This window comes from Mustelus asterias, chromosome 9 (genome assembly GCF_964213995.1).
Source record: "Mustelus asterias chromosome 9, sMusAst1.hap1.1, whole genome shotgun sequence".
NCBI classification, from domain to species: domain Eukaryota; kingdom Metazoa; phylum Chordata; class Chondrichthyes; order Carcharhiniformes; family Triakidae; genus Mustelus; species Mustelus asterias.
This window is the reverse complement of record NC_135809.1, coordinates 90,096,120-90,384,477: the sequence shown is the minus strand read 5'-3', so window position 1 is coordinate 90,384,477 and position 288,358 is coordinate 90,096,120. Positions and strand designations below refer to the sequence as shown.

The following is a 288,358-nucleotide window of genomic DNA, read 5'->3' as shown; positions in this document are numbered from 1 at the left end:
TAAACTTCCGCCCGCACAGTCGGCTGGTCCATGTGCACGGCCGCCATCGTTATATTGCTGCAAGCTATTTCAAAAGCTGCTTTCTCGGAGTGAGCAGGATTAAAGATGAAGATGGCGATGGAATGGGGAGGTTCTCAACACCATTCTCCTGCACTTTCTGATCAAGCCTTTTAGCATGGATTGGCCATGCTAAATTGTCCCTTAGTGTCAGGGGGATTAGCTAGGGTAAATGCATGGGGTTATGGGGATAGGGCCTGGGTGGGATTGTGGCCGGTGGAGACTCGGTGGGCCGAATGGCCTCCTTTTGCACTGTAGGATTCTATGATTCTATGAGGTGATGTTCCATCGAGGGAGGCAAAGGAGCAATAGGCCATTTAACATGTGAGGGAGCTTTCTGCAACAATAACTTGTATTTATAGAGCACCCTTAACATATTCAAAACATCCCACAAGGGCATTAAAAAACATTAAAGAGTTGTACTAAATACTTGTTAGCCTGAATATTGCCTGACCACCCAAAAAGGGTTGGTTGCCAATGAGAAAGAAGATGGTTGACTTCCAGAAACGCGCCCTGGTAAAACTACTCAATAATTTCCTGCACCAACCTGGGGTCAGATTTCTCCAGAGGAGGCAGCAATTGGGAGGTAGGTTCATTTCCGGGTCATGAACCCACTCCTGACCAGGAACTGATTGGGAGTTTCTCTGAGCAGGAAGCCTATGAAGAGGAGGAGTTTGCCAGCCAATTAGTAACTGGAGATGGGGGAGGAAGGTTCGGCGGGGGGGAGGGGGGGGAGGGGGGGGGGGCTGGTTTGCAGGAGTGGAGGTGGGAAACTAGGGAAGCGGGCCAAGTTCTCGCCTGACTCAGCAGCCATTGCTGTGACTGCTGTCTGTGAATGGTTTAAACAAAGGAAGGAAATGTATCTTCAACTGGCCAGGGCAGTTGGAGGCCTGGAACCCAGGGCAGAGTGAGGAAATCTTAATGTCATTAAAACGTATTTGCTGTGCAATAAATTTTCATCAATGCTTCCACTTTTGTAAAACACATAAAGCTTTTTCAACACAAACAGAAAATGCTGGAAAATCTCAGCAGATCTGACAGCATCTGTGGGGAGAGCATAGAGCTAACGTTTCGAGTCTAGATGATGAAGCTCTGAAGTAGGGTCATGCAGACTGGAAACGTTGGCTCTATTCTCTACCCACAGATGCTGTCAGACCTGCTGAGATTTTCCAGCATTTTCTGTTTTTATTTCAGATTCCAGCATCCGCAGTACTTTGCTTTTATGCAAAGATTTTCAACCCCCCAGACAGTCTGAAGTTGTCCACTTCTCACAGCACCAGAGGGTGAGCTCTTAACTTAGTCTATATCACATGATGCTGATATAATCATGATGTAACACCATATGATTGAGTAACAGAGATCTGGAAGGAACAAAAGTTCCAACCTCCTCCTGAGGTCCCAATATGTACATAGTAGCTGTCAATAAAGAGTAACGGTTTTAACAAACAACAGTCTCAAGCTTACTTTGGGAGAATAGATAAGTCTCAAAGAATCCTGTCTACACCCCAAACATGCAACAAAACATGGTGGCAGCGGTGAAGGCAATGGACAGAGAGTAAAACATCCTGAGGAAAAACCTCAAGTAGCAGCCACAGACCCGGTAAGTCAGGAGGTCCATGAAAGAAAGATGAAAGAAACAGATTCAAACCTCACCATGAAGTTGAAGCATTGCAGTTGCAGCAGATGCAAGCTGAGACACGGAGCCAGAGTCCGGACAGCAGTGAGCACAGTCCAGAATCAATAAACAATACCTGTAAAGCAGCAACTAATCCAGGGCTTGGTACATGCCTGAAATCCTCACTACCACAATAGGCTCAGCATTGGGACAACTGGAGAAAGAGGTTTTCCAGATTTAGAACCACTTCTGGTTTGCACAAAAAGGAGCAAATAGATCCAGTCTGTACATTACTCTATGCAGTTAGACCTAGTGCTGATGATGAACTCGAGGCAGGGAGTTGATGAGTCTTCAACTTCTGATGATGAAGTCCTGCAAACATTTGATTCATATTTCAGCATTCACAAAAATTTTATTATAGAAAGGGCACAGTTTAACAAGTGAAAACAAAATCTAGACGAGAGCATGGATTTGTTTCTCAACAATCTTTACAGGTTGGCAATAAATTGTAACCTTGGAATATTGAGGGAAGAATTGATTCATAATCACATGTTCAATGGGGTTCTAGATGAAGATCTATCAGATCTCTCACAAATGAGAGAAGATTTCACTCTAATCAAAGCAGTCCAAATTCAGAGACAAACTGAGCTCAGAAAGCAAAATAGGGTTTTTGTTCCCATGAAAATGAATACATGAGGCCTACCCGTAGATAGGCTAGGAGAGGGAGAAATCACCAAAGCAGGAACCCATGAAAATGGGAAAAAATGTGCTGGAAGCCATCTCCAAATGTTCTCAATGTGGCGGGAAAAGCTTACACAAGCGGCACGAATGCGCAGCAGGGGGAGCAGAAAGCCACAACTGTGGAAAATAGGATATTTTAAAATTGTCTGCTAATCGAAAACACAAATGATCTGCAAAAAGGAAGAAAACCTATTAAAGCCAAACCACAAACAAGAAGTGGAAAAACCACAGAAAAAAGAAATAACTTTCCAAGGGGAAGTGAAAGAAACTGAAAATAAATATTGAGGCATTAAACTTGAAGTTGATGGACACCCCACAGAGTTTACAATTAGATGCAGGGGCGGGAGTTTCTGTCTTATCTAACAAAGTAAAATGGCTTAAGTACATTACATTATAGCCTTCATCTGTCAAATTACTGGGTCCAGATGGGACCACATCACTTCCTCGTTAGTATAGTGGTTAGTATCCCCGCCTGTCACGCGGGAGACCGGGGTTCAATTCCCCGACGGGGAGCATGTTGCAATTTGGGCGGCACGGTAGCACAGTGGTTAGCACTGCGGCTTCACAGCTCCAGGGACCTGGGTTCGATTCCCGGCTCGGGTCACTGTCTGTGTGGAGTTTGCACATTCTCCTCGTGTCTGCGTGGGTTTCCTCCGGGTGCTCCAGTTTCCTCCCACAGTCCAAAGGTGTGCGGGTTAGGTTGATTGGCCATGCTAAAATTGTCCCTTAGTGTCCTGAGATGTGTAGGTTAGAGGGATTAGCGGGTAAAATATGTAGAGATATGGGGGTAGGGCCTGGGTGGGATTGTGGTCGGTGCAGACTCGATGGGCCGAATGGCCTCTTCCTGCACTGTAGGGTTTCTATTCTATTCTATTCACATTGAAAGTCATAGGTCAACATATGGCAAAACTGAAATAGAATGATAGCAAAATCATTGAACCTCTATATATCAACCAGAGTGAATAATCTTTACTTAAGCAAGGCATGTTTAAAATTGAAGCTAATTTATCAAGTCGATGAAGTTGCTAATGAACATTCAGGAAAGACTTTCAAAGATTATTTATGTGTTTGGGAAAACTGAAGACCACGTACCATATTAGCCTAAGAGCTAATGCTAAACCAATTTGCCGCTTCACACTGAGGAACATCTCTCACCCAATCTTGGACAAAGACAAGGGTGCTTTGTCTCTCTTCTGAAAACAAGGGGCAGCATGGTGGCACACTGGTTAGCACTGCTGCCTCACAGCTCCAGGGACCCGGGTTCAATTCCGGCCTCGGATGACTGTCAGTGTGGAGTTTGCACGTTCTCCCCGTGTCTGTGTAGGTTTCCTCCGTGTGGTCCAGTTTCCTCCCATACTCCAAAGATGTGCAGATTAGGTGGATTGGTCATGCTAAATTGCCACTTAGTGTCAGGGGATTAGCAGGGTAAATGTGTGGAGTTACAGGGAAAAGGTCTGGCTGGGATTGTGGTCGGTGCAGACTCAACGGGCCAAATGGCCTCCTTCTGCACTGTAGGGATTCTACCATTCTATTCTATGAAATTGAGAACATGCTACAGAAGAGGTTATCACTCCTGTAACCATGCCAACAAACTGGTGTTCAGGGATGCTCACTGTCCCAAAGCCAAACAACTCAATTAGAATCTGTGTGGATTTAACTCAACTAAACAAATCAGTGGAACATAAGACCTGAAGATCTCAGTAGTTGGGAATAGCCCAGTAGCCAATAGTACTCAGTTCACCAAATTACATGCAAACAGCAGACTTTGGCAGTTCCCTCTGGACAAAGACTACAGATTGCTGATCACTTTTATAACATCATTCCTTTGTTGTTGCTTCAATAGATGACCATGTGGAGTTGTGTCTGCTCCTGAAATTTTCCAGCGAACAAGGTCTCAAACTCGAGAAGGTATAGAAGGAGTAAAGTTCTGCACGGATAACATACTTGTACATGGCTCCACGAGAGAATAGCATGACCTAGAGTTAGAGCAGTCCTGACGGTCTTACAGGATGCAGGCCTAACTTTGAATGAAAAATGTGAGTTCAGCAAACCTATGATTAAAGTTTTAGGCCACATTGTACAAAGCTCTGGAATAAGAGTTGACACACCAAAACCGAAGGTGATCAGAGAGATCAGAAACACTACTGATCTTCAGAGGTTCCTCGGGATAATCAACCAAGTCGGCAAGTTCCTACCAAATTTAACAGAGGTCTTTGAGACAGCTATTGGGACAGGGTCAACACTGGTGCCGGAATGTGGACCAGAAAAACACATTTGAGAAAATCAAAAATCTTTTAATTTTGTCTGAAATTTTAGCAGATTGCTATCCAGTATTGCCAACCATAATCGCAGCAGATTCAGTGTCTAAAGGTCTGGGTGCAGTATTATTTCAAATACAGAGAGACAGTAAACATATAAAGGTAAAGTCTCCATAGTCCCAGATGGCCATAGGCTGCGCTCCCTTTTGAGGAGCAGAGCTGACTGGTGGTGATTTAACCTGAGGATCACCACACCTCAGACAAGGGACGAGGCTGGGAAGGCGGGGCCTTCATGAATAACCTCAGCCGGTATGGGAACTGAACCTGTGCTGTTGGTGTGGCTCCGTATCATGAACCAACTGTCCAGCCAACGCCCAACCCAGTAAACCGACCCCCAGTTTACTACACCACAAGGTCAATCACAGACAGAGAGAAAAGATATGGTACAATTGACAAGAGAACATTGGCAGCAATTTGGGCGTGCAAGAAAGTCTGAGACCACATGGTGGGTTTGCAGTTCAAAATTTAAATTGACCATAAACCCTGTGTGGAATTTTCCCACCCGCCAATGGAATTGTAGGGGGCGTGAGCGGACCATGCAAAGCTCCATTGATCTTGGATGGGATTTTTGGGTCTTGGGGCGAGTGTGGCTGGAAAATCCCACCCTCTGACTCTCCTGATCATGAAAGAGATTACAAAGATATTGCCTAGTAACCTATGGTTCAGATTTATATTCATCCACAACAGAATACATTCAAGGGAATTACCAGATGTCAGCAGATACACTATCGAGGATTTTAAAATTCTCATCAATGTTTTGAAATCCCTCCATGTTCTTGCCCCTCCCTAAAATCCTCCAACCCCTTATCATGCCATTTAACATATCATTGTCAAAGGGCCTTCTGTTAATGTATTTCTCTTTCTTTAGATAAGAGGATTCAGTGCATCTCCCAACCATCCATTACTTAGATCTAGAAGTTGCAGCAGACATCTTGGATAAACACCAAGATTTGGTCATGTATTCCCACAGTTCCTAGAGATGTTCATAAGGAATGACATAATCTCAATTTAATTAACTCAATATAAGGGGATTTAAGCCCCATGATTCCTCTGATCTGGTATAAAACTAAAACCTGTTCTACAGGTTCCTCATGAGAAGAATCCAACCAGTTCTTCAGGTTCTCACAGCATCTGACCGACATGTCATGAAAACTGAAGGAAGTGTTGATAACAGAGAAATTCTTTGGTCATTTTGTGCTCACTGAGGCCTCACTGACAGGAACTTGTAGCCTGGAATACTGTGTGGATTCATCAAACAACATCCTATTCAGCAGCCTCAGGAGAGAGAGCTCAAAGTCAAACCAGTCACACTGCTTCAGACCTGTGCTTTTGCCATGTTCCCCCTTTGCCAGTGCAGCAGTCATACACTAGCAGCTTGGCATGTACGTGTCGCCTCACTGAATATTATGTCACCCTCTAGTACATTTTACACCAATCTCTGTGGCATTTCCTATCGATACAATTTACTTAAATGTCACCAGTTGCCATTTCCACAGAATAGAACCATAAAATCCCTACGATGCTGAAAGAGGCTGTGTGGCCCAACAAGTCTCTCCGAAAGATCATCCCAACCAGGCCCTCCCCTCCACCCTATCCCTGTAACCCCATGCATTTACCGTGGCTAATCCATCTAACGTATATATCTTATGGTACTACAGTGCAGAAGAAGGCCATTCAGCCCATCAAGCCCGCACCGAGTCTCTGGCAACAATCCCACCCAGGCCCTATCCCTGTAACATCATGTATTTACCCCGCTAATTTCCCTAACCTACACACCTTGGGGCAATTTACTGTGGCCGAGCCACATAACCTGCACATCTTTGGACCGTGGGAAGAAACTGGAGCACCCGGAGGAAACCCAAGCAGACACGGGGAGAATGTGCAAACTCCACACAGACAGTGACCCGAGGCCGGAATTGAACCTGGGTCCCTGGCGCTGTGAGGCAGTGCAATGAACCAGCAGAGGGACCATGTGACATGCCATGTGCAGCAAAAGAAAATGGTAAACGTGGTGACCTCGGAAACATGACCAGGACGACATGTTTTTGCAGCCAGACACAACACTGCAGACAAGGACAGCTGAACATGACTTACCAGGTGCTGTGCTTCCTTACACTGACTGTTTAAACTTTGTCTTTTACCATTCCACTTTTAAAAACTATTACAATTCCTTCTATCCACCGTTCCCCAACTGTGAGGACTGTCAGGTGATCTGCCTCCGGCCCCAATGCCACAATGTAGGCAGATGGAGAGGGGACAGGCGCAGGCTGTACAGGCCGCCTCAGCTTTATCCTTCCCACTGTTGCTTTCCTCCGGCTCATCATCTCACCCACATAGGACAGCTGCAACTTGCCCTGCGAGAAATCACAGGCCTGTGCAGCTGCCTCTTGCTTCTGAGTGGCGTGTTGCTGCATTTTGACCAGCAGTTAAAAAATGTTTCATCCGAGTGCTGACCATGTGATCCAGTACCTTGAAAATTTAACTGCCTCTTTTGTTGGCACCTTAGATTGGTTGTAATGCTTTGTTTCTTACAGTGCAGCTTATCAATTTTTTTAAGGTAGGGGGGCATGTTTCAGGCATGAAATATTTGCTTAATTCCTGTTGGAGATATAATTTGCACTGCTAGGTATACACACTGGGGTCTATGTGCACAGCTGTGGTTTATGTACAAATACTGGGGTTTATGTACACGCACTGGGGTTTATGGACATGCACTGGGGTTTATGTACACGTACTGGCGTTTATGGACATGCACTGGGGTTTATGTACACGTACTGGCGTTTATGTACAACACTGGGGTTTATGGACATGCACTGGGGTTTATGGACATGCACTGGGGTTTATGTACACATACAGGCGTTTATGTACAACACTGGGGTTTATGTACACGCACTGGGGTTTATGGACATGCACTGGGGTTTATGTACACGCACTGGGGTTTATGGACATGCACTGGGGTTTATGTACACGCACTGGGGTTTATGTACACGCACTGGGGTTTATGGACATGCACTGGGGTTTATGTACACATACTGGCGTTTATGTACAACACTGGGGTTTATGGACATGCACTGGGGTTTATGGACATGCACTGGGGTTTATGTACACATACTGGCGTTTATGTACAACACTGGGGTTTATGTACACGCACTGGGGTTTATGGACATGCACTGGGGTTTATGTACACGCACTGGGGTTTATGTACACGCACTGGGGTTTATGGACACACACTGGGGTTTATGTACACGCACTGGGGTTTATATACACACACTGGGGTTTATGTACACGCACTGGGGTTTATGGACACACACTGGGGTTTATGTACACGCACTGGGGTTTATATACACACACTGGGGTTTATGTACACGCACTGGGGTTTATATACACACACTGGGGTTTATGAACACGCACTGGGGTTTATATACACACACTGGGGTTTATGTACACACACTGGGGTTTATATACACACACTGGGGTTTATGTACATGCACTGGGGTTTATATACACACACTGGGGTTTATGTACACACACTGGGGTTTATGTACACACACTGGGGTTTATGTACACGCACTGGGGTTTATATACACACACTGGGGTTTATGTACACGCACTGGGGTTTATGGACACACACTGGGGTTTATGTACACGCACTGGGGTTTATATACACACACTGGGGTTTATGGACATGCACTGGGGTTTATGTACACATACTGGCGTTTATGTACAACACTGGGGTTTATGGACATGCACTGGGGTTTATATACACACACTGGGGTTTATGGACATGCACTGGGGTTTATGTACACGCACTGGGGTTTATGTACACGCACTGGGGTTTATGGACATGCACTGGGGTTTATGTACACATACTGGCGTTTATGTACAACACTGGGGTTTATGGACATGCACTGGGGTTTATATACACACACTGGGGTTTATGGACATGCACTGGGGTTTATATACACACACTGTGGTTTTTGTAATGCACTGGGGTTTATGTACATGTACTGGGGTTTATGTACACACACTGGGGTGCATGTACATAAACCCCAGTGCTTGTACATAATTAATTAGCAAAGACCTGTCTGATCTTCCTTACCTGTTGTCAGGTGCCTGTCTATTCTCACGCACACAAAGAACACAAATGACTGCATGTACATGCACAGAAATTAATCTCCTGATGCTATCTTCAAAAAAACCGAGCAGCATGGGCCCGCATGTGTTTGTGCGTGCACATAAACCCCAGTGTGTGTACATCAACCCAGTATTTGTACATCAACCTCAATATGTGTACAGAATCCCCAGTATGTGTAGATAAACCCCAGTATGTGTACATCAACCCCAGTGCGTGCACATAAACCCCAGTGTGTGTACATAAACCCCAGTGCGTGTACATAAACCCCAGTGCGTGTACATAAACCCCAGTGCATGTACATAAACCCCAGTGCGTGTATATAAACCCCAGTGCGTGTATATAAACCCCAGTGCGTGTACATAAACCCCAGTGCGTGTATATAAACCCCAGTGTGTGCACATAAACCCCAGTGCGTGTACATAAACCCCAGTGCGTGTACATAAACCCCAGTGTGTGCACATAAACCCCAGTGCGTGTACATAAACCCCAGTGTGTGTACATAAACCCCAGTGCGTGTATATAAACCCCAGTGTGTGTACATCAACCCCAGTATTTGTACATCAACCTCAAGATGTGTACATAAACCCCAGTATGTGTACATCAACCCCAGCGTGTGTACATAAACCCCAGTGTGTGTACATAAACCCCAGTGCATGTACATAAACCCCAGTATGTGTACATCAACCCCAGCGTGTGTACATAAACCCCAGTGTGTGTACATAAACCCCAGTGCATGTACATAAACCCCAGTATGTGTACATAAACCCCAGTATGTGTACATCAACCCCAGCGTGTGTACATAAACCCCAGTGTGTGTACATAAACCCCAGTGCATGTACATAAACCCCAGTATGTGTACATCAACCCCAGCGTGTGTACATAAACCCCAGTGTGTGTACATAAACCCCAGTGCGTGCACATAAACCCCAGTGTGTGTACATAAACCCCAGTGTGTGTACATAAACCCCAGTGTGTGTACATAAACCCCAGTGCGTGCACATAAACCCCAGTGTGTGTACATAAACCCCAGTGTGTGTACATAAACCCCAGTGTGTGTACATAAACCCCAGTGTGTGTACATAAACCCCAGTGCGTGCACATAAACCCCAGTGTGTGTACATAAACCCCAGTGTGTGTACATAAACCCCAGTGTGTGTACATAAACCCCAGTGTGTGTACATAAACCCCAGTATGTGTACATAAACCCCAGTGCGTGCACATAAACCCCAGTGTGTGTACATAAACCCCAGTGTGTGTACATAAACCCCAGTGCGTGTACATAAACCCCAGTGTGTGTACATAAACCCCAGTGTGTGTACATAAACCCCAGTGTGTGTACATAAACCCCAGTGTGTGTACATAAACCCCAGTATGTGTACATAAACCCCAGTGTGTGTACATAAACCCCAGTGCGTGCACATAAACCCCAGTGTGTGTACATAAACCCCAGTGTGTGCACATAAACCCCAGTGTGTGTACATTAACCCCAGAGTGTGCACATTAACCCTGGGCAAGATGCTCTTTCGGAAAGTTGGTGCAGGCTCAATGGGCGGAATGGCCTCCCGATGCACTGTAGGGATTCTATGGAAAGAAAGGTAAAAGCATCTAGCCAAGCTATAGACTTTTTGTCCAGACTTTGAACAGAGAGAGAAGACAATAGTTGCCATGATCTGCAGCAAGAAAAGTCTGTTTGCTCTGCTAGATACCAGAAAGGATGCTCAGGAAAGCTGGTCCACTGGTTATACAAAAGCAACCTACAGAAATTTAAGGGCTTTGGAAGATTTTCCCTGACAAGACAAGAAGAAATCACCAGAGGGGATCTTGCTGCTGAATGTTGGGTCAGGAATTTTCAGAGGACTGTGGAGATAAGCTTCAAGAAGAGAACAGGTTGCTGAATATTATAACACGGCAAAACGGGAAAACATAAACTCATTGGGAGCTGAGATTACTTTAAGTTGTTTCCTTAAAATACTGCAATCCTGTGGAGAGCAAACTGTAAATGCTATATTTTCTGTAGTATTGCTTACTAGATTATGTTTAGTTGGTATTTGTTTTAGTTTGTTTGTTACAGTAAAAGTCCTAAAACTTGCAATCCTGTCGTGCATTTCCTTTAAATCAGTAAGTGGAAATTCAAATATCTTTTTCAAAGTTATTGGTTTTGACAGGATTCGTAACATCTCATGATTCCTGACATAATTTGCTTTTCCCCAATCTTGGAAACTTACTTGCATTCACATTTCAATTCCAGTGCCTGGAAAACATGGTGGCCTTGGTACACAGCTATCTTGTCTAGGATTCAGTGAGGTGGCCATTGATGGAGGTCAGGAATATCAGGCGCCAGACCAGCAGCATTGTGCCGCAGGGAAAAAAAGACTCATCACCAGCGCACCACACACGGTGATGATCATGGGTCTCCTATCCATAAGTCTGTGTGTAGCCATTAACTAAATAATGATGCCCTTGCAAATAACAACAAGGCAAGGAATGAGCACAGGCCCCTACCAGTAATTCATTGTAGCAGAGTGGTCCAAGTGAGCTACAGAGACAATCTTGCTCAGGACAGTGACCCTTTGCATTGTTAAGGATCGCACAATAAAAATACCAAAAAGTCCAAAGATGTGCGGGTTAGGTTGATTGGCCATGCTAAAATTGCCCCTTAGTGTCCTGAGATGCGTAGGTTAGAGGGATTAGTGGGTAAAATATGTAGGGATATGGGGGTAGGGCCTGGGTGGGATTGTGGTCAGTACAGACTCGATGGGCCGAATGGCCTCTTTCCGTACTGTAGTGATTCTATGATTCTACTGGAACATAAGAAGATTGAGGGGAGATTTGAAAGAGGTGTATAAGATTTTGATGGGTATAGATAGAGTGAATGCAAGCAGGCTTTTTCCGCTGAGGCTAGGGGAGAAAAAAACCAGAGGGCATGAGTTAAGGGTGAAAGGAGAAAAGTTTAAAGGGAATATTAGGGGGGGCTTCTTCACGCAGAGAGTGGTGGGAGTGTGGAATGAGCTGCCGGATAAAGTGGTAAATGCGGGGTCACTTTTCACATTTAAGAAAAACTTGGACGGGTTCATGGATGAGAGGGGTGTGGAAGGATATGGTCCAAGTGCAGGTCAGTGGGACTAGGCAAAAAATGGTTCGGAACAGACAAGAAGGGCCAAAAGGCCTGTTTCTGAGCTGTAATTTTCTATGGTTCTGTGGTGAACCATTGTTGGTTCCCACCAGGTAGTGCTGAGCCAGGGTCTGGCCAGTACTATGAGTCTGTATATATGTTACTGTTGGGGTTAGGGTTGGGCTGCTCTACATGTTACTGTTGGGGTTAGGGTTGGGCTGTTCTACCTGTAATATAGTTCTTATGGTACACCCCAGTCGGGCTCCGCCTCCTGGGAGAGGTATAAAGGTCACTGCTCTGTCTGGGACCCTTTAGTCTGGGATCATGTATTATATATGGTAGCTCTATTGTTGTAGTCAATAAAAGCCTTTATTTCCCCGAGTACCTCTAGCCTCGTGAGTTATATCGTGCATCAATTTTATTGACTACAATTGAACTCACTTCGTTGAAAAAAAAACGACACAGAGAACATGGAGCAAATGCTTAAACCCGAACGGCTTACGTTGGACCCACGTGCGGCGGGCGCCTCGAACACCTTTGACCACTGGTTGAAATGCTTTCAGGATTACCTCAAAGCCTCCGCAGCGGTCACCACCGACGCCGACAGACTCCGGGTCCTCCACGCGAGGGTAAGCGACGCTGTATATTTAGCGATCCATGGGGCCACCGACTACAAAGGGGCCCTCGAGCTTCTTAAGAAGCGCTACATTAAACCGCCGAACAAGATGCATGCTCGATATTTCTTAGCCACTCGATGGCAGCAGCCCGGCGAAACGACGGAACAGTAAGCGAGCGAGCTCCTACAGCGAGCCAGGGGCTGTAACTGCAAAGCAGTGTCGGCAGACCAGAACATGAACGACCTCGCTCGAGATGCATTTGTGGCGGGAATCGGCTCGTCTTACATCCGCCTTCGGCTGTTGGAGCAAGGTAATCTCGATCTCACTAAGTCCATAGAGCTAGCGGATGCGCTAGAAACGGCCTCCAAAAGTCTGGAGATGTACCCCGACGACCACGTGGAGACAGCGTGGCAGGGGCGGTCACAGACCCCACTTCATTCAGCGGGACCGAAAAACGGCATGATTGCGTTCCCACCCTCGGGCCTGACGACGGCAGCAGCTCCAGGCGGCCCGCGGTGTTACCTCTGTGGGGGAGTGAAGCACCCTCGGCAGCGATGTCCCGCTAAAGCGGTGTTGTGCTCCACCTGCGGCAAGAAGGGGCATTATTCGAAGGTATGTCGATCCAAACTTCCATCCAGGAACAGCAGTGCGGCGTGTGACTCCCCGGAGCCGGTTTCCTCGTCGTCGGCTTCCTCGTCGTCGGCATCGTCAAGGGCTTCTTCCACATGCGAGGCCAGGACGTCGCCATTCCAGACGACGGAGTCGCAAGAGACGCGCGACCACCAGGGGCCGCTGGTTTTGGCGCCATCGCCCACGTGCGACCTATGGGGGCAGCCATTTTGGTCGGCACCGACCGCGAATGACCAGCAGGGGTCGTCATCATCCATCTCAGCTGCCTGCAGTGGCACCCACGAACCAACGGTGGCGTCGATCATCCTGGAGCAGGCAAAGCCTCACAGACTCGACAAGTCCATGATGGACATACAGGTAAACAAACGCACGATTTATTGTCTGTTTGACAGCGGGAGCACGGAGAGCTTCATTCACCCAGACGCCGTGAAGCGGTGTGGCCTCCGGATTCAGCCTGTCAAGCAGACAATTTCGATGGCGTCAAGGTCCCGGGTCTGTCACCGTGCTAGGGAGTTGCGTGGTCAATCTGACGGTGCAAGGCACGGTTTACGAGAGCTTCAAGCTCCTGGTGTTACCGCACCTTTGCGCGCCGATACTCCTAGGACTAAATTTAATGGTCCACTTGAAGAGTGTAACCCTACAGTACGGTGGGCCACTCCCTCCGCTTTCAGTGGGAGACTTGCAGCCTCTAAATTGCCCAACGCGCTCCATCTGTAGCCTCTCGCGCTTAAGATTACCATACCCTCTTTATTCCAGAATCTCGTGCCAGGCTGCAAGCCCATCGCGACTAAGAGGAGGCGTTACAGCGCTGAGGATCGGATCTTCATTCGATCTGAGGTTCAGCGGCTCCTCAAGGAAGGGATCATACAACCTAGCGCTAGTCCTTGGAGAGCGCAGGTCGTGGTGGTCAAGAGTGGGAACAAACCCGGATGGTCATAGACTATAGTCAGACCATTAACAGATACACGCAGCTGGATGCGTATCCCCTCCCGCGCATATCTGACATGGTCAACCAGATTGCGCAGTACCGGGTGTTCTCCACCATCGACCTAAAGTCTGCTTACCACCAGCTCCCCATTCGCCCAGAGGACCGACAATACACGGCTTTTGAGGCGGATGGTCACTTGTACCATTTTCTAAGGGTTCCTTTTGGTGTCACGAATGGGGTCTTGGTCTTCCAGCGTGCTATGGACCAAATGGTGGACCATAACGGACTGCGGGCTACCTTCCCGTACCTGGATAACGTCACCATCTGCGGCCATGACCAGCAAGACCACGATGCCAACCTTCTTAGATTGCTACACACTGCATCTCGCCTGAATCTGACCTACAACAGGGAGAAGTGTGTATTTCGCACGCGCCGCCTAGCTATCCTCCGATACGTGGTGGAAAACGGGGTCATTGGCCCTGATCCAGACCGTATGCGTCCCCTCCTCGAACTTCCCCTGCCCACTAGCGTAAAAGCACTGAGAAGATGCTTAGGCTTCTTCTCTTACTACGCACAGTGGGTTCCCAATTACGCGGACAAAGCCCGTCCGCTCATCAAGTCTACCTCTTTTCCCCTAGCACCAGAGGCTCGTTTGGCCTTTGAAAGACTAAAAGCCGACATCGCGAAAGCCACGATGCACGCTATCGATGAGTCCATCCCCTTCCAGATGGAGAGCGATGCATCTGATTTCGCCCTGGCCGCCACACTTAACCAGGCGGGCAGGCCCGTCGCCTTTTTCTCTCGCACCCTCCAAGGCCCCGAAATTCGACATTCGGCGGTGGAAAAGGAGGCCCAGGCCATTGTGGAGGCCGTCCGGCATTGGCGCCATTACTTGGCGGGAAAACGGTTCACCCTGCTCACGGACCAGCGGTCCGTGGCGTTCATGTTCAATAACACGTTACGGGGCAAGATCAAGAACGATAAGATCTTGAGGTGGAGAATCGAACTCTCCACCTATAATTACGACATCATGTATCGTCCAGGGAGACTCAACGAGCCCTCGGATGCCCTGTCGCGTGGAACATGCGCTACTATGCAGGAGAATCGATTGCAGGCTCTCCACAATGACCTCTGCCATCCGGGGGTCACTCGGCTCTACCACTTCATAAAAGCCCGGAATCTACCCTACTCGGTGGAGGATGTCAGGTCCATAACCAGAAGCTGCCGGGTATGCGCGGAATGCAAACCGCACTTTTACCAACCTGACAGGCACAACTCGTTAAGGCCACTCGTCCCTTCGAAAGACTGAGTGTGGATTTTAAGGGCCCCCTTCCCTCGACAGATCGGAACGTGTACTTCCTCAATGTGGTTGATGAGTACTCACGATTCCCTTTTGTCATTCCCTGTTCTGATATGACCGCTGCCACGGTTATCAAGGCATTTCGTGATCTTTTCACCCTGTTCGGTTACCCCTGTTACATCCACAGCGATAGGGGCTCGTCGTTCATGAGCGATGACTTGAGGCAATACCTGCTCTCATATGGGATTGCCTCTAGTAGAACCACGAGCTACAACCCAAGGGGTAACGGACAGGTCGAACGAGAGAATGCTACAGTCTGGAAGGCTGTCTTACTGGCGTTGAGGTCTAAAGGTCTTCCAGTCTCCCGTTGGCAAGAGGTACTCCCTGATGCGCTCCACTCCATACGCTCACTCCTGTGTACGGCAACCAACGCTACTCCCCATGAGAGACTGTTTTCATTCCCTCGGAAGTCTTCCTCTGGGACCTCATTACCGTCTTGGTTGACGTACTCAGGACCTGTCCTCCTGCGGCGACATGTTAGGACCCGCAAGTCCGACCCTTTGGTTGAACAGGTCCATCTCCTCCACGCCAACCCTCAGTATGCCTATGTGGCATACCCTGACGGGCGAGAGGACACGGTCTCGATTCGAGACCTGGCGCCAGCAGGGGGCTTAGAAACTCCTGTCGCTCCCATACCTCCTGTTAGAGACCCCCCAACTATTGTTTCCCCTCCTGACACGGCGCGGGCAGCATCGGGACCATCACTTAACTCTTTTACTCCCGTGTACAGCTTGCCTGAGTCCAGGAGATGGTCGCCACTTCAAGGCGTGCCCGAGTTCAGCGGATTGTCACCACCTCGGGGTCTACCGGCCCGTGAGACATTGGAGGAGCCGTTGGACACCGCCTTGGGGAGAACACCACCGCGGGTGCCTACACCGGTGTCATCGCCGGTGTTGAGGAGGTCACAACGACGGTGCGGTCCCCCAGACCGTCTGAACTTATAGACTGATGAACAATTGTTCTGTGTTTTGTACCCCGCCGGCCTTTGTTTTCAAAGGAGGGGTGAATGTGGTGAACCATTGTTGGTTCCCACCAGGTAGTGCTGAGCCAGGGTCTGGCCAGTACTATGAGTCTGTATATATGTTGCTGTTGGGGTTAGGGTTGGGCTGTTCTACATGTTACTGTTGGGGTTAGGGCTGGGCTGTTCTACCTGTAATATAGTTCTTATGGTACATCCCAGTCGGGCTCCGCCTCCTGGGAGAGGTATAAAGGTCACTGCTCTGTCTGGGACCCTTTAGTCTGGGATCGTGTATTATATATGGTAGCTCTATTGTTGTAGTCAATAAAAGCCTTTATTTCCCTGAGTACCTCTAGCTTCGTGAGTTATATCGCGCATCAGGTTCTATGGTTCTATTTTCTATAAAGGTATCCAGTACCAGACAGTGGACAGACCCGGCTGAAAACCAGACCGTCTGGAATAAAACCAAACAAATGGCCGCTCTAGATTCAAGGCACTGTTGCTTCCTGTACTATCTGAATTCTGGAATAGTACTAAGGTGTTTTAGCTTTTAGTTCTCATTATCCTCAGATCAGGACAAGCAGGAATTAAAATATTATTCAATAAAAGCAGTATTATTTCACAACTAGTAACAGTTCCAATCAGTCAGTCATAGGCTGGAGTTTTACCGTCCCGCCCGCCAGGGGAATCGGAGCGGGCGAGGGGAGAACCATGGAAAGGTCCATTGACCTCGGGCAGGATTTTACGGTTTCGGGACGAGCAAGGCCATAAAATCCCGCCTTAACTAATTAATTAGTTATTGATTAGGTGCAGAGATTTCTCAGGATCCTGGTGTTGATACTAGGATGCACATTGATGGTGTAAAACCCCTTTCTTTTCATGTCGGTCTTGTTCCTCATGGGCCTGGTTGGACGAAGGGAAATTCCAGAAATGGAAATTGGGTATCTCTGGCATTCTGCTGTTGTGTAGGAAAGAAAAAAGAAAAGTTTTGGAATTCCCAACTCTGTTTGGATCCTATTTCCTATTCATAACATGATCTCTGATATGTAAAATCAATCAATAACAAACAACAATGACTATACTTCAAAAGTACCTCATTGGCTGTAAAGTGCTTTGAGACATCCGGTGAACATGAACAGTGCTGTATAAATGCTAGTCTTTTTGTTTTCCTTTTTAAATGTGCTAATAATTTATATGGCTGAGCTAAAAGACAGATCCTTCCGGAGGCCTCAGTGCAAATGTATCTATGGCAATTTGTCCTTCCCAGCTTCAGAGGAAAGAGGTCAAGACTGCAGCTTTCTCAATGGTGCAAGCTCGGACTGATGCAGCAAGCACTGTCTGTCCTCTCCTGCTCAAAGTCAGGATGAAGGTTATGAAAGCTTTGATAGCAACTGCTTTTCCAAGAAAGTACCAGGTAACCTATTTTGAAATCTAGTGTTTCTAACATTGTCTGTTTTTACTTCAGAGTTTCAGCATTCGTAGTATTTTCCTTTGAGAAATTGCAGTGACTGCCTGTGATTTAATCCACATTGTGTAAAGGCAGGTAGAACCCTTCTTGTATCCAAGGCTGCTGTGTTTTTCTCTCCACAAGGCTTACCCTCCAGAAAGGGCACATTCAAATTAGAACACAATGAGGCATCTCATGAATTGCCAGTTTGTTCTGCTCCATTCCTGCACATCTCCTGTGCTTCAATTCACTGATTGGTACGTACATTGCCAACCCTTATCCATCGTCAGGTCAAATTCCTGGAATAGCCCAAGTAACAGTGTCACGGGAACAACGTCACCACAACAATGCAGTGGAGCTGGAGAGCAGCCCACTACCATCTCCTCAAAACACTCAGGGATATGCAACACCTTCAGCCATGTCAGCATTGCTCACATCCCAGTGTAAGCTTCCACAAATTACTTTCTGCTTTTTCTCTGTTAGGATATTTGCCGAGGATGTCCCTTGAAACATAATAGTTAAGATGAGCAGAGAGGAATTGAATATCCGAAGGGACGGGCAATGGCCTCTGATGCCCTCAGAATGGGAAATCATGCTTGACAAATCTACTGGAATCCTTTGAGTCTGTAACCAGTAGAGTTGACCAGGGAGAACCGGTGGATGTGGTTTATTTAGACTTTCAGAAGGCTTTTGACAAGGTCTCACATAGCAGATTATTATGTAAAGTTAAAGAGCATGGGATTGCGGGTAGTGTCTTGAGGTGGATAGAAAGCAGGTTAGCAGACAAGAAATGGGTCTTTTTCCAATTGGCAGGCAGTGACTAATGGGGTACTGTAGGGATCTGTGCTAGAACCTCAACTGTTCATAATATATATTGATGATTTGGATGAGGGAACTAAATGTATTATCTCCAAATTTGCAGATGATACAAAGTTGGGTGGCAGGTGAGCTGTGAGGAGGACGCAGAGATGCTTCAACGTGATTTGGACAGGCTGAATGTGTAGGCATATGCATGGCAAATGCAGTATAATGTGGATAAATGTGAGGCTAGCCACTTCAGTAGCAAAAATAGGAAGACAGATTATTAATTGAATGCATGTAAATTGAGAGAGGTGGATACTCAGCGAGTCCTTGGTGTCCTCATGTATCAGTCGCTGAAAGTAAGCACACAGACACAGCAGTCAGTAAAGAAGGCAATTAGTATGTTGGCTTTCATAGCAAGAGGATTTGAGTATAAGAATAGCGATGTATTACTGCAATTGTATAGGACGTTAGTAAGGCCGCACCTGGAGAATTTTGTACAGTTTTGGTGTCATTATCTGAGGAAGGATGTTCTTGCTATTGAGGGACTACAGTGAAGGTTTACCAGGCTGATTCCTGGGATGGCGGGTCTGTCATATGAGGAGAGATGACGTCGGTTAGGATTATATTCACTGGAGTTTAGAAGACTGAGAGGGAATCTCATAGAAACTTATAAAATTCTAACAGGGTTAGACAGGGTAGATTCAGAAAGAATGTTCCTAATGGTGAGGGAGTCCAGAACTAGCGGTCATAGTATAAGAACAAAGAACAAACTACAAAGAAAATTACAGCACAGGAACAGGTCCTTCAGCCCTCCAAGCCTGCACCAACCATGCTGCCAGTCTGAACTAAAACAAGGGAAGGGGTAAACCTTTTAGGACTGAGGTGAGGAGAAATTTTTTTACGCAGAGAGTGGTGAATGTATGGAATTCAATACCACAGAAAGTTGAGGTCAAAACATTGTGTGATTTCAAGAAGGAATTGGATATAGCTCTCGGGGCTAAAGGGATCAAGGGATATGGGGGGAAGGCGGAATCAGGGTATTGAATTTGATGATCAGCTATGATCATAATGAATGGTAGAGCAGATTCGAAGGGTCGAATGGCCGACTCCTGCTTCCATTTTCTATGTATGTTTCTATGTATATCCTGACATAATGACTCCAAATGAAAAGATATTAGGATATGATCACAACTTTGGTTAAAGAAGTGGGTTCTAATGAGCATCTTAAAGCAGGGGAGAGAGAATTAGAAAAGTGGAGGTTTAATGAGTGAACTCTAGTGTCTAGGACTGAGACAGTTGAACGCATGGCCACCAATGGTGAGGTGAGTAAACTTGAGATGTGCAAGAGCCCAGAATTGGAACAGTGCTGAGATTTTAGGGGATTGTAGGATGAGAGAAGGTTACAGAGATAGAGAGGAATGAACTTATTGAGGGATTTGCAAAACTCTGCTGCTGGTGTCCTAATTCACAGCAAACTTTGTTCATCCATCACTCCCTGGGCTTACGGACCTATACCGGTTGTTGGTTGAATAACAACACCTCAATTTTAAAATTCATACCCTTGTTTTCAAATCTCTCCATGACCTGGGCCTTCCCTTTTTCTGCAATCTCCTTCAGCCCTACAACCCTCCAAGATATCTGCACTCTTCTAACTCTGGCCTTCTGAGTGACCCTGACTTTCAGAGTGCGTGTGACCAGATGCAAAGGGTCCTTCACGTGGAGTGAGATTTGTGGCAAGTTGATATGATGCATTTATCTTCAGGTTTTCTACATTTCCAGAGTTCTTTAAGGAAGATAGCCAACTGAATGATTGCTGCCATGGGTAATGACCCAATTAAGAACTGGGAGGTCAGCAGATGAATGTGCCACAAGGTACGTTCCTCAATGAATTCTGATTGAGAAAACCATGGTCATCCTAAATAGAGGCTATTTGCTTTGACAGGTCAGAGGAAGGTCTGCAATATGGTCTTAGAAGTGAGGAGTGTGTTTTAGTGAGGAGGATGGTGTGATAAATAGATATGGATTATTGGCTCTCCCACGCAACTATAAAAGGAAAAGATTTTCACTTGTATGGTGCTTCAATACAACTCTTAGAAACATCTAACAAATACTTAAAAAGTAATTAATTCCAGGTTAATGAGAGTTATTATTATGTTGGGAATGTGGTGGTGAATCCTTACTCAAGAGTTCACAAACAGCAAGCAAAGTGACTGTCCAATTAATCTGTTTTGGCAGTGTCAGTTAAGGAAAAGGTAATGTGATGGGATCTTATCTCCAGCAAGTTCAGATATATTACACTTAGTCTCCTCATCCAAGTTACTGAGAAAGAGTGTAAATAGCTGAAACCAAGCACAGATCCTTGTGACATCCTAAACATGACCTGTTATTGCCACTTTCTATTTTCCATCCATTAACCAATTCTCAATAAATGTTAATATATTATCCCCAATTCTATCAGCCCTAATAATGTGGAACAATCTCTTATGTGGCATCTTATTGAATGCCTTCTGAAAATCAAAACGCAATCACTGGATCGTATTATTTACCTTGCTGTTACACCCTCACAACACTCTAATAGATTTCTCAGTTTCCCTTTCATGAAACCATGTTGACTCTGCTTAATCATATTGTGACTTTCAAGTGGCCTGTTACCATGTCCTTAATAATAGATTGCAGCATTTTCCTTACTACTGATGTCAGGTTAACTGGTCTATAATTTTCCTGTTTTCTCTCTCCCTCCTTTCTTGATCAGCAGGGTTACATTTACGATCCGCTTCCAGTTCATATGGACCATGGTAGAACCGAGGATAGAGGAGTAACAGTTCTGATAAGCATGAATGTGTATGTCTGGTGAGGAAGTCAAGACCAGGACAAATAGCAATTCGGCTAAAATTAAACAGTTTGTTCCCAAAAGGATCAGAGAAGGAGAAATCCATTAGTGAAATAGCACTATGCAGACTACATCAATTCCCCAGCGCGTGTGGTATTCCTCCCTGACATCACCACTGCCCGCCCTGGGAATCAACACAAATCTAGTATCAGAACATAGAACAGAATTCTCCCACAGAGGATTTAACAGCTGCAATAGAGTTAGAGCAACTAAGGCCACATCAGGGAAAAACAGCAAAATATTTAAAGGCATTATAGCTGAATCCACAAAGCATTCATAACAAGGTCGATGAATTAAAGGCACAAATAGAAAGAAATGCATTACTGAGACATGGAGGGGCGATTCTCCCAACAGCGCTGAATTGGCGGGAAAACAACTGTTTTTTCAGTGCAACTTCAGACCCGAATCTCCGCACTCTGTGCAACGCATAGGTCACAATCGTGAATATCATTAAAAACCCAGGGGGGTGGGGCCTACTCACGCCAAAGAGCCTGAAATCGGCGGGATGAGCGGGAACCCGCGCATGCGCACATCTCTGGGAGATCGCTGAAAAAACCTCCCAGCATCCAGATCACTGCCATTCAACACCCCACACACATCGCTGGCCTCATCACTGCCCCCACAACCCCCCCACAGACATCGCTGGACTCATCACTGCCCCCACAACTCCCCCACAGACATCGCTGGCCTCATCGCTGGGCCCCACAACTCCCCCACAGACATTGCTGGCCTCATCGCTGGGCCCCACAACCCCCACACAGACATTGCTGCCCCCCCCTCCCCAATACAGACATCGTTGGCCCCACAACCCCCACACAGACATTGCTGGACCCCACAACCCCCCCCCACAGACATCACTGGTCCCCACAACCCCCCACAGACACCACTGGCCTCATCATTGGCCTGCACAACCCCCCCACAGACATCACTGGCCCCTCCTCCATACAGACATCGCTGCCCCCCCACTCCGCCAAACAGATGTCACTGGCCCCCCTCCCCCATGCAGACAATGCTGGCCCCTCCCCCATGCAGACAACGCTGGCCCCTCCCCCATGCAGACAACGCTGGCCCCTCCCCCCCACAGACATCGCTGCCCCCCCACTCCTCCATACAGACATCGCTGCCCCCCCACTCCTCCATACAGACATCGCTGCCCCCCCACTCCCCCATGCAGACATCGCTGGCCCCTCCCCCCCACAGACATCGCTGCCCCCCCACTCCTCCATACAGACATCGCTGGCCCCCCTCCCCCATACAGACATCGCTGGCCCCCCTCCCCCATACAGACATCGCTGCCCCCCTCCCCCATACAGACATCGCTGCCCCCCTCCCCCATGCAGACATCGCTGGCCCCCCTCCCCCATACAGACATCGCTGCCCCCCTCCCCCATACAGACATCGCTGGCCCCCCTCCCCCATACAGACATCGCTGCCCCCCTCCCCCATACAGACATCGCTGGCCCCCCTCCCCCATACAGACATCGCTGCCCCCCTCCCCCATACAGACATCGCTGCCCCCCTCCCCCATACAGACATCGCTGCCCCCCTCCCCCATGCAGACAACGCTGGCCCCTCCCCCATGCAGACAACGCTGGCCCCTCCCCCCCACAGACATCGCTGCCCCCCTCCCCCATACAGACATCGCTGCCCCCCTCCCCCATACAGACATCGCTGGCCCCCCTCCCCCATACAGACATCGCTGCCCCCCTCCCCCATACAGACATCGCTGCCCCCCTCCCCCATACAGACATCGCTGCCCCCCTCCCCCATGCAGACAACGCTGGCCCCTCCCCCATGCAGACAACGCTGGCCCCTCCCCCCCACAGACATCGCTGCCCCCCCACTCCTCCATGCAGACAACGCTGGCCCCTCCCCCCCACAGACATCGCTGCCCCCCCACTCCTCCATACAGACAACGCTGGCCCCCCCACTCCTCCATACAGACATCGCTGGCCCCCCTCCCCCATGCAGACAACGCTGCGCCCCTCCCCCATACAGACAACGCTGCGCCCCTCCCCCATACAGACATCGCTGCCCCCCTCCCCCATACAGACAACGCTGCGCCCCTCCCCCATACAGACATCGCTGCGCCCCTCCCCCATACAGACATCGCTGCCCCCCTCCCCCATACAGACAACGCTGGCCCCCTCCCCCATACAGACATCGCTGCCCCCCTCCCCCATACAGACATCGCTGCCCCCCTCCCCCATACAGACATCGCTGCCCCCCTCCCCCATACAGACAACGCTGCCCCCCTCCCCCATACAGACAACGCTGCGCCCCCACTCCCCCATACAGACATCGCTGGCCCCCCCTCTCCCCCCACAGACATGGCTGCTGCTCACCTCATGCCCCCATGGATCCGGATAATGCGGGTATCCAATCCCTCCATCCCTTGAACATACTGTCCTCACTGCTGCCCTGCAGAGAACTGGCACAACCCCAGCTTCCGATCATTCCCTCTCTTGAATGGGAGCCCTGAGCATTGCACCCCCTCGGACACAGCAGCCTATTGAATGGCAGCCAATCAGCACCCCGAGGGATGAATGACACTCAACTGAAAGCAGCCTTCAAAATCTCTCACAAGTATTTGTTGCCAATGGCCCCTTGACTGGCCACACTCACTGCACCTGCACTCCCCTAATAAGCCAGAGCAGTATATAAGCTGCAGGAATGGACACACAGCCAGCCACGCCACAAAGATGTCTGCACGGAAACCGGCTCCCAGATTTACAGAGGCCGACCAGGAGCACCTGCTGGATGCCGTGGAGGAGAGGCGTGAGGGGATCTTCCCCGGCCAGAGGCCTCACTCAAGGGGTGCAGCCGCCACGGCATTGTGGGAGGAGCGGTGAATGCCAGGAGCCTGACACCGCGCTCTGGCTGGCAGTGTCGCAAAAAAAGTACAACCTTCTGCGAGCAGCAAGGGTGAGTGAGCATCCCACTTGGAACCCCACACATGCTTGGCACGGATCTCCAACCCTGCTTAGACACCTGAAGGGCATGCAACAAGTGACCCTTCCCCCAGGAATAGAATCTAACCCCTTCCCCTCACCCCTCAATGAGCACCCTTCAGTGGTGACCGCTTTCCCCAAAGTTGTCAGCACAATGCCCGAGACACAGGCATGCATTGTGCATCATGTACTGCAATATGTTAATGCTTGATATCCACCTTATGTTCCCACAGGAAAAGAACATTCACGTGAGATGACACAGACTGGTGGTGGTGTGCCTGACCCGTGGCAGCTGACCAGCATGGAGGAGCATGTCATGGCGCTGGCAGGGAGTAATAGGCCATCCCGATTAGTCACCGACAGCCAGGGTGGCGTGCAACATGCAAGTGAGCAGAAGCGCACCCTCAACCTAGGTCCTCCTCTAAGTGAGTGCGATGCTGCATGGAATGTTTTGCCTCCCTCCTCCTAATGTGTGCTCTTTATAGCAGCTCTGGACCCAGAGGAACCCGGCCCTTCGGTTGTTGCCGCTGCTCCTGCTGCTCTGGAGCAAACTACCCACGACTCCCTGGATGTCACCTCGGAGGGAGGCACTGAGGAATGCTCCAAGGGAGCACCACTAAAGCGTCACCGGCATGTACCACACAACCCACCAACACAGAGACAAGCACCACAGTGGGTACCTTTAGTGTTGAGGCTTCTGGGTCATGATCTGGTGAGCACATCACAGCTGCTGATGCACATCGGGTGGAGACGGGCACATCCGAGGGCTCGGGCACATGGAGGTCTGCTGGAGGCCAGGGTTCACCTGTCCCCAAACCAGCTGCTGGGCCTCTGGGTGTGTTCCTCCCAAGGCTGGTGGAGATGCATCAGGAAACCCGGGGAGTTGTGGAAGGGCTGTCAGCAACCATGCTACGACTGCAAGGCTGTTTAGGGGAGTCAAACAGAGTGCTGTTGCAGGAGGTGGTGCCAAGACAGCGTGAGACCCAGGCCAACACTGCAAGAGTGGCGACCGCAGTGGAAAGTCTGGCTCAGGGGTCTGTCCTCATGGGTGACAGGGTCCAGGCCATCCTGGAGACACAACAGGCCATGGGCGAGTGTGTTTCCGGTATCCAGGAGACACAGCGTTGATGGCCATGAGTGTCGGGGGCATGGCTGGGACTCTCGCTGGCATTCTGGAGACACAGCAGGCCATGGCTGTGAGCCTCGGCAACTTAGCCCAATCTCAGAGGGCTACTGCTGAGGGGCTCCAGAGCCTGGCTTGCTCACGGAATGCTGTAGTGGAGGGCCTCCAGAGCTTGGCCCAGTCTCAGAGGGCCAGGGCTGAGGGATCACACATCATGAGGCAGATTCATCAAGGCCTCCAGGACTGGCAGAGCCAGGTGACGCCGGAGCTTCTGGAGCTCAGTCCAGCTACCCTAGCGTCCCATGGAGTGCCCCCGGGGCCTCTGGGCACCCCAAGGGAGGAGGAAGGACTTGAGCCCATGCCGAGGTCTTCCACCCAAGAGATCCTGGACATCCCGAGACTTTCCGATTCCCCCTTCCTCACACCGGGGCATCTCAGGGCCAGCGAGATGAACAGAGTGGCACCGAAAGGGTGCCATCCGCAAGTCAGCCGGGGCCATTCAGATCCCGGCCACCCAGGGGATGTCCGCCAAGGGCATCACAGGCAAGGCAGCTGGACAGCTCCACCTCCGATGTGCATTCTGGGGGAGCACCTAGCAGAAGCAGCAGACAGCACAAAGTTAGAAAGTTGTGGTTCACTAAGAGGGCACGGGTGAAGGTCACCAGTTATTAATCAATAATGTTAAGATTACAATAAACTGTTAATTGCACCTCACAGCTGTGATTAATGTATCTCTGATTCTCCGCCCCCCCCACACCCCCACAGGGTTGAGTGGTCCCCATTCCCATGCATAGAGGTGCTGCCTTGTGAGACTCAGCCACATGTTTCAGAGCGCCTGCCCAACCTTCCCCAACATCCACCAGACCCTTGGTGCAAATGCCCCCTCCCCTCCCCCTGGTCATAAACCATGTGTCCCCAACCCATACAGCAACGTGGGCCAGGGTAGCAGCGTGCATTCAGAGTACAGGTAGGAGTCAGACTTGAGTGGCACCAGGGGCAGGATCCCAGTGTGCACAACAGCGAGTCGTCATCATCTTCCAGCCTTCAGCCAAGACTCGCAACCATTGCCAGCCCAGGCACATTAATAGGGTCGGATGTTTCTGGGGGATAGGGTGGTGGGATGACAGGAGCAGGGGAAGGGTGATGTGGTGGTTTGAGGGCCCAGGTCGATTTCATACAATCATAGAAACCCTACAGTGCAGAAGGAGGCCATTCGGCCCATCGAGTCTGCACCGACCACAATCCCACCCAGGCCCTACCCCCACTTGGAGGGGGATTTGGAGGGGGAATAGCGGCTGCACTTGCTCATGGGGTGCGGTGGATGTGTGTTGGTTGCACCCCCTCACTGCACAGCACCAGCTAGGTGAAGGGGGCTGCAATCAAGGTATCCCTCGCTGGCCTTCCCTGCCGGACACCTGCCTTCGCCGTCCACCATCTTTCCTCCGGGTCTTCATATGGTGGGACGTCCACCTCGCCCCCTCCCCACTCCTCCTCCTCCTCCAGCTGGTCTCCCCGTTGCTGGGCGATGTTGTGAAGACCACAGCAAACGACAATGATGCGAAGCACGCACAGGGTCATACTGGAGGTGCTCCCCCAGAGCGGTCCAAGCAGCGGAACTGCATCTTCAGCAGGCTGATGCATCGCTCTACGATGGATGGGGTGCCTGTATGGGCCTCATTATAGCCGGTCTCCGCCTTGGTCTGGGGCCTCTGCACAGGCGTCATCAGACATGATCTTAGCAGGTAACTCTTGTCGCCCAGTAGCCACCCCGGGAGCCTGGGCTGGTCTTCAAAGAGCCCAGGGATGTCCAACTGCCTGTACACAAAGCTGTCATGGACACTCCTTGGATTGTGTGCATCGACCAGCATGATCCTCATTTGATGGTCACAGACAACTTGGACGTTCAGGGAGTGGAATCCCTTCCGGTTCACAAATTGCTGCGGTCCTGCATATCCACTGCTCCCTGGACATTGGGAATCCCAGCAATGGAAGCGAAGCCGAGAGCCTGGGCCTCCTGCTGTGCACGGCCCACATCGAAATTAATGAACTGCCCTGCCTGGGCATCAGGCCATCTGTGACCTGCCGCACACATCTGTGCACGGAGGCCTGGGAGATCCCAGCTCGGTCACCACTGGGAGCCTGGAATGAGTTGGAGGCATAAAACTTCAGGGCAGCTGTAACCTTCACGTCAACAGGGAGCGAGTGGCTGCCCTTCCCTTGAGGTGCCAGGTGTGTGAGCACCTCACAAAGGTGAAACACCGTGGTCTTAGACAGGCGCAGCCGTGACGGCACATCTCCTCTGAGAGGGCCTCGAAGGAATTGCAGGGCCTGTACCTCCTCGGCCTCGGCACCCTCCACCTTCTGTGCACCCTCTCGGGAGCCTGCTCATCCACCTCCTGGCCCTCAACAGCAGCCCCCTGCCCTCCTTCCTGAGGGTCTGGTAGTGGCTGCTCCTGTGGTGGTCTCTCCACGCCCGTCACCTCCTGAGCCGCCTCCTCCTCCTCCACCCCTGCTGCCACCACATAATGGCCAGCTCCAGATCGAGCAAACCGAGATCCATCTGCACAGTGGAGTTTGAGAAGAGCACAGAATGATGGATTATTATCATTGGTTGCATAGACCCAGCACCACCCCAATCCCACACTTGGGCCAGTATCCCCACTTGTCGGAGCTGGCAACCCCACACAGTCCATGCGTGGCCCGATTAGGGTTGTGTGAGATTCCCATCATGACGAATGCTGGCACAGATAATGCCGGTCGGTGTGCAGCCATGGGCAATGCTCACCCTTGAGCCATTGCCATGTGTGCAGCTGCAGCATCCGTTACAGGCATGTGTTGCTGGTCCATGTCACAGGGTGGGGACAGACTGCAAATCAGCACCAGATGTGTGCCCAGTGACAGCAGATTCCATGCAGTCTATATCTGAACCTCTGCACCCCGGCCTGGAGCAGCAGCTGCTTCATCTGGTTAGGCCTCAGTCAGCACATGGTGCACTCCCCCCCCGGAACCCCAGCACTCAGTGCAGTCCCTGACCACACCCCGCAGCAAGACAATGCCACTGCAAAGTGCGCTGGAGGGGAAGGGTGAGCAGAGCTCCTCGAGGGTGTCTCCCACACTGAGCTACAGCGCTGCCCTAGAGGGGAGGGGCTGAGCAGGACTCCTTCACGGAACCTCACCCAGAGAGCTCTGAGAAAATAGGAACCCCCACCCCAGATATCACTGGTCCACAGGCCAGCACCTGAAGGCAGCAGGAGGAAGCCCACCAGGCATCTCCAGGGCCTGCCTGCAACATCCCTGTGCTCCGCTAGCAGCACTTACCTCCTGACGCCAGCTCAAGGCTGCCACGCCAGGTTGAGACTTTTATATACCTACTCTGATTGGCGCCAAAGTGATACCACACCTAAGAGGTGAGAGACGCAAACGTGGGTGGCGATTGCCGTGTCGATCCTGATAATGATATGCTAAGGTATGGAAAGTAATGTAAATCAGCGGCACGCCGGTTTTCTGCGCGGTCCCAGTGGCGCCATTTTATTCCGGTTGGGAGATGCTCTTGGGGAACCCGGAAAATGGCCGACACACGCATCTCCTGACCCGACCAGCCAGAAAATTTGCGGGTCACGATGGAAGAATCGCCCCCATGGTTACAACATGACTAAAGTTGGGAACTAAATATTCCAGGGTACATGACTTGTAGAAATGATAGTCTGCTTGGGTGCCGAGGAGATGGGGTGACCTTGATAAAAAGAGTGAGATAAAGGCAATAGAGAGAAGGGATCTTAATGTGGAACAATCAGAAGCATCAGTATGAGAAGGGCTACAAAATAACAAAGGGCAGAAAACACTGGTGTGAGTAGTTAATAAGCCGCCAAAGTAACCATAGTGCTGGTCAGAGTATAAATCGGGAAATTAGATGAGTTTGTACCACGGGTAATGTAATAATCACGGGAGAATTTATTCTTCATTTAGACTGGGCAAATAAAATTGTCATCAAAAGATTGGAGGATGAGTTCATGGCGTGCATTCAAGCCAGTTTTCCAGAACAATGGCCGAGATTCTTCCAAAAAACCTCAAAGTCCTCAATTCGAGTGTAAATGGGAGTAAATCCTGTTAATTTTTTTTAGCAGGATTTTCAGAATGAATCTCTGACACTCTGTGCACTGCGGTGTGCCCTAGTGGGATTCCCTCTGAAAATCAGTGGACAGAGCCTATTCCTGCCCAGGAGGCTGGCAGCATAGCGCTGGACAGGACACTGTGCGTGCACCAATCTATCAGTGCCGAGATCAGCGCATGCACAGTGACCCCGCACTGCCGGCCTCCCGATCGTTGGCCAGCCTTGCAAGCCCCCCCCACTCCCTCATCGCTGGCCCCCCCCTGACCTCCGCAGGAAAGCCCCGATGTCCCCCCCCCCCCACCCCCCGACCCCCCCGGCCAACCCCAATCTCTCGATCTTCCCCCCCCAATCCGGATGGCCAGCCCCAATCACCACCCTCCCTCCCCCTGCCACCGATCCTCTGGCAGAGTGGCAGCAGGATCCCTTCACCCCCACCGATTGTCCCCATAGGTCATGCCCCTCTGGCCCCACCTCCTTGGCGTTGCCCAATGCCTGGTACTGCCAGCTTGCCCCTAGGGCAGTGCTGGGGGGTAAGCTGGCACTGCCAAGCTTGCATTGCCCAGGGGCATCCCCTTTACCCCCGATCTCTTGGGGGTGCCTCCATGGCCTTTGTTCCCTCCAGTGGGGTCGGCTGCCTGTTCCCCATTTGTGGGGAGCTGTAGTAAACCCCACTGGAATGAACTGTTCCTGGCGGGGGCGGGGGGGGGGGGGGGGGGGCGGGCGTGGAGGCGGCAGAGGGCAGGGGGGCGCGGCGGGGGCGCAGCGGGGGAATATGGGAAGGGGAGACACTAGCAGGCCTGGAGACTTTGGTCCCGGGCCCGTTAATCAGATGGAAATACTGATTTAAATATTGAAATCAGCTCCAGCGAGGGGCTGATGTCGCTGCAGATTTTGGCCCCGGAAGTGTGTGGAGGCCGTGGCGCCCTGCGGGAAGCCCCTGAAACAGCCTCCGCTGATGTCTCCCGGCCTGTTGGGCTGCTAGAGCAGTGCAGTAGGCTGGGAGAATCGCCCTCTATATGTTGAAGAACCATTGAGGGAACAGGCTATTTTAGATCTAACCTTGTGTAACGACAGAAGGGTAATAAGTCAGCTTGTAGTAAAGGATACTCTGAGGAAGAGTAATCTTAGCACAGGACTCAACTCAATAGCTTTTTTCTCAAAGGTGAGAATGTTTTATGGAAGAAGATGGAGTAAATCTCCACAATCCCACTTTTAATGGGAGCCTTTTCAATGAATAAAAACTCCTGATAGGATTGGTTGTTTTTTTCCCAATGATACATGCTATGAATAAATTATCTGGGTACAATATCACACTTTGAATATTGTGCCGTGAGAATGAACGCATCTGCCCAGTGTGACTCGATCCTGGGAAGCGGGATGGTGTTTGGAAGGTCATGGCGGAAATCAAAGCCAATGAAAGTGAGCCAGATCATTGTGTTATTTAGCAGGCCAGATGACAAGAATACAGCTCAGTGGAATTTGACAGATGAGAGCTGGGAGTGAAGCCAATCTCTCTGAGCTCATCACAAAGTACAGATCCCAATCAAACTTTTCTGGTCCAGTGACCCGCATGATAAATGAGCCTGATTAATTCAGCCAAACAGCAATTAAACAACAAGCTGATTGGTGGGATGCTACGTCACCACTTAAAAACATTATAATATAGAGAGGTGCAAAGAATTTTGCACATCTGATGTACAGGTGAGCCGAGGCTCCGTCTCACAATACCAAGCTTCCAACTTGAACAATCCTATCAGTCCAAAAGCCTGACCAGAGGACTAACTTTACTTGGATTGGCTGGAGATTCAAGGGCAACTTTTGTATCTAGAAAGCATATGGCAGTCGCTGAACTTTTTAGTCTTTTAAAGACAAAATACACCATTAAACTAAATAATGAGAAGTGAATCATAGAATCCTACAGTGCAGAAGGAGGCCATTCGGCCCATCAAGTCCGCGCTGACCACAATCCCACCCAAACCCTATCCCCCATAACTCCATGCATTTACCCTAGCTAGTCCACCTGACACTAAGGGTTAATTTAGTATGGCCAATCCACCTAACCCGCACATCTTTGGACTGTGGGAGGAAACCGGAGCACCCGGAGGAAACCCACGCAGACACGGGGAGAATGTGCAAACTCCACACAGACAGTGGCCCAAGCCGGGAATTGAACAGGAGGTTGGCAGTGCGGGGTCACTGTGCATGCGCCGATCTCGACGCTGGCAGATTGGCGCATGCGCAATGGCTCGCTCAGCACTATGTTGCTGGTCACAGATTTTCAAAGTGAATCCCGCTGGGGCACTCTCAGTGCTCAGAGATTCATTCTGAAAATCTCGCTAAAAAAAATCAACGGAAGTTTCTCCCCCTGCCCCACCCCCCTCTAACATGACCCCCATCCATTTTTGGAACCTCTCTGCCTCACCAAAGGCCTTTGCTCTTGTCCTCACCAGTAGTTTTCCATAAAGATGAGGGGTTTGTCGTATGAAGAGAGATTGAACAGTTTAGACCTATGCTCTCAGGAATATTTAAGAATGAGGGGAGATTAAATTGAGATATACAAGATGATAAAAGGTATGGATAAAATAGACGTGGAGTGGATGCTTCCTCGTGTGGCGCATTCTAGGACGAGAGGTCTTAGGATAAGGGGTAGAAAATTTAAAACAGAGTTAGAGGAGAAATTACTTCTCCCAAAGGGTTATGAATCTGTGGAATTCCTCAGCCCAAACTGCGGTGGATGCTGGGGCAGTGAGTAAATTTAAGGAGGAGTTAGACAGGTTTTTAATTGGTAATGAGTTGAAGGGTTGGGGGAGAAGGCAGGAAAATGGGGATGAGGAGCATATCAGCCATGATCGAATGGTGGAGCAGACTCGATGGGCCGAATGGTCTAATTCTGCTCCTATGTCTTATGGTCTTATGCTCTTGTTATCCTTGTTCTGAATTCCTAGTGTTTAGACTCATGAGATTAGGTGCAGTTCCAACAGTGGCCACTGCTCCCGGTGGTGCTGCTGGGACGAGAGAGCGGCTGGCTGATCTGATGGGCTGGCGGCTCTCTGACACAGGACTTCTCCCGAATGGGGGTGTCATCTTGGACCAACTGGAGGTTGGCTGGGTGGTACCCCTTAAAATTTCAATGTATTTCCCCATTGAGATTCAACACTGCAATGCTGTCTGTACTAATCACAAGCTGGTGTCCTGACAAAGCCAGGTGCCCAATCCTCGTGCTTCTTTGTGCTCAGAGAGGCAAACAGGCCTCTGTGACCTCCCAGATTCAGAAAACCAGGGAGCTGCAGCATGTCACCAATGTCACATATTTGAGCCTGGAAAGATCTGCTGGTGTAAACATTAACTTTGATCACCACTGGCAGTGCCATCCTTGCCCTGCTTGAGGCTGCAGGTCTTCCACGACAGTCCTTGACAAAGCACAGCCACTGAGCACCCTCCTGCTGGTTTAGGTAAAGGGAGGTGAAGTGCACCTTGAAGATGTATAAGATCTCCCGAGTGCCCTCTTTTACCTGCCTCCACTGGGAACTCTCTGCTCCCTCTGCTCCATCTTCCTCTGATGCTGTAGGCCAAGGGGAACTGCATCCAAAGCCCCCCGTGACTGGGAGCAGGTGGTACACTTGATGCTGCAAAAGCAGCTCTGCCTGTTGGCTTCATCTCAAATCTCCTCCAACAACCCAGTCCTTCCACTCGCTCTACAACAGCAAGCTGATAGTTAAAAGCACTTCACCCGCAAGCTGGCTGCTGAGATGTTTAAATAGTGCTGGTGGAGGGAGCCTCATGCTGCTGAATGCGTGATCAACCCAGCTTGTTTAAAGAGAGGGTGCAAATCGAAGCAGTGAGGTCCAAAACACAAGGTCAGGCAGCAAATCAGGGTTAATTGGGTGACACAATGGCACAGTGGATAGCACCGCTGCCTCACAGCACCAGGGACCCGGGTTCGATTCCTGGCTTGGGTCACTGTCTGTGTGGAGTTTGCACATTCTCCCTGTATCTGTGTGGGTTTCCCCAGGTGCTCTGGTTTCCTCCCACAGTCCGAAAGATGGGCTGGTTAGGTTCATTGGACATGCTAAATTCACCTTCAGTGTACCCGAACGGGCACCGGAGTGTGGCGACTAGGGGAGTTTCACAGTAACTTCATTGCACAAGCCTACTTGTGACTAATAAATAAACTTTAACATTAATGCTGACTGATATGATGATCTTCCCAGTCTGCAGCCTCCTGACCCATGCCTGAGACACCATCATCTCCCTTCACACATTATTACTCGGTACATCTTGCACCAGGATGCAATAGCACCCGTGCCACAGAATCAAACCTTACGCCCCACGTTGTCTCCTGTTCAAGATTGCCATAAGAGCAGACCTCAGATCTCCTACAAGCCAGAGCACAGCTCGAACTGCTCGATATCTAGTCAGTCATGTTTGTAATAGTGAACCCTTGCTCCATAAACCAGCTGCTCCAATGTTGCACGTAGCACCTTGCACATTCTTAAACTTTCACAGGAGGCAGACTGAGAAGCACCCTGGCAAGAAAAGGCGCAGTTGCTTATTTTAATTAAAATGTATGAATGAACTGAAGATTGTTTTCAAGGTGATATCTATCAATTTCTTACTGACCCCACCAGCTGATAAACTGGGCAGGGAAAGGAAACTGAGAGACTTGGGGTTGCTGTGCTGGGCGTGTTGGAGAATGCCAAAAGAGGACAGATCATTGGCTCATTAGCATAGCCCTTTAATACCTGCACAATGTACAGCATCCTGATGGTCTAATTGTAAATAGTATGAAGGAGCTTAACATGCTGATTAACCTTTGTCATTCTTGTGTATTCTTTTGTCAGTATTAATAGCCGATTGTTTCTCTGTGGGTGTTATTCGCATCTTATCGAGGAAGTGAGTATTGCAGGTCCTGTTCTCTCTGTGTTTTGCTGTAGTATCTTTCTCGTGTTATCAACGGGCACTGCTAACTGTGGTGTTACTATGGTTACAGCACGGATTGGATGCTTCTTGCCTAGCTCCTGATAGGATCAAAAGAGAGACTGTTAATGAGATTGAGCCTGAATCGAGCAGGATCTGCTTTCCCTGCAGGTGTTGAACTGGGTGTCCTCTTCCATCATTAAATACACAAGCACACTTTTCAACGCCTCCTTCCCTGAATCTTCAACATGTTTATGGTGCCGATTTCTTGCTCACGAGTCACAAACCCAATGACTTGTTGCCTCTGTGTGAATGTGCTTCACTCATGCAGACGAGTGAATTCTCTTGTTGAGCAATGTCCCATTGCAGCACTTTCTAGCTCAATGTCTCCCCCCTCAGGGATTCTGTCTGTTCCAAATCACTCCCCAGGGTACAGTGCACAGCACAGCAATGCTCTCATGAATAAGGGGTTAGTTCAAAACTGATTCTTAACAAAATAACATGCTCGTCGAAATTCACCGGCTTTGCTATTTGTCATTAAAAACACCAGTGAAATCCGAATTTAGTTACAGGGTTGGGAGTCTGTGGGCTGCTGCTGCAGAGATACAGTACAGTGTACCGTGTGTATAGAGAGTACACAACACATATTGAGCCCTGGCTGCCAACAGTCCAGAGTTCATGTTTGATGCAAGTTAGTGGCTGCCCCATTTGAGCTTCTCTCTGCAGAGTATGTTCAGGGGAGCTGAAAATATAAAGGCAATGCAATTAGGAGAATAACATTACTCAATCTTCATCTGGGACTGGGAAAACCCAACCTGCACACTTTTGCACCTTGCAAACGGCACACACAACCCACATGTGACTTTACACACCATTCACACAGGATTCGGGTTCACAGTGCATTTTGTGAGCCGTGATTGAGGTGCATGGGCCGTGTAGGTGCAGAGGAAGGCCAGTACGTTGTTTAAACACCCTCTAAACCTCACCCCTCACTTCCTTCACACCCCCCTCAGATCACCCATGCCATTCCATGAAACCTCTATGTCCCCCATGTATCTCCCTTGCCCCCTTAGGTCATGCATACCACCTTTATGCCCCACCATGTATCCACCATAACCACTCACCCAGTATATATTCCTCAGAAGCCGTGCAATAGTAATGGGAATTATTTGAAAATCATTGAAAAAACATTAACCCTTTAACAACCTGAGAAAACCCTGAATGCAAACACACTAACATGGACAAAACAACAAAGGAAAAAAATTGTCATCCTTTAAGTGTCTATTAGCTTCAAAAACAAACAAGAGACCACATCAAATAAACATATACATTTGTAAAAGTTATAATACTTCTAAGATCACCAGCTGAGCTGAAGCTTTTGAAACCCAGCCAAGCATTCATTATAGAGACACTGTCACAACAAAAACTACAGCACCTTTGACAGAGAAGATGTTTGTTTCCATTTCAATGCAGGGTGCCTGTCAATAAATGGAGGGGAGCAAGTGTTCTTCCACCTTCAGAAGCAGTTTATTTTATGCTGCTCAATATTATGCTATAATACATGTTAACACATATACGATGCTGGTCAATGTAAGAGTCAATTAACTGTTAAAGGACAGATCCCTGTGATGAATCACTGCATTAGAAACACTTTGATATTCCAGTACAGCACCTAATAGTGACATTTGGAGGTGTGAAAACATTTGACATTTACCTTTCAGAATGTTCCCAACACCTCAGCAGGCAGTAATGACAAAATCTGCAAAGAGATGCATTGGGGGCTTTATAAATTCTGCATCAGCACAGGGAAATAGTACGCAGAAGGAAATACAATTTTCCTATGGTCCTCACAATGGGGACCCTGGCCTCAGATGAGGTGCGTGTGCATGTTGTACTCGAGGTCTACCCGACTGCGAACAGGCCACACAAAAATGGCAGCAGGTTGGAAATGCTGCGGAAAATGGTTTTTCCAGCAAAAGAAATGAAGCTCAGCGTTTCATAACCCAATTCTCACCTCCACAGGGAGGCAAAAATCCAGCCCAGTGTCTCCAATGCCTGCCCGTCTGCATTAATGTTTGCACTGACTGACATGCAGCCAAATGCACCTCAATGTAACCTGGAAGTTAGTGTGTGGAATTTTCCAAAAAAAATGACTAAGTGTCATAACAGTGAGAAAACCGGAGCAATCCGGCCCACTCCAGCCTGCAATCGCCCCACACTTAGTGCACTGAACGAACCCCCATGGGAAACATGCTGGTTTGGAATCCCCAGACGTGTGATTCACCTGAACTAGCTCACACTGCAGGGGGGAGCTGCATTTAAACGCACCCTCTCCACTCACAGCCAGTCAGGCCGGGAGGATGGCAGTGCGGAGACAGCTCCATGCTTCATGGAGGCAGATCTCGGAAGGCTTCTGGGTGCAGTGGAGGAGAGGCGGGCCATCCTCCAAATCCACCAACCATCAGGCTTTCAATCATCCCCCTTTGTCTCTGCAGGAGAAGATGGCCCATAATAAAAAGGAGCAGGCAGTGGAATCCCAGAGTTGCATCTCCTGACCCCCCCTACGAGGAGAGAGCAATGGAGCTCTCAGGGGAGTGTGCCTCCAAGGGATTGAGCAGGCAGGGCTCTGCTGGATCCCAGGAAACAGCTGGCCCCCAGTCACGTGTCGAGTCGCTGGGAACGGTTCTCACACAGCTGCTGGAGATGCAGAGGTGGTGCTGGGGACTGCAGGAGGGGGTGTCGGAGGCATTCCAGCAGCTTCGAGGCTGCTTGGAGGAGTCCCAGAGCCTTCAAGCGCAGGAGATGATGCCAGCATTGCATGGCACCCGGACCAACACTGCAAGAGTGGAGACCGTAGTGGGAAGCCTGGGGCAGGAAATGGTTGCCATGGGTGGCAGGGTCCAAGGTACGGCTGAGTCTCAGAGGACCAGATCTGAGGGCCTCAGGGGCGTGCCCGAAACACAGAGGGCAATTGCAGAGGGGCTCCAGAGCTTGGCCTAGTCTATAGCTGAGGCCGCACACACCATGGCGCAGACAATGTTAGGCCGCCAGGACTGGCAGCACCAGGTGATGCAGAGGCTTCTGGAGCTCATTCCAGCTGCCGCTCCATCCCATTGAGTGTCCCAGTGGCCCACAGGTGCCCTGAGGGATGAGAAAGCACGAGAGGCCATCCCGGGGCCTTCCACCCAGGAGACTTTGCCAGTTTTTTTTTTTTTTAACTGGTCGGTGCAACATCGTGGGCCGAAGGGCCTGTTCTGCGCTGTAATGTTCTATGTTCTATGTTCTAGTATCCAGCCCTCCCTGACACTGGTGCATCTCTCGGGCAGCAGGCTGAACAGTTTGGCACGGTTGCATCTGTGACACCTGAGTGTTGGCCGGCCCTCCAGAAGATGTCCGCCAAGGACATCATGGGCCACGGGGCGCGGAACACAGCAGATTGCCTCTATCTCTGATGTGTATCCTGGAGGTTCACCAAATGTAGCGCCACACAAGATGAAGAAGATGTAGAGGCACCAAGAGGGCACAGGTGAAGGCAGGCACCGTAGTTGGGGATAGGGTAAGTGGCACTGTAAGTAATCAGCATTAAAGGATATTGCATCTCAAAGCCGCAACTCTTCTGTCTTTGACCCATTTCGCACAGAGAGTTTATTTCTCCAACTGTACTCAGCATCTCCTACTGGCATCCCCCCCCAAGCAATCCCAACAGTGAGAGCCATGGAAACCCACATGGATCGACAGCCTGGGATGGCAGCCTCATCGTCCACTGATCCCAATCCCCCACTCCGACCCCCCAGTCAGACATGGGCCCGGACATCTGTGTGCAGTCAGAGGATAGGCAGGACTCAGGCTTTGGCAGCACCAGGGTAGTATCACAGTGATGCGCTACTCAAACACGGGGCCTGAAGCTCGGTAAATGAAAGGCTTTTATTTACTGTAATGAAGCAGCCAATAATTATATACACTATCCCAGACTGAAGGTGTCCCGGCCAGAGCAGGGACTCTTATACCTCTCCCAGGAGGCGGAGCCCGACTGGGATGTGCCACAACACTACAGTACAAAGGTGTAACAACCCCACCCTAACCCCAACAGCAACAATAGCATAACCCAACAGTAACATATGTACATCTTTGTAGTACTGGCCAGACCCTGGCTCAGTACTATCCAGTGGGAACCAACGATGGTTCACCACACACAGCGAGTCGCCATCATCCTTCTGCCTGGACATCACTCACTGACACAGCCACCCCAGGCCCTGGTGTGATGTCAATGAGACTCTCGGAGGGGGGTAAGGGGGTGTGCTATGTCATGGAGTGTGGACAAATGTTCTGGAAGGACAGACGAAGGTTTTGGAAAGGGGTGGTTGAAGGCTTTCTGCGGCCAGGGTGGGTGCGGATTGGATCTGCCGGACACCATGTCTCCTAATTGGAGAACTTTATTGCAATGAGGGTCTCCCTGGTCCTCCTGGCATGCGGGACCATAGCTGTTGCCTGTCCCCCCTCCTCTGGGTCCTTTTCTGGCTCATCCTCCACTCCCTCTGGTCCGCCTCCCCCTTGGAGGAGAAATCCGCCTGGTCCTCCTCCTCCCGAATGTCACCCTGCTGCAGGTTGTGGAGTGCACAGCAGACCACCATGATGCAGGAGACCCTCTGGGGCTGTACTGCAGAGCACTGCCAGAGCGGTCCAGGCAGTGGAACCGCATCTTCATCAGGCCGATATACCGCTTGGTGACAGATCGGGTGGCAAGGTGGGTCTCATTGTAGCAGTCTCTACCTCGGTCTCAGGCTTCCATACTGGCGTCATCAGCTATGGCCTTAGCGATAGCCCTTGTCCCCCACATGTCATCCTGGCAGCTTGGGGTGGTCCTCAAAGACCCAGGGGAGTGCTCCAGGATAATGCTGTCATGCACACTTCCTGGATCGAGTGCACACACGTGCATGATGTTGAGTAGATGGTTGCAGACAATTTGGTTATTCAGGGAGTGGAACCCCTTCTGGTTGATGAAGGGCACTCCCTGATTCCACAGGGCCCGCAGGGCACATGCGTGGCGTCTATAGCCCCGTGAACCTGAGGCGATGGTGGCGAAGCCTGCAGCCCGGGCATCTTGTTGGGCCTGGCCCAGGACACAGGACATAGTGGATGTCGTGGTTTGCCCGGGCATACAGGGCATCCATGACCTTCCAGATGTACTTGTGGGGTTGACAACTGTGAGATGCCACACCATGTCCCGCTCAAGTCCTGGAATGATTGGGTGGCGAAAAGGTTCAGGGCTGCCATGACATTCACAGCCACCAGGAGCGGATGTCCTACTGCCCCATGAGGTGTCAGGCCCACAAGGACATGACACGGGTGTCGTACTGTCTCCTTGCTCAGGCGGAGTCTCCAGAGGCAACAGTGTCTGGCAGCTTGTTACAGGACAGACAAGTGCTGTATAGCTGAGGTCTGCTTCTCCACCGTCTTCTGGCTCCCTCCTTGGGCCAATGGGCGGCCGGGCCCTGACCCTGACCAGCGGCCCTCTGTTGCTCTGGTGCGGCCTCCAGCCTGGGTTGGCCTTGCTGCAGTTGGCGACATTTGTCAGCCACCACAGCAGCAGTGAGAACTACTGCCAGATGCAAGCTCAAACCCAACATGCATAGTTCCTCTGTGGGAGTAGGGGGAGGGGGGTGCAAAAGGAGAGAGGGAGAGACAGTCCATAAGGTTATCCATCCATGGCCCCTCAACCCAGCACCTCATGTCCTCATGAGTCTGGATCCTTCCTGGCTGCCCCCCTATGTGGCCAGTCCTCCCAGATACAAACCCCTGATATCACAGGCTATTGGCGGCAGCATGAGGCAGACTGGGCTTCACACTCACGTGCTCATGTAGTGCATAAGGGTGGCTGCGAGAAGGCCCTCATTGAGGAACCCTTGCAGCATAGACCTGTGTGCACTCACCTGGATGTATGCTGCAAACTAGCTTCCAGACATCGCCTGCAGTTTAGACAGATGATAGAAAAGTATCCTGCTGATTTCCATGCGACGGGTGGCCATTGCAGGGAGCACTGCAGAGTTCATGCAACTGTGTTAACACCTACAGAGCTCCCTTAACTTGGACAACAGCTGTCAGACTTGTTGGTTGTTGCTGTTAGTGGGGCCTGGGATGGCATGTCCGCAGAAAAGCACAAAGCATGTCAAGCAGACAGATAGCAGGGTAACCAGTGTAACATAAGTGGGATTTGAACTCGAGTTCGTGGGTCTTTCAGCAGGCAGGAAGAATACTCACCACACGAGCCCAACCCAGTGGCAACCACCAACCTAAGGACCTCTGGCCCAGCTTGAGCCCTGCTGGCCCCTACACCTTTGAAGGCCCCACCCACCCCGCATCATGGCAGTGACTTACCCACCCTCTTGCACCCTGGAGGTTGGTGCTAAGCAATACTCGCCTCCTCCCTCGTCCTCATAATTGTGGCGCCTTAAGCCTACTTCAAGGGACCCTCATTGGCACCTGCACTAAATGCATTGCATTCCATCCTATGAAAACCTCTCCTTCACTCACTCATTCGCAGGCTTGTTTTTCGCTCCTTTTAGAAGAGAGAATAAAATGCAAGGCAGAGGCCTGGAGGTGGCTCACCCTAATAGTCCAGCTCATAGACACAGAGGAGGGCATCGTGGAGATGAGTGTCCGATCTAGATTCCTGTCAGCTGGGGATGGAGAGACAGGGATCTTATACATAGCTGGCAACAGAACAGCAAATATCTCTGACACGCAGCACATTCTGATTTTATTTCTTCAGTGACTGACCCTACCAAACAGGCCAGATAATGAACATGGTCAAAGGCTCAAAGGACGAACACCTTGTTGCAAGCAGGAATGGGAGATATATCTTAGTCAGCCATCTATTGCCTGTTTTAGAACTGGCCTGGGAAGGTCAATCTTTTAAAAATCTACAGAAACACAAGAAGTGGGGTTCAGCCTTACAGTTCACACAAAAATGCCGAAGAAAAGTGATTGGCTGGCTCACACATACCCTAGTCAGCTTTCAAATGACAGCCAAATACCAAACAGTTAACGAGGGGCTTAACAGGGAAGAATGGGTGGATTGAAAATTTCAGTAAATTAAATAACCTTAGTTACAACCCGGCTCCAACATACTGGGGCGAGTTTCCGGCCCTGCCATGCCTGGCGCAGCTCGAACTGATCCCGGAAAATTGCGCGTGGGCCTAAAAACTGGTTTTGCCTCCGGCACCAAATAATTTGCAATTGGCCTGGTCCCTGTCTACTGGCGCAAACCGGATCTCGCCCAGAAAGAACGTGAGTAAGATTAGTGTGAGATTGACTGGATTTCAATCTCATTAGTGAGTTTAGCACACGGTCGTTCCCCCCTCCGCTTCCAGAATGTTCCCACCTCTCCGACATTTCCATCACCTTTCATAAAGATTGGGGTGAGTGGCAATGAGGAATGGAGGAAGAATGAAGTGTTTAGAAAGTGAGGGCTGAGTGCCGTTGAATGTTGAGTGGGTGTGAGAATGACGTCAAGGAGTGAACTGGGTGAGTGGGTTCGAGCCACAGGAGGCAGAGACATCAGAAAATTAGATCACTTTTCCTGAACTGGTGAGGTCATTAAATTGCTTCCCTCACTTCATTCCAGACATAGGAACAATTCTCCTGCTGCTCACCCCCTCAGCTGCTTCCAGCCACGCCAACCCAATGTCAACTGTGTGTTTCTTGCTCACGTTGCCAGGAAAAGTATGTTGCTCCTGTTCCGAACCGCACCCAGAACTAATTCCAGGATCATTAAACGAGGGTACTATCATTGCTGTCTATATCTCGCCTGGCTGCTCTAAATCCCAATTCTACATTGTCCCTTTAAATATAGTTGTGATCATGTCATGCGGCTATGCAGCATGCCTGCTCTGCAGCTGGGAGATGCAAAATCTGGAAATCAAAATTTATTGACTCAATCAAGCTGATGAAGGAAGAATCGGTCTGCTTGAATTGACTTCTGGGTTTCGCCCACACAGATGCACACAGTGCTTAGACCCCCTTCGCGTTAAGATCAGGCTTCACTGACCTGTTTTCCTTCTTCACATTCCCAAACAGCTCATCCTGAAACCACATTCTCTGGATGGTCACCCTGGCGACACTGAGTGCGTTAAACCGAGTATGTGCGACCATCTGTGATTTACTGCAGGAAATAAAGTTATTCAAATTGCTTCAGAGGGGACCTTAATGCATTCTGTATTTCATTTCTGTATGTAGTTTTGTAATTTCAGCAAGGTTAACCTCTGTGATAGAAATTAGATAGTGACTCTGCTCTGAATAATTCATGTACCTACACATTGCTCCTTCATGTCTGCACATACCTTTGACTTCACCTTCACTCTCTGGGTTTGTCTGGAGTGTTCAGGGCTGCACTTTGCCGGTTTACAGCAGCCGGCCTCTATTTAAAGGGGCACAGCAGTTCTGTATTTGGGAAAAAGCTTTTGCTTTTGCTCTGAGTGTAGAGATCGTGCCATTATTGTCGCAATGTTGTTTGAAGTAAGATAATCCTGATGCACGGCAGGGTCTGCCAAACACTCATTCTGAACACTCCAAAATGCAGAGCCACATGCATTCAGGCACACCTTTATAAACACATTCATACTCACTCACCCATCCCATCACTCATTCATTCACCCACTTACACTCAGAAATTCCTGCACACACACTCATACATACAATAGTGTAGAATCGTCCTCATTGACTCTTGTCATATCCTGCTTGTGTTTTCACATGCTGATGTCACTAACTTTGTCGTGCCCCGGGACAGTCACATTGCACACCCTGCTGTATGCGAATGTCAGACAAGTTGAAGCAAGTTCCATGATTCCATTGCCCTGCTTGGGGGCGGCACGGCGGCACAGGGGTTAGCACTGCTGCCTCACAGCACCAGGGACCCGGGTTCAATTCTGGCCTTGGGTGACTGTGTGCGTGGAATTTGCACGTTTTCCCCGAGTCTGCGTGGATTTCCTCCGGGTGCTCCAGTTACCTCCCACAGTCTGAAAGACATGCTGGTTAGGTGCATTAGCCATGTTAAATTGACCCTCAGTCAGGGGGATTAGCAGGGTAAGTATGGGGATAGGGCCTGGGTGGATTGTTGTCCGTGCTGGCTCGATGGAGCGAATGGCCTCCTTCTGAACTGTAGGGGTTCTATGATTCTATAAATTGCAGCAGAGGGAGAAGCAAGCTATAGAGCTGGATTAATACTGACCCCCAACATTGGTGCAATAACATTGAATTACACGCTGGGAGAGCAGATGATGTGTCCTCTGGGAAGTAAGAGGTTTTCCAAATCCCCCCTTCACAACAAGCACAATTAGCTTGAGAAAACAATAATAATGTTGATAACACCTGGCTTTCTTTGTGATGCCGAGCTCTGTCATTTCTTTTCTCGGAAGTTCCTGCCCTCTGTTCATCACAATCGCCTGAGGAACATTCAGCAATAATTTCTGAAGCTGAGAAACCATTCCTTATTCAGAAGGTCAAATGTAAAGGCCTTTCTAGACAAGAGCAACCTGTCCCTGAGGCAAGTAGCACTGAAACGGCAGCTCTAGAAGCTACAGCATACAGTGTTTATGCAGCAGCTTTTTCCCTGTGCTAGAGCAGAAAATGGGAGTGCAGAACTGTCCGACATTCATTTTCATACTATATACATTGCTGTGCCCTTTTCCCTGATGCTACTTGGGCTCTGCGCCCTGGAAAACTGCCTCCAATATTCGATCTGCGGCCTAATAAATTTAGCATTACCCGGTTGTTTTGTAATCTACACCCTGGTCCATAAGAAACCAGGACCCTGTACACCTTTGTAACAGCTCCGTCAACTTGTCCACCAGCAAGATTCATGTGTCTAAACATTTAATTTTTCTCAGCTCCTTCAGACCTTTTCTTAAGTTTGAACATTTACTGTGTATTTTGTCTACGTGTTCATCCACATTAAATTCCATCTGACATCTTTCTGCCCAATTAAATGATGTCCACCTGCAGTCACTTACGTTCATCTTCACAATTAATCACACACTCTATTTCTGTCCCGACCACAAATTTTAATATCGAGTCCTCATACGCTGCATCGATCGGCTGTCCTTTAAAATGGCTGCTCAAATTACTTCCAAATCCCAGCCATGTACATTTTTATTTAAAGCCCGGGACGTCACGATGAAGCAGCAGCAACTCGGAGATTTTACAAGGCTGACTTGTCCCAAGATCAAAACAGTAAGCAAACTGCATGTCAAGTTGTGTGTGTGTGTTTGGGGGTGGCGGGGGGGTGGGGGGGGGGGGGGGGGGGTGCTGGGGGCAGTTGATGATTTAGGAAAAGGGTATTTTCCTGTTAATTTCTTTTCACATTGTGTGTGGATTGGTCAGTACTGATAACTGCCAGCTCCCGAAAACTGGATGCTCATTGTGCAGGTCACTGAAATGATAAGTGTCTCTTAATTGAAGCTGTTTAGGCAGAGCAGAGGGTGTGATGATAGCCCAAGGCCAGATGGTATGAAGGAAACAGCAAGAGTAAAGTTGGCAGCTGTCAACCTCTGCATGTGTTTCCACTACAACGTTCTATTCTGGGTGACAGACTGACAATACATTTTTAGCCCTCTCCGTGCTAATTCCCTTGGAAAGATTCGAGCAACGGTAAACCCTATCCGATGCTTAAAAGCAAACCAGGACATTTTGTTTTTAGAGAAAGCTTGAGAACTTAATGGTGAAGGACCAAGCCCCATGCCACAAGACGCAACCAAATTTGGAAATAACAGGGCAGAACATGAGATAAATCAAAAAGCGAGGCCAAACTCTTGAGTTCTAAAACTTTAGATTGTCGGAAACAAAAACTAAGGAAGATAAGGAGTTCCTCAGCTGGCTCAAATCAACCGTTTTCTCTTAGAAATTCAAACAAACAAAAATCTCTCCGTTCAGTCAAGAGTGCTTGGAGAAATGATACTGTGGGTGTTGATACAGCACCGATCTCCATCTCATTCTACAGCGAGAGAAAGACAGTGAATGAATGAGAAGCACAATGCACACATGTCAGCATAATCCAAACCTGGAGTGGGGAAGAAACATGACCTCATGCACAAATCTGCATTGTACAGGGACAAATGGTCAGCCTATTCTGCCTTTATTCTAGGGGCTGAGGTTGTAATAATTGACAGAAAGTTCCTCTTTTATTAATCCTTCCTGTACTGGATAAAATGCATTTTAAAGTGTTCCCACTCATGGTTAGGCCAATCAAGGCACGGTAGCACAGTGGTTAGCACTGCTGCCTCACAGCGACAGGGACCCAGGTTCGATTCCCAGCTTAGGTCACTGCCCGTGTGGAGTTTGCACGTTCTCCCCGGTTTCCTCCCACACTCCAAAGATGCGTGGGTTAGGTGGATTGGCCATGCTAAATTGCCCCTAGTGTCAGGGGGGCTAGCTAGGGTAAATGCATGGGGCTATGGGGATGAGACCTGGGTGGGATTGCGGTCAGTGCAGACTTGATGGGCTGAAAGGCCTCCTTCTGCATTGTAGGGTTCTATGATCCTATGATTCTAAGTCTCTGAGAATCATGAAATATTCTGACATGCAAATGCCTGACACCATCTGACTACCTGAGAACCCACTTGTGAAAATTAATTGGGGCTTTAAAGCTCACGGGTTTTCACTCACGGACTCAGGTGCCAGATCATGGGCTGGATGATGACAGTTCGTAAACTAAATGCTCCTCCAAGATCACAGGTCTTTGTTTCGCAGCCCTATGCAATTTTCCCATCCATTTTCTCTCATCTCCTGTGAGGGTGCTGTCTCTCACTGGGTTATAGCTTAGGGGTACCAACAGCCCTCTGCTCCCTTACCTAAGTGGGCGCCTTTCTTGTGCAAGCCTGGTGTATCCAATTGGCTTATTCATCAGAGTTAAGACACCAGAGCTAAAGATTTATTTGTGTTATTATTTGAGGGTTACAAGTCATGACCTATCCTTGGTGGTTCAGCTAGAGGTAGGAAGCACACAAATTTGGTGTTTCCCCCTCATTCACCTGGTTATAGCAGAGTGCCAAGTATCTGCCATGCTGCTGGCAGTGCCTATGCTCAGTGTGGGGAAGCCAACCTTCTGTTTTTAAAGGCAGTCTCCGCATCTTAAAGGGAAGCTGCATTAAATGACAGGAGGCTGCTGCAGAATGCAATTGCTGCAGTTCTAAACCAGGAAAATGGAACATGAGGGTAGAGAGGGTGCTACACAGTCACAAAATGAGCAGAGTCCAATCTTCAGGGGACAAGGACATCTGCATCTCCTGATGGGCAAGTCCCTTTGCATCCTGGAGTCAGCTATGACGGAACGTGAAGCATTGCTGAGAACATCCAGGATGTGATATATCCTTGCCTTTTGCTCTTTCAACACACAGCCGGCCCTCACCCTGATCAGCAAGCTATAGCTAATGTCACCATGGATCTCTTGCTTCCTCTCCCTTTCCCTTCCCTAAACCCAACCTTCTCCTTCTGGATTTTTACCTTCAAACATCCAGGAACATCTGCCTACCTAATCGCAACAGCCCTAGGAGGAGGAGAGAAAGCAGTAGCACAGAAGTGATGAAGAAGCCTTGACACTTGATCTGGCAGTCACATTGGCATGGCGCTAACCTTAAAGGTTAGTATAGAGTTGGACTCAGCACATGGTGAGTCATTAGGCGTGGGTGGCTTGCTGCGAGGCCGGGGGAAAGGATGGTTTGCGTGCCAACTCATTGGAGGGCAAGGTCACAGATCAGGTGTGAGAAGCCACTCAGAGGAGAACATCGATGGAGTAACATATAGGAGAATCCTGATGAGGATTCATCCTGAGATGCTGGCTTCATTGGGGCTATCCTATCATACAGCCTCTACTCACTTTCAAGGAATATGGAGGAGACCAGTTCCAATATGTCAGAGGGCATCACACACAGCGAACCCTCTCAGCATTCTCTGCTTCATTTCCCTTTTGTGTTGCAGATCCCGAGGAACTGCAACTGCTAATCCCATACCCATTGGAGCCTTTTTAATGGAAAGATCACCATGACAACCACCCTCCCTGGGAGGGTGAAGCAATACTCCATGCAAGATCCAGAAGTCACCATTACACATTCAGGAATACTTCAGAGACTTAGTAATCGCAGAAACTCATCAACATTATCTCACCTGCATGTTGGGCGCCTGGCTCTTTAAATAATATCCACCCTGGACCCTTCTTGCAGCTGAGTGCTTTAGCCTCGGTGCCATGGACAGAATAATTATGCAATCGCAGCACCCATTATCAGGATGTTTAAAGAGCTATGTGTTTTCTTAACCCCGGTGTGTTTATTCCAATAAAATAATTCAGCAATGAGACTGCCGATTTTTGAAAGCAGACATAAACATTGCTGCCCCCATGTGGCTTTTCATAAGATCAAGCCTGCTATATAAGTGGTGATGTTTAAGTTGATTTTATATCCTGTTTTGTGGGTTAGCATCTCTAGGGAGAAAGTCCTCATGACGCAATGGGACAGTGATATGGGCCATTCACTTCCATCAGCTGCCATTGAGTTTCAATCTTTCCTTTCATCCAGGGTGAGACATGTAGAGAGGAAAGTTTATTTATTAGTGTCACAAGTAGGCTGACATTAACACTGCAATGAAAAAGTATGGTAACTCGGTAATCCTTTGTGTAGGCCCATCCTTAAAGAAAGAGAAGTGTGAATCTCTCAGCTGACTGTGAATGTCCTATTTAATGAGCTGTTTGACTGTGACTTGCTACTGTCTGTAGCTTAAATGTCAAAGATCACATGATTTGTAACAATCATCTTAATAGATTGTTTGTGTCCAGTTTTTAAAAGTATTTGACTGAAAGTCCATAATATACTGGACGTGACATTGGTTAGTGACAAGTCAATTAGTCCAACGAACCTGAATGCTCCAAATTTGACATTTAGGTATCACATCAGACAGCAGAGCTGCCCATCAACCTTATGCGTTTTTTGGTATTAAGAAGGTCTTTTTGCCTCCAAAATTGTGGCCTCAACATTCACGCACACTCTGGTGCGAGCCACGCCAGACACCATTTTGATAAGCACTTAGGGTACACACATGGAGAAGCTGCCAGAAATATGTAATGTCGGCAGATTGTAAAGCCAATCATTGTGCAATATTGATTTGATGCCAGCACTGCCAATATTAAAACTCAATGCCGTACTCAATATCCCTTCTTAATGCCACACAGCTGAATACATGTTCAGCAGCTGGAAGAACTCTCACTGCTCCTATTTAAAAGGATCATCAATTACTCTCAGGTTAGTTGCAGATTGATTTCTACTAGCTGTTGCGGCAATTGTAGAAGTATTTGGTGGTTTCTGTAGCTCTTTAAAGTTGATAAAGTCTACAGAGAGTGTTGGGCACACGCTGAAGGACTTTGTACTGACTGCAAGAATCCTGAGCAAATCGCTTGCCGACAGGTTTAGCTGCAGTCATTAGCATTCCCCTAGGACTACAGTCTGACAAGAATTGTGAGCAGAGGCGACACAGAGCAGCACAAGGTGCAGGAAAAGGAAGGAGGAGGGAGAAAGCCTCTTAACACGAGGCTGTACCTGCTAAGAGAGGGAGCAATCCTTTCTGAACCTCGGATGTTTCCACTTTGCTAAGAGTGTCCAGAATGAAAGGAGGTTAGTGTAGCCCATAGCAGCTGTAAACATTACTTTCTGTCTTACCAGAGAAAAGAAACATTCTCTCACATGGATTGTACTACCGCATGAAACATAATTGCGAAGACTATTGCCATGCTGAAACATCATTTCCACTGCCTGGACCCCTTTGGAGGAGAGCTGCAGTACTTGGTGTGAAGGCTCTTGGTGATCTACTACATCCTGCACAGCCTCATTACCATGCGGGCACAGCACATGTCACTGGCCAGTAGGTGACACAGAGGAATGGAGGAGGCAACCTACCCAGCCCCTTTCTAGCCTGGCTGTTTGAGGTCCATTCATCTGACTCCAGTACCAGAAAATGCAACCCCAATTCCCCATTTACAAACAATCCCACACACTAACTTCCCTCTGTTACTGACCATCACAGCATCCATTTGGCCGCAACGTCAAGGTAAAGGTTAACATAAAATAAACACTCCAAGCCATAAATATGAATAAAATCATGTCACGGTGAATGCAAGCATCAATGGATCACCTTTATGCTTTCTCTTTAGCGCTTGTCTTCTGTGTGCCATTGCCTGGTCTATTGCTCTCACACGGTGATAACTCAGTGGCTGCACAATGACTGGTGGAAGGCTCTGAAGAATCTGCTTCAGGCACCATGAAGTAGACTTTCAGTCTGGAGTATGTTAACAGCAAGTCTTCATTAACAACTCTTCACTATGTACATATTTACAGTAGGAGGTACAAGTATGGAGCTAACCCCAATCCAGGTCTTAACCCAACTGTGTCCATCTCCAGACTGACCTTGGCTCTGGGTCAGGTGTCTTCTTGCATTACTGTGTGGGCGGTACTGTATTCAGTCCCATATTAACCCTTTATGTACCAGACACTTCTACTACACTTCCCCCCGAATTTTTATCTCATGGATATAGAGTTACTTTAGTTTGCTTCCAAGCCTGACATTATGATAAGCCTTAAGCATTAACCTTACTGCAACAACCTCTAAACTATTCTAACATTATTGCTATTGCAGTATTCAGATTAACAACATTCTCACCACCCCACCTCTCCCCTCCAAGTCTTTGGAGTTCGGGGTTCAGGCATTCTTGAGGCTTTATGACCCTTCCACATCTCATTTGCCTTTCTGTCGGGAGAGTGGTGGGCTCTGTTGTTGCTTGTTCTTGTTACTGGTTTAGTGGTTGAACCTCCATTGCTTGAGGTTAAACCACGCTCTGCTGGTTTGGCGATGTATGACTGTTGTTACTCTTAACCGTTTCTTGCGGGGTGGAAAATTTGTTTAATTGGTGGTATTTTTTCTTTTTCCTTCTCTGTTTAGACAGCCTGGAAGCTTGGTGAGGCTGAGGGAGCACATTCCTGCGGCCGAGTAGCATGCTCACCTCTGCTTTTTGTTATTAATGGTGCACAATTGAGACCAGGTTCGAGCATCCCTTATGGTTTTAGCATGCTGGCTGGACAGTGTGTCTACCAATTGTATCATCATTGTAGCTGCAGGTAGAGGTTCCTCAGGCTGTTGGTGCTTCTCTAGTACCACTGCCACCCTCTGGTGCAATGGTAACCTCGTGTGTGATAGGTTGGCCTGATCACTGGGGTCTTTCCAGGAGCTGGAATGATGACCGGCAAAACTGCTTCACAAAAAGAAAAGGAATCAGATTCTGAATACTCTTCAGTGTTTGAGGACTCAGGAACGTGCTGTCTGGCTGCCTAACGATTGTAATAGTCTTGATATCTTCCGCTGGCTGCATAAAATCAAAGGTTCCACAGACCGTGCTGCTCAGAGGAAAGGCTGGTTGCAGATGACATACATCAGCTCAAAGATTCATTCATCACCTTACCTCAGTGGTTTAAGGAACAAGCCAAGGACCAGGAGCCAGACTCCCCCAGCCTCATACAGTGTCGTTAGAATCCAAAGACCTGGTTCCTTGTCTGACAGAACTGTCACACTGGAACCTGAATCTAATTTAAAATTGCTTGGATGACCACTGACCAGGATGTCAGCATTCCAAAATGAAGATAAAGGCAAAATTACTGTGGATGCTGGAATCTGAAACAAAAACAGAAAATGCTGGAAAATCTCAGCAGGTCTGACAGCATCTGTGGAGAGAGAATAGAGCCAACGTTTTGAGTCTAGTTCTAACTAAGGGTCATCTACACTCGAAATGTTGGCTCTATTCTCTCCCCACAGATGTTGACAGAAATTTTCCAGCATTTTCTGTTTTCGTTCCAAAATGAAGAACAGCATTCTCTGATGTTCCCTGAGAAGAATGACTGTGGTCTTTGGTATCGACCCTGTGGGTGACCTTTGGGATATCTATGCGGTGCTGGGGTTTTGATTTACACAATTTACCAAAGTGTCCCTGTCTGTTGTAGTGGAAGGATTTCCCTGTCTGTTGCAGTGGAAGAATTGAACAGTGCTCACAGGACACTGATCTCTCCTGTCATAGAATCATAGAAATCATAGAAACCATACAGTACAGAAAGAGGTCATTCGGCCCATCGAGTCTGCACCGACCACAATCCCACCCAGGCCCTACCCCCATATCCCTACATATTTTACTCACTAATCCCTCTAACCTATGCATCTCAGGACACTAAGGGGCAAATTTAGCATGGCCAATCAACCTAACCCGCACATCTTTGGACTGTGGGAGGAAACCGGAGCACCCGGAGGAAACCCACGCAGACACGAGAAGAATGTGCAAACTCCACACAGACAGTGACCCAAGCCGGGAATCGAACCCAGGTCCCTGGAGCCGTGAAGCAGCAGTGCTAACCACCGTGCTACCGTGCCGCTGTCAGGGTGCTTTGCACTGCAGCACTGGCAAAGCCACTCTGCTGGGCGGTTCAGGAATTGCTTTCCCTGACTTGAATGGTCCCTGAATCTTTGTACTCGTTATGGTTGACTAAGGGTTGGTTTCTACCCCATGAAATGTTCTCTCCCCTTAGGATGGTCCTATGTTATTCACATAGCTCAGACAGTCTAGCTAGCTGGATAGCCTTGTCAAGGGTAAGATCCTCTTTAGCTTATAGGGTGTTAGAGAGTGAATTGTCTGCAACATCCACTGCGACTCTTTCTCAGGTGAGTTCAGTCTTTAAATCACCATTTTCACAACCTACTACAATCCTGTAGATGTCGTTAATGAAGGAATCGACTCATTCCCCAAGGACCGGAGCTCTCTTATTAATTTAATTCTCTACAGTATTCTATTGGATCTCAAGTTGAAATACATGTCAGTAGATTTCAAAACATCGTCAAATCTGGCAGATGATTCATCAATAGCTTGTCAAACAGTGATGTTGCCTGCTATTGGCCAATCAAGTGAAGTGTATGAACTTGTTCTGCCTCAGATTTTATATTCAGACCTGCAGAAACACTATATCTTAAAAATCTCCCCCTCCAAAGACTCCAATTCTGTTTCTGGTCTGATTCATGGGTGAATCCCAGTGGAGCTGGAACTGTAAAATTGCAATCCATTTTTGAAGACTTAAAAAAATGTGGGTACAGCTTGAAGAGATTAATGGCTTCCAAGATGGCGACCGGTTATTGTTAAACAACGGATCTTCCCACATTTGCCAGTTTTTGTCAGGATTTTCAAAATGGCGACGATGCATTTCTGCCTGAAGAAGAAAGGACCGCAATGGTGGTGTCGGTTAACTGGTTACCAACCTAATTCGGTGGGATCACATGACGAGTCAGGGATCTTGAAAAAGAATCATGGACTTGCTGTTTCCAAAACTGGATGGCCACCATGTACCCAGAGCAGACAAAATAAACGATTAATGATGATTTATTTTCTCCTTGCCTGACTCAGGAGCCAGACGCTGAGATTCAAAGCTCAGAATTGGGGTTAATGACAAGCTAATTTCAAACCATGTTTCGACTGAACAACTTAAAAGGGGTCGCTCAGGACTGGCTATCCTGGAATTTTAAAAATGTTATCTCACCCTTGGAGGCTGCAAGATCTGCTCGCTGCCGCTGGACTTCCAAGGGGTAGATAATGGAATCTCCTGTTTGAGTAAAAAACTTCGACTTTTCTTCTCTGCTTCCAGGCTCTTGCGTCTCTGGAGCTCTCTCTTCCTGCTGACTTTTCTCAGCATCTGTATCTTCAGCTGGGAGTCATGTTCAATGCAGAATCTGTTGAAGGTGTCCATTTTCTTAGTGTCTCAGCATCCTTGTGCAGACGGGGTTTAAATCCCGAGGCTGCCATCATAAAGAATCTTGCTTCTTTATGGCCACGGCCGGACGTTTCCAGCTGTTCACGCTGGTGGGATCTTCTGGTCCTGCCAACGGTGCACCCCCGCTGCGGGTTCCCTGGCAGCATGGGGAGCAAACAATGGGAAATCCCATTGAGAGCGGCGGGACCAGAAGATCCAGCCACCTCCCACTGCGAGAAATACACTGTGGGGAGGCCAGATACCTCCCCCCCCACCATGGGTGGGATCTTCTGCTCGCGCCCACCCCAAGACTGAAAATTCCTATCCCGAGGTCAACAGACCTATAACTGGTCCGTTAAATTTCCCATCCCACCTGCGACAATTCTCATGATGGGCAGGACCAGAAAACGTACCCCCATGAAGTAGGTTTCCAATCTGGAGTGCGTTAACAGCGAGTTTTTATTAAGAACTCACAATTATTTACATTCTTACAGCCAAGGGTATGTGTATGGATCGATGACCCCATTCTAGCTCTTAACACAGCTGTGTCCATCTCCAGCCTGACCCTGGCTCAGGTTTCTTCTCACATCACTGTGGGCTGTACAGTACTCAGTCCCATATTAACCCTTTATGTACCAGACCCTTCGACTACAGGCCGCTGACTTTCGGGGGGAAGGGGGTGGGTGGGAGACTGCACGCATGTAGGGAGATAGCTGCAGCCATGAGGCTCCTGGACGATTCTTATTAATGAATGCATAAAGGATTAATTAATTAATTAATAAGAATTATTCAGCAGCCTCATGGCTGCAGCTAGCTCCCGACATGTCTCCTGCTTAAGAGGACTCCATCCCCTGGACTGATTACCCACTTTGAGTCCCAATTGATCCCCCAGGCTAGGTAACCCTTAGTCTGCTGTATTGTCCTTAAAGAGACAATCCCACAGGCAGCCACCCTGTTTTTGGCCAATGTTCATGCGTAAGCACTTTCCAGCACGCTCACCAAATACGTTGGAAACTTGGAGACTTACATTAGATGTTCTAAGATGTGTTTAAATTTGTTTAATTAGCCTCATTGAATTTTCAGTTCCTCAAACCTCTGTCAGTGCAGGAAAAGAAATATTTTATGAATTTTAGGCAGGTCAATGACACGATAGTTAGATACAGGCTAAGGTGCCCTGTACACTGCCCGAATCAAGCATTCCAGGATCAGTTAAATGTGAAAGAAAACTCCCCAGAGACTGCACCATTCCATCAAGTGTTTCCAAGTTAGATTCAACAAGAATTAGCTCTAACCCGTTCTCACATTTGGCTGTCTTTCAGCATTATACCTTACTTCTGTGGCAGCTTGCCAAGTCATTTTAGAGTGTTTGGCGATACAATCAGGGAAATGGAAACAGGTTCTAATTTCTGACAAGAAATAGAAAATCATTTTTCCATTGTGTGGGTATTAGTTACTGCTACATGGATTACATGTACCCTATCCATAGATAGAAATAAGGTTGACTTAAGCAAGGTATTTAACTTGGTCAAGTGCAGCAACTTGCAAGACTTCTTTGACAGCATCTTCCAAACCTGCTATCCCTACCATTCAGGAGGACAAGTGCAGCAAAACATGCAAACACCAGTTTTCCTCCAAGTCACACATCATCCCAGCTTGGAAATATAGCATGGATCCATCATCATTGCATGGGTCAAAATCCTGGAATCCTCTCCCCACTAGCATTGTGTGCCTACACAGCATGGATTGCAATGGTTCAAGAAGGCAGCTCACCATCACTTCTCAAAAACAATTGGGAATCGTCAATATACGTCAGCGGTGTTCACATCCCATGAACAAATGGAAAAAAGTGAGCATCGATGGCTCAGTGGTTAGCACTGCTACCTCACAGCGCCAGGTTCAATTCCCGGCTTGGATCACTGAATGTGTGGAGTTTGCACATTCTCCCCATGTCTGCATGGGTTTCCTTCGGGTGCTCCAATTTCCTTCCACAGTCCAAAGACATGCTGATTAGGTGTATTGGCCACGCTAAATTCTCCCTCAATGTACTCGAACAGGCACCGGAGTGTGGCGACTTAGGGAACATTCACAGTAACTTCATTGCAGTGTTAATGTAAGCCCACTTGTGAGACTAATAACTCAAGTACAAGGCTTAGAGATCAGGAAAAATCTTTTCTCACACAGAATAGAAGATATGTAGAACAGACTTCAGCAAACATAGTTAATTTGGGGTCAACTGAAAGCTTTACAAAGGAAGCTATTGAGAAGGAGAATTGAGGATCATGGATGTGTGTGATTATTTAGATATCGGCCTTTGGGACCTGGATTCAAATCCAATCAAGATTAATGGTATCACTATTGCGTTTTGTCTGATGTTTGTAAGAATCCTATGTGAAATGACTTTGAAGTATCAATTGAGTCATCCACAACCAAGCATCCCCAGATTCAATCTAACTGATATGACCCTCAGAGAGTCCAAAGAAATACAAAGAAAAACACACTAGTACGGCTGGAAGTTCAGGCAAGGCCACATTGTTGAAGGAGAGGCAAGGGGTCTTTATTCTGCACATAATGTGTGAGTACCCAGTGCTATTACAAGTATAGCATTCCACTACAATGCAAAGCCTCACCTTGTTAAGTACAAAATTCCTCAAGTGCACAAGAGGTTGAGATTTCTGTAACTTTCTCAATTTTTAAAAATACGACGCGAGGATACAAATGATTCCCATTCATGATAATTTACGTGAGGTCTCGGAGTCCATATGGCCTCGATCTTGACAGGGGTGGCTTACGCAGGCGGGGATAGGGTGTGGAGATGCTAGCGGGAAATTTGGGACTTGGGTTTCTGTGAGTGTTGTAAAGTTTGACTTAACAGAATGCATAGTTTTGCTTCGACAGGTTCTCTGTCTGGAGGTCAGCCTGATTGGTAGTCTTGGTTTGCAATCAGTTGAAGAGAACTCTGGAGGAGGCCATAGCCACAGCTGCAGGTAAGTCACCAATAGCTGCAAGGGAGTATTGGGATGAAAAAGATGGGGTTGGCTCTAAAAGTATCCTGGCAGATCTTGATCAACAATCAGGAAAGGCTGGTTAGCGGTTTAGAAAGCTGCAAACAAAAATGGAACATAGCCAGAAACATTTGAGGGATGGGATTACACCAGTGACATGCCTTTCATAACGTCTAATTTAATGCTTCCATTCATAGGAACACACTGAAATATGAGCGTTTGAATGTGTTTCCCGCCAACAAAATCAAACATAACAGATAAGATACCAAAATGCAGCTCTTATTAACTTCTTATTCCGATTAAAGGATTCTTTTTGGGTCAAGCCTCTCTTTGGTAAAAGTTAATTTTCTTCAAGTCTGCTTACAGTTACTTTCCTGAGATAAAGGACATATTTTTCGATGTGAATGTTTTTGCTTCATGTTCGCTCTCCTGCCACTGCACTTAGAAAACTTGGAAGTAAAAAAGGGATGTTGGTATGAGCAGCGTGTTTCCTAAAGCTATGATTTTATAACTGGTGATGTATGATATTCTTGTGAGTGAATGCAGGGCTTGGTTACGTTCTGTTATTTTGAAAGCTGTTTCCATTTTGATTGCATACTTATAGTCGAAGCCCCTCATGCAGTAAGGGACTGTACCAAGGGAGGAAAACTAATTTCCACCCAGGGAGTCCACAACATTCACATTAGATCAGGTCAACATTTATGGTGGAAAATGATAATTGACATTATCAGGCGGCACGGTGGCACAGTGGTTAGCACTGCTGCCTCACAGTGCCAGGGACCTGGGTTCAATTCCCAGCTTGGGTGACTGGCTGTGTGGAGTTTGCACATTCTCCCCATGTCTACGTGGGTTTCCTCCGGGTGCTCCAGTTTCCTCCCACACTCCAAAGATGTGCAAGTTAGGTGGATTGGCCATGATAAATTGTCCATTAGTGTCAAGGGGATTAGCAGGATAAATATATGGGGTTACAGGGATAGCGCCTGGGTGGGATCATTGTCGATGCAGGCTCGATGGGCCGAATGGCCTCCTTCTGCACTGTAGGGATTCTATGATTAATAATCCATAAATGCATAATAGATTGCAAACACCAAACTGCAGTCAGACACCCCAACAGAACACAATGTTTAACTCCCCACATCTGTTCCTGCAAATCATTTTCTTTTGGCATTTCAGTTTTTATTTTAATGATTGTAAGTGTATAATTACATTTCTTTCCAGTACAGGATAGTGAATGTTTTGGACAGGGCCAAAAGAACAATTCAGACTTGAATTTATAGTTTGAGGTAATTGCAAGCTAAATGATTAATGTGTTCATATAACATTCTTTTGTCCACTATGCTAATTGAAGGCATTATACAATTCAGTGTAAGTGGGTTCACATATGCGGCAAAATAGTTAGATCAGGGTATCTTCAATCGAGATAATCCTCTACCTGACTCAAGATTGTCATGGAGTATGGGACAAAGATGTGATTGCAGCATACACTGTAGGATTAGTTTACGCTGTAGGGTTAGTTTACTGCATTGTAAAATGTTTCAGTTCATAAATTCAAATGATGCATCTCGAGTTAATTTCCAATGACAGGAACTGGACAATAACATTTTCACTTCCCCAATCAGCAGTTAAGGGGTTGGACTCTGTCATAAATGTAACTCAGGGCCCTGCAAACATATGGGGCCCAATATCAAGTGAACCCACTCTAGTGTGAGGTGCCCCCCACAGAAACTCGCCTGAGATAACCCTTGGAGTATGTTCTCCATGACCTGATGAAAAATGGCTCATGTGGATGAGACCTCGAAGGGCAGGCGAGTGTACCCGTACAGGCCTTTATCCATATTAATTGTCACATACTTCTGGCAATTGGAGTTATGAGTGACTCAAATTGGAGTTATGTGTGACTCAAGCCCAACTTAGAAAATGCTGGGCCACCAGTTAGCCCAGCGTACGGGTCTTCAATCCGGGGCATGCAGTATCTGTCAAGTTTAGAAATCCTATTGACAGTAAGCTTATAATCTCCACAAAGTTGGATGGATTTATCCGGTTTGAGGACAGGAATGACAGGTGTGGCCCACTCTGCAAGTTGTACGGATCTGGTTATGCCCAGCTTTTCCTGGCATTCGAGTTCCAACTCTACTTTTTCCAATAGGGAGTATGGAACTGGTCTTGCTCTAAAATACTTAGGCGTAGCATCAGTGTCGATGTAGATCTTAGTATTAGCAGCCCTCATTTTTCCAAGCCCTTCCTGGAAAAGTTGGGGGTGCATATTAATGACTTTGTACAGTCCCCCACACCCAGCCTGAAGATCTCCAGCCAGTTTTGTCTGATGTGTGGGAGCCAATCTCTCCCCATGAGGCTAGGTCCTTGTCCCCGTACAATAATGAGTGGAAGCCAAGCTGACTGCTGCCTGTAAGTCACGAGGGTCGCCATGGTGCCCTTTATCAGCAATGGTCCCCCCCTCGTGTAGGTGGCCAGCCTGGCCTTTGCTCAGTAGCTGGATACCAGCCCAGAGATGATCATAAGTCTGCTCCCCGATAATGGAAACTGCAACCTCCGTATCCATGTTCATTTTTAATGGGTAGCCATTTACTAACGACTCCACCATTCTGGGGGCAACATTTGTTGTGGAGATGTGATTTAATTGCATTGTCTCTGTTCCTGGAAGTGGGCACACCTGCAAGGTACGGTCGGTACTGGCCTTGGCCTTGTTTTGAAATAGCACACATTTTGAATGTCCCTATATTTTTGCCTCGGTTGTGGTTTTCTGCAGCATTTGGAGTAGTCCACAATCCGGCATCTACAGCCTTCTGGAATATAGGCCCAAGGAGTCTGTAGGCTGTCCCTGCCCTTCATTGACTGCCTGGTGATACAACCTGGGCTCCACTGTTGCAATGGATTCTAAGATGTTTTACTGATATCCTCGCTCTCAGTTGAGGGATGGACATTGCATGAGGCCCCTCCTCCCAATTGGAGGACACAGCTGTCTGATATCCCCTGTAGTTCCAGAGCTCCTTTCTCTGCATTCTCCAACGATGGAGCTACCTCAATGGCCTTCTTTAGATCCAATTTGTGTTTTGTCAATAATTTATTTTGGATTGTTATGTTGTTAATTCCACAGACCAGTCCATCTCGCAACATGTTGTTCAGGGGTGGCCCAAAATCACAACGCTCTGCCAATTTTCATAACCTGGTCAGAAATTCCTCAGGGGCTCACCCCACCATGTTAACGCGATATCGCTGAAGTATTATAGAAGGTTTCGAGTCATAATGTTAGCGTTCATTTTTAGAGGACTAGAATACAAGAGTAGGGATGTACTGCTGAGGCTGAATAAGGCTCCGATCAGACCCCATTTGGAATATTGTGAGCAGTTTTGGGCCCCATACCTAAGGAAGGATGTGCTAGCCTTGGGGGGTCCAAAGGAGGTTCACAAGAATGATCCTAAGAATGAAGGGTTTGTCATATGAGGAGTGGTTGAGGAGTCTGGGCCTATACTCAATGGAGTTTAGAAGGATGAGGGGGGATATAATTGAAGCTTCCAGAATACTGAGAGGCCTAGATAGAGTGGACGTGAAGAGGATGTTTCCACTGGTGGGAGAGACTAGAACTCGAGGGCACAACCTCAGAGTGAAGGGATGCTCCCTTAAAACTGAGATGAGGAGGAATTTCTTCAGCCAGAGAGTGGTGAATCTGTGGAACTCATTGCCACAGAGGGCTGTGGAGGCCAGGACATTGAGTGTCTTTAAGACAGAGATAGATATGTTCTTGATCAATAAGGAGATCAAGGGTTCCGGGGAGAAGGCAGGAGAATGGGAATGAGAATCATATCAGCAGTGGTTGAATGGCGGAGCAGACTTGATGGACCGAATGGCCTAATTCTGCTCCTAAATATTATCTGATCAATATCCTTTCCCCAAGTTCACCAGTTGATAAAAGGTTTTGGAGTTGGGGCATCCGGGGAGGTCAGGCTTTTTATTATACTGAAGTTGGGAGCCCACATGCTGTCAACAGGACCACTTTCTGCTTCTCATCTCCCTTAACATTGGTAACTCAAAAAAAAACCCCATGTGCTCTGTGTATTGGGCCCAGTCTGATATGCTTGCATCGTAGGCTTCAAGTTTACCAAAAAGAGGCATTTTTCTTATTGGAGGATTAATTGTCTTGACAGTAAAGGTTGTCTGGAAGGAAGAAAAAATCTTGTTTTACTCTTCATCACCAGTGTAATGACCTCACTGGAGCCAGTCTTTCATCACCATCACTCTTTATTTATAACGTGCATAAAGTACCACTTCTGTGGCTACGATGTACAGGTCAAGTCCCAGAGTCCTTTGACTGCCAGCCTGAGTATAGTCAGCTGGTTTTAAACCCATGCTGCTCCTTCCCTATTGGGTAAGCCTCCACTTGCCTAATAGGGGAACCCGTACTCTACTAGGCCCACAGGGAGATCTATTGATGCCCCCCCCGGTCCTCATAACACATATATTCAAGAATTTCTTTTAAGCGGTGTCAACTTCTGCTAGTTTACCAGATTGGAATGTAAACCTTTATTAAAATTTTACAATATATAAACTTATATATTATGAAACTGAGATGAGGAGGAATTTCTTCAGCCAGAGGGTGGTGAATCTGTGGAACTCATTGCCACAGAGAGCAGTGGAAGCCAGGACATTGAGTGTCTTTAAGACAGAGATAGATAGGTTCTTGATCAATAAGGGGATCACGGGTTATGGGGAGAAGGCAGGAGAATGGGAATGAGAAACATATCAGCAGTGGTTGAATGGCGGAGCAGACTCGATGGGCCGAATGGCCTAATTCTGCTCCTAAATATTATCTCATTAATATCCTTTCCCCAAGTTCACCAGTTGATTAAAAGTTTTGGAGTCGGGGCATCTGGGGAGGTCAGGCTTATATGAAATAGTTGCATTTCTTTGATGTCCTTTGCTTCTTCCCGTGATGCATGATATAGTTTTTGCCTTTAATCAGGTGTATGCTTTTAGTGCACGGCCTGCCTCAAGTACAAGGCTCATTGGTGAAAATGTTACAGCTAGGATTTGACAGACTGGATAAAGCAGGTAATGAAATGGTTGATGAAAGCTGGACTCTGAATGAGGCATCCTCCCTGTTGTCATTCTGTGTTATGTTAGGGCACTGTGTATGACCAACATTTTATACCTGATCTCAGCAGTAAGGGCGACAGGAAGGACATGATAGTGAGCAGACCACCAGGGGCTCGTTAATCAGAGCTCACAGCGGGGAAGGGTGTGCTTCAGAGAGCAGTGAATCCCTCCCTAAAGGTCAGACACAGTGCGGGACTGAAAACAGCAGAGCGTGCCTGTCACACACTGCGTAAAGACAAGGTGACTATAAGCCGGGACCTTGACACACCTTCCTGCTCTCTTTCACACAAACACACAAGATGGTTCATTCTATGCTAATTCTTCCTTCGCTCCATCCTCTCATTGCTTATCTCTATTTCACAAGATAATTATGGATGATGAAGGACGTTCAGTACATTTTAATTCAGCTATCCACAAAGACCATAAAAGTTGTCCATTGCAGCATCCAAATCTTCCTGAAATAATTCCAGGATTTTTGCCTCCACTATTTTAAGCAAAGTCCTTTCCATGTAGTGCTCACTTTTTATGTGGAGAAAAATGTCCTGATATCACTCTTGAATTTGCCATTATTAATTTGAATCTGTGTTCCTTTGTTCTGCTCTTGAAATTTAAAGTAATTTTCCAATTTTGCCTTTCCAATCCCATATCATTTGGAGATGACCTTTCAGAGATCTCCTTTCAAGGCAGAAAAGCCCATTTTTCTCCATTCTTTCCACGTACTCAGATTCAATGGATCAGCCTCATAGTTTATCTCTGTATTGCCTCTAGTGCTTGAAAATGTCCCTTGTGTTTAGTGACCAGAGCTAGATGCAGTATTCAGGGTGTGATCTGCCTAAATTACTCTACAGGTGGGAATTTACAGCCTCACTCGCCCCAAAGCCATAAAATCCCCGCCCAGGACAATGGACCTTTCCATACTCGATGCCTTGCCCGCTCCGATTCCCAAGGCAGGTGGGGCGGTAAATTTTCAGCCAACATAGTGATGATGACTTTCTCCAATTTGTATTTCCCGTTTTGATTGTATAATTTAATAAGTTAAATGTTAAGTTTCCAAGTCTCTGTGACCCAACGTTGTTCATGAAGAACATATTCACCCATTTCCTTTCATATGTGTAGTACTTTACCCCGGTCAGGATTAAATTGCATCTGCCATTATTTTGCCCCAAAACATAATGGCCCAATCTTCTGGTCTCCAGATAGTCAGAAACTGAATGTATGACCAGAGACATGCACCAGGACCCTGTGGAATTCCTGACATGCGGACTTACATGGGATTTGGCTGGGAAGTTTAAACTTCCAGTGGGCAATTTTCTGTTGTCCAAGACCCTGTGTGGATGTCTCTACTCTGAGCTAGATCCGCTGACATATCTTAATACTTACCCAGAAAATGTTAGATGGATTAAAATCCGGTCTAACACCCACTGCCCCCACACCCCAAATCACCCCTCAACCAGACCTGACTGCCCCCCAACTCCACAACCAACTGCACCCCCCCCCCCCCCCCCCCACCCCCCCGACTAACCTTCATGACCACTTCACCAACCAGGACTGACTACCTCACTGACCAGACCAGACTATCGCTCTGACCCAACCTGACCCTCACCCCCACAAGACTATCCCCCAGCCTAACTACCCCCAACCCAACTACCATCTGACTCTCCCCCTAACTAACTACCCCCACCCCAAATATCACCCGATTCTCCCCTGACTTAACTACCCCCTGACCCAACTACTGCCTGACTACACATCAACCAAACTTGCCCCCCATTCAACTACTTACTCAGCCACCTACATAACTTCCCTCACACCCACCTGCCCACCTCACCCACTCACCCATCCATTCACTCATCCATTCACCAACTCACACTCATTCGTTAAAAGACTGGTCCTTTAAGTACCTAGGGGCAGCACGGTGACACAGTGGTTAGCACTGCTGCCACACAGCATTAGGGACCCGGGTTCAATTCCGGCCTCAGGTCACTGTCTGTGTGGCATTTGCACATTCTCCAGGTGTCTGCGTGGGTTTCCTCTGGGTGCTCCGGTTTCCCCCCACAGTCCAAAGATATGTGGGTTAGATTGATTGGCCATGCTAAATTGACCCTAGTTTCAGGAGGATTAGCAGGTAAATGTGAGGGGTTACGGGAATAGGGCCTGGGTGGGATTGTGGTCTGTGCAGACTCGATGGGCCAAATGGTCTCCTTCTGTACTGTAGGGATTCTATGATTCTGTGATTCTATTAGCAGAATACAGCAGCTGGTACCGTAAAGTGGGGGTGTGTCCTCTAATCTCCTGACCCGACTGCAATCCGATGGGATTCAGTTCTGAATACTCGTCAATCTGATGGTTCATCTGGGGAGTACAGCCACAGCCAAGTCCATAGGACCATCGGTGGTTCAGCTGGACAGGGGAGCAGGGGGAGAATTAGAAAAGCAGAAGTGAACAGGAATTCTAAAGTGACGGGAATAGATAGTTATTTCTGTGACTGCCAATATGATTCCAGGATGCGGTGTAGCTTGCCCTGGTGCCAGGGTCAAGGATGCCACTGAATGTCCGCAGAGTACTCTGAGGGGAGAGGTTGAACAGCCAGAGGCTGTGATCCACATTGGTACCATAGGTAGGAAGAGGAGGAATGAATATATGAAAGCAAATAGACTTCCAATTATCTTCTGATAAATCTGAACCAAAATCTTGCTCCCAAAGTGTTTTTAAGGTAGAAATTAAATGGCAGGGCAGTGAAAAGATTAGAGATTATAATTTGGAAATGAACCCCCTAACAAAAGGATTTAGTTCTAATATAATCGATGATTTAGTAGGCAAAGAAGGAAACTGAGCAATTCTTTGCACGCAATATCACTGATTTGTAAGTAGCAGAAGAAGCATGTACAGGACAGATCATACTTACGAGAAGTCAAAAAAAGCAAAAATATATCAATATATAAGCTAGCAAGTGTTTTGATGCCTCTCGCTGCCATACTTGAAAGGCAGAATCTCCTAATGAAGCTGGAAATAAGTAATAGGGCTGCATAAAAAGATATAGGATTATAGAATCCCTACAGTGCAGAAGGAGGCCATTTGGCCCATCAAGCCTGCACCAGAAACAATCCCACCCAGACCCTATTCCCATAACCCCACATATTTACCCTGCTAATCCCTCTGACACTAAGGTTAATTTAGCATGGCCAATCAACCTAACCTTAACATCTTTGGACTAGAACCATAGAATCCCTACAGTGCAGAAGGAGGCCATTCGGCCCATCAAGTCTGCACCGACTCTGACAGAGTATGTTACCCAAGCCCAAACCCCCACGCTATCCCTTTAACCCTGTCCATTTACCATGGCTAATCCATCTAATTTACCCATTTTGGGATACTAAGGGGCAATTTAGCATGGCCAATCCACCTCACCTGCACATCTTTGGACTGTGGGGGGAAACCCACACAGACACGAGGAGCACGTGCAAACTCCACACAGAAAGTCACCCAAGGCTCGAATTGAACCCAGGTCCCTGGAGCTGTGAGGCAGAGGTGCTAACACTGAGCCATCAAAGTGTGTTCTGAATTGGGTCCAAATCTTAAATGATTGTCTGTCGGTAGAGTTTGAAGAAAAGTGACTGGTTGAGAAAGGAATGGAGGATTTGATTTGATTTGATTTATTATTAACACATGTATTAGCATACAGTCAAAAGTATTGTTTCTTGCGTGCTATACAGACAGGCATTCCATTCATAGAGAAGGAAAGGAGAGGGTGCAGAATGTAGTGTTACAGTTATAGCTGGGAGGAATAGAGAAAGATCAACTTAGTGCAAGGTAAATCCATTGAAGTCCGATGGCAGCAGGGAAGAAGCTGTTCTTGAGTCAGTTGATACGTAACCTCAGACTTCTATATCTTTTTCCCGATGGAAGAAAGTGGAAGAGAGTATATCCAGGTGTGCGTGGGGTCCTTTATTATGCTGACTGCTTTTCCGAAGCACCGGGAAGTGTAGACAGAGTCAATGGGTGGGAGGCTGGTTTGCATGATGGACTGTGCTTCGTTCACGACCCTTAGTAGTTTCTTGCGGTCTTGGGCAGAGCAGGAACCATATTAAGCTGTGATATAACCAGAAAGAATGCTTTTTATGGTGCATCTGTAAAAGTTGGTGAGAGTTGTAGCTGACATGCCAAATTTCCTTAGCCTCCTGAGAAAGTAGAGGCATTGGTGGGCTTTCTTAACAATAGTGTCAGCATTGGGAGACCAGGACAGGTTGTTGGTGATCTGGACACCTAAAAACCTGAAGCTCTTGAACATTTCTATTTTGTCCCCATTGATGTAGACAGGGGCATGTCCTCCACTACGTTTCCTGAAGTCGATGACTATCTCCTTCGTTTTGTTGACATTGAGAGAGAGATTATTGTCATCGCGCCAGTTCACCAGATTGGGAAAGCCACAGGGCAGACAGAGATGTGGGTTGACAGGAGGCTGCCTCCAACTGCACCCATGCTAAACTAACTGAGTTTGAATGAAGCCCAGAAGAAGTATTATGGATATCAGCAGTCCAATAATAAAACTGAAAACTTGGCAGTGCCAAACCATCTAAATGCTTATGTCTTTGCAGAAAAACTTTACGAATTCTGGATGTTTTCTTTTTCCAAATAAAGGAAGAAATTAATTGCTCTACTGCAACATAATATTGCTTGGGGATAAACAATGGAATGCACTGATATAAGTACAGAAATTTTGGCAAAATATTCATCTTTACAGAATTTACACGACCAGCTAAAATAAAAGAGGTAAATTAGATCAATGTGCTGAGTCCTGCTTCATATATTCCAACGAAGGGTCAAGGTTGAGCTTTAAAATATCTCCAAGGGATCAAGTAATTAAAATTCCTAAATATTTAATACTGTTTACTGGGGCCTTAAGCGGGGGGAAGGGGAAACTCTTGGCAATAAAGTTAATTAGGAAAAATTTCACTCTTTAGCTAATTAATTTTAAAACGTGAAACAGGACCAAATCGCTCAAGAAATCAGAGAATATGTGGGGGAGATGAGGCCAGATCAGAAATGTAAAGAAACAGATTATCAGCGTATAGGGAGAGTTTCTGCTTGACTCCACCTAATATAATGCCCTGTATACCGCCACAAGTGAAATTACCAGGGGCAAAGCCTGTTCAACTAGTTTGATTGTGTTTTTTTGAGAAGGCAAAGCTTAATGAGGGTATTGATGTGGTAACTTCCAAAATGGGTTTGCTAATATGCCACATAATAGGCTTGCCAATAAAATTAGAGCCCGTGGCAGTATGGATATGAAGTTGGCTGAGTGACAGGAAGCAGGGAGACGTGGTTAATGATTGATTTTCAGACTGGAGGAAGGCATAGATTGGGCTCACCAAGGCTCAGTTCTGGCACCACTGCTTTGCTTAATGGGCTGAATCTTCCGTGGAGTGGCAATCACTGTCAGTCTGCCACTCTGCTTCTTTTTATTTGCCTCAGTCTGGAGCTGGTTATTTCTCATTCGGACTTCTGACCTGTCCCGCTAAGAAATGTGCAGCTCAATCCCTCCTGGGGGTCTTCAGTGCAGTGTAGGATTGTCCGGGAAAGTGAAGCTTTGCCCCGTTTTTATGTCACCAGCTTTTGTAAACCAGTAAGCTTAAATGCCCCAGCTATTTTGGGAAGCTAAGAGACATGGTAAGCGTGCAAGGCAAGTGGGTAGGACGGTTCACATAGGATGAGTTTGGGGGAGGGTGGTCAGGGGTTGGTGGGGTAGTGGCGTGGTCGGGGGGGGGGGGGGGGGGTAGTCAAGTGACCGAGGGATAGTCATGGCGGTTCGAGATGGTAATCGGGGACAGGGGTGGAGGACGGCTGTGGTAATCAGGTGGGAGTAGTCAGGGGGTGTGGATAGTCGGGGTGTCCAGTCACGTGGTTGAATAATGTAGTTATCCAGGAGTTAGAACTGGTTTTACTCCTTCTAACTTTTCCTGGGTAGCTATTCTGCTAAGAATGTGGGAACCATTCGATATCTCCAACTTTAAGTTGCAGTTTTGGAGGCTACTAGACGCAGGGTAATTTCCCAATGGAAGCAGACACTTCCTGGACAATTCCCATGCAATCCTTGCCTGGGGACTTCCAAGGGGATTGCCAGTGTATCTTCTGGGGGTACCACCCTCTGGGAAACAGAAAATCTAGGCCTGTATACATTAATGACTCTGCACAGCCAGTGACCCAAGCTGGGAATCGAACCCAGGTCCCTGGAGCTGTGAGGCAGCAGTGCTAACCACTGTGCCACTGTGGCTGTGACAGGGTAACACTCTCTGTGTCAGCCTACATCATGCGCTTGAGTTAAGGTTCGGGGTTTCTGAGTCAAAACGAATGCTATCAACTGAGCCAATCTGTGACTGTAATGTGCTATACTAGATTTTTATTCTTTCAAGAAAGATATGATAAGTTTGTTTTGATCAAATTGATTAAATTATTTGATTTTGTCAACAGCAAACCTCTGCAATGTACTGAATGTTTTTCACACAAGTCATCTTAAGCTACTATGACAAATCAGTTTGGTGAAGGGTCACTTGCCTGATGCGTGTTGTCGGCACATTCAGAGTTAATCAGCTTGTGGATGTCAGATGCACAGCAAACTGTGATAGAACCGAGTTCCATGCAGTGCAATTGCTCCCTGCAGTACCAGATTAGCATGCCTTAAGCATTCATACCATGCAGTAGAAAAACTGGGTCAAATAATGTGACTTCTAATGGAAGAATATATTCCAGCAGTGTGGTAGAGACACAAGGGGCAGGAATCTAGTGAGAGATTCTGGACAACAGAATTATTATATTCCAACCTAATTAGTGTTCAATTATAAAACCTTGACTTTGAACAATATGATACAAATCTCACATTCGATTGGTTTTTCTTCTCTAAATAACCAGTTATTGAGCAGTCCCTTTGTGGCAGTGGTTTTGTGTGCCTGTTTCCACCAGGAATATGGTTAAGACTGCTCTTAAACTTATTTCAAAATCCTTAGTACAAGCACAGAGAGGGGATTTCATCCTCTCAGTCAGCCTTGCAATTAATCCCACATATGAGGGAGAAGCACAGCATGATCTATCTGGGAGCATTCAAGGGGTGGTATTTAATGGACGTGACAAGGATCTCATCCAAGAGTTCCACATCGCCACTTTTTGGGAAGGCTTGCCACGTCATGTACCACTCAGACACTTGAGAGGCCAACGGCAGGGCCTTTCCATGGGATCAAGGGCCCAGGTGTGGAAGTCCCACCTGTGGAGGACTGCCAGACAAGCAGAGGCTGGCAGCTCTATTGAATGGCAGCACCACTCGGGAGTCGGAGGCTCCTGAGGCTTAGTATTGTCACTGGATCCCAGGCCACAGGTGAATGATACCAGGAAGGGATGGGGGTTGGTCATAGGGGAAGGGGCTGAACGGGGTCAGAAGCAATGGGAGGAGAGTGGCTCTCAATGGGCCTCTGTTCTCCATGCTTGACCAGGCACTAAGTACTCCCCCACCGACCCCCTGAGCAATTCCACATGAGTTTGCTTGTCATGCTCCCTGCATGGTGAGCCCCTGCTCGCTGCTGGTTTAATACCAGAGGAAGCCAAAGGAATATATTGATTTCAGAGAAGCAGCACTGCGCTGCGCTGTGCACTGTGTGATAATATCGCCACCTGGAATCGATGTCACCGGTTATTAGTGTGGTAACTGTGCAGAGTAAAGAAGCAACCTGTATTGAACATGCCTCATCAATGAAACTCCTTTAGTTTGTCAGCCTCTGTACCTCCTAGCATCATTCCTGCGAACGCAACAGTATGCCTATTAGGGGAGGCAGTGGCACAGTGGAATTATCACTGGACTAGCAATCCAGGGGACCCGGGTTCAAATCCCACCATGGTGAAGTTTGAATTAAATAAAAATCTCAAATTAAAAGTCTAATGATGAACTATGACTGTCATTAAAACCCGTCTGGTTCACTAACGTTCTTTAGGGAAGGAAATCTGCCGTCCTTTCCTGATCTGGCCTACATGTGACTCCAGATCCATCGCAATGTGGTTGATTCTCTGAAAAGGAGGGCAGTTAGGAGTGGGCAGTAAGTGCTGGCCCAGCCGGTGACACCCACATCCCTAAAAATGAATTTTACAAAAGTTTAATCAGTGGACTCCAAATCAGTGAGTCCTATAGACTGGATGCTGGAATGGGAAGGATGAAGGGCAGAGTGGAGATTCACACAAAAGGCCACGGATGAGAATTCCAGCAGCAAGAACCTCATTGAAATGACTTAAGGGCCACTTGAATAAAATTTACATCTAGTTTGCAGATGTTTCGTGCTGTCTCCTGCGTTAAATAAAACCCTCACTGGTGTCTTGTGCCTTCAGTAACCCACCCAGTGAAAGCTGGAGATTTGTCAGTGGCTTTCTTGACTCACTGTGAGAATTGTTTTGACTTCCAGGAGACTGAATCACAGGATTCTGGACCAATCTTCTCTGTAAAAAGTTGACAACCTGAGTGGCTGAGGATTAGAGTTTCAGTCGGGAAGCTCACGCTGCAATTGAAAAGGCTCAAAATTTAAAGGGGCAGTACACAGCTGAGGTGCAGAGGGTGATGTTAAAGTGGTCTCACAGATCTCAGGACCTGAGAAGAGAATGCAATGCTGTCTGTAATGAAACCATGTGATTAATCTGCTTAGTCCTTCCGCATCCTTGTGCGCTGGAGGGAATGTGTAATGCTGATGAGTATCCTGCTGTACACAACCATTGCAGCCTATGCAAGTGTAGCAGCAAAAACAGGAGGTAGCACAAGGCCCAGCAGCAGAGGAGTGGGAGGTGCATGGCCCCAGTGCATCCAAGTGTGAACAGGACCAGGGTGATATACTTGCAGATGTCAGAGAGGCAGTGCCAGAAGAGACTGTTCTTCTCAAGGCAGACAGTAACGGTCGCTGTGCCCTACTGCAGGATGACCTGCGCCAGCAGTATTACGGTGGGAACTTAATTCCAGTGGCCCTGAATATTTCCGCAATCCCCCATTCTTCACACCCAATTTCCTAGGGTTCCACATGTGAGCCTTGGGGTATCTTTCAAGCAGCTATTCACAGCTACATAAAGGAGGTGACAATCGCACTGTTCAAGCTGGCTGGAGGGTATATTAGATTCAGCACAGGTGGCGACAGGTAGGCAGACAGGCCAATGGGCTTCATTGTTCTTACCGGGTTTCTGGATGTTAATAGACAGCACCCATGTCACCAGCAAAGCATTGTCTGAGCAATTGGTGGCTTATATCAATAGAAAGCGCCACTGTTCACTCAATGTACAGTTAGGAGGTGAATACTGTTGGTGTGTGCTCGATACTCAGGCTGTGGCCACAAAGCCTATGCACTGTGTGACCCATAGCTGCCATACCTGCTTGTACCATGGCTGCAGATTCATAGATGGGATCCTCAGTGACAGAGACTACCCTTTGTATCTAGCTGATGATGCCCTCCCTGCACAGTGAGGCAAAAGAGAGGCACAATGCTAGTCAGACCATAAAAAGGGCCATAACTGAACAGACCATCAGCCTTCTGAAGATGTGCTTCCATTGCCTCGACTGCTCCAGGGGTTGTCATCTTGTGCTGAGCACTTCCCAGCCTTCCCATTGCAAAGGTGAGAACTTCAACCCACAGGAAGGAGGGGAGGCACAGGCCTCGTCTGATGAGGAGGATGGGGATGTGGAGATTGATCATGAAGGGGACCAGAGCATCTGCATGCAGTTGATGCATGAACCATGGAGGTAGACAAGTGGGAGGCGAGGGAGAACCTTACCCATACCCACTTCTATAGACCACAATACCAATAGGGATCAGTGCTCACTGTTCTTATTCTTTGGCCATGGATGGCACATGTCCTTGTAGTAAAGGCCTCATGTTGTCCTTCCACTGTTGTCACAGAGATGCACGTTCTATAAATGGTGAGCGAGCTTGCAATGCTCCTTACACACATTCTGATGAGCTTCCAAACCTCTTAACAGGACTACACCAGGAAACCTTCAAGAAAAAGACCACACATCAACAAATGCCCTAAAACAGTTTAATGTGATACAAACTTTCTTTCCATAAAACAATGAACCAACCAACAACCCTACTGTGTCTCAGTCACCTTTTTCAAATGTTTCCAGGTGCTAAGGTGAGGTACGCTCCCAGCATCTGTATGTGTGTTAGGGGCACACTGCCATTCTCCATGCTTCTAGGTCATGTTTGAGTGTCTGGGCATCCTCTAGCAGCCCCAGCCTGGAGGGCCCAGTTAACTACAGGTCTGCTGCACCAATGCAGGAGGCTCTTCTGCGGCCACGCCACTGGAGGAGTTTGGATCATTAGCAGAGGGGCTGGGAGAGCTCCTGCCAAGACTTTGAGCCCCTTGAGAGGAACCCTCATGTGTCAGGCTCCATCTCCCCCAGCCTCTCAGTGCAAATAAGAACATAATAACATAAGAACTAGGAGCAGAAGGATGGTCGAGCTTGCTCCACCATTCAATAAGATCATGGCTGATCTTTTCATGGACTCAGCTCCACTTACCCGCCCGCTCACCATAACCCTTAATTCCTTTACTGTTCACAAATGTATCTATCCTTGTCTTAAAAACATTCAAGCCTCAACTGCTTCACTGGGCAGGGAATTCCACAACCTTTTGGGTGAAGAAGCTCCTCCTCAACTCAGTCCTAAATCTGCTCCCCCTTATTTTGAGGCCATGCCCCCTAGTTCTAGTTTCATCTGCCAGTGGAAACAACTTCCTTGCTTCTATCTTATCTATTCCCTTCATAATCTTATATGTTTCTATCAGATCTCCCCTTATTCTTCTGAATTCCAATGAGTATAGCCTCAGTCTACTCAGTCTCTCTTCATAAGCTAACCCTCTCAACTCCGGAATCAACCTAGTGAATCTCCTCTGTACCCCTTCCAGTGCCAGTGTATCCTTTCTCAAGTAAGGAGACCAAAACTGTGCACAGTAGACCAAAATTGTACACCTCCCTGCATCCTGTTGATTGCGGAGGGGGAGTGTCCAGGGGCACTGACAACCTCGTGCTGGTCCTAAGCAGATGTCACTAGCAAAGGTCTGCAGGTACACACTAACACCAGGCACCCACTGAGGGGTCTGCCTTTCCATGTTTGTCACCAATAGCTCCATGGAAGAAGCAATTCTGAAAGATGGCAAAGGTCATGTTCTGGATGGACTTTGCCATTGGCAGTGTATGCCTATTCAAAGCCTCGGGCAGCTCTACTAGATTCTTTCCGTTTGCCTGTGTAACTCCAGAAGGTTGAGTGTAGTCCTCATCAGAGGCCCTTCATCAGCCTGGGCCTGGCCTCATCAGAGGCCCTTTATCAGCCTTCATCAGCCTGGGCCTGGCCTCCAACAGTCATCAAGTGTCAGTGGCCTGGTCTCTTGCAGCCTTCATCATCTACAACTATGTGCCTGTGCCTCAGCAGATTGTGGCCCAAGGCCACTTTGCAATTGTCCAAAGGGAGTGGTTCGGGGAAGGACATGACACTACATCCTCAGAGACGATAGGTCAGTTCGGACGTTCAGTGGCAGGAGACTCCCATCTCTCGGCTGCAGTGGAACCAGCAAAGGAAACACAAACTCTGTTAGCTGAGTGAAGGCTGTGCGGCCTGTTGCCATTTGTGGGTGCAGTGATCTGTCTGTATTCCAGAGTAGCTCTGGATCATCTGACCATTTTAGGTCACAAAAGGACACTGTCTCATAGGAGGACAGATATTGAAGACACACAGAACAATAAAATATTTCTAATTCATCTGAATGGTGACGGTGTAATACAATTTGAATCAGGTTTTTGATAAGTAATCACAACCTAAATAAGATTGTACTTAAACCAATATTAAATTATTGCTTCCTGTCAAGACATGTATTGGTTGCAATAGAAATTCAGCCACTATTGATTATTTAATTTGTTTTTTGTTATAGATCCATTGACATAACACGGATGCTCAACCAGAGACTGAAAGCTTCCTACTTTAATAGTACAGTAACCGTAGCAACGATTGTATTAGGCATTTTTTTCTCCCAATTCCTTACTCCTCTCCCTAAAGGCACTGAGTCAGATTGTGATATATATAATATATATTTGTACATATACAGGGACACCGGCAACTTTCCCAGCCCCTCACTCGGTGGCTACTTTTGTAAGTTTAAATAACAAATGTTAGCAGGTTATAGCCAAGCCAAACTTGTTTTCGTTGAATGGCCACACACATGTATTTTTGTATAGTGATCAGGAATGAAACAGTAGAGTGGCCTTTTGCCCAGAGGTGCTGAAACCACCTCCCACCCAAAACAACATCCCAGCTGCAAAACTGACCTTTTTATCAGTTCTTAATCATAACGTTATAAAGTTCAGGAATGCCCCTCGATATTTTCTTCTGTTCAATGCTGTTGTTCAATTTGCTAAACAGTACCCACATCCAGAAAATCCATTTACTGGCCAAAAATAGTATGACTTGGATGACGTACTATTAAGACCAAGGTTGGTTTCCTTCACCAATGCAAGACAGTGGTGAGTTTGCAATGGAGTACTGTGTGCAGTTTTCATTTCCTTAGCTTGGGAAGAGCATACTTACTTCAGCGACAGCGCAACAAACTTTCATTAGATTAGTTCCAATCCTGGGTAAGGATTGCCCTGTTAAGAAGAGATTGAGTGGATCAGGCCTATGTTCCATGGAGCAAATTCATAAGGGGCTTGACAGGATATATGTTGAGAAAAAGTTTCCCTTGGCTGATGAATCTAGGACACAGGGTCACAGTTTCAGCCATTTAGGACTGAGATAAGGAAACATTTTTCACTCAAAGGGTTGTGGATATTTGAAATTCTCTACCTCAGAGAATCCTGCTGTGAATTCTTAGTCATCAAGTATATTCATGACAGAGGTTGGTGAAATATTGAGTAATGGGGGAATTAGAGAATCTGGAGGTAGTGAGGGAAATCAGAGTTGAGAGAATATCAAACATTGGGCAGGGTTTTACAGCCGGGCTCTCCCTAAGACCAGAAAATCCCACCCGATGTCAACAGACCTTTGCATGGTCCACACCCCACCCACTACGATTCCCGTGATGGGCGGAACAGGAAAAGTCCACCTATTATCTTGTTGAATGTGGGACAGACTTGAAAGGCCAAATGACTTAGTCCTGCTCCAATGACATTGCTATGTTCTATACCTTACACTCTTGGTCAAGTGTGACTCATACTCATTAATGTACAACACATTATGATGTTTTTTCTGTCAATGCTTTTAATGGGGCTATAGGTTTGTTAAAGATGGTCAGGTGAATTCTGTTATCAACCTGAATCCACAATGGATAAGTGTAAATTTTGGATTTCATAAATCCTTGGAACAGGAGTTCGGCTGCTGCTTGGAGGAAGACATCTATATGGCAAAACTTCAGAGTATTGGACAATGGAATTCTAACTCATTCTCCATAATGTATGAAACTATTCAGTTTAAGATTTATTTTTCTCTATATTGTATTTCATTCAGTCTCTTTCGCTTTCCCCAGCACCTATAGTTGAATTGGAATTACTTGTCATGATGGGACTTTACACACTGGAACTGTGAGGTTGAGGGTTAGGTGATTAACTGAGGGCAGGCGACCAATGGAATTGGAAAACCAGTTGATTGTAGGGTGAGAAACCAATCCATCAAGTGGTAAGTGATGACAGGATAATTGATGAATGTCTCTATATGCAGAGGATTGGTGATGGGAGAGGATTGGTACTGGAGGTAAAAGACTTGTTGATTGGGAGTGGGGAATAGAAGATTAGTTGATTGCAGATTAGAGATTAGCCAATCAGCGCTATGGAAAGATTGGTCAAATGAGGAGTATGACATCAGGCTGTTGAGGGAGTTGATAGAGAGGTGAGGGAGCAGGTGATCAAGGAGTAAGAGATCAGTTGATTAATGGTAAGGAATGAGTCAATGATGCAATAAAATATGCATCAATTGAGAAGTAGTCTTTCCTTTAATAATCCAAACAGTTGTGTTTCATTGAGACAGTCCTAACCATTATGCCACCATGCCATTGTGCCACACATGTGCCTTTCCAGCAGGTCATTGGGCAGGAATCTAGTTTGAGAACCCCGCTGATATTATTTGATTTAACCAATCATGCAGTAATCAATTATAGCATCACCAATTAGCACGCAACTGCATTCAAAACTAGGACCTTCCTTTTGTGTATGGCACAGAATCACTATGCCTGAGGCATTTATACACTGAGCATGCTATTGCACACCTATAATCAACGCTGTTTCATGCTACATCAGCAGACATTAGACTAAAACACCAACAATAATTCTCAATCAATCATACTCAACCCTCACCTCAGCAGGTCAGCTATTACTGTATCAGTGTGATATTTCATTCTTCTGACATCCTGATGACCTCTCAAAATGAAACTGGTAATAAGTTGCACTGAACCAGTTTGTCGTGTTGTGCTGTGTAACTGTGCACTGTAAGAACAGCTGTACTTACCCAAGGAGCTCACTCCGCTCAGGATCCTAACAGCAAAAGGAGTGAGCACTTTCATCCCCTGTGCTAACCCATCAAATCTTCACATCTTTGGACACTAAGGGGCAATTTATCATGGCCAATACACCTAACCTGCACATCTTTGGACTGTGGGAGGAAACCAGAGCACCCGGAGGAAACCCTCACAGACATTGGCGATAGGCCAATCTGCTAACTCAGGTGGGGAGATGGTTATTTGCTGGATCCAAAAAGAACTGTGTCATGATATATCACTGATAACTGCCTGCCATGAAAGGCCTCCTCATAAACCAAGTGAAGCCTAGAGCAGAGAAGAATCCCATTGTACTCATGTGCCTAAGGCAATCTACAATGGGTGCCAATATATCTGGGTACATGACCGTGGTTGCCAAAGGTTGTGGTGAATACCTACATTCAGTGTGTTTATATCTGAATTCACAAGGCACTCTGGGTACTCAAGATGATTCAGGCAAAAGGAGGTACTTGGGGCAGGTGCACGGGGTGATCAAAGTCTTATGCAGCAGTGCATACTGCCCCTGCCCCGAATGAGAAGCATTGGGTTGAAGTTCCACTCCAGGACTCGTTGACCACAGAAAGGGTGTTCATATCATGGTCAAACAGGTGGATAAATCTGCCAGTCCTCCCAACACATCCAGAACAAGTGGAAAGAGCAGGAGGGATTCCTGCAGTAAGCCATACTTGTTGCAGAGAGGTGTCCCTCAAGCTATAACCATTTACGGCTAATTATGGATGGGCAGCGAATCATAGAACCATAGAATTCCTACAATGCAGAAAAGGCCATTTGGCCCATCGAGTCAGCACTGACTGATGCTCCAAACGAGCATCTTACCCTATCCCCACAGCCCTGTGCTAACCCATCAAATCTTCACATCTTTGGACACTAAGGGGCAATTTATCATGGCCAATCCACCTAACCTGCACATGTTTGGACTGTGGGAGGAAACCAGAGCACCCGGAGGAAACCCTCACAGACACGGGGAGAATGTGCATGGGGTGATCATTGTTGTTACACTGGGTACCCATGCCAATTGGCAATGTCACTCACCTTGATTAATTATTTCATTTGATTAATACCTAATTGAGTTAACACAACTCTCTCAAAGGCTTAATTAGTGAAGTCTGCAGGCTGCACAGCGATAGGCAAACTTGGATTCAGTTCTTAGATTTTGCTGAGTCAATGCAGCTTGATGTCTGCCACAATAGGAACATTGGCTTTCAAGCTTCTGGATATGGGAGAACTATATAGACCATGCAGGGTAGCTATACTTGATCACTAGCAAGTGATAACTGTTGGAAGGTGCCCCTGTATGATGTTAAATGTGGACAGGAGTGGATTGATGTGATGGACACTATCATGAAATAACTCTGCCCCCGGGCTCATATGGAAGAAAGCTCAATTGAATGAGGTACAAGACTCGGAAATTTCAGGGAAGGAAATTGGGAATAAGGAATAAAATGAATCGAATGCGTAAATTCAGGTGTGCAGCCTGGAAGGGAAAATAAGAGATCAGTGTTGAAATCTTTAATGGACACCCTGGTGACTGGATTGCTCTCATGTTAATATCTGGGGAGAAAGAGAGAGACTGGAAGCAAACAGCGCCACCTGTTAGTAACGCATGGAACATCAACAAGTAAAATGTTGCCTCATTTTAAGAGAAACATAAATCCTATATAAATATGAAATGCGACAATGCAGATTAACCGCATTAAGCAGTCAATACACGCACACAATAATCAGCTGGACTCCAAACAACATTTTCTGTCTGCAAAACAGGCAGCCAGACAAGTCCTGAAATTCTAAATGTGTGTTTTCTTTTTAAATATTTGCCTGTCGTCTTATCTTGGAGAATCTATTGCTGTATTCGAAATAAATTTCTAACATCACAGGGGTAAAGATGCAAATATACAAGAACATGTTAACTTTACTGGGACAGTATTATGTCCTCATCCTCCTGCTGCATCTATTCTTATTCACAGCATAATAATAGAGATTTCAACTGGGAACTCTATTCTGATGGACAGTGCTGTGTAAATGCAAGCAGCAGAGGTTTGGAATGAGTACCCCCGAAATATTAAAAAGACTAATACGCCTTCAAAGTGGCCCCAGCATATTCCCTGGCCTTCTCAATGTTGGTATCCAATCTTCCCAGGGTTGCTACTGCTATTTATATATTGGCTGTAATTACTGAGGATAGGCTTGGAGGAAAGATTGGGTTGGATGGATGGCAAGGCTCATGCGTGGTGGATTGGGCTCCAAGTTGGCCTGAAAGGAGATTTTCTGCAAGGGAATTTCAGGTGCCCTTTTTCTGGCAGATTTGAGATGGAAGCCACTAAGAATCAAGTTTATTCTATATAATGCCCAGACACTGCTCAAAAATGGTCTGTAATGGGGCGACAAGGTGGCACAATGGTTAGCACTGCTGTCTCACAGTGCCAGGGACCAGGTTTGATTCCACCCTTGACTGTGTGGAGTTTGCAAGTTCTCCCTGTATCTGTGTGGATTTCCTCTGGGTGCTCTGGTTTCCTTCCACAGTCCAAAGATGTGCAGGTTAGATGGATTGGCCATGGTAAATGCATGGCGGAGGGGAGGGCCTGGCTGGGATGCTCTTTCGGAGAGTTGGTGCAGACTCGATGGGCCGACTGGGCTCTTTCCGCACTGTAGGGATTCTATGGTTCTATTCTGTGATAATTCAGCAGAGAATCGATTCCACCTATTCAACTTCCTGCCAAGTGTTCAGCTATGATTCTAACCCTTAAGAAGAATATTTCTGCAGTGCACCCAACATTTTTTTATTATACTGCATGTGGTGTGCGATGGGGCTTCCATCTGGTTCCTGCTGTTGCTTTTTCTGAAGCCTGAAGCGGTTGATTACAACTGGAAACTGTGGGCAGAGATTGGAGAGAGAGGGGAGAGGTACCGAGGGGGAAGTTGGCCTTTTACATGTTCACCCGCAGTCAGGGGAAAGATTCAGACTGTGCAGTTGCACCAAGGGGATCATGAAATGACACTAGTGCAAGGGATCCCAGACCATTCTGCCAACTATTTTTATATTACCTATTGCAAACACGCTTTTTCCCTGATTGTATGTGTGTGGAGTTGACACCAGACTGAGTAGGTAGTATTTAGCATCACTGTCGAGTAAAACCCGGGGGTCTTCTAATCAAACCTTTGCTGAAGGTCCCTGCAAGGCAAACACCAGTCCTATTTTCATCTGTGAACACTTACAGGTTAGGCCACCAGAAAGCAAAACCAAAATAATGCACACTGGATTATCTGAAATGAAAACAGAAAATGCTGGGAAAACGCAACAGGTCAGGCGGCATATGTAGAGAGAGAAAGGCCATCGACCTGAAATGTTAACTCTGTCTCTCTTTACAGATGCTGTCAGACCTGCTGAGTATTTCCAGCACTGTCTGGTTTCATTTGGGCTACCAGATAGTTGTTACCTCGCCAAACATTCGGCATGTGGGGGAAAGACACGGTATTTTATTTAGCTGTCCTATTTTTTCTAAGAGATGTGCAAATGGTAAAAGTGTGGATGGCAGTGTGCACAGCTCGAGCAAGGGTTTTTGACAAATGCATTCACACATGCATGTTTGCATCCATACATGTACTAAAGGCACACACCCAAAACACAGGCTGGCTGGGGGTGGGAGACTCTAACTGAGCTGAACCACACTGACACTGAGTGATAAGCTGGCGAGGGACAGCCTCCTGCAACTGAAGTTCGAGAAAGTCAACGCGGCTGCAGCTATGAGGATCGGTTGTCTTATTAAAGCCACGAAATACCAGCTCCTGGGCATCAGTCTCATCGTCATGGTAAATAACAACATCATATTTATTCTACTGTTAACCCTTCTGATACAATTTTTAACCCACTGCCTGGGATTTTTTAAAATTAAATATTTTTAATACAAAATTGGTTGATTACAGTTAAGTCATTTCCTTATCAGAGAATAAAACTTCTGGTTATAATGAACCAATATTTGTGGGGTACGTGATTTTTTGTTTAAAAAACACCTTATTGGGACTAAGTTTATTTAAACGTCTGTTTGGCCGCCCCATCCCAATCCCCTCCCACTGTTTCCTTGTGGTGTAAATATTAAAGTATGATTGACTTCACCCAATGGCCCCAGGCGCAGTGTTGTAAAACAGTGAATATCTGTGGGCTGCTGGACTTTGGGGAAGCAGCTATAGCAGACTGATTATTTCTTCACGATGAAACATTATCAAACAGTGTGAACAGATGGCAGCAACCTGTCTTCGTGCTATACTCTACTAAATAAACTCACAAGTTGAGAAAGTAGGGACACTTTTTTCAGACAGCCCGCTCCCATGTTAGGGATGGAGCCACTGCTCTGCTGTAATCATTTGCTTCCCACAGCCAACTTTAGTGAAGCTCCTCTTATTGCACAATGTGATAGTGGCCTCTTCCTACACTAGCCATCTCATGGTTTCCCAGAGATTGTCAACTTCAAATGCTATGGGCAAACATTGCAAAAGTGCTTCGAACATATGGTGCTTCAGCCCTGAATGATATGATTTTAAAAAATGCCTTTTGACCAGCTGTCATCAAAATAGGGATACACTACAGTACAAATTTCAATTTCTAATGGGATATATCTTTTGTGACCTCTTTTGGTATTTATCATCAAGTGGCCAGGATCGGACAGCCCCATTTCTCCAATTTTCCCCAAAAGCAGACTAGGCAGTGTGGACCTATTCGGGACAAAGAGGGTGATGTGTGGTCGGGGCTCAAGACAAGGCTAGAATATTTAACAAGTACTTTGTATCAGTGTTCACCAAGGAAGAGAAAGGATGCTGATAAAATATTCGCCAAGCAGCAGGGATGGTATAGATAATGGATAGGGTGAAAATTCACGGGCAGGATTTGCTGAAAAAAAGGTTTGTGCTTAGAATGGATAACGCGTCTGGTCCACTTTGCAGCCCACATTACTATTGAAAGTTGGGGGAGAGGGAGGGCTTGCTATAATCTTCCAGTCGCCGCTAGATACAGCTGAAGTGCTAGAGGATTGTAAAGTGGCAAGTATGATATGCTTGTTCAAGAAAGAATGTAAGGACATTCCTAGTAACTACAGGCTTGTCAGTTTACCATCAGTGAAGGCTTTAAAAACAATTATCAGGGAAAAGATCAACAGGCACTTGAAGAGTTAATAAAGGACAGCCAACATAGATTTGCAAAAGGCAGACTGTGTTTGACTATTTCAACTTTTTAATTAAGTGAGAGAGAAAGTTATTGAAGCAAATGCAGTGGTTGTGGTTCATGTGGATTTTAAGAAAGCACTTGACAAAGTATCACATCAAAGGCTGGTGAATAAAATTGAGGTTCCTGGAATAGCAGGGCCAGTGACAACTTGGATAAAATTAATTGGCTTAAGTACAGAAAACAATGAATCATGGTAAATGGTTGTTGAGACTGGAGGATGGTGGACAGTAGCCTACTGGGGTGAGTGCTGGGACCACTGCTTTTTTGATATAAATAAAGGACTTGGATATAGTAAAATTTCAAAATTGAAACTTAAGAGGTGTGGCTAACAGTGAGAATGATACAAATTAATTACAAGTCATAGATACACTAGCAGAATAATGGCAGATGGAATTTAATATGGATATAAGTGAGATGACGTCTGTTGTTGAAAGGGATATACTTAATGGCACAGTTCTAAAGAGTATCCTGGAAACTGAAGGTCCTGGGGGTTCATGTGCATCGATCTTTGACAGTGGCAGAAGATAGCAAGAGTAATTAGGAAAGCATATTGGAATATGAGCTTCATGAATAGAGATATTGGTACAAAAGCAGGGAGGTTCACTGAACCTTTATAAAGCTCTTTTAAGGCCACAACTAGATCATTGTTTAGAGTCATAGAGGTATACAGCACAGAGAGAGGCCCTTCGGCCCAACTCGTCCATGCCAATCAGTTTCTCTGAGTTTGGCCTATATCCCTCTAAACCTTTCTTATCCATGTACTTGTCCAAATGTCTTTTAAATGTTGTAATTCTACCCGCCCCTACCACCTCATCTGGCAGCTCATTCCATATACGCATCATCTTCTATGTGAAAAAGTTGTCCCTCAGGTCCCTTATAAATCTTTCCCCTCTCACCTTAAACCTATGCCCTCTAGTTTTGGACTCCCCTATCCTGGGGAAAAGATCTTGGCGATTCACTTTATCTGTGCCCCTCATGATTTTATAAACCTCTATAAGGTCACCCCTCATCCTCCTACGCTCCAGGGAAAAAAGTCCCAGCTTCTCCAGCCTCTCCTTATAATTCGAACCTTTGTAAATCTTTTTTGCCCCCTTTCCAGTTTAATAACATCCTTCCTGTAGCAGGGCGTCCAGAATTGTACACAGTACTCCAAATGAGGCCTTACCAATGTCTTGTACAGTTGTAACATAACGTCCCAACTCCTGTACTCAATGCTCTGACCGCTTCTGCAGAGGAGAATTACCAGAATGATTGCAGGGATGAGGGATTTTAGCTACAAGGTTAGGTTGGAGAGGCTGGAGTTGTCTCCGTGGAGCAAAGGATATTCGATAGAGGTGTACACAATTATGACAAGTTTAGATAAGGTAGACAAAGAGTGTCCCCATTAGCTGATGCTACAAAAATTAAAGATTTAGGCAAAGGATACAAGGGGGTGTGTGAGGAAGAACTTTTATGATGCAGCAACTGGTAATGACTTGGAACTTGCAGCCTGTGAGGGTGGTGGAAGCAGAGATGAGCAATGATTTCAAAAGAAAATTGGAGGTGCAGTTGAAGGAGACAAAGCTGCAGAGCTACGAGGTTAGAGCAGGGCAATGGTTCTGAATTTCTTCATAGACAGCTAGCAGGGACTCAGTGGGTTGAATGGCACCCTTCTGAGCTTTTGTAACTCTATGACTCAATGATTCTACATCCACGTTCTCAAACTCATTCTCCAAAATTAGTGCCTTTGCATCAGGAGCTCCCCCTCGGTTTCCTGGAAAGAAAATGTAAGTTTCTCAACTTGAGGATTGCAGTTTCTGTCACAAATAACTTCTTGGTGTAAGTCATTTTCAAGAGCAGTTCACATTTACGTCACAGATCCACTTATAGCTTCAGGGTAATTTTGTCAATGATAAAGTGAACAGAGAGCAAAAGCGTTTGCCCAAAATGCACCAAAAGCTTTGGAGGAAAGAGGTTAAATGCTGATATCAATGGCAGTAAATTGGAGAATAATTTGGATTTCTAGGTCAGTGCTTCTCAAATCTTTTCGATTGATAGACACTTGATTCAAATGTTTTTGTATTCACAGTCACCCCTATCAAAATTTTAATACTATATAATACTCATAATATACAAATGTTGAGAGTGTTTTAATAATGCTTTTAAAATAATGCTTTTAAGAAAACAGATATTTGCTTACAACAATCAGTGAGATGTGTGTGCCTGCTTCTCATTGCAAAGTCAGTTAATCCTCAGTGTTGTGTTTGACAAAGACACTCATAAATCATTCTCCACTTCCTCTAGGGACCTATATTTTTACTTCCCAGCCTTAAGGAAAATAACGCCCTGGGCAAAGTTATATTCTGGTGCCCTTGGGTTTAAATATGTCGTGTTTAAATACTTTAAATGCACTCCCCTCTGTTGAACAAGGCTAAACTTGTCTGGTGCCCATTTCTAACCACAGGGCTATGTGTGATCTTCGTGCCATTCTCAACACATCTCCATGCATGCTCCCCTCTGAGATAAGATAGTCAGCCCACTCTGCATTGCATAAATGGAGACTACATTCCACTTCTGCCACTTGGCTCTCACCAAGCCTGCTTCCAGTTGCAGGTAATTCACTTACTCTTGACCATGCTTTCCTGGGTGGTTGCCCATCTGTAAACCTGGCCATGTTCACTTGGCACTTTCTCCCAACTGTCCATGGAAAAAGCCATTTTATAAGGAGTTACTATACCCTGCGATCAGGCCATGCAATCCTTCTGGAATCAGCAGGATAACTGGTTTTCTGTACTTGTTCAATGCATCAACTCCTTGAACTCTTTCTGGGAGAAAAATGTGTTTAAGCCACCATTCTGAGCCTAAACTTGTGCAGATGGCAGAAGTCCCGCTGCTGGAGCCCACCCCAGCCCAATCACAGGGCCGTCAATACAGCAGCATCAGCAGCGCCACTGCTCCTGGTGGCCATTGCTGAAACTGCAGCTCAAAGGAAAGAACACCTCAAAGCTCCCTGGAAGTGGATTACGTGGGGTTGGGAATGCTGGGGGCGAGGGGTAGGTCCTGGTAGTTGGTGGGGAGTTGGGGGGGGGGGTGGGATTGTGGTGCACAGTCAGCACTGTTGTGGCATCACACCATTGCCACTGTGGTTACCCTCTGTGGTCCATAGAATGCCCAAAGAGGGTGGTCCCTGCTGGAACCTGCTGGGAGGCTTTCACTATCAGTTCTCCCACATGGTATGGACAAAATGCCCATGGAGGCAGGAAGTGGCCCTTAATGGGCCATTGAAATGCCTCAATTGGGCTCCCAGCAGGTGGCCAATCTGCCAACCTTCCCCATGTTGACAAAACGGCATCAGGAAGGCTGATGCCTTCCTCCGCCATATTGCCAGCTCTCCTGTCTTCCAGCTAGTTGCCAAAGGACTGGTAAAAATCAGCTCATTGTTTCAAAAGAAGTCACTCAGAAGCACAAAAAAAAACTTCTTAAAAAACAATTGATGATCCAAGAAAGGAAAAGATACATTTCTCAGAAATTTAGATTGGGTTTTGCGACATGCTGACTTCAACACAAGTTCAGCAGGAAATAATGAATATATAACAAATTAAAATAGATAAATGAAGGTAAGAATGGAAAGGAGCCTGCTTTGCTTTAACTTTGCTTTAAGTTGTGCGCTCTGTTATTCCATAACACTCACTTGGGGACTGAGTGGATGGAGAGTGAAGCGAATGAAAATATTTCAACCATACAAAAACCACACGTGGCTTAAAAGGTGCTGGTTGCCCCAAACTAAATGTAGAAAACCAGCTGAAGGAAGTGACAATTTTATACTGTTAATGGCCTCCCAAGAATATTTGGCCAGTGGTATCGGTACACTCTCTGCTCAAATTGGGTGTTCAAATGTTCACATACAAAAGCCGAAATAGTTGATTCCATGTCGCTTGATACCTTATGGTTCAGTGTTGAATTATCTCCAGGAGACAGACACAAAACATTACCAGAACCCTTGCTGAAGAATGGATTGATTAGAGTCCACCGACTGAATTTTCCTGAATATCAGCAAAGGTCGATAGCAGGCTGGAAAAGCGGCGTTGAAGCCACTGGCACTGACAGTGGCTTTCTCTGCCATAATGTCCCGGATTTAGTAAAGAAAATGGCAAATTGTCGGTCACATGATTGCCCACCCTGCCAGCAACTTAGCTTTTTGGAAGACGGGATGCCATTTTTAAAGGCCGCCTCACTGCACGAAAGTTAACCAGGAACCAACCCCCACACACACCCCACCAACAAACCCCCTCCCCAGCACTGCCCAATGGCAATGCTTAGATAGTGTCAAGGAGCATTGCCAGAGGCCAGTACCTGGGCAGTGCCTGGAGCAGTGTCCGTGTCGTGCCCAGGCATGACCTTCTCCCCCTGAGTGATGCACTCACCCTGAGCTCCTCTGGGAGGTCTACGCGCCAGGTGCATGCCGAGGGAGACCATTCATGATTCACACCAGTCTGCCCTTGTGCCAACATGAATGGACTTTCTTACAGGGGCTGGGGGACGATTCAGGCATAGAGGCCTGATGATGAGATGTTAGTGTATGGAAGTGATGTTCCTGCCATTGAACGTTGGGAATCCTGTTACGCCACCGGTGGGAGGACAGGAACAATCATGTCACGCTTTTACATCAGCATCAAACGTGCTCCCGAGAACTTCCACTCCTGTCGCCAAACTCCCCGAAGAAACCGGGAGTGGAAAATCCCAGCCCACGATTGTGTCTTGTCTGTAAAAGGAAGGGATTTGTTGAGGTAACTGGTCATTCTTTGTACAAAGAAGTTACAGCACAGAAATAGGCCCTGCAAGAATCAATGACTTCAGGGAAGAAGTGGCAGAGAAAGTCGGAGTGTTGGAGGAAGCAAAAAAAGACTAAACAAAATGTTCAATTATTATTATTGCTGTCTTGTAATGAGCATTCCAGTGCAGTCCAGACTCTCAGATCTCATTACCTTCACCTTTGTTGTGTTTCACACTAGTTCCTTGGAGTTGCAGTTGCTGCAGTGACCTTGTGGACCTCCTTCAATGATGAGTTCTTTGTTATCCGCAATATCACCATTGAAACCAACCGATACACTAGATTTCATGATCTTGGTGAGTTAACTTGCAGACAGTTGAAAAACAGACTCTTTTTCCATAATGGCAAATTCCCTTTTTCAATCCTGATGAATACATAGTTCTCTTGTCAGGCTCATACAAACACCAGAATGTATTTAAAATACTGAGTTAGCAATAACATTTGTATCTCAACTCCCTTAATTATCAATTAGTGCCAATTTAAAATGAAACTAAAAATGTTATGATTTTTAATGACAGTTCAACTTATTGGTCAATATGTGGATAGTCCGATGCTAGGCCCTCGGAATCACTAACTCATGGCACCAGGGACCCGGGTTCAATCCTGGCTTGAGTCACTGTCTGTGCAGAGTCTACATGTTCTCCCCGTGGGGAGAACCCAGTGGGTTTCCTCTGGGTGCTCCAGTTTCCTCCCAGTCCGAAAGACGTGCTGGTTAAGTGCATTGGCCATGCTAAATTCTCCCTCAGTGTAACCCGAACAGGCGCCGGCGTGTGGCGACTAGGGGATTTTCACAGTAACTTCATTGCAGTGTTAACGTAAGCCTACTTGTGACATTAATGATTAAACGTTAACTTTAAATGTGAACGATGGGAAATGATAGATTTTCAACTGGTGCTTCACATAAAGGAAAACTGGCCACTGAAGCTGATATTATGTAAACAAATGGGAATCTTTCATTACTGGGACCCAAGTTCAAATCTAGCTCATACTCAAAGAATGTAAGTTTTCCGACTGTAAAGGTCCAACATGAAATGGATAGTAACTCAAATACTTGCATTTATATAGTGCCTTTCGCATCAAAAATCATTCCAGAGAGCTTCATAGAAGCATTAACAGAGAAAAGTCAATGCTGAGTCAAAGGAGTAAATATTTGGAAGTTTGGTCAAATAGTGGGTTTTAAGAGGGAGTCTCACAGGAGAGAGAGATGGGACAGTTTAAGAAGCAAATTCTCAAACAGGAAAGGAACAACCACCAGTGGTGGACAAAGTAAATGGTGACTGCTGAGAATGTCAGAATTAGAGGAAGACAGAGACGTCAGGGGTTGCGAGCAGAAGATTACAGAGATATCTAGCAAGAGGTCCAGAAAGGACATAAGCATGAGGGTGACAATTTTACATTTAATCTTTTAGAAATTCTTCCCACAGGATGTGGGCATCATTGGCTAGGCAGCATTCATTGTCCATCCCTAATTGGCCTTGAGAAGGTGGCGGTGAGCTGCCTTCTTGAACTGCTGCAGTCCATTTGGTGCAAGTGCACTCCCAGTTCTGTTAGGGAGTGAGTTCCAGGATTTGGATCCAGCGACAGTGAAGGAACGGCGATGTGTTTCCAAGTCAGGATGGTGTGTGACTTGGAGGTGAACTTGCAGGCGACGGAATTCCCGCGCATCTGCTGCCTTTATCCTTTTAAGTGGTAGAAGTCATGGGTTTGGAAGGTGCTGTCGAAAGAGCCTTCGTGAGTTGTTGCAGTCTGTCTTGTAGATTGTACACATGGCTGCCACTGTCATCTGCAGTGGATGGGATGCCAATCAGATGGGCTGCTTTGTCCTGGATGGTGTTGAGTTTCTTGAGTGTTGGAGCTGCATTCATCCAGGCAAGAGAAGAGTATTCCATCAGATAGTGGGCAGGCTTCGAGGAGTTGGGAGATGAATTACTCTCCACAGAATTCCCAGCCTGTGATCTGCTCTTGTAGCTACAGTATTTTTATGGCTAGTCCAGTTCAGTTTCTGGTCAATGGCATCCTCCTGGATGTTGACAGTGGGGGATTCAGCAATGGTAATGCCATGGAGCGGTCTAGACTGGGTCATTTTTAAGGTTTAATATGGCAGCACCAAAGGGAAGGCATTGGCTGCTGCAGGAAAGAAACCTACCGGAGGTTCAGGATCCCAGAGTGCCCCTGGCCGCTGACGGGAGGGGTTTTGGGGGTGGGTGTCACAAGTTATGGGCTCCCCTTTCTAATGCTAAGTCTCTTGATCAGATGCTGAGTGTCTTTGAAGGAGTGACCCTCTCAAGCCCGGGAGATGACAAGCTGCCCTCATAGATTTACTTGTGCACATACTAAGCGACAGCCCCAGCCACAGTTAGGTTAATACCAGCAATGATGTGATGAGGCTGTTAAGTGGGCGTTAATTGTTCATTTAAGGGCCTCAATTGGCTGTGGGATGAGAAGATTGACCTGCCGTTCCAGACGTAATCTGGGAAGAGGCAGGAAGCAGCGTGATGCTCAGCTACCATCATCCCGCCGGATTAAATGCCTTCCCACCTCCGAACCCGTCCTTGAGAGGGCAGAAGATTCTGCTCAAAGTTTGAAAAGGCCAGATATTCAGTTTAAAGTTTGTTTGGTTGCAACTGTTGGAGTGCAGCTCAGGAAATTAGTTTGTGGCAGTGAAGACTGAAGCTCAGAGATAATTCTTGCCCGGTTGTTCAGTAGTAAGGACCTCAGAACATGGTAAAAACGCCCATTTGTCATACCACAGACTAAAATTATACAAACGTTATGCCTGACAATATCTTTTCATCATAATTTCTTCATTTAATCAACAGTCAAATTATCAGCGCAGTTACAGACAACTCAATGACTTGGCAAAATTAAACAAACTACATCCTGGTGGCTTTTGTTTAGCAGAGAAGCGTTTCTGTTCAGCTACATATTATCAGTCACAGAGATTCTTCGGGGTGCAGTGAGCCACATGCAATGTGCATTCAATGTAGTTTGTAATAGAATCATAGAATTCTACTGTGCAGAAGGAGGTCATTCGGCCCATCGCGTCTGCACCAACCACAACCCCACCCAGGCTCTATCCCTATAACCCCACGCATTTACCCTAGTTAGTCCCCTTCACACTAAGGGGCAATTTAGCATGGGCAATCCACCTAACCCACACATCTTTGGACTGTGGGAGGAAACCGGAGCATCTGGAGGAAACCCATGCAGACACGGGGAGAACGTGCAAACGCCACACAGGCAGTGACCCAAGCCAGGAATCGAACCCAGGTCCCTGGCGCTGTGAGGCAGCAGTGCTAACCATTAATGGATTCAGAGAATCCTAGAGTCAGCTAGCTGTAGCATTGCTCTACGTGAAATGCTTTTATATTCTTTTATATTCAGTTCTAATGAGGCACAGTCTCACGCTGTCACAGAAACATTCTCATCATCGTGTATAAAAGTTATGGAATTACAGACGCACAATAATGTCGAATGCTGCAAATCAGAAATAAAAACAAAACAAATGCTGGAATGACTCAGCAGGTCGGGTCGTATCTGTGGGATTTCAGGTTACATTCATTTTCCATCAGAACTGATGAAGGATAGAAATGTAATAGTGTTTGAGCCAGTGGAAGGGGGGAGGGGTCAGGAAGACTGGTCAAAAGGTGGCCGATAATGTAAAGTGACCACTTTCTGGAAATCCTCTATGTGGATTATACTTGACAAACCGGTTCTGAGAGAACATGGAATGTCGTACCTGACAAAGTGTCATGGCGTACTTCAAACAGAGACACTTGAAAGAAGGATATGGAAAATGCAAACGATTGGACTTTTAATCTTCTGCGTTTGTGGAGACAATCGAGTGGTTTCCACACCTCAGCTGTCATCCAAAAATCCATCTCCTGTCAATTTATAGCTTAGAATGCACAAACTGGTCTACGATGAAAGAAAGACAGACTCGGGTGCAATATATGCCTCCCCCTACCTGGGAATACACGGGGTAAAATGAATTAAAAAGCTGGTACAGATCACTGCTCGGGTCCAGGATGTATCATCTGGGCTGCAGAGGAATTTGGAGTGGGAGGGTGAAAATCCAGTTGTCGTGGTCCATGTAGGTGCCAATGACATAGACAAAACTGGAACTAAGGATCTGCAGAGGGAGTACGAAGAGTTAGGGAACAAATTAAAAAGCAGAACCAACAAGGTGGTAATCTCCGGATTACTACCTGAGCCACGTGCGAATTGGCGCAGGGTTAATAGGATTAAGGCGACGAATGCATGGCTCAAGGATTGGTGTGGGAGGAATGGGTTCGAATTCATGGGGCATTGGCACCAGTATTTGGGCAGATGGGACCTGTATAGATGGGATGGTCTCCGTTTGAACCGTGCTGGGACCAGAGTCCTAGCGAATCGTATCACTCGGGCTGTAGATAGGGCTTTAAACTAATTTATGGGGGGGAGGGTGCAGAGGTAAGAGGAATTACGAAATCAATGGTAGAGGCGAGGGAGCGAGTGCAAGTGAATGAGGGCATTCAAGTAGTTAAAGGAGTAGAGGGCGAGGGAAAGGTTGATAGCGTTTCATCAAATCGGGTCCAGATAAAAGCTGGAATAAAGGCACTTTGCCTGAATGCACGAAGCATTCGGAACAAAGTTAATGAGTTGATGGTGGAAATCAGCACAAATGGGTATGATCTAGTGGCCATTACAGAAACGTGGCTGCAGGGAGACCAGGACTGGGAGATGAATATCCAGGGGTATCAGGCATTTAGGAAGAATAGACAGGAAGGAAAAGGTGGTGGGGTAGCTCTGTTAATAAAAGATAATATCAGGGTAGTAGTGAGGGATGACATAGGCTCTAAGGAACAAAATGTGGAATCGTTATGGGTAGGGATAAGGAATAGTAGGGGGAAGAAAGACACTAGTAGGCGTGGTCTATAGGCCCCCAAATAATAATGTTGAGGTGGGGAGGGCTATAAACAAGCAAATAATGGATGCGTGCAAAAACGGAACAGCAATAATCTTGGGGGACTTCAACCTGCATATTGATTGGCTGACTCAAGTTGGAAGGGGTGGGATGGAGGAAGAGTTCTTAGAATGCTGTCGGGATAGTTACCTTGAACAGTATGTTACAGAACCGACGAGGGAACGAGTTATCTTAGATCTGGTAATGTGTAACGAGATAGGTAGAATTAAGGATGTTCTTGTGAAGGACCCTCTTGGGTCAAGTGATCACAATATGGTCGAATTTCTGGTACAAATGGAAGAGGAGAAAGTAGGGTCCCATACCAGTGTCCTCTGTTTGAACAGAGGGAAGTACGATAGGATGAGGGCTGAATTGGCTAAGGTGGACTGGGAGAGCAGACTGGTAGGCAGGACAGCTGAGGAACAGTGGAGGATTTTTAAGGAGATCCTTTTCAGTACTCAGCAACAATATATTCCGGTGATAAAGAAGGATTGTAAGAAAAGGGATAACCAGCCGTGGATAACAAAGGAAATTAAGGAGAGGATTAAATTAAAGACCGATGCGTACAGAGTGGCCAAAAATAGTGGAGAATCGGAAGATTGGGAAAACTTTAAGAAACAACAAAGAACGACTAAGAAAGTGATAAAGAAAGGAAAGATAGGTTATGAAGCTAGGCTAGCTCTAAATATAAAAAATGATAGTAAAAGCTTTTACAAATATAGAAAAAGGAATAGAGTGGCAAGAGTGAATGTTGGACCCTTGGAGGACGAGAGGGGGGATTTAATAATGGGAAATGAAGAAATGGCTGAAACTTTAAATAAGTTTTTTGTGTCGGTCTTCACGGTGGAAGACACAAATAGTTCACCGAATATTAACGATAGAGGGTTGGTAGGAGGAGCGGTACTCAATACAATTAATGTTACCAGGGAGGCAGTGCTTGGTAGACTAACGGGACTGAAGGTGGACAAGTCCCCGGGCCCGGATGGAATGCATCCCAGGGTACTGAAAGAAATGTCAGAGGTAATAGTGGATGCGTTAGTGGTTATTTATCAAAATTCGTTGGATTCTGGGGTAGTGCCGGCGGATTGGAAAATGGCTAATGTTACGCCGCTGTTTAAAAAAGGAAATAGACAAAAGGCAGGTAACTACAGGCCGGTTAGCTTAACGTCTGTAGTTGGGAAAATGCTGGAATCCATCATTAAAGAAGAAATAGCAGGCTATCTGGATAAGAATGGTTCGATTAAGCAGACGCAGCATGGATTCATGAGGGGAAAGTCGTGCTTGACGAACTTGTTGGATTTTTATGAAGATGTGACTAGTACGGTTGACGGAGGGGAACCGGTGGATGCGGTGTTTTTGGATTTCCAAAAGGCGTTTGATAAGGCGCCTCACAAAAGGTTGCTGAAGAAGATTGGGTCACACGGAGTTGGGGGTAGGGTGTTAGCGTGGATTGGGGATTGGCTATCCGACAGGAAGCAGAGAGTCAGAATAAATGGGTGCTTTTCAGATTGGCAGATGGTACCTAGTGGCGTGCCGCAGGGATCGGTACTGGGGCCTCAACTATTTACCATTTATATAGACGATCTGGAGGAGGGGACTGAGTGTAGGGTAACAAAGTTTGCAGACGACACAAAGATAAGTGGAAAAGTGAATCGTGTGGAGGGCGTAGAAGGTCTGCAGAGAGATTTGGACAGGCTGAGTGAGTGGGCGAGGATCTGGCAGATGGAGTATAACGTTGACAAATGCGAGGTTATTCACTTTGGAGGAAATAATAGCAAATTGGATTATTATCTAAATGGAAAAAAATTACAACATGCTACTATGCAAAGGGACCTGGGGGTCCTTGTGCATGAGACGCAAAAACCCAGTCTGCAGGTGCAACAGGTGATCAAGAAGGCAAATGGGATGTTGGCCTATATCGCAAGGGGGATAGAATATAAAAGCAGAGATGTCTTGCTGCATCTGTACAGGGCATTGGTGAGGCCGCAGCTGGAATACTGTGTGCAGTATTGGTCCCCTTATTTGCGGAAGGATATATTGGCCTTGGAGGGAGTGCAGAGAAGGTTCACCAGGTTGATACCAGAGATGAGGGGTGTTGATTATGAGGAGAGACTGAGCAGATTGGGTTTGTACTCGTTGGAATTTAGAAGGTTGAGGGGGGATCTTATAGAGACCTATAAGATAATGAAGGGGCTGGATAGGGTAGAGGTCGAGAGATTCTTTCCACTTAGAAAGGAAGCTAGAACTAGAGGGCACAGCCTCAAAATAAAGGGGGGTCAGTTTAGGACAGAGTTGAGGAGGAACTTCTTCTCTCAGAGGGTGGTGAATCTCTGGAATTCTCTGCCCACTGAAGTGGTGGAGGCTACCTTGTTGAATATGTTTAAATCACGGATAGATGGATTCCTGATCGGTAAGGGAATTAGGGGTTATGGGGATCAGGCGGGTAAGTGGAACTGATCCACTTCAGATCAGCCATGATCTTATTGAATGGCGGGGCAGGCTCGAGGGGCTAGATGGCCTACTCCTGCTCCTATTTCTTATGTTCTTATGTTCTTATGTATGGCAGCAACAAGAAGCAACACCAGTCACTCTATGTTTCTTTCCCTCTCTCCTTTGCTGGAGGCAAGGTTTTAGTAGAGAGACAAGCATTGTCTCCAACAGACTGCAAATCTGCCAAAGTCAGCTTTACCAAAATCACCCAAGTTAACGGCCGCAACATACCACCATTTACATCTCACAGTGAAGTTGAGGACCAATTTGTATGTTTTCAACCTTTATTTGTTACCTTCACATTTCTAATCTGTGCATGTTTGTTACATTTTTATTATTTTTCCCTGGGTTTTAGTAACTCATAAACTTACTCTTTCTTTGACTTAAGGAAACCAGATTAAATTGGCTCCCTATAAAAAGTAAATACATTTGGACTGGGGAAAAGTATCCACAGATAAAGGATTTTTAAGCTAACCTTTTTTGCAATCAACTGAGGGCTTGAACAAAGCGGGGAGCCAGCTCATCCTTCCTCGCCGGGTCAGAACAAAGTGAGGGTCCTGCCCAGTCTTAATAAAATGGGGACCTTGTCTGGGACCAGTCGTGCCACAATACAGAAGGAAGACATTTGCCCATGGTGCTGTTCAAAAGAGCAGACATGCTTATTTCCACATTCCCACTTTTTGTCCGTAGCTTTGTTAAGTTCCTGAAGCACCCGTCCAAACTCCCTTTCAAAATTATTTATAGAATTAGATTCCATCTCCTTTTCAAGCACAATGTTCCACATTTCAATATTTCGGAATGAAATAATTTCTCCTCATCTCCCCCTCTGGACCTTTTAGATTCTACATCCATAACCTTGGGTTGTGGACACACTTACCAGAGGGAATCTTTTTGCGTTTTCACCCAATAAAAGTCTTTCATGGTCTTGAAAGTCTCTCTTAACCTTCTCTGTTCCAAGGAGAACAGGCCTAACCTTCCCAAACTTGTCTTCATAAATGAAGTCCCTTATCCTTGTTCACATCCTGGTAAACCTCCACTATACCCTTTCGGAGGCCTTTAACTTTTTCCTGAAGTCTGGTGCCCAGAATGACCCACATTATTCCAACTGAGGCCTAACCAGTATTTGACAAAATCCTCGCACAATATCTTCGCTTTAAATTCTATTCTTCTCTAGATAAACCAAAGCAATCAGTTTATCGACTTACCCTGTCACTTTTAAGGATTTATGTATTGGAAACCAATCTACACTCATCTGCACTTTTCAAAGTCACGCCATTTGAAATACTGCCTTTCCATTTTTTTAGTCCTTCCAAAGTGCATTACTTCACACATTCTGCTTTGAACTCCACCTGCCATGCTTCTACCCATTTGACTATCTGCTCTATGTCATCCTGAGGCCTGTAACTGTCTTCCTTTTGAACTACTATTTTAACAAGGTTTGTATCATCTACACATTTCAATGAGGTGAGAACGGATCTGTCAGGGTAAATTGGAATCAAAGATTGGAAGGCAAATCTGTAAAGGAAGAATGGCTACATTTAAAGAGGAGATGCTCTGGGTACAGTTAAGATACATTTCCATGAGCGGGAAAAGCAGCACAGATTTGCTGAAGACAAATCATGTTTATCTGTCTTGATTTGAGAAATTTTCTGCCATTTTCTGGTTCTCATTCCCCTGCCCAATCAGTTTAAACCCTCCTCAAGAGTATTAGTTAACCTCGCAGTGCGAATACCGTTCTCAACTTTCTTCAGGCGCAGACTGTCCATCCTGTAAAAGTGATCCTCTACCAGTCTCAAAGTTCCAGGGATCTGAAACCCTCTGACCTGCACTAGCAGAAATGTATTTACCTGAACTAGACTCCTGTTTCTGTACTCACAAGGAGTAATCCTGGGACTGAGTTTGAGGTCCTGTTTGTATTCTTTTTCCCAGCTCCAGAAACACTGCCTGAAGAGCCCCAATGTTTTGCTATCTGTATCATTCATTCCAATATGGACCATTACATCTGGATGTTCCCCATCTCCTGGCAGAGTAACCTAGTCCTGCTTGGTTACCAGGGGGCAACATGCCATTCAGGAATCATTTATGGTCATAGAAATGCCTCTGTATGTTCCTTACAGTCAAATCCTCCATGACTGCACTTTTTCTACTCTCTTTTTCACCATGTTCAGTAAAATCTCCTGTTGTGTTGGGAGTTTGATTCCGAGTGCATCCTTCCAAGTTATGTCAGGCTTCCGGTATTCTAAACTGAAAACTGGTTAGCTAGTTGCTGGGGGGGGTGGGCGGTGGGGGGTGGATCCTGCACCACAGTTGTCTTCTTCCTCCCCTCTCTGGTGGCTAGTCATTCCCTCATCATTCAGCCCTTCTGTAACTGTGGAGCAAGCAGATCCTGGAGCACGCTTACAAGGAGGCTGTCAGACTCTGAAATGAACTGCAGCGTATTGATGCACTATCAATTAGGCAAAAGACTAGTTGTGTGCCAATACAACTGTAGGCTTTTATTCATTACAGAACCAGGAGCACATCTGATGCGCGTTATCACACACGAGGCTTGAGATGCTCAGGAAATAAAGGCTTTTATTTGCTGTACAACAAAGCTACTAATTATATACACGATCCCAGACTGAGGGGTCCCAGACAGAGCAGAGACCTTTATACCTCTCCCAGGAGGCGGAGCCCGACTGGGATGTACCACAATAACTATAATACAAGGTGTAACAGCCCAACCCTAACCCCAACAGCAACAAGTAGAACAACCCATCCCTAACCCCAACAGCAACATATATACATACTTGTAGTACTGGCCAGACCCTGGCTCAGTACTATCTAGTGGGAACCAACGATGGTTCACCACAACATCCCAGCAGATAACCGACCCGAACTGAACAAGGGGGAGGAAACAGCCACCTTTATACTAGGTGACAAGGGGAGGAGCCGAGCCGGCAGGGGATGTGTGCAGGCATGACAAACACACAACGGTGGTCCAGGCAGGACAAAGGCACAACTGAAGTCCACCACACGTATGCAGTTGCTTCTCAAGCTCCGAAACTCAGAGTTTGAGCTCTAGTAACTGGTGACAATCCCTGCATGCATGGTTAGCCAGGACACATGAGTTGTGACCTGCCAGGGTCGTCAATCCACTGGCCTGTAAGTCGGAGACCCTGATTGTTAAAACACTTATCAGTGAATCCAAAAAATCTACAAAACTGACATCTAAGGCGCTGAGGCACCGACCGTCAAAATTGTAAGAAACTGACCTCTGAAAGATCTAGATACTAAAAGTAACTGAAGTCATTGAAAATGATTCCTATTAATCTAAAAGACGATGGAAATTACCATCAAGTTAATTTCAATAGTGATGAACGAGAAATTTAATATAACAAACTAATACATTCCTGTTACCCAACAATCTGCTCCCACTGCCTTCAAAGTATTTGCTTGAAGGGCATCCCAGCTTCTGTGAAAAGACCATCTCTCTTCTCCTTTCATCCTCCAACACTCCAGGCTCCAGGGCTGTATCTGAAATCTAGGATTGCTCTCTCTGGTCTGTTGCATCATTATACAGGTTTCTTTCTTCTCCAGTTGAATGAGCTGCTGCAGCCAGCTTGCACCTCTCCTTTGAGTGGTGCAGGCGAGCTTGAATTGGCGCTAGCCTCAAATTCTGAGCTCGCAGCCACTCAGCAGTGCATTTGGTATTGGGCTGCATGTCATGGAAATGAGCGTCTTGTTTGCTTGTTATGTGCATTACTTTAAATGGCCACAGGCTAATCACGCATCATGACCCCAGTGTCCCTTATCAGGCCTAATCAAATTTATAGCCCATTCCGTGTTATATATTCAATCCATGTAATTTCTATTTGTTGAACAAATTCAACTTGGTCTTTCTGAAACATTCCCCATCTGATTTCTTTCTCTAACACTCTATAACACAATTCGGACTGTGCAATTCCCCTCTCGCCTGTGTAATGCATTCACTTTATGAGCCTAAAGAGAAAATGCTGGAAAATCTCGGCAGGTCTGTCCAAAGGGTCATCTGGACTTGAAACGTCAGCTCTTTTCCCTCCTTACAGATGCTGCCAGCCCTGCTGAGATTTTCCAGCATTTTCTCTCTTGGTTTCAGATTCCCATATTCGCAGTAATTTGCTTTTATTCACTTTCTGAGCCTGTTATGTGCTTCAACCATCGCACTCTATCCATGCAAAACATTCCATCCTGCGTAATAGTCTCTCCAGATACACTTTACAGACATAATACTGCTTCGCCAATATATTCTAGCGTGTCCAATTTTTATGCAACACTGTGTGTTATGGCAGATAATTTGCATTTTAATGCATACCAGGTTGTGTCATGTTCTCTCTGTGTACATTCCCCAGTCTGTTCAGCACTTTATGTTCCAAACTCTCCTCATTTCTGCTCCTTTGTAGGGTTGGACAGCACGGCTGGCGTGTTATCTGAGGGGCCCCTGTCTCTCTGCTATCTCTCAGTGACCATGCAGAGTACGGCTTCTGCTATCAGCAACTGACACCTCAGCAAGAAAAATCACCCTGGTTATTTTTCTTGCTTCAAATTCTGGTAAATTTGGAGCTGATGAGATGTCATGAACTATTCACTCCTATCTTGCTGAACAGTGTAGGTTCCTTCTTTGACTGTGACTCTGAAAGTGGAAGCTTCACAATGAAATGGAATAAACATGTTTACAGAGTAAATTCCGGCTCTCGGAAAGGCCACGTGCCGCAATGTGAAGTGCAGAATTGAGTGGTGTAAACTGGGAAAGTGTCAGAGCCAGTGGAGGCCAAATTGGATAGCCAAAAATCATCATTGAATCATAGAATCCTAATGCAGAAGGAGGCCATTCGGCCCATTAAGTCTGCACCAACCATAATCCCACCCAGGCCCTATCCCCATAACCCCATGCATTTACACTAGCTAGTCCCCCTGACACTAAGGGGCAATTTAGCATGACCAGTCCACCTAACCTGCACATTGTTGGACTGTGGGTGGAAACCAGAGCACCCAGAGGGAATGCATGCAGACATGGGGAGAATGTGCAAACTCCACACAGGCAGTGACCCAAGCCAGGAATTGAACCCGGGTCCCTGGCGTTGTGAGGCACCAGTGCCAACCATTGTGCCACCACGCTGCCCCTTGTGTACTGGGAATCGTGATGCCTGGTTAAGCTGCAATCAGTAGTTGAGATGAAGGTAGGTGGGACATGGGTGTCGCTGGCTGGCCAGCATTTATTGCCGATCCCTAGTTGCCCTTGAACTGAGTGGCTTGCTAGGCACTCAGAGGGCAGTTAAGAGTCAACCACATCACTGTGGCTCTGGAGTCACATGTAGGCCAGACCGGGTAAGGACAGCAGATTTCCTTCCCTGAAGGACATTAGTTTTAATGGCAATCTACAATAGTTTCATGGTCATCAGTAAATTCTTAATTCCAGATATTTTTTATTGAATTCAAATTCCACTATCTGTCGTGGCGGGTTTCGAATCTGAGCCCCTGGAACATTAGCTAAGTTTCTGGATTAATAGTCTAGCGATAATACCACTAGGCCATCGCCTCTCCTGGTGCTGCCTACTCATAGCCATGGTTTTTGTGTGAAGTCAGTGTTAAGTGTTCATGGATGTTAGGAGGGGGCCAAAAATCATAACATCCTATCTGTTCTTGAAGCTAGTCTGCACCTTTAAATGGAAGGTGCACAGTGCCTGGAACTGATGCTGGGACTCATGCAGGAAGTGAATGTGATCTGGGAAAGAGTAAAGGATGAAACCACAAAGGGGAGAAGGGATTCCAAGGTTTTCAGATGCTGCACTCAAGGGCTTGCTGGAAGAGGTGGAAATGAGGAGGGACATTCTGTGTCTGCAAGTCGCCAGAAGATCCTCTGGACACAAGTCTAAAGACAGTGGAAGCAGAGAGCCACGGTGGTCGATGCCAGGAGTTAAGCCTTGAGGACCTGGATATAGTGTCACAGATGTTTGGTGACCTTACACAAAGGGTCAAGTTCAGTAGGTGCATCACCAAATGTCGTATCCTAACGTTTTCACCATTACCCTCGACTCCGCGAGCAGTGAACTGCAGTGACCCCAGCACTGCTCCTTCTGTAACATCATTTCCCATCTTTGCCACTCTTTACTTCCCCTCTCTGCGTTTTGTCATGAAGACATCACGCAATCCATTCCACCACATCCTCACACACTTAGCACTGCTACAAGTCTCACACCTTACACACACAGCCAGCTATTTAACAGCCACAACACTTGAATAAATTGCACAGGACTCTTTGATAAACTTCCTTCTCCCGTGGTGTGCCCAGGCAGAGGAACGAAGCAGAGAGGGACAGGCACAGCTGCAAGTCCTAACCCTCCTTAAGAACACAATTTGCTTCTGTTAATCATAGGATGTGGGTTTTACTGGCAAGACCAGCATTCATTGCCTAATTGCCCCTGAGAAGGTGGATGAGACGACTCCCGGAACAGCTGCAGAGTACGCTGTGTAGGCGTGCCCACTGTGCCGTGAGGGAGGGAGTTCCAGAGTTTTGATCCAGTGGCAGTGAAGGAATGGTAATATAGGGCCCGATTCTCCCATCACAACCCGCAACTTTTCTGGCTGGTCGGGGTGGGAGATGCGCGTCGCCGGCCTTGTTCCGGGATTTGCGCATGCGCCGGGAACGCATACGCATCTCCCAGAGCCGGGGAACAGTCGCCAGTCAGACCAGACTGGAAACCGGCGGGAAGGCAGGTAAGTCATTTGAATCTGTTTTAAATGTATTTTAAATATGTTTTCAATGTAATTATCGGGAACTTACTGGTCCCGATTGAATCTCCCACGCCGACAGGAGTACTTCATTCTGGCGGGGTTCAGTAGTTACCCATGTACGGGGGAACTTGCGGGAGACCCCGCCAGAATGAAAGTGGGGCAATTGGGGCCCTCCAGTGGTTCGGGCGGCAGGGGTGGTGCCCCCTGGGCATGGGCACCCTGGCAGTGCCAGTCTGTGCCCCCAGCACTGCCCAAAGAGCGAAGTGTCTATGTCCAGGGGGCACCTTGGCACTGCCCATCAGGCAGCGGGCAGTGCCAAGGGGGCGGGGCCTATTGTGGGCAGGGCCTAGGGGCGATCGGTGGGGGGTGGGGAGTCCCGCTGCCACTCTGCAGACAGGATCGGTCTGGGATGGGGGGAGGGCAGCGATCGGGGTGGGTGGGTGGGGGTTGGTCTGCCAGGAGGGTGGGGGGGGGGCCTTCCTCCCGGGGGAGGGTCTGACCCTGGGGGTTGTCAGCGGGGGAGGGGAAATCGCCACTGCTGGGGGGGAAGGGCTGGACATTGGGGTTCTTCCGGGCTAGGGGCGAGGGGCGGGGCGGGATGGTTAGGGCTGGCCTGGGAATTATTGTGAGGGCCACGATCGGGTCCTGGGGGGTGCTGGAGGGGCAGCACTGGGGGGGGTCACGGGCTGGCCAATGATCAAGCTGGTCAGCAAATGGGAAGACTGACGGATCGGGTCCACTGCACATGCGCAGAGTTCCAGAGCTATCGGACTCCAGCGTGAATACGCTCCACCCTGCTGCGTTGTTAATGATATTCACGACTGGGCCCTCTGCAGTGCACAGAGTGCGGAGATTCGGGTGCGAAACTGAATTGACAGAATAGTCGGGATCTAGAACAGTTTTCCCACCAATTCAGTGCTTTTGGTAGAATCGTGGCCACAGTTTCAATTCAAGATGGCGTGTGGCTTGTTGGGAACTTACAGATGGTAATGTTCCCATGTGTCTGCTGCCCTCATTCCAGAGTGTGTGTACAGGTTGTTGGGGGGATAAAGCTGATTAAGGTGTGTGTGTGTGTGTGTGGGGGTGGGGGTTGGGGGGATGTGGTGGGGGGAGAAGGGGTATTTAGCGTATGTGTTTGGGGGGTGGACAGACAGGGGCATCGCTGATTCTTCTGTCACCAGGCAATATGGCGAGCTTGGCTGAAACTAACATAAGTACAGCTCCCTGAAGTTGGGGTTTTTCCGGGGATTTCATTGCTCCCAGCTTCCCAGAGATGGGGTTGTTCCAGTGACTTAGGGTGGCACGATGGTACAGTGGTTGGCACAGCTGCCTCACGGTGCCAGGGGCCCGGGTTCAGTTCCGGCCTTGGGTGGCTCTCCATGTGGAGTTTGCGCGTTCTCCTGACTGCTTGTGTTTCCTCCGGGTGCTCTGGTTTCCTCCCGCAGTCCGGGGATGTGCGGGTTGGGTGGATTGGCCATGCTAAGTTGCCCCTTAGTGTCCCAGGATGTGTGGGTTAGGGGGATTAGCGGGGTAAATATGTGGGGTTACGGGGATAGGGCCTTTGTTGGACGCTCTGTTGAAAAGTTGGTGCAGGCTTGATGGGCCAAATGGTCTCCTTCTGCACTGTATGGATTCTATGGTTCTATGAAAATAAGGGTTTTAAAAATAGATTTTCATATTTATATGTTTATATGTTAATCTATGATATGTAAATTTTAATAATTATATACAGAATGTTACTATGCTGCTTTATTAAGTGTTTTGTTTTTATTGGCATCTGGGGATAGTTAGTTTGTTTGAAAGTATTAAAATAGGGTCAGGTTAGATTCTTGCTGTTTTATCTATACAGTGGTTCAGCACTCCCTCTGCTGGCCTTTCTATTACATGCAAAACTCAATAACTAATGCTGCATCAGCCTGTGGCCTCTTTGGGTGAGATTGCCAATACATGTTGTGGTGAACCATAGATGGTTACCACTATGGGTACTTGTACATATGTTACTCTTGTTACTGTTGGGGTTAGGGTTTGGATGTTCCACCTGTTATTATTGTTTATGTGGTACACTCCGTTCGGCTCCGCCTTCTTACAGGAGTATAAAGGTCACTGCTACTTCCTAGTAGCCCTTAGTCTGGGATAATATTGTTAAGTAGTGTGCTCCAATCTTGTTGTGAATAAAAGCCTTTATTTCCGGGTACGTCCTAGCCTCCCGTGTGAATCAATCGCGCATCACATGCTAACAGGGGAAATTTTATGTTGTGTGCTCAAGACTATTTAGTCAATGCCTTACCAACCAGTAGTCAAGAAATCGATCAGCTTGTCATTTTTAGCTAGATTTAAAGCTCATGCCAAAAGATTGAAGGCCAATGTTTGACCTGCTCCCTATGGTGAGATTTCTGTCTAAGCAGCATTCACCTGGATTGCCACAGGTTAAAGTCACGTGTGTTCCTCTGTCTCTTCCTACAGCTGTGTACAGTGGTCTGTCCACCAGCATCTTCCTCGCTCTCCTAGGAATTATCTGTCTGATTGGAATTGCGAAGGAGTCACAATACTTGCTTAGTGTGGTGAGTGGCACATTGTTTGGAATATATCACACAAGGTATTTATCGGTGGTCATTATTCAGATAACAACGAGCAAATAGACTGTGTTTGAGGTCACCATCAGGCAGACAAACACAGCTCGGTGTGTCAAGCAGTGATCTGACTTTTGTGTGTGGGGCGGGCGCAGTCTGTCTTTCTTGGTCAGTCTTCTTTCTTTGTCCCTCAGCTCATGTAGTTGCTATATTGCTGGTGTATTCTCTCAGTGGCACTATGTGTCCCAGCTCAGGTGTGTGCCCGACCTTGAAATGCCAAAAGGTTGTTAGTCACTTGCTAAGAGGCTGAACAATTCAGAAATAAACTTAATAAATAAATAAATGGTTCAAGACCCATTCCCAAAACCTAAACTACCTCAAAAGAAGGCCGGCTGTTCATGAAGAGGCAGGAGACAAGACCTGGAAAGGCGCTAAGCTGACAAAAGCAAGCCGCATGAATAAGTAAAAATGAAAGAACAAACCTGAAGTATGTTTAATGTAGTCACGTGCCACTGCTCAACAAGTTAAGCCCCAGGAATCATATTCAAATGAATTTATCATAGAATTGTTATGACGCATTTGGAGGCTATTTGGCCCATCATGTCAGTGCCAGCTCTCCAACTGAGCATCATGGCTTAATGCCATTCCCTGCCTTTTCCCCGTACCCCTGCACATTGTTTCTATTCAAGTAATTTTGAATGCCTCAATTGAACCGGCCTCCACCACACTTCCAGGCAGTGCATTCCAGTTCCAAACCACCCATTGTGTGAACCACTCGTTTATCCACTACTAAATATGTGCTTTCTCTGGCGTATACACAGCTGATGAAAAGAGCCCAAAGTATTTCTTACGTACGAATCCAAAAGAACCATTAAACCTGGAAAATTGATCAAAAACCAAAATAAGATCCCAAGGTCTGTGTTATTTCCACCACACCCCTCTTAAACATCCATTTTCTTTCTTTACTTCCATTGGGTAAAAAATACCAAATGTCACTTCAGAGAATCCAGGACCAAATTATACGATGTGCAAGTTTTTTCCAAAATGCAGCTCAAGTGAACTGCAGTCTTCGGGAGAGTGCCGGGGGTAAAATATAATTAACCTTAAAGCAACGTGTTAACACTTGTTGAAATTCCCCAACTGTGAGTGAAACACTGGTGGAGCAGTGCTGGATTCATATAAAAGATTGAAAAACAAAAGAGAAAGGGTCCCCAGGAGTTGGAGCTGTCAACCTCACTGTGTCATTGATGCAACAATTCAATCACCTTCCACTAAGGAGCAGCAAAAGCCTGCTGACTGACTGTGTATCCCGCGTTTACCAGTGCTAATTGAGGGCAAGAGTTCCTGTTAGTTTGTGTTTGTTTTTCCTGCAGAATTTGTCCCGAATCAGCCAAAGCAGCATGATGCTTCCATGGTGTTTTGCGCTCATTTTTAAAAAAACATTGCACCAAAAGCGAGGCTTACCCACTAAAATGCAATGGCCCAGGGCCGAATTCGTTACTATTGGGGGTTTCCACTAATTGTCCTCATTTGCAGGCATTTGGGAAGGTTCTCAGAACAAAACTGATTCTGTTAGGCACAAGGACACCCTTTTAAAATCTCCTAGATTTCATAATTTACTAAGAAATTTGAATTTTATTTCCAATGAATTGTTATGCTGTCCTCAACCTGGATGAGAAAACTTTGAATCAAACAGACAATAATAATCCTGGGATTATAATTCAATAAACCATTCATTCAGTTCAGTTTACGGTAAAATAACTCATTGGAGCCACACTGGCCTCTGTATGGGACACAGGGCAACAGAGAACAGAAATCCATGGAGACAGTTCTTTTCGTAGTGTGACCAACCCTCAGTCAGGGATGGCTGGAAAAGACAAGGCGTAATGGAGGGAAACAAGGTAGGAATGTAGAGGCGTTCGGAAGGCATTCCAGAACTTAGAACCGAGGCAACTGGACACGATTACCAAAGGTGGAGTGATGCTCAAGAGGCCAGAATGAGAAATAATCTTTAGGGACTCAGCCGGTTTAAGTGTAATATTATTAATACTTGAGCTTTGTCAAACTTAGCCAACTTCAGTTTGCAGAGTGCAGCATCTTAACAACAGTGACCTTAGGGAAGTGCAGAATGCAAAAGGCCACTGCAGTCAATCTGACAGCTGCAAGGTGAGTAAAACACACCCAGCAAGATGCAAATAGGAAAATATTCTCAACCTCCTCATTCACTTTCACCACCCAAATACCCATCAGGTTTGCTCCTGAACTCACTGACACTGTCTGGGTCCACTGTCTCTCTGGCCAGTTAATCACACACACTGGGGATGACCTTACTAAAAAAATTCAAAGTCCAGGACAGGCGGGAAAACAGGAGAGTTTCTCACCCATTTTTTGGGCAAGTTCAAATCAGGAATTTTATGCACTTAGTGCATTAAAAAATGGGCTAAACCGTTCCACGCCTGTAGGGGAAGGGGGTGGGACTTAAATTGCCAGCCAGCCTGCTGTAACAGCAGAGGGAGCTGTTGCGCATGTGCAGACCTCTGTGGCTGCATATGCACAATTGCAACAGCAGAGGGCTGACAGGTCTGAGAGTGACATCTGTTAGAGCTCTGCTGCTTCAGCTGGACTCAACCCAGCACCCCCCCCCAACCCCAAGCTAGCGCGGGGGTTCATGACAGATCACGAGCCGCACACCACTCGGAAATATTACTCCCGCCCCCTGCCATCCGGACTGATCGCTTCCTCCCCCACTGATCTCCTGCAGAGTGACAGTGGCCCATCCCTCCTCCCTCATTGATCACCTGCAGAATGGCAGTGGGGCCTACTCTGACCCCCACCGAACACGATGCAGAGTAGCAGCGGGGCCCCCTTCCTGAACCAATCAACCTGCCTAGGTCTGGCCCTGCCCCTTCAGGCTTGCCCCCTCCAGGCCCCACCCCTGGCACTGCCCAGTAGGCAATGCCAAGTTGCCTGGTGGGCAGTGCCAAGGTACCAGGCTGGCACTGCCCAAGGAGCACCCCCAACCTTGCCCTCGACCTCCCTGGGGGGGCCTCAGTGGCTTCCGGTTCTACTGGCGAGGCCATCATAACTGTTCCCTGTTCGTGGGGTCCAGATGTTTTCCTCGCCAGAGAGAACCTCTCCCGACAAGGCCACAAAGGCGAGCGAACCCGGACGATTGAGTCCCGGGCTCATTAAATCAATGTAAGATAAGAAATTGAAATAGTTAAATAAATTACTTAGCCTCTTGCCGGAAATGGGTGAGGGGCTGATCGTGCCAGATATCCGGTGCCGGTAAGATCGCGAGAGGCGAGAAATTGGATGTGAACCTGATTTTTGGCTTTTGCGCGATTTTACTGGCTCACCCCACCCATCGATGGGCAGGGCGAGCTGGTAAAATCACAGACAACATCTTTGTGAAGCAACTGAACTCTTCCAGTTTGTTCTCAGGTCTCGAGTCTGTGACATTCTTGTAGAGGTTGAAGATTATTTCTATCCCTGGCCTCTTGAACATCACTCCACCTTTAGTAATCACGTTCAGTTGCCTCGGCTCTAAATTCTGGAATTCCTTCCCCACCCCTCTACCTTCCTACCTTGTTTTCCTCCATTATGCCTCATCTTTTCCATTCATGCTCGATCTGAGGGTAGGTCACACGACGAACAGTCTTTCTCCTCGGATTTCTGTTCTCTGCTGCCCTCACTCTGTCCCATTGAGAGGTCAGTCTACATTCTGATATTATCAATCCATACCATTTGGAGCTTCCTTGTGCATGTTTTCCAAGTGTTTTGCCTTGCATTCCCTCTTGTTCTAAACACCACTCCTGTTTGCATCATGTGTCCAAAATATGTGAGCTTCCTTGATATCACTGCCTCAAACGTGTTCCTCTTAACATCAGCTTCCTTCAGCACCCACTCCTTACAACCTACCTCTTGCCAAATGTTTAGTCATCTGCTTCAGCTGTAATGTTATTCCTGCACACCCACCCCCCACACCCCACCAACAAACCTCACACCCCCAGGAAGGGTTGACAGGCAGGGGGGCATAAAATCAGGCACCATGATGGTGGCACCATGCCCATTGCTCTGCCACTGGGATTTTACCCATCACGGGAAAGGCGGGGGGGGGGGGGGGGGGGCAAGTAACCTGTGGGCGAATTGGGTATCTTTAGTGGCCAATTAAGTATCTTCTCCCACTGCCACTGTGATTTTACCCTTGGCACTGGTTGCCAGGACCAAGTGTCATGCTGGCCTTGTTGCCAGCTAGGGTGTGGGGTGACAGCTGTTCGGACATCCTATGCCCAGTGGAGACTCTTGCCCCAAGGTAAGTCCCACCCTGCACGACACAACCCGCCCAACAAACATAGCCCCCACCCTCCCCAAATACCCTCCTTGAACCTGGCAAAATCCCATACAGTCCAGATCCATCACCTCTTTTTGGGGACTGCCTGTAGTAGCCACTGTTCCTGGGGGTGCTGCTGGGATTAGAGAGGTACCAGCCATTTTCCCAGTGTACGGATGTTAAAAGGTGAGGTTTAGTGCAATTCCAGGAAGCTGTAAATCAAGGCTTTTACTACAGTGTTTAAAAGCACTCATCATGTGATCCTCTGTTAAGCCGCCCAGCCATTTCCAGTCTGCAGAATTAAACTGAGAAAGGTTTACGACTGGGAGGAAAAGGCCGAGGCAAAACCTTCTGTCGATATTCAGGAATTGAAGCTATACGGAATGATGTTCAACAACAACAACTCGAACCTTTCATGGCTGGCCGCTCTCGGAGGCAGGACTTCCTCCACAATGAAGTGGAAGTCTCGCCCTGGGTTAATGAACAGACCGGCAGCCATTACATCCTGGCGGCACTTCCTGGCCAAGCAGAGACTATTCAGCCAGGTGTGTGGGGCCAGTGTAAAATTCTAGCCCTAATACCTTTTTATGTGTCTTATGTTATTTTATAATACTCCTGTGAAGTGCTGTGGAGGTATAATTCCATGAAAGGTTCTAGTTGTTGTTGTTGAACATCATTCCGTATAGCTTCAAATCCTGAATATCGACAGAAGGTTTTGCGTCGGCCTTTTCCTCCCATAAGTAAACATTCCTTAGTTTAATTCTGCAGCCTGGAAATGGCTGTGTGGCTTAACAGAGGATCACATGACGACATTTTTAAACACTGTAGTAAAACCCTTGATTTACAGCTTCCTGGAATTGCACTAAACCTCACCTTTTAGCATCTGTAACTGGGAAAAAAAATAGAACGTCAATAATATGGACCATCAGCACAGTGCTGCAATAAAGAGTCATTTAAAAGGCAGCAATAATGCAGAGGAGTCTGGAGCTTCTGTTTACTAAGCAATATTGCAGAGACAGAGAAAAGCCTGGTTTGCTCACCAGTTGACAGAATCAGAGAATCTCTACAGTGCAGAAGGAGGCCATTCAGCCCATTGATCCTGCACCAACAACAATCCCACCCGAGATCCTATCCCCGTAACCTCACGTTATTTACCCTGCTAATCCCCCTGACACTAAGGATCAATTTACTATATCAAATCAACCTAATCCACACATCTTTGGAGTGTGGGAGGAAACCGGAGCACCCAGAGGAAACCCACGCAGACACAGGGAGAATGTGCCAATTTCACACAGTTACCCGAGGCCAGAATTGAACCTGCGTCCCTGGCACTGTTAGGCAGCAGTATTAGCCACTGTGCCACCATGCCACCCCATTGCAAGGGGAGAGATAGAATGAATGGGGCTGCTGCCTCTGCCAATCCCCTCCACTTAACACCAACGTAGCAGCTTCTGGAGAATATAATTAAAAGGGTCAAAGCTGTGTCAAAAACCTCCAGAAAAACACAATATTTTAGGAAAAGAGACATCAGGCCTGAAGAAACTTGCTATGGGAAACCGTCAATGATATTATAAAAAGCAAGCATCCCCCACCATTTCTGCTCATTTTTCAATTCTTAATGTTGGAACAGGTGAAACAGCAAGAGAGGCTTACCAAAATAGATTATTGCCATAATAGAAGGGGACTGCTTCAAGTCAGTAGACTGGTCAATATTTAAAAACTCTGCGACCAGCCTGAACCAGTACGCCACTGCAGTAACTGACTTCATTGTTAAATGTATGGAAGACTGTGTGCCAAGGAAGCAAATCCGTGTGTTTCCCTACCGGAAACCATGGATGAACAGGTATATCCATTGCTTGCTGAAGTCCAAGTCTGAGGCGTTCAAGTCAGGCGACCCTGACCTATACAAGAAAGCCAGGTATGACCTACGGAGATCCATCCATGCCAAAAGACAAAACCGGACTAAGCTAGAGTTCCAGGATAGCCACACGGACTCCCACCAACTATGACAAGGTCTACAAGACATAGCAGGTTGCAAGATGAAGGCATGTAAAATTGCCGGCACCAATGCACCCTCCCTGAGGAGCTCAACGCATTCTATACCCATTTTGAGCAAGAGGTCAGCGAGAGAACACCCCCACCCTGGAAGCCTCAGATGAACCTGTATCCGAGGTCACCATATCAGATGTCAGAGCAGCCTTCTCAAAAGTCAACCCACGGAAAGTGACTGGCCCGGATGGGGTACCCGGAAGAGTACTCAGATCCTGTGCAGACCAGCTGGCAGGGTATTCGCAGACATCTTTAACCTCTCTTCGCACCAATCAGGTGATGAAGGAGCAGCGCTCCGAAAGCTCGTGATTCCAAATAAACCTGTTGGACTTTAACCTGGTGTTGTGAGACTTCTTACTGTGCCCACCCCAGTCCAACGCCGGCATCTCCACATCCATAGCCGGGGAAGAGGCTCTCAAACCAACTCTCAACTCTCAAACCAACACCAATTTCTGACTAATCAACTATTTCTACACAATTAGTAAACAAAGTGCTGCCAGAATGTTAAACTTGATTGAGTCAGGTACTGGGCTGCAGGGTGACCTGGAAGAATAAGATAACTAGAAATCATTCACTAAACCCCACAGCAGATCATCTCTTTCCACAGTGGAATCATGTCAAAGAAATAAGAGATTAATTTCTGGCATCACACACGGTGCATTGGTACAAAACGCACTAACCATGGTCATACATTGCATTTGAGAAACTGTGCAGGAATTTGTGGGTCTGAGTGGTTTTTCAGAGGGTTATTTATCCAAAATGATTGCAGCTTTAAGAAATGGCATAGCTCTGGCACTTATTAGATTGGTACCTTGGTTTACCACAAGGTTTACCAGTCTTTCTAACCACATTGGTGATTGAGCAGCTAATTGCTGATTGTCATTTCCACTATTAGGCTTTGCCATGACTTTGACATGCAGGCTGGAATCTAACCACTGTTCACACCAGCGGGATTTTCCCATCCCACTGCAGTGAATGGAGATTTGGCTGGCTGCCAAATTCTCTGACCTCACTGCAGCGTGAGCATGTCGTAACTGGGCGGTGAGATCTACTATGTTCTATGTTCTATTTTCTGGGTTCAATGGTAATATAAAGTTATGAAAGATGCAGCAAACAACATTATTTCTGAGACTGTGTGGGAGATTTACTGTAAGATGTCTGGCAACCATTTGATACTTACTAAGCATTGCCATACGATTCCAAAGGAATGTTCAAATGTCATTCTAGGTGTCAGAAGGGCATTTTGCTCCAATCCATTTTAGTACAAGGGTGTCATAAACTAAGGCTGCAGAAGGTACCATGGACTTTTAGACTCATTCTTCTGCTCTGCATCCAAATAAAAGTGGCATAGATGATTGGTTTAAAATGGGGAACTTGGTAAAGCTCTCTATGATAGAGGCATTATTCTACATTATTCACCACTGTTGGGCTGGCTCTTGTAGAGAATGTACCTAAGACATCAAAGAGATCTTAAATTGTTTAAATTAAACTTTACCTTTATGCTTATTTAAAAAGTGAACCTTGCTGAGATAAAAGATAGCTGCTACAGGCCACATGATTTACAGTTTCTGTAAATTTCCAACAACAGGACAAAAGCTCAAGCTTCATTCTTCTGAAATTTCACACCTCATCATGAGGGTAAATCACAATCCAACAAAACCAAGGACCAGCAGATGATTTGTCTCCCCAGCCTGGTCCTATAACAAATGGAGCACCATCGAAACTCATTGTACCTATAGAGGCACCAGAAGCCACCATCCATCTTCTAAGGTGAACAATGGATTTTGACGAGCGGTGTAGAAAATGCTTGTTAACCTGCAACTGACTCATTAATGAGCAACATCACATGACCTAAGCTTCTGGCCTTTGGAAAGTTTTAATATTACATTTCTAGACTCACAACTCTGTCTGCTTTTAAACTTCAGCCCACAAGCATCTAAGCAAGACTCCAGCCAGCCTACAGTTGTACCAAGTCTGAGCCTCCTCAAAGCCTGTTTTCTCCAGGTGCGTTCTGCCACAGTCTGCCAAGCAGATATTGGGCGAGATTCTCTGGCCTCCCAGCTGGGTTCCCGCCGGTGTGGGGTGACATCATTGGGAATGCCCATTGACAGTGGCAGGATTCTCTGGTCCCACCGCTGTCAATGGGCATTCCCAGTGACGTCACCCATGCCGGCGGGAACCTGCTGGCGGGGGTGCACTTCCGGCGGGACCGGAGAATCCCACCGATGTGAACAGCTGGAGAATTTTGGCCTAAGTCTCTGTATAGCAACCTCATTTCCTTGCATCACCATCATTTTAAAGGAATTCTGTGAAACCTGTTTTTGTTAGCTGAACCTACCTTCATGAAAGAACCCTCACTAGATTTTCTGGATGCTAGCAATCACAAGAACGGATATCTATATTTGTATAGGTCCCACCTTTCCCAGAACCGGTTCCACTGTCCCAGAAATTTGAATCCCTCCCTCTTGCACCATTCCTCAAGCCACATATTCATCTTAGCTATCCTGACATTCCTACTCTGACTAGCACGTGGCGCTGGTAGCAATCCTGCGATTACTACTGCGATTGAGGTCCTACTTTTTAGTTTAACCCCTAACTCCCTAAATTCAGCTTGTAGGACCTCATCCCATTTTTCACTTATTCCGCTGGTGCCTATATGCACCACGACAGCTGACTGTTCACCCTCCCCCTCCAGAATGTCCTGCAGCCGCTCCGAAACATCCTTGACCCTTGCGCCAGGGAGGCAACATACCATCCTGCAGTCTCATTTGCATCCGTAGAAACATCTGTCTATTCCCCTTGCAATTGAATCCCCTATCACTGTAACTCTGCCACTCTTTTTCCTGCCCTCCTGTGCAGCAGAGCCAGCCATGGTGCCATGAACCTGGCTGTTGCTACCTTCCCCTGTTGAGCCATCTCCCCCAACAGTATCCAAAATGGCATATCTGTTTTGGAGGGAGATGACCGCAGGGGACCCCTGCACTGCCTTCCTACTCTTCCTCGTCTGGTGGTCACCCATTCCCTATCTCCCTCAGCAGTCAGAGTCTTTTTCGCAGGATCGAAGGGTCAATTACTCGGGGGCATAGATTGAAAGTGAGAGGGGGAAAGTTTAAAAGAGATGTAAAGGGCAAGTTTTGCACACACAGGGTGGTGAATGCCTGGAATGCACTGCCAGAGGAAGTGGTGGAAACAGATTTTATAACAGTGTTCAAGAGGCATCTGGATAGATACATGAATAGGCAGGGAATAGAGGGATAGGGACCAGGTAGAGGCAAGAAAATATTAGATTGGAGAGGCATCTGTGCGGCATAGACTTGGTGGGCCGAAGGGCCTGTTCTGGTGCTGTACTGTTCTTTGTTCTTAGATATCCATATCTGTTTTGCTTTTTCTTTTAAGTTATTCATAGTTGTAAAAACTTCTCTTTCCTATCTTCTTGTTGCGTGCTTGTATGTGTGTGTAAAGTTGCAACCTTCCCCAGGTTTGAATGTACAAATAAACAGTACTTCTGCTTAAACCCAAATGAGAATTTGCTGGAGTCACTTTAAAAATTGACCTCACAAATAGAGGGATCGCAAAAACATGCCACAGACTATTTCAAAGAATTAAAACACTTCTGCTGATGGACAGATCCTGAGAAAGATAATGTGAGAAAGTATTCAGTTTTGCCTCTCTCCCCTGTCTGTAACACTGTGCAATAATGTAAATACGGTCATGCTAAGAAACTGACAAGGATAAGTTTTCTGTGGGGGTTTAGACTATTAGTTGCCTAATACGTAAGTTGACATTGCTTTTAGTTTGTTTGTTACAGTAAAAATCTTAACATTTGAAATCTTGTGCTTCCTTTCAGTCAGTCACTGGGAATTCAAATGTCTTTTTTGGAGTGATCCATCTCTAAGGGGGTGGGGGGGTCATATTACTCACATACAGGTTGTGATCCTGAGTATACTATCTATTGACATAGACTACAGTCTGTATTGATTATAGGCTGAATTGTATTAGCTACTATTATGCAGACTGCAAACTGTACTAGCTACTGATATATAGACTTGAACTGTACTGGCTCCTGCTCCTATTTCTTGTGTTCTTATGTTTTAAATGTATTGTTTACTGAGGCACTGATGGTGAGCCTAAATTTTTCTTAATTCATTTGTGGGATTTGAGCACCATTTACTACTCATTCCTAATTCCCTTGAGATCCTGAATGCACTGCCTACTCACAAATAGTCTGTGAACTGTGCTGCCTACTCACAAATAGTCTATAAACTGTACCGCCTACTCACATATAGTTTATGAACTGTACCACCTACTCACATATTGTCTATGAATTGTACTGCCTACCCACAAACAGACATCAAACTTGAATGTGCTACTCAAATACAAACTACTACTCACGTAACTGAGGTCTGTATGTAGTATTGACTAATACACGGAACTAAATAGAGGTATGTTAACAGCCTGTATACAGATTTCACCCTATGTATATCCCACCCACACATGTATGTTCCTCATTTAACCATTCAGATATATACAATGCAACATGCCTCATCCACCACTGTGACATGATATGAACATGATAGTACATGAGAGAATTCAAGCTTGTGACACCAGCAAGTCTAACATTTGGGCTCACGACTAAAGAGAAGAGCAAGAGGCAAGGCTCTTTTCCAAGTTTCTTCTTGGAACTTATCTCCAGTTTTTGAGGGCTCTGATTCTTGCTGAATCACAAGGGACAGACTATTCACCAGAACCTCATCCAAATGTCCAGCTTCATGTCACAGCCTGGACAGTGAATGTTAGCCGTCAGTTTGGTGAAAGAGAGCCTCACAGGCACACCTGAACATTGAGTCTAAATGGATTCTCCAGCAGGACTGGACAGTGATCCAGTGCTGAAATTTGAATTGATCCTCCCCCATCCCCCAGCCAATATCCGGACAGAACCGAAGTTAATTAACATCCTGACCTCCACCTTGGGAGAGATCAGAGACTGAGCCTGTGTCCAGGTCCGTCTGGATTAGTTATATAGTCAGATTTGTGTTTACCCACTGGCTTATTGGGTTGCTGAAATCTTTTGAGGAGATTCTATAAATAGATGTTTATCTGAGGCAAGCTAGATAAATCAATTCTGTTAGGAACGCGGTTTTTAATCATACAGTCAATACTTTAAAGAAGGTTGAGGCTTCAGGTTGAGCGATGTACTCGCGAAAGGTTTAATATTGTATTCTGTGCTCTCTCCCTCTCTCTCAGAGAGTAATAAATCCCAATAGAGTTGATGATAGAGCCTTTGAAATGATCAGCCACTCCGAACTGTGTAATGAAAGCTGGAATACAGTTTTTGGATTTTCAGGAGGATCTTACCAATCAAACCCCCTCTGCATAACTCATCTCAGCTGATCAACTGTGTGGATGCACCATTTGGCCTCTCCTATGATTCCCATTCCAGATTGCTGTAACAAGTGCGGGTTTCATTCTGGTAGTCAAATAAGTACCAACATTTATTGTCAAGGTTAACACTTGATGAAGCATTTGAGGGTGGTTAGTATCTTTTGAGCACATCGACCAGTGATAGAGTGGTACTGGAGATCAGTTTCAAGGGTCCATACTGAATTCTGTTGTAATTTTCCATACCAACACCTAGTAATCCTTTACATGAAGGAACGCTAAGGTTTTAATTCCATTACCTCCCTTGAAAATAATCAGAAAGTGCCATTAAATACATTTCTAAATATGACTTCCCTTCTCAATAGCAAAGGCAGTTTGCAGTTCTGATGTGAAGTGTGCAATTTTAATTACTAAAATTTTAGCTACTCATAAAAATGATATTGATACGTTAGAAATTTACATCAAATCCAACCACATTTAGAAAACTGTCACTTGAATGCAAACCATTGGGCCACCTTTGGCAATCTGTTCTCCATGTGCTGTAGCATGTCAGGTAAAGTATTTTTTTCCACATTCCTAAGCCTGCAATGTTATTCTTGTGTTCGCTAGTTCAACTTCAACAGATATGGCACTTTTGCTTTATCTATGTGGTTATAGTGTGGAGATGCCAGCATTGGACTGGGGTAGGCACAGTAAGAGTCCCACAACATCAGTTTAAAGTCCAACAGGTTTATTTGGTGGCACGAGCTTTCGGAGTGCTGTCCCTTCATCACTCACCTGATGAAGGAGCAGCGCTCCGAAAGCTCGTGCCAGCAAATACACCTGTTGGACTTTAACCTGGTGTTGTGAGACTTCTTACTGTATATAGTTATAGTTCCTAATGATCAATGTGGCAATGTGCTTCCTGGCTGGAAATGGACAATAACCATATCCATCCAGAGTATAAGAAGGAGGAGCAGGGGTAGGCCATTTGACTCCTTGGCGTACCGCAGAAGTATTCAAAAAGCTTATTGTAATAATGTAAGGCTCCTAAATTGATTAAAGGATACTTTTGTGAAATTGGTCTGCTCCAGGACGTGACTAACACTGGTTCACCTACCATCAAATCACAGCATGAACACTCAGCAGGGGGCGCTGCAGGAACTTCACTTAAAGAAGCTCACCCGTTCCGTGCTATCTATCTCTGGGACAACTGTATCACTTCTCTCAGGTGTTTGCCCTCTCTATCTGGTACCACAATATCACACAATCTTTCCCTGACTCCGGTCCCACTCTATCACTGTCACTCTCTAATCTTCGGTACCACTCTATCACTGTCGCTCTCTAATCTCCGGTACCACTCTATCACTGTTGCTCTCTAATCTCCGGTACCACTCTATCACTGTTGCTCTCTAATCTCCAGTACCACTCTATCACTGTCACTCTCTAATCTCCAGTACCACTCTATCACTGTCATTCTCTAATCTCCAGTACCACTCTATCACTGTCACTCTCTAATCTCCAGTACCACTCTATCACTGTTGCTCTCTAATCTTCGGTACCACTCTATCACTGTCACTCTCTAATCTCCGGTACCACTCTATCACTGTTGCTCTCTAATCTCCAGTACCACTCTATCACTGTCACTCTCTAATCTCCGGTACCACTCTATCACTGTTGCTCTCTAATCTCCGGTACCACTCTATCACTGTCACTCTCTAATCTCCAGTACCACTCTATCACTGTCATTCTCTAATCTCCAGTACCACTCTATCACTGTCACTCTCTAATCTCCAGTACCACACTATCACTGTCATTCTCTAATCTCCGGTACCACTCTATCACTGTCATTCTCTAATCTCCAGTACCACTCTATCACTGTCATTCTCTAATCTCCAGTACCACTCTATCACTGTCACTCTCTAATCTCCAGTACCACTCTATCACTGTCACTCTCTAATCTCCAGTACCACTCTATCACTGTCATTCTCTAATCTCCAGTACCACTCTATCACTGTCATTCTCTAATCTCCAGTACCACTCTATCACTGTCACTCTCTAATCTCCAGTACCACTCTATCACGGTCACTTTCTAATCTCCAGTACCACTCTATCACTGTTGCTCTCTAATCTCCAGTACCACTCTATCACTGTCATTCTCTAATCTCCAGTACCACTCTATCACTGTCATTCTCTAATCTCCAGTACCACTCTATCGCTGTCACTCTCTAGTCTCCATGACCACTCTATCACTGTCACTCTCTAATCTCCAGGACCACTCTATCACTGTTGCTCTCTAATCTCTGGTGCCACTCTATCACTGTCGCCCTCTAATCTCTGGTACCACTCTATCGCTGTCACTCTCTAATCTCCGGTACCAGTCTATCACTGTTGCTCTCTAATCTCTGGTGTCACTCTATCACTGTCGCTCTCTAATCTCTGGTGCCACTCTATCACTGTCGCTCTCTAATTTCCAGTACCACTCTATCACTGTCGCTCTCTAATTTCCAGTACCACTTTATCACTGTCGCTCTCTAATCTCTGGTGCCACTCTATCACTGTCGCTCTCTAATCTCCAGTACCACTCTATCACTGTCGCTCTCTAATCTCTGGTGCCACTCTATCACTGTCGCTCTCTAATCTCTGGTGCCACTCTATCACTGTCGCTCTCTAATTTCCAGTACCACTCTATCACTGTCGCTCTCTAATTTCCAGTACCACTCTATCACTGTCGCTCTCTAATCTCTGGTGCCACTCTATCACTGTCGCTCTCTAATTTCCAGTACCACTCTATCACTGTCACTTTCGAATCCCCCGCACCACTGTCTCACCCCATTGCTCTCTTTTTCTCCAGTACCACTGTATCACTCACTCACTCTTTCAATAGAAACTTTTGGAAAAAAATTCTGAGGGACAGAATTAATCTCCACTTGGGGTTTGTTATGTTTCAGGTCAGAAACTCCAAAGTGGAGCCCGCCTGGATCATAAGTTTTGCATCTTGAATTTGGCTAGGATAAGCATGATAGGTTTCACTTCAGGTATGATTCAAATGACCCACTAGGGAGCTTTTATCAAACAAAGTTTAATTAAGAATATAGTTAACATGTATAGTAAGATTAGCAATAACTTCTATCAATTACAAACATCACCAAAACAACCATGATAATGTATGACCCTTAACGAATATAGGTGCTGTCCCAATCAAAACAATCCCATAAATAAGACCGTTCAAAGAGGTTTAATACAGCATAGACTAATGCTCACGTGATACTGGAATTGAGTCCTTTGGATGAAGTCTGCAGTTCTCTGAATGGACTCAGAACAGTTTGAAGTCAGAACAGTTTCCCAAAACACCAGGGACTCCAGGCAAGCCACTAACAGGAGATTCCCTCTTCAGAAAGGCAAGACCTGGCTTTCAGATAACCAGCAGAATTTCCAAATAAAAAAAGGGATAGAGAAACAGTTTGTTTCAGCTTGCTGTCCTTTTTAAAACTCAAACCTAAAGCTCACAACTGAATGCAGAGCCATAAAAGATCCTACAGTAAAAATAAACATAGCCCTCTTTAAGCAGCTTAAGAAGCAAGAAAAGGACATTTCCATACAAGCCAGTGCCATTATGAAAAACAACTGAAGGTGATAAGGCCTGCTTACAACTGCAGAAAACACAATGTAGAAAAAAAAACTCTTAAAGGTACACTAACATCACAGGGAGGCAAGATTAATCAAGGATAGTCAGCGTGGTTTTGTTAGGAGTTTGTGCCTTCCAAATTTGATTGAATTTTTCAAGGAGGTGACTAGGTGTGTAGATGTGGGCAGTGAAGTTGAAGTAGTCTACATGGACTTCAGTAAGGCTTTTGACAATGTCCTATACGGGAGGCTGATGCAGAAGATAAGAGCCCATGGGATCCAGGACAATTTGGCAAACTGGATCAAAAATTGACTACGAAAACAGAAAATGCTGGAAAATCTCAGCAGGTCTGATAGCATCTGTGGAAAGAGAATAGAGCCAACGTTTCAAGTCTGGATGACCTTTCGTCAGAGCTTAGTGGTTAAATTGGCTTAGTAGCAGGAGGCAGAGGGTGATGGTTGAAGGTTGTTTTTGTGGAAGTGGGTCTAGTGGGGTTCCGCAGGGATCGTTGCTGGCTCCCTTGTTATTTGTAGTGTACATTAATGATCTGGATGTGAATGTAGGAGGTATGATAAGTAACTTTGCAGATGATACAAAAATTGATGTGGTAAATAATGAGGAGCAAAGCCTTAGATTACAGGATGATATAGATGGGCTGGTCAGATGGGCAGAACAGTGGTAAATGGAATTCAACCCTGAAAAGTGTGAGGTAAAACGTATTTTGGGAGGACTAACAAGGCACGGGAATACACAATGAATGGCCAATGAGGGACTTTGTGTGCATGTCCATAGATCTCTGAAGACAGCAGGACAGGTAGATAAGGTAGTTAAGGGCATATGGGATACTTGCCTTTATTAGCCAAGGCTTTGAATATAAGAGCAGGGAGGTTATGATAAAGCTGTATAAAATACTGGTTAAGCCACAGCTGGAGTACTGTGTGCTGTCCTGGTCACAACACTAAAGGAAGGAAGTGTTTGCACTAGAAAAGGTGCAGAGATTCACCAGGGTGTTGCCTGGGCTGGAGCATTTCAGCTATGAAGAGAGGCTGGATAGGCTGGGATTGTTTCCTTAGAGCAGAGAAGACTGAGGGGGGGATCTGTTTGAGATACGTAAAATCATGAGGGGCATAGATAGGGTGGATAGGAAAGAACTTTTCCCCTTAGCAGAGGGCTCAATAACCAGGAGGAATAGATTTACGCTAAGTGGCAGGAAATTTACAAGAGATGTGAGGAAAAGCTTTTTCACCCAGAAGGTGGTGGGAACCCTCACACAATTTAAGAAGCGTTTAGATATGCACTTGGGATGCCATAGCAAACAAGGCTATGGGCCAAGTGTTGGAAAATGGGATTAGGATAGAAAGGTGCTTGATGGCCAGTGTGGACACGATGGACCGAAGGACAGCTTTCTGTGCTGTAAAACCCTAGATTCACTATCAATGTCACACACAGCGTATGATTTACTACCCCGTGAACATCAGTTAATTTATTATCCCACTGCTCAGTCCTGGTTGCATTCACTTGTGAAAAATATTGAAGGAATGAAGGGTGGCAGAGGATGAAACTTAGAGATTTATTAAGGTACTGGACAAAAGAACTAGGATCCAGAGATGGGCTGTATCGAAACATGGATTGAGTCTGGAAATATCTTGGTATGTCATGGACAGTGATTTTGTAAATGAAAGTCTATCTTTATTTCAGTAATCACTAGATTATTCTGTTTATATTCCAGATGGTTGTATATCCTACCATATCTATCACAGGAGTCTCCTCATACCATAGTTTCTATACTAGATGGATGTGTCTTTTTGAATGGACCTACTATATATTAAGCTGATCTTTCACTATACCCCAATCATGACTGTAACACTATATTCTGCAGCCTCTCTTTTCCCTCTCCCCTATGTACTCTATGAACGGTATGTTTTGTCAGCATAGTGTGCAAGAAGCAATACTTTTCACTATATCCCAATACATGTGACAATAATAAATCAAATCAAATTAAATTCAATCATTCTGTTTCTCAGTTTGGTATTTTCTCTCCCTGCAGGTACTGTTCTGTTTTGCCCTACTGTTTTGTGGAGTGGTACAGATGGCATATTGGAGATCTACTTATAAGCAGCTGGTGAGTCACAATCCAAATCTGCATTCAATTACATTTATTCATCTAAATAAAAATTGTAACTGACTGGAGAAGTGGCAGATTATATACATTATGGACCTTGTAGTTAGTTATAGAGAACAGATAGCACTGGAAGCTGTGATACTTCTATTAAGTGGGAAATGTAGTTTCGTTAACCTCCATCAATGCAAAATTGCCCCTAATATGGCCACGCTCAGCAATAAATTAGTAGCTGCACTCAGATGTGATACTGGAGAAGGAGCACTGCTACACTGGACCAGTGGAAAGTGCTCTTCAGTGCTTGATACAATAGACAGTAACTTTACTCAGAGCAAATTTAACCCCGAAGAATGGGTGGGAAGTAAAGATGTAAAACAATCTCAAACGCAAGAATCAGGAAGGTCAAGATGTAGGGCGCGACCTTACCTGCCGTTCGTGCCACGCTCCCGATGCAGTGAGGTCGGAGAATTTGGCAGCCAGCCAAATCTCCGTTCATTGCGGCGGGACAGGAAAATCCCGCTGGCGTGAATGGTGGTAAGATTCCGGGTGTAGAATCAGTTTGGGTGAAGCTAAAAAAACAATGAGGGGCAGCAGACCTTGGTGGGAAATGTTTAAAGGCTGTCAAACAGAAGTGGTAAGTTTGGGAAATCAGGAAATGAGACATGCGTCTAAGAAGGGTAATGCAGTAACCATGGGGACTTCAATCTGCATATAGATTGGGTAAACCAAATTACATTCATGCTGTGAAGGACAAATTCCTGGAATGTTTCCAAGATGGTTTTCTAGAACAATATACCGAGGAACCAACTAGAAAACAGGCTATTTTACATCTGGTATTGTGCAATGAGAAAAGGCTATTTAATAATCTTGTTGTAAAGGAACCTAAGGGTAGGGTGACCAGAATATGATGGAATTTTATGTTAAGCTTGAAAGTTTAATGCGAAACGAGCACCGCGATTTTGAGCCCAGGTTCACCGTGAGAACAAATGGCGACGTGGGCACAAAATCTCGTGAAAGTTGGGAAACAAGAATCTTGCCAGCAAGATCTGGTTTTTTGATGTTCCCCACCTCTGACCCAGTGACGTAACGAGTTTCCTGCCCAGAAAAGTCAGGAACCTTATGTCAATAAATTATAATATAGCTAAAGGGTTTTCCTGCTGCATGTGTCCCCCCCCCCCCCCCCCCCCCCCCCTCCCCACCCACCCCCCCCACACACACACACATTTGGAATTCCTGACTCACCAGCATGACATCACATTGGCAAGGTTTACAACTGTTTTTGAAAAACGTGAACCAACCGGAGAGAACCCGCTGGGGGTGCACATGTAAGTATAGCCCCCGGGCGGGGAGAAGGATATGCCTGGGCGGTAGCCTGATATTGCCCCTGGTCCTGCCCCCTCACTCCCTGGCACTGTTAAGAACATAAGAACTAGGAGCAGGAGTAGGCCATCTGGCCCCTTGAGCCTGCTCCGCCATTCAATAAGATCATGGTTGATCTTTTCGTGGACTCAGCTCCACTTGCCCGCCTGCTCACCATAACCCTTAATTCCTTTACTGTTCAAACATTTATCGATCCTTACCTTAAAAACATTCAATGAGGTAGCCTCAACTGCTTCACTGGGCAGGGAATTCCACAGATTCACAACCCTTTGTGTGAAGAAGTTCCTCCTCAACTCAGTCCTAAATCTGCTTCCCCTTATTTTGAGGCCATGCCCCCTAGTTCTAGTTTCACCCGCCAGTGGAAACAACTTCCCTGCTTCTATCTTATCTATTCCCTTCATAATCTTATATGTTTTTATCAGATCTCCCCTCATTCTTCTGAATTCCAATGAGTATAGCCCCAGTCTACTCAGTCTCTCTTCATAAGCCAACCCTCTCAACTCCGCAATCAACCTAGTGAATCTCTTCTCTACCCCTTCCAGTGCCAGTATATCCTTTCTCAAGTAATGAGACCAAAACTGTACACAGTACTCCAGATGTGGCCTCACCAGCACCTTATACAGCTGCAACATAACCTCGCTGTTTTTAAACTCCATCCCTCTGGCAATGAAGGACAAAATTCAACTTGTCTTCTTAATTACCTGCTGCACCTGCAAACCAACAAGGCCACCTAGGTCCCTCTGCACAGCAGCATGCTGCAATTTTTTACCATTTAAATAATAGTCAATTTTGCTGTTATTCCTACCAAAATGGATGACCTCACATTTACCAACATTGTACTCCATCTGCCAGACCCTCGCCCACTCACTTAGACTATCTATATCTCTTTGCAGACTTTCAGCATCCTCTGCACACTTTGCTCTGCCACTCATCTTAGTGTCATCTGTGAATTTTGACACACTACACTTGGTCCCCAACTCCAAATCATCTATGTAAATCATAAACAATTGCGGTCCCAACACTGATCCCTGAGGCACACCACTAGTCACTGATCGCCAACCAGAAAAACACACATTTACCCCCACTCTTTGCTGTTCCAGGGGTCAGTACGGGGGTGCACTTACTGGAAAATTCTGCCCCAAGCATCTTAAACCTAAACAAAGGAAACTACAAAAGTATAAGGAGCAAGTTGGCTGTGGTAGATTGGGAAATTATATTAAAAGGTATGACAGTAGATAGGCAATGGCTGGCATGTAAACAATTAATACATGGTTTATAACAAAGTTACGTCTCTTTGAGGCACTAAATCCCAACAGGAAAAGTGATCAAACTATGGCTAATAAGAGAAGTTAAACATTGCACGAGATCAAAGAGCGAGGATGATAAAGTTGCCAAAAAAGGTATTAAGCCTGAGGACAGGGATCATTTTAGAATTCAGAGGAGGGCCTAGAAATTGATAAAGAAAGGGAATGTAGAATATGAAAGTAATCTCGCAAAAAAGATAAAAATGGACTCTAAAAGCTTCTGTCAGTGAAAAAGCTTCAATAAGTATCTAAAAAGGGAAAAATTAACAAGACAAATGTTGGCCCGTTAAGGGAGAGACAGTGAAATTTAAGATGCAGAATAAAATGGAAGAGAAATTGAAACAAATATTTTGTTTCAGTCTTCATGGTAGAAGATACAAAAAACTTCCCAAAAATACCAGGGAGCCGACAGGCCAGCCAGAATGAGGAACTGAAAGGAATTATATCAGTGAAAATGTAGGACTGGAGAAACTAATGGGACAGAAAGTTGGTAAATCCCCTGGACCTAATGATCTACATCCTGGAGCATTGAAAGAGGCCGAGGAGATAATGGATGCATTGGTGGTTATCTTCCCAATTTTTATAGATTCTGCAAAAGTTCTTACAGATCAGAAGATAGCAAGTGTGAGGCCACTGTTTAAGAGAAGAGTTAGAAAGAAAACAGGGAACTACTGCCCTGTTAGCCTGACATCAGTAGCAGGGGAAATGTTAGTCTATTATAAACAATAGCTGGAATTTTCTGGCTGTTCACACAGACAGGATCTTCTGGCCCCGCCGATGGCGCACCCCCATCACGGGTTTCCTGACCGTGGGAAATCCCACTGACAGCGGCAGGCCCATCGGCGAACGGCGTGCCGTTAGAAACACACTGCGGGAAGGTCAGAAAATCCCCCCCATTGTGATTACTGGACAGTTAGAAACTAATGGTAGATTCGGCAGAGTTAACATGGATTTATGGGAAATCATGTCTGACAAACCTGTTTTAGTTTTTTGAGGATGAAACTAACAGAATAGACAGTGGCTGTGGTGCATTTGGATTTCCAAAAGGCTTTTATAAAGTCCTACACCAAAGATTATTGTAGAAAATTAGAACACATAGGATTGGGGTAATATACTAGCATGGATTCAGAATTAGTTAATGGACAGAAAACAGATTAGGAATAAAGAGGTCATTCCCAGGTTTGAGGGCTGTGACTAGTGGGTTATCCAAGGTTCGGTGCTTGGACCCCAGCTGTTCACAATCTATAGCAATGATTTGGATGTGGGTACCAAATAAAATATTTTGAAGCTGAAGCATGCTGGGAATGTGAGTTGTGAGGAGGATGCAAAGAGCCTTCAAGGTAATTTAGACAGGCTACATGAGTGGGTAAGAACATGGCAGATGGAATATAATGCAGAAAAAATATGAAGATATCAACATTGGTAGGAAAAACAGAAATGCAGAGTATTTTTTAAATGGTGAGAGATTGGTAAATGTTGATGTCCAAACAGACCTGGGTGTCCTTGTTCACAAGTCACTGAAAGTTAGGATGCAGGTGCAACAAGCTATTAGGAAGGCAAATGGTATGATTCGCTTTTATTGCAAGAGGTTTGAGAGAGAGAGAGAGAGAGAATGCGTGCGTGGCCCATCCATTCACACAGCCGACTCCTGTTCCCAGCGGTGGAATGGGGTGGAGCCCCATGCTGGCCAGTGGCTTTGGGGCACCAATCAGAGCCTGACAGCTCAGAATGTGCTGATGATTCAAGAAATACAAATGAGCCTATCAGCAGCCAATGCTCAGCAACATCAGGCTCTGATTGGTGGAGACTCACTAGAGCGTGAAGACACTGCAAGATTGTTTGGTGACTTTGGAGGAGAGAGCAGCAGTAATGGGATCTCCAAAAATATTATTTCAAACAGTAGCAGCCCAGGCTTTGGAACCAGGGCTGAGGAGGCCAGATAGCCAGGCAGGCAGCTTGAGCCAACAGCAAGGTCGTGAGCTTATCTTGGGGCTTGCGAGGGCCAAGCGAGGAGGGCAGACACTGGCCTTCAGTTGTCAAGGGGAGCAGCGGGGTGACTCTCTACCCCCTTGCCAGAGCTGAGGAGCGTGGGCGGACAACCCAAATATAAAAAAGCCAATTTCTGACCAGGGCCAGGGGAGCCTGAGACAACAACGAGCTTGCCTCAGGGTGCAAGGGCTGAGCATGAGGCACCATATGTCAACGAGGGGAGCAGCAGGGCGACTCGATCAGGCCAGAGGCAAAACTGAGAGGGCTGGTGGGCATTGAACCGAGAGCGAGGTGAGGAGGCCAGCCAGGAGCAGGTGAGGCCAGTGAGTGAGCCAGCACATTTCCCAATCGTTGTTGAGCAAAGGTGTATTGACAAGGCTGAGGAGGCACCAGCGATCGCCTGAAAACATTGACCAAGAAGTTCATGAAGAAGAAGAAGTGGACTCTGAAATGGGAATGGAACTACAAGACACTGCTCAAGCTCATTCTCCTGCAGCTGAAGTGAGGGAAGAAACCCACCTGGAAGACATTGCCTTGTGGCCAAAACAGTTCCACATGGAATACAGGTCCCTCTGATGATGAGAAGCGTACAAGATGCAGGAAGTTGATGAAACTAGAGACAATGGAATCGCTTTAAAAGGGAAAGAGAAGATCATCATTGAGATTGTCAGTGTTACTTATGACACAATAATGGTGCAATTGCAGAATAGAAGTGAATCTCTGAAGAAACCCGTTGAATTATTTTCCATACTTTTTGACAGAGGTTTGGATGAGAATGCTAAGAGCCGCTGCTGTAAGAACTTAACTGAATTCTACCGGGAGGATGTAGACACAAATCTTTTTGAAGATGAAGTGAAACAATTCATTCATTTCATCGATAATGATGAGCTCTATGCTTCGAGAACACCAGCGGGTTTTGTACAGACTTGTATGTGATGGTTTGCAGACATCCTTTTCAAATATGGAAACCATTCTGAAACAATACCTGTCACAAATGTTTCTGGTGAACATTCTTTCTCTGTAGTGCAAAGAGTGAAAAATTAGCTGCAAAATATGAAGAGTTCGGAAGATTTGACAAGTTCAGCAATATTGACGATTGGAAATGCATCCTTACAAGATTTTACCTATGATGATATTTTTGATGATTTTGTTAAGAAAAACTGTGCAAATTGCTATGGATTTCAAACAACTGATGAAGCAAGAAAATTCAAAAATATATCCCTCTTCCATATTCTCTTGTTTAAATTCTGTTCTTCAAGCGGGACCTCTATTTCCTGTTCTCATATCATGGCTGTCATGTGCAGACATGAGTAACCATCATCCCCTATTGCTCTCAATACAGGCCTTCAGAAAGTCTCCTTTGGTAAAGAACAAAATCCTGCCAGACACAAAGCCACGGATATTGGACTTGGACTCACTGGACTCCACTTGATTATTTGCTCCTGCACTAGATTTCTCCATCTTGTTGTTCATCGGCCAGTTCCATGTTTGCTCGTCTCAAGCCACATGGTTCACAATATTGACCATCTCTACGGTCATGCTGGCAACAGGAAGGCTTGAATTTCAATTAACCACTTACAGGCTTGTTTTCATAAGTTGCAAAGCAGTGAAGCAGCGATTTGTGAACTTTTCTGTACTTTTGTGGCTTGCATTGTGTGAGCTGAGGGTGGGTGGGGTCAGGAGGGCAATGATGTCACTTGGGGCAGGATTTGATGTTTTTTGGTGCGGAACTTGATATCACTGGTGGGCGGGGCTTGATGTAACCAGGGGTAGAGCGCCGTGTCACCATGGGACGGCCTGTGGTGGCACAGAGGATCCCGGCACAGAGACAGAACGCAGGGCCCCCAAAAGTGTAAATCCACGTTTGCCTGCTCCGATGTTCCACCTCAAATACTCCCATTTCTTATTTTAATGGAGGCAGGACAGGTGCCAGCAACCAACATGCTCTTAGGAGCTGAGCCCCTCATTTAAATATTTTAATGAGGCAGCATTCCTCAGATCTTTTTTCTTTGTTGTAACTTTAACATTGGTTCGGCCTAGTTTGCCAGGCTTTGGGAAAGCCGACAGTTGAAGGGAAGCGACTGCTGCATACAAAAGATAAGGTGCAATTTCCAGCACTGCTTGTGGGCCAAGAGGAGTGGGGATACTTCCCTCTGATTCTTCAAGCAAACCTGTTAAACTGCCCAGTGATTGTATCCCTCAGACCTGATTCCCTCTCAACATCCTCCACAGCTTGCGATCTCACCCTGGCCTTCAACCCCCCCCACCTCCTGCCCACCCTATGCTCTCCTGGAACCCCCATTATCCTCGTTCTGCCTCACCCCCTCTTCCCCTCCTCCCCCGGCTCCCCAATCAACCACGGCCATCTGTGATCTTCGTCTTCACCTCTCTTTCCTGATCTCTCTGGCCAACCCCATGATCTTCTCCACCACTACCCCACTCCCCCACTCTCTCTCTCTCTCTCCCTCTTCAAAGCCTCACCTATTAATACCCCCTTCCCCCATTCTCTCTCTCCCGCTCCCTCTCCCTCCTCTCTGCTCACAGACTATGGCCTGGTGCCATAGCGCTACCTGCCTGACAGCTTCATAGCTTCTCAAGTTGGCCGACTGTAGCCGGGAAATAGAATCCAAAAATATGACGATGTTCTGCCATTAAATTTAGCAGGACCTGAGGAAAATGCATATTTCTGAGTTTCACGGCCTGGGAGAAAAGGGTAAGTAGGGAGGTGGAAAAGGCTTTAAACGAGTAGAATCTTCCCTGCATCCTGTCTTCAAGAAATGAAAGAAGCCTAACTATAAAGGAGACAGAACAACACAGAACAGACTACATTAAGGAAGATCATAAATTTCTAAGGAACAAATGGAGTTGTAGAACAGAAGTGTTAAAATATGGTTAAAAATAGCATGAGAGAAACTGCAATAAAAATGAGTTATGCTGTCTGTACAGCAATGCAGATGGTATCCATAATAAAACAGGGGACTGGCAGTAATTCTAGGTTGCAAGAAACTCAATATTCTTGGGATTACTGTGACAAGGCTACAGAAATATCAGGACTGGAAATTAAACATTGCAAGGTAGAACATACTTCAAAGCGACTGAGCGGGAGGAAGGAGAGGTGGGGTAGCTGACCTTATTCAGGATAATATCATGGGAGCAGAGAAATGTGACACAACCGTCAGTAAGAAATAGAATTTATGTGGATAGACAAAAAATATATGAAAGGATCAATTAGACTAATGGAGGTTACCAACAAGTGGAATATTGATGAAGGAAGGTAGATACAAATTAAGGAAATGAATAAAATCAAGACAGCAGAACAATCATGGGGGGTTTTAACTACCCTTAAATTAAGTGAATGAAAGAAGCAGGTAAAGGGGGTAAGGGAATAGAGTCCCTACTTCAGGTATTCCCAAACTGTGGGATGCGACCTTCAGTGAGGTCGCATTTGGGGCTGCAGGCTGCCCTTCTTCCAAGATAACAATGATGACTGTGGAGAGGAGGTTGCCCACTCCAAATCAACAGGCCAACCCTGGACACAGTAAACCAATGCCACTGACCAGCCCAAAGTGGCCTTGAACATCAGCAGTAAGTTCGGCTGTACTCACAAGCTTTATGGCACAGGCAGAGGAAGGCAAGTGTAACACAGTCACTGACTTAGCCTGGGCAAAACCAGAAGGTCATGTGGCCGAGCCAAGGTGAGTGGTGGCTTCAAACTTTACTGTGTTTCTACTCCTGTCTGCCTATTGCACAGGCTCCTTACTCCAGGGTGCTGATGCTGCTTTGCAGGCACCAGAGACTAAACAAAAGTGGGAAGGGAAGAGGCAGGAGGCTGGTGAGTGAGTGAGTGAGTGTATGAGGGAGTGAGTGAGTGAGCGAGTGAGTGTATGAGGGAGTTAGGAAGCCGAGTATCTGTGTTTTGGCTGTGTGCATGTGGTTGGGGTGAGGGACTGATTACAGTGCACATGGATGTTGTGGGAGAGTCTGCTGTCATCAGGAAATATGGAGAAGTTGGCTGAAACCTACTTGGGTCCTGAAAGGAACATTTTTACAAAGTACTTGAAAGTTACAGATTTTCATATGCAAACTTTAATTATATACGGAATGTTACTCTGCTATTTTACTGCTGTTTTGTTTTGTTGTATCTGGGATCACATTCATTTTGAAGTGTTAAAACGGGGTCACATTGAAAACAGTCTGGGAAGCACTGCCCTGTATTGTGCAGAGGACTCCACCCTAATAATGGGGAACAAACCAGAGCAGATAAAACAGCAAAAGTAGCGGAACATCTCGGTCGTAGGGAACTTACGATAATACTCTTTAAGATAATAACTGAGAAGGGTGTGTGATGTTCCTACAACATGAAAGAGAACATAAACTGTTTAAATCAAACCTAATCTTTTTTGCTTATTTAAAACGTGGACTTTGCTGAGCCAAACAATGGTTGCTTCCGGTCACATGCTTCACAGGTTGGCTGCAGTTTCTGGAAACAGCTGTTACAAGACAAAAACTCAACCCTCATCCTTGTGGAACCTCACACCTCACATCTCACATTGTGAGGACTCATTACAGTCAATAAAACCAGGGACAAGCAGATGATTTGGCTCTCAAATCTGGTCCTACAACAAAGAAAGAGCCATTAAAACTTGTTATACCCGCAGAGGCAATAATAGTCACCATCTACCTCCTAAGGTAAACAATTGATTTTGACCGGAAACATAGAATCTGCTTGTTAACCTGCAACCGACCTATTAATGGGAAACATCATATGACCCAACCTTCTGGCCTTTGGAAAGTTTTAATATTACATTTCTAGACTCAAAACTCAGTCTGCTGTTCAACGTCCAGCCTGCAAATATCACAGCAAGACTCCAGGCTGACCAACAGCCTGCATCAAGTCGAAACCCCATCAAAGCCTGTTTTCTCTGGTAGATTACTGCCATCATCTGCTGAGCGGACCAAGTCTCTGTATACCAACCTCATCATCCTGCATCACCATCAACTTTAAAGGAATTCTACAAACCCTGCTTCAGTTAGCTGAGCCCCAACTGAACTGTAGCTCCTCCATAAAGAAACCCTCACTAAACTCTGACTTTCCGGACTCTGGCTATCATGTGAATTGATACCCATATCTGTAATGTATTTTTCTTTTAAGTTATTCAGTTGTAAAAACTCTTCTTTCCTATCTTCTTATTGTGTGCTTGTGCATGTATATTAAGTGGCAGCCATTCTCCAGGTTTGAAAGTATGAATAAACTATACTTCTGATTTAACACTGAAAATAATTTGCTGGAGTCACTTTAAAAATTGACTTCACAAACAGAGGGATTGGGCAAACACGCCACAACCTATTTCAAAAAATTAAAACAACTCTGCTTATGGATAGACGGCAAGAAAATAAAGGAGTTCAGTTTTGCCTCTCTGCTCTGTCCATTCCACACAACAAAGACCAGGGTAATAAATTGGGGAAAAGCCAATTTACAGAGGCTGAGATTCGAACTTTCAAAAACTAAATTGGACTATAAAAGTATTGTTGAACATAAATAGGAAACATTTAATATTTCCTGTTTTTATCTATCTGCCTCGATGGGATTTTAACTATTTATTTTATGTTCATAGATAATTTTGTTTCATAATCCCTCTTTGCCTTCCTAATTATTTTTTCACGGCTCTCATAATCATTTCATATTCTCCCTTAACCTGCTCTTCCCCGCTGTCCATGTATTTAGGGTATGCCTCTTTCCTTATCCTCAGTTTTTCCCTGGCCTTTATTCATCCATTGACTCATTAGTCATTAGTTTGCTCTTTGGATGACACATTTCAAACTATTGTAAAATATGTCTTCCTTTCATTTCTGACCTGGATAATTTGGCCTTAAAATGGTGGACATTTACGAGCATCTGCCACTTTATGGAACTTTCCTCAGCAATTATCCTCTGACTGACCTCAAGATATGTCATTTCCTCACAGAATGTACCTGAGCATGTGGCCTTAAAGGACAATTAAACACAACTATATCTTACCAGCTAAACAACATAACCATGGTCCAGACACCAGGCTGCCTGCTGTCCATTAGCAACCCCACAGGAGATCAGCTAGTATTAATTAAACACTTGATTAGCTATTGGTTGAGCTGCTAAAACCGCAGACGTGATTCACAGACAATAGCAATTAATCTGATGCAGACAGTCCTGGATTTATATCAGTTTAACTCTGAGTGCCCTCACTCAGTATCTATTACATATAGAGCTTAATGTGAACGCACAGTCTGGAGCTCAAGGCCTCATTTAATGAATTCTCTGAGGTCTGTGAGCCATCATTAATAACCAGAGATTGAATTGAGTTTTGCTTTGTGAAGACTGACGAGATTTCTCAAGTAGACCATCCAATAAAGCTGGTTGAGGAGAGGCACACTGAGTAATTTGTGTGGTTTTGCTGCATTTTAAGCGAGGTACATTCATTCTGTAAGATATTTACAACATCTAAAATGAAACTACCTTCCAGAACCTAACCTTATATTGATCCCAGTATAGGAGAAGTACTAATTCCTCCATTACTGATTCTGATGCATATTTACGATCAAAACTAATGCCCCAGTGCTGAATTACATGTTGTGTGTATCTATTTCTTTCCTGAAGTCAAATACTTATACTACTGTTACTGACTCTGATACAGGTACAAGCTTGGAGCAAAGCCTGGTTTCTGGAACTAGTACAGGTCCACAATCAATACTGACATTTCCTGCTATTGATGCCAATGCCATGTTATGATCTCAATACATGTCCAGAATCAACACCAAATATCCCCATTATTGATGCAAGTCCAGGATCAATCCCGTAAACCCCAATACTCACTCCATTATAGATCCAGGCTTAGCACTGATACCCTGATAATTAATAATTACCTGGTAACAATAAGTAATTAATGTTGGTACACTTCTAGCCAGGACCAGTGCTGATAGACAAGTGGTGGTCCTGTGCCTGGACTATGATTGATGTCCCTGTCAATGGTTCTGATCCAGTTTCATGTATCTACATGTACTTTTACTGGTCCATTATCAATACACATCCAGAATCGTTGTAGACATCATGCCTACTAAGGTCAGGCCAAGTCCAGGATTGACATTGATAACCTAGTGACTGACCCCTAATCCAGAACCAGTGCTGATGCCCTTGCTCATGGCTCTACACTCTATTGGTGGAAGAGCAACAAGGTTTGTCTGTGGTCAAGGCTCTAACTTATGAGGAGAGATTTGCTCAACTGCACTTGATTCTAATGCAAATGGAAAAATGCTGAGATGTAGGTGTATGTGGGGCTTTAGACACTGGCTATGAACATAGGACCAGAATCTTACATAAAATGAACAACTCTCAAAAATAACCTGAAATAGAGCCTTGGGGCGGGAATACTGCACAACCCGCTGCTGTGTTTCGCTGCGGTGGCAGGTGAACCAACTTCGGGATCTTCTGGTCCCGCCATTGTCAATAGGATTCCCCAGTGAATGCTGCCCTCATCGCCATGAAACCCGCGGTGGGGGTGCGTCGTTGACGGGACCGGATGATCCCGCCGGTGTGAACGGCCGAGAAGTTCCAGCCTAGATATTGCTACGAGGTTAAAGAATTACTCCAGAATAAAGGAGGCAGCCAAAGTAGGAGTCTGTCAGAAAGCACGACTCCCATGTAAACATTGAAGATGTCGTGTACAATTGCACTTAAGCCATTAGGCTGTTTTGCACATCAAATCATGGGTAATTGATCACACATTACATTATTACTACACTTTAAAAGTACTTCGTTGGTTGTAAAGCACTTTGGGACATGCTAAAATCTTTGAAGGCACTTTGTAAAATGGAAGTGATTATTTCTTAAGGGACTGGCCTACCAGATTCCAATCTTACATCTGCAATGTGTTCCTACCACTCACAGGAAGCAGTTACTGCACCTGAGTCAGCTCCATGCATGTCAGGATTCTGAAGGAACTGACAGTATATTGCGCTACTACTGCTGACATTCTTTTTGGTCAGTTTTATTTCTGGTACTGCCCTGGTGCGTGGTTTAGTAAATGAGTCATGATGTAGGGATGCTGGCGTTGGACTGGGGTAAACACAGTAAGCGGTCTAACAACACCAGGTTAAAGTCCAACAGGTTTATTTGGTAGCAGTTTATTTGGAAAGCTAGTGGCTTTTGCTACCAAATAAACCTGTTGGACTTTAACCTGGTGTTGTTAGACTTCTTACTTAATAAATGAGTGGCAGAGAACGGACAATGAGAGCTGCCAGATAGCATCAGAATTATACTGTCTAGAACTGCTGCTTTATGATGTATTAAAACTAAAGGCATGAGAGAAAAGCATTGTCTCCGGAGGTGGTTGCACAGATATTATATCAGCTTCTGAAACACCTGCACACAACAGGCAGCATAGGGATGGCACTGCCGTTTGCCATATAGGTGACTGCTGCTGTTAGTTTTTATGTCTCAAGCTTCTTCTAATTCAATGCACAGGACATCACTAGGATCAATAGACTCCAAATGCTTTACTCAACAGGAGCAGCAAGGTGGCACAATGGTTAGCACTGCTGCTCCACAGCACCAGGGACCCAGGTTTGATTCCTGGCTTGGGTCACTGTCTGCGTGGAGTTTGCATGTTCTCACTGTGTCTGCGTGGGTTTCCTCCAGGTGCTCCAGTTTCCTCCCACAGTCCAAAGATGTACGGGTTACGTTGATTGTCCATGCTAAATTGACCCTAGTTTCGGGAGGGATTAGCAGGGTAAACATGTGGGGTTACGGGGATAGGATGGGATTATTGTTGGCGCAGGTTTGATGGGCCGAATGGCCTCCTCCTGTACTGTAGGGATTCTATTCTATAACTTAATCCCCCAAATGGCAACAGCAGGGTGAAGGGCTGTCAATTTTTGACTTTAATAAGCATAGGTGATGACTGTTAATGATCCAGTCCTCTGGCCACAATGGTCCATGTCAATATGAAAGATCTTCTGCTTCACTAGCTGAGCAGTGACCACTGGCACAGTGTCACACAGGTCCACGAGTCCTTTTCAGGGAGCACTCACAATGCTCTCGTTTGAAGGTTGTTATCTGAGACGCGTTTGAACATGAAAGCAGATGGGCAGGAAGGCTTCTGGAACATGATGGTGACCTTCTTCAGCCTTGACATTCTTACTACACCGATGGTGTTGAGGAAACAAGACTCACTTCATACACTTCACCAGCCATCAACCAGGGGTGGGGTTCCAGGTGCTGTGTTTACACACTTCATCTCCTGTTCAGACATTTGTTTTGTCATCCATCCACTTGTTTTTGCCAGCCGTTGTTTTGAACAAGTCCTCAAGTGCCAGACTCAATTCATCAAGACTTTAAATAAATATGATGGCAGTGCCCAGAAGATCTTGAAGGGTTGACCATTCAAGATTTGGGCAAGATAAATACTTGCAGTCCTCCGGCATGGGACTGGAAAATATATCTCAGGTCTTTACCTTTCTATCGTTTCCTACCCATCAACTTTTGAAGAGTGTACCCTGCTGTACAACACAACATGGGCCTTGTTTCCTCGAGCTATATCAAGCTTTTTTTGTCTGTAATCAGCAGAATGGACAAAGCATTGGGATCTTGCTGTGTAATTCTCAAACAGATTATCCCTGCACTAATGCAGAGCCTCGATTAGTTGAGCTTAAAAAATAGCATCCCAGGCAATTTAGAAGTCCGGTTGTGTCAAATCTTCCAATGGAAATCTAACTGCTAACTTGAATAGGCTCGTAGAACTGAAAATGATGTCCAATGAGCTTGGGTTAATCCAGACAATTCTTGAAGAACCTTACCATCAAAGGCTAAAATAGTAATTGCTCACAGTGACTGAACACAGGCATATGGGCAGCATCGCTTCTGATGTTGCACGGTTGGAGGTTCTACTGCAGCAGGTACAGTAAAGGAGAATGGCCCTATTCAGAACTGAAGGCCAATACATCGCCCCTCTCCCACTACACCCCTCACCCCTATCCCCCAACCAACAACATTATAAACACTCAGGTCTGTTTAGAAGGGAAAAGGTCAAAAACTGGGTCTATGTAGTTACCCAGCTCCCTTTGTGACAGGCTCCAAATGTGAAGCATTTTCCTGCTGTCAGGCCAAATGCACAAAGAGAAATAATTTCTTTCTGAGGGTCTTTACAGTCTGGTAAACTTTTCAACTGGGCATCTGGGGCTATGCAAATAACAAAGTCCAAAAAGACAGGTGAGTTCAGGGCACCTTAGATCGAGCCCATTTCAGATGCTCGTTCTATGGGCAGAATTCTCCCATCTTCACCCCAAGTGCAGTGGTGGCACCTGTCCACCCAACCGGAATGGCGGGATCTCCCGCCAGATTCTGTACTTGGAAACTCATTAATTATGCACAGGTGAGTTCCCCTCCAACTCTCCTGGCAGATCAGCAGATGATTCATCTCCTGCTGTCAGCTGGTGGGCTCAAGGGTCTCAGTGCCATATTTAAACACCAGTCCAGAATCTCACATCACTCTCTCCAGCCCACCTGTCTTCCACCAGACTATGCAGGATGTAACAACCCAGAGGGAAAAGGCTAGCAGCCTCAAGAACAAGTCTGATCCTCGATTCAGCCTCCCTGGAGCCCATGCCCCACTTGGACCTCTACCCACCACATCTGGAGTCTTCGTGCATCCCCATCCAGCAAATAATGTAGTATCCCTTTGACCTCCCCGTTTGTGAGCTTCACATGCAGCTTTGTCCAGACCTTAGCTTCCCTTCCCTCAGTCTTCCCTCTGCCTCCCATTTTTCATCATCCTGGTGCCCTCCTTGCAGAATCCTCCTTCCACAATGCTCCCCTTGTCTGCATCAGGCCACCAACACCACCCTCGCATTCCCACCCCTTGTCAAACTTTGGACTTTGTGGTGGCTGCCTGCGTCCCACAGCACTGGTGTGTGGCACCAGGGGTACCCCCCAACCCCAAGCGCTGCACTGAACCGAGACATGACACAGGGGTCAATGGGTCTTGCAGCAGAGTGCAGTCCGTGAAGAGCTACTCAGCACAGAGGCAGGAACCGGTCTGGCCCTGGTTCAGTGCATCAGGAGCAGCACGGTAAGAGGACAGAAATTCGTTACACTCACCCCAACATCTCTGGTGAACTGAGGGCCGCCTTGTGCACACCGCTCCTTGGCAATCAGGTTTGACGCCAACGTAGTTTCACACTGGCATGATGCAAGGTTGGGAAACCTGACGGAACACCGACGGGCAGCTGCTTAATGAGCATTCATGAGGAGCAAATGAATGCAAATGACGTTCGTGCCACCTGCCAGTGGGATGACCGACCTGTCGTTAACCTGCCATTGGGAAAATTGCAACATAATTTTACACCGGTAGGTTTCGGACATTTTGGCTTTTGCCAGATTCTCTGTTCCCCTCCGCCACTAAAGTCGCCACAGGGGGTGGGAGAAATCTGCCCCAGGGGAAGGGGGAAGGGGAGGGTGAAGGAAAAACCCACAAAACAAAATGTAGCCTATATGGTTGTTAACATTTGAATATAATGTGTCTCATCAGGTGGAGAATGCAGTGAAGGACGTGTACGATTTTCTATATGATGATTTCACGAGAAACAGCTCCGACTATTCAAAAGAGGATTTGATAGCCATTCACTCAACTGTAAGTAATGGTGCAATCTACTTCCACTGTCCCAGGCTTCTGTTATAGTGGAGATACTGATCGGAAACTATGAAATGAAGATATTGCAGAGCTCTGACAGCGTGGCCTGCATTTATATAGCATAAATATTCCAAAGTGCTTCTCAGGAAGATTATCAAACAAGATTTGGCACCAAGCGACATCAGGAAATTCTAGGATGGATCACTGAAAGAGATCAATTTTAAAGCAAGAGATGGAGCTAAAGTGAAGAGGCTTAGTGAGGAGGATTTCTGAGTGTAGCCACTCAGCAGCTAACAGAACAGCCGTCAATGGCGGAGAATTAAAATCAGGAAAGCTCAAGAAGCCAGAAATGATGGAGCAGAGTGATCTGGAAGGAATGTGGGCTGGAGAAGGTTACAGAGATAAGGAAGGGCAAAGCCATGGCAGGTTTGAAATCAGGGATGAGGAAGTTGCTAGACTGGGAGCCAATGTAGATCAGCAAGCATGGGGGTGATAGGTGAATGGGACTTGCTGTAAGTTAGGATAGGGACAGAATTTGGCATCGGTTCAAGTTTATGGAAGATGGGAGGCTGGCCTGGAGAACATTAGAATAGTCAAGTCTTAGAGACAACAAATACATGGATCAGAGTTTCAGCAGCAGACAAGCTGCGGCAGGGCCAATGTTACAGAAGTGGAGCTAAGAGGTTTCGGTGATGGTGCATGTATGGGTTGGAAGCTCACCTCAAAGTCAAACATGACACTGTGGTTGCAAGTGGTCTGGTACAACTTCATACAGATGCCAGGGAGAGAGATGGAGATGATGCCCGGAATTCTACCACCTCGCCCGCCATGGAATTGACGCAGGCGAGGGTCAGACAATGGAAATTTCTGTTGACCTCGGGCAGGAATTTCCGGTCTTGCCCGAGCGAGGCCTTAAATCCCGCCCGACGGCTAGGGAACGGAATTGAAGTAGGGACTGAGGAAAATGACTTTGGTCTTCCCAATATTTCATTCGAGGAAATTTCTGTTTATCAATTACTGGTTGTTGGACAAATAAGGAGACAAACAAAATACAATGAAGAGCAATGGAGGGGTTAAGAGAGGTCATGCTGAGATACAGATCAGCCTGGTTAGCATACATATAGAACCTGATGTCGTGTTTTTGTATGATGTTACCAAGGGCAGCATGTAGATGAGAAATAGGAGGACAAGATAGATCCTTTAGGGACTGTAGAGGCAACACTAGGAGCAGAAAGAGTAGCCATTGCAGCTGATTCTTTGGCTATGATTGAATATAGATAGGAGTCTAACAACACCAGGTTAAAGTCCAACAGATTTATTTGGTAGCAAACGGTACTAGCTTTCGGAGCGCTGCCCCTTCGTCAGGTGAGTGGGAGATCTCCCACTCACCTGACGAAGGAGCAGCGCTCCGAAAGCTAGTGGCGTTTGCTACCAAATAAACCTGCTGGACTTTAACCTGGTGTTGTTAGACTCCTTACTGTGTTTACCGCAGTCCAACGCCAGCATCTCCACATTATGATTGAATATACCATGGAACCAGCCTTGTTGATTAAAAACTCTCAGCTATATACAAAGTGTATTGAAAATATATGTGAATGGAATTCCTTGGCCTAGGTTTTACAGTCAATGGTGGAATGACAGCACTAGACACTGACCTCAAAGAAAGTTGCCCACAAAGATCTAGTGCAGTCTGTGCTGTGGATTTCCCCTTTTCCAGTGTCAATTTGAGTTTGGCACCAAGTCAAGGGGATTTCCAAGTTTCCTGCAACAGTGATGATGTCAAGCAGAGTAAACAGCCAATTAGAGACATCAAGCTAAGAAATAAAATGTGCTGAATTTGCCAATTTTAATAAGAGTTTACAGAATAAATGATTGCAAAATTGGGTTACTGTAAAAGCTGAAATATCATGAACAAACTTTAAAATATGTATATTTAAAAAGTGATTTTTTATCATAATGAAGGAATTTGACACCTTCACAAATATAAAATTGACTTTCCAAAGCGAGAGACGCTTTTCAGCAGCAATTATAAACTTAATACACTGTTAAATTCCCAGTTACACTTCATTCAACGGGGTGGTAATATTCCAGAGAGACTAACGATAAGGGTAGTTCAGTGCAGGTGGGGATGAGCTTTCAATATCTCACCCTGTGACGCAGGGGGTCAGAATAATTTTCTTCAAGGGCTCCTCCTGGGCGTCACGGTGGCACAGTGGTTAGCACTGCTGCTTCACAGCACCAGGGACCGAGTCCTATTTCCGCCTTGGGTCAGTGTCTCTGTGGAGTTTCCTCCGGGTGCTCCGGTTTCCTCCCACAGTCCAAAGATGTGTGGGTTAGGTGGATTGGTCATGCTAAATTGTCCCTTAGTGTCAGGGGGATGAGCAGGGTAAATATGTGGGGTTATGGGGATAAGGCCTGAGTGGAACTATTGTTGATACAGGCTTGATGAGCTGAATGGACTCCTTCTGCACTCCCTCGAGATTTTCTCGAGGGATACGTTTTGATTTTCTGGGGCTCTTTTTTGATTCTCACTAACTCCTTTATTAGGTGATGCATCCCATAGTAATGTTAACCTCTGTATTTGTGTTGCATTTATTTCAGGGTTTCCTTCCTTAGATAATATAACGCAAATAGCCAATGGAAAGACTTTATAATATGCGACACTCAAACTAAGGATTAATCAGATCAAAATAATATGATAATCATGTGTCAATGCTGGATTAAAATTTTTTTAATTTTATTTATTCTTTCTTGGGGTGTGGACATCACTTGCTGGGCCAGCATTTATTGCCCATCCCTAATTGTCCTTTATTTTGCAAAGTAAGACCTTTATTTTGCATCACGTGGTTTGCGCAAGGGTGATCCTAACAAAACCAGAACAGAGAAAACCTATCATAGAATCATATTATAGAATCCCTACAGTGCAGAAGGAGGCCATTTGGCCCATCGAGCCTATAACAGCACTTTTGATTGAAATGGAAGTTTGCATTATAATCAAAAGTGTTCATCACCTGAATACAGTTCCCAATTTACTATAATAGACTATGATCAGATTCTCCTAAAATTCCAACTATTTGATGCAGTGAAACAGAACTCAGACAGGCAGAACAGTTTAGGGAAGTTAGTAAAGGATTAATCTTCATGGTTCTCTTTTCATTTCCCATTGCCTCCCATGTCCCCACTCTCCACCACAGTGATGGACTTTATCTCCACTGGCTCCTACCCATGTTCTCAGTACAGGTGGCTCTGCAGAGCCTGCTCCTGGCCTCCTTTCTGGGCCTCTAAACTTTTCCTTTCTTTTTTTTTCCTAACCTCATCCCGATCCTGGAGGATGTCGGACGTTCGACTCACTGGCCACCTTGGCCCTGGAGAAAGTGGAATGATTATGTTGAATGGGTCATCACAGCCCCTCCAGTGACAGGGTTGCCTCCCTCCTGTCCTTGCTTGTTCTTCCAATCGAAGCTTCTGTCTCTGGAGGAACAGCAAGAGTGGGAGGGTGGGAGCCTGTCATTGGAGGAGCTGGAGCAACAGCGTGAGTCTGTGATTGGAGGAGCAGCTCCTCACAGGCTCTGTCTCCCACGCTCACTCGCTGCTCCTCCAATTAAACTGCATGTTGCTTTCCCGATCCCTGGGCCTGGGCCTGCCCCCTGTTTATTTGAACCCTGCTGTGGCGAGGCTTGGTATCACCTATGGCAGTACCTGGATTTCTGTGTTGCACTGCTCATGTGCAGATTCCAGAAGGTGTTATCCATCTCAGAGGAGGGCGGATGCTGAAAATTTCATCATTAGCATTCCTGCAAAATCTGCACCAGTATTTTCCTTCAGTGGGTTAAGGCAGGGACTGGCTCCTAACTTTGTTTTCAGTACAGGTGGCTCCATAGAGCCTGTTCCAGGCTCCAGGCCTCCTTTCTCGGCCATACGTAGGCAGCTCACTATCGTAGCTGCCAAGATTGCCACAGTGACTCCATTTACTTGTGTAGACATCAGGGGAAAAGTTGTTCATGTCAGACTTCACTGGTTCTTCAGGGGCAGGTATCACCCTGGGCCATCGTCTGTGCAGCCCATTCAGCTTTCTTCAATGACATCAGTGAGGAACACTACATTGGTGGCAGCCAATGGCACTGCCTCACCCCCTAAGGAATGGACATAAACCTACATAGCACCACTTCAATCATCCCTGTTCCCCCACAGCTTCTGCAACAAGCTCGGCAAAGCTGCAATGGCTTTGAGGTCATTCCCAGCAATAAGAGAAGTGTGGTGATAGGCAGTGAAAGCCCATCATGAGGTAAATATCACCTGATTAACATTCAAACACTTTTATTTTCCTTTAGTTCAGATTGCTTCTGTTTTAAAGGATCATATTAAAACTCCGATGAATGAAAAAAAATGCTGTGAGGCGACAACAGCAGATAGGGAAAGATAACCTGGTATTTCAGTTAATTACAGTACTTGTTCAGGGGCCAAAACCACATCATATTGCAAACAGTTTGTAAGACTTCTTACTGTGCCCACCTCAGTCCAACGCTGGCATCTCCACCTTATGTGTTGGTAGTGGAGGGAGTGAAAGATTGATGTGTCAACTTCCTTGGCTGCATCTTTACTTATTTCATTTTCTCATCTCCCTCTTTATCCCACTTTAATACTGCTTAAAAAATGGGCTCCCCATTGTCCTGCTACATGGGATTCCATGATAGAGGAACAATACAACAAATAGTGATTATTTCTGATATCCTGAAAAGACTGTTGTGCAATGGACAAGCCATATAAATGCTGCAACAACAAGGACAGGTCAGAGGCTGGGATTCCTGTGTTGAGTAACTCACCTCTTGACTCCCCAAAACCTGTCCACCATCTACAAGGCACACATCAGGAGTTTGATAGAACACTCTATGAGTGCAACTCCAACAACACTCAAGAAGCGCGACGCCATCCAAGACAAAACAGTCCACTTGATTGGAACTCCATCCATCAATCTTTCACTCCCTCCACTACCAACACATAAGGTGGAGATGCCAGCGTTGGACTGAGGTGGGCACAGTAAGAAGTCTTACAATACCAGGTTAAAGTCCAACAGGTTTATTTGGAATCACGAGCCTTCGGAGCGCTGCTCCGACATCAGGTGACTCATATGTTCATATCCGCTATGAGTTGAGAGGAAGCAATTGTCCAATAGGCCAGTGAAGAATATTGAATAGCTGGAGGCTACTGGCCAGAGCCAATGAACATTTGGCGGAAATTTTGGGAAGGAAATTTTGTAAATATCTCACATTCACACTCTCCTGCTCCTTTAGATCCCACAGGATTGTTTCAATAAAGTGAAAACGGTATTTAATTTGTCTTTGTCAGACCAGACTCCTTTTCCCCACTGTAAAAATGATGGCTGGAGCTTAATGATGTGATTGGACACAGTTTCCATTTTTATTGAAGAATTACAACAGCCTCAGGCAGCCTGCATAGTGGAGCTGGATGAAGTGAAACACAGTAGAAACGGAATGGGAAAACAGTGGGTATGTCAGGTTTAAAATCTCCTCTTATGTGTTCCTTTGGATAATGAGGCAATATGGAGTCTTCCTGCACGCTACCATTAACTTGCATTCAGGTTGTTTGTGCTCAGTCGTCACATGAACATTAATAGAATGGGGAACTCTATCTACCTGTGCTGGCTATGAGGTTAATGTGAGCATCGCTAATGCCCGGCTGGGTGCCACCAACCATGTCTCATATTCTGGGCAAATGAAAGTTGTTTGCCCTTCCCAGCTGCAATGGCTCGGACAAAACAGTGGCATAAAGCTTCACGTTGTGATAACCCTCAGGGTGAAGGGAAGAAACACCCTGGCCCTAGAAATTGTTTGGAGCACATTTTTCTTGCTCAGGGACATTTCAGTGACAAAAAGGAAAACAGCTCTTCTCTGACATGCCCAGCTAGCAGCATCTTGGTGGATATATGCAGCACTGGAAGGAGTGACAGGAACCGGACAGAATCTTCTTTTCCTATGTCAAGCAGCACATTAACAGCCCTTTAGAGGAATCACTATCTATAGCACTTAACTTATTGTAGGTTCCTTTGCTGCAGCAACCATCAATATTGTAGGAAAGTGCAATTAACAAGTTATGCTGAGATGCTAAATTAGCATCTCCCCAGCAAAAGAAATGACTGCTATGAGCTGAAAGCTTTTTTTCTAAAAAAAACATACACAAGTTTTCACTGAACTGCAGACAGGGTAACTTGCTTTAAGGATCCAAATTCAGCAGCTGCAGTGAGCTGATAGTGAGAGTTACCATCCTGTTGTGTGGCATCTCATTAAACTTAACTTCTCCTTTGCAAGAAAGCTGTGGCTAGGCAGTTACACACGCACTCAGAATCCTGACCTTTGCTGTCCAATGGGATGGCCCACATAACCAGCAGAACTTTGCAATTTCAAATCTTGTACATTCTTGGCAAATGCACTCCTCCATGTGGTGTGGAGATATACGTGCCAGGATCTCGAGACTCTGGAGTGTGCTAAGTTAGGTGATTCAATTAGAGACAATAGCAGAGTTGGGGTGCCAGCACCCATAGACTAGGAAAGAATTAGCCAGGATGTTGTTTCCTGATTGCAGTTCAGTGACTGTAATGTGTGTTGTGTGGACCTTCTGGAAAAGATGATTATTTCTGGCTGTGATGTTCTCCACAGCTGACTATCTTACTCATTCGCTATATTTATACGTGATGAATAGCCACTTTGGGGAGGCAGAAAGCACTGGAAATGACCTCAACAAAAATCAGAGTTTTCAGAATTGAGAAAAGGAAAGTGGGGAAATTAGGGGGTAAAAGACAGAATGATTACAAATCCTTCCGTTCTAAAGCACTCAATTAAAGTTTAGATTGTTTACAAACTTATTGTTAGTACCAGGAGCTATATGAATCCTATTCATTACAATGCATTCAGCATCAGTTTTAGCACAGAATTTGGTCACAATGTGAATGCTTATTTTGCACAACTTTTGGGATTCCCCAGTGCAGTTCCATATACAGTATTTTATTGCGAGATGCAGCTAATTAACCTATCCCTTCTCTACTTTCTTACAGTTTCTTTGCTGTGGAAAAAACTCAACATTCAGCCGCTATACTAGTGTTGAGAATGAAACGTGCTTTGCAGAAGGTGCTCCTCTAAAGGTATGGCGAGTGTTGCCACTAAAGAGAACATTAAGGATTTTGTCTAGGATTGTAGACAGCGATCGATACTGTGTCCAGGGTTAGAAGCAGCAGGATGGATTATGTGTAGGATTACGGACAGCAGTAGGGACCACATCTTGGATTAGAGGTAGCAGAAGGGACCGTTTTGGGGATAACAGACAGCAATAGGGATCATGTGTAGGATTGCAGGCAGTGTCTAGGATTACAGACAGAGACCATGACCAAAATTCTCTGACCTCACCCATGGCTAAAATTATCCAGTCCCGCTGCTGTGAACAGAGATTTGGCTGAGCGCCAAATTCTGCATTCTTGTTGGCAGTGGTAGCAGGATGCAAGAATGGAAATTCTGGCCCATAAGTAGAATTATAGGCAGTAATGTTGATCATTTTTAGGATTGCAGGCCTTGCTTAGGATCAGAGACAACTAATGTCCTTTAGGGAAGGAAATCCGCCATCCTCACCTGGTCTGGCCTACATGTGACTCCAGAGCCACAGCAATGATGCTTGACTCTCAACTGCCCTCTGAAATGGTATAGGAAGCTATTCAGTTGTATCAATCTAAGGGCAATTTGAGATGGACAATAAATGCTGGCCAGCCAGCAATGCCCTGTCCCATGAATGAATAAAAAAACAGTAGGGATCGTGTCTAAGATGGAGTTAGAGTGATTTACAGCACAGAAGGAGGTAATCAGGCCCATGCTGGCTCTCCACAGAGCTATCAGGGGCGATTTTGAGCCAGCACTTGCCATCTTCGAGAATGGCGGCATGTGCTCAAAATCTGGAAAGCGCAATTCACGCGAGAGAGTTTCCGAGTTCTGATCTTACCGGCCCCTCGCCGGTGGAGTGGCATGAAACGTGCACGGGAGCGCAGACAACTCATTTTAATACATTAATATGTCATTAGTGAGCACTCTCTCTGGGACTCACCTCCTCACTGGATATTCAGCGGATGTCAGCGTGATGTCACAGCAGCACCATTTACAACAGGTTCATCTCGACCTGAGACTGTCCGGAGGTCTCCCCAGGGATGTAAAAGTGCGAATAGCCCCAGGGGAGAGGGACATGTCCAGGCAGTGCCCCCGGCACTGACCCTTGGCACAGATTGGCACCATGCCCATGAAAACCTGGTAGTACCAACCATGCCAAGGGGCAGGACCCAGTGGGAGCCTCAGTCGAGAGGGGTTAATTCAGATTTGGTTGTGGGTCATGTGGGGGTGGTGTGGGTGCTGGCTCTGACTGTGGACGGCGTGAAGGGGCTGATGATCGGGGGGGAAGGGAGAGGGAAAGAAGTGCCAACTCTGATTACAGTGGGGAAAAGAGCCCCTGAGATCTCCAAAGTGGCTTGGGGGGAGGGGCAGTTTTATTCTTGATATGATCGGGGCGCCCTTTAAAGATAGCGCCCCGATCTCAGTGCATCCAGGCCTTGCCAGCATATTGAGTACCCACCCTCCTGAAAGACGGCCTGAAACAGTAGGTTGCCTGCGGCCCTTTTTTGGCTACTGCCACCGAACATTGTATCCCCAGTGCTTCCATCACCTGGCGAGAGAACTACCCAGAGCACCAAAAAGTGAATACAAACAGCCAACGTCACTTTATTCAGTGAGGTCAGCTCACTTGTGCATAGACTTGTTACTGAAAGCTGAGTCAAGCTGAGAGCTGAATGAGAGAAGGTTTGTTGAACCTGTGCTTTTATTAACTTGTAAACACCTCTTCTTCCATAATGGCTTTCAGATGTGAATTTTCATAACCATCTGTCTTGTCTATTAGGACTGTCTTCAGACAATGGAGACTCGGGTCACTGACCTCATGGTTATGGTTGATGCGCTGACGGTGTTGGTGGGGATCATCACGGTAATGTCAATCCATTGCAATTTCAGTTTGATGAATGTTCTTGATGCATTAAGAACACAGTAAAAAATCTTTGTTGTTTGGAATGCTTGGGGAAATGGGTGATGCTGGTTAATCAGAAATGCTGGTTAACAGGGAGTTTTTATTTTATTTATATATGGGATGTGGGCATCGCTGGCTAGGTCAGCATTTATTGTCCATCGCTAATTACCCTTGAGAAGTCATGTTATTTTGGACACAAGACAAGATGCGTTATATCTTTGTTCAGGCTCAATAAGCAAAATTGACCCAATAATTTCATAATTTGAGTGTAAAACCTAAGAACAAATTCTGCTGAGTTACAATCTATTGTTATTATACTAAATTTTTAAAAAGGTTGTATTATTATCTAAACATGGAAAGTGATTGCCTTTAAAAAAAGCCAAGCTGTCAGGAATTCCAGTTACTCGAGAATTCTGGTTGGTTGGATGCCAGATCACACAGAGTTTACTGTGTTTTGAAAGGTCCCACTACAAGGGAATTCTGTTAGGATAGAGCTTGGTTCTAAAGGGATTAACATAGGAAATATGACAGGACCTGTGGGGAAAAGAATGAGGGAAACCACAAGGAAGAATATGAAAATCTACAATTGGTGGAACTTTCTGAATGGGTTTAAATGAGTAGTATTGAATTGATGAACATTAGAAACCTGCACGAGTCTTCCTTCTTGTAAAGGCCAATGGAGTGTTTGGAAGCCACCCTCAAAGACCACACCACAAGATACTGCTCTCCATTTTATGGAGGCTGGTATCGATCCCTCACACCATTTTTCCTATGCCCAAAGACTAGCAATCAATGCTTCCATCTTTGATACACTGGCTGGCTCACGGGCCTCCCTGTTAAAGAGGAACATGAATGAGCTTTTAAGAGAAACTACTCTGCCCAGCAGGCACTGCATGGAAGATCTCTCTTGATTGTGTGGCAAAGGATGGGTATTAGAATCAATGGCTATGTTAGCCAATTACCACATCTCTTTTTTTATTCAGTGCAGTAGGTCATTCTGCCCATCAAGCCTGCACCGACTCTCTGAAAGAGCATCTTACCCGGATCCACCCACCCTCCCACCCTATCCCAATAACCCTGCACATTTGCAATGGCTAATCTATCTAACCTACACATCTTGGGACACGAAGGGGCAATTTAGCATGGCCAATCCACCCAACCTGCACATCTTTGGACTGTGGGAGGAGACCGGAACATCGGAGGAAACCTGCGCAGACACGTGGAGAACGTGCAAACTCCACACAGTCACCCAAGGCTGGAATTGAACCCAGGTCCCTGGCACTGTGAGGCAGCAGTGCTAACCACTGTGCCACTGTGCTGCCTATATCTGCTGAGCAGCAATGCATCCAAAAATGCCTTGCAAACCCATGAGATTGCCATCTGTTCATTTAACAACCAAAAAATGACATTTATAAAATTCTTGCTCCACAATATCAGACTCCACTTCCATGTAATCATCTTCTGGTTTCCCTGTGCTCGGTGACTCAATCATATCTTCACTATCTTGGTGAGTCTTATCAACTGTATCTGGGTTGGTGAAGGAACTAACAGGCTTGTTGAACCAGTGGACTGAAATGTGGACAGATCTGTTATCTATCCTGTGCAAACGTTGAAGGTGCAACAGCTGCCCCTTTACCCCTTCCCCTCACTGTCCAAGGCCCCAAATATTCCTTTCAAATGAATCAACAATTCACTTGACCTCCCTCAGTTTGATCTACTGTATTTGCTGCTCCCAATGCCATCTCTCCATTGGGGAGACTAAAGACAGACTGAGTGACCATTTTGTGGAACACCTTCCTTCAGTCTGCAAGCAGGACTCCCACCATTTGCCATTTCATCTCACCATCTTGTTCTCATGCCCACATGTATATCCTCAGCCTGCTGCAATGTTCCAGTGAAGCCCAATGCAAACTGAAGGAACAGCACCTCATCTTCCGATTAGGCACGCTACAACCTTCTGGACTCAACACTGAGTCTAACAACTTTAGACTGTGAACTCTCGCCTCCATTTTGACCCCCTTGTTTCTTTACTTGTTCCAAACCAACTCCCCCACCCCACTCCATCAGGCCATCTGTCACTTGTTCTTTCATTTTGCTTTCACTGAGCACAGACCTTTGTCCGGCGATTGCCATATTCTGCTATCTTACTTTCGAGGCACGATCAGCACCTTCTTTCGTCCTTAACGCTACCATTAACACTCCCTTTGTCATGTGCCCATGACATCTTTGTCAATCTCTCCTGAGGTCCCACCTATCCCTGACCTCCTATTCTGCCCCACCTTCTCCACAACCTCCCCCCAACTATATAATCCATCACCTCTCTACCCCTCGTCAACTCTGAAGAAGTCATATGGACTCCTTCCCAGAGCCATGTGTCAATCAGAAGTCGCACGCCACAGCTCTGCCTCTTCATGGCCACTCTCCCCCTTTTCCTGTCCAATATGCACCCCACCTCCCACAACCTTCCTCCCTCTCGCTGAGACCTGTCAGCCTGGCCCCAGTGAGATCTTGGATTTACCTCAATGTCCGAGTCCATTGCTGATTGCCACCTCCTTGGCCTTCCTGCAGTACTGGCAGTGGCCATCTCTCCTGCTTGACGCTGCTGGCCTCAGATTGGTAGGACATCCTCCTGAAGAAGGACAAAAGTCCCACCTCATTCTAATTACAGTGGCGTTCCCCCCAAAAATTCTAATTACAGGGGTATTCCTCCAAAACATTAAAGTGGGGCAAGCCAACTAAGTGAAGGAGGGCTCTCCCCAAAGTTTACATTGGAGTGCAGGGAACCCACCCTCTGTAAAATCCAGCCTCATGTGTAGCACAAATGGGGGCTTGCTGGAAAGGTCATATCATTGGGAGACAGAATATTGTCATGAAAGCACCGCCAATGTGAGGCCCCATCCCCTTGGCAATGCCCAGTGGGCACTGCCAGGTTGCCAGGCCGGCAGTGCCAGGCTGGCAATGCACTGTGGGCATTGCCCCCCCCATTTCGACGACCCGGGCGGCCTCAATGGCTTCTGGTCCCAGTGGCAAGGCCATCATATTGGTGGGGACAAGCTGTGATTCTCATCAGTGAGAACCTCCACTGGCGAGATCAGAAAGGCAACTGAGCTCAGACAATAGTGTCCCGCGCTCGCTAAACAGACTGAAATGAAGATATGAATATTTAAATCAGCCACATGCCCAGGAAGGACGTGAGGCTGACCATGTCACAAACAAATGCCTGAGAAGACCGCGATCGGCCGGATGGCGGAGCAGGCTCGAAAGGCTGAATGGCCTACTCCTGCTTCTAGTTTCTATGTTTCTATGCCAGTTGCGATTCGGATTTTTCACATCACGGTACTGGGTCATGAATCTGAGTGCCCATTGATTAACAGGAGGGCAGATCGATTAGTTGTTTAATAGAGTGTCACAGTTTTAAAATTAAGATAAACATAATCAGAAAAGGCATCAGGTTGGCTAGAGGACAGAAACAGAGTAGTATAAATATTGATGTTCCTTAGATGCTAGTGTTTGTTCCATTACTCTTCTCATTCTGGCATAGGAATGATGGGTCAAATGGCCTTCCTCCGCACCTTGGCATTATTAGATATGTATGATTGGAAGCAGAAGCAAATTTGCAGAAAACACAAACATAGAGAAGTGGTTGATTGTGGAAAAGAAGCATAAGTGATTTTAGGGAAAAAGAGACAGGTTTATAAATGTCAGATTAAATTTAATGTTGAGAAACATGAGGCGGAAATTTCTCCCCAAAAATTCAAAGTGTACAGAAGTCTGAAAGCCGGAGATTCACTGCGATTTTTTTCAGCGAGCTACCCCATGCAATTTTTCCACACTCTGTAAGTTATTTTGGCAGTAGCGAGTTTCACACTGGTGTGGGAGAAAGGGGGCTGTAACCTAAGATCACTGGGGAAGCCGGCTGCAGACAGCTAGACATGCGCCCTGATCTTCCATATCCTGTGCACAAATGTATATAGTATATTGGTGATCTGTCAACCGCCCTCCCTGACAGACATTGACCCCTCACCCTACCCCACAGCCACCCCTACAGACACCCCCCCCCACAAGCACCCCCCACAAACCTCTGCTATAGACCCCCCACAGACCCACCTGATCGCCACCCTTCCCTCAGACGCCCCCCCAGAGACACCCCTGATCGCCAACCACTGCCAATGCGAGGCCCCATCCCCTTGGCAATGCCCAGTGGGCACTGCCAGGTTGCCAGGCCGGCAGTGCCAGGCTGGCAATGCCCTATGGGCATTGCCCCCCCCCACCCCCCACTTCAACCACCCGGGCGGCCTCAATGGCTTCTAGTCCCAGTGGCAAAGCCATCATATTGGTGGGGACAAGCTGTGATTCTCATCAGTGAGAACCTCCACTGGCGAGATCAGAAAGGCAACTGAGCTCAGACAATAGTGTCCCGCGCTCGCTAAACAGACTGAAATGAAGATATGAATATTTAAATCAGCCACATGTCCGGGAAGGACATGAGGCTGACCATGTCACAAACAAATGCCTGAGAAGACCGCGATCGGCTGGATGGCGGAGCAGGCTCGAAAGGCCAATGGCCTACTCCTGCTTCTAGTTTCTATGTTTCTATGCCAGTTGCGATTCGGATTTTTTGTCTCCCACTGAAATTCCTGCCCCACTACACTACTCGGGAAAATCACGCCCCATGAGGTCATACAATTTTGGAGGAAGAACAAAAGGAATTAGAAACCAATTGGTGAACCTTTAAAAAGAAGTAAGGAGACATGGATGTTCACTTATACAAATGTTTTCAGTGACAAAACAAGTTTGAGGCAAGTTGTTCACAATGATGAAACATTAAAACCATGCACTGGAATTAACAGTGAAGAGGTTAGGAATCAGAAAGGAAACAAGGTAGAACTTTTTTTAAAAAGTTGATCTTTAAATATTGTTAATAACTGCTAGCATCTGTTGTCCCTCCAGGTTTATGGAATTATCCTGACCGCCTTTCTCTGCTTTGCTGGTTGCTTGATCGAGGATTGGTACACAAAAGGGAAGTACAGGATGGACAAGCAGTATTGCTTTCTGAGCGGGAATCAGAAATTAGGAGCGAGCCAGGCAGGAGGAAACGCCCTGTGAAATGAGCTCTCCTGACACTGAGGGAGATCTCACCCCTCACACAGTTCAGACTCTCTTTACACTGAAGTATCTTACATTCTCATTCTTAAGGAAGGCCAATGAATGCATATCTACTTCACATAGATCTATGGCGAGCAAATACCATGGGCCTACCCTTCACCGCATTGTGCTGACAGATTTTGGTTTTAAAGAGTGCTATTCCTTGTGTTGTGCTGTTGGAGCAAGGTACTGTGATACTACAGTGCTGCCACTGTGTAAGATTTTTAAAAACATACAAACTTAAAACAAAAATTTGAAAAGTTCAGTAGTTCTTCTTACTGAAAGTTGTGGGGGTGCTGGGAAACACAAGAACATAAGTAGACCATTCAACCCCTCTAGTCTGTTCATTAAATGAGATCTGTCATTCAATGAAATAACAGCTGATCTGTACCTTAACTCCATGTATTTGGTTCAATATCCTTTTCTATCATTGTCTAGCAAAAACCTATTGTTCTCAGAATAAATTAATTGAGCTAACATCTACTGCTTTTCTTGGGAGAGATTCCAAACTTCTACAACCCTTCATGTGAAGAAGTTTGTCTTACAGCGTGCCTGCCTCTAATTGTAAGATTTCGTTCCCTTATCCCAGACTCCCCACCATTGAAAATGTGGAAGACTAACCTATGGGCTGCCGCCTGTCCCAATTGATCCTGTTCCTGGGAAAAACAATCTAGGTTCATAGACAGTACTTCCACTCTGGTTGATTTGGAGTGAGGAAGCATTGATCAGTATAGGAGGGGGATTGAGGGTGGGACGGAAGGAGTATCTAGGCTTGAGAGGAGGAAGGGTTCAGTTGGATTAGGAGCCGGAGGGAGGGGGAATTTCTCTGGAACCCCGCAGCGTATTTCTCGCAGTGGGAAGTGGCGCACCATTTGTTGGTGGCGGGATCTTCTGGGATTTCCCATTGACTCCATCCCACGCCGCTGGGAAACCCACGGTGGAGATGCACCATCAGTGGAACCAGAAGATCCTGCCAGAGTGAAGAGCCGGAGAATTCCGGCCATTGTGTTAGGCACCGAAAGGTGCAGCTGGGTTGATGGTTAGGTGTGAGGGGCTGGAGAGAGAAAGCTGCTATTGGCTCAGCTACCTGTGCTCTGGCATAATTTTTAATTCTTATTTATGAGTTAATTTGGAACATAAGCAAGCAGCCCCACTGATGTTGCTATGGACAAAAATTTGGTAGTAATCAAACACAGGTATATGACCTCTTTAAAGAGAAGTGTTCTGGTTCAGTAATCAGTTTATGTAGAGTTTCAGTCTGCAATGTGATATTTTTATCATCACCAAGTAACTATAGCTTCCTCTTCTTTCAATACATGCTAGGTGTCATAATGTCTCAACAAAGCACTTTTATCCCCACTTTTTTTAACCCACTTCTCCTATTGTCCTGCTGTATTCTGACTGTTGACCCATTAAAGTGTCATTTTAGTCTTATTTTCATACTATTGCATCTCACTTGTCCTAGCACACACTCGCCAAGCAGTAATGCTCCAATCTGCCTTTGATTGAAGCAATTCTTGTACCAGAGCATCCCTTCTATCACACGCATCTACAAATTAACAGTACACTTGCCCTGAAGTGTTAAATTCTGCTCATTCCAAAATTAAAACAGTTTCACTGTTTGGTACCCACTGTGTGACTCACACACACAGGCAGCAAGATGACATGATTGACAGATGAATGGCCCCAATGTTTAATGAACAATACAACTTCTGTATGATGCTGCCTCCACCAATGAAAGGATGAATTATGTGATGTTCTCAACTCCTTCAGATGGACTTTACTGCAGTGAGTATCTGTTTGTTACACTTAAGCACTTGGTACAAGCCCTTGCTGGCTCACTGAGTAATGGTCCACCTGGTGTGATGCTGAGCAACACAGGCCTGCCGTGTCCCAGGATTCATTCATTCCCTGTGTTGACAGCTGATTCGAACTAGGGACAGTTGTTTTGGTGCCCCAACTAACCTCAGCTCCCTGAGGCTAAGGAGGACAAAATCAGGTAGGCTACACAGCCTTGATCATTATTCAATGACTCGTAATAGGGTTCGATTAGCTCAGTTGGCTAGACAGCTGGTTCATGATGCAGAGTGACACCAACAGCGTGGGTTCAATTCCTGTACCGGCTGAGGTTATTCATGGAGGCCCACCTTATTAACCTTGTTCCTCGCTTGAGGTGCGGTGGCCCTCAGGTTAAAAAACCACCAATGAGTAATCTCCCTCAAAAAGGAGGCATCAGCCTTAGTTCCCAACGACTTTCATATCTTCCATGCTTAAGGTATGACTTAGGGCAAATATGTCAATGACTCTTGATGGAATGTGAACTTGTATGAACCTCAGATCTTACTGCCTGTAGAAATTCTTATCAGTTAAACACCTCCAGGTACTATAACTTCACAAATTTCTTAGCCCAATTGTGAAATATATGCAGAATAATCAGCTGTCACTCTGCATTTTGCATCCATGCTGCTTCAGACATAATGCACTGGGTATAGGTTTCTGGATGCTCAGTAAGAAAGAGTGGAATATGACATATTTGATATCCTGAGGGCATTCCAAAACACTACACAACCACTGGGGTACCTTAGAAGTGTAATCACTGGGGTTATGTAGGCAAACACAGCAACCAAGTTGCACATAGCAAAGTCCCACAAACCACAATGAGGTAAATGACTGGATAATTGATTTTTGCCAGTGTTGGTTGAGTAATAATAGTTATCCAATACAGCTATCCTGATCTTTTTCATACATTATCTGTCATGAAGTCTTTAAAGTTCACTTTAAGAAGGGTGGGCGGTGCTTTGATTCAATATCTCATCAAAGAATGGAATCTTACACTGTGTAGCACTGTCAGCCTCTTAGGATTGCGCTGGCTGAATAAAGCTCATCTCTAAAGTGGGGCTTGACCACACAGCCAGTGAAAATAAGCATGAACCAAGGCTGATACAAGATACAGAGAAGACATGGAGGCTATTTCTTCAACACGATTTTTGTTGTGTAAATCTGATGAATAAAAGCTGGTGATATTGAAACGTCTCCATAGTTTTGATGAATACACCAACACAACACAAAACTGACTGAAACACAATCGTACAGGCAGATTGGCAAAATATAACACCAGCACTTTCTAGGCAGATACGAGAAGCAGACAGCAGTACAGTCAGAGATAGCATTGCAGAGTGGAAGAGACTAGAAAGAGCATTATACAGGCATAAAGTCCAAATGCAGCATGATACAGGTAAGAAATCCAAATACAATCCTGAAGAGGTGATTAAATGCATAATGACACAGGAAAGATTTAAAATACAGCACCAGACAGGCAGAATATCCAGGTACAAAATGATACGAATAGGATCTAACAGACAGCGTTGTGCAGGAAGGAAACATGATTTAAACACCACCTAAATAGAACATTCAGCCTCATGACAAGTAGACAGCCCCCCAAACAGAATTTTCAGCCTCAACGTGACACTGGTAAGAGGGCCTAATGGGCAGAGCAAAACAACTAGCAAGACCTTCCCTTCAAATAAAGGTAGCACATTTAATTGAAGGCATTGTGGGAGCTCCCAGGGAAACAGGTATTGAGTTGAATTATTCTGCACTGACAGTCACATAGCAGCTGGATATTGATGAAGTGAAGAACATAAATTGTGCACAAACCCAAAATAGCAACACCGGTGGAATCAATGAGCTCCTGGGAAGCCATAAGATGTGTAGAGTTGTGACACCCTCTAACACTGCCGCTGTTGTTAGTGAGAGGAGAAAGGAGTGTTAGTTGCTGGCCACATTGAATAATTAATTTGTGATCTTGATGCATAGGGGACAGTAAACTATCTGAGAAAAGAGCTTGATGCCCAGAGATCTATGTAGGAGACCTTAACCAATTTATAAAAGCTGGGACTGATATATATCCTGTCAGCCAGCTGCCCACCAAAACGGTTAGAAAGAGAGAACTGTCGAGACTTGGCTTAAATTGTTGGGCCCAATAGGCCAGGGACATATTGTATTGTATCAAAATGTAGGTGCTTTGGACAAAAGGCAGTTCTGGCTCAGTACAAAGTAAGTCTACTATCCTGCTGATAAGCTGCATCCACCCAATAGTATTCTGGTGTTGTGTGAAATCTAGGTCTCATAGAAACCATAGAAACATAGAAACCCAACAGTGCAGAAGGAGGCCATTCGGCCCATCGAGTCTGCACCGACCACAATCCCACCCAGGCCCTACCCCCACATATTTACCTGCTAATCCCTCTAACCTACGCATCTCAGGACACTAAGGGGCAATTTTTAACCTGGCCAATCAACCTAACCCGCACATCTTTGGACTGTGGGAGGAAACCGAAGCACCCGGAGGAAACCCACGCAGACACGAGGAGAATGTGCAAACTCCACACAGACAGTGACCCGAGCCGGGAATCGAACCCAGGACCCTGGAGCTGTGAAGCAGCAGTGCTAACCACTGTGCTACCGTGCCGCCCCTGGTGAAATGAGTTGAGGGTTGTGCCTCGACTATCCTGAATTTCAGATCCATACCACCCTCTGACTGAAAAGGTTTTTCCTCATCTCCCCTCTAATCCTTCTGCCCCCTAGTCACTGATCTCTCTACTAAATAGGTCCTTCCCATCCACACTCACAAACTTGTACATCACAATCAAATCTCCCCTCAGCCTCCTCTATTCCAAGGAAAGCAAACCCAGCCTATCCAATTTTTCCTCATAGTTGCAATTTTCCAATTCTGGCTACATTCTTGTAAATGAGAAATGTACATTGCATTCAGCAGCACATACAAGGCATCATCTAATCCTGGATGTGGAGGGGAACTTAACTGACACCCAAGATAAAATTGTAAAAGTTTATCTATTAGTCACAAGTAGTCTTACATTAACACTGCAATGAAGTTACTGTGAAAATCCCCTAGTCGCCACACTCCGGCACCTGTTCGGGTACACTGAGGGAGAATTTGGCATGGCCAATTCACCTAACCTGCACATCTTTGGACTGTGGAAGGAAACCGGAGCACCCAGAGGTAACCAACGCAGACACAGCGAGAATGTGCAAACTCCGCACAGACAGTGACCCAAGCTGGGAATCAAACTCGGGTCCCTGGCGCTGTGAGGCAGCAGTGCTAACCACTGTGCCACCGTGCCGCCCTAGTAAGACAGCTTGAAAAATAATCAGTTTGGGAATTTAGACAGGTGGTTGAGAGAAAGGGAGTTAAAGTGATCATAGAATCCCTGCAGTGCAGAGGGAGGCCATTTAGCCCATCAAGTCTGCATCGACTCTCTGACAGGATGTTTTACCCAGGCTTTCTCCCCCACCCTATCCCTGTAACTCCACACATTTACCATGTCCAATCCACCTAACCTGCACATCTTGGGACACTAAGGGGCAATTTAACATCCACTAACCTGCGCATCTCTGGATTCATGATATGGAGATGCCGGTGTTGGACTGGGGTAAACACAGTAAGAAGTTTAACAACACCAGGTTAAAGTCCAACAGGTTTATTTGGTAGCAAAAGCCACACAAGCTTTCCGAAAGCTTGTGTGGCTTTTGCTACCAAATATACCTGTTGGACTTTAACCTGGTGTTGTTAAACTTCTTACCATCTCTGGACTGTCAGAGGAAACCGGAGCACCTGGAGGAAACCCATGCAGACACGGGGAGAAGGTGCAAATTCCACAAAGACAGGAGTCGCTGAGGCTGTAATTGAACCCGGATCTCTGGCACTGCCAGGCCACGATGCTAACCACAGTGCCACTGTGCTGCCTGCTGATGCTGCACTTGGTTGAGGTCATTGGGTTGCATTTAAGCTTCATTTTCATATGAAGCAATTTTTAAAAGCGGCATCTCGGCCTTTTGGCTAAGATGCAAATGAGATCAAGCCTTGGAGGAGGAAACCTCTGCCTACTCCAATCAGCTTGGCTCATGTAGATCAGGCCCAAGACAGGGGTTGCAGACCCTGTCTTGTCAGCTTGGATCAGAAATGTCTCAACTTGTTGAGACTCTGAATTGGACTTGATTTGATTGAATTGGAAAAGTATAAAAAAAAATTTTTTAAATAGTGTGGCAGAGTGGTTTTAAATACTTCCTATGTGGAGGATAAACACCAGCAAAGACTGGTTGGCTGAACAACCATCGGTGTAATGTCTATATAATTCAATGATTCTGGTCATTCATCTCTGAACCGTTTCTAACGCACATAATTATTTAGAAGTAGGGCAATTAAAACTGAAAGCTCACTCCAGAACTGGCCTCATCATCGATCTATAACATGTCAGTATAACTTGTTCTGTCTTGTAGTCTAACGCTCTCCAAATGTGGCCAATACCTGATTTGACTTAAACAGCTGCTTCATACAGGTCAAATATTTTCGGGGTATCATCAGTGATCATTTCCAAATGTTCTTCCTTTCAGCTTCTGCCAATGAAGACTCTTTCATGTTATACAGACTTACTGTTTCCTGTCCCATATGCATTGCTCTGCTGGTATTAAAATCAATCTGCTCTACTCGGTAAAAGGGAGAGGGAACAAAAGAAAGTCTGTTTTCTACATTGCAACAGTGACTACATTTTTAAAAAAAATCCCACTGGGTGAGAAGTCACTTAGGATGTCCAGAGGTTGTGGAAGGTGCTAAATAAATGCAAGTTCTTTCTTTTTTCTGTTTGTCATCTCCATCAATGGTCTAAACCTCCTTGACAATAATCAATCTTCTTTCTACTCATTTCCTGTTGACAATTTTGAGACATCAGCAAATCTAATACTACTTGAGATACCTTATTCCATGTCATGTATTGGTGAACAGTGGGAATCCCAAAATGTTTCTTGATAAAACGCTGCCGGATACTATTCCCAGGATTTTCCATTTATTGTCACTCTACCTCCCTGTAAAGTAATTCTCAATCCAGCTGTGTAATGTGCCATACTTTTCATGATGTTTATATGAGGACCTTTGTTCATTTTTCTGAAATTTCCAGACCCTAGATTTACAGGATGACATCATCCATTAGCTTAATTATTTCCTTCAAGAAATTCAATCGATTTGTAAAGTACAATCCATTATTTCTGACTTTACCCTGATCAGTGTCTAAGATGCCTTTGCATTTAGATGTTCATTTAAAGTATTACTCATAAAACCCTTAATTATTTTTCCCCCAAGCTGGTGTCCAGCTAACAGCCTGTAATTGCAGGTCACTCACACAACAATATCACAGCAACTTTTGGTATTCTCCAATTCTTAGGTAGCTTGTCAGCACGGTGGCATAGTGGTTAGTACTGCTGCCTCACAGTGCCAGTGATCGGGGTTTGATTCCTGGCTTGGGTCACTGTCTGTGCGGAGTCTGCACGTTCTCCCCGTGTCTGCGTGGGTTTACTCCGGGTGCTGTGATTTCCTCCCACAGTCCGAAAGACATGTTGGTTAGGTGCATTGGTCATGTTAAATTCTCCCTCAGTGCACCCGAACGGGCGCTGGAGTGTGGCAACTAGGGGATTTTCTCAGTAACTTCATTGCTGTGCTAATGTAAGCCTACTTATGACTAATAAATAAACTTTACTTTTTTAATGTACTTTTGAAAAAGTGTTTTCCACTTTTCATTCCTTAAAAAGTCTCAGACTTATCTCCTCTGAACGAAGATCTTCTGAATATTTAATCCTCCCAGTTTCTGTATAATGCATTGTTCATGTATTCTATGTGGTTACAAATTATTCAGCCCCATTTCATATGACTAGAACTGATCTGCAATCATCCTTTATAAACAAATATATGCTATATCCTGATTGTAGAGCATGAGGTTATGAAAGCTCTATATAAATGTCAGCCCTTTTTTTATTTTCACATCATAGCAGCAGAAGGAAGATGGTGACACTGAAGAAAAGGATAAGAATAGATGTAACTATCTCCTAGTCAACAGTAAAATTGACAAACAGGATGGAGAAGATGCAGCCCAGTTTCTCTCGAGATCTCCTGTCTCACTCTCTTTCATACACCCACACACAAACATTTATGTACACACAGCTTCTGTTTTAAATAAATCTATACAACCCCAATCTAAATGGATGTTTTGGAATTTTCCCTCTAGCTACTCATAAAATAATGAAGAACCACAAATGGGAAAATATGAGAAGTAAACTATAAAATTCTAGCAGTTTAGCTCCTAAGAATGGCAAGAGGCCATTCAGCCCCTCCAGCTTGTTTCTCCATTCAGTCAGATCACATTGTCACATGGAGGGAAGCATCCTATTTGCCAAGTGTTCTCCACTCTTTCATTTGGTACTTGCATGCCTATTTCCTGCCCTTCCTCTTTAGACTAAAAATGTACTGATCGAGAGCACTGAAAAATTTATGTTTTGCAACTAATAGTGGCTACACCGTCTATGTTTAGATAATCAATTTTCTCCATTTTATAGTCTTGTTGCATTTTTCTCTAATTTGGAATTAAGGAGTTCTTCAGTGCTCTCAATTTACCATCCTTTCAGGCAGTGAGTTCCAGATTCCCACCGCCTTTTAGGTGGTGAATAAAGAAAGTTTTTCCTCAAACCATCCCTCTAAATCTCCGGCTCCTTACCTATGCCCCTTGTTTATTGACCCCTCTATTAAGGAGAAAAGTTTCTTCCTATTTACCCAATCTATATCCCTCATAATTTTGTAGAGCTTGATGAGGCCCCCCTCAGCCTTCTCTGCTTTAAGGAGAATAACCCCAGCCTCTCTTCATAGCTGAAATGCTCCAGTCCAGGCAACATCCTGGCACATCTCTTCTGCACCCTTTCTAGTGCAACCACATCCTTCCTATAGTCTGGTGACCTGAACTGCACACAGTACTCTAGCTGTGGTCTAATGAGCGTTTTATACAATTCCTTGCTCTTATATTCTATGCCTTGGCCAATAAAGGAATATAGGACATAGGAACAAGAGTAGGCCATTCAGTCCCATGAGCCCGCTTTGCCATTGAATAAGATCATGGCTGATCTGTGGCCTAACTCCATGTACCTGCCCGAGGCCCATATTCCTTGATTCCACTGCTCAATAAAATGTGTCTATCTCAAACTTAAACCTAACAATTGATCCAGCATCTAGCGAGGCTAATAAATCCAATATTGCTTCTGAAACACCTTATCTACGTGTCCTGCTGCTTTCAGAGATCTTTGGACAAACATGCGCCCCAAGATCCCTCTGGTCCTCTGTACTTCCTAGCGTTCTACTGTTCATTGTGTATTTTTTTGAGTTTTTCCAGCATTTTCTGTTTTTATTCCAGATTCCAGTATCTGCATTATTTTGCTTTTCTCACCAGCTCTGGGATTGCTTGGACCATGCGGCAGGTGGCCGGGTCTGGGCCCAGCGGTAATTGGACATCATTGGGCTTGGCTCTGATACCAGTGTGTGGTTGAGTTCTTCTGTGATAGGATGACTGTATTGGAATGAATTGGAGTTGACCATGAGTCTGCTAGGATTGGACTGGTTGTGCTGGGATTGGACTGGTTGTGACTTGGATTGGACAGATTGTGGCTTGGATTGGACTGGGATTGGAATGGTTGTGGCTGGAATTGGACTGATTGTGGCTGGGATTGGATTAGTTGTAGCTGGGATTGGAATGGGATTGGACTAGTTGTGGCTGGGATTGGACTGGTTGTGGCTGGGATTGGACTGGTTGTGGCTGGGATTGGACTGGTTGTGGCTGGGATTGGACTGGTTGTGGCTGGGATTGGACTGGTTGTGCGAGGACTGGATTGGTTGTGGCTGGGATTGGCCTGGGATTGGACTGGTTGTGGCTGGGATTGGACAGGCTGTGGCTGGGATTGGATAGGCTGTGGTTCGATTTGGACTGGTTGTGGTTGGGATTGGATTGGTTGCGGTTGGGTTTGGTATTGTTGTGGGTGGGATTGGACTAGTTGTGCTGGGATTGGACTGGTTGTGTTTGGGTTTGGACTGGTTGTGGCTGGGATTGGACTGGGATTGGACTGGTTGTGCTGGTATTGGACTGGGATTGGACTGGTTGTGCTGGGATTGGACTGGTTGCAGCTGGGATTTGACTGGTTGTGCCTGGGATTGGACTGGTCAGAACATTGAATACAGGAGTTGGGACATCTTGTTGAAGTTGTACAAGACATTGGTAAGGCCGCACTTGGAATACTGTGTGCAGTTCTGGTCACCCTATTATAGAAAGGATATTATTAAACTAGAAAGAGTGCAGAAAAGATATACTAGGATGCTACTGGGGACTTGATGGTTTGAGTTATAAGGAGAGGCTGGGTAGATTCGGACTTTTTTGTCTGGAGCGTAGGTGGCTGAGGGGTAATCTTATAGAGGTCTATAAAATAATGAGGGGCATAGATCAGCTAGATAGTCAATATCTTTTCCCAAAGGTAGGGGAGTCCAAAGCTCAAGGGCATAGATTTAAGGTGAGAGGGGAGAGATACAAAAGTGTCTAGAGGGGCAATTTATTCACACAGAGGGTGGTGAGTGTCTGGAACAAGCTGCCAGAGGTAATAGTAGAGGCGGGTACAATTTTGTCTTTTAAAAAGCATTTAGATAGTTATATGGGTAAAATGGATATAGAGGGATATGGGCCAAATGCAGGCAATTGGGATTAGTTTAGGGATTTTTAAAAAAAGGGCGGCATGGACAAGTTGGGCCGAAGGGCCTGATTCCATGCTGTAAACCTCTATGACAACGGATGAATGAACACCGCTCAACAATCACCAGGCATGAGTGTTCTCTTCCTGTTGGGGAACACTTCAGCGGTCACGGGCATTTGCTCTCTGATCTTCGGGTAAGCGTTCTCCAAGGCGGCCTTCACGACACACAACAACGCAGAGTTGCTGAGCAGAGACTGATAGCCAAGTTCTGCCCACATGAGGACGGCCTCAACTGGGATCTTGGGTTCATGTCACACTATCTGTAACCCCACGACTTGCCTGGGCTTGCAGAATCTCACTAACTGTCCTGTCTGGAGACAATACACATCTCTTTAACCTGTGCTTGATGCTTTCTCCACTCACATTGTCTGTACCTTTAAGACTTGATTACCTGTAAAGACTCACATTCCAATCATTATTCTGTAAATTGAGTTTGTGTCTTTATGTGCCCTGTTTGTGAATAGAACTCCCACTTGCCTGACGAAGGAGCAGCGCTCCGAAAGCTAGTGGCGTTTGCTACCAAATAAACCTGTTGGACTTTAACCTGGTGTTGTGAGACTTCTTATTCTGTCAAGAAACCAATTTTGTATCCATTTAGATACCTCACCCTGGATCCCGTGAGATTTAACTTTATGCAACAACCTACCAGGATTGGCCTGGTTGTGGTTGGGTTTGGACTGGGATTGGACTGGTTGTGCTGGGATTGGACTGGTTGTGGTTGAGTTTGGACTGGTTGTGCTGGGATTGGACTGGTTGTGCGGGGATTGGGCGGGGCTGTGGATTGAACTGTGTAGTGATTGGCTGGAATGGTGCATGGTCGAATTCTGATTGGCTGCGTGTAGTCTGGCCATGCTGTGATTGGCTGTGCGGTCCGGACCCGCGCCGTGATTGGCCGGGCTCGCTGATTGGCTGTGTGTGAGGGGGGGGCGGAGCCAGCTGGAGTTAGCGCTCTCTGCGGAGCGGCTCCAGCTGTTGTTTGTGAAGGAAAAGCAGCGAGAGAGAGAGTGAGCGGAGCGGACTGGACTGCACGGAGCCATGGGGGTGGAAGGCTGCATGAAATGCATCAAGTACCTGCTGTTCGTCTTCAATTTCCTTTTCTGGGTAAGTGGTCAGTGGGTGTGAGGGGCAGAAAGCCGACAGCCCCGGGTTTCAGCACCGAGACCGGGGCGGAGACCCCGCCCGCAGCCCGGGACTGCCCCCCTCCCCCCGGCACAGCGCAAAGCGGCAGCTCGTCCCCACAAAGCGGGGCGGTAACCCCGGTGTGAGCCCGGCGGCATCTCCCCCTCCCGCTAATTCCCCGCAGCCCCCGTTCAGCAACTCAAATCAGTGCTCAGCCCCGGAGCGGCTCCGCAACCCCGGCTCAGCCCATCCCCTATCTCCCCCCCCCCCCCCCCACGAAACCTACTCCATCCCCGATTCCCCCCCCAAACCTACTCCATCCCTGATCCCCCCCCCCCCCCCAAACCTACTCCATCCCTGATCCCCCCCCCCCCCCAAACCTACTCCATCCCTGATCCCCCCCCCCCCCCCCCAAATCTACTCCATCCCTGATCCCCCCCCCAAATCTACTCCATCCCCGATCCCCTCCCAAACCTACCCCCGTCCCTGGATCCCTCCCAAACCTACCTCCATCTCCAGATCCCTCCCAAACCTACTCCATCCCCGATCCCCTCCCAAACCTACCCCCTCCCCGGATCCCTCCCAAACCTACCCCCTCCCCGGATCCCTCCCAAACCTACCCCCGTCCCTGGATCCCTCCCAAACCTACCCCCATCCCTGATCCCTCCCAAACCTACTCCATCCCCGATCCCCTCCCAAACCTACCCCCGTCCCTCGATCCCTCCCAAACCTACCCCCGTCCCTGGATCCCTCCCAAACCTACCCCCATCCCTGGATCCCTCCCAAACCTACCCCCATCCCTGATCCCTCCCAAATCTACCTCCATCTCCATATCCCTCCAAAACCTACTCCATCCCCGATCCCCTCCCAAACCTACCCCCGTCCCCGGATCCCTCCCAAACCTACCCCCGTCCCCGGATCCCTCCCAAACCTACCCCCGTCCCCGGATCCCTCCCAAACCTACCCCCGTCCCCGGATCCCTCCCAAACCTACCCCCGTCCCCGGATCCCTCCCAAACCTACCCCCGTCCCCGGATCCCTCCCAAACCTACCCCCGTCCCCGGATCCCTCCCAAACCTACCCCCGTCCCCGGATCCCTCCCAAACCTACCCCCGTCCCCGGATCCCTCCCAAACCTACCCCCGTCCCCGGATCCCTCCCAAACCTACCCCCGTCCCCGGATCCCTCCCAAACCTACCCCCGTCCCCGGATCCACCCCCAAACCTACCCCCATCCCGGATCCACCCCCAAACCTACCCCCATCCCGGATCCACCCCCAAACCTACCCCCATCCCGGATCCACCCCCAAACCTACCCCCATCCCCAATTTCCCCCCCCCAAACCTACCCCGATCCACTCCCCAAACCTACCCCCATCCCCGATCCCCCTCCCCAAACCTACCCTGATCCCCCCCTCCCCCAAACCTTCCCCGATCCCCCCCCAAACCTACTCCATTCCTGATCCACCCCCCCCAAACCTAGCCCCATCCCCGATCCGCCCCAAACCTACTCCCATCCCTCCAAACCTACTCCATCCCCGATCCCCCCCCAAACCTACCCCGATCCCCCCCAAACCTACCCCGATCCCCCCCAAACCTACCCCGATCCCCCCCAAACCTACCCCGATCCCCCCCAAACCTATCCCCGATCCCCCCAAACCTATCCCCGATCCCCCCCAAACCTATCCCCGATCCCCCCAAACCTTCCCCGATCCCCCCCAAACCTACTCCATCCCTGATCCACCCCCCCCAAACCTAGCTCCATCCCCGATCCACCCCAAACCTACCCCCATCCCCCCAAACCTACTCCATCCCCTATCCCTCCTCCAAACCTACTCCATCCCCTATCCCTCCCCCAAACCTTGCCCCATCCCTGATCCACCCCCCAAATCTACTCCATCCCCGATCTCCCCCCCCCCCCCCGCCCCCAAACCTACCCCCATCCCTGACCCCCGACCCCCCCCCCCCCCAACGGTTAGATCATAGAATCCTACAGTGCAGAAAGAGGCCATTCGGCCCATCGAGTCTGCACCGACCACAATCCCACCCAGGTCCTACCCCCATATCCCATCCACTAATCCCTCTAACCTACACATCTCAGGAAACTAAGGGGCAATTTTAGCATGGCCAATCAACCTAACCCGCACATCTTTGGACTGTGGGAGGAAACCGGAGCACCCGGAGGAAACCCACGCAGACATGAGGAGAATGTGCAAACTCCACACAGACAGTGACCCGAGCCTGGAATCGAACCCAGGTCCCTGGAGCTGTGAACCAGCAGTGCTAAGCACTGTGTTACCGTGCCACCCCCATTCTTCTCTCTCTTCTCCCCCAACCCCCCCATCCTTCTCTCTCTTCCCCCCCCCTCCCCCAGCCTTCTCTCTCTTCCCCCCTCCCTCCCCCAGCCTTCTCTCTCTTTCCCCCCCCCTCCCCCAGCCTTCTCTCTCTTTCCCCCCTCCCCCCATCCTTCTCTCTCTTCCTCCCCACCCCCCATCCTTCTCTCTCTTCTCCGCCCCCCCCACCCCCCATCCTTCTCTCTCTCTCGCCCCCCCACCCCCCATCCTTCTCTCTCTTCCCCCCCCACCCCCCATCCTTCTCTCTCTTCCCCCCCCATCCTTCTCTCTCTTCCCCCCCCCCATCCTTCTCTCTCTTCCCCCCCCCATCCTTCTCTCTCTTCCCCCCCCCATCCTTCTCTCTCTTCCCCCCCCCATCCTTCTCTCTCTTTCCCCCCCCATCCTTCTCTCTCTTCCCCCCCCCCATCCTTCTCTCTCTCCCCCCCCCCCACCACCTCCCTATCCTTTTCTCTCTTCTCCCTTCCTACCCCCCCCAATCCTTTTCTATCTCTCTTCCCCCCCCCCCCCCCCCCAATATTTTTCCAGTGTTCCTGAGCTAGTGGCACTATCATCGTGGGTGCATTGAAATATCTGGTTGCTTATAGGACATGGCTATGTCCAAATTGGTTGTTGCATTCGTCACAATAGTTATTGGGCTTCTTTGCCTGTGAATTGCTTCTTGATGCCCTGCATTTGCTGCTAATTTTCCTCCACTTTCTGGCACCGTCTTTTCTTAAAGGCTCCAGTCCATGTTGTTGCAACACTCAGTTTGTGCGTTATGATTCTCTGGTTATATCTGTTCTCTGTACAATTGTTCCACTGGTTGTGAAACCAATGCAATCCTACACAATCTCATCCAGATGCAGCCACATCCTTGTGTATCAAGTATTTCATATGGAACTAATTTCATTTTGAGTGAATGTACAAGGGGAGTATCAGAAGTGAATCTTTCAAAAATTCACCAATACTGGAGAGTTAAACATTTTGTATTTCCAACTGAGTTGACATTGAGTACAGAATGGTTGTGTGTACTGTTAGCTGAGCCCTGTCAGAGAAGGGCAGCTGATTCATCAAACCTTCCCAAATCCATAATTGGGGCATCACGGCTAAACACTTATCCACCTCCCTCCTTGCCTTGGAGCGGCCATATAATCTCCAGGCAAGGCAAGTTCCTTGGTATTCGAACCAGTTTAGGAGATTGCATAGCCAACTATTATTTATGGTGACACAGAAAATAGGAGCAGGAGTAGGTCGTTTGGCCCTTTTGAGGCTACTTTGCCATTCATTATGATCATGGCTGATCATCCAACTTGATCGCCTGATCCTGCCTTGCCCACCGCCCCCCCCCCCATACCCTTTGATCCCCTTCGCTCCAAGAGCTATATCTAACTCCTTGAAAGCATAAGATGTTTTGGCCTCAACTGCTTTCTGTGGTAGCGAATTCCATAGGCTCACCATTCTCTAGGTGAAGAAATTTCTCCTCATCTCTGTCTTAAAGGGTTTATACCGTATCCTTAGGCTATGATCCCTGATTCTGGACACCTCCATCATCAGGTACAACCTTCCTACATCTACCAACCATCTATATTTTGTGATCTCTGCCTCAGTCAAGAACCAAACCAGCTTCTTCTTGAAGGTGTGTGTTGGTGCAGACACGATGGGCCGAGTGGCCCTTCTGCACTTTGCGATTCTGAGAGTCAGTAGATTTGTTAGTTAATAGATTTTGTGCTTTGGGAACTGAGCTTAGATGGTCTAAACTCATTTCGTGCAGGCACCTGAGACTCTGCATTCAGTGTGCACAGATTTGAAACCACAATACCAAAGTTAAAAATGCTGAGTTCTTATAAAAGAGATAGTAATGTGAATCACATTGCGAGGGAGGGTGGTGGTGGTGGTTGGTTTATGGTGACGGTGAAGCTAAGTTTAAAGTAGTTTGAGCATAAGAGTGAACATAAGTGACTGTCCCGTTCTCTCTCACGTGCAGCAATCACTGGACAATTTGAGGGAAATGAGCCAATTATAGTAACTCATATCTGACCCAGATCAGCACCGGCTAACAGTCTGGACTGGTGCCTAGCTTGACTAATAACATCCTATGCAGAAACTTTCCTCTGACAGAGCCAGCAGGGTTTTTCCTCACTTAATATAACATTCCTTCTAAACCAGGATAGGACCAGGTAACAAAAATAGAATAGTGGAAATACTGAGCCACTTGGGCAACAAGAAATCCAACAAACTTGATGCCTCAGGTCTTTCACCAGAACTGGAAGAAGTCAGACATGTTAACAGATTTTTAAGCAAGTACAGACGTAGGAAAAGTTGGAGGTTGTCTTGGTGATCAAATGTGACGATCATTTGAGAGGCTGGGAAGGACTATGGGGGAGATGTAGAAGAAGAGAAGGATGGGGGGTGGGCAGGAGATATTGTGACAGAAGGAATGATAGTACGAGACAAAAGATGGGTAATTGGATAAGTATAAAAAGCAAAGATGAGTCCAGAATCGATAGAAATTGGAAATAGCAAAACAACCAGCTGCCATCTAGAAATATAGACAGAGATAATTGGTTTTCAACCTTTCTGCCAATGGAGATGGTTTCTCCTCTGTCTAGACACCTAATTCTATCACATCTCCTCTCATCCTTCTGTAAGGAGATGGTCTTCTCTAATCTTGCCACAATACTAAAGTTTGGAACCATTCTGGTAAATCTTTTCTGCTACCTCTCTGAAGCTTCACATTTTGAACAGAATTGAATGCAATACTCTAGGTGAGGTCTAACCAGTGTTTTATAAAAGTTCAACCTAATTTCCTTGCTTTTGTACTACTTTCTCAACCTTTCCTGTCACCATCAGTGATTCCTGCACATACATCCCCAGGTTTCTCTGCCGCTTCCTCTTTTAGATTTGCACTCTTCATTTTGTATTGCCTTCCCTCATTCTTCCTACCAAAATATATTTACTTTGCACTTCTGCATTACATTTCCTCTGCCACCCATTGTGCCTCTTGATGTCTATCTCTGCACTGTCAGTTAACGATCGTTCCAGGTTTAGTCATTTTCAGATTTTGAAATTGTGCCCTGTTAGTGTTATGTGTGACTGTTATGGTATCGCCAATAGATTTCAGACTTCGTTAGGAATAAAAGTATTTATTGATGAGAGAAACATGACGGCTGCACTGGGGCAGAGCCTCATTACTATCTGTTATAACATGGTTCCAGAAGTAAAATGTCTGAAAGAAGACTCTTATCGTCTGGTGTGATCACTCGCACCCTGTTCCTGTTGCTTCCTCAAGTCAGGTGACTCTGTTCTGTTGTAATGTTTTAAAGTGACAGACATGACATGCACAGCCCAAATCTAAGGTCTGTATGTCTTCCTCCGGTTTGAAAAGAAAGCAACCATTCAACTCTATTCTATTTCTTGTCACTCGGCCATATAGCATCTATACTGCCACTATCCCTTTTATTCCTTGGAATTCAACTTTGCCAGCAAGTCTGTTATATCTTTTGAGAGTCCATATATACCATGCCAATTGTATTAGGGATGGTACAGTGGTTAGTATTGCTGCCTCACAGTGCCAGGGACTTGGGTTTGATTCCCATCTTGGATTGCTGTCTGTGCGGAGTCTGCACATTCTCCTCGTGTCTGCGTGGGTTTCCTCCCACAGTCGGAAAGACGTGCTGGTTAGGTGCATTGGCCATGCTAAATTCTCCCTCAGTGTATCTAAACAGGCGTCAGAGTGTCATGGTGATCGGGGATTTTCGCAGTAACTTCATTGCAGTGTTAATGTAATGTGGGGTGCAGCGAGGGCAGCTGTTCTGGGGAACAGAGCAGGGGGTGGGCCAAGCTCTAAGAGCATGAATGTTTTCATATCCCTGTTGGTTAAAGCGATGTGCTCCCAGCTCCCCCAAAATTAAAAACAAGGTGAAAGGAAGGACTTCCTGACTGACGGGTGCCAGTGGAACCATCGGCTCCAGAGCCCATTCAGACTTGCCACAAATTCCAGATTTGAGCAAATATGGGCTCTTTGGAACTTGCAATGGTGTTGCCAACTTCAGTCACCATAAATCTCTGTTCAATGCTATTGGGACTGCAATACCCAGGCCACTGACCTGGCTATCCTTTACTAAGTTTTCTGATGATAGTAAACTGGGAGGAGGATGCAAGTAGACTTCCAAAGGGGGAAATAAACAGGTTAATTGAGTGGACAAGAATGTGTGGCAAATGCAATATAATGTGGAGAAGTGTGAAGTTGTATAATTAGGTAAGAAAAATGCAAAAAACATTTTTTTTAAATGGTGAAAGACTAGGGAATTGCGTTGAGGAGCCTGGTGGTGGTGTTGTGCACATTACACTGTTAACATGCTGGTACAGCAAGCAATTATAAATACAAAATAATTGAAGTATAAGAGTCATTGAGCCTTAACTAAAATTATACAGGACCTTGGTGAGAACACACTTGAAGTACTGTGAGCAGTTTTGGTTTCCTTACCTTGGGAAAGATGTACTTGTCTTCATGGGAGTGCAGTGTAATTTCACTGGATTGACTTGTAGAAAGAGAGGATTGTCCTAGGAGTTTAGAAGAAGAGGTGATCTTATTGATGCTGAAAAATATATCAAGGGGCTTGACTGGGTAGATACAGGATGCTTCCCCAGGCTGGCGAGTCCACGACTTGGGCTCACAGCCCCGGGCTAAGGGATCTGAGATGGCGTTTGGGACTGAGATAAGAAATGTGTTCATGCAAAGGAAGGGCTATGAACCTTTGCAGTTCGGAAGGTTGTTGCGTATATGCAAGACCCCGAGATCAATTTGTTTTCTTGGATATGAAGAGAATTAAGGAATGTGCGATTAGTATAGAAAGGTGGAGTTGACCCCACAAATGTATGAACAAGGCACAGGAGTAGTCCATTTGACCCCCTGAACCTACTTTACCATTTAATAAGATCAAGGCTGACATGATGACCTCAAATTTGCATCCCACCTATGCTGATTTCCTATCACACCCCCCCCATCCCCTCTGTTACTGACGAAACTATCCACCCTTGCCTTAAAACTATTCGATGAGTCTGCTGCCATTGCCTTTTCAGCGAGAGAGTTTACAAGCTTCTGACTCGAGAGACAAGAGTGCTGCCGACTGAGCCAAGGCTGATGAATCTAACCTAGTGGCTACAGTGTGAGAGGGCATCTCTGGTGGAGCAGTACGTTTGAACTAATGTTTTATTCTCTCCTCCCCTCTCCCCCCACCCACCTGTTCTTTCAAGATTGGAGTAGAATGATCCAAGTATTTGTTTAGCAAACAGTACATCCATGGGCTGCTTAACCAGGCTCCAGTTTTCAAAGCAGGTTATGCTGTGAGAAACAGGATTTGTACGGGTTATGCCGGTGAGCAATTTCCGGTAAAGCAAGTGTTTCTCTCCCTCCTGAGAAACTATTTATAGTCTCTGTAAGCACAGGCAGCAAAGGAAGTGCAGGATTTAATGATGATGCTGCCATGGGGCCAGGAGAATATCTCATTGTAGAAGGAGATGTGTAGGAAACACCTCTTTCAATTTCCCCTCGCTTTCTGAAGCTGTTCTCCATGTTCTTTTAAATACATAAATGATGCACATACCAGGGCTCAGAATAAAACAAATAAAGTTAGTAATATCTCAGCGATGCCCTGATGCTTAAGCCAGCCCCTTGATCCAGCCAAAGTGGCCAAGCCCAGTGAATTCCACAGTTTTCCTGTGCTGTAATTTTCTTTGTTCTTTTAGTTAAGTCGGGCAGCACGGTCGGTGCAGGCTTGGAGGGCCGAAGGGCCTGTTCCTGTGCTGTAATTTTCTTTGTTCTTTGTTTAGCTGAGCCTTCCCTGTTGGATGAATTGGGGAAATATCAGCAACTGTAAGTGTTGACCCAGGAATCCTATGCAGGACTGGGATATATATTGAGAGTGATGTGGTTGACTCCTTTTAACTATCCTGTAAAAGTATTGGTGACACCCAGGTGTATCTATGGATTTGATCTCTCTTCTGCTTCCATTTTGCAGCCTTCCACCTCAAGCCACCAACTCTTGTAGGCTAATGCAAAAGCAAAATACTGCGGATGCTGGAAATCTGAAATTAAAACAAAATCAAACTGCTGGAAATACTGAAGGCCCTGAAGAAAAATCATATGGACTCAGAATGTCAACTCTGTTTCTCTCTCCACTGTAAGCGTTTTAACAACACCAGGTTAAAGTCCAACAGGTTTATTTGGTAGCAAATGCCATTAGCTTTTGGAGCGCTGCTCCTTCGTCAGATGGAGTGGAAATCTGCTCTCGAACAGGCAAACAGGTGCCCTGTTTGAGAGCAGATATCCACTCCATCTGACGAAGGAGCAGCGCTCCGAAAGCTAATGGCATTTGCTACCAAATAAACCTGTTGGACTTTAACCTGGTGTTGTTAAAACTCTTGCTGTGCTTACCCCAGTCCAACGCCGGCATCTCCACATCATCTCTCTCCACCACCAGACCTGCTGAGTTTTTCCAGCATTTTCTGTTGTTGGAAATACTGAGCAGCTCATGTGGCCTCTGGAACGAAACACAGTTAATGTTTCAAGTTGAATGACCTTTCATCAGATGAAAGATCACTCAAGCTAAGAGGTTAACTGTTCCTCTACACAGATCCTGCCTGACCTGCTGAGTATTTCAGCATTTTATAACTCTGGGAAGCTCATGAATATTGTCATTCTATGTGAGAGTTGAGATTTGGTGGCTGACTACTTTGTTTTAGTGAGGCAATCACTCTTGCTGCTGAATTGAACCTCTCGCCCTTCCTTGCATTCACTTTATCAACTGAGCCAGCATGAGAGCCCCATGTTTTATCTCAACCTTGCTAATGTTTCACTGGAATTCCACCCATCCCTCGCAGCTTCATTCAGTGAACCAGAATGATTGTTCATGAATCATTCCAGGGAACTTCCTTTGGAAAGCCCTCTTTACTACCCCTCTCCTATTTCGAAATAGGATGTCAACATTGTGCCTTCAGTCTTTGGCTCTCCACAATCCCCTTTCACACTTTCAAGATCAGTTCCTTCCTCCAAGTTGCTAATCTTATTCCCCAGCTATGTTTGGATTCCAGGAATGTTGTGCATTCCCTCTGGCACCGTTGAATGTGGAGTGTATTTCGGTCCTGCTGGGCTTTTTTTTTTCAACCCAGGTGAAGAACCATGGTTCATAGTTCTGTACAGCAGTGTGACTATAATGAGATTGGGGTAAATCAAAGAAGTACTGATCAGTAAACGTCAAGCTGGAATTTTAAAAACATTTAGATTGGAAAAGGAGATTTATGGGCTATGAAACCAGGGGTGTGATTGGAAAATTTGCAGATGACATAGAGATTGGCCGAGTAGTGGATAGTGTAGAGGATAACTACCGGTGTGGCACAGTGGTTAGCACTGCTGCATCACAGTGTCAGGGACCCGGGTTCGATTCCCAGCTTGGGTCACTGTCTGTGTGGAGTTTGCACATTCTCTCTGTGTCTGCGAGGGTTTCCTCCGTGTGCTCTGGTTTCCTCCCACAGTCCAAAAGATATGCTGGTTAGGTGCATTGGCCATGCTAAGTTCTTCCTTGGTGTACCCGAACAGGCGCTGGAGTGTGGCGGCTAGGGGATTTTCACAATAACTTCTTTGCAGTGTGAATGCAAGCCTACTTGTGACAAATAAACTTTAATCTACAAAATGATGTTGGTGGAATGGGTGGTAAAGTGGTAGATGGATTTTTAACAGAAGTGTGAGGTCAAACAGTAATAGGGAATACGCAATAAATGGGAATATATTAAGAGGGGTAGATGAAGTGAGAGATCTTGGCATACAAATACACAGGTCCCTAAAGGCAGTTTCAAGTAGACAAGGTTGTCAAAAAGACATATGGAATGCTCTCCTTCATTGGCAGAGTTATAGAATATTAAAGTAAGGATATAATGTTGGATTGTATAAAACACTGGTGAGGCCACAACTTGAATAATGCGTGCAGTTCTGGTCACCACATTACAGGAAGGGCGTAATTGCTCTGGAAAGAGTGCAGACGAGGTTTACAAGAATGTTGCCAGGGCTACAAAAGTGTAGTTGCAAGGAAAGACTGGATAGGTTGGAATTATAGTTATTTTCCTTGGAACAAAGAAGGCTAAAGGGTGACTTGATAGTGTACAAAATTGAGGGGAAGAGATAGTAGGCAGGGTTAAGTTGTTTCCCTTGGTGGCGAATTCTAGAATCGAGGAACGTAGATTTCAGATAAATGGCAGTTGATGCAGAAGGGACATGAGGACGAACTTTTTTTATGCAAAGGGTGGTAGGTGTCTGGAATTTGCTGTCCAAGTTGGTGGTGGATCAGACACCCTAAACTCTTAAGGTGCAGCTCCAGGTACTTTTTAAGCGCTGTAAGCTACAGGGTCATGGGCCAGGCGCAGGAAACTGGGATTAGGTCTCCTCGCGGTGGCATGAGCTGAATGGCTTCCTTCTGTGCTGTAACTTTTCTACGGTTCTATGTGAATTCTGCAGCTTCACTTGTTGATGGGATGCATTGCATTTTATATAATTTCAACACTGCAGGAATACCTAGAACGGACCAGGAATATTCCAGGTGGCATCATTTAGTGCTGAGCGGAAATAAAAGTTCAGAAGAGTGGTCACTGCAGTAAGATATTGGTAAAGTGGAATGGGATGCACTAAGGTTGCAATGGAAACAAAGTTAGATTTGAGTGAGTGGTCTCCCATTAGACCACATGCTTGGAGTTTCTATGGAGATGCTGCAGTACTCAAATCTTTCCGTAGAGTTGGCCACCTTGCTCGGTTTTGGTATATAATCCTGAATTGCAGAGTATCTGTGGTAGATATGGGGTTTCTGCATATCTCTGTTCATGACTGTGATAAATGCAGCATTTTTCTGGCATCTGACCTTTTTCTTAAATTGTGGGTTATCAGAAATGGAGGGTTCTGTGGTTCGGATACTGGGAGAGGTCCACCCATCCATGATTCAGGTGCAGCATTTGGATAAATCACTGTCGAGGATGTCAGCCACATCTCTTTCACATTGAAGCTTGTCTGCATCTAACCAGCCGTTCTTCCCTTCGGAAGCGGAATTGTTCTTATCTTGGTGAAGGACATCAGCCTATTGTACATGATGCCGTGAAAGTTGCTACAAGTAGAGAAAAGCCAAGATAAATCTGGAATTTGTCAGATGACAGCCAAGTTTGGGTTAAAATAAACTGGTGGATTATAGGAAGGAAAGGAGGACTGAGAGCAGTGATGAGCTCCAAAGTTTTAAGGTTCCAGGAAAGAATGAGCTTGCTGGGAGGAAGATGATGTAGGGCGGCACGGTGACACAGTGGTTAGCACTGCTGACTCACAGTGGCAGGGTCCCGGGTTCGAATCCCGGCTTAGGTCGCTGTCTGTGTGGAGTTTGCACATTCTCCCCGTGTCTGCATGGGTTTCCTCCCACAGTCCAAAGATATGCGGGTGAGGTGGATTGGCCATGCTAAATTGCCCCTGAGTGTCAGGGGGGCTAGCTAGGATAAATGCATGGGGTTATGGGGATAGGGCCTGGGTGGGATTGTGGTCCATGCAAACTCGATGGGTCATATCGCCGCCTCCTGCACTGTAGGGTGGCAAGCGAGGTAAGTTCCCAGCAGCGTCAGTCAGCCATGCTGGTGTTAATCGAATATTGATTGAAATAGTGCATTGAATGAAAGGATAAATGAAAAATACTCCAGAGTAGATTCTGAGAAAATGTCAGTTGGTGAAAGTGAGGAAGGAGGTTGGAAGTGCAGGAAAATCAGTGTTTAATGTTTTTCTTTTTCCTTGCTCCAGCTTGCAGGAGGAGTAGTTCTGGGAGTGGCCCTCTGGCTTCGACATGACCCTAAGACAACCAGTGTGCTAGAAACGCACTTTGCAGATAAAGCAGCCCCCAGCACCTTCTTCATAGGTAAGAATTAAGGCTTTGAGTTCAGTGGTGCCAGAAACAATGGCCATTGGTCATGAGTAACAACTGAGTTGGAGATGACTATAAATGCAGCCTAACCAAAACCATGTTAATTGAAGGAACCACTAGAATTTTAGCCTGAGCAGAATCTGTCAGTATATTTATACATGTTTTAAATTAAAATGTTAACGCTCGCCCCGTGGCTTCCGGTAAATATACTGCCTTGCAGAGTCCTGAGACATGCTGTCTGGGCAAGTTCCAAGTTCTATTGGCCTCTTGAGTTAGTAGATCCCAGTAGTTGGGACAATCCAACTGTTCCTGTTCTTGAAGTAGATGATCGTCGTCTAGAGAACCCTGCTGGAAATCTTGTGTCTGTTTGGTGAGAATGGTAAGTGAATCTGCAATGATGATGCTTTAGGTGGAATAGCTTGTCTGGCGAGTCTCACAGGAAGAATATTTAGGTAAGTTGGTGGCACATATGGAGATGATAGCCCACCGCAATCAAAGCTTTCAAGAGGGATGGAGGCTTAGGGTTGCAACACCAACCAAAACCCTTATTCAAAGGTACTCACCCGGTCAATGAGGTAGCCATTAAGTTAATAAAATGGGAGTTTCTTAAAATTTAAAAATGCCATTCAGAGTATTACATCAGTAAACCTTTTTTGTAGTGTTTAAACTATTAAGTAGCATCAGAGCGACCTTTCCAACCATTTATAAGCTTTAATGTGCAAACAAAGCTACTGCTTATGAACTGAGTTGCAGAATAATGAATAACCAGGGATACTGTAGAGAATTGTGTTACTTTTAATCATGTAGAAGCTTACACAGTTGCTTTTCCGTGAAGGTTTGTGAAATAAATGGATTAACTCTGATGCTGTTAGAGCTTCAGCAGTTGTTGACTGTTAGTTGTCAGTCTGTGTATGAAGTGTTGAAATCACCTGTGAGGGTGGCAGGAAAATGAGGTCAGGGCTTGAAAGTGTTGTAAAGATATTAGCATAAGTGTGTAATCCACAACAGCTCATTATGCTTTGGAATTATTGCTTTCTGTTCAGCTGTAAAGGAGATGGTCAATAAGTAAATGGGACAGGGTAGAACAATTTTTTTCATGCATATTACTAAGATGTGCCAACTTCCACCCGTGTAAAACAGAAAGGAAGCCGTGGAACTCCACCGCAGCCTCAATTTTACCAGTGGCTAAAAATACTAGGGCTAGGGCACTAGGGCTTTTATCCATTGGGTTTATTGCAGGTTGTCACTGGAGACATCGCCAATGTTGACCCAGTAGCCTTTGGCTGATGTATGGACAGAGTCATCTTGTTTGTGCATCGCAATAACAGTTTGTATCCATCCCACACCTTTCAGGTGGTAAAACATCCCACTACTGCCTGGAAGTTTCCCTCCAAGCTATTCACCATCCTTACTTGAAAATGTGTCACTGTTCCTTCACTGTCATTGGGTCAAAAACCTGGGACTAATTCCATAACAGCACTGTGGGTGTACCTACACCACATGGACTGCAGTAGTTTAAGAAGCCACTACCTTCTCGGGCAATTAGGGATGGGCAATAAATGCTGCCCTAGTTAGCATCATCCACATCCGGTAAATGATGCTGCTTGACCATGAGCCAGTGTAAGTCGGTCAACGCAACTGATGGTGAATGGAATTTGATGCGAGTAAGGAAATGAGGAACAGGGTTTTGGGTGACTGCAAGTTTGCATTGCGTAAATGTGAGGGGCCAGCTGGAAGTGCATTGGATTAGTCAAATCCTAGAAGTAACAAAGGTTACTTCAGGTAAGAGTTTCAGGAGCAGATGAGTTGAGACAAGCAGTTGGGTGATTTTTGGAAATAGAAATAGGTCTTGGTTATCGTGCACATATATGTTCAGAAGCTCCTCTGGTACAGATGTGACAAAGGTTGCAAAGAACCTGTTTCAGCCTCTGATAGTTGCCCGTGCGAGGGATTCATTCAGTAGCCATGAGGCCTATTGGGATGTTTAACTATGTTAAAGGTCTGGTATAAATGAAAGTTGTTTTTAATGATGCACAAACAAGGCAACTTTCTTCACGAATCAGCTGCATGGATCAATATTGGTGGTGTTTCCAGTGGCAACCTGAAATAAGCTCAATGAATAGAAACCTCCTCACTACATTTCTCTGCTGTTTGTATGAATGGCAGTCAGTGCATTTTGATAATGTGATTGAACTGACTGACTGGCTGTAGCGTGACATACATGATATTTGTATGTTCCTCTTCAAACATGGGAGATGCAACAATTTGTGCCAGGGACATAGAATTTCTGCTGATCGAATGCTGGATCTTAGATAAGCAGTCTGATAATTTAAAAATGAAGGAGTTGAATAAGGTAATGTTGACTGTCATCGGGTGTCCCTGTGAAACTAATGCTTTATTTTCAGTGATATACCTCGGGGCTACATGCAAATATGAAAGAGGAAGGGGCCAAGAGTGGGTGTTTGAGGGGTACCACAGGTAATGATGTCAGAATAGGCAGAAAAAACCTGATTGGAGGAATCGAGCATGGAAGTCCCAGAAAGGCAGGTTGGTGATGGGACAATAGTTTGCAAGGATGGTGTGTTGAAGGGTTTTTTTTTTGAGGAGAGGGATTGATGACGCCAGTTTTGAAGGAGAGAGTACTGAAAAGAACAAACCCTGAACAATATCAGTTAATATGCATTTCTTTTCTCCTTGGGCAGTCAACAGGAGGATGTGTGCGCCAGAACCCTCAAGTTCTGCAATTATTGGTTGTACTGTGGTGGTCCTACAAGTTTCATTTACACAGTAATGCATTTAAGTGTTTCCTTGGCAATATCTATGTTGCCTTAATTTTTAAGGTAATCCACCAGTGCTTGACCTCAAAACCATATTTTGTAGTCAATTCTGAGGATTCCAGATCTGCAGCCATGGCAGTGGTCACGTCTGATTGTGTTTTTGTCTTGTTATAAATCCACATTTTATACCAGAAGTGAGTTCCACTGTGCTTTGTGCACATTTGAGTTTCTGATTCTGTGACAATTGAGGGCCAATAATATAATAAAAATATAGAAGTTCTCAAGCTCTCTCTCTCTGCAAATTTTAACAGTGGATTGACATGACCGGATTGCCTGCTCTTACTCACTCTGCCTTAAAGGATGGGGCTTTCTACAGGAGGGGGTTATTTAGCAGTGGCTGTTCGAGATCATTTTGTCTGTTTCTGGTTAGTTTTTGAAAATAGCTGCTTATGAATTCCGATTTGCTAAATGTTATGAATTTTATTGCTCGTGGTTGGATCCAGTGACCCGGGGCCTCCATTGAGGTTTGGAACTGACCTGCATTGAAGTTGGTGACGAGAATTTAGAAGATGCTAGTGCTGATCTCTGGCTTCAGACTGGACTTGGATATATGAGATGCATGCTTAACTAATGATTTGATAAACTGAAAAGATCTGGGTCGGCAAGAATTGAAGAAAGTCATTTTTGGATTTCAGATTTAAAGATAAAGCCATCTTAAGATCATTTGCTATAATTAAAACTCATTGGCCTGAAGTTCATGGATTTTTTAAGAAACATTACCTTGTCCATCAAATTGCAAATGCCTTCAAAATGGCCTGTAATAATTTGAAAAAAGTTTCCCTTGTGTATACTTGCTGTTGGACTGAATAAGTTTAACATGTAGCAGACTTGACTGTATAACGATGTGAATGTCTCCACAGGAGATTCGTTAAGTGTGGTCGTGGTAATGTTGAAGTAATAATTGGGGCTGCCCTTCAGTATGATCCGATGAGTTTCTCGGATTGGTGCTGCCTGTTCCATAATGCACAACTCCTCCCCCCCAACCCCCGTTGGGGTTTAGCAAGGTGGCAGCAGAAGTTAGTCCCACTACAGCAAAGGACAAGGACCGGGGTTCAATTTCAGCTGTGGGTGACTGTGGATTTCCTCCTGGGTGCTCCGGTTTCCTCCTATAATCCAAAGATGTACAGGTTGGGTTGATTTGACATGCTAAATTGCCCTTTATTGTCAGGGGGATTAGCAGGATAAATACATGGGGTTACGGGGATAGGGTCTGTGTGGGATTGTTGTTGGTGCAGACTTGCTAGGCTGAATGGCCTCCTGCACTGTAGGGATTCTACGAAGTGATTTTATATTGATTAATGGGGAGCAATGCCTTTCTCTCTCCTCCTTTTCCTCCTTTTCCTCCTTTTCCTCCTTTTCCTCCTTTTCCTCCTTTTCCTCCTTTTCCTCCTTTTCCTCCTTTTCCTCCTTTTCCTTCCCCTTCTCTTTCTCTTTCCCCACCCCCAACCAGGGGTGTGTATCATTGGCTTTCACACTGCATTAAATTTAAATTAATATTCTCAGTGCTCAAGGGGCACCTTTGTCTGTGTACATTTCCTCTGGGAGCTCCTGTTTCCTCCCACGTCCAAAGATGTGCAAGTTAGATACTCTTGGAGAGTTTGTGCTGAACTGATGGGCTGAATGGTCTCATTCTGTACTGTAGGGATTCTATGATCCTTTGAGATTTTCAGGAAGTAGTTTTGGTTGTTGCTGCCAGAGTTGAGTCATATGTGATCGACCTGCCAAAAATAAAGATCATCTAACCAGCTGAACCACCCTAAACCCTGATTAACCAGGAGAGTGGCTAGATCCAAAACTAGACTATCGCCCTGGACAAACTACCCTTACTCTTCACTGAAATTCTTTGACAGCCCTCTTTCTAGAATATACCTTTACTTTCAGGGAAGGGGACCCATGGAAAATTCTAATCATTGCAGTGTGTATTTTACATTTTGGAAAGTAAGCTTAGACAACTGCCGAGGAAGATCTTTGTCCCACGATGGGGCCATTTGAGTAGAGACAGATTTCTGTGGAATCTCCTTTGTGTTTCAAGAATTCAGATTTCAAAGAAAAAATGAATTGGGCACATGTGTGCCTGGAGGGGAGAGCATAACCAATGCATGATAGTTTATCATAATAGTCAGTTGCTGACCCATTGGAGTCCAATGTGCGATTGACACTAAATTTCTGACTATCTTATTGCCTCCAGAGGTTAACCTGTGGCTTCTGGAGGCCACACACGCTTTGTTGGCTAGACATCAAATGTGACCCTTTGATCAGAAAAACATCCTCACTGGGAAGTGATTGTCACTCCTCAATATCCTGTCTGAAAAATACGTAATTAACATTAAATCTGGCAACACATTTAAATCATTTCCTCCTCTTGCTCAATATAGCAATTCAAAAACTGCGCTGTTCTACAACTCGGTTTCCCACTGAATCCAGTTGTGGGGGTCCATTGACAGAAGAAACTGCAGAGTTTGCTGCCATCTGTCTCCAAAACCACCTGCATTTGCTCTAGTCTAATCCATACTGAGTACAACTTGGAGATTTGTGTCTGTCTCAGTTTGGATTCTGAGATAGGCTTCAATGCTTTAGATAAGGGAAAGAATTGGTTTGCTCCGTGTGCTATTCAGTGACCTCTGCTGGAATGTTTGTGTTGAGCACTGGTGATGATGATGGTTTCAGATAAAGCTCGGCACAACATCATGGGCCGAAGGGCCTGTTCTGTGCTGTACTGTTCTATGTTATATGAGTTTTGGCTTGTACAGTGTCCCTTCCAGTCCAATAGTCTGGCAATGTTCACCCTATAACTCTTGTCATTTGGCTGAGGAACAGTGATCCTGGAGATGTGGATGACCCTGCATGTTGGCACCTTTAAGACAAAGGGAAGCAGAGAAAACTGCTGCTGCACAAGGCTTTATTCTGTCTTTGAAACAGAATTGTGTTGTGTACACCCAAAACATCTGTGCACTGACTAGAAGCACACAATTGCTTTCCCGTGTACTCAATCAGGCGCACATCACTCGAGCCCCACATACAAAAGTGCAACCTAACCTCCCTGCTTAGGAATGTGTTGGCTCTCTTGGTTAGTAATATTAAGAGTGTAGAGATCTGTGCTGGACCCTCGTATCTATCTTGGCTTTCACAATGCCGTGTGCAAGTCATATTGAACCATCATGACCTCAGAAATTGGATCAATTTAAGCAGCGATAGAATCATTGAACCATACTGCACAGAAGAGGCCCTTTGGCCCATCGAGTCTGCACTGACACATTAGAAACACCTGAACTCCCACCTGCCAACACTTGACCCATAGCCCTGAATGTTACGATGTGCCAAGTGTTCATCCAGTTACTTTTTAAAGGATGACACAACCTGCCTCTACCACCCTCCCAGGCAGCGCATTCCAGACCGTCACCACTCTCCGGGTAAAAATGTTTTTCCTTGCGTTCCCCCCTAAACCTCCTGTCCCTCATCTTGAACCTGTGTCCCCTCGTGACTGACCCTTCAACTAAGGGGAACAGCTGCTCTTTATCTACTCTGTCCATGACTCATAATCTTGTGCACCTCGATCAGGTTTCCCCTCAGTCTTCTGCTCTAACAAAAACAACCCAAGCTTATCCAACCTCTCTTCATAACCTAAATGCTCCATCTCAGGCAGCATAGAAATCATAGAAATCATAGAAATAGCATCCTGGTGAATCTCCTCTGCACCCCCTCCCGTGCAATCACATCCATCCTATAATGTGGTGACCAGAACTGCACACAGTACTCCACCTATGGCCTCACCAAAGTTTGATACCACTCTAACATGACCTCCCTGCTTTTGTAATTTATGCCTCGACTGATGAAGGCTTTGATGAAGACCCATGTGCCTTTTTCACCACCCTACTAACATGCCCTTCCTTGGGCAGCTCGGTGACACAGTGGTTAGCACTGCTGCCACAGTGCCAGGGACCCGGGTTTGATTCCTGGCTTAGGTCACAGTCTATGTGGAGTCTGCATGTTCTCCCCATGTCTGCGTGGGTTCCTCCAGGTGCTCCGGGTTCGTCCCACAGTCCAAAAGATGTGCTGGTTAGGTAGATTGCCCATGCTAAATTCTCCCTCAGTGTACCCGACCAGGCGCCGGAGTGTAACTACTCGGGGATTTTCGCAGTAACCTCATTACAATGTTAATGTAAGCTTACTTGTGACACTAATAAACTTTAAACTTTTCCGTCTTCAGAGATCCGTGGACAAACATGCCAAGGTCTCTTTGTTCCACAGAACTTCCTAGTGTCCTACCATTCATTGAATACTTCCTTGTCAAATTACTCCTTCCAAAATGTATCACCTCACACATTTCAGGGTTAAATTCCATCTACCACTCATCTGCCCATTTGACCATTTCGTCTATATCTTGTAGCTCAAGACACTTCACCTCTCTGTTAACTACCTGTCCAATCTTTGTGTCATCCGCAAACTTACTAATCAACTTCCCACATACTTATCAATGTTATTTATATAAGTGATGAATAATAGGGGGCCCAACACAGATCCCTGGGGTACGCCACTGGACACTGGTTTCCAGTCACTAAAGCAGCCTTCTGTCATCACCCTCTGTCTCCTACAACTGAGCCAATTTTGAATCCACTTCATCAAATTACCCTGTATCCCATGTGAATTTATCTTCTTTACAAGTCTCCCATGTGGGACCTTGTCAAAGGCTTTGCTGAAATCCATATAAACTACATCAACTGTTGGCTCCCACCATGACTTCCTGGATAGATGGCAGTGCTGTCTGTACTGTTAAATCATGAAGTCTAAAGGGAAGCAAAGCAAAGAAAGTGCACTGTGTTTCACGGCTAAGTTTGTCTGATATTTATGCTGTTGGGTGCTGCCATCCTGAAAAGGAAAATGGTGAAAATTATTCATTCACAAGATGTGGATATTGCCCATCCTAATTGCCTTTGAGATGTGGTGATGGCAGCTGTGTGGTTTGCCAACTGATTTTCAGAGGGCAGTTATGAGTCAACCACATTGCTGTAGACCTGGAGTCACATGGAGACCAGACCATGTAAGGGTGGCAGATTTATTTTAGTAAAGGCTGCTAGTGAATCACTGTGGATGTCCTGACTATCTGCTGGTTTCATGGTGACCTTTGCCAATATAAGATTTAATTAACTGAAATTAAATTCCCCAACTGTTGTATTGACGTTTCAGCTTGCATCAACAATGATTATACCAAGCTCTGGTTACTAGTCCAGCAACATATCCACTCTGCCACTGGTAGCCAAATGATTCATGGTGGAAGACCATGACTCCTCCATAAAGCCATGGAGGAATCTCAGGATGTTAAAAGATTCTGTAACAAAACTTTTAGTTCCCTTGATGGTGTAGTTATTAATGGCAAAGCTTGATGGGTTACTGAGCCTTGCAGGCCAGAAACTGCAGATTTAATTCCCAGTCTGTGCTGCTGATAATGATGCAGAAAATGAGGTGGTACGTTGGTGCACCTGGATTAAGGAGAGATGATTGGGCTGAGCACCTAAATTTATTCAGCAATTCTGACCAAGAATGGGTGGGGCTGAGCTGCAATTCCTGCAGTGACACACATTGTTGGCGTTTAATGTCTGGCAGTAAGTTTGAAGAATGCCTTTTGGGCAAAATACCAGAGGGTATTGCCTGTGGAGTGATATCCCTGCAAGAAGGAAAGGAATTGGACAAGAGTCAATTGCAGACTTTATGAACCAAGTGTTGGCCTCCAGCCTCTACTGTATTTGATCAGACTGTGGCCGTGCTCGTACTTGGCACCTGGTGTCTTTGAATTTTTGCCGCTAAATCTGCAAGTTCAAGTTGTTGAGTTCATTAGGGTTGATGCTGACAGCCGAATACGGGTTTGGAATACTGTCAGTTTGAAGGGAAAGGGAGTGCATTGTGTGATTGGGCTAGGTTTCCTGATCCTGTCGGGCCGTGTTCTTCATTCTTTGGTGTGGTTTTGAAAGGAAATGATTGCCTTCTATATGCCTCAAATTAGTTTGACAAGAACTTTAAGTTGAGATTGTTCTCCTGAGGTGTTTGGACTTTTCAACGTGCTTGAAAATTGGTCTGTTCAGAGAAACTGAGGTGACCTGGTCAGTGCCAGCCCAAAAAAAGGTGCAATCAAAATGGCATAATTCTGGATAGTTTGAGCCTGGGGTTGTACTGAAATCTTGAAAGACTAGACTTTCCAGGGTCCTGCAAGATCATACAAAAAGCACAAGCTGGAGTGAGGGGCATGTGGCTGCAGAGTGGGCTGTCTCACCCAGGCAGTGAGTGCATGGACAGTGGCATTGTCACTGACAGTGGCACACAAACCAAACATGATTAAAATAATCCTTGCATGCAGCTTTAATATTCTAAGTGTTGTATAGTGTAATTTAGATGAGGTCTGTGATTACTAATCTATTTGTAAAGAGGTCCCTTGACCTTCGGGGGGGGGCGGGGGGGCTCTGGTTTCCTCCCATAGTCCAAAGATGTGTGGGCTAGGTGGATTGGCCATGCTAAATTGACCCTAGTGTCAGGGGGACTAGCAGGGTAAATGTGTGGGGTTCCAGGACCATCCTGGGTGGGATTGTGGTCGGTAGAGACTTGATGGGTCAAATGGCTGCCTTCTGTACTGTAGGGGTTCTAATCATAGAAATCATAGAAACCCTACAGTGCAGAAGGAGGCCATTCGGCCCATCGAGTCTGCACCGACCACAATCCCACCCAGGCCTTAGCCCCACATATTTACCCACTAATCCCTCTAACCTACGCATCTCAGGACTCTCGGGGGCAATTTTTAACCTGGCCAATCAACCTAACCCGCACATCTTTAGACTGTGGGAGGAAACCGGAGCACCCGGAGGAAACCCACGCAGACACGAGGAGAATGTGCAAACTCCACACAGACAGTGACCCGAGCCGGGAATCGAACCCGGGACCCTGGAGCTGTGAAGCTGTTGTATAGTATAATTTAGATGAGGTCTGTGATTACTAATCTATTTGTAAAGAGGTCCCTTGACCTTGGGGGGGGGGGGGGGGGCTCTGGTTTCCTCCCATAGTCCAAAGATGTGTGGGTTAGGTGGATTGGCCATGCTAAATCAAGTCCATATGGACAACCATTGACACCTTGTTAATGATATTTGCATAAAATGTAATTAGTTAGACATGAACTTTCCATCACACATCCGTGCCAACTGAGCATTTGGACAAATAAGAATTGATCACAGTCCCTGATAATTCATTCCAGTAACTTGTCCACATCTGACATTACAATCTGGATGGCTTCAAGTTTTGCAAACAACAGTAGTTATGATTGACTGCTCTGGAGGAAAACTGATTTAGGACATCAACAATGTGTTGTCAATATGCAAGAACAGAGACCATGTTGTATGTTAAAGGCCCCCTAAGATGATTTGATGAAGAAGCGTTCCTACAAATAGGGAGATGTAACCCATTCTGCCTTGCGCAATGGAAGGAAAGATTACTCTCCCTAACCAGGACAGATCAGTCCTTCCCATAAACATCAATCTCTCCAGATGGAACAACCAACAGGCTCATTCTGGATTTTGGGATGGGGGCACACCATAAGAAATTTTATTCTGTCTACATGTAATGTTCACATTACACCTTCCTGCAAGTCATATTAGAAAGTGATGAGAAATGGGAATGTTGCTCGAGTGCCCAAATGTACCATTTGTACCTCTTTCTTCTCGTATTCGTTTGAGAGTTGCATCAACATGGATATCATGGCCATTGCTGAAGCCTTGATTGTGATTTTACATTTGCCTTCTTTCTGTAGTATAGCTGTCATTGCCTGTAATGAGTTGTCAGAATGCCCAGTATCTGCCTTCTGCTGTTTCTTTGGTGAATGTCAGTTTGACTTCCTGCTGCTTATTTTTCTTCATGGCACAAATTCTGGATTTTGCTGCTTCTGCTAGGTGTTAGGAAAATGGATGGGGAGAGTGGGGGAGATGCACTATAGAAAGCATTCTTTCTGGTTGTATCAAAGTTTGGTATGGTTCCTGCTCTGTCCAAGACCGCAAGAAACTACCAAAGGTCGTGAATGTAGCCCAATCCATCACGCAAACCAGCCTCCCATCCATTGACTCTGTCTACACTTCCTGCTGCCTCGGCAAAGCGGCCAGCATAATTAAGGACCCCACGCACCCCGGACATTCTCACTTCCACCTTCTTCCGTCAGGAAAAAAGATACAAAAGCCTGAGGTCACGTACCAACTGACACAAGAACAACTTCTTCCCTGCTGTCATCAGACTATTGAATGGATCTACCCTGCATTAAGTTGATCTTTCTCTACACCCTAGCTATAACTGTAACACTACATTCTACACACACTTGCTTCCTTCTCTATCAACGGTATGCTTTGTCTGTATAGCGCGCAAGAAACAATACTTTTCACTGTATGCTAATACATGTGACAAATCAAATCAGAGTGGCAAGGCTACCTCTGGGGTTGGAACCTGTGTTCCCATTCTGTTTTGTAATCAACTTGACATGGTTGGTTGAGGGGGGATGAAATGGATGTGAGAACCACAAATGTCTAGATGAAGTGACAAGATGGTGCATGTGTGCCCACTGGGACCGTCTGGCACTCATAATTCAACCATAGGTACCACGTAGAGAAAATGTCTGCTCCTGCAGCTGACAGCCAACTTCTAGAAAGACCCCTGCCTCCAAATTACAGAACTGAAAATGTGGATTGAGCTTGTGCCAATATGAAATGGTTGAAGGATTCTGAATTGCCCACACTAGGTGGGCGAGGGCTGCAAGACATGCAGTTACTTTAAATATTCCTTTCGTCCCACTGTTGCTATAAACAGTCTCAAACAATGACACAAGTTGTCTGGCAAATGTAAGCACTCTTTTTAAGAAGCAGAAAAATATATATTTTTTTCAACCAATGTAGAAGAATTTGTCAGAGTTGCAGTAAACATTGACTCATGTTGTATGTGGCTAGTGAGCACTGAGTTCTCAGACTCCTGTGCTGTTGCTGTTATTGCAAATAACTTCCATGCGGCTGAGGTTTTCACTGACTCTGTCTTTAGGATTTCTGCTTCTAACTCGGCTGCAGCCCACTGCCATTCTTCCCTGGTGCCTGCCTGTTGTGCAGTGGACAGATTTGACATCCCTGTTGCCCCCTTGGCTGTGAAAGAATGAAGTTTTTAGAGTTTTAAGACTCAGCCCTGCAATGCGATGCTTGGTGCCAGAGGTTGACATCTGTCTCCACTGGTACAGAGATGAAAGTAATGACTTCACCTCTGACTTCCTGAACGCCTTAAATGAATCAATGACATTCAAGAGATCTTTTCCTGAGCAGGAAATGTGACTTGGTGAGAATTGTGAGGAAGCTAAGCCAGACTGCTAGCAGGAATTGCACAGGAAAGACGGATTTCTGGTTGCCAATTGTTTTTGGGCTTGTGCAAAAAGGAATGTGCAAGACATTTGTGACCTGACGTTTGGAGACCAAGTGCCCTTGGATCCGTAGAGTTTTTAAAATGATGACAAAACTCTTTCTGTTCAACATGTCCATGAATTGACACCAAAGCTCAAAGGTGTGACTGATTTTGCTGTGGGTGATATTACTGTCTTAAATGTAACCTATTTTATATATATTTATTATATGCAACAATTATCCCACCTTGGGAGATTGTGATCCCTTTCACTTGCATCTTGTTAATTGGTGGGTATCAACTAAACGCTATCATTTCTCCTGCTGGATCATCACTGAGTGAAAGTACAATGTGGAATTGACCCAAGAATACGTAGCCATTTTGAGGAGTGTGTTTCCTACTTGTACGAAGATGGAGAGGTGTGGAAATATTGAAAAGGGAGAAATAGGTAGTTTTACTGTCCTTGGCTATCCCATGGAACCGATGACTGCAGCAAGAATATATAACTTCTGACTGAAAAATCCCATGCCTGATATTTAACCTGTGCTGACACCATGATAACGGAATATTGGTCAGTGTTGGTGACTATTTGAGGTGGTACCACCCTTTTCTTATTGGGTGGCAGACCTGTATTTGGCAGCTGTTAATAATGCAGCCGTCAGGTTGAATCCAGTATGCTTCAGATCTCTCTGGTGATCTTTGTGTCAGTTGTTGGCTTCACTTGTTTCCACTGGGATAATGTCCAAGATTTCACAAATGCTCAGTGAGGTGAAACAAGAGGGGAAAGTGTTTGATGAGACAGTGCCTCATTTACTAGGCTGTTGCAGATGTTGAGAGTGGTCACAAGATGGGCCTAAGACGAGCACAGGGCTTCTTGAAGTTGTTCACCAGGGTATGGGTGAAAGTTCATAAAGCACCCAGCTACTAGAAGTAAATTATGGCTGGACATTGCAGATGCAAGCTTTGTTACAACATACCTTTAAGTAATTAACCTACCAATATCTGTGGTCAAGTGGAGGGCAGCTGTGGTGTTAACATCACTTCCTCTAAACAAATTTTGTTTTTAAAATTCCACTTGCATCATCTGAAGCCTTGCTGAGTTTCATAGACAAGAATCATAGAATCCCTACACTGCAGAAGGAGGCCATTTTGGCCCATCAGATCTGCACTGACTACAATCCCACCCAGGCCTTATTCCTGTAACCCCGTAATCACCCTGACACAGGTCAATTTAACATGGCCAATCCACCTAACCCGCACATCTTTGGACTGTGGGAGGAAACTGGAGCACCTGGAGGAGTGCACGGGGAGAACGTGCAAACTCCGCCATACACTGACCCGAGGCCGGAATTGATCCCGGGTCCCTCGCGCTGAGGCAGCAGTGCTTGCCAAAGTGCCACCCCATAGGTTTCCCTGACTGATCTTGCATACCTCACCAAAAATAGACCAGTTTCTCCCAATGATTTTACTCTTTGATTGTCTTGTGAGCAGTTGGTGCTTTTAAGCAATACACACTCTTGAATGATATGACCCATACAAGCCAGTGTTATACTCATCCCATTGCCGAGCTGTACGGAACGTGCCTGCCATCAGGGTGGAATCTCAGTCCCATGTACGATTGTAATAACTGTGCAAGTGCTAACAAATAGACCGGCCACTATAATTCTGACACGTAGCAAAGCAAAACCATCTTCAATTACCATCGCACCCAAAGTTTAATGAAGGCAGAGCTTGTGGATTTTCTAGTGTTCTATAGCACAACATGGCAGTCCCAGACACTAGATGGATGTGAAAATCATCATGGCCTCACAGCCTTACACTGACATTTCCCTAAGCCTGGTTCCAGAGCCTCTGAAAACAAAATTATTCATTGCAGGCAAGAGGATTGAACCTGGACTGATGCTGCAGATAGTCTTGTGTAAATTCAATTGTCATGGAGCAGGCAAAGCAGGGAGATGGTGCTGTACAGATATCATTGCTTCCTATTACCAGGCAGTGGATGTGATCAGAATGAAAACTTCTTCTCTCTGGTGTTAATCAGCCTTTTTGATTTACATTTCAGAGCTGGATAGTTTCATTTGGGGGAGAAAAAAGCCAGAAGGATTGATGATTTGGGCTGCCTTGACTTTGAAATTAGATGATGGACCATTGCAACCATTTTACTGAAAGATTTGCGTCCCCCCCTCTCTCGCTTTCTCTTTTCCTCCCCACCCCGCCAGTTTCTCTCCTCTTCTAAAAACATTGTCTTGACTGTACAGTTCCACAGCACCAGCCATTCTCCAGCACTTCACCCGCTTGACCCTTTGTTATCAATTGATCTCTGCCCCATGCTGTGGAATTCCCTCTGCTCTGCTACTACTTCCTCCTTTAACAGCCCTCTAACCTCGAACCAAGCTTTTGCATCCATGTTAGAGTGTAGACAGGGTCTTGGTTTAACATCTCATTGAAAAAAGGCACTTTTAATCGTGTAGCCTTCCCTCACTGCACTGGTTTCATGCACAATTTTTGGAGTAAGATGTGAACCCACAACCTCTGACTTGAAGGTGAGCGAGGATACGTGGCTTTGTGCCATCACTAGATGGTGAGTGCATCCATTGAGCCATTAGAGCTGCTGGGATTTTCTACTATTCAGAAGAACTGATGCTTTGAAGGGAATATTAAACTGGATGTTTTGAGATGACTTCATGCGGTAGGGTTTCCTTAAATGCGAATTGGCAGCTAAGAGCACGACTGCAAGATTTAAAACCATGGTAACGGTACTGTGTGCGCGCAAGTTTTTGTGACTCTACTACCCACAGTACAATCCTCTTAACCACATTCACTGGGAATTGTTAAATCATCAAGAGGCCAAAAATAACCATCCTCGTTGCAAAATTACAGTTTCCATTAAATCATTCACGCATTTAATTATGCTTCAAATCATTTTTAAATTTCAAAAACCCACATTTTGTGTATAAAAAGAAGCTGCCCTGGCCTCCAGTATATAATAAAGTGACCACAAAGCAGCTCTTTGTAAAAGTGTCACAACAGCTATCAACCGAGATTTCACTTGTGGACGTTTGTCATGAACTGAGGTTGGATACTTGTGAAAGTAGAATAGTTATTGAGCTCTAAAAGATACTGTAGACAAACCTGATCCTCCTCTGGCCCTTGTTCCCACAGCATCTGGGGTGGTGCAGCTCTTGATCAATCACGGTGGCACAGTGGTTAGCACTGCTGCCTCACAACACCAGGGACCTGAGGTCAATTCTGGCCTTGAGTAACTGTTTGTGTGGAGTTTGCACATTCTCCCCAGGTCCACATGGGTTTCCTCTGGGTGCTCTGGTTTCTTCCCACCATCTAAAAGTGTGCAGTTAGGTGGGTTGGCGATGCTTAATTGTCCCTTAGTGCCCAAAGATGTGTAGGTTTGGGGAACTAATGGAGTAAATACGGGTGGTTAACAGGTTTATAATCTGGGTGGGATGCTCTGTTGGAGAGTCGGTGCAGACTTGATGGGCCGAGTGGCCTGCTTTTGCAATATAGGGATTCTGAGTATTTACCAGTTAGAAGTGCCAAATGGTGACGTCTTCTCAAAATAGAATTATTGTTCCCTCAGAGCAGCAGGTAGGAATTGACCATTCAGTCTCTCTGTTCTGTTTGTTTAAATTATGCTTAATCTCTCTCGATTCCATCTACCCGCCTTGCTCTGAAACTCTTGATATCCCTGCCTGACAATCTATCAATTTCTATTTTGGAGTTTGCAATTAATTTGCCTCAGTTACTATTTGAAGAAGAGATTTCCAGACTTCCCAAACCCTTTCTAGAAAACAAAAGCTTTTCCGACAAGACCTCTGTTTTAATCTTAAATTGTGCTCCTTTGTTCGGTAGTCTTCCAACCAGAGGCAATATGCTCTCTGTGCTCTTGTCATACTTTAACCATCTTTATCAGATAAATTATATCGCCTGTTAATTTTCTACTCTTCAAATCCAGATTAGCCTCGGCATCCTGTTCTCTTGTGTTAATCCTTTAGCTTCAGTATCAGACAGGTGTCAGACAATGTCTTTCCCAGAGCTGAACACAGTACATTAAATATGGCCTGACCAGAGTTTTATTTAACTGCAACATAACTCCCCTTTTATGTTCCAGCCCTCATGAGATGGAGGTTAACATTCCAATAAACTTTTTTTGTACCCACTGCCTTCAAATGAGGAACCTGAAGGGATAGGCGAAGGTGAGATTCATGGGAAGAGGGAGGTGTCCACCAGAAGAAAGTAAGGAAACACTTGGAAAAGGGAAGGCAAATCTGCTATTAAGGGGGCACATAGCAATGAGGGAGACTTGGGCACAGGGAACATGGGAGGAGGAAAGAAACCAGTAGGGGAAGGGGTTGGAGGAGAGAAGTAGACAGGAGTGAAGGAGACTGGAATATGAGGTGGTACTTTGTTGTTTAAAAATGGGGGAGGATGAGGATTGGGATTGGGAGGGAATAGTTTCAACAAGTGTGGAGCTGGGATCGAGAGGAATGATGTATGTACTCCATAAGTGCTCCTGATGCAGAAGTGAGATGCAGTGGGGTTGGTGCATGAGAATACAGGAGACCACAGAAAGGAGTGGACAGTGACTGGTGAGGTAACATGAAGTATTTTGAGTAAATTACTGGGAAAATCTATTTGAAACCCTATGCTGTCAAACTGGTCAACATCGAGTGGTTTTGTTGCAAGGAGTAAGTATTGAGCTGTACACAGCTAGTCTTTTCCTGATTTAGCTTTAAAGCATCTTTGTAAGACAGACCGCAGTACTGTTTGTGTTTGGCTGAATGGCTACAGCATCTCTAGGGATCACTTTTCATGAAGAAAATCCTTTTTAAAGGACTGGGTGTACAGCTGTGGCGATCAGTGCATGGGCTCTTTTTGGGCTTTTTTTGGGGGGTGGGGGGTTGTTGCAAAGAAGCCATTTGGTCAGTTAGACACTCCTGTTTTCTCTGTGTTTGCCAGAGGAACTTGGCAACACCTTTAGTCTTTTTGTCGAGCACTCGTGCATACTTTCCACTTGAAGCAACTTCCTGTTGAGCTGTCGTGTTTTTCATTGACTTGGAGTGGGGGTGGGGGCTAGAAGAGGAGCCTGAGAGACGCACTATTTACAAGTCTTCCCCTCTGTGACTGTGGCAGCCAGTTTCTGGGAGGGGTTCGGGAGAAGGTGGGGGGCAGTATTTAGTTGAGGCCTGCAGCGAAGCATCGGTCTGGTCACAGTAACTGATCTATGGGGAAAGGAGGAGGAATGAAGATTCTTATTAATTGAGTGAATGCATGTGAGTGATTAAACTGCAGTATGAATGGAGTGTATTAGATGCTTTCACAAGTTGAATGAAACTTGGTGATTTTAATGTCTATCTGATGGCCAACCATAACTTTCTATTCCCTAACATTGGGAAAACAAAATTCATACTTTTTGAATCTCGTTCTATTGTGACCCACCATAACCACCCCACCCAGATGGCCTGTAACCTCGGTACCCTGTTTGACCCGAGCTGAGCTTCAAACCTGATGGGCTAGCTGTCGCCAGTAATGCTGTTTCTACTGCAACTTGCCTCTACCCTGCTGAAACCCCTGCTTGTACCTGCATTAACCTTGAGACTGCTTTGTTTCGTCAGTACTCCTCTGCTAATTTCTAAAGTTTCATCCAAACCCTGCTCTCCCAGTGGCCCTGTCCAACACTTAAACAAGGGAGGGGTTTGAGAGCAGGATTAGGAAAAGAGGGCCTCCATCTCAGTACGAAAACTTGCATGTACACAGTCGGCCAAGTGGTCTTGTACTCCCCTGCTTGCTCTCCTTTTGGTTGCTGGCAAGAGCCCAGTGCACGTAAGGGGGGAAAAAAAGACACAGGAGTTAGCTCACCCCTCTCCCAAAGTGTGTGCCTGTTAGTCCTCCTGCACGTGTAACCATCAAGCGTTCAGAGGGGAGGGGACTGCCAAGTAGAAGGGTTTTTAAAAAAAATCCCAGCAATTAGTTTTCTGGATTTTGGAGTCTGGTAGGTGTATAAAGAACGGGGCAAATGGTGTTTCGGGGAACTTTTCTCCCTGACATAGGACAAAGGTTTAAAATATGGAATGGTTGGTTACCCTATTTTTTTTTTTTTGGATTCCAGTGTGCTTTTCCTCCTTGGCAGTAACTGGGATCTCCTGCCTTCCTCTCCAGAACCACTTTTTTTCCATGTTAAGTTTTCAGCTTGATAAAAGGCCCTGGTGATCATTGGGTGGCGACAGGTTATGCAAGAGAGAGCCTGAAATCCATTGTCTGAGTAGTTCACCTTTAGCAAAAGCAACAACTTCTAACCAAAGTAGAAAAATAACCCAAAACTCTTGCCAAGGAGCATAATTAAAACCAAAGACACAGACAAAGAAACTGATCATAGCAACTTGAGCAAAACAGTGGGCTTTTCAGAACCTCTTATAAGAGGGAGGTGGAAATTCGAGAATTGGGGGCTGAGAGCCCAGAAGGCACATCTGCCAATATTGGAGGGTGAAGGAGGCTGGAGCTTGGAATGTAGTGTGCTCTGGGTGGGAGGAGGTTAACAATGGAGAAGGGGCTCAGCCATAAAGGGATCTAAATGTAAAAATAATTGAATAATATTCTGCAGTAGATGAAGGACAACAGCCCAGCTTTGTTCTAGATTTGCAAGTAGGAGGCTGTCTCATAAGAACAAGGAGTGGGCAATTCAGCCCCTTGAGCCCGCTCCACCATTCAATACGATCATGGCTGATCACATCTCAGCCTCATCTCCTTCCTGCCCGCTCCCCATAACCAGCACCGTGGTTAGCATTGCTGCCTCACAGCGCCAGAGACCCGGGTTCGATTCCTGGCTTGGGTCACTGTCTGTGCGGAGTCTGCATGTTGTACCTGTGTCTGCGTAGGTTTCCTCTGGGTGCTCCGGTTTCCCCCCACAGTGCAAAAGACGTACATTGGCCATGCTAAATTCTCCCTTGGTGTACCGGAACAGGCGCCGGAGTATGGCGACTAGGGGATTTTCACAGTAACTTCATTATAAGCTGCCTTGTGGCAATAAGAATTCCACAGATTCAGGGCTCTTTGTGTGAAGTAATTCCTCCTTAATTCTGTTTCAAATCTGCCACCTCTTAAAACTACGGCTTCTTGGTCTAGAATGTCCAACAAAGGGAAACATCTGCTCTGTCTACCCTGTCAATCCTCTTTAGCATCTAGTACACCTCATTCTTCTAAACGCCAGTGAATATAGGCCTAAACTGCTCAAGCTCTGTTCAAGACCTTCACTCCTGGAATTAATCTAGTGAACCTTCTCTGAATCACTGCTAATACATTTACATCCTTCCTCAAGTGAGGAGACCAAAAATGTGCAGTTCTCCAGATGTGGTCTCACCGATGCCGTATACAGTTGCAACAGCACTTCCCTACTTTTATATATTCGCAATGAATACCAAAATTCCATTTGTCTTTCTTTATTACCTGCTGCACCTGCAACTGTTGCCTTTTTATTCTTCTGACCAAAATGGATAACCTCGCTTATCCACGTTATATTCCATCTGCCAAATTTTGGACCACTCTAACCTATCTGTATCCATTTGTAAACTACTTATTTCTTTGTTGCAACTTACTTTTCCACCTCTGGTTGGTTCAGACATTTCTACATCATCTGTAGAAGTCTTTTGATCAAAGTATTGATGTGCCAGGTGAGACAGCATACTGACTTTGACTTTGGAAGGCACTTGGGGGTGGTTGGTGGGTGTTCGAACCTTGTCCTGGGTATCTGCAAGAAGCTCCTTTTGCAAGTTTTTTATTTCCAATCCCCTCTTCCAAGGCAAACCTTTTGAAGTTTTTACCCTACTTGATTCTGCTAGTCCACCAATTTGGTTATATCAACAACTAATTATTTTTCATGCTTAACATTCATGCAAGCCCTAACATTAAATGTTAGGATATTTGACTGCAGGGGCCTCGCATCTGAACCTGATCCCTTCTTTCCCAGTCTTTACTTTTCACCAGTGGACAGTGATCTTGCGTGTGAACAATGGCTGATTTTATTTTTCCCCGGGGCTCTGAGATTAATAGCAGGGTATTCCAGCTGAGATTAGCAATCCCTGGGTCATGGATTAAACTGGAATTTCCTGCTCTGTGTGACTGACATTCAAGGTGGTGCTTTTATTCACAGGGTCTTGTTTGATTAATTTTTGAATTTTGTGCTTGCAAGTTTTTTTTAAAAAAGTGCCCTTTTCTAACTGGCTTTTATCTGAATGCAGTGAATGGTTTGGGGATGCTATGTGGAATTACTGAGTCCCGTGTTCATGCAGCTGCCGATGGCCTTTCCTCTGACTCATCCTGCTTTTGCTGAGGCTGTGCAGCATCTCCAGCTGGCTCTTGTTAGCTGGTGGCGCTGTGGCTTTGGACCGAATCCAATATACATGAATCCAATATACACAAAATGCAATGATGGTTTCCATCCGTGGCGAAGTGCCAACACTGCTAAAAGCATTTTGTTGCTGCTGCTGTTTATGATTTCTTTTGCAATGATTAAAAAAAATCAGGATCTGGCATTTGGACCAAATGTTCACCATTTTCATTTCCATGCAGTTCTCTGTGAGAGCAGTTACTGTTTGGGGAAAATGGTGCTGAGCAGGTTTGGCATTCCCAGGTCAGGTACAGCAATTGTTAAACCCGAAACCAAGCTCGCTCCATACTGTATTTGATTTGTGCTGTATCTCACCTAAGTGTGTTTGAATGAACAGAGTAAAACTCCCACTTCAGTGTTCTGAATTTAGAGCTCCTCTGACTGCACCACGAGCACCTATCTGATTATCGCCACAGCACTTTGTTAAAAGTATTCTCTTTTCCACAAACTTGACCATCACCTACAGAGTCCTCAAACCATTGGTCTTTGATTCTGTACTTTGATATTTTCTCCATGTTATCCCTCAACAACATCATTCACCGCTTTCCTGGTGTGTGGGCGGCATGGACAAGTTGGACCGCAGGCCTGTTTCCATGCTGTAAACCCTCTGACTCTGTGTGCCAATGATGCCAACCTTTACCTCTCCACTGCCCCTCTTATCCCCTCTACTTCCTCTGCTGTTAGTCTGGGTGTCAGACAAGCATATACTTCGATCCATGTAAACAACAGATGGCTAAGTCTTTCCCCACCGCAAACTCTGTACTTATGCACCAATCCATTCTTTTTTTCCAGTCGCTGCCTCATGCTCATTCAGATTATCTGTGAACGTGACATTCTGTTCGATCAGAAGCGCAGTTTCTAACTGCTTTTCCTCTCCAACAGAAAGATCTTTGTAAAATTGAGCACCTCCATCTTGCCCGCTGAAACCCACATCCTTGCCTTTGTCACCTTTGTTTTTGGTTATCGCACTGCTGTCTTGGCTGACCAGCTATTCTGCAGTCATGAGAGTAAATGGACTTTGTAATGAAAAAGGCTTTTAAAAATGACTGGAATTTTCACAACCATCACACACCCCAAAGCACTTTGTAGCCGATTAAGTACTTTTTGAAATACTGTTACTGATATTCTTCTCCTGGAATTGCGGGATATGAGGAGCAGGTGGGAAAATGGAATTTCGGCATCAGTTATGGTATTGAATAGCAGAGCCTGGCTCAAGCGGTTGTATAGCCTATTTCTTTTTGTTTAATTCAGCAAGGAAGGCAGCCAGTTTGCACCAGCAGCTCCCGCAAGCAGCTATGTGATTTTTTTACTGGATAATCTTTTCAATTTAGATTGAAGGATAAATATTGGCTGGGGCACCTGCAAAACTCTCAAATAAAACACTGCAAATACTGGAAATCAGAGAAGTGCCAGAAATACTCAGCAGGTCTGGCAGCATCTGTGGAGTGAGCAACAGAGTTAACGCTGAGTCCAATATGACTTCAGAATTTTAAAAATTCTTTTCATGGAATGTGAATGTCGCTGGCAGAGTTGACCTATGTTGCCCATCCTGGACTGGCCTAGAACTGAACATTTCTGATCGTTCAGAGTAACCAACCACATTGTTGTGGGCCTGGAGTCACAGGTAGGCCCGACCAGGTAGACCGATTTCCTTCCCTTGAGGACAAGATGTGTCTTTATGACAATTGATGAAGTTTCATGGTCACCGCTACCGAGAATAGCTTTTCAATTACTTTTTTTTTTATTCTTTGAATTTAAATTGCGCTAATGGCCATGGTGGGTTAGCTTGAGCCTCTGGATTACTAGGCCAGTGACATTACCACAACACCACCATGTCTCCCTAAATGGTTATATTCAGCTCTAAACATTAACTCTTTTTACTCCATAGATACTGCCAAATGTGCTGGGCTTTTCCAGCACTCTTGTTTTTATAACATTGGGATAATTACTTCAAAATAGTGCCATTGGATCTTTTATGACATTTAATGGGCGGGCGGCACTCCCTCGGTGCTGCACTGAGTGCCACCCTAAGTCTTCTGCTCAAGTCCTGTGGATTGGGACTTAAACCTGTAACTGTCTGACTCTCGAAGGAAGAATGCCACCAACTGAACATCGATGGCTGGGAGTCAAATCCTGATCAGCTGCTTGAGTGGCAGTTATGCTCACCATGATACTACCAGCAGACAGGACTGCAGTGAACTAGTCAGTGTCCTGGTGGAGAGAGCAGGAGCAGGAAAGGCTTCATTGAGCAAATTTATCTCTTGAGCAAAACAGCTGAGTCTAGGAACAGTTGGATGACTGAAGCACTAATGAAAGGAAAGTGTTGTGTTTAAGTCAAGCATACAGGCTTTGCACCTGTTTCTAGACTGACTGCGCTGAGGATCTGCATGTGAATGCCTTCATATTCTCTCCACTCCAACCTCACTTTCTGATGGTGCTGATTTTTGCTGACGCACATTTCCATCATCTCCTGCAGCTTTCCACTTCAGCCAAGCTACCATTCTTTGCACGACGCTGAGCTCATCAGTGGTGAAGAGAACCTCATCTACTCAATGATCCTCATGGTGCTGTGTAATAACTTCCACCTTCCTAATCGAGGCACTGAGGCCAATTATAGTGCCCCAACTGCCCAACCTGAGACTAGGTATTATCACTAAACTATTAATCCAGAAACTCAGCTAATGTTCTGGGGACCAAAAGAGAAAATGTTGGAAAATCTCAGCAGGTCTGGCAGCATCTGTAAGGAGAGAAAAGAGCTGACCCTTCGCATCCAGATGACCCTTTGTCAAAGCTAAAAGGCATAGAAAGTGGGAGATATTTATACAGCAGGGTGAGGGAATGAAAGATGAGTCATAGCCACAGAAACCAGGGGAAAGGCTGCTAATGGCAGTCCATAGAGAGAATAAAAGATGTGATGGCTAAACAGCAGAGATGCTGAAATTGGAGGGTGAGCTGTGACGATGGAGATGTGGGGGGAGTGGGGAGATGGGTGGGAGAGAGGTAAAATTGAGAAAAAGGGGCAAAGGGGAAGCAACTAGGGAGAAAGAGTGAGGAAAGGGGGGTTAAAATAAGGGGAAAGAGTGGGGGGGGAGAAAAATGAAGAAAGACAATAAAGAAATAAAAGGTAGAGAACAGTTAAAAATTAAATGAAAACAAAGGGGTTGAAGTGGGGGAGAGCTAATCATTTGAAGTTGTTAAATTCGATGTTGAGACCAGAAGATTGTAATTGCCTAGCTGGAGGATGAGATGCTGTTCCTCAAGTTTACGTGGAACTTCATTGGAACATTGCAGCGGGCCAAGGACAGACGTGGGCATGGGAGCAGGATCGTGTGCTCAAATGGAAAGCAACGAGAAGGTCAGGGTCCTGATTGCGCACAGACCGAAGGTGCTCAGCAAAGCGATCACCCTGTCTACGGTTGGTGTCTCCGATTATAGAGGAGACCACATTGGGAGCACCGAACGCAATAGGCCAAATTGAAAGAGGTGAAACGCTGCTTAACCTGGAGTGTTTTGGACCTTGGATGGTAAACATGGATGTTCTGGGGACCTGGGTTCAAATCCTGCCACAACAGATGGTGGAATTTGAATTCGATTTTAAAAATATATGGAATTAAGAATCTACTGATGACCATGAAACCATTGTTGATTGTCGGAAAACCCCGTCTGGTTCACAAATGTCCTTTAGGGAAGGAAATCTGCCATCCTTAGCTTATCTGGCCTACGTGTGACTCCAGAGCCACAGCAATGTGGTTGACTCTCAATTGGCCTCCAAGGGCAACTAGAGATGGGCAATAAATGTAGCCAGTCAGCGACGCCCATATCCCACGAATGAATAAAAAAAGCCTAATCATTTAACCACTATTTTGAATTGAGTGTTTTGTTTACTGTGTACAGACTGTGGTGTGTGCTGTTGGAAGGAGGTGGGGGAAATGTAACTTGCACTCGGCTGATCTTGCTCCTTAGTTGGAAAGTCCTGCTCTTGAACTTGAGCACGTACCGAGGCTGACACTGAAGGAGTGTTGCATTGTCTGAGATCATGTCTTTTGGATTTGTATCAAGTCAAAATCGGTGCCGCCTTTTTGGGTGATTGGTTTTGAGAACCTGTGGAATTTTTAGCAAGATAGCAGGAAATTGTAGTTCTGACTGGCATTCCTCCTCCAACCAGCTGATTGATCTGCTTTGCTCTTCTTGGTATCTTGCTGTGTCCAAATTAGTTACTGCTGTCACCTCCACCATAGTAGTGACTGTACTTCCAAAATAATCTACTAGATAATGAAGTGGTTTGGAGCATCCTGAAGGCTTGATAAGGAACCAGTTCTGTATCCTGTAGGTGGGCTGTGTTACCAGGATTATTGAGATTTAAAAGGATTAAAGGGTGTTTGCACGATGCAAGTCACTACTGAAATATTGTAGTGTGTTGTGCTGGAAAGCTCTCCTGGAAGTCTGTCAGTCAGACTGTGGGGCAGGTGTGAATTTAGAGAGGAAACATTTTACCGCGATAACAGTCAGATTGAATTGAAAACTGAATTGTCTGTTTCTGGCTGGGAAACCCTTCTCCACGACTGCTGTATGTGTGAGGGTTAAATGTTGCCTAGTGATCCTCTTGCGACCCTTTTTTATGTAACTGGATGGTCACCATGGTGACTCGTGTCTGGTGCAATCCTGTGTGTTGTGCAAACAGCAGTGTTTCTCCTCATGGAGCCGGAATCAGCCAGTTGGATAGGAATGCTGGCTGGGACGCTGAGCTTTTCCACTCATCGTCTTCTTTTTGCTGGCCAGCTGCCCAGCCTTGTTTTGAGTACTTTCCAGCCGGCTCTCCCGCTGGGATTTCTCTGGCTCATTCCTTCCCTTGCAACCAGTTCTCCATATTAACTGGGCGGGTGGCCATTTTGAGAGAAACTCGTTTTAAACTGATGGTGCAGTGTAGTTCGGCACGGATGCAGGTTTCAATAGGTTCTCAACAGCTGGAGAGATGAACAACTCAACAGAATGAGATGGCTGCAGAGCAGATCGGTAGACTCCTGGGTTGGAAGTTTTCAGGACAATTCACCCATCCACTCTCTAGGAGAATGAGGCAGAAGTATCCCTTCATCTGGTGCTCGCTATCCCTTGCTTCCCCCTCCATAAAATCATAGAAAAAGGTCATTTGACCCATCGAGTCTACACTAGCTCTCCGAAAGAGCATTCCACCCAGGTTTGCCACCCCCCGCCTTCCCTGTGAATTTACCATTGCTAATCTACCAACGCTACACATCTTTGGGCACACCTAAGGGCAGTTTAACATGGCCAGTCCACCTAAGCTGTACATCTTTGGATTCTCAGCTGTAATTATATTGGAAAATGGCATGAGCCAAAAGGGAAAAAATAGGGTATTCAAGTAAGGCAGGTGTTGGGGAAGGGGGTGGTGGGGCAGGGTGGGTGGATGTTGGTGGGGCAGGGTTGGGGGGGTGGTGTTTGTGGGGTGGGGGGCGGGGGGGTGTTTGTGGGGTGGGGGGCGGGGGGGGGGTGTTTGTGGGGTGGGGGGTGGGGGGGGGGTGTTTGTGGGGTGGGGGGTGGGGGGGGGTGTTTGTGGGGTGGGGGGCGGGGGGGGTGTTTGTGGGGTGGGGGGCGGGGGGGTGTTTGTGGGGGGCGGGGGGGGTGTTTATTTCTCGGGCTGTAATTTGGGGAGGAAGGAATGTTGGTGGTGATGCGATGCCTGAGACGGTTCAATAATGTGGAGGGTGTGGGAGGAATAAATGGGCATAATCTATGCTGAAAGCAACATTAAGGGGGAGGAATATGCCCTGTATTCCCCACAACTGGTCATTGGAAATGAACTGTAGCACCAGAAGAGAGATGCGCAGGGATTATTGAAAACACAAACCGGCTCTAGTTTAACTGAGAATTGTGCCATTGTGTGATGGGGAGGTATTCAGTACTGTCATTTGGATTTCCATTATGGATAAACTATGCGGGGGTGTGTGCACATCTAGGTGAGCTGTTCAGCAGCCAGCAGTAAATCTGCACATTCTGTGCCAAACTCGTGTCTGTGGAGATTATTTTGAGCTGAACAGTGCTAGGGTGAGATGCATACGTTACAGATTTGTTACATGGCAGTAAGACTGTTTGGGGCGATTGTGCAGTACAGATAAAATAAGTTTAAAAGCAAAGTCCTGTGGATGTTGGAAAGCTGAAACAAATATAGAAAATAGTGAAATTATTCAGGCCTCGCAGCATCTGTGGCGATTAAAATCCAACGTAACATTTGAGACTAATGATCTCAGTTAGAAAATGTCAGGGATATAACAGGTTTTAAGTATAGAGGAAGGGTGAGGAAAGAGCAAAGGGAAAGTCTATGATGGATCTCGTATCAGTGGAATCATTACCAGCCCCTGTTGGCTGAGTGAATGGGAATAATGATTATGATCTGAAGCTGTTGAACTCAACATTGAGTGCAGAAGGTCATGTGTATTTAATCAGGAGAGGTGGTGGTGTTCCTTGAGTTTCATTTGGGACAGAGAAGACCAAGAACAGGAAGATGGGAGTGGGACAGAGAATTAAAATGGGAGGCAATTGGGAACTGTAAGCAACTTGTTGCACTAGAAAACTGAATGGAAGTGTTGTGAAAAGTGAGCATCTAATCTGTGTTTGGTTTCCCAGTACTGGAATTTGCAGAATGCTGAAAGGAGAGGGGTGCAGTGACATGACACTGGAGATGGCTGACAACATTGAATATGGAGGCTAGTGGGATGGAAGCTAAGGATAAGGTGTAATCGTCATGTGATTCTGAGAGGGTGGAGATGTGGGTGAAGGTGGAAGTGCAGGAAATAGAACAGGAACAGTCAAAGACCTTGTCAACCATGGTGAAGATAATCCTCCTTTTGAGATAAAGGAAGGTGAGCATGAAATATTGGTGTGGAAGGTGACATTATTAGAACAAATGCAATGGAGAAAGTGAGAATGAGGGATGCTTGCAGACGGTGTGGGCAAGATGTAATCAATGTAGTTGTGGATTTATAGTCAGCATTGATAGAGAGCTTATCCACAGAAAGGAGAGCAAGTGAAAGAGGGAAGAGAGGTCAGAAATACTCCAATTAAAGGCAAGGAAAGGACATTTGAACTATTTGATCTGAGTTTCTAATCACTGCCCTGTTTGACAGCATAACATCTCAATGGCAAAATTGTCAAAGGTTTTGGTGAGAATGTGACCTGGTGAAGACTTGGGAATGGAGTTGGTACAGTGCGGGTGTGATCTGGTGAAGAATTGGAAATGGTGATGGTACAGTGCGGGTGTGATCTGGTGAAGAATTAGAAATGGTGATGGTACAGTGCGGGTGTGACCTGGTGAAGGATTGGGAATGGTGATGGTAAATTGCGGGTGTGACCTGGTGAAGGAGATGGGTTGTACCTTTCTAGGATTTCTCTAATCTGGCAGTGGAATGGGTCCTCTGGGGCTTGGTGGTGAAAGAGTGCCAAGCATTGTCTGGCTTAGTGAGAAGCCATCCTGATGCCTTTGCGTGCGCGTGCGGTCTGTTCATACAACAATTGAACCTCATGCCAGTAAGCTCATTTAACAATTCTTGTAACAATGAATTTGAGACAAAGCTGTACAGTAGGGATGGGTTAGCAGAGCCATGGGATTCCAGTAGCATTTGCTGTCCGTCCCTATTACCTTGCCACGTCAATTGTCGTTTAGTGGCTGTGATACTGGTCTCACACCCAGGAGCTGAGTTTGAGTTTGATATATCTGGTAATTTTGATCACTTGTGGACTTGTACCAGAAAGTTGAACATAAAAGCTGGAAGACTATTGGAAAAGCCTGTTACTTTGTGTGCTCGTTAATATGCATGAAACCAGTGTCAGCTTTGACTTTTTGATGCCTTCTGAAGTGGCTGAATAAGCCGCTCATTTGCACAAACAATTGCTATTCAAGAAGCCCCAACCTCTCCACCTCGGACTGGGAATCGCCAGTATCCCCGACTTTGCCGGCATTGTTAACCCACAACTGGGCGGCAAATCTTATTGCTCCTTGCAATTCCCGGGAGCCTTAGTGTCGCAGTTCAGATTGCATGTGGAAGCAAACACTGACATCCCCAAATGTCAGGAAGTTCAATGTTTATATCCAGTTTAAATATACCTTTGTTGGAGTGCTGGGATTCTGTCTGAGGCACAGGAAGTCTGCGTATTTCTTCTGCTGGCTGCAGAATGAGAGGAAAGTGCCCTTGAGGCTGGGGATGGGCTGAGGTAGTTGGTGTGAATAGTCAGCGTTAATAAACATTTAAATTGTAACTTGGGTTGTTGATCTAATTCACTTTACAAGGGAGTCAATGCCAGTAAAATGGGGCCAGCTGGTGGTAAATGATCGGGAGCAGCGTCAGAGTTGAATCAGGACTGTAGTAAGAGGAAGAAATGCCAATAGTTCTGGAGTTCCTATGTTTTGCCTCATTTCTGATGGAAAATTGTTCAGGAAACACAGTTAATAGCTCCACATTGCGGGGGAATACATGGAGCATAATGCCTCCAATATTGGAAATCCGAAACAAAAACAGAGATGTGCGGGATAAAATTAAAGCACAAGATACTTAAAAACAACACACACAATGACACATTTGTGGAGTGAGAATTTGAGTTGACATTTCGGGTATTAACCCAATTCTACTGAAGGGCCTGGACTGAAACATTAACTTGTCTTTCTCACCACAAGTTGAGCATTTCCATTTTTCCATGTTTCTCTTTTTTTTTGAAACTTCTGATGTGACTGTGTGGAGCCTACACTTTCTGGATGGAGTTTGTGATCAGGAAGCTGCAGTGGTCAGAGCGGGCGCTCTCCCTGCTCCTTTCTCAACATCTGACTGACGGGCAGCAGATTCCGTACCCAAGATATGGTGCTCATTGGGTTGAGAAGGGACACGAGAACAAAATTCAGGTCCTCTCCTCATCAACTCAGGTCCAGGAGTTGTTCTGAATGGCTGTGAGCCAACAGTCCAGTTTTTTGAGCTGACTGCTGAGAATGACTTGGCTCTGAACTGGTAAAGAAGGCACAACCTTTCCCACCAAGGCTGGGAGAAATCTAGAATTTGCTCCTCAAAAGGCAGTACACACGGGATCACGATCAGTTGTCGAGGGTAACAAGAGGTTTGGATAATGGATGGGTAAAATAGAGTTGAGCTACAGACTGACCATGATCAAGTGAGATTTGCAGCACATCCTACATAAACATACTTGTCATCTGTCACTAACTGGGAATATCGTTTTAAAAATGTTCTTTTCCCTCCAAATCCATTTAGTTCAGGTTCACCTAGAATTTTTGATAGTGACAGTGAGGAGTGGGGGCAGGGTGAGGAATGGAGACGGTATCTTGTGAATACCGGGCCCCTCTGAGGAGGTAGGAACTGAATGTGAGGTACACCGGAGCCCTCTTTTTTTCTTCAAAATTAAAGTTAGTTTATTTATTAATCACAAGTAAGGCTTACATTAACAATGCAATGAAGTTACCGTGAAATTCCCCTAGTCGCCACAGTCCGGCGCCTGTTCGGGTCAATGCACCTAACCAGCACACCTTTCAAAATGTGGGAGGAAACTGAAGCACCCGGATGAAACCCACGCAGACATGGGGAGAACTTGCAAACTCCACACAGACAGTGACCCAAGCTGGGAATCGAACCCAGGTGAAGCAGCAGTGCTAACCACTATGGGAAAGGTTCAGCAGTGGAAACTGTGCCAGCTGCAATTTTCGCTGTTTTCAGCAGCTGCAGTGCTGTGGAAGGGGATTTTTTTTTTGTAAGTCTATATTTATGTCCAAGGGGTTCTGACTCTCAGCATCAACAGGAAATCCCCTTTGATCTGATCTTGGGCCTCAACCTCTTGATTCCTCAGCTGAAATTTCAGGTATTTTGCATGAAGCTGAAACATCCAATCACCCTATGCTCTAAACAAATATGAAATAAAACTGATGAGGCTAAAAAAAAAGCTGTTATAGAAGGGTGACAGGGAATGTGGGACTTCAGGCTGGGGCCTGAATTTAGGATGTGCGGTGTGGATATGGCAGTGTCGGTCCTCTTTGTTTGTCTTCCCTTCTCCCCACCTCACCACCCACAGTGTGGTAATAATATGCTGTTCTTGCTGTTACAAATATTTTCATAGCACATCATTAAGCTTAATACAGGCCTGCAACCAATTACTGTAATGTTTTCCAGATTCTGCTCTACTGATCAAGTGCCACTGGGGAACATTCCTTTGTCTAGAACTGCAAACAGGCCACTGAGTCTGAACTGGGTGGGGATGAAAGTTTAGAAATGTATTAGGGGAACATAGGCATATCTGATTGGACTAGTAATGCAGATGCCTGAACTAAAGTTCCAGAGTCACTGCAGCAACTGAAGAAATTTAAATTCTATTAATTAATAACTCTGAAAGCTAGTCTTAGTCATTCAAATTGTTATAACCCATCTGCTTCACTAATGTCCTTCAATGGAGGAAAGCTGCCATCCTAATCTGGTCTGGCCTACAGGTGACTCACAGCAATGTGGTTAATCCTTAACTCCCCTCCAAAATGGCCGAGCAAGCCACTCCGTTGTACCAACAGGGAAGTTGAAAAAGAATAAAACTGAGCAGATCGCCCTGCATCCACCTAGGTATTAGATATGCGAAAGACAGATCTTGCCTGGTGGCCCCTGCAAGACTTGTGCCAAAGTTGGGCGACCTGTCTCACAGACTAGTCCATCAATAGCCTGGCATAATCCTACCCGACAGCCAATATTCCAGATTCCTGCAATATCAAAAAGAAAATGTTGGCAGCTATTACTTAATATGTTGTAGCAGGGTACTTTAAAAAAAAATCAGGGTAATCAGGCAGAGTAAACATGGTTTTGAACTGTACAGAGTACATCTTTTTAAGGAAAGATGTAACTACATTGGAAGCAGTTCGGAGAAAGCTTGCTAGATTAATACCAGGAATGGGTGGGTTGGCTCAAGAGGAAAAGTTGGACAGGCTGGGCGTGTATCCACTGGAGCTTAGAAGAGTAAGAGGTGACTTGATGGAAACAAGCACCTGAGGCATTTTGACAAAGTGGGTGTGGAATGGATGCTTCCTCTTGTGGTAGAATCTAAAACTAGGGGCCACTGTTTAAAAATGAGGGGTTGCCTATTTAAGGCACGGATGAGGAGAATTTTTTACTGAGGATTGTCTTTGGAAATTTCTTCCTCAAGATGGTGGAATCCGGATCTTTGAATATTCTTAAGGCAGAGCTAAATAGATTCCTGAGAAACAAGGGGTGAAAGGTTATTGGGGGTAGACGGGGCTGGGGCGTTGAGGTTACAATCAGATCAGCCATGATCTTATTGAATGGTGGAGCAGGCCAGAGGGCCTGAGTGGCTTCCTCCTCATTTGTATGTTGGTATCGCCATCCCTGGGTATATCCTGCCCCACTGGCGTGACAGACCTGCTAGATGGGCGGTAGAGGATGGCAGCACAGTGGTTAGCACTGCTGCCTCACCGTGCCAGGGACCCGGGTTCGATTCCTGACTTGGGTCAATGTCTGTGTGGAGTTTGCACGTTCTCCCCATGCCTGCGTGGCTTTCCTCCGGGTGCTCCAGTTTTTCCCCCCTCAGTCCAAAGATACAAAGAACAATAGTGCACAGGAACAGGCCCTTCGGCCCTCCAAGCCTGCGCCGCTCATGTGCCCAACTAGACCATTCGTTTGTATCCCTCTATTCCCAGTCTGTTCATGTGGCTATCTAGATAAGTCTTAAACGATCTCAGCGTGTCCGCCTCAATCACCTTGCTTGGCAGCGCATTCCAGGCCCCCACCACCCTCTGTGTAAAATACATACCCCTGACATCTGTGTTGAACCTTGCCCCCCTCACCTTGAACCCGTGACCCCTTGTGTTCGTCACCTCCGACCTGGGAAAAAGCTTCCCACTGTTCACCCTATCTATGCCCTTCATAATTTTATACACCTCTATTAGGTCGCCCCTCATCCTCCGTCTTTCCAGGGAGAACAACCCCAGTTTACCCAACCTCTCCTCATAGCTAAGACCCCCCATACCAGGCAACATCCTGGTAAACCTTTTCTGTACTCTCTCCAAAGCCTCCACGTCCTTCTGGTAGTGTGGCGACCAGAACTGGACGCAGTATTCCAAATGTGGCTTAACCAACGTTCTATACAGCTGCAACATCATATGTCAACTTTTATATTCTGTGCCCCGTCCAATAAAGGCAAGCATGCCATATGCCTTCTTGACCACCCTCTCCACCTGTGCTGCCACCTTTAAGGATCTGTGGACTTGTACACCCAGGTCCCTCTGTGTGTGTCTATACTCCTGATGGTTCTGCCATTTATTGTATAGCTCCCCCTTACATTAGATCTACCGAAATGCATCACTTCACATTTATCTGGATTAAATTCCATCTGCCATTTCTCCGCCCAATGTTCCAGCCTATCTATATCCTGCTGTATTCTCTGACCATGTTCATCACTATCCACAACTCCAGCAATCTTTGTGTCGTCCGCAAACTTACTGATCACACCAGCTGCATCTTCCTCCAAATCATTTATATATATCACAAACAGCAGAGGCCCCAGTACAGAGCCCTGCGGAACACCACTAGTCACAGACCTGCAACTGGAAAAAGACCCCTCCACTGTTACCCTCTGTCTCCTATAGCTAAGCCAGTTCTCCACCCATCTAGCTAGCTCACCTTTTATCCCGTGAGATTTAACCTTTTGCACCAGCCTGCCATGAGGGACCTTGTCAAACGCTTTACTAAAATCCATATAGACGACATCTACAGCCCTTCCCTCGTCAATCGTTTTTGTCACCACCTCAAAAAACTCAACCAAATTTGTGATGCATGACCTCCCTCGTACAAAACCATGCTGTACAGGTTGGGTAGATTGGCCATGTTAAATTGCCCCTGAGTGTCAGGGGGACTGGCTAGGGTAAATGCATGGGGTTATGGGGATAGGGCCTGGGTGGGACTGTGGTCAGTGCAGACTCAATGGGCCAAATGGCGGCTTCCTGCACTGTAGGATTCTATGATAGTGGTATACAGGCAGGATGGTGTGGCTTGGGAAGTCTTGAAGAAAATGTTGGGATTTCAGTGAATCAGTCAACATCTCTGAAGTTGAAAGAAGTTAATGTTCCGGGTGCAGCTTGTTACCCCACAGTGCACCAGCCCAGAGCTGTTTGAATTTCAGCTGCTGATGTGAATCCTCCCCTGTTTTCTCCAGTGCAAGCCCCCTCCCCCTGAGCAGCTGGCGCACAGTGCCTTGTAAATCACTGTCCTTTCTTGTACCAGCCTAGTAATTGGTAGTGTATCACAACAAGAAAACAAGTTTTGAAATGCAGATGAATCTAAAAGAGGCTTTTATTCAAGTCCTGGCACTGGGGCAGCATGGAGTTGGTTGTGTCCTGATGTCTTTTGTGAGTCAGTAGTATTGCATCTCAGTACAATGGGTTTATAGAACGCAGACCACATCAAACAGATGCATATTGTATTCTGGTCATAGCCAGAGGTGGCGTGATCGGGTTTAGTGACTGTTCCCTTCATCTCCCATTGATTGTGACACTCTTTCTATGCAGCATGTTTTCATTTTGATGTTTTAATCTCCATATTTAGTCTTTTACTGGTATTTAGATGTAGATTTGTGTTGTAAACTGGTGTCATGTTTGTCTCTTGGGCAGGAGGTCAATGGTTCAAGAGGTAGGCTGATACTTGGAGAGTTGAATTGTTGGAGATATTGCCCATCGAGATGATTGATTTAAAGATCTGTCTGCCTGTTCCATTCAGCTGCCCATTAAAATTCCTATTGGAAAAGAGCAGTGTTCTTGAACTGCAACAACACTCAAATATTTTAAATGGGCACTTGTTGTCTGTGTTCTCAATTTTCAACTTGCTGCTACATTTGCCCTTTTGAGCCATTTTAGAAAGTGGTTTGATCCAAACAGCAGGAGTAAGCCCATTCAGCTCCAAGTGTGTTCCACTGTTCAGTTAGATCATGGCTGAACCTGGGCCTCCACTCCATTTAGCCACCTTTGGTCCATATCCCTTGCTACCTTACCTAATAAACATCTGTCATTCTCCATCTTAAACCGAGCATTCACTGCCTTTACCAAGAGAATGGGTTCCAGATTTTCATTAATCTCTTGTGTGGCAAACTATTTCCTGATTTCACTCCTGAATCAAATTTGAAGATGATGCATACATGTTCTAGATTCCCCTGCCAGAGGAACTCGTTTCTCTGAATCTGTTCTTTGAACATTTTAAACCTAAATTAGCTCTGTCCTCCATCATCTAATTCAAGTGAATTTAAGCAATGTTGTCATGAGCTAAAATAACATATTGGATATCTATGGCTCAGATGGCAAGGGGATGAAGGGTGGTATGGTGGCACAGTGGTTAGCACTGCTGCCTCACAGCACCAAGGACCTGGGTTTGATTCCTGGTTTGGGTCACTGTCTGTGTGGAGTTTGCACGCTCTCCCCGTGTCTCCATGGGTTTCCTCCCACAGTCCGAAAGACATGCTGGTTAGGTGCATTGGCCATGCTAAATTCTCTCTCAATGTACCCGAACAAGTGTCGGAGTGTGGCGACGAAGGGATTTTCACAGCAACTTCAATGCAGTATTAATGTAAGCCTACTTTTGACACTAAGAAATAAACTTTAAATTGTATTTTCTCCTGTGTCCAGCTCTTTTGTCTCAACACTGTCATGGTAAGTACATCAGGAATGGAGTCGGTCTGTTATTTCCCTCTGCGTGTAGAACTGTTGGTGCTAAATGGTTGCCACTTATGCTTGCCTCTTTATTGTGACGGGCAGCAGCATAATGCTCCTGTATCTGCAATATATACCCCCAGTCTCACTACTTCAATTTTCCTCAAAGCATGTGCAAGATCTAATATCAGTTCTTCGTAAAGAGAATTAGACTGATACACCTGTAACTGCTGTCAGTCATCCACTTCTTACTCAGTAATAGGTCCACCCACAGATAGCATTCAAATATTGAATGCTAATGTGACATTCATTGAAATGGGTTTTTTTTTGTAGAAAGGGATTATGGAGTTTGCTGTTGTCATGGTGCAGATATTTTTGGTTTTGATTATGTGTTTGGGACTGTGCCACCAGAATAGTTTGCTCACTCCACACGCACCATGAGCAACCCATTCCCACCTCATTGATCAAGTATATCCCTGAGGTTATTTTCTAGCATCTTGCCCGCGTATTCCATCAACTCTAATTGATGCAGTGAGTGTTGGCAGATAGTCAGCCATGAAGGCATCAGCAGCAGACTGAATCCTGTCCTCACTTGCCACATATCCAGCAGAACACTCTGGTAATCCAGGGATGTTTGGACTAATTGCAGTGCGTGATGTGCTAACAATTGATAGTTTGGTTGAATATTCCAAAGTTACAGTAGAATTGACCTCACCAAAATACAAACATAAAAAAGGGAGAGGGAAGAGAACATTGGGTGAATGGACATAGCAGTGAGCTAAATAAAAGTGTTTCTGTACTTGGCTCTGATTTGGTGCTGTTGCTTTTGCATGTTAATCACTGCCCTTTCTCTCCTCACAGGAGTCTACATTCTGATTGGTGTTGGAGCTGTGATGATGATTGTCGGGTTTCTTGGTTGCTATGGTGCCATCCAGGAATCTCAATGCATGCTGGGAACGGTAAGACAAGCATTCCTTTCTGTTATTGTTTAGCTTTAACACTCCACAGGCCAGGCTGCTGGCTCCAGGACAGGGAGATTTTGATGCCTGCCTTGATTCACTACTGCAATCTGTAACTACAGTAATGGCTAAACTCCCTTGCTTGCAAATTTAAAGTGTTTGAAAGCTGTGAGAATGCAGAAGTGTTTTTTTTCTAGATTGTATGTGTGTCCAAAAGGTCCCTAACGTGTATCACTGGGAAAATGCACTTACTCTGGGTTCAGTGACCAGCTGCTTTTCAATCCCTGCTCTCTTTCCCTCCCCCCCCCCCCCCCCCTCCCGCTTCCTGGGATCTTGGGCCTTGCCCTGTCCTGCAGCCTGTGTCTCTGCTGACTGTGACAGTGGCTCCTGCATCAGAACCGAAGTGGTGGCACTGATAGTAGACACATTGATTATAATCTTCCAAAATTCCTTGGATTCTGGCAAGGTTCCAGCGGATTGTAAAATACCAAATGTAACAACTTTGTTCAAGAAAGGAGGGAGGCAGAAAATGGGAAATGTTGGCCAGTTAGCCTAAGTTTGTCCAAGGGAAAGTGCTAGAATCCATTATTAAAGAGATAATAGCAGGGATACTTAGAAAATCACAATGTGATCGGGCAGTGCCAGCATGGCTTTGTGAAAGGAAAATCATGTTTACTTAATCTATTAGAACTTATTCACAAAATAACATTCAAGATGGATAAAGGGGAACCAGGAGGCATGGTGTACTTGGATTTCCAAAAGGCATTTGGTAAGATACCACATCAAAGATTGCTATAGAAAATAAGCAAACATGGTGTAGGGGATAACACTAGCATGGACAAAGGATTTTTGGTTAGATAACACGAAGCTAGAATAGGGAATAAATGTTTTTTTTAGATTGGCAAACTTGACTAGTGGTGTGCACAGGGATCAGTGCTCAGTCTTCAACTACTTACAGTCTATATCAATGACTTGGAAGAAGGGTGGTAGCTAGATTTGCCGATGACACCAAGGTAGGTAGGAGTTACTTGTCAAGAAGATGTACAGAGTCTGCAAGGGGATAAGAACATGTTAACAAGGTAAAATTTGGCAGATGGTGAATAAAATGGGTAAATGTGAACTTCTCCACTTTTTGGCTGGAAGAATATAAAAGCAGTATACTATTTAAATGGAGAGGGATTGCAGAACTCGGAGGTACAGAGGGATCTGGGTGTCTTGGTACACGAACACATAGTGTGCAGGTATATCAAGGGATTAGGAAGGCAAATGGAATGTTGGCTTTTATTGTGAATGGAATGTAAAAGTGGGGAAGTTTTGCCACAGCTGTACAGGGTCCTGGTGAAACCACATCTGGAAAACTGCGTGCTTTTTTGGTCGTCTCGTTCAAACAAAGATAGAATCATACAGCGCAGAAGAGACCCTTCGTCCCATCGAGTCTGCATCAACGCATTAGAAACACCTGAACTCCCACCTAATCACATCTCCAGCACTTGGTCCACAGCCCTGAATGTCATGATGTGCCAAGTGCTCATCCCCTTCAGAAGGTACCAGTGAGCCACCATTCGGAACTGCTGCAGTCAATGTGGTGAACAGTTTGGTTCAACTGGCTCGGTAGGCCATTGTAGGGGACAGTTAAGAATCAGCCACATATAGGCCACACCAGGAAAGGATGGCAGATTTAATTACTCAACATATTTGTATTAAAGAATTTGTAAAGAAGTCTTCAATTATAAAGGGTGTTGAGGAAGTCACATCTGGAGTACTTTAACAATTTTAGTCTCCTTACCTGAGGATATAATTGCCTTAGAGGAAATATAATGAAGGTTCACAAATAGATGGAGTCCTGGAATGAGGGAATTGCCTCATGAGCAGAAATTGTTGTACTCGTGCCTATCCAATCATAAGTAATGCATCTCTAACAATAACTGCTCTTCCTGCTCCTATGCCATTAATAGGGAGTCCCTGAAGAATTTAATATAAAACCTAAATACTGCAGATGCTGGAGATCTGAAATAAAACAAAGTGCTGGAAAAACTTAGTAGCATCTGTGGAGAGGGAAGGCGTTAATACATCAGAATCCTGAAGGAGAGTCATATTGGAATATCATAGATCTCTGGCTCATTTGGTGACATTCACGGATGCAGGTTCAGCCTCTAATGCATGGTGACAGCACCCAGCTCATTGCTGTCTGTTCCTGCAGTATCTCTATATTGACTGAATGCTCTGATGGTTGGTCTTCCATCTTTTTGGTTTATTAATAACCAAACACAAAAGAGACTATCCATCAAACCATTGGGGAAATATGTCATACACCCACATGGGAGTACGCAACTATGTACTGTGTACTGTGTGGTGTGTGGGTATATGTGTATGCTGGCTGTGTACGCCTTGGTTGGTGTAACATTTCTTTTGTCCTCCTGAGTGTGACTAGTTTTGAGGCTCAGTGGCATTGTTGAGGTCTTGTCTTTCTCTGTTATGAGAAGGGAACCTCCAGCCCAGCGCTGGCAATTTTTGTTGCTTAATAAGAGCAGCTGGCTGGTTTCTGCAGTGATATAAGTCTGCATTGTTCTGTGTATCTTGTACCACAGGGTACTGAGGTATCTATGTTGCCCATCAATGCTACTCATTGGAATCAAAACAAATCCTGGAAACTTGCCGCAGCCCATGAAATAAAGTATTTAATTCCCCAGGACTTAACCTCCAAATAGGAATCAAAATCGAAGCAATGGGCTTAACACTAGTTTTCAGTCCCACTGCCACACTTGTTGACTGTTTTTAATAGGCAGCTGAGGTACTCAGAGTGAAGCCTCTCAAATAGATTTAGATGGGTATTCTATACGTAGCTAGGACCGCAAAGCCATTTCTATGGATGGAAACACCTCAGAATGAGGTGTGAAAATGATTTTTGAGGCCTGGGAGGATCAGTTGAAAAGTAATTTTTTTTCTTGTCCCACACTGTAGTTGCCATCCTCCTCCTCCTAATTCCATTACTTTCAGACCCATTTAAAATCCCTGGCATCCCATTATTCCATGCCTTTGCTAATTCTGAACATGCTCCAACATTGTTGCCCCCCTGGATCTTGGCTCTTCTGACTATCGTGCCCTTTGTAGTCTTCCTCACTTTGTACGGCAGTTTGTGCACGAAACCATTTTGATCCAATTTTCTAGAAATTCATCCTGAGCACTTCACTTTTTCTTCATTCACCTTTCCACTATGATGCTGTGTCCCTTCCCCTCTTTCCATTGTGTAGCGCCTCTGCATTTTTTAACATTAATGGCACTCTCAGCTTCATTGATTCAGTTGGGTTGGTTGCAACAAGCAGAAGTGATGGAAAGTCTGTACTTTATCTGTGCAATGCAATGGGTAATATGCAGATGTTAGTGACCACAGCTGCATTAATGTTTTCTGCCCTTTTTTCCTTTCAGTTCTTCGCCTGTCTGGTAATCCTCTTTGCTTGTGAAGTGGCTGCTGGGATCTGGGGATTCGTAAACAAGGATGAGGTTAGTCATCTCAACTATCCCAGTCTCCTGAATGTCCAAAGTAAACAGCACTGTATTGGAGAAGTGGGGTGGGAACCCTGTATTGGGGAGCAGGATATAGAGATGGATCAGGCCTATTGTGGAGGGAGGTTACGAGATTGGGGAAAAGGGAAGGGGACTAGCTGACCTTGTATTGGGGGAGGGGATAAAATTGTCTCAATATATCCTCGGGGGAGGCTATCCTGTCATGTGTTAATGGGGAACTTTGAGGAACAGGACTGCTGAACCTCGTACTGGGTGAAAGATGGAGATAGCAGATCTCAAATGGAAGTTTACTGTACCTTAATGGGAGTGGAGAGCTATTGGATGGTGTACTTGTAGAGAAGGTGCTGTACTGGGAGATAAGAGGGAGGTTAAGGGGAGCAGAGATTGCCAGTTGTGTACTAACTGCTTGGGTGAGATACCAGCACTTTAGAAACTTACTTCACTAAGTCTCATTGCCTATAAGAAAGAGAAGTAACACTAGGAATAAGGACATGGATGATGTGACCAGCCGTCAGTAAGAGTAATGGGAGTACAGATCCCCTCTGAAGAAAGCTAAGATTTAATAATATATCTTTGAAAAATGTGCTTGAGTCTCCTGAGTAGCAGCAGTTCTGGTGGAGAGGGTTAGAGTTGGGCTGTCGCATGGACTTTTCAAAGCTCCTCACTCCTGCCGCCAAAACATCTCCTCCTTTTGTTTAACTTGTATGAAGCTCAAGTGTTTCTGTGTGGAGCTAAATATTTTATTTTTCTCACAGGTAGCTAGGGAGATGAAAGCGTTCTATGACCAAGCCTCCACGGCTTATATTACACCATTGCAAAATCCAGAGAAGAAGGAGCAGGCTAAAGCCGTGTTGATTGCAATGCACAAGGCGGTGAGACACAGAAATATTCTCAACTATACAATATAATTTGAAGGAGTTCTGGGCGTGAATGGACATCACTGTGACCTGTGTTGCTGGGGGAGTATTTGATCTTGCTGTTTCTGCCTGTGCCAAGAATTTCCATTGGGTTTCTCCAGTGGGAGATGGTCCTCCCCTCCCACCGCAATCGGGTGAATGGTGAAAAAGAGCAGTTTGTTATTTCTGTTGCATTTGTGCCAAGTTCCTGCCAAGGTTACAGAAAAGCCTGTGGAAAACTCTTGTTTGTTTTCATTTTTATTCAGATAGGGAAGCTGTTGTATTTGCTCACTTTGCTAGTCGGTGGAAGAGGGTGAAGATTCCACAATGTTGCCATTGTTTCTCTGAAGTTGTTTTGGTCCGGGATGGGTGGAGTATGGGGAGAGAGAGGGATGGGGAAGGTCAGGTCACTCACTCAGCGTTGGATGGGAATTTAATGACATCATTTCAAATGAAGTGCAAGGGAAGTCCTGTTGTGCTGTTTAAATCAATAGAATTGCTTGAAGAGGATCTGGGGCTCCTGACTGGCTGTACAAGGTGAATGAGTTATCTTAGCCGTACTCTTATCACAAGGAGCTGAGCAGAGGTTATGCATCTTCTGCCCATCCATCCTGAGGTGGATCTAATAAAGCAGCTTGCACATTTTCTGAGTTTTTTTGCTGTATAAGTGAGTTAATGCCATATGTGGAAAATATACAAGGTTTATAAAATGCCAGGAAGTGTTAACGAAGCGACACAGGTTTTCTTGTTCTTTGCCCATGGAACGTTGAATTACTTGTTTTGGTGAGTAATGGTTGGAGAAAAGTCCCAAAGAGAGCCTGAGGATTTTTCTGCTGCTATTTTGAATGGGCAGAGAATCAGGCACACTCCTTCATAGCTCCCTGTCTGATATTACTGTACTCATAGCAGCAGGTAATGTAGAAAAAGGAAGATCTACCAAGGAAACTGTAGATGTTGAGGGACTGAGCATGGAGGTGAGGGGCTACCTGTCTAATGCTGCAAATAGTGGAAACAAGTTCCTGGGAATGAGGTGGTGTCTTGTTCTGGTGGAGATGCTGATACTCGCAGCTCTGCATGCAATGTTGCAGATCCAGCCACCTGGGATGGTGCCAGTATACCCTCGGTGTACTTGTCTCTGTTTAAACTGCCAGCCACGGCGACAAGTCTCGTCTGTGTGTCTCTGATATTTATGGGTCTGCCAGCCTTTCCATTCTGAGCTTGTGGGATTTAGCACTGCTTGTAGGATCATTAATACTTGTTCTGTTACTATTAATTACCATATCGAAACGAGCTTATCCTTCAGTTTACTTTAATTTTTTTCTATCCCTGTCCTCTTTCTCTTTCAGCTGGATTGCTGTGGAGCCAACTTTGCAACCAAGATTTTGGCAAATGAGCTCTGCCCCAAACAGACGGGAGTGGGTTTACTTACCAAAGTAAGTAGCAATTTATTCTCTCCTCGACTGATCACTGCTTACAGAGCTGGTTTGAAGTCCTGTTTCATTTTGACAAAGTCTCAGGAGGAACTCCCTCAGTTACCTGGTGGGTTAAGCACCAGACCATGCAGACATGATGCTGGTCTATACTGCGTTAGCTGTTCTCGGCTGGGGTAGCGTCTGTCGTGTAATAATCAATCTTTCTATTCCCAGGATAAGAATGGTAAACTAACCAGAGGTCCATTTTCCACTGGTTATTGAATGACATTCTTCTGGAAAATGACCAGATGTTAAGAGTTTAGGATGAGGATGGAGTGTGATACTATCCACAGTGACTCACACTTGCTGTTCAGGTCCACAAGCAAATGGACAATTGGCAGAAGTACCTATGAGGACATGCGAATACTTGCCGTCCTCGTGTGTATGAGGACGGCCTCAACCGAGATCTTGGGTTCATGTCACACTATCTGTAACCCCACAGCTTGCCTGGACCTGCAGAGTCTCACTGGCTGTCCTGTCTGGAGACAGTACACATCTCTTTAACCTGTCTTAATGCTCTCTCCACTCACATTGTTTGTATCTTAAAGACTTGATTAGCTGTAAGTATTCGCATTCCAACCATTATTCTGTAAATTGAGTTTGTGTCTTTATATGCCCTGTTTGTGAACAGAATTCCCACTCGCCTGAAGAAGGGGCTTAAGGCTCCAAAAGCTTGTGGCTTTTGCTACCAAATAAACCTGTTGGACTTTAACCTGGTGTTGTTAAACTTCTTACTATGCTAGTTAGACCCAGCAGTGTTTACAGTATGAACTGGTGGCCAGAAACAAGCACATGTTCAAGTTGAGGCTAGATTTTACTTTAGTTCATTAGCTGGAATGGTGACCCTGTGGGTATAGAAGCAAGACTGAACCAGTGTTCAATTCTTCAAAGCTTGCAATCCAAGTGCTTTTACTGAGTTGCTACTTGGTTTGAAATAAGATGTAAATGGACACTTTCTAGTCAGTGACCACCACATTTCTAATGTGGATACTGTAATTATAAATGTTTAAATCGCTTTCAGATATTTGTTTCAGGCTTAGGGACTGTGCTTTGCCCCATCCCTCAATGCAGTGTTGAGGGTTACTGGTCTATCATGGGAATTGGAAACAATTTGAAGTAGTGAATTAAGATCAGGACAAAAATCCAGTTACAATTTCCTCAGTGCATTGACAATGCACTTAATGGGTTATTTGACAGATCAAATGAACTTTGGGAGTTATTTATGAACTATTGCAAATTTCTAGTGAGTTGCAGTGCTTGATGACAAGCCTGACTTAAAATGCTTTGCTAATATAATTTGGTTTATTAGGTGGACTGTGGCACACGGATCAACGAGCTGTTTACAGAGAAGCTATACATCATCGGGATTGCTGCTGTCATTGTTGCAGTCATCATGGTATGAACCGTTTAATTCTCTAACAGCCAGAACCCCAAATAATGTAGGGATTCTTTGGTAGGGTAACTCTCGAAACATTTATTTTGCATTAGATAGCCTTCCATCTCTGGGTCCTGGGTTTGAATCTAACCAAAAGTGATGAGGCATAGTCTCCCATTCCTGTAAATCATAGCCTATGTCAGCTATAAGACTCCTACTTGAAAGAGGTTTGGGCCACTTATTGATTTCTAATGGTTATGGGCTTGTACCAGATCATTGCCCATTGATGTGGAATTGAGGACAGTGAATTAGAAAACATAGGCCACATGTTCTGACCTTCCTCCCCCTTGCTCTTATTAAGCAGGTGGTAGTGGGGTTAAACTAGCAGGTAACCAATCCAAGATGGCCAAATTAGCTGCTGGAGTGCACCTTGTGCATACAAGCTGAGTGGGGTCAAATGATACAGTTGACATTCGCTCTTCCACTTCCGTCGGGAAAAAGGTACAAAAGTCTGAGATTACGTACCAACCGACACAAGAACAGCTTCTTCCCTGCTGCCATCAGACTTTTGAATGGACCTACCTTGCATTAAGTTGATCTTTCTCTACACCCTAGCTATGACTGTAACAGTACATTCTACACACACTTGCTTCCTTCTCTATGAATGGTATGCTTTGTCTGTATAGCACGTAAGAAACAATACTTTTCACTGTATGCTAACATATGTGACAATAATAAATCAAAACCATATTCTCATCCTGTCCGCCTGATTGCCACTAGCTCTTACCTGCCACGCATGTCTAGAAATGACCAATGTCAACATAAAGGGATTCTGAGCCATAATTGGGGAAAGCTGGATTGAGGTTTAGGTCTTATCTAATGGCAGCTGCTTGTGGATTTTGAACCATAAAGATCCAAATGTAATTTGATTGCTGCTGTAGGTTCTGCAGAATTGCTCTGGAGTGCTGCTGGTTTCCACTGCAGGAGCCTCCACCCCTTTAAGGTGCTGCTGTAGGCACTGCCCATTTAGCTTCCAAACCTAATTTCTCCCCCGTCCTCATTTGATGAGCTGGAGAGTGCTTCTCACATTGGCAATTCACTAACCATGTGTGTAAGGTCCCTGCCTGCTCAAATTAAACACAACTCAAATTTAGCCAAATGTCAGAACGGTTTATTGTGGAAGTGATCGCTGCTGAAGCTGATTCTATCTTCACCCAGTATCCACGTGCACATTGAGATCAGTGAATAATGCGCAGCCCAGGAATGTGAGTGAATATTTTGAAAATCCTAGTGTGGATATTACCTGGTAACTGATCAAGTCTTGGAATTGATCTTACAACATTTTTCCTTTTTATGTCTCAATTTCAGATCCTTGAGATGATTTTCAGCATGGTGCTGTGCTGTGGGATCCGAAATGCATCTGTGTACTAGAGGGGCCCGGCCGCTGCCACCTCACAGGAACCTCAGTGAGCGCAGCTGAAAGAAAAGCTTTGTAGTGGAATAGATCCCGTCATAAGATGACCCCTAAACTAATCCTGTTGTCTGTGATGTTGCCACTTGTCACGCTCAGTTTTTTTTAAAGAAAATATATTATGTTTTTTTTATATATATGATAACCATTTTTTCCTGGCATTGACGGTTCTCCCTTGGTGTCTTGCAGCAGCTCTCATTGGGGAAATCAATGTGCAGTTGGCATCTGATACCCACTCATCAGGTCTTCAAATAAATTACAACCTCCATCAGAGATTTTATGCTGCAGCACAAGTCTCAGTTTTTGATGTTTGGATATGAAGACTATTTAAGAAAAGAAATGGACACCCATTGCGCTGCAGGAGGGTGCTCAAAGCTCCCTTTGATCTAAAGCCCTGGGTTGCTCAAACAGATGAATATATATAGATAGTAAAATAATTGGAATCCAATTTTTAAAAAATTGACAGTTTTCTGACAACTGCACCAGCTGTGAACCGTATGCTCCCAGTCTGCACTCAATTAGTGCAAACTTTCCAAAATGATTGTACTGATTTCAAAGTTTTGATCTTTCTTCCCGTTGTACTGCAGGTACCTTTAAAAGTATATATGTTTAATATAACCAGTGCAGTAACTTGATGATGGGGGCTGGTCATAGTTTGTATCTGGCCTATTACTTTTTTCTAGTGTATCATTTGTTCATTTATATTAATGTAGCTCTGAATGAACTTGAGGAAACTGAACCATGCCCCCCCCCACTGCTCTCCTGCATTTTAATGTTTTGTGTATCAGTGTAAACTGAAAGTAGATCATCCTTCCTGTATCATTTCAGGCAATTTTTTGTCACTTTTTGTATCAGGGTTTCAGATACCTTGGGGTCTATCTGCTTAAAGCTCAGTCTGTGTCTTTTGGATGCCTTTGACTTCAAGGTCTTGCTGGTTATCCAGTGGTTTGAGAAATTGCTTGTGTATAAGCCTTGCTTTCAGCTTAAGTCAGATTGCCGTTTTTTTAGTCTTGTGTTTTTACTGTAAAATGCTGTTGATTGTGGCATTCTAACCTAAAGACACCTAAAGGGAATTACTAAAAACAAATCTGGCACTAGTACTTTTATAATCCATTTCCACACTCTGACCATTTGAGCACCGGTAAGATGTTACTACAGGAGCATTAAGCTGTGGCCTCTGCCAGAGTCGACTTGGGAACAGAATCTGAAACCCGCATCTCCTCACTAAAGCTACTATATGATGTGCCTAGAACCATAAAACACTTCCAGCCAGTGAGCTTCCTAAAAGTCGACAGAACAGTGCCTTTGTCTCTGTGTCAAAGCCGATTGCAGTTTCAGTCAGTTGATCGAACGGGCAGAAGGATGAGTAAACACAGGAACTGGATCATTACTGAGTCCATTTGCTACCCTCGGAAACCTGCGCCATGGCAGTGCACGTAACAGCTGCTACCCATGTTCAAAAAGAAAGCAATTATTGGCTAGCAGGCAATCAACGGCAACTGTCTTCATTTAGTCCTGCTCCAACCCACATCTCCAGATGTTCCTGTGAATTAGGTGGGAGCTTCTATCATGTGAACAGCTACTATCTTTGCCCATCTTCCCACTGCATGTAAAACATGTACAGTTTTATTTGGAAAGTGTAGGCACATTCGTCCAATGTTAATGATTTTATACTTTCAGTCTTAAATCTGGTTGTGTGTACTTACCAGCAGTGAGGTTGTCCCATTAATGCATTGAGTGATAATTTGTCTAATGTTCCAGTAAATTAAAAAGGGACAGTTTAAAGGGAACAAGCATTTTCAATGACAGCCCTTCTGATTTTAAGTTGGCAGTAGAGACGTGGTCAGGCCTGTTATCACTCAGAAGTGCCGAAGTGCCCATTTGCTGCTTTATTCCGGCAGTGATTTCAGAAGGGCTTTGCTGTTTTGATTGCGATATCTGAGATGGGTGGAACTGTTGTATACATTGGGTTATACTAAGTGTAATGTCCCGTACGTTTAGCATGTCTGCATCCAGCGGGTTTGTATACAACCTGCCTGTTCTGTGAATACGTAACAATAAAGATCACTTCCTTTAACACAGTTTTGACTCCAGTATGTTTATGCTGTGCCCTACAAACCATTTGGTTGTGCTTGGGATAACAATTGTTGGTGCTGGGGAATGGAACTCTTTCCCACTTGCCTATCAGTATTGCGCATTATTGGCTTGTGTACAGGGATATGATGTCTCTGCTCTAACATCAAGTGTCTGTTATTGCCTTGTCACATTTGTCAGTTTCTGACCTGTGGCACTAAGTGAAACTTAGTGCTGAGTTACACTTTGTGTTTTGTGAGATTGACACTTCCAACTAATTTTATGTAGAATCCTTGCATCTACCAAAAAGGAGGCTCTCATCACACCAGGCTTCATTTTTAGACGATTTAACTTGAGTTGGGATCTAACATGCAAGTAGTTCTGTTTTTCCAGTTTCCATCTGTTTTGTGGTGTTGTGGTTCCATAGGCACTGGAGACTCCTATCAACAACTGGGCATTTTTCTTGAGCCTGGAAAGGTGATGTTGAATCCTATCAGTGATTGAATTAACTGGGCACTGAGATAAGTTGTGCCATCCAGATTCCTGGCCTTGCTGAGATCAACTAACTATGACTTAACAGGGATTGAACAGTTTTCTACTTGGTGTGGCAGCGTGCTGCTTTAGCCATCTGTGTGTTGCCTTGTGGCACATTAACTACCAGAAGAGCTTGTAGATGATACTGTTGAAGCAGCAGCATCCTGATGAAATTAATTGCATGTGGGTAATCACCTACAAGACATTGCTGGTGCAGGAAAACCCTATTATATGAAGGGAGACATGCTGTTGATGAGGTAGGGGAGCCAGTCGTACTTGCAGGTGAAAGAAGGGGTTGCAGCTGGATAGAAAGGTAGAAGTGGTTAAAGCTCTGAATTCTGGATATCTGAGTGGAAACTGGAAGTGCATAGCTTGCTAGTCAGCATTGGAAAAGGTGAACACTTGAGGGCTAATCCTTCATTAGAACTGATCCTTGTATTGAGCACCACTGTGGACATGGGAGTATCTGTACCTGGAAAAAGTGATCAAGGATTGCACACTTCTCATTGAGGTGCTAATCGATATCCGCACTTCTAGCATTTAGTGGGTTTATGTACAAGATGCACATGGTGCAATGACTTTAAATCTAACCCATATATTTCCTCTGGATGTTTTGGTTTCCTCCCACATTCCAAAGATGCACAGGTTTGGTGCATTGGCCATACTAAATTGCCCCTTAGTGTCTCAAGATGTGTAGGTTAGGGGGATTAGTGGGCTAAATGTATTGGGTAATGGGGATAGGGCCTGGATAAGCTCCTCAATCAGCAAGTGGGTGCAGACCTGATGGGCTGAACGGCCTCTTTCTGCACTGTAGGGATTCTATGATATGCAAAATATTCCATGCTTGCTACACATTGTTCCTACATTCATTTTGTTTCTGAATAATATAGTCTACTTCATGTATTGTCTAATTGGTTAGTTGCATAAGCTGTGATCAGCGAAGTATGGGCTGAAGCTGCCATTGTTTCAGCAGTAATCTGGTAATGATTGCAGATTCATAAGAACTGGAATAGGCCATTTAGCTATGGTTAAATTTGTTCAGCTAGCCTTTTGAGCTGCTCTGCCATTTGGTGAGATCATGGCTGAAATGCAACCTATTCCATAGACCTTTATCCTGTATAATTTCTATATTTTTGGCTAACCTAGCCAATCTGTATGTGAATATCTTTGATTCCCCTCTTGCTGAGGTATCATTCCAGATTAACACCTTGAACTGAGCTTACCATTTAAGTTACATGTGAAGGTTGGCTATGAATAGCTTATTGTGAGCCACACATTTGTCACCTGACATCCATATGATGCAGCAGGAGTTGGCTCTTCCTCATTCCAACCCAAGGAAAACCAAAGCATAGCAACTCAGATCCTGGCCTGCTTATGTCTCCAAATCTGTGTTCAGCCTCTGTCCAATTTTCTGAGCTGCTGCTCTAGCCACTTGAAGCTTGACAGCATTTATTCAATGGCTCAGTCAGTTTTATTGACAGAGTGGGCTGGTGTATACAAGAAACAACCTGTTTCAATGATAATGGATTTGCTGAAGAGTTGAGGATCTAGTGAGTGAGGGGAGGGGGTGTAAACTCAATGAGACTAGTTGCTGACTACTTCCGTTTCCTCGCTCAGATCAGCCATGGTGTGGGGTGAAGGCTCATTCATTGGAGGTATTTCCAATACCATGTTCTGTAGCAACCTACTTGCCTGCACCCCAATATTCCTCTTGTAAGGAGAGAGATTGAGAAGGAATGATGAAATGAAGCAGAATTTGGATGTCGCTGTAATTCTATTTCTTTACTGGACAATGTTAATGTAGGCAGCTGAATTATCCCTTCACAAATATCAGAGCTCCCACTTAATACAAATAAATATCAGAACTCCCACATAATTAATGCAATCATTTGAGTAATGCAAATACAGCAAAAATTAGAATAAACAAAAAAACCATGCAGAAAATGCTGGTCAGTTAACAGCTGAGTTGGAATGCCTTATGTTTTGGTTTTCTGGATATTAGCCACTTATCCACTTTAGTTGCTGATTGACCTGCTATCCACTTCTATCACTTTCTGTAGTTTCACAAGTTCTGCAGAAAGCACAAGGCCTTGAACTCTCTTTCCTTGATTTCTGTAAGTCATTTATCCACATGTTGAATTCTGCAGAGGCTGTGCCTTCCCAAACATACAAAGTGGATGTGACATCTTGCATCAAGTGGTGCAGTTCTGCATTTCTTCCACTGCCTGGATTCTATTGAAGGAAAATTGTATATAATGCAACAGCCAGGAAAGAGTTTCAGCAAAAACAGTTACAAGAGTAAGACAGTGCAGGAGAAAATGGACAGTATTGAGATGGTAAGGAGAGCACACAATCTAAGTTACAAACAGACAGACTTCACCTTCAGTGTTGTGCTATGGTCGCTGCTCCACTTTCACCCATACACTAGTTCTGAAGAGGGGTAAGCAGTTGGAGTAACCCTACCTGGTATCAGCCCCAAGGACAGATCCACCAGGTGGTCCTTGCAGCCATTTTGTGCATCAGGTGTCCAAACATGAGTGTTGTAAAATTAAAGAGTTGCTTGAGAAGAGAGAAGGTGCACTTATGCTGTGGTCAATTATTTGTGACCCTAACAGTCTATTCAAGAAAAGGGGCAACTTATTTCATAATGGCACAGACATCCAGCATTCTTTGCATCCAGTCATATAAAAAAATGTAAGTTGAATAACTGATTACCCTTGCCTTTCAGAAGGCTTCTGGACTTTGCCAGAGAACCTCAATGCTGAGAGTGCCACCCACTGCCCTTTGAGGACCTCAGCAACATGATAAAACTGTATAGTTTTAGCACACTGCCAATACCAAATCTGGCAAACTCCCTTTTCAAAATGGGGCCAGTAACAAGGTGAATCAGATGTTTTTCATTAAAATCACTTCATGCATGAGTGGGTTGCTGCTGCAACTTTATAATATACTAATTTCCTGTAGCTTCTTGAAATCAGCTGATGCTATAACCAAAACAATTTCCATTTACGTAGTGTCTCGACCGTAGTGAACTATCCTGAGCATTTCACAGGAAAGTTATTAAACATATCCGAAGAGGTAATGGTGTAGTGCTATTGTCACTGGCCTTGCAACCCAGAGATCCAATCTCAGGTTCAAATTCCACCACAGATTAAGTTCAAATTCAATAAAATCTGGAATTAAAAGTCTCCAGCTCCACAGCAATGAGTGGTAAAAAACCTAAAAGGAATGAGTAGGGATGGGATAACTGGTATCAACTTAGGCCTTCACTGTCACGGAGTCAAAATCTTGGAACTCCCTTCCTAACAGCATTGTGGGTGCACCTACATGAACAGCAGCAGTTCAAGAAGGCAGCTCACCCCTCACTTTCTCACAGGCAATTATGACATAGCCAGTAATGCCCACATCTCAAGAATAAATATTTTTTAAATAAATCTTAAAACTGAGCCATAAGGAGATTTTAATCTTAAAGGAAGAATCTTAAAGGAAAGAGCAATGGAAAGGCACAAAGGTTTAGTCAGGCAATGCGAGAGCTCAGTGCCCAAACACGAACTGATCTTGGCTACAGGTTTTCATGCTAAATGCTACCTCATGCTTCTCCATCCAGAGCTCCACATCTTCCCTCTCCATCAAAACAACAAGGGAATGTTCATTGAGAACTCCATAACTGCAACTTGTGGTGAGGCAGTGGTGGAAGTGGTGCAGAAATGTTCTAATTGGGCCACAAACAATCAGTGCAATTAAGGTGAAAATCAAAAGACCCTGCTCCAAAACCACCCTCACCCACCAATTTCTGTAATCCCTGAAGGAAAAGACTTAAGTCTCAGTTGATCCTGGCAACAATTAACTTGCACTTCCATTAACTTAATTCAGTTTGGGTTTTAGGTCCTTCTCTTCTGAAAGTAAAAAAGTGACCACCCAGCAACTGGCAAGCAGGGAGGGAAAGGCCACACAACATACCAGGAGGGCAGCAACCCAGCAAGCAGTCCTACCATTCCATAGTTTACCTCAAATTTGCTTCAAAGTTAGTGTAAATTTGGGGCCAAGGTCTCTCACAAGATGTCTTTTCTTCCGAAAACCTCAGCTGTATGCTACAAGTGTGAATATACTAAAATGAATGGGAAGTTGGTTACCAGGTACAGAAAAGGTTAGAGTAAGTTTTTTTGCTTAGGTTGGAGAAGGGTTGGATAGCCTAGGGCTGGCCTACTGTCACTAGGGAACTCAATCTTGAAATTTGTCAAGTTTCCTACCTTTGCATTGTAAATCAATAAAGTTAGCAGAATGAGCAGATAGGTGGCAAATGCAAGTTAATGTGGCTAGTGTGAGACAGGTGGCTTTGGGAGAAAAGAAATTGGAATATGAATTGAGTGAAAAGATTAAGGAAACGGATGGAGAGAAGAGACAGGGATCCATTTACAGAATTCCCTTAAAGTGTGAGTACAGGCAGATAAAGCAATTATAAAAATGTTATTTTGGCTTCAAGAAATAGAGGCACAGTAAATGAGGAAAGAAATGATAACTTTGTACAAAACATTGCATACAACACAGTAAAGGACATTAAACATACAGTGAACACACAGCAAAGATTCATCTAGATGCTAGGATGAGAAAATATTTGAGACATTTCACATGATTGGATTATTTGCATTGCAGCAAAAGAATAAAAAGAAATTTAATAAGAGGTTTTTAAAACTAAAACATTTTGATTTGAGCAGCTGAGAGAAACTAAACCCATAAAAACAAATCAATATAACGTGCAGATGATAACCTCTGATTGCAGCATCCCAATAAATACACCGTTTTCATGCGCACAAGGGACACCATAAGTGTAGAAAAAAAGAACATCAGTTCGGTACATACCTTCCCTAATTATCCAAAGAGCTCATAGCATTCACATTTATGCAGAGGGTTTCTAAAATCCAGCCCTTTCAGCTGCAGGAAGGCAATAGTGAGAAAGGCTAGTGGGGGGAAGAGAGAAAAGGAAATATGCCAAACATTCCCCACTCTCCCCCTACTCCACTGATGATCAATCACATAGGATGATGGAGGGAATCAGAAGCAGTAGGGGGTCCACATCTTGCACAGCAGTGAAGGAAAACTCCAAACGTCACCACTAATCTTGAGGCTGGTGTTTGCTCTGGGGATAGAGCAGATTACTAAAAATACTCCATCCCATCATTTGCTTCTCCAGCCGTATATAGATTACATTTTGAGGAAAGGTCAGACACTGTACATGTCAAAACAAAACTGAATGTTTAACATGTACGGTCTTTTTCAAAAACATTTCACCCATTTTAAATGGGCAGAATTCCAGCCATTAGCAGCCATGTGTGACAGGACTGAGATCTTGTCACAGATTATGCAGCTGGCTCAGACATTGAGTCACAAAAACTAAGTTTATAGAATTGCTGGTATCATGGCAACATATCGCACAACTTTCTCACAAAACATGAGATACAAGTATTTTCAGGAAGGGCTGAACTTTGAAAATTTAACAAAATAAATAAGATGTTAATTTTTGGGATGGCATGGTAGAGATACAAAGTTGACAGCCCTAATGGGGCAGGAAAGGATGGTTCACTGCTATGCATTGTGATTGCCCAGGTTCAAATATCTTCTTCAGTTACAAGGCAATAGAAATCTGTTCTTGTTCCATAATTTCGAGATCCAAGATCTGCAATATCCACTTCACTTCTCTCTATGTCCTCATAAGGAGGTTCCACACTGTGATTAGCCTTTGGTGCTTTAGGAAAGGCAGATACAGGTGGAGGAGGGCCTTTGTAAATCGGTGCTCTCACTCCTAGGGAAAAAATAAAAACAGTCACCGCTAGACTTCGATACTCCTCGTTGGAGAGAAATTTCACATTTCCTCAAATTTGACTGATGAAATCCTAATTGCACACACTCGGGCTGGATGTAACATTAAAAATTGAGAAGTTTGGAGTAAGGAGGAAAGTCAGACCTTTTCACCCAAAGGGTAACAGAGTTTGGAGTGGGTTAGTAGCAAGTGATATTGAAGCAAACAGCATTCAAGAGGTAAGCAGAATTAATTCTACTGAGAGAAGAGACGGAAAGACATGTTGAGGAAGAAGGTCAGAAGCAACTGACTTGATCGACTCTGTTTTTTATTGCAAATATACAAGGCCAGCTCCCCATTCTCCGGCCATAATACATGAAAACATAATCTATGCCTCATTTAGAAAATCCCTATGAGTCACCTGGAGGAGGGGGGAAAATGTTTGATTTTAACAGGTGTTGGTTATTCCACATACACACTGCCCATGGTAAAAGATGTTGTCTTTGTTGGTATTTTTCCATCTGCACCAGAAGACGGGAAAGCAGCCTCAGAACTTTGGTGGGGTCAGGCGAGATCTACTGTACTTCTTTTGATAGCTGAACAAGTGGATTCTGGAAAGGCCAAGTCTACCACAGGTGCCACATTTGAACTTGCCCCTTGGTCGGTTGTGTGGGATGATCTCTGCTGAGGCCCTGTTTGCAGGACTAACATCTGCTTTGGAGCTTCTAATCACATGTCGTGATGGTGGCAAATTCCTGCCTACTGTTGCCATTTACATCAATTGTCAGTTGGAGTTTCTCACTTGTTGTGATTGATTGATTGATGGTGAGGGTTTTCATATCTCTTGACAGCATCTTTGAATCAGAGCTTTGGGTAACATGGTGGTCTCTTGGCATGGACTACTTCCTTGTATAACAATATTCTTGGGGATATGGCCATCTTTCATCTTGGGCACATGCCCAAGCCAGTGAAACTTTTTTTGTTTGACCAGCAGTAGCATGCTTGGCATGTTTGCCTCAGAAATGACTGCTTCACTGGAGTCTGTCATTCCATGTGATGCTAAGGATGTGTTATAGACACCAGATATGGAAGTTACTGAGGCTTTGTACTTAGCCAGTGTAAGGTGTCCAAACTTCACTGTCATATAGTAATATAAATGATTTAGACTTGAATGTACGAGGGTTCATGAATGATACAAAAATTGGTGGGTCGGTAAATAGTGAGGAGGATAGCCTTAGATTACAGGAGAATATAGATGTGCTGGTCAGATGGGCTGATCAGTAGCAAATGGAGCTTAATCTAGATAAGTATGAAGTGATGCACTTGGGCAGGACAAACAAGGCAAGGGAATGCATGATGAATGACAGGACCCTGGGAAGCACTGAGAATCAGCGAGACCTTGGTGTACATGTACACCGGTCCTTTAAGGTAGCAGGACAGGTGGATAAAATGGTTATGAATGTATATGGTATACTTGCTTTATTAGCCAAGGCATAGAGTTTAAGAGCGGGGAGGTTATGCTGGAACTGTATAAAATGTCGGTTAAGTCACAGTTAGAGAACAGTGTGTAGTCTGGAATCCACATTATAGGAGGGATATGATAGCACTGGAAAGGGTGCAGAGGAGATTTACCAGGATGTTGCCTGGGCTGGAGTGTTTTAGTAATAAAGAACAAAGAACAATACAGCACAGGAACAGGCCCTTTGGCCCTCCAAGCCCGCGCTGCTCCCTGGTCCAAACTAGACCATTCTTTTGTATCCCTCCATTCCCACTCCGTTCATGTGGCTATCTAGATAAGTCTTAAACGTTCTCAGTGTGTCCGCCTCCACCACCTTGCCCGGCAGCGCATTCCAGGCCCCCACCACCCTCTGCCTAAAATACGTCCTTCTGATATCCGTGTTAAACCTCCCATCCCTCACCTTGAACCTATGACCCCCCGTGAACGTCACCACCGACCTGGGAAAAAGCTTCCCACCGTTCACCCTATCTATGCCTTTCATAATTTTATGCACCTCTATTAGGTCACCCCTCATCCTCCGTCTTTCCAGTGAGAACAACCCCAGTTTACCCAATCTCTCCTCATAACTAAGCCCTTCCATACCAGGCAACATCCTGGTAAACCTCCTCTGTACTCTCTCTAAAGCCTCCACATTATTCCGGTAGTGTGGCGACCAGAACTGGGCGCAGTATTCCAAATGCGGCCGAACCAACGTTCTATACAGCCGTAACATCAGACCCCAACTTTTATACTCTATGCCCCATCCTATGAAGACAAGCATGCCATATGCCTTATTCACTACCTTCTCCACCTGTGACGTCACCTTCAAGGATCTGTGGACTTGCACACCCAGGTCCCTCTGCGTATCTACACCCTTTATGGTTCTGCCATTTATCGTATAGCTCCCCCCTACGTTAGTTCTACCAAAATGCATCACTTCGCATTTATCTCGATTGAACTCCATCTGCCATTTCTTTGCCCAAATTTCCAGCCTATCTATATCCTTCTGTAGCCTCTGACAATGTTCCTCACTATCTGCAAGTCCAGCCATTTTCGTGTCGTCTGCAAACTTACTGAGAGAGATTAGATAGACTGGGGTCGTTTTCCATGCAGCAGAGGTGATTGAAGGGGGACATGACTGAGATGTATAAAATTATGAGGGGCATAGAGAGATTTGACAGGAATAAATTGTTCCCCTTGGTGGAGAGATCAATAACTGGGGCAGAGATTTAAGGTAAGGGGCAGGAGGTTTCGTGGGATGTAAGGAAAAATTTTTTCACCCAGAGGATGGTGGGAGTTTGGAACTCACTGTTTGAAAAGGTGGTGGAGACAGAGACTCTCATAACATTTAGAAAGTATTTAGGTGCGCACTTGCGATGCCAAAACATACAAGGCTATGGGCCAAGTGCTGGAAAATGGGATTAGAATAGTTACGTGGTTGTTATTGATGGGCAATGATGGAGGGTCGAAGGGCTTTTTCTGTGCTGTAGACCTCGATGACTCTATGCTGAGGGTACACGTCTTGCAGATAAGCATCTTGGTCCTTCAGGTCAGTTTGTTGTTTTTCCATATCCATTTTGTTACTTGGTCAAAGTTAGTGGCTGCCTTGCCGATGCATGTGCTGAACTAGTTATCAAGGGGCAAGTCATCCATTACCATGGATCCGAGTAGCAGAACTTTCTGACTGTTTCCAGCAGTGTTTTGAGTCTTGTCACAGGCAGAGACACAACACTCTGTCCAAGTTTGCTTGACACAGAGGGTGAGGGAAAACATGACAAGCATGGGACAGACAATCCATGAATCTTTGGAGTTGGTCTTTTGTCTGAGCAGCAAGTGCAGCATAATCAGCCAACAGAAATTGTCCGATCCAAACATTCTGCACTTTTATCTTGGCTTTCAGTCTTGATGGGTTGAGGGGTTTCCCATCTGGCCATGTATGGGGGTACACTCTTTCAATGTCAGTAGGGTAAGAATAGGTCAGAAAGACACAGAATAAGATACCAAACAGAATAGGAGCTAAGATGCAGCCCTGTTTCACCCTACTCCATGATTTCAAATCTGTCATAGGTGGAGGATCAAACGGAATGGTGCCAATGCATGTTATCATGAAAACATTTGAGATTGCAAAGCTTGGGAGGACAGCCAATTGTCCCTAGTATTTGGCAGAGACTTGGCCTGCTCATGGTGTCAGGTACTTCCGTAATATCCACAAAAGCATGGTAGAGTGACGTTTGCTGCTCTCTGCATTTCTCTTGAAGCTGGACCTGCTGCTCTGAAGCCATATTGTGCCACTGGGTATATTCTGCCGGCTAATCGATGGAGCCTCATTAGAATGACTCTGGCAAAGGCCTTCTTGGTGACGCTGTGGAATGAGATGTCTGGGTAGTTGGTACACTCCTCTCAATCATCTTTGCACAATGTGATGTTTGCATCACATCTCCAGTAGGTCAGAACCTACTCTCCAGCTGAGGGGAAGGAAAGGAATATGGCAGCAGGTGAGATTTTCCCTACTTGAGTAGCAGAACTGGTATTTCATCCTTTCCAGGTACTTTCCTTGTTGCCAGGGAGTCAAGCCCAAGTAATGAGTGCTCTGCATCATGACAGATAGCTGCAGATCATTAAGCACATGCAGATATCCATGACACTTGAGTGTAGCTCAGAGTTGTACTCTACCAGTGGACCATTTGCTTGTCCCTATCAGGGAGAACTTCCCCATTGGCACATTTCAAAGGAACAACTTTGGTGATGGTGGGGCTGAGTGCTTTTTAATACCATCAAAATAATGCAAACATTATCATCGTCAACCAGCAGCTTGTATTTCTTTGCATAGATTAATCCAGTACGTGTTGGCATAGTACCTTGCTGTCTTCTGCACAACTTCCTTGATTGGGATGAGATTGTCATGTGCTTTAGAGTTAGGAGATGTTGTTAGCTGGATAACCTGTGCTCTTTGCTTCATTGACAAGAGTCATTTTCACAAATGTGGTTTCAAACCAATGTTTGTTCCTGTTCCTTCAGTTGCCAAACACGGTTACTGCAGCTTCCTAGATGATTGAGCAGAGACTTCACTGATTCATCATGTGTAAGGGACTGCCTGAGAACTCTTACATTTGTCATTATGCTTTGTACCCGGGATGTTGATGTGCAGCAAGTTGTGTTTGGATTTGTGTATTTTCTATGGTTGCACTTACACCCTGCTGCTGACAAGCAAGTGAGTACACTGCCATCACTGTAAAAGTACACCATAAAAGAGCCAGGTAAGCAAATGGGAGGCCAGCAAATAGAGAGATCAAGCAGGAGATAGGACTCTGAGATTGGAGTGACCAGAAGCCTGAAAACTGGGGAAATGAGCTGGAGACAGAATCAAAGAGACAAGCAATCTGGAAACATTTGGAGATGAGATAGCACAAAAAGAATTGAAGGTTAGAGAGGAACAAGTGGGAAAAGGTGGGCTGAAGAGGGTGAGCTGAAGAGAAGGAAAACGCAGCTTTCAGCCCTGAATCGACAGGAAAACAGAACCAAGCCATAGCAGCTTGAGCATCCTCTCCAGATTAAACTAAAATACTACCCAACACAATGATCACCGTCTATTTTCAACATTAACCTATATGTGCCTTAAATTTCTATTTTCATACAAGCCTCCAAGTGCAAATTGCAGATAAAGTGCCCTGCTGCTTTTACAGCATAGAGTTAGCTTGAATTACTGATAAAGTCCTCACCTACATTTAAGCACAGTATTAAATCTTTTTTTTCCCCAATTTGCAGACTTGTCCTTAGAATTTGGGAACCTCAGGAAAGAGAACTGACATCATATAATGTAATTACAGTCAAATCATCAATAATCAGGTTTAGTTATTTGAAAAGTAGAAATAAAAAAATGCTGAAATCACAAAATTGGTGATTAAAAGGAAAAAATGGGTTAACATTCTGACTGTCCTTTGCCAATTGAAAGTTAATCAAGAAACAATAATCTCTTCAATCAAACTTTATGGGTTGAGTAACCTATAAATTGCCCAATTGAAAGCTGATGATGCAAAAGATAATCTCAGTGATAATCAGCAATGGAAAGGAATTAAAGATCAAAAGAACATATAAGTGGTTACAGTGAAATGCGAGAGGACCACACAAAGGAAAAGCCAACAAGAGAGCCGAAACTGCAAATGTAGGAGATCCAAAATGAAAACAAGAGAGAGAGAAAACAGGACAATAGCACAGGCACAGATTCTCTCCCCTGACCCCACTAGCACCACATTTTCATAAATGGTTTAAAAACAAAGTCAACTAATCACTTTCCCTCTTCCCACACCCTGCAACCCTACACTATTAGACTTAACATGATCAAATCACCAGCACCCCCTGCTGTAAAGAAATAGAAAATATTACTAAGGTCTGAAGTCATTAAAGTTAATGTTCAGACCAGAAGGCCATAGAGTAACCAAGTGTCTTTATTTTTAAATTGATTACCTATTTGCTTCTCCGATACAGATACATAGCCAGCCTTTTCCCTTGTCTCCATTTATCTACTCCCTGAATTGTTCATACATTTGCTTGTCCAGACTCACCATGCCAATGCCATCCTGGTCAGCTTCCCTTTCTACACCCTCTACTAATTTCAGTTCATATTAAATTCTGACACTTGTAAAATCCCATAATCTAAATGACTCCCAGTCCTTTGACATCTCAAACTTAATATTGGCATATATGTGTTTAAATCTTTTCAAAACTGTGTCCTAATCACCTCAAGCTCTGCATCCAATTCAACAGAATTTTCTGTTCCTCATTTTGGCCTTCAGCACCTCCATCCACTTTTCCCTATTATTGGTTGTAATTTCAGCCTTTTAGGTTCATCACTATGAAATGTCCTCTTTATCTGCTCTGCGTCTCCACCTTCCTCTGTACCTTTGAAACCTCCGTAAAAAAACACTTCTCAACTTGCCTAATAACTCCTACAATTCACAGGCTTTTAAAACCGAAGGTGTCTTTTGTTCTTTTCAACTTTACTGGTGTCCTAACTCGGTGTGCATTTTTAGAACTGTGTTCTCAAATCAATCACTCCACTCACCCAGATCTCCTTCAGGGTCAGGATCAGATCTGCAATCCAGGTAATCCGGGTTAAGGATCAGCATAGGGTCCTTGTCATCCTGGAGTCGAGTCTGGGGATCCGCCATGACACATCGGTGAGGGACCTTCCGAGGCAAAAGCAATCGCAACTCTTTCCAGAACTCAGAGGATGGTGTCTGTTAAGTGCAAGTGCCACAAGAATATAAAGTAAGAATAGGAACCCAGAAAACTCAGTCTGTTCAACTTTTCCTTTTCATGTAGGTCCAATTACAATGTGTGCTCTGGTCATTTCATAAGTTCCTGTTCCACCTCCAGTCAATAGTTCTTAGTTTCTTAATTCAACAGAATAAGATTGGATGGTAAAATGGAAAATTATATCCCCAGACAAAGTCGTTTCCACAGGGTGGAGGGCCTTCTTTCATCCTTGACTATATATTTTTAATTTTTCTCATGAGATGTGGGCAACACTGACAAGGCCAGCATCGAGTACCCATCCCAAATTGTCCTCGAGAAAGTGGTGGAGAGCTGCCTTCTCAAACCTCTGAAGTTCACATGGAGTAGGTACACCCACAGTGCTGTTAGGAAGGGTGTAAAGATATTTGGATCTGCATCTGAAGTACTCTAAGCTGCAAGGCTACAGACCAGGTGCTGGAAGGTGGGACTAGAACAGGTGGCTAGTTTTTAATTTTTTAATCTTTTGGCCAGTGCAGACACGGTGGACTAAACATTAAGGTAGACAAGTCCCCAGGGCGTGATGGAATACACCCCAAAAAACAGAGAGGCAAGGGAGGAAATTGCTGGGACCTTGAGAGAAATCTTTGTATCCTAACTGGCTACAGGAGAGGTCCCAGAGGATTGGAGAATAGCCAATGTTGTTCCTTTGTTTAAGAAGAGTAGCAAGAATAATCCAGGTAATTACAGGCCGGTGAACCTTACGTCAATGATGGGGAAATTATTGGGGAGGATTCTTTGAGACAGGATTTACTCCCACTTAGAAATAAGTGGAGGTACTAGCGAGAGACAACATGGATTTGGTGGACAAATGTGAGATAATGCATTTTGGAAGGTCTAATAAAGATAGGAAATATACAGTAAATGGCAGAACCCTTCAGAGTATTGATATGCAGAGGAATCTGGATAGACAGGTACACAGGTCACTGAAAGTGGCAACGCAGGTGGAGAAGGCAGTCAAGAAGGCATACGGCATGCTTGCCTTCATCGGCCGGGGCATTGAGTTTAAAAATTGGCAAGTCATGTTGCAGCTTTATAGAGCCTTAGTTAGGCCACATTTGGAATATAGTGTTCAATTCTGGTCGCCACACTACCAGAAGGATGTGGAGGCTTTGGAGAGGGTACAGAAAAGATTTACCAGGATGTTGCCTGGTATGGAGGGCATTAGCTATGAGGAGAGGTTGGAGAAACTTGGTTTGTTCTCACTGCAACGACAGAGGTTGAGGGGCGACCTGATCGAAGTCTACAAGATTATGAGGGGCATGGACTGAGTGGATAGTCAGAAGCTTTTTCCCAGGGTGGAAGAGTCAATTACTAGGGAGCATAGGTTTAAGGTGCGAGGGGCAAGGTTTAAAGGAGATGTATGAGGCAAGTTTTTTTTAATCAGAGGGTGGTGGGTGCCTGGAACTCGCTGCCGGGGGAGGTAGTGGAAGCAGATATGATAGTGAGTTTTAAAGGGCGTTTGGACAAATACATGAATAGGATGGGAATAGAGGGATATGGTCCCCGGAAGGGTAGGGGGTTTTAGTTCAGTCGGGCAGCATGGTCAGTGCAGGCTTGGAGGGCCGAAGGGCCTGTTCCTGTGCTGTAAGTTTCTTTGCTCTATATGAAGCCCAAGATCCCAATAGATTTGTTACTTGCTGTCTCAGTGTCTTGCCACTTTCAAATAACTATGTATTTGAACCCACAGACCTCTGTATCCGTCAACATTTGTCCAATTGCTTGAAGGCTGACTTTGTAATGGACTCAGGAATCCAAGACGGGCGGCACGGTAGCACAGTGGTTAGCACTGCTGCTTCACAGCTCCAGGGACCTGGGTTCGATTCCTGGCTTGGGTCACTGTCTGTGTGGAGTTTGCACATTCTCCTCGTGTCTGCGTGGGTTTCCTCCGGGTGCTCCGGTTTCCTCCCACAGTCCAAAGATGTGCGGGTTAGGTTGATTGGCCATGCTACAAATTGCCCTTAGTGTCCTGAGATGTGTAGGTTAGAGGGATTAGTCGGTAAATATGTAGGGATATGGGGGTAGGGCCTGGGTGGGATTGTGGTCGGTGCAGACTTGATGGGCCGAATGGCCTCTTTCTGTACTGTAGGGTTTCTATGATTCCACTTGTCACTTCTGACTGAAGATGGCTGGGAACGTTCTTCTGCTTTTGTGCGGAGCTCCGCCATCACTGAAGATGATGAATTGTCACTAACCACTGAGCTTCTCCCTTTCTTACTGGCAGAAGCTGAACTACGCTGTTCATAACCCTGGTTTTCCTTTTGACCAAGATGAATTTCCGACCACATATCCACTCTATCAAGATGGCCTACATCCACTTCTGCAACGTCAACCGTCTCAGTTCATCTGGTGCTGAAACACTTATTCATGCTTTTCTTCTATCTGGCCTTGACCATTCTAATACTGTCATCGCTGACCCCCTCCATTTCCATCCTCCACAAACCTGAGCTTATCCAAAATTCAGATACCTTCATCCTAATTCATGCCAAGTCCTGAAACCTTGCTCATTGACCTACATTTTCCCCAAGAATGGTAATGCCTCAATTTTAAAAAATTCATCCTTCTTCACAAATACCTTCATGTCTTTGTCCCCTCTTCACTATCTCTATAACCTCCTCAGGCCTCCCAAGATCTCCATGTTTCCACAACTCCAGTCTGTTGTGCATCTCAACTTTGATTGCTGCACCACCAGTGACCATGCATCCCATTGATTAGGCCTAATCCTCTCTGCCTCTTTAAACCTCTCTGCTCCTCTAAGATGTTCCTTAAAACCTCTCACTTTGGCCAGGTTTTTGGTTATCTATCTTATTATCTCATTACGTGGCTTGGTGTCAAATTTGGGGTTTTTGGATTTTAAAAAAAATGTTATATTGTTATTGTCCACCTCCATTTAGGACTGTGTTTGGCAGGCCTGTTGTCTTCGATGAGATCCGTCATGTGTAGCAACAGTAAGCTCTGGCTATAGCATGTTGTTTAGCATGCATGATGATGTGTTGCAACTTCGCCACGTTTGCTCCTTATTTTCAGGGATGCCTATGCTGCTTGTCATTGAACTAGGCTTGGTCATCTGACTTGATGGGGTTGCAGGACTGAGGGGTGCTGTGTTATGACGTCAATTCTAAAGTCTTGGAGAATCTCTCATCTTGACTGTATACCACTATGCCTCACCCCATTTCTCCTGTTTCAGCTGGAATAATTCACCCAGATCCGCCTCACCACTGGCTGAAACATCGGAGAAAAGTATAATCATTATCTATCGCTTTTAGTATGCTAATGTACAAGTTCGACCATTTAGGTCTTGTATGCACAGAATAGAGTTTCAAAGCTATTCCATTTGGTCAGGTACCAGTTACTTTTAGCTTGGATGTTGAACTACCATACCATTGACGTGGAAGTCCAGAGTAGAAGAGTAATGCTTTTCCTCTGTGCTTTGAGAAGCTGAATCGCCGGGTGAGACAGTTCTCTGTACTGGCTTTCAAACATTATGAATATAGGCCTTCTGGAGAGATCCAACAGCTGCCATAGAGCTTCCCTGCAAAAGGCAAGGTATACATGTCAGAATAATAAACAAACTCTACAATACAAATCAGTATCTCACCAATCAATCCAGCCCTTAGCTTAATCTTGCATGGCCAACTCTAGGTCTTATAGTATCCTGACCATACCAGAATTTGTCCTTCACCTTTTCCTAAGACCTGAATCATACCAAAGCTTAGCTGCACCAAGCATTAGCCACACACAATGCTGGCTATGCAAAGCTTTTGTTGTATCCAACATGAGCCATCTCTTGTACTCAGAAACTTTAAATGCCATCTTTTATATATGCCTATCCTGGTATCTAATCTCTAATTTTTCTCCAAGGTAGTTCATGGATCAAACAAAATGTATGTATCCTATATTGTTGGAGTTGGATACAATTATCTGACACATAAATCCCCCTTCATCCCAACAATCATTACGCACATCCTTAGGATCTGCACATTTATAAACCTACAAATAAACATTTCTGGCCAATACTCAAACTCTTCAGTATAAAAATACAGGGCAATACCACAAGGATCCATTCTAGCTTCTTTGCATTTTCAGACAGTGTGTTACCTCCTTAATGTATATGTGTAGAGTTCCATTTATAAACTACATTTTCCACTACGACAAATGTAACATCAGCATTAAACACTTCCAGTTTAACATTACTATGGTGCATCCCCTACTTGTTTATATGCCAGTTAATTGTGTCACATTACTAAACATACCCTGACGATGGCATCCGTGAACAGGTACCGGGTACACAAGTTCCTAAAACATAGTGGAAGATACAGACCTGTCATTTTAATCCCTAACGTGCAATTAGAAAACTCAGTTTAAACAGCACTAATATGGGCAGGAGTCCGTAGACAAGAAAAGTCAATAGTTTAATTAATTACCACTTAACATCTAACTGGTTGGACCAGTAATGTATTACTTGGCATCTATTATTGAAAACGGTTAACGATTGGTGACATGGAGGTGGAGCATGATACACTGTTTTTAGAGCGTACAAGATGTTCAGTATTTCTATAGCTTGGCCTATATATACACTACTTTAACATATTAATTATTTGGAAGGATATTATGTTGGGATGAGATTATATGCCATTGACCCATTGCAGCTTTCCTCATGTTACAGAAAATTGTCCGAGGTGCCAGAGTTCCAGAAATGCTGACGACAGGTTAATGACTCGACCATTCTCGGCCTGTCTCCCAATCAATCCAACCGTGTAACTCCACTGGAGATCCAACTGGCAGAACATGTTAAATCACTCATTTATATCATGACACGTGTCCTGTCCACACTTCTTTTAAATGGTTGTACAGAATGTGCCACTTTCCCCTACCCCTGGCTATTTCTCAGCTTAGTGTGGGAGATACCTAAAGTTCAGCCTGCACCAGTCCTGCTCCAGGTATGCCTTGGACAGCACCACAATCAGACGGCGGCAGCGACTAATGTTCATTATCAGCTCTGCAGAGGGCTCTATGTCAAGAAAGAAACAGTAGTCAGTGATAAACTAGTGAAGAAGCTTGAAGGACTGTTATATCATAGCAGCAGGTTACAGCATAAAAGTTTACACCAAGATGATTTTACTCAAATACATTTATGAAGTAATTATGTTGATTCAGATGCGTACTAGTCCTGCATTGTGGATTCTATTATTCTTTACTGACCCCCTTCAAGCATCAGTTGAGCTTTGGATTTAAAAACATTCTTGTAAAGGAAACAAAATACTGAGGAAAGTTAGCAGCTCCGGGACAACTCCGATGGTAACGGCTATGCTGAACACACAGACTCCGCTGAATATCTCTGATAGGAACAGAGGAACTCAGCCAAGGTTCCGGAATCTGATCATTATCCAATAACTCCTGCTGCAATAACTTGAGAACAGACTGGCCCCAATGTTAATGTCCCCATAATCAAGCTGCCCACTGATGCTCACTATCCAGAAACATCTAGAACCAGCACTTGGTGAGGTAACCATGGCACCAAATGGAATTCTGTCCCACAATGTCAGTGACAGCATTGCTCCCTGAGCCATGTAACCCATGATTAATCGAAGGGCTGCGTCAGATAGTGCTGCTCTGGGCCCAACATCTTAGTTCTGATTCGTGTAAAGGGAGAAGCACCTGATCCCGGCAGAATGTCACGATCATCCAGGTGTAGCTTGTATCCATATCTGTTCTCCAGATGTGGCTTCAGGATGAAGTTGACAAATTTACGGTCATCATCAGCAGACACGTAGGAAACATAAGCATCATACAACTTCCCATCTGGGAATAGAAAAATCAGAAGGGGAAATTAACATTCCTGCACTTTCTATAAAGCACATTATAAAACGGAAAGCTTTGAATCAATTTCATAGATCATCTGCCAGTTTCCTTACCATCTGTAGATAATGTCAGCCTGACACTAGTCTCTTGACAAATAAATTGCCAACTGGATTTGAAAAGTGATTCACTGAACCTGCACACTGCCCATAGGTAACACTACATGACCAACCCGCACTTGTTACTTGGTGAGTTGCTGCATTGCACCTTGTAGATGGTACACACTGCTGCCACGGCTCGTCAGTGGAGTGAGTGAATGAAGGTGGTGGATGGGGTGCCAATCAACCAGGCTGCTTTGTCCTGGATGGTATTGCGCTTCTTGAATTTTGTTGGAGCTGCACTCATTCAGGCAAATGGAGAGGATTTTATCACATGCCTGATTTGTACCTTACGGTGGACAACTTTAGGGAGTCAGGGAGGTACTCACTACAGGATTCCAAGCCTCTGCCCTTGTAGCCACAGTGTTTATATGGCTGGTCTAATTCAGTTTCTGGTCAATGAACTCCCAAGATGTTGACTGTGAGGGATTCAGAGATGGTAATGGATTTGCAAATGATGGGGAGGTGGTTAGACTCTCTCTTGTTGGAGATGGGAATTACCTTGCACTTGCATGACATGAATGTTACTTGCCATTTATCAATCCAAACCTGGATATTGTCCAGATCATCCTGCATTTGGAGATGGGCTACTTCAATATCTGAGGAGCCGCAAATGGTGCTAAACATTGTGCAATCAACGAAAATCCCCGCTTCTGACCTTAGGATGGAGGGAAGGTCAATGATGAAGCAGCTGAAGATGGCTGGGCCTAGGGCCTGAGGAACTCCTACAGCAATGTCTTGAGATGGAGATAATTGCCCTCCAACAACCGCAACCACCTTCCTTTGTGCTAGTTATGACTCCAACCAGTGGAGATTTTCCCCCCATGATTCTCATTTTCTTCAAATTTATTCAGGCTCCCTGATGACACTCTCAATCAAAAGCTGTCTTGGTGTCAAGGACAATCACTCTCACCTCACCTCTCAAGTTAAGCTCATTTGTCCAGGTTTGGACCAAGGCTTTAATGAGGTGACGAGGCAAGTGGCACTGGCAGAACCCAAACCGAGCATTAGTGAGCAGGTTACGACTGAGTGCTGCATGATAGCACCGTCGACCACCCTTTCCATCACTTTATTGATGATCGAGAGTAGTCCAATTGGACAATAAGTGGATGGGTTGGATTTGTGTTGCTTTCTGTAGACTTACCATCACACCATTGTCTCCCCACCTGCCATCAGATTCACTCTTACGCACCCATATTATGAAGGACACTTACCCTCTTTGATTTTGGTTTTGAGCAGTTATCCTCAATGTGTGAAAACATTTATAGAAGGCTGGAGAATTTTAACTTTTAATGTACCATGAATCAATGTACACCGAGTCATGACAGGAATGACAGTTACAAACCTGAGTGCATATTTCCAGCTACTTCGTAGGTATTGTACCATTGGGTGCGCTATTAAACCATACAAAGCAGGAAGGTCCCAGATTCAGTCTCTGGTGATGCTGTGGGAGCTGATTTCAGGGGCACTATTACTGTCCTCATTGGCCTGGCTTGGGGACAGGAAAATTACCCAGAGATTCTGACCGCAACAGCGAAGTCCCACCATTTGTGCAGGTTAGGTTCCCGCTAAATCTCGCAAAAGGCAAAATCACGAATGATGAACGTGCTTTTCAATGGGAGGCAGTTAGATAGGTTCCGGCAATAAGAGGGCAGCATTGGTCTGCGTATTTACTGCACAGCAAATTGCGGTACAGTCCCTGTATACAACAGATAGGGGGAGCCTCTGAGCAATAAAAGACAGGCATTGAAAATTTTAAGAGATGATCCTCATTCAAGAAAACATGAATCACCCCAAAACTGGCAGACAAAATTGAACAGAGTCATTATTGCAACTCTGGATGGAGAGATTCAGACATTTCTAGATTAACGTCTAAATAAAAGCAAATTACTGCGGATGCTGGAATCGGAAACCAAAAGAGAAAATGCTGGAAAATCCCAGCAGGTCTGGCAGCATCTGTAAAGAGAGAAAAGGGCTGGCGTTTCGAGTCCAGATGATCCTTTCGTCAAAGCTTTGACAAGTGTCATCTGGACTCGAAACATCAGCTCTTTTCTCTCCTTACAGATGCTGCCAGACCTGCTAAAATTTTCCAGCATTTTCTCTTTTGGTTCGAGATTAATGTGTGTTTGGGCTGCACTTCAGCTAACCATTCCTGATACCGCTTCTCACCTGTCGGAAAGGTAGTTAAAACAAGGATAATTAAATGTCCACAACCAGGACTAATGGAAGGAATTCACTTGCAGGGACTTTGACACATCTCCCCGATAAAATGTGCCAAGGTCTCTGCTCCGTTATGACTGCCACCTCCCCAGAGAAAGAGGAGAGCGGGGTAAGAAAACATAGTTAAACGAACATTTGCTCATGTGATGCGGCGTGCAAAGTACGATTATTCGAACAAGGAAGTCACGAAAGGAAGGACTTTACTGTATTTAACGGCCTCTGTTGCAATGCGCACGCGAGAGAGCTTGATAGGATTTAGTTATGATACTAAAATAAAATGTTCTGTCGACACTCGGTGTCTTAATGGCACACACAAAGAACCGCCATTTCGATGAAGGTGCAGAGAGGGCTAAGGTTGATCATAACATGCCCCACCACGAGCTTGCAGAAGAGTCGAGATCATTGGTCAGCTGCGAAGAAACTGAGGGATAACTTGAAATAAAAATCGTAAAATACTAGAAACATTTAGCTCGGCAGGTAACACCTCTGGAGAAAGAAGAGTTAACCGTTCAAATTGGTGGCCTTTTATCAGAACCAATCAGCTGTTCCAATGAAAGTTATCAACCTGAAAGACTGGGTGAGATTCTGAGGTCTTGTCCACGGTGGGATCTGTTCCAGCCAAAACTCCATCAGCAGCACAGGAAGATGGAAGATTTTGGCCATTATCTCTGTTTCTTTCTCTACAGACACTACCTGACCTACTGAGCATTTCCAGCAACCCTTTATTAATATTTCAGAATTCCAGCATTCATGGTGTTCCGCTTTAACATAGTTTAAGGATTTTTTTTCCAGATCATTTAGCCAGAGATTCAAAGAGGTCCTGCTGATGGATTTAGGGATAGCCATTCTGGAGCTTTTACAAAAAAAAACAACCTGAAGTAAAAAGAAACACTTACCATTGACTTCAAATTCTCCGTATTTGTTTCTGTACCAGAGTTGCAGATTGAGTCGACACTTCACATACAGTAATCCAGCCAGGAGTAATGTAAACAGCACCAGGACAGCAGCCAGTACTGCTGGCATATGACTGGCATTCTCTACAACCAGGAACAAAAAACAGTAAATAACAAATCATACACCAGTCTGGCATAGACTAACTAGAACAGGCACTGTGGCTATCTGGGACCCTCATTTCTCAGCCTATCCAAAATGAAATACTTGGCTAATCCCCGAGTACTGATGTCTCAAGCTCTATTGGTTTACATGTCTTATTGCTGTGAATTTTTATTGATCAGGGTGAAGGATGGAAGTGCTGGTGAATAGGGCCCTGTCCATACCAAGCACCCCCTTAGCATCAAGCATTCATAAGCCTCTGCCCTGAAAATACGCCTTATTACAGGCAAACCATGAGGATCCACACCTATCAGAAAGAATAGTCTTGATTCTTAATGTTAACACTAGTAAGAGTCTGGTAGCATTTGACTCACTTTCTCTTTGTAATGTGAAGGTTGCCGATTCCTTTCTTATGAAACAGGTGAAGATCCCATAGTCACCCTCGTCTGTCACGCTGACATTCAGAAGACTGGAGAGAAACTTCTCCGAAGCATTATTATTAAACCTGATGAACAAGGATATGAAAAGGATTCCATTACATTATCTAACTAACAATGCAGAGTCCAATATCAGCCTCGGCTCTGACCTCCTCAGCTGCACGTGTTCCATTTCAACAGTCATATCTCCTCCGGGGTTATTGCATGATAACTTGTATATTTCCATGTTCCGACATCATTCAGAAGTAGAATTACTTCATTCTGTGCTAGTCTTGGCTCACAGGTAGAATGGTCATTTTTTTCTGAGTTACAAGGCTGTGGGTTCATGCCCCATTCCAGGAATTGACCAGACACTCCAGTGCAATAGCTGGGGAGTGTTGCATTTGGAGAGGTGCTGTATTTCACTGCGGTAAACCAAGGCCATTATCTTATGATAGAATCATAGAATAGCACAGCACAGAAAGAGGCCCATTTGAGACATATGCCGGAATTTTATCGCCCTGCCCGCGAGGGAATCGGAGCAGGCGAGGGGTGGACAATGGGAAGGTCCATTGACCTCAGGTGAGATTTTACAGTTTTGGGATGAGTGAGGCAGTAAAATCCCACCCATAGATTTGATATCATTCATATGGATGTAAAAGTTTACAGAGCAGTATTTGAAGAACAGGAAAGTTCTGGTGGCCTACTTAATATTTATTCCTCAACCAACAACAGGAAAACCATTTGTTTCATCTGTCTATGGGATTTTGTGTGAAAATTGGTTGTTGTGTTACCTACACAACAATATCTTCACTTTAATTCAATGATGGTGAAGCACTGAGAGACAGTCTTGTTTCATACGGATCTGAGCTTCAAAATCCATCATCAAGACCACTTCCTTCCATGTTTGCAACGCTGCCACCTCACTCCACCCTTCTAATCCACAAGCTGCCTCTAACTCACCCTCACCACAGCTGGAACCCTCACCCTTACTCATCTCTTGGCATCTGACAAACTCAGTCCGAAAGACATGCTGGTTAGGTGCATTGGCCATGCTAAATTCTCCCTCAGTGTACCCGAACAGGCGCCAGAGTGTGGCGACTAGGGAATTTTCACAGTAACTTCATTGCAAGCCTACTTGTGACATGAATAAATACATTTTTAAAAAACTTTAAATGGCCTTTAAATCTCTTTACTTAAAGTTGATATCTACTGACAAGAAACATCATTCACGTTTGGCGTGATTTGAGTAATCTCATTATGCAGATCCATAACAGAATCAGATTGCTGGTTTTAAATTTGGGAAACTTACAGGTGAAGAGAGCTTCAGGTTAATTGCTTCGCTTTTACAATCATAGAATCCCTCTGGTACAGAAGCAGGCCATTCGGCCCACTGAGCCTGAACAGACAACAATCCCACCCTATCCCGGTAACTCTGCATATTAACTCTGCTAATTCCCCCAAAATCAGGGTCAATTTAGCATGGCCAATCAACCTAACCCGCACATCTTTGGACTGTGGGAGGAAACCAGAGCACCCGGAGGAAACCCACGCAGACATGGGAAGAATGTGCAAACTCCACACAGACAGTGATCCAAGCTGGGAATCGAACCCGGGTCTCTGGCGCTGTCAGGCAGCAGTGCTAACCACTGTGCCACCATGCCGCCACGGTACAGCACTTAATATTTCTTGCCAAGCACAATGATTCGACAAGGAAGGCTGGTACTTGGGCTAGTGAATATGATTTCAGGGAGGGTAGACTGCCATCAGAAAGTAAAAAGTCTCTGGTCGTCTATCTGTTCTGTCAGGTTACAATTCAATAGGCACTGGGAGGAATGGCAACCCCATTACTTCTACGAGGGTAGATGAAGTCAGCAATTGGATAATTGAGGGAACATCATAGCTCTGCCTATGCTGTTCTCACCATATGTCCTGATGCAATTTCTACAGGAGGGATAATGTATAATAATCAGGAATAGGAACTAGGGCTGATTGTTCCCTGCTAGTCCCTTGTAGCACCTTAGTTGCTGCTCTGGCTGAGATCAATTAACTCACTACCAGCCAGAGGCTGGACCCAATCCATGCACCCTGCGCCTCATTGGGTATCCATTCATTTATCAGGAAACTCAATTCAGATTCCTTTTTAACAACGTGAAATGCTGTATAACACTCAAATCTGGGCAATGTCATAGAACATAGAACAGTACAGCACAGAACAGGCCCTTCGGCCCACGATGTTGTGCCGACCTTCATCTGAAACCAAGATCAAGCTATCCCACTCCCTACCATCCTGGTGTGCTCCATGTGCCTATCCAATAACCGCTTAAATGTTCCTAAAGTGTCTGACTCCACTATCACTGCAGGCAGTCCATTCCACACCCCAACCACTCTCTGCGTGAAGAACCTACCTCTGATATCCTTCCTATATCTCCCACCATGAACCCTATAGTTATGCCCCCTTGTAATAGCTCCATCCACCCGAGGAAATAGTCTTTGAACGTTCACTCGATCTATCCCCTTCATCATTTTATAAACCTCTATTAAGTCTCCCCTCAATCTCCTCCGCTTCAGAGAGAACAGCCCCAGCTCCCTCAACCTTTCCTCATAAGACCGACACTCCAAACCAGGCAGCATCCTGGTAAATCTCCTCTGCACTCTCTCCAGCGCTTCCACATCCTTCTTATAGTGAGGTGACCAGAACTGCACGCAATATTCCAAATGCGGTCTCACCAAGGTCCTGTACAGTTGCAGCATAACCCCACGGCTCTTAAACTCCAACCCCCTGTTAATAAAAGCTAACACACTATATGCCTTCTTCACAGCTCTATCCACTTGAGTGGCAACCTTTAGAGATCTGTGGATATGAACCCCAAGATCTCTCTGTTCCTCCACAGTCTTCAGAACCCTACCTTTGACCCTGTAATCCACATTTAAATTTGTCCGACCAAAATGAATCACCTCACATTTATCAGGGTTAAACTCCATTTGCCATTTTTCAGCCCAGCTTTGCATCCTATCTATGTCTCTTTGCAGCCTACAACACCCCTCCACCTCATCCACTACTCCACCAATCTTGGTGCCATCAGCAAATTTACTGATCCACCCTTCAGCCCCTTCCTCTAAGTCATTAATAAAAATCACAAAGAGCAGAGGACCAAGCACCGATCCCTGCGGCACTCCGCTAGCAACCTGCCTCCAGTCCGAAAATTTTCCATCCACCACCACCCTCTGTCTTCGATCAGATAGCCAGTTACCTATCCAATCGGCCAACTTTCCCTCTATCCCACACCTCCTTACTTTCATCATAAGCCGACCATGGGGGACCTTATCAAACGCCTTACTAAAATCCATGTATATGACATCAACCGCCCTACCTTCATCAACACACCTAGTTACCTCCTCAAAAAATTCTATCAAATTTGTGAGGCACGATTTGCCCTTCACAAATCCGTGCTGACTATCCCGGATTAATCCGCATCTTTCTAAATGGTCGTAAATCCCATCCCTAAGGACCTTTTCCATCAATTTACCAACCACCGAAGTCAGACTAACCGGTCTATAATTACCAGGGTCATTTCTATTCCCTTTCTTAAACAGAGGAACAACATTCGCCACTCTCCAGTCCTCTGGCACCATCCCCGTGGACAGCGAGGACCCAAAGATCAAAGCCAAAGGCTCTGCAATCTCATCCCTCGCCTCCCAAAGAATCCTAGGATACATTTCATCAGGCCCAGGGGACTTATCGACCTTCAGTTTATTCAAAACTGCCAATACATCCTCCCTCCGAACATCTATTTCCTCCAGCCTATTAGCCTGTAACACCTTCTCTTCCTGAAAAACATGGCCCCTCTCCTTGGTGAACACTGAAGAAAAGTATTCATTCATCACCTCGCCTATCTCTACTGATTCCATACACAAGTTCCCACCACTGTCCTTGACCGGCCCTAACCTCACCCTGGTCATTCTTTTATTCCTCACATAAGAGTAAAAAGCCTTGGGGTTTTCCTTGATCCGACCCGCCAAGGACTTCTCATGTCCCCTCCTAGCTCTCCTCAGCCCCTTTTTCAGCTCGTTCCTTGCTAACTTGTAACCCTCAGTCGAGCCATCTGAACCTTGTTTCCTCATCCCTACATAAGCTTCCCTCTTCCTTTTCACAAGACATTCCACCTCTTTTGTGAACCACGGTTCCCTCACTCGGCCATTTCCTCCCTGCCTGACAGGGACATACCTATCAAGGACACCCAGTATTTGTTCCTTGAAAAAGTTCCACTTTTCATCAGTGCCTTTCCCTGACAGTTTCTGTTCCCATCTTATGCCCCCTAATTCTTGCCTAATCGCATCATAATTACCTCTCCCCCAATTGTAAGCCTTGCCCTGCTGTCCGGCCCTATCCCTCTCCATTGCAATAACAAAAGACACCGAATTGTGGTCACTATCTCCAAAGTTCTCTCCCACAACCAAATCTAACACTTGGCCCGGTTCATTTCCCAGTACCAAATCCAATGTGGCCTCACCCCTTGTCGGCCTATCCACATATTGTGTCAGGAAACCCTCCTGCACACACTGCACAAAAAGTGCCCCATCCAAACTATTTGACCTACAAAGGTTCCAATCAATATTTGGAAAGTTAAAGTCCCCCATGACAACTACCCTGTGACCCCCACACGTATTGCCCTCCCGGTCTCCTCCTTACCCTCCTGAGCCACAGGGACGGACTCAGTGCCGGAGATCCTCTCACTGCGGCTCACCACTGGTATGTCGTCCCCCTCAACCGTATCCAAAGCGGAATACTTATTGCTAAGGGGAACGATCATAGACAGACCAAAGACAGAAATCATCTTCTGGAATCAGATGGAACTTTAATCTTGAGATATTGAGGAATCTGAAGCTGATGACTGAATTAGCCCAAATTAGTTCTTAAAGAGGAAGGTACTTCTGTCAGGGAACAGGATAGGTCGTTGATTACTAAAAATATTCCACAAGTACATTCATAAGGTAGACAAAGAATTCAATCGACATTTTTTTTGTTTAAAAATGTTTTTTGTTTAAAAAATGTTTGTCACCGGTCGGGCCCTCATCACCCATCCTCATCATGATATAACTGACAGAATTTGGGACAACAACAAAAATGCAATGGCAAATGCAGTTTATTCTGTTCTTTCCAAATCTAAAGAACAACTGGCCAAATCCAAGAATGCTGAACAGGTATTTCTGGGGATGTTGAACCTCACAGGCCCTACTAGACATTTCTTCCACTCTACAGCAATGCGTCCAACACATTGCCAGATGTAGCTGACTGCATTGTTGATTAGTAAATAAGAAAAAAGTAACAAATCAGGCAGGAACTGGGGAATGTGGATTAGGAGCGGCTATTTGAGAGCAAATCCATGTCTGGCACGTGGGAGGCTTTTAAAGGCCAGTTGACTGAAGTGCAGGACAGACATGTCCCTGTAAAAATGAAAGATAGAAATGGCAGGATTCAGGAACCATGGATGACAAGAGAAATTGTAAGGTTAGTCAAAAGGAAACAAGGAGGCATATGATATGTCTAGGCATCTAAAAATCGATCAAGCCCTTGAGGAGTATAGCAAAAATAGGAAGGAACTTAAACACGGAATCAGGAGGGCTAAAAGGGGCCATGCAATGTCTTTAGCAAACTTGGGCAGCTTCTAATATATGCTTTTTATGCGTATATTAGAAGCAAGAGGATAACAAGAGAAAGAGCAAGTCCACTCAAGATCAATGAAGGGAAGTTATTCATGGAGCCACAGGAAGTTGGTGAGATCCTTAATGAGTACTTTGTATCAGTATTCACCAAGGAGAAGGACATGATGGATGTTGAGGTCAGGGATAGGTATGTGAACACTAGAGAATGTCAATATATCGAAGGAGGAAGGGTTGGGTATCCTAAATTGCATTAAGGTCGACAAGTTGCCCTGGGGTTGGATGAGATCTATCCCAGGTTACTGCGGAAGGCAAAGAGAGAAATAGCTGGGCCTTATCAGATATCTTCACATTCTCTTTGACCACAGGCGAGGTTCCAGAGGACTGGAGAATAGCTAATGTTGTTCCCTTGTTTAAGAAAGGAAGCAGGAATAATCCAGGGAATTATAGGCCTGAAGTCAGTGGTGGGGAAACTTTTGGAGAAGATACTGAGGGACAGGATATATGCACATTTGGAAGAAAATGGACTAGTTAATGACAGGCAGCATGGTTTTATATGGGGAAGGTCATGTCTCACCAACTTGAGATTTTTGCAGAATTGACAAAGATAATTGACGAGGGAAGGACTGTAGATGTAGTTTATTTGGACTTTAGTAAGGCATTTGACAAGGCCCCACATGGCAGACTGGTACAACTAAAATCACATTGGATTTGGGGTGGACTGGCTAGATGGATACAGAACTGGCTTGGTTATAGGCGACAGAGTAGCTGTGGAAGGGGGTTTTTCAGAATGAAGGTCTGTAGCTAGTGGTGTTCTGCAAGGATCAGCGCCGGGACCTCTGTTGTTTGTATATATAAAAGATCTGGAGGAAAATGTGGGTGGTCTGATTAGTAAGTTTGTGGATGACACGAAGATTGGTGGAGTTGCTGTTAGTGTCGGGGATTGAGAGAGGATACAAAAGGATATAGATTGGAGACTTGGGCACAGAAATGGCAGATAGAGTTTAAAATGGACAAATGTGAGGTGATGCATTTTGGAGGATCAAATTTAGGTGTGAATTATAATGTAAATGGCAGAACCCTTAGGAATATTAACATAGAGGGATCTGGGCACGCAGGTCCACAGTTCCCCAAAGGTGGCAACACAAGTGGCCAAGGTGATTAAGAAGGCATATGGCATGCTTGCCTTCATCAGCCGGGGTACTGAGTACAAGAGTTGGGAAATCTCGTTGCAGCTATACAAAACCTTGGTTAGGCCGCATTTGGAGTAGTGTGTGCAGTTCTGGTCACTGCACTACCAGAAGGATGTGGAAGCTTTGGAGAGAGTACAAAGAAGGTTCACCAGGATGTTGCCTGGTCATGAGGGTGTTGACTATGAGGGGAGGTTGAATAAACTAGGATTGTTTTCACTGGAAAGATGGAGGCTGAGGGGAGACCTGATAGAGATCTACAAAATTACGAGAGGCATAGGCAGGGTGCATAGACAGTGGCTTTTTGCTTGGGTGGAAGTGTCAATTACAAGGGGGCACAGGTTCAAGATGAGAAGGGGAAAGTTTAAGGGAGATGTGCAGGGGAAGTTTTTCACACAGAGTGGTGAATGCCTGGAACGCACTGCCAGAGGAGGTGGTGGAAGCAGGCACATTAGCAACATTTAAGAGGCATCGGGATGAGTACATGAATAGGGAATAGAGGGATATGGACCGAATAAGGGCAGAAGGTTTTTAAAAAAATTTAATTAGGGCATCATGATCAGTGCAGGCTTGGAGGGCAAAGGCCTGTTCCTGTGCTGTATTTTTCTTTGTTCAAACTGACACTATTTTGGAGGTGTGATTTCAATACTCACATTCATGACAGAGGCAAATGTACTCCAAGCTTTTTGCATGTCTGTGGGAGAATGGTATGAAATGCACTGTGTTCAAATGTTTTTTGTTTGCTCCATGTACTTTATTAGTTACTGATTGATAGTTTTCTACCATAATGGTGTGTAACAGGAGATAAAAAGTACCATGGAAACACCAACAACATTGTTTGTGTGGACAAGGAGGCCGTCATCATGATCAACTTGCCCAACTGGAAAAACCGTTTCAGGCCAGCAGCTGAAAGCGAGCCATCTCCAACAAACGCCAAAAGACAGTACCGGACCAAGCTAGAGTCCCAGGCTAGCCAAACAGACTCCCGCTGAATATGGCAAGGTCTGCAAGACATAACAGGCTACTAGGTGAAGGCATATAAAAATGTTGGCACAAATGCACCCCTCCCCAATGAGCTCAATGCATTCTGTGCCTGTTTTGAGCATGAGGTCAACGAGAGCACACCGTCCACCCCAGAAGCCTCGGATGAATCGGTATCCAAGGTCACCATTGCAGACATCAGAGCTGCTTTCTCGAAGGTCAACCCACGGAAAGCGACTGGCCCGGATGGGGTACCCGGACGAGCACTCAGATCCTGCGGTGGATCAGCTGGTGAGGGTATTCGCAGACATCTTCAACTTCACTTTACACCAACCGGAGGTCACTTCTGCTGCAGAAGACGACCATCATCCCAATACCAAAGAAAAGCCAGGCAACGTGCCTTAATGATGATTATCTGGTGGCTCTGACATCCATCATTATGAAGTGTTCCGAAAGGTTAATCATGACATGAATCAATTCTGGCCTGCCAGATTACCGCCGCAACAGGTCCACAGCAGATGCCATCTTCCTGGTCCTACACTCAACCCTGAAACACCTAGATAACAAAGATACCTATGTCAGCTATTTATCAACTACAGCTCAGCCTTCAATACCATTATTCCTACAAAACTCATCTCCAAACTCTGTGGCCTGGGGCTCGGCTCCTCCCTCTGCGACTGGATCCTGAACTTCCTAACTCACAGACCGCAATCAGTAAGGACAGGCAACAACACCTTCTCCATGATGCCCCACAAGGCTATGTCTTCAGCCCCTTACTATACTCCTTATACACCTATGACTGTGTGGCCAAATTTCCCTCCAACTCTATTTTCAAGTTTGCTGATGACACCATCAAAGAACAAACAAAGAACAGTACAGCACAGGAAACAGGCCCTTCGGCCCTCCAAGCCTGTGCCGCTCCTTGGTCCAACTAGACCAATCGTTTGTATCCCTCCATTCCCAGGCTGCTCATGTGACTATCCAGGTAAGTCTTAAACGATGTCAGCGTGCCTGCCTCCACCACCCTACTTGGCAGCGCATTCCAGGCCCCCACCACCCTCTGTGTAAAAAACGTCCCTCTGATGTCTGAGTTATACTTCACCCCTCTCAGCTTGAGCCCGTGACCCCTCGTGATCGTCACCTCCGACCTGGGAAAAAGCTTCCCACTGTTCACCCTATCTATACCCTTCATAATCTTGTATACCTCTATTAGATCTCCCCTCATTCTCCGTCTTTCCAAGGAGAACAACCCCAGTCTACCCAATCTCTCCTCATAGCTAAGACCCTCCATACCAGGCAACATCCTGGTAAACCTTCTCTGCACTCTCTCCAATGCCTCCACGTCCTTCTGGTAGTGCGGCGACCAGAACTGGACGCAGTACTCCAAATGTGGCCTAACCAGCATTCTATACAGCTGCATCATCAGACTCCAGCTTTTATACTTTATACCCCGTCCTATAAAGGCAAGCATACCATATGCCTTCTTCACCACCTTCTCCACCTGTGTTGCCACCTTCAAGGATTTGTGGACTTGCACACCTAGGTCCCTCTGTGTTTCTATACTCCTGATGACTCTGCCATTTATTGTATAACTCCTCCCTACATTATTTCTTCCAAAATGCATCACTTCGCATTTATCCGGATTAAATTCCATCTGCCACCTCTCCGCCCAATTTTCCAGCCTATCTATATCCTGCTGTATTGCCCGACAATGCTCTTCGCTATCTGCAATTCCAGCCATCTTCGTGTCATCCGCAAACTTGCTGATTACACCAGTTACACCTTCTTCCAAATCATTTATATATATCACAAATAGCAGAGGTCCCAGTACAGAGCCCTGCGGAACACCACTGGTCACAGACCTCCAGCTGGAAAAAGACCCTTCGACCACTACCCTCTGTCTCCTATGGCCAAGCCAGTTCTCCACCCATCTAGCCACTTCTCCTTGTATCCCATGAGCCTTAACCTTCTTAACCAACCTGCCATGTGGGACTTTGTCAAATGCCTTACTGAAATCCACATAGACGACATCCACGGCCCTTCCTTCATCAACCGTTTTTGTCACTTCCTCAAAAAACTCCACCAAATTTGTAAGGCACGACCTCCCTCTTACAAAACCATGCTGTCTGTCACTAATGAGATTGTTCCGTTCTAAATGCACATACATCCTGTCTCTAAGAATCCTCTCCAACAACTTCCCTACTACGGACGTCAAGCTCACCGACCTATAATTTCCTGGGTTATCCCTGCTACCCTTCTTAAACAACGGGACCACATTCGCTATCCTCCAATCCTCAGGGACCTCACCCGTGTCCAAAGAAGCGACAAAGATTTCCGTCAGAGGCCCAGCAATTTCACCTCTCGTCTCCCTGAGCAGTCGAGGATAGATGCCATCAGGCCCTGGGGCTTTGTCAGTTTTAATGTTCCCTAAAAAACCTAACACTTCCTCTCTTGTAATGGAGATTTTCTCTAACGGGTCAACACCTCCCTCCGAGACACTCCCGGTTAACTCGCCCCTCTCCTTCGTGAATACCGATGCAAAGTATTCATTTAGGATCTCCCCTATTCCCTTGGGTTCTAAGCATAATTCCCCTCCTTTGTCCCTGAGAGGTCCGATTTTCTCCCTGACAACTCTTTTGTTCCTAACGTATGAATAGAATGCCTTAGGATTCTCCTTAATCCTGCCTGCCAAGAACATCTCGTGACCTCTTTTTGCCCTTCTAACTCCCCGTTTGAGATCTTTCCTAGTCTCTCTGTATTCCTCCAGAGCTCCATCTGTTTTCAGTTGCCTGGACTTAACGTACGCCTCCCTTTTCTTTTTAATCAGATCCTCAATTTCCCTGGTTATCCACGGCTCTCGAATCCTACCTTTCCTATCTTTCCTTTTTACAGGCACATGCCTATCCTGCAGCCTTATCAATAGTTCCTTAAAAGACTCCCACATGCCAGACGCGGACTTACCCTCGAACATCCTCTCCCAATCAACATCCACCAATTCCTGCCTAATCCGGCTATAGTCAGCCTTCCCCCAATTTAGCACCCTGCCCGTAGGACAGCATTCATCCTTTCCATTACTATCCTAAAGTTAACAGAGTTGTGGTCACTATTTGCCACATGTTCCCCTACCGAAACTTTGACGACCTGACCGGGCTCATTTCCCAGAACTAGGTCCAGTATAGCCCCCTCTCTAGTCGGGCTATCTACATACTGTTCCAAAGAACCTTCCAGTACGCATTTTACAAATTCCTCCCCGTCCGATCCCCCAGCTCTAAGCACTTTCCAGTCTGTGCCAGGGAAATTAAAGTCCCCCACTACAACAACCCTATGTTTTCTGCACCTATCCAGAATCTCCTGACATATCCTTTCCTCCACTGCCTGTGGGCTGTTGGGTGGTCTGTAGTACACCCCCAGCATAGTGACTGCACCCTTCCTGTTTCTGAGTTCCACCCACAGCGACTCAGTACATGACCCCTCTAAGTTGTCTACCCTCTGCACCGCGGTAATATGCTCCTTAACTAATATCGCTACTCCCCCACCTTTTTTAGCCCCTCCTCTGTCTCGCCTAAAACACTTATACCCCGGAATATTCAGCTGCCAGTCCTGTCCTTCTTTTAACCAAGTTTCCGTCACCGCAACGACATCCAAATTCCGCACAAGCATTAAGGCCCTAAGTTCGTCTGTTTTACCCGTTACACTCCTCGCATTGAAGCAGATGCACTCCAGACCCAGTCAGGTCCTCCTCCTCCAGAGTGCTCCTCTTCTTAGCTAGCCTTGCCCTGGCCCCCAGCTCGACCCCAGCCTCAGTATTTACTGACCTCCTGTTTTGTTCCCCACCCCCCTGCCACACTAGTTTAAATCCTGCCGAAACACTCTAGCAAAACTCCCAGCCAGGATATTTGCTCCCTTCCAGTTAAGGTGTAACCCATCCTTTCTGTACAGTTGCCATCCTGACTTGAAGATTTCCCAGTTATCTATGAATTTAAAACCCTCCCTCTTGCACCAGTCCTTTAGCCACGCGTTCAACTGTAGAATCTCCCTGTTCCGAGCCTCACTTGCACTAGGCACCGGGAGCAGTCCAGATATTGCTACCCTGGAGGTCTTACTTTTTAGCCTAGCACCCAACTCCCTGAATTTCTCTCGTATGACCCACCTGCTCTTCCCACCTACATCATTTCCCCCAATGTGTACAATCACATCCGTTTGACTACCTTCCTACCCTCTCGGAGACATCCAGTATCCCGGCACCAGGGAGGCAGACTACCATCCTGGATTCTCGTTCAGTCCCACAGAAGCGCCTGTCCGTGCCTCTAACCATTGCGTCCCCCACAACTATCGCTCTCCTCAACCCCTTCTTTCCCTTCCGGACCCCTGAGCCTGTCTCCGTGGAGGCGATCTGGTCCTCGTGGCTTACCCCTGGAGGGTCATCCCCCTCCACAGAATCCAAAACAAGATACCTATTTTGGAGGGGGACAACCACAGGGGATCCCTCCACAGACTGCTCACTCCCTTCCCTTCTCCCATCTGTTGCCCATCCCTTTCTTTTATGGGAGACTGCCACTGGGGTACTTTCTGGCACATCACCCTTCTGACTATTACCCCTCCTAACTGTGACCCACGTGTCTTCCTTCCGAGACCCTGGTGTCACTACCTGACTATAACTTTTATCTATTAATCTCTCATTTTCCCTAACTAAACTGAGTTCATCGAGCCTCAGCTCCAGCTCCCTTACACGATCCTTCAGGAGATGCAGTTCCACACATCTGGCACAGATATGGACTTCCGGGAGGCAAGTTGTCTCCAGGAACTCCCACATCCCACACCGAATGCAGTATACTGGCCTCCCACTCATACCAGCCATGTCCTTTTTAGTTTTTGGGATAAAACAAAAAGGGGGTGTAACCAAAGAAAAACAAACAACCTTCCTCGCCTTCGCCGAAGCCCTGTGAGCCAAAGCCCTTTTAGCTCTCACTCTGTCCCCTGCTCACTCCGCTGCCCGCTAACGACGCTGCCCGCTCAAAGGTGCGGCCTACTTTTAAACCCTCCAAAACCTTCCCAGGCTGCTGCTGCTGGGCCTATTTCCTGTTTAGAAAAAAAACCTCCGATTTTTTTCACTAATTTAACTGAAAAATAATTAAATAAATTAGTGCACACACAAGCTCCCTTACCCTCAGCCTGCTCCTGTGGAACAATCGTGGGTCGGATCTCAAAATGACGAGACACAGTGCAGGAAAGAGATAGAGAATCTGGTAAACTGGTGCACTGACAATAATCTCTCCCTCAATGTCAACAAATCAAAGGAGATAGTCATTGACTTCAGGATGCGTAGTGGAGAACATGCCCCTGTCTATATCAATGGGGACAAAGTAGAAATGGTCGAGAGCTTAAAGTTTTTAGGTGTCCAGATTACCAACAACCTGTCCTGGTCCCTCCATGCCGACACTATAGTTATGAAAGCCCACCAACGCTTCTACTTTCTCAGAAGACTAAGGAAATTTGGCATGTTCGCTATACCTCTCACCAGCTTTTACAGATGCACCATAGAAAGCATTCTCTCTGATTGTATCACAGCTTGGTTTGGCTCCTACTCTGTCCAAGACCGCAAGAAACTACAAAGGGTTGTGAAGAAGCCCAGTCCATCACTCAAACCAGCCTCTCATCCATTGATCCTGTCTACATTTCCCGCTGCCTTGGAAAAGCAGCCAGCATAATTAAGGACCCCACGCACCCCGGACATTCTCTCTTCCAACTTCCGTTGGGAAAAAGATACAAAAGTCTGAGGACACATACCAACCGACTCAAGAACAGCTTCTTCCCTGCTGCCATCAGACTTTTGAATGGACCTACCTCGCATTAAGTTGATCTTTCTCTAGACCCTGGCCATGACTGTAACACTACATTCTGCACTCTCTCCTTTCCTGCTCTATGTACGGTATGCTTTGTCTGTACAGTGCGCAAGAAACACTACTTTTCACAGTATACTCATACATGTGATAATAATACATTAAATCAAATGGGTAAGGGCAGAATCTAACCACATTCTTGAGAGCAGGAACACGTCTGGCACAGTGTTTTCAGCAGTCTGTCATTCTGAAATCTGCTTGCAACTGATATTTGTTAAGTAATAAGACAAAGTACATTTACCTATATTGCCGGTAAGGTGCTTTCTACTAATATTAGTGCAGGTGGTGAAGCTAATATTGCTGGAGCCACACTTGTGATGACTGGTCAGCAATATCTGCTGGACAACAGCATTTTACAGCATGTACAGGTAATATCAGCCAGTTTGCACAGACAGAACAAGTATTGCTGAATCTGCACTCACACTGGAATTAACCTAAAAGATTTAAAATACAAATGGGCTTTTATTTAATACAGAGACACATTAAAATGTCAGATGCAACCGCAATGTCTGTAGTAAAAGACTATCAATGGACAAACAAAGGGTTGCAACAACAAGAAACTATTCAAATGGCACCAAAGTGATACCAAGAAACATCTCAGGAGATCCCAGGCTGACTCCTTGCTTTGCTGTGGAGTTTGTTGACGACAGATAGGAGAGCAGTTGGGGTGATACATATGGCCTCAATGCTCTTGGGCTAAGAAGCACAGAAATTCAGCCAGTTTTCCACTGCCTGATGACAGTCCACTCAATTAATCGTGTGGATATCAGGTGCAAACAGGATCGTGCTTTGCTCTGATTGAGTAATGTTGCAGTACTCACTATATTTCTTTCAAATTGAAAATCCTGAATGCAGGATTCAGGCAAATGGTACAGAGTACACTGAGGATGAACAGAAGAGAAGATAAAGCCAATAGAAAAAATAGCAACAAGGTGAAGCCGAACCATAGATTGTAAGGATAAAAAGCAGAGTGAGAGGCAAGGAGTTTTGAGGTACTGAAAGGTTATAGTAGGTGTCTTGATTTCAACACCATGAGGATGGAGGAAGGAGGAATACCATGGAAACCAATGTATTTGGAAATTAACAACTAGGACGAGCTTTTTCTTTAAAAACAAAGTGATTTGTTATGATCTGGAATACATTGTCCAAAAAGGAGTGGTGGAAACAGATTCAATAATTTCTAAAGGGAATTGGATAAGTATACAAAAGGAGAAAGTTTTCAGGGTTATATAGAAAGGGCAGGGCATGGGATTAAATGGATAGTTCTTTTAAAAAGCCAGCACATGCTCACTGGGCCAAGTGGTCATCTTCGGTGTATGATTCTATGATCAGATAACATAGAAAATAATCAGCAGGGAGGCCCTAGTTTTTGTTCAATGCACTGCCCCCCCACTGCACATTGAAAATATACCCACCGCTCCAATAAAGATATTTTATGCCTTTATACTTTCCCAATATATTGAGGCACTCTCTTGGTCAAAAAATACTCCCCTCTACTGGAATGGGAGAATATATACATTCATATCCACCTTCCACCGGTGGCAGAATGAGAGAATTTCATACCAAGATGACATAGTAAATATACCCAACACAAAATCTGTCACTTTGTCACCCCGCTAGGATTGGAAACTAACAGATATTGTCCACCCAGCCTCCTGGACATCGATTTTTGGATTCCCATATGCCGTTGTAGCCCTTTCACTGTCTCGGCCAGTACTCATTGCACAAAGTCTTCAACAGTACATAAGTTAGCAGTGTTCTCATTACTTGCACTGAAATGATATACGCCCCCATCCCCAACTAAAGAAAACACGCGCACACAGTCCAACGCCGGCATCTCCACATCATAGACATAACAGACAGAATGATCTCCTTCTGTGCTGTAACATTTACAATTTTCAATCAATTTCTTTTGTCACCATGCCATGCAGATGCTGATCCCAGGCTACAAATTCACAAGATGCACCTCACTCATGTGGCACATTCTTCATATCCAAACCTTGATAGTAATTGTTGAGAGCCTATTTGATGGTGGGAGATGGGAAGATAAAATGCAGCAAAGTTTGATTTTGTTAAAGGAATTTTGAGATGGATAGTTACCATGGATAGACAGATGGCATGAAGCAACAGTGTCATGTTAATTGTCTCTATATACTGCAGCAGAAAATGGGAACTATAAGCTCATACAACACATTACCTGGTCTCCTCAGTGCAGGTGTATTTGCTACTGTTGGTGATCACATATCCATCCTTACTCCACTCGATGCTTGGGTCACACCAGTTGAACTTCTGATCATAAAATAGCTTCACTGTGCAATTCAACACAAGCCAGGAGCCTATGTTCAGTGCATAAGTCTGATTTCCAGGAGGAGACAGGAACTTAGGAGGAAGGTTACAGCGGCTGCCTAAACAAAAAACAAAGTCACATTATTCCAAATCATTTAATCATAAAACACTATTAGATGGAGGCCAGGACCTCAGTCAGAGTTCAGAAGGGAAGCTAGGAGCCAGAAGAGGAGCAGTTGAAGAACAGACTTCAGGGGCTAAGGTAAGAAGAGAGGCCAAAATAAAAGGGTGGAAGTCAGCAAGTGCAGGATTCGGTTTTTTTTTATATACTTTTCCAATTCAATCAAATCAAATCCAATTCAGAGTCTCAACAAGCTGAGACATTTCAGATCCAGGCTGACAAGACAGGGCAAGCGACCAAACCACCCTGTCCTGGGCCTGATCTACATGAGCCAAGCTGATTGGAGAAGGGGGAGGTTCCTCCTCCAAGACTTGAGCTCATTTGCAGCTTCGGAGGAAGAGGTGCTGAGGGCAAGAGCGGAAGCATGGCAAGAATTTCATGTGAGCAGGCAGGCCACACAAGAGAACGTCTGCGGCAAATTACATTAAGGTGAATCTGGCAACATTAAGCAGATATATTGACACTACTTAAGTGAAATAATGTTAAGTAAGTCGATGTTAAGTGCTGACTTACTATAGAGAGATTTAAAAAGACCCTTCCGCAACAGAGTGGGATCTACAAGATCTCTTTTGTAGGGAAAGGACAAGACACTCCTGGCAGCCAAGATGCAGCTAGCCAGAAGTGGTCTACTTGTCAGTCATACCAGTCACAAAATACAGTTTGGTCTTGGAGGAACAAGCAGACGGAGGTTTCCATAAACAAAATAAATCTGTACTTCTGCTCTTTCTGCATAAAAATAGAAATGTATCTGCACTGAATAGGTTCTGATTTTGTTTACTTTAACAACTCTCTTCATCGCCTGCAGGTTTATTTACAAGCATATTTATTTGCAATTCCAATTGCTCTCTAGTAATTCATGTTCATCGTGTGTCCACACTAAACAATTGGAAGGGAATACAAAAAAGGATCAATTGTTAACATCCTGTTTAAACATGTACTACATGACAGAACAACCAAAAAAGCCTAATCTGGAACAAAAAGACTCACTTATTCCCACTCTCCTCCTCTACAAAGGACATTGGATTGTGCACAGTACAGTAGTGCTCAGCAATGCAATAAGGACAGACATACAGTCCAGAAGACTTCATTGTTGATTCCTGATCCATGATAATTTAACAAATTTCAGCCAGGTAATGGTTGGTGGTGTCCAACTGACATGAGTACTCTGACCTGACACATGGAAGGGGGAAAAAGATTCTAAACTGATCTCCTGCTCCTACTTATTATTCAGTGACTTTGCTGGATATGTTTTGTGCAGAGGTTGGCTGAGGGCATGGATCATGTTCAGGTACATTGCCTTCCAATGTTAAATAGCTTGCTGATAAACAAAGTGTGACTACTTAGAGAGTCAGCTTGTGAGGGTGATGGGGGTGGGGTGTGTAGTGGCAGCGCGAGCATACAAAATATGCAAGATTACCAATCTCTTAGAACAAAATGCAAATTCAAACTCTGATATCCTTGTTTATTAACACAATTATCACAAGGTCACATATCCACACTACTTCTACACTCAGATCAGTACCAATACTGGGTGTTGACCCTTAGCAAAAAGCAAACAGGCAACAAGCTCTTTAGGTAAACACGGGCCTAACAGAAACCTGATAATTCAAGGTGATTGCAGTATCCTAACGCCCAAGTGATCAGGGTTAGGACAACAGGAAAGATGGGGTTGAAGCACAAGGAATCTCGCAGAGGTAATCAGTGACTAACATTACATGTCTAGAACCAGCGTCGATGTTACATTAGATTTGCATTATATTTAAATCTAAACATAATTTAGAACTGAAACAGGAATATGGGGTTGATCCCAGCATCTCTAATAATGGTGCACCAACATGGACACCTTGTGCATTTCAAGACTGCAGCACTACTTGCCATTTATAGAGACCAATTAGGACCTGTGAGGTGTTTGGCACAGACTCTCTCATCACAGGTACCAGCAACATGTTTAACATGGCAGGATAGAGTTCAATTCCTCATGGGCTCTTTTTTCTACCCCAAAATCATTGACCTTTGCTGAGGCATCATTTTGGAAGTACTGACCACCATTTAATACCTCATTGAAGTGGATATCATCACTTTAGGGCACGAAAGCAAGTATAATTTACCATAGGGTGAACATCAGAGCCAAATCTAGATACTAGATCAGTGAGTCCATATATTTAGGGAGCAGGACATCTTCACATTTCACACACAAGCACAATCAGATCTCAGTCTAACAACTCACTAAACAGTAGACTGTTTGCTACCAACAATCTTGTCAAAACTACCGTGACATTTGATCAAGTAAAACGTGTGCACAAGAGCATTGCTTTAGTTCAGGATCCTTTGTATTTCTATACTGGATATTGCTTGTAGTGAACAATTAGAGTCAGAGAAGTTTACAGCACGGAAACAGGCCCTTCAGCCCAACTTGTTCATGTCGCCCAGTTTTTACCATTAAGCTAGTCCCAATTGCCCACGTTTGGCCCATATTCCTCGATACCAATCTTACACATGTAACTAAATGCTTTTTAAAAGACAAAATTGAAATCATAGACACCCTACAGTACAGAAAGAGGCCATTCGGCCCATCGAGTCTGCACCGACCACAATCCCACCCAGGCCCTACCCTTATATCCCTACATATTTTACCCGCTAATCTACGCATCCCAGGACACTAAGGGGCAATTTTAGCATGGCCAATCAACCTAACCCGCACATCTTTGGACTGTGGGAAGAAACCGGAGCACCCGGAGGGAACCCACGCAGACAGGAGGAGAATGTGCAAACTCCACACAGACAGTGACCCAAGCCGGGAATCGAACCCAGGTCCCTGGAGCTGTGAAACAGCAGTGCTAACCACTGTGCTACCGTGCCGCCTGTCTTGTACCCATCTCTACTACTACTTCTGGCAGCTTGTTCCAGACACTCACCACCCTCTGCGTGAAAAAAGTTTCCCTCTGGACCCTTTGGTATCTCTCCCCTTAAAACTATGTCCTCTAGTTTTAGACTCTCCTACTTTTGGGAATAAATGTTGACTATCTACCTTATCTATGCCCCTCATTATTTTATAGATCTCGATAAGATCACCACTAAGCCTTCTACGCTCCAGAGAAAAAAGTCCCAATCTATCCAGCCTCTCCTTATAACTCAAGTGCCGGTAGCATCCTAGTAAATCGTTTCTGCACTCTTTCTAGTTTAATAATATCCTTTCTATAATAGGGTGGCCAGAACTGTACATAGTATTCCAAGTGTGGCCTTACCAATGTCTTGTACAACTTCAACAAGATGTCCCAACTCTTGTATTCAATGTTCTGACCAATGAAACCAAGCATGCCGAATGCCTCCTTCACCACCTTGTCCACCTGTGACTCAACTTTCAATGAGTTATGTACCTAACACCTAGATCTCTTTTTTTTTTTAACTCTCCCCAATGCCCTACCATTAGCTGAGTAAGTCCTGCCCTGCTTTAATCTATCACAATGTATCACCTCACATTTATCCAAATTAAACTTCATCTGCCATTCATCAACCCACTTGCCCAATTGATCAAGATCCTGTTGCAATCCTAGATAACTTTCTTCACTATCCACTTTGTCACCAATCTTGGTGTCATCTGCAAACTTACTAACCATGCTTCCTAAATTCTTATCCAAATCACTTATATTAATGACAAATAACAGTGGATCCAGCACCAATCCCTGAGACACATCGCCGGTCACAGGCCTCCAGTTTGAAAAACAACCCTCTACCATCACCCTCCGACTTCTGTCATTGGCTACCTCACCCTGAATCCCATGAGCTTTAACCTTATGCAATAACCTACCATGCGGTACCTTGTCAAAGGCCTTGCCGAAGTCCATGGAGACAAAGTCGACTGCGCTGCCCTCATCTACCTTCTTGGTTACCCCTTCAAAAAACTCAAAGTTGAGTGACATGATTTTCCACTCACAAAGCCATGTTGACTGTCCCTTTCTGACCTGAGCAAAAACATCCAGATTTACTGTGATGTCTGAGAATATCACACTCTAATGCTGATACACAGACTCACCAATCTGGAATCTAAGCGCTGCCCTCCCCAGGCCTTGGGCCCATTAGACAGTTCTATACATAGTTACTTTTGCCACTGAAGGTGGGCAGGAGTAATCATAGAATCCCTACAGAGCAGAAGACCATTCAGCCCATTGAGCCTGCACCCAGAACAATCCCACCCAGGCCATATCCTGTTAACCACACAAAGGGGCAATTTAGCATGGCCAATCAACCTAACCTGCACATCTTTGGAGTGTGAGAGGAAACCGGAGTCCCAGAGGAAACCCACGCAGACATGGGGAGAACGTGCAAACTCCACACAGACAATGACCCGAAGCCAGAATTAATTCTTGGAGCTGCGAGGCAGCAGTGCTAACCACTGACATTTGATTAAGTAGACCACAAAATATAGCAGCAGAGTTAGGCCCTTCGGCCCATTGTGTCTGCTCCACCATGCAGATATGGCTGATATGTTTCTCAGCCCCATCCTCCTGTCTTTTCGCCGTGACCTTTGATGCCCTTACCAATCAAGAACTTATCTATCTCTGTGTTAAATACACTCAGTGACTTGGCCTCCACAGCCTTCTGTGGCAGTGAATTCCACAGATTCACCACTTTCTGGCTGAAGAAATTCCTCCTCACCTTGGTTCTAAAGGGTCATCCCTTTACTCTGAAGATGCAACCTCGGATCCTAGTCTTTCCTACTAATGGAAACATCCTCCCCACGTCCACTTTATCCAAGCATTTCAGTGTTCAGTAAGTTCCAATGAGGTCGCCCCTCATCCTTCTAAACTCCATCGAGTGTAGCCCCAGAGCTCCTCATACATCAAGCCTTTCATTCCTGGGATTATTCTCGTGAACCTCCTATGGACCCTCTCCAACGCCAGCTCATCCTTCCTTAATTACGGGGCCACATTTGCTCTCAATATTCCAAACGTGGTCTGACCAGAGCCTTATAAAGCCTCGGCAGTACATCCCTGCTTTTATATTCTAGTCTTCTCGAAATGAATGCTAACATTGCATTTGCCTTCCTAACTACCATTCAACCTGCAAATTCCTGAACTAGGATTCCCAAGTCTCTTTGTGCTTCTGATTTCTAATTCTCTCCCCATTTACCAAATTGTCTACGCCTCTATTCTTCCTACCAAAGAGCATTATCTCACACTTTCCCATGTTGTATTACATCTGCCACTTCTTTGCCCACACTCCTAATCTGTCCAAGTACATCTGCAGCCTCCCTGCCTCCTCAATATTACCTGTTCCTCTACTTATCTTTGTATTATCTACAAGCTTAGCCACAATGCCCTCAGTTCCTTCATCTAGAACATTGATGTATAAAATGAAAAGTTGTGGTCCCAACACTGACCCCTGTGGAACTCGTACCGGCTGTCATCCTGAAAAGGACCCCTTTATTGCCACTTTCTGCCAGTCAGCCAATCTTCTATCCATGCTAGTACCTTGCCTCTAACACCATGGGCTCTTAGCTTATTCAGCAGGATATTACTAAACTAGAAAGAATGCAGAAAAGATTTACTAGGATGTTACCGGGACTTGATGGATTGAGTTATAAGGAGAGACTGAATAGACTGGGACTTTTTTCCCTGGAGCGTAGGAGGCTGAGGGGTGATCTTATAGAGGTCTATAAAATAATGAGGGGCACAGACAAGGTAGAGATAGTCAATATCTTTTCCCAAAGGTAGGGGAGTCTAAAACTAGAGGGCGTAGGTTTAAGGTGAGAGGGGGGAGATACAAAAGTGTCCAGAGGGGCAATTTTTTCACACAGAGGGTGGTGAGTGTCTGGAACGAGCTGCCAGAGGTAGTAGTAGAGGCGGGTACAATTTTATCTTTTAAAAAGCATTTAGATAGTTACATGGTACGATGGGTATAGAGGGATATGGGCTAAATGCGGGCAATTGGGATTAGCTTAGCGGTTTAAAAAAAAAAGAGCGGCATGGACAAGTTGGGCCGAAGGGCCTGATTCCATGCTGTAAACCTCTATGACTCTATGACTCAGCAGTCTCCTGTGCGGCACCTTGTCAAAGGCCTTCTGGAAATCCAAGTAGATAATGTCCACTGGCTCTCCTTTGTCTAACCTGCTCATTACCTCATCAAAGAATTCTAACAGATTTGTCAGGCACGATCTCCCTTTAATGAAATCATGCTGACTTTGCCCTATTTTACCATGCACTTCCAAGTACTCTGAAATCTCATCCTTAATAATGGATTCTAAAATCTTGCCAACGATCGAGGTCAGGCTAACCGGCCTATAATTTCCTGTATTTTGCCTCCCTCCCTTCTTAAACAGGGGTGTTACATTAGTGTTTTTCCAGTCCTCTTCGACCCTCCCTGACAGATCACCACTAATGTCTCCACAATCTCTTCAGCTATCTCCTTCAAAACTCTGGGATGTAGTCCATCTGGTCCAGGGGATTTATCCACCTTCAGACCTTTCAGTTTGCCTTGCACTTTCTCCTTAGTAATGGCCATCACACTCACCTCTGCCCACTGACTCTCTTGAGTTTTTGGTGTGTTACTGGTGTCTTCCACTGTGAAGACTGACTCAAAGTACCTATTCAGCTCCTCCACCATTTCTTCTTCCCCAGTGTCATTTTCCAGTGGGTGCACAAGAGCACTGCTTTGGTTCAAGATCCTTTGTATTTCTATACTGGATAATTCCAGGTAGCGTGCAATTTTTCACCCATTACTCTGTCTGTAAACAATGACTAATTGACAGATTCCAGAGTAGGTTGTTGGATGTAGATTGCCTTTAAGCCTGCTCAGTGAGCTGGAATCTTAATTAAAATATTTTTCAGGTTACAGTGCGTCAGCCAGGCAGAGAAAAGTCTAAAGAAAGAGCAAAGAAATTGTAATAATGTTGAGTGAACACAGCACGATGGAGGTAGGCACTCTACTGAGTGCTCTCTTGTCTCATTTACTAAATGTCAACCTCATTGTTGGTATTTCTGGCACGTTTCAGTATTGGCTCACAGGGCTTCGGCAAAAACAGGCGGAGGCAAGGAAGGTTGTTTTATTTTTCCAAAACTACAAAGGAAATGGCAGGTATGAATGAGAGGCCAATTCACTGCATTCGGTGTGGGATGTGGGAGTTCCTGGAGACGATTTGCCTCCCAGAGATCCATATCTGTGCCAGATGCATGGAACTGCAACTCCTGAGGGACCGTGTAAGGGAGCTGGAGCTGCAGCTTAATGACCTCAGTTTAGTCAGGGAAAATAAGAAAATAATAGATGGAAGTTATAAGCAGGTAGTCACACCGGGGACTCAGAAGGAAGACAAGTGGGTCACAGTTAGGAAGGGTAAAAGTCATAAGGGTGATGTACCAGAAAGTACCCCAGTGGCAGTCTCCCATAATATTAAGGGCTGGGCAACAGATGGGAGAGGGGAAGGGAGTGAGCAGTCAGTGGAGGGATCCCCTGTGGTTGCCCTCCAAAATAGGCATATTGTTTTGGATTCTGTGGAGGGGAATGACCCTCCAGGAGTAAGCCACAAGGACCAGATCGCCTGCACAGAGACAGGCTCAGAGGCCCAGAAGGGAAAGAAGGGGATTAGGAGAGAAATAGTGGTGGGGGATGTGATGGTTAGAGGCACGGACAGGCGGTTCTGCGGGCGTGAACGAGACTCCAGGATAGTAGTCTGCCTCCCTGGTGCCAGGGTACTGGATGTCTCCGAGAGGGTAGGAAGCATATTAAAAAGGGAAGGTAATCAAACAGATGTAATTGTACACATTGGTGAAAATGACGTAGGTAGAAAGAGCAGGGGGGTCATACGAGAGCAATTCAGGGAGATGGGTGCTAGGCTAAAAAATAAGACCTCTAGGGTAACAATCTCTGGACTGCTCCCGGTGCCTAGTGCCAGTGAGGCCAGGAACAGGGAGATCCTACAATTGAACACGTGGCTAAAGGACTGGTGCAAGAGGGAGGGTTTCAAATTCATAGATCATTGAGAAGTCTTCAAGAGAGGATGGCACCTGTACGGAAAGGATGGGTTACACCTTAACTGGAAGGGCACAAATATCCTGGCTCGGAGTTTTGCTAGAGTGTTTTGGCAGGGTTTAAACTAGTGTGGCAGGGGGGTGGGGATCAAAACAGTAGGTCAGTAAGTACTGAGGCTGGGGTCGAGCTGGGGGCCAGGGCAAGGCTAGCTAGGAAGAAGAGCATTCTGGAGCAGGATGACTTGAGTGGGCCTGGAGGTCTGGAGTGCATCTGCTTCAATGCGAGGAGTGTAACGGGTAAGGCAGACGAACTTAGGGCCTTAATGCTGACGCAAAATTTGGATGTGGTTGCGGTGACGGAGACATGGTTAAAAGGAGGACAGGACTGGCAGCTGAATATTCCGGGGTATAAGCGTTTTAGACGAGACAGAGGAGGGGCTAAAAAAGGTGGGGGAGTAGCGATATTAGTTAGGGAGCATATTACCGCGGTGCAGAGGGTGGACAATTTAGAGGGGTCATGTAATGAGTCGTTGTGGGTGGAACTCAGAAACAGGAAAGGTGCAATCACTATGCTGGGGGTATACTACAGGGCACCGAACAGCCCACGGGAAGTGGAGGAACGGATATGTCAGGAGATTCTGGATATGTGCAGAAAAAATAGGGTTGTTGTCGTGGGAGACTTCAATTTCCCTGGTATAGACTGGAAAGTGCTTAGGGCTAGGGGTCTGGATGGGGAGGAATTTGTAAAATGCGTACTGGAAGGTTCTTTGGAACAGTATGTAGATAGCCCAACTAGAGAGGGTTGGGCTATCTAGTTTCCCAGAACTAGATACTGGATCTAGTTCTGGGAAATGAGCCCGGTCGGGTCGTCAAAGTTTCGGTAGGGGAACATGTGGCAAATAGTGACCACAACTCTGTTAACTTTAGGATAGTAATGGACAAGGATGAGTGCTGTCCTACGGGCAGGGTGCTAAATTGGGGGAAGGCTAACTATAGCCGGATTAGGCAGGAATTGGTGGACGTTGATTGGGAGAGGTTGTTCGGGGGTAAGTCCACGTCTGGCATGTGGGAGTCTTTTAAGGAACAGTTGATAAGGCTGCAGGACAGGCATGTGCCTGTAAAAAGGAAGGATAGGAAAGGTAGGATTCGAGAGGCGTGGATAACCAGGGAAATTGAGGATCTGATCAAAAAGAAAAGAGAGGCATACGTTAGGTCCAGGCAACTGAAAACAGATGCAGCTCAGGAGGAATACAGAGAGAGTAGGAAAGAACTCAAACAAAGAGTTAGAAGGGCAAAAAGAGGTCACAAAATGTTCTTGGCAGACAGAATTAAGGAGAATCCTAAGGCATTTTATTCATATGTTAGGAACAAAAGAGTTGTCAGGGAAAAAGTCGGACCTCTCAGGGACAAAGGAGGGGAATTATGCTTAGAACCCAAGGGAATAGGGGAGATCCTAAATGAATACTTTGCATCAGTATTCACAAAGGAGAGGGACTTGTTGACTGGGAGTGTCTCAGAGGGAGGTGTTGACCCGTTAGAGAGAATCTCCATTACAAGGGAGGAAGTGTTAGGTTTTTTTAGGTAACATTAAAACTGACAAATCCCCAGGGCATCATGGCATCTATCCTAGACTGCTCAGGGAGACAAGAGATGTAATTGCTGGGCCTCTGACGGAAATCTTTGTCTCTTGATTGGACACAGGTGAGGTCCCTGAGGATTGGAGGATAGCGAATGTGGTACCGTTATTTAAGAAGGGTAGCGGGTATAACCCGGGTAATTATAGGCCAGTGAGCTTGACGTCCATGGTAGGGAAGTTGTTGGAGAGGATTCTTAGAGGCAGGATGAATGCGCATTTAGAATGGAACAATCTCATTAGTGACAGACAGCATGGTTTTGTAAGAGGGAGGTCGTGCCTTACAAATTTGGTGGAGTTTTTTGAGGAAGTGACAAAAACGGTTGACGAAGGAAGGGCCGTGGATGTCGTCTATATGGATTTCAGTAAGGCATTTGACAAAGTCCCTCATGGCAGGTTGGTTAAGAAGGTTAAGGCTCATGGGATACAAGGAGAGGTGGCTAGATGGGTAGAGAACTGGCTTGGCCACAGGAGACAGAGGGTAGCAGTCAAAGTGTCTTTTTCCGGATGGAGGTCTGTGACCAATGGTGTTCCGCAGAGCTCTGTGCTGGGACCTCTGCTATTTGTGCTATATATAAATGATTTGGAGGAAGGTGTAACTGGTGTTAAAAGCAAGTTTGCGGATGACACGAAGATGGCTGGACTTGCGGATAGCGATGAACATTGTCGGACAATACAGCAGGATGTAGATAGGCTGGAAAATTGGGCGGAGAAATGGCAGATGGAATTTAATCCAGATAAATGCGAAGTGATGCATTTTGGAAGAACTAATGTAGGGGGGAGTTATACAATAAATGGCAGGGCCATCAAGAGTATAGAAACACAGAGGGACCTAGGTGTGCAAGTCCACAAATCCTTGAAGGTGGCAGCACAGGTGGAGGTGGTGGTGAAGAAGGCATATGGTATGCTTGCCTTTATAGGACGGGGTATAGAGTATAAAAGCTGGAGTCTGATGTTGCAGCTGTATAGAACGCTGGTTAGGCCACATTTGGAGTACTGAGTCCAGTTCTGGTCGCCGCACTACCAGAAGGACATGGAGGCTTTACAGAGAGTGCAGAGAAGGTTTACCAGGATGTTGCCTGGTATGGAGGGTCTTAGCTATGAGGAGAGATTGGGTAAACTGGGCTTGTTCTCCCTGGAAAGACGGAGAATGAGGGGAGACCTGATAGAGGTGTACAAAATTATGAAGGGTATAGATAGGGTGAACAGTGGGAAGCTTTTTCCCAGGTCGGAGGTGACAATCACGAGGGGTCACAGGCTCAAGGTGAGAGGGGCGAGGTATAACTCAGATATCAGAGGGACGTTTTTTTTTACACAGAGAGTGGTGGGGGCCTGGAATGCGCTGCCAAGTAGGGTGGTGGAGGCAGACACGCTGACATCGTTTCAGACTTACCTGGATAGTCACATGAGCAGTCTGGGAATGGAAGGATACAAATGGTCTAGTTGGACCAGTGAGCAGCACAGGCTTGGAGGGCCAAAGGATCTGTTTCCTGTGCTGTACTGTTCTTTGTTCTCTTTGTTCTATTACTGCCATCATGCATCATTTTCCTCACGCTAGCTGCCACTTTATCAACTATCCAATTCAGACACACATGTATAACACAACCTCATGTAAAAGCAATGTCTGGACAGACAGATTTCTGTACTTTGTGCAACTGAAGAAGAAACTGACTAAAGAAAATAAAATCACAAAGTGCTTAGAGAAAAATAATACTTCTGAAACCTGCATGTCTGTGCAGGAAGATATCTCAAAGCATTTAAATTGAGCAAGAAAATATGGAATGCTAATTTACCCACCTCTTAAAAATGATATTTTCCCACATCATCCTCCACCTACCCCTTAGAACCAATGCTTTCCCATATCAGATTTTGATAAACTCAGATATTTACTTGATCCTTCCTGGTTTTATAAACCACTTAATCATATTGAACTGCTAAATCCTCACCTTCCAATCGGAGTCGCATGGTGAAGGAATGATACCTCTGGCTGGTCAAGCTGACAGTGCAGGTGTAATTTCCAGCATCAATGTTGTGGAGTGCATGGAATGTGAGAAATGCGGTCCCATTTGGATAGGTAGTGCTAATAATGCGGGAACTCTGGTTAATATTCAAAGGAAGACAGTTCTTGCTCCATTCAACAGTGAACCCATGGGAAGAGTTTATCAGCTGCAGCAGCTCCTCGTTCAGGGGGCAAAACAAGTGATGAATCAGTTCCTGCTCTGTCCACACATAATGGTCATAGAAGCGGTCAGCATCAACACATGAGAAATCTGTCAATATTTATTTAAAAAGGAAAGAAATGTCAGTGCCCCAGCTTTTACAAATATTTTACATTTACCTGGCACACAATTCAACCTCAACCAGATGTGAACGATAGAAAACCTGACTAAATTTTCAGTCGTTCAGCTCTTGTGCTACATACCGATGCTCAGCAAACTCATCCAGCTTCACCCGTGCCACAGCCACAGCCACCCCTGCCAAAGCACCAAAGCAGCCATACAACACCAGGCATGTCAGAACTCTAGCTCCACAAACCACGCTGGAGCCATATCAAAGCCAAACAGCTGATGGCATTAGAAAGAAAACAGAAAGTGCTGGAGAAACTCAGCATCTGTGGAGAGAGAATAGAGCCAGTGTTTTGAGTCTGGCTGACCCTTCATCAGGGCTAAGTTATTCCCTTTTCTCTCTCCACAGATGCTGTCAGACCTGCTGAGTTTCTCCAGCATTTTCTGTTTTTGTTTCAGATTCCAGCGTCCGCAGTATTTTGCCTTTAGCTGATGGTATTACACAGCTAACTACACATATCAGTCCTGTGCCAAACACCCAGATCCACACACAGCCAAGTCAAGGCATTCCAACTCCCAATGTATTTGATAAGAAATCCACCACACGAGAACTCCGATATCACCACCAAAGCGAGTGGACAGCATCCATTCGCCAAAACTACCATCCAATATTCAGGAGAAAAATACTGGATGAGCAGGAAATTCCTCCAATTAAATATTGGGATAAAAAATATTAAAATATATTAAACATTATCTTCAGATCCCACAACAAATTCCATTCCCTAGCCACTGGCAAATGTCAGCTGAAGCAGATTGTTTGCAGCCTTGGTTCATACCTGGCCCCCGATGAGCTTCTGATTATATATCTATGCCATCACTAAGACCAGCTATTTCCACCTCCATAACATCACTTGATTCCACCCATGCCTTTGGAATTTCTCGACTCGGTTCTTTTTTTTTAAGAAAGATGTTTTTATTGAAAGTTTTCTATCTCACATTTACCACAAGATGCAACGAATTCCCAAAATCTAGTATAGCACAGAGTAATCATTATTCCACATTAACGTACAGAAAGATCAAATATTCATACAAATTATGCAAATTGCCAATCATTGTAGTCTGCATCTCCTCTTGTATGGATAAAGAAAGGATACCAGATCGGGGAATCTCAGGATAAAACCACTCCATAGGATAACAGAGACAGAGCTGCACAATATATGGGATCCCTTATGGGGTAACATACAACTAACCGGGGCCTAACTCAACATGCCAGGACCTCCAAGCAATGAAAGGATAACACAGAAAAAGGGGATCATCAAGATACTGCCATCGGTAGAAGGTGTGATGTGGTAGTGCACGCTCTTGCGTACAGGAACCAGTAAGCCAAGGATTCGTACACCTTGCCTAGATTCGCAACACAACAAGCCTCCCTCCTCTCCAGCCACATAAAAGGCACCGACAAGGCTACACATCACCGAAGAACTTAAACCATATTCCACTAAGCAAATCCTACTGACAAGGAGAAGAAAAATCATCAAGACACTCATCAACAGGGTATCTCAGGGAGATATCTCCCCCTTCCCATAAAGGTAAGGAAAACACTCTTGGGTTAATGATAACAAATCAGAGCCTATATCGACACCCCACCTACCCAGATAAAGAAAGGAAGCTTCAAAAAGAGGGGAGCAACAGGACAATCCAATAGAGGCCAGACATAGTCTTTCAACATACACTTACATAGGAAAGATACCAAGAGCAGAACAACATAACCTCACAAGGAACAGGATTCTATCACCACCACTGCCCTAACCTACTCAATGACACACTAAGGGCCAATAAGACAAGAATATTCACATCATTCTTATACATTGAGCAAAGCAAACTATCCTTTTCTCTAGGTACCCCAAGGGTGCCGTTTACACACTGCTATCAATGGGATTCAACCCATTTCCCCACAGAGAAACCCTAACAACCGGACAATATGCCCACCTTACATTCGATGAGCCAAGTAACCACTGCCATTATTTATACAGCTAAATCAAAATAAAAGGCTAACTTAACAAGGCTAGATACCCAAGGATTAGTCAACTATGTGGAGATGCCGGTATTGGAGTGGGGTATGCACAGTAATAAGTCTCACAACACCAGGTTAAAGTCCAACAGGTTTATTTGGTAGCACAAGCTTTCGGAGCTTTGCTCCTTCATCAGGTGAGTGGGAGTTCTGTTCACAAACAGAGCATATAAAGACACAAACCCAATTTACAAAATAAGGGTGGAATGCAAGTCTTTACAGGTAATCAAGTCTTAAAGGTACAGACAATGTGAGTGGAGAGAGGGTTAAGCACAGGTTAAAGAGATGTGTATTGTCTCCAGCCAGGACAATCATTGAAACAACTATATGATGACATCAACAAGTTCCATCCCACCATCAGACTCACCATGGACTACTCTCCAGAATCGGTTACATTCTTGGACACACGCATCTCCATCAAGGACGGTCACCTCAGCACGTCACTGTACACCAAGCCCATGGATAACCTCACGATGCTCCACTTCTCCAGCTTCCACTCTAAACACGTTAAAGAAGCCATCCCCTACGGACAAGCTCTCCATATACACAGGATCTGCTCAGATGAGGAGGTTCGCAATAGACACCTCCAGATGCTGAAAGATGCCCTCATAAGAACAGGATATGGCGCTCGACTCATCTATCGACAGTTCCAATGCACCACAGCGAAAAACCGCACCGACCTCCTCAGAAGACAAACACGGGACACGGCGGACAGAGTACCCTTCGTCGTCCAGTATTTCCCCGGAGCGGTGAAGCTACTACATCTTCTCCGGAGCCTTCCACATGTCATCGATGAAGACGAACATCTCGCCAAGGCCATTCCCACACCCCCACTTCTTGCCTTCAAACAACTGCACAACCTCAAACAGACCATTGTCCGCAGCAAACTACCCAGCCTTCAGGAGAACAGTGACCACAACACCACACGACCCTGCCACAGTAACCTCTGCAAAACGTGCCGGATCATCGACACAGATGCCATCATCTCACGTGAGAACACCATCCACCAGGTACACGGTACATACTCTTGCAACTCGGCCAACGTTGTCTACCTGATACGCTGCAGGAAAGGATGTCCCGAGGCATGGTACATTGGGGAGATCATGCAGATGCCATGACAACGGATGAATGAACACTGCTCGACAATCACCAGGCAGGAGTGTTCTCTTCCTTTTGGAGAACATTTCAGCAGTCACAGGCATTCAGCCTCTGATCTTCGGGTAAGCGTTCTCCAAGGCGGCCTTCACGACAACGCAGAATCACTGAGCAGAAACTGATAGCTAAGTTCCGCACATATGAGGACGGCCTCAACCGGGATCGTGGGTTCATGTCACACTATCTGTAACCCCCACGACTTGCCTGGGCTTGCAAAATCTCACTAACTGTCCTGGCTGGAGACAATACACATCTCTTTAACCTGTGCTTAACCTTCTCTCCACTCACATTATCTGTACCTTTAAGACTTGATTAGCTGTAAAGACTCGCATTCCAACCATTAATTTGTAAATTGAGTTTGTGTCTTTAATGTGCCCTATTTGTGAACAGAACTCCCACTCACCTGACGAAGGAGCAGCGCTCCGAAAGCTAGTGGCTTGTGCTACCAAATAAACCTGTTGGACTTTAACCTGGTGTTGTGAGACTTCTTAGTCAACTATGCCTGGGCATGCACAAGAACATAATTCCCCTAGTTGAACAACACCAGAGACGCCAGCGACAAAAAAACCCCCTGGTCTTTTCCAGAATACATGATCTGTCTGTACTTTCTTAGGAAACAAAGGAGGGTTCTTAAATTCCAGAACAACAAAATTAAGAAAAGCGCGATCCCAATAGCTCTAACAGGAGATTCTCCTCACCCACAATGAAGATTTATAAGGCCATACCAACCATCTCTGCACCAAACCACCTACCCACCACCCTGCTTAAACACTACTCATATAAAAAATAAAGTGAAGGGTACTAAAAATTGTACTCCCTTGGTGTAAGTGCAAAGATTACAGCACTTTAAAAACAAACCAGGTAAATATTAACAACCCTGATGCCATAAAACCAACTCAGCATACTCCCCAATGGAATGGAGGGCCACAAACTACAGCCTCCCTCGCCCCACCACTGGAGCACACCAATGGGCAAATACCAACAAGGAGAAAAAAAGAGACAATCCTGATTTTCACAGTATAACAGAATAAAAGGCAGTAAATGCCAACATCACAAAATCGGGATTAAAATTTCAAGGGAACAAAGTTCAGCATTAATAATAAACTGCAGGATAAAATAACCCTCCACAGAGCTTGTAAAGGTCAAAGTCATGACAGAATTGTCGAGCAACATCCAGGATCCATGTTGTCATCCCAAAGTCCCAGCATAGAAAAGTCTAGGCCCCGATGAGATGGATGGCAAGGACCTGATACATCCGCCCACCTCCAACTCTTTTCGACTTGACTCTTCTCGCACACTCCTGATCAGCTTCCCATAACCTACCCTCCCTAAATGTGATGTCATCCAAACCTCTGCTCGTCGTGTCCTAACTCACACCAAATCCCATTCACCCATCACACCTGCACTGCGCAAAACTGGCTCCTGATTAAACAACACCCTTGATTTTAAAATTCCCTTCTTAATGGTCAAATCCCTCCAATGGTCTCACCCCTCCATTTCCACAATCCTTTAACACGTGTTCCTCCATTTCTGGTCTCTTGGACTCCCTCATTTTAATTGCTCCATCTTTGGTGGCCATAACCTTGGAATTCTTTCCCAAACCCCCTCTCTCTTTACCTTGCTTCCCTCCTGATGTAGGGGGGCTAAAATAGGCTTATAAAATAATCATGGGTTTAAGAACACTAACATAATACTGATTTAAGGGTGAATGATCTTAAGATTATAAGGAATGCTGACAAGGGTTGCCGCTATAAATGACAGCTCTAACTGAATAACATGTCATTTAAAAACACGTATTTTGCTTTTAGAATACATTTTGTAAAACTTCAGCCAATAGCAAGATACAGCAGGGCTTGGTGGGATGAGGTTGAAGACAGGGCCTGCATTCCATAGGACAATGGTTCTACTGGATGCGGCCACTTTATCAGCAGTTGTCGGGAACAAAATGGCTACCAATGCCAGTTTGATGAAATAGAACTATATAGCTTAAAATTAATAACGCAGGTGCAAGGCAGACATGAGGATTTTCTCAGGGTCGGATGAGTGTCACATGGGTTTGAGTCTGTGGGAAGCATTCTCCCATTTCATTGTCCAGCATCCTGTGTTGCTGGGCAACCAAGGAAGGTAACATTCAAAATTAAGGACAAATAAGATCCCATGAGGTCAGGATGTAAAATGTTGTTGGCTGGAGTTGGTGACAGTGATGATTATTGATTAACATGTATTAATGTTTATTGGATAATGCCTACCAGAAGGATGGGAAATATGATTTTGAAAATGTATAATTGCCCTCCCGAAGGGACTGTTTTTTTAAAGAGTGATATTGGGCTGCCCACATTCCCTACCTGGAGCACTGGCACATTTACACACATGACTCCTCACTCCATCTCAAAGCTGCCCTGATTCCCAGTTTAGTTTTATTCTTGAGTGAAAGCTCCAAAAACTTATGAATACTGACAGCCCTCTGGATTAATCTCACCTCTCACCCTGCATTCCCTATCACCTTCTGATGCACAGCAAAGGATTTAATTTTATCTCCTTACACCCTCATCTTAATGAATTTCTGACTCGGCATGACATTGAACTCTTCTTCTGTTGCTTTCACCTCCATGCTCTTTTCTTTGGCAGGGGGTCCTCCCACTGCTCAATGGACCCTTTCACCCTGCTCCAGTATTCTCCTTCCACCAGGACTCCTCCTTCTGATCCATCAACTTGTGACCTGTGCATCGAGAACTAGCATCCATCTTAATTTCTCTGTTCCCCTCCTGGTTTAACCTGTCTCTTTCTGAACTTGCTGCACTCCTTTCTCTCAAGTGTAATCCTGACTTTGTTATTGAACCTGCAGACAAGAGCTGTGCTGCTGTTGTCTGGCATACTGACCTATACCTAGTAGAGGCTGAACACCAAGCCTCTGACACTTCTTCCTACCTCCCTCTGGACCATGACTCCACCATTAAATGCCAAGCCATTGTTTCCATGACTATCACTGACCTCATCGCCTCTGGAGATCTTCCCTCTGCAGCTTACCACCTTACAGTCCCCCAACTCCAAACCACCCACTTCTACCTCCTTTCCAAAATGCACACAAGGACTGTCCTGGTAGATCCATTGTTTTCGCCTGTTCCTCCCCCACTGAACTTACTTCTTGTTATATTGACTCTACTTTGTTCATCCGCTTGTCAAGTCTCTTCCCACCTACATCTGTGATTCTTCTGATGCCCTGTCATTTCAACATTTTCCAGTTTCCTAGCCTAATCACTTCCCCTTCTATGAACGGCCAAATTCCTCTATAACTCCATTCTCTACCAGGACTGTCTGTGGGCTCTTTGCTTCTCCTTTAACAGAGGCCTGAACAGTTCACATCCAGCCCCACCCTCCATTGCCGGGTTGAAAAAAAACATTTCCAAAGAATCATAGTGAACTTGAAACATTAATTATGTTGCTTTCTCCACAGATCATGCTGGATCTGCAGAGCTTTCCCAGCACTTTGTTTTCATACCACTTGATACATCTCAGAGTATATTCCCTTTATCTCCACCTCCGAACCAATTACTAACCCATTTCAGAAGGTTACCTCTAATTCTATGCACTTCTATTTTGTTCATAAAATCCCCACTAACTGCTCCTGATAATTTCAAGTTTCTCCAAACACTGAAAAGAATGTAGAGGTGAATCAGTGAGAGCTCTCTGTCTTTCAGATTTTTGCTGAAAATTAGTCAAAAATAAATTTAGGGCAGATATCGGAAAAAAGTAATTTACCCAAAAATGAAGATCATTTGGAATAATTTACCAGGCGCGATGATGAAGGTTAAAACATTAAAGACATTCAAAATACAGTGGATATTTAATTGGAAGAATTTAGCCCAAGGGATTTCAGGCCTTCATACTTTATATTTACGCTGCCCTCCAGAGAATGAGTCAGCCTCAAGAAAGGCATATTCTTTAATCAAAGGACACATTAAAGTGATAAGCTACTGCTACACATCACAGGTTATGAAAGTCTGCAAAACTGTGGTGCTCCACAGGTGCAAAATGTTCCCTGCAAGTCGCTCAAGCGCGCTGAAAACAAATGTCCATCAAATAGTTAGTTGTCTGGGGAGAAGGGAGAAAAATCAAAGGAAAAAGAAGTGCATTCAGTTTATTGGTGAAAGGGTTAACATTTGAGCCAGTCGAACCTGCAGGTCTGTATACAGGTACTTCATACCTTTCCATTACCTGGACCAAAACAGTATAAATTTAACCAAGCAGCAGGTGTTGTGTAAATATCACTATCTGCCAGTATCTGACTCACCCTCACATGACATAGCTCAGCACTTTAAGCTCCTCTCTCACTGCTCACGTAACATGCCTCACAGACTCTACAGGCCCAAAATAGATAAATTCCCAGAGATGACAGATGGAACTGAGGAAAGCAAAAGGTGTGGCATGGATGAACTGCCCAAGGGCATGCTGGTGAATTTAAAGTGTGTAACACTATTCCCATGGTTCTGAGAGCAAATCATGATCTGCAAGTTCCTGAACAGCTGTGCCCTTGCCCAACGGGTTTGGCCTCCCATCAGGAAGTTTCCCCTGGGCCAGCAGAACTACTTACACAGATCCCCATACAGAGCCATAGCCAATTTGAGGAAAGCCCATTATTAAGAGTGAACATTTTAAAGAAGAACTAATTGCATGAAATGCAGTATGTTCTAACTGAAATCATTACACAACTAAACTACAAACTGACTGGCATCCCCTAATCCTCCAGCCCCCATTCCTCCTCCCAATATTAGTTGATCATATTTTGGAATGCAATTCACTCAAAACTAGGAGTCTGATTCTGTGCTTGCAACTGGATAAGAGAACAACAGCTGCAACATTCTAACTACAATATTAACATTTGCAACCAGACCACTTATCAATTAAAAACAGAAAATGCTAGAAATACTGAGCAGGTTATGGCAACACCTGTAGAGAAAAACAGAGTTTACGTTTCATTTGGATGACCTTTCCTCAGAACTTGAACATCTTTCAATTCTAATGAAAGGTCACCAATTTGAAATGTTAATGCTGTTTCTTTCTGAAGGGTATAGATAGGGTGAACAGTGGGAAGCTTTTTCCCAGGTCGGAGGTGACGAGCACGAGCTCAAGCTGAGAGGGGCGAAGTATAACTCAGATATCAGAGGGACGTTTTTTACACAGAGGGTGGTGGGGGCCTGGAATGCGCTGCCAAGTAGGGTGGTGGAGGCAGGCACGCTGACATCGTTTAAGACTTACCTGGATAGTCACATGAGCAGCCTGGGAATGGAGGGATACAAACGATTGGTCTAGTTGGACCAAGGAGCGGCACAGGCTTGGAGGGCCGAAGGGCCGGTTTCCTGTGCTGTACTGTTCTTTGTTCTTTGATGCTGCCAGACCTGCTGTATATTTCCAATATTTTCTTTTTCTAATTATTTATGCCAACTCTATCCTAGAAGTCAAACCTCCACTTCTACTTTTTAAGTTTATTCCTCTGCTCTTTTGAAGGTGCCAAATCTTGCTGGAATATAGTTCCACAAACTCTAGCAGCCTTCCAGTATTTTATCTGTACGGTCATTTGTTGAGTGTGAGCCTAGGTAATGAGTGTTGGCAAGATATTCAAGAGCACAACCATCAACCATCTGAACAATATTGTCTCTACCCAGCAGTGGGGTTTGCTCTAGGCATTGCAGGAGAGAATATCTGCATAAGCTCCTCACAAAGAAGGCAGTCAATTTGGGAAACTCTCTGTAACATTATTGATGGCTCCCAACTGCTTTTAATATGACCTAAAATAAAGTTTATTTATTAGTGTGACAAGTAGGCTTACATTAACACTGCAATGAAGTTACGGTGAAAATAGTAATCTACATTTAGGATGCAAGTCCATATGTCTGAAATGTACTCTCCTATTTCCAAGATTTATCTTTATACCATCAACTGTGCTCACATGCAAAGAACTGTGACTCTCCCTTTAAATTGAATGTGAATACATCCATATGTTGAGCCTGAAGAGTAGCTGATTTTGCAAAAACCTAATTTCAGCTAATCTCTTTGACTTCACATTCATTTTCTTTAGTGTTTTGGGATTTTTTCCACATTAAACGTATTATGGGGACACAAGCGGATTCTTAAAAATTAAAGATTCTGATTTGTACACTCTCTACTTCAGATTGAGATGGCTGACAGTTGCTCTTACTTTTTTACCCAAAGGTTTTCTACTGAGTTGGCATTCTCCTGAAAATATACACAAGAGATACAAGTCATATTAACACCAAAAACGCAGATACTGGTACTAGATTGATGAGGCCCACTTTTTAAGCTGATACTTAGTGATCTTACCTGGTTTTGAGATATCATTTTTCTTCTGGTCATTTGCCTCAGCAATTCCAGCTTTGCTAAGCAGCACACACACAGTCAGTATTGAACAGGAACTTCGAATCCAGGCAAATTGCTTGCTCTCCCACATCATATCGGTGTGTCTTTTTAAGATGGTCCACTGCCGTTTTGCCCTCCCAATTATGTGTCACAGGCCAAACCACAAATTAAGGTCCAGGTGTATCAGAAAATGACAAGGCACAAACTCACTGAATTTCCGAGCAATCCCCAGTATTTTAAAATGTCAAACTCTGGTTTGCTGTCCAGGCATCAGAGAATGGAGTCCAGGCAGATTACAAATTCATATTGAATCCAGGTGTGTCTCCAGGTGAGTCGAGGTTATCTACCACCGTATAAACCGCAAACGTCTTCCAGCTACATCAAAACCCACATTTCAAATAACACCAAGGTATACGAGAATAAGCAGTTCAACACGGTAAGTACCTCCCGCAAATCCAAGAGTTAAATTGTAGCTAATAATTCCTGCACTCGTTACAATTATCTGAGTGTGTTTTGAAAAAAAATATTTTTTCTATGAATCCATCAACAAGAATTAATTACTGCAGCTTCCTCACTGCTCCGCTGGCTCGAATCGACTGCAGCAGGTGCGTTGACTCCGGCTACCAGCGCTCTGCATGCGGGGATTGTAGTCTTGGCGGCTGTTGCCTCTCAACCTGAATAGATGAGGAGCAAAGGCAAAGAGGACTACAAATCCTGAAATGCATCATTCACTGGCGACACAGCCCGACACGGCAGCAAAGGAGACAGGTGAGAAGGGGGAGGGGCTACAACGGAAGAGTGGCACCGGGGAGGGTGGAACTGGGACATTGTGCAGGCAGGACTGGGAAGCAAGCGCTGGAACAAGGGGAGGGGGAGGGGGGGGGGGGGGGAGCATTGGGGAGGACAGGAACAATGGGAGGGGAATAAAGCAGCTTTGGCCGTTTGCAACAAGGGGAAGGAACAATGAGGGAACCCAGGAGAGGATTAGGTGGATAAAAGCAAATTACTGCGGATGCTGGAATCTGAAACCAAAAGAGAAAATGCTGGAAAATCTCAGCAGGTCTGGAGCATCTGTAAGGAAACAAGAGCCGACGTTTCGAGTCCAGATGACTTCTTTGTCAAAGCTCGTCAAAGCGGATTAGGTGGATTGGCCATGCTAAATTGCCTCTTAGTATCAGGGGGTCTAGTAGGGTAAATACATGGGGTTGCGGGGATAGGTCCTGCGTGGGATTGTGGCCAGTGCAGACTCAATGGGTCAAATGGCCTCCTTCTGCACTGTAGGAATGATGACAATGATCACTAGAACAATGTTGAGGTCACAGGAAGGTCACTGGAACAATGGGGAAAGGAGAACTTCAACATTAGAAATTAGAGGGCACACTTGATAACTGGCACAGTAGAAAATCGGCATTGTAGAGGATCACTTGAACAATGGGGAGGGTGCACTGGAACAATTGTGAGGCAGTTCTGGGGAGAGGTCCTGGAGAGGGAACAGTGGGGTTTGGGGTGGGCAACTGGAATATGGAGAGAGAGCACTGAGCGAATCATTGGAACAATACAGAGGGAGCATAAGAGGAATAATGAGAGAGAGGTAGGTAGGGCCACCATGGCACTAGTGAGGACCACCGAAACAATGGGGGCACTGGGGTGGGTTACTGGAACAATATGGAAAGAGCACTGGACAAAGTTACTGGAACATTATAAAATTTTACCAAAAGCAAAATACAGCAGATGCTGGAGATGTGAAATAAAAACAGATATGCTGGAAAAATGCAGCATGTCTGGCAGCAGTTCTGAGGAGAGAAACAGAGATACTGGCTGGAATTTTACCAACCTGCCCACCACGGGAATCGGAGCGGGCGAGGGACGGACCATGGAAAGGTGTGTTGACCTCAGATGGGATTATACGGTTTCATAAAATCCCGCCCACAGTTACAAATCAGTATGACTCCTTCAGAGCTCTGAAAAGAGTCATACGGACTTTAAATGTTAACTCCGTTTATCTCTCCACTGATGCTGCCAGGCACGGTAGCACAGTGGTTAGCACTGCTGCTTCACAGCTCTAGGGTCCTGGGTTCGATTCCCGGCTCGGGTCACTGTCTGTGTGGAGTTTGCACATTCTCCTCGTGTCTGCGTGGGTTTCCTCCGGGTGCTCCGGTTTCCTCCCACAGTCCAAAGATGTGCAGGTTAGGTTGATTGGCCAGGTTAAAAATTGCCCCTTAGAGTCCTGGGATGTGTAGGTTAGAGGGATTAGTGGGTAAATATGTGGGGGTAGGGCCTGGGTGGGATTGTGGTCGGTGCAGACTCGATGGGCCGAATGGCCTCCTTCTGCACTGTAGGGTTTCTATGTTCTATGTTCTATGTTCTACTGAGATTTTCCAGCATTTTCTGCCACTACAGAGGGAGTATGTGAAGGGTTTCTGAGGAAGGTCAGTGGAACAATGGGGGAACCCTGGGGAGCACACTGGAACAATAAAGGGTATTGGGGAGGACCCCTAGAAAAATGTTAAGGGAGTCACGTGGATGGGATCTGGAACAATGGAAGGGTGCACTGGGGGGGGGGGGGGGAGTCACTGGAACAATGGAAAGGGAACACTGGGGTGGGTTGATGGAACACCAGAACAATGTAGTGAGAGCACTGGAAAGTGAGGACTGATACACTGGAGAGGGGGGCATTTTGGAGGGGCACAGAAACAATAAGATGGTCACTGGAACAAGGGGGTGGGGACACTGGGGAGTCACAGTGGAACAAGAGGGATCACTGAAATAATGGGGAGGGGCATGTGAACATGGAACAAAGGGAAGCAATGGGGAGTGTGCCACTAGACAATGGACAGGGAAAATTGTGGAGGTACACTGGAACAATGAATGGGATATTACCATCCCTCCTGCCGATGGCAGCTTCAGGTCCTGCCAAAGTCAACCATCTTTTGAATGGCTTGTTGCATTTCCCAGCCCTATGTTTACCATGAGGTGGGCCAGAAAAACTGAGGAACGGGTACTGGAAGAATCGGGCAGGACAATGGAACAATGCATTCAGGATCATTGGAACACTAATATAGACTGTGGTTAAAAAACAGAAAAGTGCAAGGAGGGTGAAGAACTCCTACAATCTGCTTCAAATCGGCATTCTCTGCACCCAAAGAGGAAGGAAGCTATGCGAAATTTAGTTTTGGGAAATGTGGTAATGTAATTGGAGTGTGTTGCAGAAAGACAGCATCTGAATAATAGTGATCATAATATAATTAGGTTAAAGTAATTACAGAAAATTACAAATAGAAATTAAAGGTGAAAGTATCCACTGGAAAAGCCAATTTCAGTGATACAAAAGATAAATTTCGCAGGAAAAAGGTAAACGAGTGGCAGGCCTTTAAAGTTGAGATACTTTGTGGATAAACCAAGCACATTCGTACAAGGAGGAAAGATGGTGTCTCCAAAGCTAGTGTTTCCTGGCTGACAAAGAAAATAGAGATTAAAATAAAACATAAAGAAAATTATGATAATATCAAGGACAGGATACAGTAGAAAACCAGGCAAAATAGAAGGTGTGGTGATATAAACAGGGCCGAGTTTTAAGGCTGATAAAATTAGATATCCTAAATTAAAGAATTGAGCATTTTGAAATCAAACACAGTCAAACCTCAGACAGGCCAATTGTACAAATACACAAATGTGTCTGGGCCTGACCCATCAACCACCCATCAAAGGTCGTTACACTCTACTTGAGACTTAGCAGGAGATCATGGCACCTCATTGAAATGCATCGGTCTATTGTTAGAAGCCCAGATCGGGCCAGACTTTCTGTCACCAAGAGATCCTGTAGAAACCTTATCTGATAACAAGTTCAACAACATGGAGATGGACACCTGGGGGGGCGGACCCTGGTGTCCTGTCAGGCAGACATCAAGAAACCCACTGGGTATTGGAACCCCCTCCTGGGACCTCATTGGCCGGAAGCCAGAGAAGTTTCTGGAAAGGCAAGCAGGCTGGGGATAAAGGGACACACTCAGAGGCACACGGAGCGAAGACTCGACAGGGGAGACGGCCGTGACCATTCGGAAGACTGACCAGAGAAGGAAGGAAGGAAGAAGCTTGCCATTGAGAATCACCTTCGTGACGACAGACCAGAGGGACTCAGAGAATTGGGCCTGCAGTTTAACCAAACCATCTTTACGGGTAGTATACTTGAATCTGGGGTACCCTCTTGTTTTATGTGGGTAATTTAAGGGTTAATAGTGTTATTATTAATAAACTTGTTGAACCTTTACTTGTGTTTGTCCTTTGTCCACCTTGCAAATAAGGGCACCGGGGTAAAACCTTGGAATAAGTAAACTGGTTGAAAGTATCTGAGAATTAACAGGTACAACAAAGGTATAAGTTGAAGTGGCAAAAGAAGGATATAAGAAGGGCAATGAGAGTATGAGAAAAGATTAGCAGGTAACAGAGAACCAAAAAATAATTTATAATTGTATAAAAGGTGAAAGGATAGTTAAAAGGATGGTGGGCCCATTTTTACAATTTGTTTACAGAATGCCGATGTCTTAGTATAAAAGGCAGTTACTTGGGGGGTTCGCCGGGAGCATAAAAAGCCGTCTACACTATACAGCGGGCAGCGTCGGGAGCGGGCAGTGGAGTGAGTGGGTAGCAGAGTGTGCACTATAAGGGCTTTGGCTCACAGGGCTTGGGCTGAAAGGGCGAGGCAAGGCTAGTTATTTTTTACCCAACCCTATAAAGGATAAGGGCAGGTATGAGTGATCGGCCAGTTCAGTGCTTCCGATGTGGGATGTGGGAGTTCCTGCAAACACCTAGCTTCCCAGAGGTTCACATATGTACCAGGTGCGTGGAACTGCAGCTCTTGAGGGACCGTGTTAGGGAACTGGAGCTGCAGATCGCTGACCTTAGCCTAGTCAGGGAAAATGGGAGAAAAATTGACAGCAGTTATAGGCAACTATTTACACCGGGGCATCGGGAGAATGACACGTGGGTCACAGTTAGGAGGAGTAAAGGGCAGAAGGGTAAAGTACAAGGGAGGACTCCAGAGGTGTCTCAAAATAGGAAGGGCTTGGTGACAGGTGTGAGAGGGGAGGGGAGTGGACAGTTAGAAGAGGGGTCACCTGTGGTTGTCCCACTCCAAAACAGGTACATTGTTTTAGATAGTGTGGAGGAGTGTGCCTCTCCAGGGGTAAGACACAGTGACCAGGTCACTGGCACACAGTCAGGCTCTGTGGCCCGGAAAGGAAAGAGAGGGGTTAGGAGAGCGATAGTGGTGGGGGATGCGTCAGTTAGAGGCACAGACAGGCGATTCTGTGCGGGCGAACGGGACTCCAGGATGGTAGTCTGCCTACCTGGTGCTGGGGTCACGGATGTCTCCGAGCAGATAGGAGGCATACTAAAAGGGGAAGATAAAGAAACGGATGTCATTATACACATTGGTGGAAATGACGTAGATAGGAAGAGTAGGGGGGTCCTAAGAGAGCAATTCAGGGAGTTGGGAAATAGGTTAAAAAGTAGGGTCACGAGGGTGGCCATCTCTGGGCTGCTCCCAATGCCTTGTGCCAGTGAGGCTAAGAATAGGGAGTTGGTTCAAATGAATGCCTGGCTAAAGGACTGGTCCAGAAGGGAGGGCTTTATTTTCATAGACCAATGGGAGGTTTTCAGGAGAGGATGGCACTTGTACAAGAGGGAGGGGTCACAACTAAGTTGGAAGGGCACAAATATCCTGGCTGGGAGCTTTGCTAGTGCAGTTCGGGGGGGTTTAAACTAGTATGGCAGGGGGGTGGGGATCAAACTATTAGG

At 45.5% G+C, this 288,358-nt stretch overlaps 3 protein-coding genes and 1 non-coding gene across 5 annotated transcripts; 3 read left to right on the top strand and 1 right to left on the bottom strand.

Annotated features, from left to right (window-relative positions):
* The first annotated feature begins 2,854 nt into the window (after positions 1-2,854).
* Positions 2,855-2,926, top strand: trnad-guc (transfer RNA aspartic acid (anticodon GUC)). The gene has a single exon. It is a non-coding gene; the product is annotated as a tRNA-Asp (tRNA).
* A 76,142-nt stretch (positions 2,927-79,068) lies between these two features.
* Positions 79,069-152,432, top strand: LOC144498808 (tetraspanin-32-like). Its single transcript, XM_078220505.1, has 8 exons — positions 79,069-79,991; positions 86,391-86,505; positions 102,861-102,958; positions 120,383-120,457; positions 136,686-136,787; positions 143,857-143,943; positions 145,731-145,814; positions 150,804-152,432. The coding sequence occupies exons 1-8, from the start codon at positions 79,926-79,928 to the stop codon at positions 150,957-150,959; spliced, it is 783 nt and encodes a 260-aa protein (XP_078076631.1). The 5' UTR covers positions 79,069-79,925; the 3' UTR covers positions 150,960-152,432.
* A 10,108-nt stretch (positions 152,433-162,540) lies between these two features.
* Positions 162,541-222,118, top strand: LOC144498807 (CD81 antigen-like). The gene is made up of 8 exons (XM_078220504.1): positions 162,541-162,728; positions 174,893-175,007; positions 211,201-211,298; positions 214,725-214,799; positions 215,579-215,695; positions 217,066-217,152; positions 218,501-218,587; positions 219,935-222,118. The coding sequence occupies exons 1-8, from the start codon at positions 162,663-162,665 to the stop codon at positions 219,995-219,997; spliced, it is 708 nt and encodes a 235-aa protein (XP_078076630.1). The 5' UTR covers positions 162,541-162,662; the 3' UTR covers positions 219,998-222,118.
* A 2,290-nt stretch (positions 222,119-224,408) lies between these two features.
* Positions 224,409-283,162, bottom strand: sigirr (single immunoglobulin and toll-interleukin 1 receptor (TIR) domain). Of its 2 annotated transcripts, XM_078220502.1 has the most exons (10): positions 282,527-283,156; positions 272,623-272,946; positions 260,810-261,017; positions 244,836-244,966; positions 244,305-244,445; positions 240,890-241,033; positions 240,140-240,242; positions 238,613-238,763; positions 235,002-235,176; positions 228,114-228,444 (listed from the first exon to the last, which is right to left on the bottom strand). In XM_078220502.1, exons 1-10 carry the CDS (start codon positions 282,654-282,656, stop codon positions 228,251-228,253), a joined length of 1,701 nt encoding a protein of 566 aa, XP_078076628.1. In that variant the 5' UTR covers positions 282,657-283,156; the 3' UTR covers positions 228,114-228,250. The 2 variants fall into 2 exon arrangements, with proteins under 2 accessions (XP_078076629.1, XP_078076628.1); XM_078220503.1 differs by lacking the exon at positions 272,623-272,946 and having other exon boundaries at positions 224,409-228,444; positions 282,527-283,162.
* Between the last annotated feature and the right edge of the window lie 5,196 nt (positions 283,163-288,358).

Excerpts from the sequence above, each read along its gene's own strand:
- LOC144498808 (XM_078220505.1), top strand. The coding sequence starts at position 79,926 with ATGAGGATCGGTTGTCTTATTAAAGCCACGAAATACCAGCTCCTGGGC. Across the intron at positions 120,458-136,685 it reads GATCTACTTATAAGCAGCTG|GTGGAGAATGCAGTGAAGGA; the intron begins GTGAGTCACAAT and ends GTGTCTCATCAG. Across the intron at positions 136,788-143,856 it reads TGATAGCCATTCACTCAACT|TTTCTTTGCTGTGGAAAAAA; the intron begins GTAAGTAATGGT and ends ACTTTCTTACAG.
- sigirr (XM_078220502.1), bottom strand. The coding sequence starts at position 282,656 with ATGATGTGGGAGAGCAAGCAATTTGCCTGGATTCGAAGTTCCTGTTCA. Across the intron at positions 244,967-260,809 it reads ACCTGCACTGAGGAGACCAG|GTTTAATAATAATGCTTCGG; the intron begins GTAATGTGTTGT and ends CTTGTTCATCAG. Across the intron at positions 241,034-244,304 it reads CGGAGAATTTGAAGTCAATG|ATGGGAAGTTGTATGATGCT; the intron begins GTAAGTGTTTCT and ends TTCTATTCCCAG.
- LOC144498807 (XM_078220504.1), top strand. The coding sequence starts at position 162,663 with ATGGGGGTGGAAGGCTGCATGAAATGCATCAAGTACCTGCTGTTCGTC. Across the intron at positions 175,008-211,200 it reads CCCCAGCACCTTCTTCATAG|GAGTCTACATTCTGATTGGT; the intron begins GTAAGAATTAAG and ends CTCTCCTCACAG. Across the intron at positions 214,800-215,578 it reads GATTCGTAAACAAGGATGAG|GTAGCTAGGGAGATGAAAGC; the intron begins GTTAGTCATCTC and ends TTTTTCTCACAG.